Source organism: Idiotropiscis lumnitzeri, chromosome 2, assembly GCF_059441095.1.
Source record: "Idiotropiscis lumnitzeri isolate Australia: NSW breed Sydney's pygmy pipehorse chromosome 2, RoL_Ilum_1.0, whole genome shotgun sequence".
Taxonomy (NCBI): domain Eukaryota; kingdom Metazoa; phylum Chordata; class Actinopteri; order Syngnathiformes; family Syngnathidae; genus Idiotropiscis; species Idiotropiscis lumnitzeri.
In genome coordinates this window covers 12,355,147-12,643,504 of record NC_142392.1, presented here as the reverse complement: position 1 = coordinate 12,643,504, position 288,358 = coordinate 12,355,147, and the positions used below count along the sequence as shown (strand labels likewise).

Genomic DNA, 288,358 nt, shown 5'->3' with positions numbered 1-288,358 from the left:
ACAACAGAGTACTGAGTTTCGAGATCCTCACTATAATAGTTCTCAAAATTATATTTCTTTGCAATTTAGCTTAGTTAAGGGATATTTTATTGACAATCTAATTACAATCTACAAAGACAGAAAAAGAATTGGTGGTTGGGGGGCGCGAATCTTTTTCTTCTTGTTAGGGGCGGGTGTGAAATAATTGAGAACCACTGCTAGTATATGCAGACTTTATATTCATCCAATCTTGCAGCCCGATTGAACCACAGCATTGTTGCAAGTTCGGTCGGAGAAACGTAAACGTCCCACTGCTGGAGCAGCAGCGGCTTCTCGGGGCTTAGGCGGAACGGACGGAGGAGCTGACTCGCGAATGTGGCGTTAATTTATTTTGTTAATTTTTTTCATCAACCGAATTAAAATAGTATATAAAATATATATTAAAATAGAAGAGCCTGGGGTAAAAACAAACACAGAGGCAAAGAAATATATATATATATATTTTTTTTTTTAATAACAAACTTTATTGAACATTTTGAATAGACAGTACAACACAACAGTATCACAAGTTCACTTCAGGTATTAAACTAACATATACATTTTCATCTTTAAATATAATTTACAACGAAGGGTAATGAATGTAGAAAAAAAATGTATATTATAAAATAAAATAAAAATACACAGTAAAACAGGAACAATGTCTCTGGATATATGTAATTAAGGCTTTTAAAGGAAAAAGGCATTCAAAAATGTCAATATCTTGTTGCTTTTCTTGTTGTTAATTAATTTAATCGAATTAAATATGGATTTCAATTCGATCAGGAAAGGGGTAAATCTGGGAGAGGATCTTGAGAATTTCTGTTTGTAGATAAAAAATTTTGCATAAAGAATGATGAAATTAATTAAGTATGCAAAATTGTTATCGTTTGGGTTACTATAATAGCAAACAATATCCTTCAGATTAAGAACACAGGGGGTTTCAGATGGTTTAAAGAAATGAAACGTTAAATCAGCCCAAAATTGCTTTGTGATCATACAGTCAAAGAATAAATGAGAAATTGTCTCAGTTTCATTCCCACAGAAAGAACAAATATTGCTAATATCAATAAATTTGGAAATTAAGGAATTAACCGGATATATATTATGTAAGATATTAAAATGTATCATCTTGGCTTTATTAGTAATACAGTATTTATAAGGTAAAAGCCATGCTTTTTTCCAATTTACGTCCAAAATCTGAGAATTCCAAAAAGATTTCCCTCTGGGCACAATTTTGTTATTTTTTAATAGAATTCGACGTATATGCTGATTATTACATTTTATGTCTATTAATTCAATTCCGTCTAGTGTTAAAATAGAATCTGTAGGAGCAGCTTTACTATATTTTAAGTGGTTTGCCATAAGCTGAATCAGACCATTAGGAATGGCACGTATTACTAAATTAAAGATTTTAAAAGGAATTGGAAAGTTGTGTACAGACATGAATTGCTCATAAGATAGCATATTACCCAATTCATCAAATAAATTTAGGAGGTGATTAATTCCTTTTTCGTGCCATTTGGGAAGAAATAGAGACTTGTTTCGAACAAGTATATTGGAGTTGTTCCAAAGGAGAGTTTTGTGAGGTGAGAAATTGTGGACAAAGGCCAATACCCACGCAAGCAGGACCTGTTGATAAAATTTGGAGAGTTTGATAGGTAATTTGGTTGGCACAAAATTACACTGAAGAAGAAAGCGAAGTCCTCCAATTTTGCTGAAGATGTAATTAGGAATAAAATACCAGATTGAATTTGGATTAGAGAGACACTTCCTTAACCAGGTGATCCTAAATGTGTTAAGAACATCACAGAAATTCAGGACTTCAAGACCCCCCTCCGCTTTGCAATTAGCTAGTACTCTATTCTTGAGTTTGTGGGATTTATTTTTCCAAATGAAATCTAAAAATATCTTATTTATTTCAGTGACTGTTGACTCTTTCACAAAAAGAGACAAAGATCGATAAACAAGATGAGATAAACCTTCTGCTTTTGAGAGGAGTACCCTTCCTATTATAGATAAGTCCCTTTGGAGCCATAAACCAAATATCTGTCGAGATTTTTTAAGTCTGTCTGAAAAGTTTAAATGCTGTCTAACTATAAGATTTTTTGATATGAAAATTCCTAAATACTTAACTGAATATGGCGTCGTTTTTTTTTTTATTTATTTATTTTTTTTTATATGGCGTGGTTTTTTTCTTTCGAGAAAATGGCAGTCTGTTCGTCACGAAGGCGGAAACACAGGACACACCCCGCTGTGATATGATTGGCTGCTGGCTATGTGGAGCACTGTCACCAACTCACCGACAGATGTTGTGAGGATCGCTCCCCAGCCGGGGCTGGGCAGCGGTGTGGGTGGATTCTTAAAGCGCAGACAAGGGAAAATATGGTAGGAACAATATTTATTGTGGCCGGCAAAAAACAATTGGCAGGCGATAGGCAAGGAGGGTTGCTATCAATAATAATAGAGGAACTATATTTACTGGCGTCGGTAGATACGAACGGAAAACGCTGGGGGAAAGATCTTCCCCCAGGGGAACCAAAACGACTAACAAAAGGAGCTTGCAATGCAAGAAACACGAAAACGAAAATGTCCTTCCTCCAAAGGGTAAGGTTAAGTCCAAACATCGAAAACAGAAAGCGAGCCGAAACGTAGCTGTAGGAAAAACGAGCAATCAAACAAGCAAGCAAACAAACAAACAAGCAAGCAAGCAATCACGACAAATACACGGAACAAGGTTGGCAAAAACTACGGCAATGGCACAATGGCGAGAGCAAGTTGGGTCAGCAATAATCCGACACGCGGAGGTGCGTGTCGGAGGCTTATATAGTCAGTAATCAATGGCGTGATGAGTTACAGCTGAGCGTCTCGTGAGCTCGCCCCGCTCGTGGCCGCGTCTCCGGGCAACGCGCCCTCGACCCCGCCCACTCTGCTGCAACGACGAGGCACGGATCGTGACAGTACCCCCCCCTTAACGGACGGATTCCAGACGTCCCAAACAACACAAATACACAGTCCAAGAACAAGGGTGGGCGGAAGGGGTTGGGAGGTGGGACCACCACCCGAGTTCGAGACCGGTCTGGCGGATGTCCGGGAGGCCAGACCAGGGACAGGAACGTGGAACGGTGGCTGGTCGTCGAGCCCCGCCGGGACTGGAACGTGGAGCGGCGGCTGGTCGTCGAGCCCCGCCGGGACTGGAACGTGGAGCGGCGGCTGGTCGTCGAGCCCCGCCGGGACTGGAACGTGGAGCGGCGGCTGATCGTCGAAACCCGTCGAGACGGGAACGTGGACTTGAGGCGGACGCACGATGTGCTCCACCGAGACGTGAACTTGGGACGGACGCAGGGAGTGCTCCGCTTGAACGTGGACTTGACCTTGAAACGGACGCAGGGCGTGCTCCGCCTGAACGAGAACTTGGGACGAACGCACGACGTGCTCCGCCGGAACGTGAACTTGGGACGAACGCAGGGCGTGCTCCGCCGGAACGTGGACTTGGGACGGACGCGGGACGTGCACCGCCGGAACAGGAACTTGAAGCGCCAGAACGGGGCTCAGCAGTTGGCGAGGAGCCGGAACGGGACTCAGCAGCTGGCGGGGAGCCGGGACGGGGCTCAGCAGCTGGCGGGGAGCCGGGACGGGGCTCAGCAGCTGGCGGGGAGCCGGGACGGGGCTCAGCAGCTGGCGGGGAGCCGGGACGGGGCTCAGCAGCTGGCGGGGAGCCCGGAACGGGGCTCAGCAGCTGGCGAGGAGGCGGCGTGGTCTGCCGCAGCTGGCGAAGGAGCGGCATGGTCTGTGCCGCTGACGGAGAGGCTGCGGCGGGCCGGGCGCAGCAGGTGGACCGGGCGCAGCCGAGACGGGGAACCTGATCCCTAACCTGCACGCCCTCCTCGGCGGACCGTAGGCAATGCGCGTAGCAAAACGGGCTCCAATTTTGGATTGAAAGGCGCCCCCAGTCGATGACTGGGTTGTGTGAGGTTAGCCACGGAATTCCTAGCACGACGGGGGCTGACCTGGCCGGCATGACGAAGAAGGAGCGCTTCTCGATATGGTTACCCGACAACTTTAAGGTAAGAGGCTCGGTTAAGCGCCGGACATCGGCCAGCTCGCGCCCGTCGAGGTCATAGATTTTCTTGGATCTATCGAGCTCGGTGACCACGCAGCCGAGTCGGGACACTAAGCCCGCATCAATAAAGCATTCGTCAGCGCCAGAGTCAATGAGTGCGCGAATCTTGATGCTACCACCGAGTCCCATGATCTCCCCGGCCATCTCCAGTCTCAAGGGGGTGCCGGGACTGTCCGGATCCCCTGCCACGCTGGCAGCCGGCTCTTGTCGGGGTTCTTTGGCCGCGGAGGAGCGGTCCGCGGACTCACAGTTAGTTGGGGGGCGAGGAGACGATCCCTGGCGAGCGGCCTTCTCCGGGCACCCTGCTACTCGGTGTCCTGGCAGGCCACAGTAGAAGCACGCCCCCGTGCTGCGCCGACGCTCCCTCTCACGAAGATCCGGGCGGCCCGGACCCGGCTGCCTGGACTCGTCGGAGGTTGACCACTCGGAGTCCCGGATGCGTGGACGTTCGGGACGGCGCTGCTCCCACTCCCGCTCTCTAAGCTGCTCCCGGGGCGCCTGGCGGGTTGCCCCTATCTGCATGGGCTCGTCAGCTGGTGCAGGCTCTGGTACCCGGAAAAGCGGTAGCTCGGCGCGGCGCTGCTCCACCCCTCGCTCTCGGCGACGCTCTCGCAGGCGGTTGTCCAGCCGAATCGCCAGGGTGATCAGCTCCTCCAGCGTCTCGGCGTTGTCACGGGCTGCCAGCTCATCTTTTAGGGCCGAGTTCAGGCCTCTCCGGAACACGGACCTCAGGGCGCAGTCGTCGAACCCACTCTCGGCTGCTCGGATGCGGAAGGTGATCGAATAATCCGCAACAGATCGTGAGCCCTGGATACAGTCCAACAGTTCGGCTCCGGCCTCCTTCCCGCGGACCGGGTGGTGGAACACCCTTTGAAACTCGGCGAGGAAGTTAGGAAATGAGGAGCGGATTGCTGGGTGCGCGTTGCTCACGGCCATGGCCCATGCACTCGCTTGACCAGTCAGGAGGCTCATCATAAAAGCTACTTTTGAGCTGTCTAGCGCATAGGTTAGGGGCTGCTGGTCAAAAATCAGCATACAATGATGAATAAATGGGCCGCAAAGGCCAGGCTCTCCGCCGTAGCGGTCGGGATGAGCCAGGTTAGGCTCCTTAACCGGGTAACCTGGGGGCGGAGCCCCGGAAGGGGGATCGACCGGGTTGGGAACCGGCGAGGCAGGGTGAACTGGGGTACTCAGTCGGACCCCTAGGCTCATGAGTTGCTGGACCAGTTGGCCGACCGCGGCGCGCAGGGTCGCGAGCTCGGTCGCCTGTTGGCCCACTAGGCGTCCTTGGCTGGTCAAGGCATGAAAAATTTTCTCCTTGTCTGCAGAATCCATGGTCGGATTATTCTGTGAGGATCGCTCCCCAGCCGGGGCTGGGCAGCGGTGTGGGTGGATTCTTAAAGCGCAGACAAGGGAAAATATGGTAGGAACAATATTTATTGTGGCCGGCAAAAAACAATTGGCAGGCGATAGGCAAGGAGGGTTGCTATCAATAATAATAGAGGAACTATATTTACTGGCGTCGGTAGATACGAACGGAAAACGCTGGGGGAAAGATCTTCCCCCAGGGGAACCAAAACGACTAACAAAAGGAGCTTGCAATGCAAGAAACACGAAAACGAAAATGTCCTTCCTCCAAAGGGTAAGGTTAAGTCCAAACATCGAAAACAGAAAGCGAGCCGAAACGTAGCTGTAGGAAAAACGAGCAATCAAACAAGCAAGCAAACAAACAAACAAGCAAGCAAGCAATCACGACAAATACACGGAACAAGGTTGGCAAAAACTACGGCAATGGCACAATGGCGAGAGCAAGTTGGGTCAGCAATAATCCGACACGCGGAGGTGCGTGTCGGAGGCTTATATAGTCAGTAATCAATGGCGTGATGAGTTACAGCTGAGCGTCTCGTGAGCTCGCCCCGCTCGTGGCCGCGTCTCCGGGCAACGCGCCCTCGACCCCGCCCACTCTGCTGCAACGACGAGGCACGGATCGTGACAGATGTCGCCATTTGGAATAGAATAGAATAGAAATCCCTTTATTGTCATTGTACTCAAGTGTGCAACGAGATTAGAGGGCTCCCCTCTCCAGTGCAATACAACAATAATACAGACAAATATATAAATTAGATAAATAAATAAGACAGTGCAATGGAATTCAGTACTGAATAGGGCATATAGAAACACATCACAATGCTGTTTCGCAAGGTTAGGGTGGTCTCGTGTGTGTGTGAGAGTTCAGTATGGAGATGGCTCTCGGAAAGAAACTGTTTCTCAGTCTATTGGTCCTTGATTTGATGCATCTGTAGCGCCTGCCAGAGGGCAACAGGTCGAACAGGTGTGAGTTTGGGTGGGTATTGTCTTTGACGATGTTGAGAGCCCTTCTGAGGCACCGGGCGGTGTAGATGTCCGACAGCGAGGGGAGAGGGCAGCCAATAATCCTTTGCGCTGTTTTGACTGTCCTCTGGAGCCTCACTCTGTCCGCCTCAGTGCAGCCGCTGTACCAGGTGGAGACACAGTACGTCAGCAGGCTCTCGATGGACGAGTGGTAGAAGGCCAGCAGCAGCTTCCTGTCCAGGTTGAATTTCCTGAGGACTCTGAGGAAGTGCAGACGCTGGTGGACCTTCTTTACCACTGCTGTGGTGTTGTGAGTCCAAGAAAGGTCGTCGGAGATCTGTACTCCCAGGAACTTGAACGTGTGGACCCTCTCCACACACACGCCTTCGATGCAGAGGGGGGGCTGCACCGTCTTGTTCCTCCTGAAGTCGACGACAATCTCCTTTGTTTTTGCAGTGTTAAGGTGCAGTCTGTTGTCCTTGCACCAAGCTGTCAGTCTCTTTACCTCCTCTCTGTAGGCTGTCTCGTCACCTTCCGAGATCAGACCGACCACTGTCGTGTCGTCAGCAAACTTGACGATGGTGTTGTTGCCGTGGGCCGGGCTGCAGTCGTAGGTGTAGAGGGCGTACAGGAGAGGGCTCAGCACGCATCCTTGGGGGGAACCGGTGCTCAGCATGCGGGTGGAGGACGTGTAGGGGCCGAGCAACACAGACTGGGGTCTGTTGGTCAGAAAGTCCTTAATCCAGATGCGTGTGAGGGCAGAGAGGCCGAGAATGTCCAGTTTGGCGACGAGGATGTCTGGGATGATCGTGTTGAATGCCGAGCTGTAGTCCACAAAGAGCATCCTTGCATAGCTCTGCTGTCGTTCCAGGTGGCCCAGCACAACATGCAGAGCAGTGTCGATGGCGTCCTCAGTGGATCTGTTAGCCCGGTATGCAAACTGGTAGGGGTCCAGAGTGGGAGGAAGGCAGTCCCTGATGTGCTGGAGAACCAGCCTCTCAAAGCACTTCATGATGACTGGTGTGAGAGCAACAGGACGGTAGTCATTCAGGTGGACGGCTGGTGACTTTTTGGGGACAGGAATAATGGTGAAAGTTTTCAAGCAGGAGGGGATGACTGCTTGAGCCAGGGAGCGGTTGAAGATCCTGCAGAAAACATGTGCCAGTTGGTGGGCACATGCTCTGAGGACCTTGCCTGGTATTCCGTCGGGTCCAGTAGCTTTCCTGGGGTTAACCGCCAGGAGCGCGCGCCTCACATCGTGTTCCTCTACGATGAGTGGGGGGGAGTTGGAGCATGAAGTGCGGGGGTGTGACGGTTGGGGCGAGTCAAAGCGAGCGAAGAAGCAGTTAAGCTCCTCTGCCAGCGATGCACTCGGGTCTACAGAGGTCGTGCTGCTGCCACGGAAGTTGGTGATGCTCCGTAGACCCTGCCACACCTCCCGTGGTCTGTTGCTGGCAAGGTGGGCCTCCAGCCTCCCCTTGTAGTTTGCCTTGGCTAGCTTGATGCCTTTGCTCAGGTCAGCACGAGCCACCCTGTACTGGGCTTTGTCGCCTGACCTGAAGGCAGCGTCACGGGCCTTGAGGAGAGAACGAACCCTGCTGGACATCCAGGGCTTCGCATTTGGGAAGGTCCGTATAGTCCTGTGTAGGGACACAGTTTCCATGCAGAACTTGATGTAGTCCATGTGTGTCGACATTAAGGTCCTGATGATCAAAGAGGTCCCAGTTTGTGTCTTGAAAGCAGTCCTGTAATTCACTCATGGCGTCGTCACGCCAGGTTTTCACAGTCTTTGTGGTGGGCCTGAATCTGCGCCTGGGAGGGGTGTACGCAGGTGCGAGCTGCAAGGACAGGTGGTCTGACTGGCCGAGGGGGGCGAGTGGGAGGGCTCTGTATGCGTGCTTGATGTTCGAGTACACATGGTCGAGAGTGTTGTCTCCCCTCGTTGAGCACTTGACATGCTGGTGAAACTCTGGGAGTACGGTCTTTAAATTGGCCTTATTAAAGTCTCCCGCTACTACGTGAACGCCATCAGGGTGGGCCCGCTGATGTTTATTGATGACGCACGCGAGCAGCGAGAGCGCCGTGCTAGTGCTAGCGTCGGGAGGGATGGAAACAGCCGTGACAATCACTACCGTTAGCTCCCTCGGGAGAAAATAAGGCCGGCACTTAACGGACATAGACTCGATGTCGGGGGAAGAGTGCTTCTCGACGATCGTGCTATCGCCGCACCAGTTCTCATGCACGTAAACACAGAGCCCCCCGCCCCTTCTCTTACCGGTGTCCCTCGTCCAATCCGCGCGATGTAGCGAGCGCCCGGCCAGCTGGATGCTAGCGTCGGGGACGTCTGCGTGCAGCCAGGATTCCGTGACGACGATCACACTGCTATCTCGCACATAGCGGTTTCCCAGGATTTGTAATCCCAGGTCGTCGATTTTGTGGACCACGGATCTGGCGTGTAGTAGTTGACGTGTTCATGGGGATTGAATATGAATCATAAACAGAAGACAAAACCAATTGGCATTTGTAAAATTTGATGAGGGATTAAGTTGGTGAGCTCTGATGGGAGACGGGGCGAGACGCGAATGGATTGAAGCTTCCGCCAGTGACCCGTCCAATAGTGTCACCACCACTCAGCTGTGCCGGGTGGCCGTCCTCGAGGGCGTGCGCCTCCCTGTTACTGACATCATGCGGAACAGTCCGTCAATGAGAAACTGCTCATCAGTATGAGTAGAACCCCCGTTTTTGCATCGATGAAAGAAAATATTGTATTGGATGGAGAAAAAGAATTGTTACACCTGCGGGTTCAGAGGGACAAGAGTGCTAATTCACCCGGAAAGGAAAAAAGAATATGGGAAAAAAAATTAAATAAAAGCGGGGGGAAGCAGCTAATGCAGCCCCGACGCATGCAGCTCCCATTGCGTCTGCTCTTACCGTTTCCGCTGCTCCTGGGCCAGGTTCTGGTGACGCAGTGCCACAGCAGGATTGTTGTCCGCACCGGCCAGTCAACAAGGTCACGTAACAGAAGTAGGGCTGGTTATAGACATGGGTTGTGAGTGGGACGTGCTCTTGCTGTGGGGTGTGGGGTCACTGGGTGATGAGCGGTCCAAGCCGAGCCACTTCCTGAAATGTGCCATCACAAAGAGCTCCTCTAGCACGGGGGCGCCACCGCTACCCCCTCCGACAACGCTTCTATGGCTTCCAAACGCACAGTTGACGCCTCAACCCGATTGGGACCACATTCCACAATAGGGGTGCCCGCAGAGCCTCAGCATTCAAGGACCGGCAAGTCTTGGCATTCCGGTGACGATTGATGGACAACAGTTTTTGATGGTGGAACAAGATATTCCACGCTTTGCAAGCTTCTTCTGCATATCCCAATGAGCAACAATACTGTCATGCTTGTGGGACTCTTGAGATTGGCCAAGTCACTGCCGTGGACCGATTCCGCACCTGTGAAACACTGGAATTCGAGTGGGACTGAATTTGACTGTGCACATCCGGCGGGGAAGCATAAGTTGTCCTCCGTTCCAGTAGACTGGGCAGCTCTGAGACCAGGGTCTCCATCCTCCTGCGGGTGGTACATCCTGTTCCTGCTCTGGTCTGCGTAGTGTAGCCGCCTCCACCCATTCAAACCACCAATTGGTCCTTTGCATTGAACACTGAGTTCTGATGATTTGGTTTGTCAGGATGTATTCACGCAATTTCGAGGGTCAGAAGCGCATCTTGAATTAGGATTATGTATTTGTGATGTCTACCGGTGCTGCCTCGCATGTGTGCCTTGCCCCAGAGCAGAGGAAACGGTATGAATTGTCTCTGTTCGCTGAGCCACAAATCACATTAACTATCGGTGCGCATCATCATACTAAAGATTTCGGCCCATTGGTGAAGACGGTTGGCAGATTTAATTTCAGATGTAGAATACTCCATGTCACTAGCAGGGTGTGGTGTTTCAGCACCCATTACGAATTCTTCTGTTATGGAACATTTTCCGAATTTCGACACTATGGTGGACCCGGGGTCTGACTGATGTGCTCTGCTCCACAGCTTCTCCAATTTGTTTTTGCTATATCTGCGAATGTTTTTATATTATTGTGAAAGAAATTAAGTTTGTCATGTCATCATGTTTCAAAACTATGCTTACGGGTTAATAGAAGGTCACAAAAACATGGACCTCTTAAACAGGAAAACGTGAGTTCAGTGGTAACAGAGTTGTGTATATGCTGGCAGTTTAGCAGGAAGCCACAAAAACAGATGCACGTCTTGAACCGTGTTTGACAGAAAACCGTTTAGCTCGCATTGAACAGAAGTGTGATGAAGTCAAAGTGTTCATGTTTTTCCATTCTTTATGAGTTGACATCTACAAATTGCTTTGCTGCGCTTCAATAAAATGCCGCACAGGAGCGGGAACGCTTTTCTCTTTGGCGGACTGCTCCTCGCGAGTGAAAAAGACAATCTTGGCTGGGTGATTAATTTGTGCAGACTTGTCTCGTTTTTGACAAAAACTGTGCACACTGCGGCAAAAAGATCAATGGCGGTTGATGAATTTTAGTGGATAAAGCACAAAGGATTAATTTAAAAAAAAAAATCAAGTACGTATTGCTCTTATTTATTTATGAACTTTGTACTGTCTTGGTCGGGTGAGAGTCAATGAACCTCCGGTGGCTCTGCACTGTTTTGTGCTCGTGTGCATAGTTTCACCTCATCCAAACATTTAAAATACATTTAATGCATCCACCCAGGGTTACACGGATCTCGATCAGTGAACAAGCGCATGCTGCAAAGAATGCATCTGCATCTTTGGCTTACTATGGGCTTAAAAAGGGAGTACGCCACAATCCCCTTTTCTACCAACAAGCCCAGGAACATTTAGTTCTATCTCTAAATGCAAAAAGAAATTGTCATGATCCGTGTCGGTCATGGCAGGGCTTTGTTGTAATTTTCACGTCCCATGCCTTGTCCTTGTTTTTGTTTACCCCGGTCAGCTGAGTAGGGGCGTTTCCCCTCAGCTCTCCGTTCCCACCAGCCACGCACCTGTTCCCCGTTAGCCCCGCACACCTGACTCCCATCTGCTCCCCTAATCAATGGACTACTTAACCACCCCGTGCCGACAGCTCAGCGTCGGTGCATTGCCCCATTTGCGGACAGCACTCCCATTGCTTTGCCCTTTCCTCAGGCCACCGTTACTCTTTGCTGTCATTCCTGATCATAGCTCGTAGTCACTTGTTATTGTCCCCGTTTCACAGTCTAGTTCAGTTCTGTCCTGTCGCGCCCTTGTTCGTCCTCATTGTTTTGTTATTTTGTCCCTAGTACCTTGTTGCCTTTTGGTTTCGTTTTGTTGAATAAATTCCCTTTAAGTTACCCTAATCCCGGGTTCCTCGCATTTTGGGTCCACCCCCTCCTCGCCGACCGGCGAACCTAACAGAATGCACCGACCAAGAAAGGACCCAGCGAGAGGCTCACGGCGGCGTCATGGGCGCCGCCCCTCAGACAACCACCCTCTTCAGCCTGCCGACCAGCCCCGTGCCTTTCCGTTGGTTCAGCCTTCCGTACCTCGTCTGACTCTTCTCCCCTTGCCAATGTAAACGACTACCCCCCAGTCATCCCTCACCACCTTATAATAGACTCCGATTTGGCCGACAATTTTGAGCACCAGGTCCCTCACGTTCTGGTCGACTCAGATCACGAGGATGACTTCGAGTATTTCGACCATCTTTTAGACACCCAGCGCAACCCGGACTCACTCACAGTGACCAGATTTCAGAACTCCAGATCTGCTTTTCTCACTTGGCCGAAAAGGAGGAGCAGCTGCAGGCTGCACTGGCAAAGATTGAGGAGGAGGCCGCCGCCGAGAACCCAGCACAGAAGAAGATCCAGGAACTGGAAGCTCAGATCGCTGAGCTGCAGGAGGATCTGGAATCGGAGAGACAGAGTCACAACCAGGCTTTTGATGAGCTTAATGACCAACTGGAGCAGGCCAAACGGAACAAGATGTCGGTGGAGAAAGCAAAGCAGGTTTTCGAGAGCGAATGGGACGAGGTGCAGATCGAGCTCAAGACTCTGATGCAAGGCAACTCTGATTCCGAGCATCGTCGGAAGAAGGCGGCGTACCAGGTTCAGGAGCTGCAGGTCAAGCTTGGAGAGAGCGAACAGCAGAGGCAGGAGATGGCTGACAAGATGGCCAAAGTGCAGTCTGAGCTGGACAATGTCAACAGCCTTCTGACTGAAGCCGAGGGTAAGAACATCAAACTCAGCAAAGACCTTTCTTCAGTGGAGTCGCAGCTGCAGGATGCACAGGATTTGCTCCAAGAGGAGACTCGTCAGACGCTGAGCCTCTCCACTCGCTTGCGGCAGCAGGAGGAGGGCAAGAAGAACATGGAGAAGCAGGTCTCCTCGCTTCGGGACCAGCTGGCCGACATGAAGAAGGCTGATAGGGATCAGGTCCCCCGTCTCGGCTGCGCCTGGCCCGCCTGCTGCGCCCGGTCCGCCGCTGCCTCCATGTCAGCTGCAAGCAACCCATGCCATCTCCACGTCAGCTGCACAGACCATGCCGCCTCCACGTCAGCTGCAGCAACCCACGCCGCCTCCACGTCAGCTGCAGCCACCCACGCCGCCTCCACGTCAGCTGCAACAACCCATGCTGCCTCCACGTCAGCTGCAACAACCCATGCTGCCTCCACGTCAGCTGCAGCAACCCACGCCGCCTCCACGTCAGCTGCAGCAACCCACGCCGCCTCCACGTCAGCTGCAGCCTCCAGCGCCGGTCCCTCATCAGCTGCAGCCTCCAGAGCCCCACTCCGCCTCACTGCCAGCTGCTGAGCCCCGTCCGGGATCCCCGCAAGCGGCTGAGCCCCGTCCCGGCTCCCCGCCAGCTGCTGAGCCCCGTCCCGGCTCCCCGCCAGCTGCTGAGCCCCGTCCCGGCTCCCCGCCAGCTGCTGAGCCCCGTTCCGGCTCCCCGCCAGCTGCTGAGCCCCGTTCCGGCTCCCCGCCAGCTGCAGAGCCCCGTTCCGGCTCCTCGCCAGCTGCTGAGCCCCGTCCCGGCTCCCCGCCAGCTGCTGAGCCCCGTCCCGGCTCCCCGCCAGCCGCTGAGCCCCGTCCCGGCTCCTGAGCCCCGTCCCGGCTCCTGAGCCCCGTCCCGGCTCCTGAGCCCCGTCCCGGCTCCTGAGCCCCGTCCCGGCTCCTGAGCCCCGTCCCGGCTCCTGAGCCCCGTCCCGGCTCCTCGCCGGCGGCTGAGCCCCGTTCCGGCTCCCCGCCAGCTGCAGAGCCCCGTTCCGGCTCCTCGCCAGCTGCTGAGCCCCGTCCCGGCTCCCCGCCAGCTGCTGAGCCCCGTCCCGGCTCCCCGCCAGCCGCTGAGCCCCGTCCCGGCTCCTGAGCCCCGTCCCGGCTCCTGAGCCCCGTCCCGGCTCCTGAGCCCCGTCCCGGCTCCTGAGCCCCGTCCCGGCTCCTGAGCCCCGTCCCGGCTCCTGAGCCCCGTCCCGGCTCCTCGCCGGCGGCTGAGCCCCGATCTGGCTCACCGCCGGCTGCTGAGCCCCGATCCCGCGTCTTGCCAGCGCCCCAGGTCCATGTTCAAGCGGACCACGTCTTGCGTCCGCCCCAAGTTCACGTTCCGACGGAGCACTTCTTGCGTCCGCCCCAAGTTCACATTTCGGCGGAGCACGTCGTGCGTCCGCCCCAGGTTCACGTTTCGGCGGAGCACGTCGTGCGTCCGCCCCAGGTTCACGTTTCGGCGGAGCACGTCGTGCGTCCGCCCCAGGTCCACATTCCGTCCGGCGGAGCACGTCGTGCGTCCGCCTCAAGTCCACGTTCCAGCGGAGCACGGCGTGCGTCCGCCTCAAGTCCACATTCCGATGGAGCACGTCCTGCGTCCGTCCCACGTCCCCGTCCCAGTGGAGCACGTCGTGCGTCCGCCCCAAGTCCACGTTTCGGCGCAGCACGCCCTGCGTCCGCCTCAAGTCCTCGACCCGACGGCGCACGCCCTGCGCGTCCCAAGTTCCTGCCTCGGCGGTGGCCGACGACCCACCGCCGCGTCTCGTCTCAGCCTCGGCGGCGCTCGACGACCCACCGCCGCTCGAGGTTCCGGCGTCGGCGGTGGAAGACTACCCACCTCCGCTTCTCGTCTCCGCCTCGGCGGCACTCGACACCCCGCCGCTGTTCCAGATTCCTGCACCGGCGGAGGACAACGACACGCCTCCGCTTCTCGCCTCTGCCTCGGCGGCCTTCGACGACGCGCCACCGCTTCTCCTCTCTGCCTCGGCGGCGTCCGATGAACCACCGCCCCTTCTCGCCTCTGCCTCGGCGGCCTTCGACGACGCACCGCCGCTTCTCGCCTATGCCTCGGCGGCGTCCGATGAACCACCGCCGCTTCTCGCCTCTGCCTCGGCGGCCTTCGATGACCCGCAGTCGCTCCCGGTTCCTGCCCCGGCGGTGGACGACGACACGCCGTCGCTTCTCGTCTTTGCCTCGGCGGCGTCCGATGAACCGCCGCCGCTTCTCGTCTCTGCCTCGGGGGCGCTCGACGATCCGCCGTTCCAAGTTCCTGTGTCGGCGGTGCCCGACGGCCCGCAGCCATTCCCAGTTCCTGTCTCGGCGCCCCCCGACGGTCCGCTGCTGCACCAAGCTCCTGCCTCGGCTGCGCCCGGCGTCCCGCTGCCGCTTCTCGTCTCAGCCTCGTCGCCGTACTTCATGCGGCGATCTGGACCTCCCGGACGTCCGCCCGAATGGCCACGGCGGGACTTGCAGGTCTGGCCACCCGGACGGCCGCCTGAAGGGCCACGAAGGGACTCACTGGTCTGGCCCCCCGGACATCCGTCGAGCGCGGGCCGTGGTCCCCTCCCGCCCACCCTCGTTTTTGGACAATTTTTTTTTTTTTTTCTCCTTGTTGTTTTGGGAGGGGTACTGTCATGATCTGTGTCGGTCATGGCAGGGCTTTGTTGTCATTTTTCACGTCCCATGCCTTGTCCTTGTTTTTGTTTACCCCAGTCAGAGTAGGGGCGTTTCCCCTCAGCTCTCCGTTCCCACCAGCCACGCACCTGTTCCCCGTTAGCCCCGCACACCTGACTCCCATCTGCTCCCCTAATCAATGGACTACTTAACCACCCCGTGCCGACAGCTCCGCGTTGGTGCATTGCCCCATTTGCGGACAGCACTGCAATTGCTTTGCCCTTTTCTCATGACACCGTTACTCTTTGCTGTCATTCCTGATCATAGCTCGTAGTCACTTGTTATTGTCCCCGTTTCACAGTCTAGTTCAGTTCTGTCCTGTCGCGCCCTTGTTCGCCCTCATTGTTTTATTATTTTGTCCCTAGTACCTTGTTGCCTTTTGGTTTCGTTTTGTTGAATAAATTCCCTTTAAGTAACCCTAATCCCGGCTTCCTCGCATTTTGGGTCCACCCCCTCCTCGCCGACCGGCGAACCTAACAGAAATACTTGTAAACATATTTCACTTGAAGGATTCCTATTTTATCAATGACATTATGTTGCGATGGCCCCCAGTGGCCCCCATTAATATGTTAGGGTCCCACAACAGGTGTTCCATCAGACGCACACAATAGCCTGTGTGTGCTAACTTAAACTCGCTTCCAGAAACGTCTGTGACTCTGTCAGGAATTAAAACTGGCATCAGCCGCAACGTGCTTCCTTTTTAAATGCTCGTTTATCACAGTTGTGCTGCTAAAGGGAGGTTTACATCGTAGGACGTAATTTTGTGAAATGCCCCCATGGTCCGGTCCAAGTTGGGGTCGCACGCATTGCTCCGTGTGCGGCGGGTACAAGTCAAGGTAGTACGGTAGAAACAATATAAGACAAAGTCGCCGCCTGAGCTTTGACTTGACGAAACCAAATTTGTCTTTTTGTGTCCTGCAGACGTCAGACAAAATGATCTCTGTTCTGTGAAAGGGGAGCCAGATTTGACTCACATCAAAAAGGAGGAGGAGGAGGAGGAGGAGATCAACAAGTCACCAGTGAACGTTGTCCATATAAAGTCTGAAGATAAAAACAAGGATGAGAGTGAGGACAACAGAGGGGCGGAGCCTCCAAGCAGCAGCTCAAGTCATCACGTGACAACAGAAGGTGATGAAGACCACTGGGGGCCATCACAAGTACATAATGAGGACACATTATCAGACGCTCATGACAATGATGATACTAATGATGATGATGATGATGATGGGCAAGCCAAAGGTGAAAGGGCATGTCACACTGACTCATTCACTTCAAAGCTGTCTTTAAAAGGGCACAGAAAAACACACAGTGGTGAAAACCCTTTTTCCTGCTCGGTTTGTGGCAAAAGCTTCTCTCAAAAGTCTCATTTTGTAAGGCACACAAGAACGCACAGTGGAGAAAAACATTTTTCCAGCTCAGTTTGCGGAAAAGGTTTCTCTCAAAAGACAAGATTAATAGCACACAAAAGAATACACACTGGAGAAAAACCTTTTTCCTGCTCAGTTTGTGCCAAGAGTTTCTCTCGAAAGTCGCATTTACGAAGACACACAAGAACGCACAGTGGAGAAAAGCCATTCAGTTGCAGCGTTTGTGCTAAAAAATTCGCCACTAAACAGCATGCGAAGATTGATGAGAAAAGCAGCGATCCTTGAAGCATAAAAAAAAGAAAACAAAAAACTGAAGGAACTGACTCTTTGTGGTAATATGTAAATTTTGATTTTGAATAAAATATGATATATTGAATTTTGCAAAGCTTTTTTATTGACACTAAGCCAATGTGATCCGTGCCAGAAGAAGCAACGTGTCTGAGTGATGATTTTATTTTTGTGTGTTTCATCAAACATGTAAATAAAATTAATTGCCTTTGCCTGGAACAACATTTTTTATGCTTTTCAGTTGTCTTTTTAATCGTACCTAATGGAAAAAGTGTGAGAAGACACGGTGCTTGTGAAATCGGGCCTTCCACAATCATCAATAAAATTACTTGTTCCACTTGCTCAACTGGCCTTCATTACGCCGTGAAAAGGTGAAAAACTGAACTAGAAGTTGAACTATAAAAAGAACCAGAAAGAGAAATGCAAATAGTCTCAGTTTCTCTCAAAGGTTTTGGTATGTCAGGAGTTGGCAACTTGATGGCGACTGGAGTCAGCGCTGGTTTTCTCGCTGTGTTTGGCTGGCTCGTATATGTATGGTCCATTGAACATAACTCAAACTCTTCAAATATCCCCTCACATACATTTAATATTACACTTTCTGAATACATTTCTGACTGGCTAAATACACTTTCTAGGTTGAGCTCTATCAAGCGTTTGGGGTTTGTTGCTAAGCAGAATCTCACTTCGGAAAAATATACCAAATATTTTTTTTCATGCTTTATTATATTTTTTATACATTGGATTATTTATATATTGAAATAGGAAAATATTAAAATTTAAAATTGGAAACCACATACAGCCTTACTTCAATTAATAATCATAGAAACATTTTATAAATATTGAACTAATTGAGAAGAGTCCTGATTTTGAAATAAATATTGAATTATAAAAAATACTAAAAAAATAATTCAATAACCCGACCCTGGATGAGCGGCAGAAAATGGCTGGATGGATGGAATAATTTAAATTGCACACATATTCAAAAGAACAAATATGTTAAGAAATATTCAAGTGTGAAATAAAAAGGTTTAAATTAATATTGATATAATTTCATATTAAAATAATTGAATAAATATTGTATTATTACATAAGCAAGCTTAAATATACATTGAAATACATTTTTAAAAAGTCATGTATTTTTAAATGGCCTAATTTAGATCTGGAAAGTAATTCTCTTTATGAAACTATGAAGGGACTGGAGCTCACAGAAGTGACCAGTCTTGGTTCTGAAGTTCCGATGTAACCAGATACTGCCCTGAGAGAAAATAGGCCTGAGCATTGTTTATGGTGGGGGCAATTCTCTCGCCAGGTCAGTGACCTTCCAGGTTATGGAAGTAATTTAAGGTGGTCACGAGTAGACTGGTCGTATCAACGGGGAGACGCATCTGCTCTCCCTCTGGGGGACTTTTGGAGGGAAATCCCGAAGATTAGCGTGATGGGAATGCATATGTAACAAAGGAAAATTAGATATTCATATCCTATTTGGGCATTCCTTGTAAGAAGGTAATGTCTGAGAGGGGGCTCGCACGTGTGCGGAGCGCACACGCACACGTTTTTGGGGAGACTTCTTTTGACATCAGCATGTGACGAGAATCAAATCTTTCTTCTTTCTTTTGTTCTTTTTCATCACCAATCCAGCCTTGCTCGGCTGCCTCTCCGGAAGGCAGCAAGGACCCACACTTCAAAGACAAAATATACTACATATTGAAAGAAAAATAATACTCAAATATTGAAATAAGTATAGAATTGAATGAATTAACACCAAAAAAATATATACCTCCTGGAAAATAAAATTATTGTCAACATTTTTCTTTCTTGCACATTCTTAAGCAATCGTAAGTTTTTTACTTTTAATTTTTAAGTTACTTCAGTGCATTTCACACCTGTGCCTTCAGTGAAGTCCTACTTTGTCCTACTTGAATGAATCCGCATCAAAATAACATCATTTATGACACCACGGCTGGACAAATAATATCCAGAAACACACTTACGCACCACTAAGTGAGTGTTGGACGATATAGCTGCTCTTGAAAGGTCCGACTTGAAAATGTCCTTGCAAGTGTATCTGCAATTAAATCCACTGGACCTTTTCAAACTTGTCTTTATCTTCGGGTTCATCATAAACAAAGGTGTTTAATACCTCGATGGCCTCGTCTCCGGCATTGGTTCGCAAAAGGGCTATTTTTCTTTCGTCCGCTCTGTTACCGACTCCCTCGGCGGCAAGGTAGAGCAGGAATTGTTGCTTGAAAGCTCGCCAACTCGCGTCCACATTTCCCGTCATTTTCAGCGCTTCTGGTGGCCTTACGCAGTCCATCTCGCGTCAGTCCTTTTCTTGACCCGCGACCTGGTACCATGTAATGTTCTGTCTTCTATCTTAAGAAGTCACGCAGGTAACGTGATGCTGCAAGCTTGTGTCTCTTTATTTACTGACTTGCATTCTCGTCTATGTGCAGACACACTTGTTTGTCTGGTAACCAAACACACGTCAGGCAATACTGCCAACTAGTGACTAATGATATAACTGCTATCATTACAGTTACTGTTGGAGTTGGGTCGCCATGGAAATGAGAAGTAGTTTGTAAATCAACCTTTAAAAGCCAAACTTACGCCAATGCGTGTTCGGTTTTTGTACTCAAGAAGAAAAGGGTCAAATAAAGACTCAACAACTGATTAGAGTACCGATATTTAGTTTCTTCCATTTCTGGAGTTCAGGAAATAGTACAAAGACAGATATCTGGGTGGCTTTTTCTTAATCTCACGATAAACTGCACTCGGGCGAGCACAGTCGAAAAATGCGCACCATCTTTCAGCCCAGCTTCAGTTTTTATAGGAGTTTTTTAAGTCAAGGGTAATGTAGGTTGAATCGGTTGTCCTCGCTCCCTCCCACGGCACGGGTCCACGTCAAAGGGAAGGTCCTCCCCAGGTTAGTCATCGTCTGGATAGTTGATTCCCGTCTGGTCCCCAAGACTGGAACGCCAAGTCTGGCCTTCTCCGGCGGGCAGTCTCTCCGTCTCTCTCCCCGCTGGCATTCCTCTGGAATCTTGTCGGTGTGCATGTATATGCAGGTATACGTGTATGTGTCCGTGTATGTGCATGTGAATGTGCGTGTGTATGTGCACGTGTATGTTCAAGTGTGTATGTGCGTGTGCTCCGATCTCCAATTGTTATGTCTTTCGGAATGTGTTTTTTGCGATAGCGTCTGTGTGAGTCCTCCAGTGCAATGTGGAGAATGTGCTTTGTCGTCTTTGTCCATGAAGTGCTGTGAATGTGAGGGCAGCTCATGGAAATGCTATGTAGGCAAATTTGTTCTCACGACTGAGAATTTCAATAAAGTTCACACATTTAAACTAAGTACTATAAATTTAGCATATAAGAATAATATAATAAATCAGTAAACATCAGGCCTACAATCCCAGTCATTCTTGTGACCCGTGCTTCTAATTCAATTTGATAAATGCTTTTTGTTTCATCAATGTTTAAAATATTCAGTGAATATGAACCTGCTAACTTTAATAATCGACATTCTGTCCCGTATGTGTTTAAAATAATGCCAGTAATCGTAATACAATCCTTCAATCCCCGCCGAAAAAATATCTTACCATGAAAATGAAAACGCAACCTGTGGCCACAAAAAATGCATGCGGCAAGAAATATACTATGACCCCACCCCCTAGTGGGGTCGATCCCAATCAAAGTTATATTAGACAACAAAAAGTAACAAATTAACTAGTGCCGTCCCGCAATTAAAATTCTTAACTAAATAATTGCAACACTACCGTCATTAATTGCACTCAATCACCTTTTTAAACTTGTTTGTGAAGCTTGTATCAGTCACTTGAATAAGATATTGTAATTAACGTAGACCCACCAAATTTTATATCTATATCTATTTCAATTCCCAGACTGTTGTAAAAGCTTTCTTTGTATATAATCTAGACAGTGGCATCCTCACAGGCATTGCCCCCAGAAACAATTTTCCAACGTATACATTTAGTTTTGCCGATAATCACCACAATCCAGCAGTGTTGGTTCGCAATAATGTCCTTATGATATCCAGCTAATATGGCACAATGTTAGAATTTGGCTTTGCAAGATGGGCAAATTATTCCTGAATTCAAGAAAATGTAGTTCACTGAGTTCAAATATCTAGCTGTTTAGAGATTATAAATTATAAATTATAATAAATTATAAATTAAGCCCTGAGCTAACGCTCCAATTTTGACTGTTTTTTGGCAAATCTTTAAAGCAAGCCAAATGAAATAGCAACCATTTATGAGAATAAAAAATAAAATAAAAATCCCACAACTAGAATTACGCAGATACCAAATTAAACCATTTTTTACGGGAAGAATAGGTGCTCTCCAAGACGTAGACAGCTCCAAGAACCGCTGCAGTCTTCACCTCCTATTGTCTCCCGAAGGCCTCCCTCCACCTCCAGGCTGTGCCAACTCTGATTCTGTCAACTGGGCGAGGGTGTAGAGACAGTAAAAATATTGGGGGAGCTGTGGAGCAGAGCCCAAAATCAGTCGGGCCCCGTGTCCACAACCCCTCCGGCAGAGACGCACACAGAGCTACCTCTCCCGAGTGTCCCGTTTCGTGAAATTTTGAAATTAAGTCACGTTCCCAAAACCGAAGAATTTGTAGTGGGTGCTGAAGTATGATACCCTGTTAGTGACGCAGAGTATTCAACATTTGTAATAGACGTCTGAACCCAGCCAACCGCCTCGACACACCGCTTTACCATGGGGCCTAGATCTTTAGTATGAAGACGCGCATCAATAGTCAATGCGATTTGTGGCTTGGCGAAAGTAAACAATTCATACCATTTCTGCTGCTCAGGGACAAGGCACGCATGCGAGGCAACGCCGGTAGACATAACACATATATAATTCTAATGCAAGATGAACTCCTGACTAAATTTGGATGAATGCATTTTGATAAACCAAATCATGTGTGCGATCATATGTACAGTGTACAATGTACTGGGGCAATTGGTGAATGGGTGGAGGTTGGATCAGGAACAGGGCATACCCACCACGGGAGGATGGAGAACCAGGTTTCAGAGCTGCCCTCAGATGTTTCAGTTCAGCCAGTGGAATGGAGGAGAGCTCCGCGGCCCCCTGTCATGGAATGGGGTACCAGCGGGTTGGTGTCAATAGTGCGTTGGGAGTGGGTAACGGTGGCGCCCCCTGCGCTGGTGGAGCTCTGGGCGACAGGAATGGCACCGGACCAGAGGATGGCACATTCCAGAAAGTGGCTCGGTATGGACTGCTCATCACCCAGTGACCCCACACTCCGGTGCAAAAGCACACCCCACTCACAACCCCCGTCTATAACCACCCCTACCTCTGTGACCGCAATCCCGACCTCGTTGACCGGCCGGGTACGGACAGCCAGTCTGCTGTGGTGCCGCGTCACCCGAACCTTGCCTAGGAGCAGCAGAAGCGGAAGGCGCAGGTGCAAAGGGAGCTGCATGCATTAGCTGCCCCACCCCTTTTTTTTCATTTTTTTAATTTTATAATTTTTAGCCCTCTTGGCCACCTGAACCTGCAAGTACAACAATTTTTAGTAACGCTCCTTAATCCAATCCCACATTTTCATTTTCTGATGTCGTGCAAAATGATGTAAAAAAAAATTGTTCTCCTGAGACTCATTAGCATTTTTTCATTGATGGACTGTTTCACATGATGTCCGTAACCGGAAGGACACGCCCTAAGGACGGCCAACTGGAACAGCTGCGGAATGACGACATTAATGGATGGGTCACTGCGGGAAGTCTCACTCCATTCACGTTTCGCCCTGGCCACATAGACCAGGCCTGTCTCCTCCGCTCCCCACCTGAAAGATACAGCAACTTCGGCCCCAACAGGGCCAGAAATATCTGATGCACGGCACGGCCAATCTCACCTGAGGTGTCCCCATTCAGCCGGTGACCGTCATGCTGGTCTGTAGGTCTGGCCTCGGCCTCAAGTAAGGACAGTTCCTGACAAGTAAATTTTGTCCCGCATGTAACTCTGTAATCCCCTCTATGAAGAACCTACCCTTGCGTTAAGTGAGTATTTTTCATAAAAACAGCGCCACCACCCAAATTAACCTCAAGTATCACCGCTGTGGTGCCCTATATTATGGAAAAGTCTTAACAATACAACAAAATTCTGCTCTATCCTGGACTGGGTGTGTGTTATCTATTCGTGCACCCAATGTGAATATTAAAACTGCGGAGCACATGAGCAGGCTAAAGCAACAACTATATCTTAATCTGTTTTCATGGAACCTAACTTAGAATATCTTATATCTCCCTCCTTGTTGAGGAGAAACTCCGGGATGGGCGTGATGCGGCGCTATTTGAAGCGTTCTCCGACCTTCTGGTCACACCGGTCACATGTCACCTCAAACCTGTGGAGAGAACTGGAGGAGTGGCACTTGCCAGTGAGAAGGGGTAAATTACCTCCCTTCTGAAACGTTCAGTTTTGCATAAATTTTGTGTAATAACGTCAATCAATCATTCACTTGATGCTTGAATTTGATTAGTCCAATCTGTCTCCAATAACAATTTGAAAATCAGTACTTGGGAGTGCAATAGGGATCCAGGTTTATCAGACCTGTCCGCCCATTGCATCCAACGTGCTGTTAGGGCTTGCCGGTGCCCTCAATCAGGTTTCTTTCCTGAGGCCCGTCCCTTAAACATTCACTCAAACCACTTAGACATACAAACACTTTTTCTGTCACACTTTCATTCACCAAAAAGATACTTTCCAATTCCACACAGAGACCCCTCCCTCGGCGCTAATTTAGCCTCAATTTAGCCAGCATATGCCAAAGTTTACCACTGTGCGTTTGTGGATTTTCCCATTCAGTCTCCGTGAAATCGTTTCTTCTGTTCCTCCTGGACGTAGCTGACGATCCTGCTCCTGTGACGTCAAACAGCTCATAGATGCGGATGTTAGTCTGGTATTTCTGGAATGCTGTCTTGTCCCTTAAAAGTTGTCATGTCAGGGCTGGTGTCGCAAAGTCATAAAACATCTGTCGTCCACCTTTGTTACATTTGATACACATCAGTTAATAAATCAGCTGCCGAACTATTTAATCCAACTTTATACTTGGCAAACCTCTCATCAATTGCTAGTAAAGGATAATGTAAATGGCAGTCAATTTAAAACTGAACAAAGGTTAGACGGCTCGGAGCCACTTTTGTGATCCTGGCATGGAAGTCCATTGTTTCAGAGGGGTCTCGTTCACACCTCCTGTGGTGCAGCTGTGATCTAATCTTCCTGCATTCCTCTCCTGAATGTCTGGTCATTAGCATGGTCTAAACTTCAGTTACACTTAAAGGATTTCATACTTTTGACTATTAAAGGAATATAAGAGTTTGAGCTTAACATAGTTCATTAGATGTTGGTGCATCCAATGTATGAAAATGTGATATTGTAAAATGCTGAGAGTGTGACTGGTGGCGAGAAACTGGTTGCGGGGGTTGTGCAAGAATGGAATGTTTTAGAAACAGAAGGTGCTGAGCGAGACGAGATGACTCCAGGAAGGAGCGGCCATCGGGGGAATCGCACGCAGGAGGAGCCACGGGATTCGGCGGGAGGAGAAAGACCAATGAGAGCGAGCTAAAGTTAACTGCAATACACATAGCCAATAGAATCATGCCAGGATGCCTTTGTCTGTGCCATTTTGCATGTTGTATAGTATGAATCAGGACTGGGCAACTCGGGGGTAGAACACATTCGCTGGTGGTATGAGAGGTGTAGAGCTGTATTGAGAGGGACCCAAACTCAAGTTGTAGATTTGTGTGTTAGGAATAAATCCACTCGTGTGTGAAAATGCCGGCTTCCTGATACCTTTCTATTGCAGAACGAGCGCGCATATTGTTGGATGTGTGAGAGTTGGGTAAGGTCGCAAATTGGAGTCAGATTACTTATTTGAGTTTACATTGGGTTAAAGTTAAATTCTAACATTGATATAAAGATAAATTCCAACAATTTATGGTGACCCTGACGTGATGCATGAGAGGTAATAGAAGTCTGGGACTTCAAAGAGAGTCTGGGACTCTAAGAAAAGAAGAGAAGCCTGGGGCTTCAAGAGCCTGGGGCTCAAAGGAAGCCTGGGGCTTCAGGAAAAACCACAAGAGTCTGGGACTCGGGCCTGGGGCCCACGTCCACACCAGGTGACGACCTGATAAAGATTAAAGGATAAAGGAGCCACACTTCTGACCGGCCTTCCTCTTGGGCCCACAGTGACATAAGGTAAGCAGATCCTTTTCAAATTCTGCATATTGGCAACGCTAAATTATAAGAGGAAGGCGGAGTGGAACGGCGTTAAAATGTATAAATAAATAAGTGTAAAAGTGTGGACGATAGTAGTGTAAAATCTGGGATTTACCTACTAGAATAGTTTGGAACTATTCGTGGTTAAGATACGGTATAAAATCTGGGATTTACGTATCGGGACACGGTTTAAAATCTGGGATTTACGTGTCTGTGTGGAAGCTGTGTGAATGTGAAGGCTAAAATTGTTCTGCGTAAGAAGTGGTTGGGACACACACGAGTGGATTTCAAGATGGCGAAGGAGAGTAAGTGTGATAGTGGTCTCGGGTGTGGCACGGAGATTAAGGATAAATTCATAAAAATGAAACATAAAAAAAGAGAAGAAAAACATGAAGTAGGGATGAAATAAGAAAAGAGAAAGAAAGAAAGCTAGAGAAAAGAGAAGAAATTGTGTCAGTGTAGAGATTGGAAGTTCAATAAGAAAAGAGAAAGGAACAATTAATGTTCCATTGAAAGGAGGATGATTAAACAGGCAGTATTGAAGAAGGTGTGACTTGAACAAATGAAAAGGATAAGAATTAGGGTCTGCTGTAAGGAGGAATTGAAGAAATAAATATTTTATGTTTCATACTTTAGTTGATGGTCTTTCTATTAAGGTAACTGTAATTAGTAACTGGAATGAAATGCACAGATGGAAATGACACAAAGAAAAAAGATTGGTGTTAAGAAATCATAATTGAATGAAGCTTTTGAGAGCATGAGAAAACTTTGCAAGAGCATAGGTGGTTCCTGACTTTGTAGTTTGTGATTTGATACCTTGATTGTTTGAGTGGCTTTGGTAAGGCTACAGTGAATTTGGAAAATTAAAGGAAAAAAAATAAGAGTGAGAAAGATTTTACAGAAGGCAATGAGTATAGGTGTAATCGTAAAATCATGAGTGTGCTCTAACAAAGAGTTAACAGCTCTTTGAAGTTAGATGCTCGTTCCCAAGTAGGGGGAGGAAGTCAGAGAAAGAGGATGAAGTGATTGAAAAAGCGGAAGAAAAGACGGAATGTCTGAGAGGCATTCATCCACAGTTGCCAGACTCGCAACAGTATGTGTTTGAGCCGCCGCCCGATCCGACGGCGCCATTAATGGGGGGGGAGCAGAATGGTTTGAGATGCAAAAGATAACGATTCACAGATGACACCAGCGACCATACAATTGATCGAACAGGCTGTGAATAATGAGAGAGAGGGTGCAAGGAGAACAGCAGGGGAGTGTGGAGACGCCCGTGCTGGCCCCGGGGGGGGGAAGCACCAGCAGGAACATGTAAACATTTCAGACACAAGAGGAAAAACAGGCATCAATGGCAGTCGTTAACTGATTGAAAAGGAAGATATGCCTTTTGGTGCTCTCGAAAGAAGGTCACAGTCTTTTTGTTTCAGAGGTGTGTCTCGGCACCCCCCTCGATGTTGCTGACGATCTAATCTTCAGGCATCTGCCTCTACTTGAGGTGTTCTAATGTGGTCGAGCATGGGTCGCACTGTGGAGCAGTTTTTTTTTACAGTGCTAGTGTAGTATGGTACGGGATAAAATATATGTATTCAACCTAACAATAAATACAAATTAGCAGGGAATTAGAACACAAGTTAAACACTGAAACATGCAGGGGATGCCTGAGGAACAGCAGGGCGGCGACAATCTTATTAAAATTTAAATTTTAAGCAAAGGGATTATGGTTTTGGGATAAGTTTTAAGTGAAGTATTCTATGAACATGTTGAAAGAAAATCTTTGGAAAGGGGAATATCTAGCCATTGGAGATTGGTTTACCAAATTTAAAGTTGGACTAAATAGTTTTGTAGATGATTTATTAACTGATGTGTATTAAATGTGACAAAGGTGGAAGACAGATGTTTTTGTTTGACTGTACGACGCGAACGCTGACATGACAATTTTAGAGGATATGACATCATTCCATAAATACCAGACTGCTAACATTCGCATCTATGAGCTGTTTGATGTCACAGGTGCAGTTTCGTCAGCTGCGTCCAGGAGAGGAGAAACAACTTCACGGGGAGTGAATGGGAAAATCCAGAGACCCACAGTTGTGAATTTTGGCATACGCTGGCTAAATTAAGGCAAAATTATGGATCTGCCAGCACAAATCTCAGTGAAATCAAGGCGGACGCGCCAAGGGAGGGGTCTCTGTGTGGAATTGGAAAGTATCGTTTGGTGAATGACAGTGTGAAAGAAAAGTGTTTGTATGCATATGTGGTTTGAGTGAATGTTGTAGGGACGGGCCTCAGGACAGAAAATTGTTTGAGGTCACCGGCAAGCCCTTACAGTACTTAGGATGCGATGGGTGGACAGGCCTGATCAACCTGAATCCCTATTGCACTCCCGAGTATTGATTTTGAAATTGTTTTTGGAGATAGATTGGAGTAATTAAATTCAGGCATCAAGTGAATGATTGATTGACGTTATTACACAAAATTTATGCAAAACTGAAAGTTTTGGAAGGAAGATAATTTACCCCTTCTCATTCTCACTGGCAAGTGCCACTCGTCCAGTTCTGTCCACAGGTTTGAGGTGACATGTGACCAGTGTGACCAGAAGGCCAGAGACTGCTTCAAATAGCGCCTCACCACTACCATCCCAGAGGTTCTCCTCAACAAGGAGGGAGATATAAGACATATTCACATTGGATGCGCGACTAGATAACACACACCCAGTCCAGGATAGGGCAAAATTTTCTTGGATTGTTTAGACTTTTCCATATAATACAGCACCACAGCAGTGATACTTGAAGTTAATGTCGAATTAGTGGCACTGTTTTTATGGAAAATTACTCACTTAACGCAAGGGTAAGTTGTTGTAGAGGAGATATTTCAGACAAAAATGACCCTGAAGTGGTCTCAAGCACGTGTCTCATGTTGGATGTATGAATGTTATTCTGATATTTTCATTGTAACGTAGTTCATTGTATTTAGGACTGAGACATTGTAAAACACTGTTTGGAAGAACTTATAGAATACCTCAAATTTAAGAACATATGGGAAATAGAGGTTGAAGCAACTTTAGTTGACCATATGTGAAAAGTGTTAGGAAAACAAAAGACAGGCGCATATTTAGAGTGACAAGGATCTTTCTGTCTCCCAGCAGGGGCACAAAATGGGTGAAACCAGGATACTGGGTGCTTGTAGGAAGTTTGAAGATAAGACATTTGTAATTACCCAAGGGGGAAGGAGGCGTTAGTAACAGCTCTCACAGCTGTAAAGATAGCAGAAAGGTCAACATTGGTTTATTCGACATGTTGTAAAGAGGTCACACGTTGTAAAGAGGTCACGTTGGTTGAAATCTCCTACAAAGGAGACACCAGACTAAGAGGTTTATACAGAGTTACAGGCGGGACAAAATTTATTTAAGAGGAACTGTCCTCACTTGAGGCCGAGGCCAGATCTGCTGACCAGCATGATGGTCACCAGCTAAATGGGGACACCTCAGGTGAGATTGGCTGTGCCGTGCATCAGATATTTCTGGCCCGTTGGGGTCGATGTTGCTGTGTCTTTCAGGTGGGGAAAAGGGAGACAGGCCTGGTCTATGTGGCCAGGGCGAGACATGAATGGAGTGAGACTTCCGGCAGTGACCCATCCAATAATGTCGACATTATTACACAGCTGTTCCAGTTGGCCGTCCACAAGGGCGTGCACCTTCCAGTGGCAGACATCAGGCGAAATAGTCCATGAATGAAATAATGCTAATCGGCCTAGTAGAACACATTTTGTACCTAACTTTGCACGACATCAGAAAAGGAATATATGGGATTGGATTAAGGAGCGCGACCAAAATTGTTGTACTTGCAGGTTTAGAAGGCCAAGGGAGATAAGAAAAAAGGAGGCAGCTGCTCCTTCCACTTCTGCTGCTTCTGGGCAAGGTTCGGGTGACGCAGCGCCACAGCAGACTGGCTGCTGTCCATAGCAGGCCAGTCAACGAGGTTGGGATTGCAGTAAAAGAGGTATGGGTGATTACAGACGGGGGTTGTGAGTGGGGTGTGCTCTTGCTGCGGGGTGTGGGGTCACTGGGTGATGAGCTGTCCATGCCGAGCCACTTTCTGGAATGTGCCATCCTCCGGTGCCATATCTGTCACAAAGAGCTCCACCAGCGCAGGGGGCGCCACCGTTACCCACTCCCAACGCACTTGACACAAACCCGCTCGTACCCCATTCCATGACAGGGGGCAGCGGAGCTTCAGCATTCGAGGACTAGCAGGTCCTAGCAGTCCGGGGACGGTGGATGGACAAGTTTTCGATGGTGCTGGATATTGGGGCGAGCTATGAGCTCCTTCCGCAACCCCCACTGAGCCATGTGGACTCTCAAGAGTGCCTGAGTCACTGCCATTGACTGAACGAACACTGGAATTCGAGTGGCATTCCCGGATGGGACTGAACTTGACTCTGCACATCCGTCGGAGGGAGCATATGTCGTGCTCTCTTCCTTCCCAGTGGCTATACTGAACTGGAACATTTGAGGGCAGCTCTGAAACCTGGTTCCCATCCTCCCGCGGTGGGTATGCCCCGTTCTTGCTCTGGTCTGAGTGGTTTAGCAACCGCCACCCTTTCAATTCGCCAATTGACATATCACATTGTACATGTGATCACAAACATGATTTGGTTTATCAAAAATGCACTCATCCAAATTTAGTCATGAGTGCATCTTGCGTTAGAATTATATATTTGTTATGTCTACTGGCGTTGCCTCGCACGCGTGCCTTGTCCCTGTGCAGCGGAAATGGTATGAATTGTTTACTTTCGCCGAGCCACAAATCGCATTGAATATTGATGAGCGTCATCATACTAGAGATCTAGACCCCATAGTTGTTGCACAATCGGGAGATCATATATCAGCACCGACTACAAATTCTTTGGTTTTGGGAACATTACTAAATTTCAAAATTTCCAGGGAAGGGTCGCTCGGAAATGGTAGTTCTGTGTGTGTCTCTGCTAGAGGTGTTGTGGACCCAGGGCCCGACTGATTTGGGGCTCGGCTCCACAGCTCCGCGATTGTTTTTACTGTCTCTACCCCCTCCCCCAGTTGACAGAATCAGTGTGGGCACAGCCTGTAGGTGGATTGAGCCAATCATGAGACAATAGGAGGTGAAGACTGCAGCGGTCTTGGAGCTGTCTATGTCTTGTAGAGCACCTTTTCTTCCCATAAAAAAAAAAAAAAAAAGAAAAAATAGAGGTTTAATTCGGTATCTGCGTTATTATAGTTTTGGGATTTTTTATTTTAAGCATAAATGGTTACTATTTCATTTGTGTTGCTTTAAAATTTGTCAATTAACAGTCAAAATTGGAGCGTGAGCTCGAGGCTTAATTTGTAATCTCGGAACACAGTTAGATATTTGAACTCAGTGAACTCAGCATCACTGGAGTCGGACATCACTCCGTACATCAACCTCCGGGTGCTTTCCCGGAGGTGGACTCATTCTCGCTGATAAGGACAGTTTAGAGTTCTGGCTAGTACCTGACGCGCCATCCAATTGGGAACTACAGGACAAAAGTGGTACCATAGCTCACAGTTGCGCCCGGCCCCAGTATTTGTGCCCGCCATGGTTGAGCTTAGAGGTTGACCGCCCGGACGGGCAGGTCAAGAGAGGGAATGTGTAGATGGCATGAATTGGATCAAAGTCAGACACTTTCGAGTCTGAACAAAGACGATGACGATGCAAATGTTTAACTTATTGACTATTTTACCTGCTGGCGTGTGCTTTGTGTGGACGATGTTTGCGTTTGAACATAGGATGCGGGATGACAGAAGTGATGGAGCGAAAGGAGCATGTAATGGAATGGTATGGTATGGAGCAGAGCGAGATGATGGTAAGACGCTGACACAGACACAACAACTACTGCTAAATCTGAAATGTAAACAACCGACACAGGTGAACACTTGGGTACAATTTTAATTGGACACACCCATGGAATGATGTGGGAATAAAAAAGAAAGAGCCTATTTTTGACACCCAAGTTGCAAAACAAAAGTTCACCTGCCTAAAAGTTAAATGGGACTGGTCCTGGGATTGGAAATCTCCAGGAGTCATGGTGTAATGAAAATGTGTCTTTGCCAGTAGGAATCCCTCTCGCTCGTGATGATGTTTGGCTGTGGTGTGGAGAGAAAGTGCTGTACGATAGGCTTCCCACCAATGCCTCAGGTAAGTGCGCCCTGGTAACGCTGATCATGCCAGTTAGTGTGACAGCCTTAGATCTGGCCAAAATGGAGTGGGAAGGTGTTGGACAATGGGGAAGAATCCCCTTCCTTAACAGGAAGAGAAGGGACATGCAAGAATGGTTGAATGCAGGAGATCCCACGTATATAGATGCAATTGGAGTTCCAAGAGGGATCCCTGACGAGTATAAATTGGTGGATCAAATTGCGGCAGGATGGGAGAGCCTTTTCCTGTTCGTTACAGTAAACAAAAATGTGGACCGGATTAATTATGTCCACTATAATGTCCAACGATTGGCGAATTTTACCACCTCAGCACTCCAGGCAGTGCATGAGCAATTGGCTGCCACGTCTCTTATGGCATTCCAGAACAGAATAAGCTTAGATATGTTGTCAGCCGAAAGAGGAGGGGTGTGTGGTATTTTGGGGATCAGTGTTGTACTCTGATTCCCAACAATACATCTCCTGACGGTCGCCTTACCAAGGCATTGGAGGGTCTGCGCACGCTAAGTAACAAAATGAAGGAGCACTCAGGTGTGGACACCAGTTGGTATTCTGACTGGTTCAACATCTTTGGTAAATATAAAAGCCTGATTGCATCAGTACTGATTTCTATCGCTGTGTTTGCCGCTATTATGGTGTTATGCGGATGTTGCTGTATTCCATGTATCAGATCATTAACTGTTAAGACAATAGAACGCACGTTGGGGCCACTCCCTCCTGGGGGTCAGTACATGATGATCCCTCAAAAGGACCCCCAGGAGGCGGAGGTAGCGTGGCCCTCCGGGAGTCCAGGATGTGAGTATGGAAAGATGGCCTCGGGGACCTGAGGCCATAAGGAGGGAAGGAAATTTTCTACTGATTCTTATTCTTTTACTAATTGTTTGATGTGTTTTAGTTTTATGGCAAGTGATGTCGAGCTCGTGTGCAGCAATGAAACAAGGTGTTCTAGTGATGACCTCAGATGTCTGAGGTCATGAGAGGGATTAAAGGATAATGTAAATGGCAGTCAATTTAAAACTGAACAAAGGTTAGACGGCTCGGAGCCACTTTTGTGATCCTGGCATGGAAGTCCATTGTTTCAGAGGGGTCTCGTTCACACCTCCTGTGGTGCAGCTGTGATCTAATCTTCCTGCATTCCTCTCCTGAATGTCTGGTCATTAGCATGGTCTAAACTTCAGTTACACTTAAAGGATTTCATACTTTTGACTATTAAAGGAATATAAGAGTTTGAGCTTAACATAGTTCATTAGATGTTGGTGCATCCAATGTATGAAAATGTGATATTGTAAAATGCTGAGAGTGTGACTGGTGGCGAGAAACTGGTTGCGGGGGTTGTGCAAGAATGGAATGTTTTAGAAACAGAAGGTGCTGAGCGAGACGAGATGACTCCAGGAAGGAGCGGCCATCGGGGGAATCGCACGCAGGAGGAGCCACGGGATTCGGTGGGAGGAGAAAGACCAATGAGAGCGAGCTAAAGTTAACTGCAATACACATAGCCAATAGAATCATGCCAGGATGCCTTTGTCTGTGCCATTTTGCATGTTGTATAGTATGAATCAGGACTGGGCAACTCGGGGGTAGAACACATTCGCTGGTGGTATGAGAGGTGTAGAGCTGTATTGAGAGGGACCCAAACTCAAGTTGTAGATTTGTGTGTTAGGAATAAATCCACTCGTGTGTGAAAATGCCGGCTTCCTGATACCTTTCTATTGCAGAACGAGCGCGCATATTGTTGGATGTGTGAGAGTTGGGTAAGGTCGCAAATTGGAGTCAGATTACTTATTTGAGTTTACATTGGGTTAAAGTTAAATTCTAACATTGATATAAAGATAAATTCCAACACTAGACATCTCCTGTTCTAAAGATTTTCTTTAAACATGATCATAAAATGTTTCAATTAAAACCTAATCCTTTTGTGTCATGGTCCGTTTTGTCCTGTCATGTTTTTGTTTTGTGTTTGCCCAGCTGGAGTGGGGGCGTTTCCTTCCAGCACTTGTTCCTGTTCATGGCGTCATGGCTGGAAAGACGCGCCCACCAGCCACGCACCTGTCACTCGTCAAGTCATTGATTACTGCACTATTTAAACACTCCACGCTGACTACTCAGCGTCGGAATATTCATCTTGCTCATGTCCCAAGTTGTGAATTCTAGACACCTTGTTATTGCATTCCGTGTACCTTGTTCCCGTTCATTGTTTGTGTTTCCGTTTTCATTTATTGATCTTCTCGGTTGAGCTCAATTGGTTTTCCTTGCCCTTCTGCGGTAAGCGATTTTTGTTCATTTTGTTCCTTGCCTTTTGCAAGCCTTTTTCGTTCCCGTCGTTATTCCCCTGGTGTCAGTTTTTCCACCAGCGTCTTTCGTGGCACTTTGTCGGTATTGCGTATGATTATATATCTTATATATATTGTCCGCACCCCAGCCACGCCTCCCCATCTCCAACCCTCACAAACATCTTCCGTCCATCGGCCACTCGACCCCCATCTTTCCAACCTCATATCTGCAACTCCCCCTGCTCATCCAACTGCTCCCACCACTTTCCCCACCAATCTCTCCCCACACTCTTCACCCTGCTTGCTTTGACTTTTTTCTTTCAATTTCCTAATCAACTCAGAGTTCCCAATGGTCACATTTTGTACATCCGCAAGACACATGCTCAATGAAGCCTTTGTGTTTCGGTTTCATATACTTTTTATCTCAAGTAATTTCATCGCCAATCCTCTCCTTAATTGCTAATCATCCCCTGAAATTTTTATACCAATCATAATTTTACACTCCCACCATTTCCCCATTTTTAATCAACTACGACTCAAGCAGTGTGGAACTCTCATCGGAGCAAGGTCCATCCTATCACAGATTTTTCCATGTTTTGGATTCTCCTCTCTGTACTACCAAAATATCCACAACTTCATTATTTATCCACTCCAACCAATCAGGCAGTTTTATCTTATCACCGTTAGGTTTCCCCCTGTTCTGCTTCAGGGTTGCATTCACTCACACGATCGCTTGAACTTTCACACGATATATTGTATGCACCACACATTACTTTAAGCATGTTTTGTTGTGAGTGTGGGACGCAAACCCCACTCTCTCCTTTTTATCATCACTCACCAGACATTAACACTCTACTTTCTCTTACACCCCCTAACATTAAACCAATTGAGCATCATAGGACATAGACGCGGGAATTATAAACATGAGACACAACAACCCAGTTGAACGCAGCACAGCAAGGGCCACAAATTGCCACGGGACACACACAACGTATAGCCAGTTAGACAATTACACAACAACGTCACAATTAACACACAGACAACAGCACAAACACAGAACAGAGCAAGTGAACCACATTGGAACACCCCGAAAGCAAGAAACTGCCAACAATATTGGAAAACCTTAAAATCTATTCTATATTCCAGCAACCGGAAGGAGGTTTTCTTTGTCAAGGGTCATGTAGGTTAAATCGGTCGTCCTTGCTCCTTCCCACGTTCCACGTCCAAGGCTGACCTTCTCAGGCAGGCGGCAGTCTCTCCGTCTCTCCTTCTCCTGTAATCTCGTCAGTGTACAGATTGTGTGGTGTATGTTTTCCCAGATCAGATTATGTTTTTGGGGTGTTCTTGATCGCATCCCTGTGACGTCCTCCCCGGCCCAACTTGATATGTTTGTATCTTCTATGGCCTATGTGGAGAATGTGTTTTATCGTATTTGTCCATGAAGTGCTATCTGGTTTGTCATCAGTTTGACCTGAGCAGACTGAATCTCTTTCTTCTGAATGAAAGTGTGGGTCATGAAAATACTATGTGTGCAAATTTGAGGTCTTACATTTAAACAAAGAAATAGAAATTTAGCATATGAGAATAATATAATGAATCAGTAAACACCATGACTACAATCCCATTCAATCTCATCTATGCACTGCACTTCTACATTCATTTGATAAATGCTTTTTGTTTAATCAATGTTTAACATATTCAGTAAATATGAACCTGCTAAATTAAATAATTGACCTTCTGTCCCGTAAGTGTTTAAAATAATGCCAGCAATCGTAATACAATCCCTCACTATTAATTACATAACACCTACAATAAAGCATAACTTTAACTCTATTGATGAAAGTAAAGTTTAATTTAGGCTATTAAGTAACTCAGTGTTGGGCCTTCAAGGCCTTCTCTGCTGGCCAAACATAATCAATAATGAAAAATAAAAATCATAATCGGCGCATTGGTGTCATATTATAGCTGAGCGTTGTATTTTGAGGTGAGAGTTTTGAATCCAATCAGAATTCCGCTCGCTCGTGTTGCCGGGCAGGTTTCACAATCCGAGGAGCGTGCATTATGCGTTCCGAGGCCTTAAGATGCAATTGTGCGGGCATCTCTTCTGTCAAAGTCAATGAGCTTTCATATTTGTTAGACGGTTGCGATAGCCAATCAGATCACGAGTTGGTTACAGTGAGCCTTCTCGCTGACCTTACGCTGAGGGTGATGAACGCGTTTTGTGATTGGATACTCACTCGGGAGGGGGCGGCGCGATGCTGAATCAACACACCGAAAGTCGTAATTGGCGGCCGTTCGAAAATCTGAAATATATTCTTGCTTTTTTTAAACCACAATGGCCAAAGGAGGGAAAAGCATGGATTTAATTTCAGATCCACTTGCAAGGACATTTTCAAGTCGGACCTTTCAAGAGAAGCTATATCGTCCAACACTTATTCAGTGGTGCGTAAGTGTGTTTCTGGATATTATTTGTCCAGCTGTGGTGTCATAAATGATGGTATTTTAATGGGGATTCATTCAAGTAGGACGAAGTAGGATTTCTTTGAAGGCACAGGTGTGAAATGCACTGAAGTAACTTAAAAAGTAAAAGTAAAAAAAATAAAAAATTACGACTGTTTAAGAATGTGCAAGAAAGAAAAATGTTGACAAATGTTGATAAATAATGATATTTTCCAGGAGGTATTTATTTCTTTGTTGTTTATTCATTCAATTCTATACTTATTTCAATATTTGAGTATTATTTTTCTTTCAATATGTAGTATATTTTGTCTTTGAAGTGTGGGTCCTTGCTGCCTTCCGGAGAGGCAGCCGAGCAAGGCTGGATTGGTGATGGAAAAGAACAAAATAAAGAAGAAAGATTTTATTCTCGTCACATGCTGATGTCAAAAGAAGTCTCCCCAAAAACGTGTGAGCCCCCTCTCAGACATTCCCTTCTTATACGGAATGCCCAAATAGGACATGAATATCTAATTTTCCTTTGTTGCATATGCATTTCCATCTCGCTAATCTTCGGGATTTCCCTCCAAAAGTCCCCCAGAGGGAGAGCAGATGCGTCTCCCCGTTGATACGACCAGTCTACTCGTGACCACCTTAAATTACTCTCATACCCTGGAAGGTCACTGACCAGGCGAGAGAATTGCCCCCACCATAAACAATGCTCAGGCCTATTTTCTCTCAGGGCAGTATCTGGTTACATCGGAACTTCAGAACCAAGACTGGTCACTTCTGTGAGCTCCAGTCCCTTCATAGTTTCATAAAGAGAATTACTTCCCATATCTATATTAGGCCATTTAAAAATACAAGACTTTTTTTTTTCATTTATTTCAATTTATATTTAAGCTTGTATATGTAATAATACAATATTTATTAAATTATTTTAATATGTAAAATTATCAACAATTTAAACCTTTTTATTTCACACTTGAATATTTCTTAACATATTTGTTCATTTGAATTTGGATGCAATTTAAATTATTCCATCCATCCAGCCATTTTCTGCCGCTCATCCAGGGTCGGGTTATTGAATTAATTTTTTTAGTATTTTTTACAATTCAAAATTTATTTCAAGATCAGGACTCTTCTCAATGAGTTCAATATTTCTAAAATGTTTCTATATTTGTTATTAATTGAATTAAGTCTGTATGTGGTTTCCAATTTTAATATTTCCCTATTTCATTATATATCTAATCCAATGTATAAAAAATATAATATAGCATGAAAAAAAATATTTAGTATATTTGACAAAATGATACGTTTTTTCCGAAGTAAGATTCTGCTTAGCAACAAGCCCCAAACGCTTGATAGAGCTCAACCTAGAAAGTGGTTTTAGCTCGTCAGAAATGTATTCAGAAAGCGAAATATTAAATATATCTGAGGGGATATTTGAAGAGTTTGAATTTTGTTCAATGGACCATACATATACGAGCCAGCCAAACACAGCGAGAAAACCAGCGCTGACTCCAGTCGCCATCAAGTTGCCAACTCCTGACATTCCAAAACCTTTGAGAGAAACTGAGACGATTTGCGTTTCTCGGTCTGGTTTTTTTTATCGTTCAACTTCTAGTTCAGTTTTTCACCTTTTCACACAGCGTAATGAAGGCCAGTTGAGCAAGTGGAACAAGTGATTTTATTGATAATTGTGGAAGGCACCGATTTCATAAGCACCGCTTCTTCTCACACCTTTTCCATTAGGTACGATTAAAAAGACAACTGAAAAGCATAATGTTAAAAAATGTTATTCCAGGCAAAGGCAATTAATTTTATTTACATGTTTTATGTAAACACAAAAATAAATCATCACTCAGACACAATGGTTATTCTGGCACGGAACACATTGGCTTAATGTCAATAAAAGAGCTTTGCAAAATTACATTTTTCAAAATCACATTTACATCTTACCACAAAGAGTCAGTTCCTTCAGTTTTTTTTTTGTCCATTTTTTAAGCTCCAAGGATTGCTGCAATTCTCGCCAGCACAATTGTGTCTCTCAGCACCCGTTTTAGAAAAGAATTTTTGAGCACAAACGCTGCAACTGAATGGCTTGTCTCCACTGTGCGTTCTTGTGTGGTATCGTAAATGTGACTTTTCAGAGAAGCATTTCCCACAAACTGAGCAGGAAAAAGGTTTTTCACCACTGTGTGTTCTTGTGTGACTTGTTAAATATGATTTTAGAGAAAAGCTTTTACCACAAACCAAACAGGAAAATGGTTTTTCTCCAGTGTGTGATCTTGTGTGATTTATTAAATCAGACTTTCGAGAGCAACTCTTGCCACAAACTGAGCAGGAAAAAGGGTGTTCTCCACTGTGATTTCTTGTGTGTTCTGTTAAACTTGCCTTTCGAGAGAAGCATTTTCCACAAACTGAGCATGAAAAAGGGTTTTCTCCAGTGTGTAATCGAGTATGTGTTTTTAAATTCCACTTAAAAGAAAAGCTTTTGCCACAAACTGAGCAAGAAAAATGGTTTCCTCCAGTGTGTGTTCTTGAGTGAATTATTAAATGAGACCTTCGAGAGAAACTCTTGCCACAAACTGAGCAGGAAAAAGGTTTTTCTCCACTGTGTGTTCTTGCGTGGCTTGTTAAATGTGTCTTTTGAGAGAAGCTTTTTCCACAAACTGAGCATGAAAAAGGTTTTTCTCCAGTGTGTGTTCTTGTGTGATTTGTTAAAAATGACTTTACATTAAAGCTTTTGCCACAAACTGAGCAGGAAAAAGGTTTTTCTCCACTGTGCTTTCTTGCGTGGCTTGTTAAATGCGACTTTTGAGAGAAGCTTTTTCCACAAACTGAGCATGAAAAAGGTTTTTCTCCAGTGTGTGTTCTTGTGTGACTTGTTAAACTTGAATTTTGAGAGAAGCATTTTCCACAAACTGAGCAGGAAAAAGATTTTTCAACACTGTGTCTTCTTGTGTGGATTTTTAATTGAAACTTTTGAGAGAAACTCTTGCCACAAACTGAGCAGGAAAAAGGTTTTTCTCCATTGTGCGTTCCTGTGTGCCTTACTAAATGAGACTTCCGAGAGAAGCTTTTGCCACAAACCGAGCAGGAAAAAGGTTTTTCACCACTGTGTGTTTTTCTGTGCCCTTTTAAAGACAGCTTTGAAGTGAATGAGTCAGTGTGACATGCCCTTTCACCTTTGGCTAGCCCATCATCATCATCATCATCATCATCATCATTAGTATCATCATCATCGTCATGAGCGTCTGATAATGTGTCCTCATTATGTGCTTGTGATGGCCCCCAGTGGTCTTCATCACCTTCTGTTGTCATGTGATGACTTGAGCTGCTGCTTGCAGGCTCCGCCCCTCTGTTGTCCTGACTCTCATCCTTGTTTTCATCTTCAGTCTTAAAAGGGACAACGTTCACTGGTGACTTGTTGATCTCCTCCTCCTCTTCCTCCTTTTTGATGTGAGTCAAGTCTGGCTCCTCTTTCACAGAACAGAGATCATTTTGTCTGACGTCTGCAGGACACAAAAAGACAAATTTGGTTTGGTCAAGTCAAAGCTCAGGCGGCGACTTTGTCTTATATTGTTTCTACCATGCTACCTTGACTTGTGCCCGCCGCACACGGAGCAATGCGTGCGACCCCATCTTGGACCGGACCATGGGGGCATTTCACAAAATTACGTCCTACGATGTAAACCTCCCTTTAGCAGCATAACTGTGATAAACGAGCATTTAAAAAGGAAGCACGTTGCGGCCGATGCCCGATTTCATTCCTGACATAGTCACAGACGTTTCTGGAAGCGAGCTGAAGTTAGCACACACAGGCTATCGTGTGCGTCTGATGGAACACCTTTTGCTGGACCCTAACTTATTGATGGGGGCCATCGCAGCATAATGTCATGGATAAAATAGGAATCCTTCAAGTAAAATATGTTTTCAAGTATTTCATTTTGCATTTATAGATAGTTTCATCGTGGGTACTTTTTGCTTCCATTATAATCTGGATCCCTAAAAGAATTAAAGGGGCCCTGGAATCAGAGTCGCTATTTATTGTATGATTTACGTTTGTTTTTTTTTACCCAAAATGATATTTATCCTGCGAGTAAGTTCAGACATTACCCTTTTTATTTTTATAAAATTTCTGTTTTGAAATAAATTTTAAAACAAAATTACGTTTGAAGAGTAAAGGTTCTTACGCATAAGCATTAAGCATATATATATATATATATATATATATATATATGTATACACATATATATATATATATATATATATATATATATATATATATATATATATATATATATATATATATATATATATATATATATATATATATATATATACACACACACACACACACTTTTTTTTTATTGAAGGTGCAACGCTACTACACGGATTTTCAGTTTTCGCGGGTGGTCTCGGTCCCCATAAACCGCGATAACTGGGGGTTCACTGTATTTCGATTGCTGGCATTATTTTAAACACTTACGGGACCGAAGGTCAATTATTTAATTTAGCAGGTTCATATTTACTGAATATGTTCAACATTGATTGTTAAAGATGTGCTCTCAAAGTCCTTACTTTGTTACGTATGTTTATTACTTTGTCACATGCATGCTTATGATGTGCCGCCCCTTTCATCCCTTTTATCCTTTGTAGCCTCAGAATAAAATCACTTCTTCCACACTGTCAGACGAGACAGGTTGTGTGCAGTTATTCCTCTGTCAATACAGAAATTCTGGTTTGCTGATCCTGAAAATAGTTGGACGCGATACTACTGCTGCGTAGTACCACTCTGCCAACATTGATTAAACAAAAAGCATTTTTCAAATGTATGTAGAAGTGCAGTGCATAGATGAGATTGAATGGGATTGTAGTCATGGTGTTTACTGATTCATTATATTATTCTCATATGCTAAATTTCTATTTCTTTGTTTAAATGTAAGACCTCAAATTTGCACACATAGTATTTTCATGACCCACACTTTCATTCAGAAGAAAGAGATTCAGTCTGCTCAGGTCAAACTGATGACAAACCAGATAGCACTTCATGGACAAATACGATAAAACACATTCTCCACATAGGCCATAGAAGATACAAACATATCAAGTTGGGCAGGGGAGGACGTCACAGGGACGCGATCAGGAACACCAAAAACACATAATTTGATCTGGGAAAACATACACCACACAATCTGTACACTGACGAGATTACAGGGGAATGTGAGCAGGAGAGACCGAGAGACTGCCACCTGCCTGAGAAGGTCAGCCTTGGACGTGGAACGTGGGAAGGAGCAAGGACGACCGATTCAACCTACATGACCCTTGACATAGAAAACCTCCTATAAAATGTGAGGCTGGGCTGAGATCAGCGCGCCATTTTTCGATTGTACTCGTCCGAGTACAGTTTCTCGTCAGATTAAGAAAAAGCCGCCCAGATATCTGTATTTGTACTATTTCCTGAACTCCAGAAATCAAAGAAACTAAAATATCGGAACTCTAATCAGTTGTTGTTGAGTCTTGATTTGGCCCTTTTCTTCTTGAGTACAAAAAACGAACACGCATTGGAGTAAGTTTGGCTTTGAAGATTCATTTACTAAATGTTTCTCATTTTCTCAGTGGCTCAACTCCAACAGTGGATATAAAAATACACTTCATCTGTCAGCATAGTTTTGAAACTTGATGACATGACAAACTTAATTTCTTTAGCAACATATAAAAACCGGAATATGTAAAATTTTAAATAATCAGTTCAAATTTTAAACCGGGAAAAAAAACACGGAGTTTACCCCCCACTATTGGTTATTCTAAAACGTGTACAAACCTGCTTTGTGTAGCACAACACGGGGGTGGTTGCAAATTTCCTCCAGCAGTTGAAGATGTTGCTCGTTCTCTTCTTTTATTCCAGAAAGTTCCCCTTTGTACTTGGGTGTCATTCCTGCACTCATTTTCAAACGCCAATCTCAACAAATCCGCACTTGATCTGTGCTTGGCGATAACTTGTGTGCTTCTCTTTGTTCGACGAGATGAAAGAAAGATGGCATCGTTTTTCAAAGTCGCACTGAAAGGATTTCCTTCGAGAAAACCGCAGTCTGTTCGACACTAAAGCGGAAGAGCAGGACACACCCCGCTGTGATATGATTGGCTGCTGGCTTTGTGGAGCACTGTCACCAACTCACCGACAGATGTCACCATTTGCGATGCAAATCATTGTTATCTTCTTCTCAACATTGGAAAAACGTACGATTTGAACCGTATGCACATGAAGAAACATTTTAGTTCCCAAATATGAACTTGAGAGATGTATTGAATTTTACTTTTGTTGCTGGTTTTGTTTTCACATCTGATGTGGTCTATTGTATTGTTTGGGACTGACGGTGCTGTGCATGAGACAGGTTCATCTGGGCTGCAGCTGATCCTTGATTACGGCCTGCAGCTGATCCTGATTACGGGGATGGTATATATTGGGGAGGCACTGTTACTTTAGGTTGATGTGTAAGCAGAGACAAATAAAGCCACCGACAAGCCTGCAGTTGTTCGCCCGTCTACTTTGTTCCGTTGAAGAACACGACATCTGACACCATGTTGTTGGTTGGATAGTGTTGGAGCAGTTTTCTTTTGAGTAATGCAGTATGGCAACACCACCACTAGGGCAATTGATGACGTCAGCGCCAGTTGCGCTCATCCATCAATAACGAATGCAGGGGTTTTTTGGGCTCCTAAGATGGCGGCTTGAAGAGACAGTGAATGTCGAGCTCTCAGCATAAAACGGATTTATAAGACATTCCCGGGTAAAACTAAGGTATACAATAGAGCCAGTCCGACGTCAATTGAACCCGATTTGAATTATTGAACCGCTGAAAATGCCAAAGTCGGGGAGAAGAAGTGAAAAAAGCGGGGAATGTGGAGAACAAGCCTCTGCTAATGCTAGCGACCACATCTTTAGCAACGTGATGGACGACGCTGTACATTTGACGAATGATGACTTTCCGCTGCTGCCTGTTACTCCAAGTAAGCCTCCGCTTGCCAAGAGACCTATTTTGTCCTACACCCTCGCTCAAGAAAGTGCTCTTTCTTCCGACGATGCTGTCCGCACTTTGGCCAACTTGATTAACTCAAGATGTGATGCTATTGAAAAAATGGTGGATACTGTTCGCTCAGAAATGAACTCAAGATGTGATGCTATTGAAAAAATGGTGGACACTGTTCGCTCAGAAATAAAAGAGATGAATGGAAAAATAACCCTCGTTGAAAAACGTCTTGACAAAAATGAAGAGGCTGTCTTGACATACATGACGCGTGTTGTTGACTTGGATAGCTACGGGCGACGTTGGAACTTGAGGCTACACGGACTACCAGAAGCAGAGAAGGAAGATGTACGCGCAGAGGTTATCGCTGTGTGCCAACACGTACTACCATCTGAAAAAGAGAAGTTTCCCGATGTTGTTGATGTGACTCATCGAGCAGGAAGAAAATTTCAAGACAATGCAAAGCCTCGCAATATCATCATCAGGTTCATCTCTCGTCGGATCAAAGAGGAACTCTGGAAAGCGGCAAAGAACAATGCATTTCTTCAGGCAAAGGGACTGCGCTTCACTGAGGACCTGACAAAGGAGGACCGCGATAATAGACAACGACTGTGGCCCAGAATTAAAAAGGCTCGAGAAGAGGGCAAGATGGCCTACTTTGTGGGTGGAAAGGGATACATCAATGGTTCAGAAGTTCGCATATAGAAGGGTTGGGTCATTGTTTCCTCAAAAGAGGAGACCTGGACTCTCTCAGGTGTATTGCAGTACGTTTCTCTTTTTTCTCAATCTTCTTGGGATCAAGTTTGAGTTGAAACCATGCTCCTAACCATTCTTATTTTCTTGAAATACTCTTCTAACTCAGGGTTCATTTAAAAAAAAAGGGACTGTTCTTTTGGTATTATTAAACGGTTACATACTTAGTGTTTATAGCAATGCTATATTTATTTAATATGTAGCTATTATTACCTGGTCTTTATGACATGTTTACAAGTGCTGATCTCGACAATATACTTAATCTATCTTCAGGTTTACTTAAAGGTTTATCTTTAGCTCTAATTGTTTTCAACTGTTTGTTTAATGTTATTGAATCTTTCTTTTCTTTCTCTAAATGCTAGGGGTTTACGAAATTCTACAAAACGCAAAGCCTTGTTTCTTTTTGCCAAACAATTCAAAACAGACCTGGTCTATTTACAGGAAACTCACTCAGTCACAAATGATAAAAAATTCTGGAAATCACAATGGGGCAATAGTATGTGGCTTGCTCATGGCACTGAACATTCTGCTGGAGTTGCTACCTTAAAGAACAGATTTAATGGGGAAGTTTTGCTTACTGAATATGATCCAGCTGGTCACTGTGTTTGCCAAGCTATCCAAGTTAATGATCAAGTATACATAATAAGTAATATATATGGTTATAATAAAAAAACGGAAAATGATAATCTTATTAGGTCAATTGATGATTTATTGATTAACTGGTTAACTAAATTTCCTAATGCTGTGTTACTTATAGGGGGTGATTTTAATGTTATATTAGTTAATAACATGGATAAATGGCCGCCTAGCTCGTCTAATCGGACAAACTCTAACTTAATTTCCTTTATGGATAAATTTGACCTTGATGATATATGGAGAGTAAAATATCCCATGAACAAAACATTTACATGGAGTAATAAAACAAGATCGAGCCAATCAAGAATTGACTTTTGGCTAATATCAAAGAGTGTTAATAAAAACAATATTGAGGTGGGCATACATCCTACCCCTCTCACAGATCATAAGGCTATATACATTAAGATTAACTTGTCGACATCTCAACTTGGTAATGCACGCTCGGCATATTGGAAACTTAATAGCTCATTACTCACAGATGATATTGTTAAAAAGGAGGTAAAAAAATTAATTTCTCACTTCATGTCTAAAGCTATAAATGAAAAACAATTCTGCACTAATTGGGAACTTTTGAAATTTGAACTTGGTAAGTTTTTCAGGAAATTTAGTAGTGAGTTGGCTAAATCCAGAAGGGGTGAAGAATCGAATGTGATATCAAGAATCACCTGCTTATCCTCCAAACCCTTTGATAATTTGACAGCGGCAGAAAAAGTGGAACTATCTACTCTGCAAACGAAATTAGATGAACTTTACGTTCAAAAAGCTAAAGGAGCATTTATTAGGTCCAGAACAAGATGGCTGGAGGAAGGGGAACAGAACTCGCATTACTTTTTTAATTTAGAAAAACGTCATGCCACTATTAATAAAATAAATAAATTAAATGTTGATGGAACACTTACAGAAGACCACAATCTTATAGCGAAATACTGTTGCCGTTTTTATACAAATTTATACAGTTCTAAATTTTGTCAGGCGTCAACCGAGGCCCTTTTGAATCCTTTAATTGTTAAAACAATTACGGAAGCTGATATGGTCTTATGTGATAAACCTATTACACCAGAAGAAGTAAAAGAAGCTATTACTCTCCTAAAGAATAACAAATCTCCAGGTAGTGATGGATTAGTTTCAGAACTGTACAAATCCTTTGAATCTGAGCTGACTCCATTCCTTTTTGAAGTTTATGTAGAAAGTCTAAAAAGAGGAACACTTCCTATAACAATGACTCAAGGTTTAACGACATTAATTCCCAAACCAAACAAAGATAATACTCTGATTGATAATTGGCGTCCGATTTCGTTGCTTAATAATGATTACAAAATCTTTGCTCTGATATTTGCCAGAAGACTGAAAAGAATTTTGAACTTTCTTATTGATGAGACTCAGTCAGGATTTATGCCCAAACGACACATAACAAACAACATAAGACTAGTTATTGACATACTAGATTACTCTGATATTTTGGACCTTAATGGCTTTATTTTATTTCTTGACTTTTATAAAGCCTTCGATACAGTTGAACATCAGTCCATAATTCATTCATTAATTAAATTTGGCTTTGGTAATTATTTTTGCTCAGCTATGAAAACTCTCTATGAAAACAGTAATAGCTCCATTAAACTATCAGGTGGCACGTCCCCTCGATTTAAAATCTCTAGAGGTATACGGCAGGGCTGTCCTGCCTCCCCACATCTGTTTTTAATCGTGGCACAAATGATGGCTTATCATATCCAAAGTAGTGCTGTTGAAGGCATTTCTCTCCTCGGCAAAGAATTAATACTGACACAACTAGCAGACGATTCAACACTTTTTTTGAAAAAATGAAAACCAAATTCCTATTGCTATCAAAACCATCGGGGAATTCTCAAGGGCCTCCGGTTTATGCCTGAACATTAAAAAATGTGAACTTATTGCTATTAAAAACTGTGATAATTCTGAGCTGTATAACATTCCCATAAGAAATGAAGTGAGATATTTAGGTATCTTGATAACAAAAGATCAAAAAATGAGATGCGCTACAAATTTCTCTCCAATTATTAAAAGTACCCATAACAAATTAAACCAATGGCTTCTTCGTGATCTGTCGTTGAGAGGTAGGATCTTGCTTGCCAAGTCAGAAGGACTCTCTCGTCTTATATATGCGGCTATGGCATTACATGTCAATAAGGAGATCCTTAAAGACATTGACAGAATACTATATAACTTTATTTGGAAAAACAGACATCATCATCTAAAAAAGACTGTCGTTATGAATTCTTATGAAACTGGTGGCCTTAACTTTTTGGATTTTCTTACACTGAATAATACTTTTAAGATCAATTGGATCAAGCAAATGTATCAAAACCCCGACTCAATATGGAATCTTATTCCTCTCCATATGTTATCAAAGCTGGGTGGTATTGATTTATTTCTTGTCAGCAATTATAACATTGATAAAATCCCTGTTAAGTTGTCAGCTTTTCACCGTCAGGCATTTCTTTCTTGGTCACTTATCTACAAACACAATTTTTCACCCCATAAATATTTGATCTGGAATAACAAGGATATTCTTTATAAGCATAAGTCACTCTTTCTGGAATACTGGTTCCAAAACAAAATCATCTGGGTCGATCAGCTGTTTAATAATGAAGGACTTCTGTTTACATATGAGGAATTTCTTAGGAAATATCGTATACCTGTGACACCTGGTGATTTTGCCAAAGTCTTTGGAGCCATCCCCACTGGTGTTTGCATGCTTTTCAAAGGTCAGAAGCGTTTGGATTTTTACAAAACCGATTATCTCTCCCCAACTACCATAACCGTGGGGAAGGTGTGTTTACTTAGCGGCTCCATTAATAGCAATAGGCTCATAAGGAACATGCTCCAGAAAGACGTTACAACATTACCCTATGTTATTCCACACTGGAATATGTTTGTTAATGATATACCGTGGAAAAAAGTCTGGCTCCAATCAAGCAAATATCTAATCACAAACAAAATTAAAGAAATATCTTTTAAATTGATAGATAAATTCTACCCATCCAAAATGTATATAAACAAACTATTTAAGATCGGTATTAACACGGACTGTAGTTTTTGTAACAAATGCCCTGAATCTGTTATTCACTTATTTTGGTATTGCCCTTAGGTTCATTTGTTATGGCAGAAATTATGTGATTTTATACATAATAATATTGAAAGTGATATAAGAATTGCTTGGAAAAATGTATTGTTTGGTTTCTTTGAAGATAACATGGACGAAAGAGATGTATATTATTTGATAAATCTTTTGATTATAATGGTAAAATACCATATTCACTCCTGTAAATTTTGTGGAAAGAAACCATGCTTTATTGTTTTTTACAACGATTTTCAACAGTACATCCATTCCATCAAATATTCTTTTAAACAAAAGGCTCATAAAACAATAGAGATCTGCAAAAACTTGAAGGTGTTTATATAGTCCTATTTTTTCTGCCCCAAGCAAGTTGTTCCCTAATATCTTTATTTATTCTTTATTTATTTTATTTGTTTCTATTTCTCCGTTAATCTATCTGTATTTTTACTTAATAGTTATATTATTCTTTTCCACTATATTCATGATCGTTTTCTTGTTCAATTGTTCGATTTACTATAATGACTTTTACATTTGTCTAATTGTTGTATTTTCTGCAGTTTGCAATAAAAAAAAAAAAAATAATAATAATAATAATAACGAATGCAGGGAGAGAGCCAAGATGGCTGCGACGTAAGAGAACGTATGTTGTTCAGATAGTCAAGGGGTTTTGTGATTAACACCAAGTTATGTAAGTACAAGTTGATTTTTTTTAAGCTTTCACGCATCCAACCTTGTATTTTGAAGTGAGACACGTTTTCTTTGGATGGGAAAGGGAGTTAAAGGGAAGAAAAGGAAGAAAAGCAATAACTTGTCGACAGCGGAGTCCTCAGTCATGCCCAGCGACGACACAACTGCCGCGGTAACAATGGAAGAAGTTGATGGAAATATGGAACTTTCAAGCTTTAAAATGCCCCAGAACGGTACTCCAAAAAAACCGGCACCGAAAAGAGCAAAGCAAAGCGAAGATGAAGGTGGTATACTAGCGGCAATTAAAGCTCTATCTGCTAAACACGATGAGACCTTTCAGAAAATTTCAACCATTGAGAAAACAACGGAGGCCACTTCACAAGAGCTTGCAAAACTAAATGCGACAGTCCAACAACTAACGTTAGATGTTGGACAACAAAAAGAAAAAGCATTACAAATGGAGAAGGAAATTAAGAAACTCCAGGCTGAAAATAAACTCCTGAAAGCAAGTATTGCAGAGAGCCATCGCTACAGCCGTCGCTGGTCATTGAAGATTCACGGAATAAAGGAAGAAGACAACGAGAATATCAGGTCCAAAGTTATCACCATCCTGGAGGGAACTGCACCATCCACCCGAGGTTGCTTGAAGGAGGGGATTGACATCGTTCACCGCATTGGACAGAGACGTCCAGACGGCTCGACTCGCTCAACTATAGTCCTGTTTGCTTTGCGACGACACCGGGATGCTGTTTGGAAGGAGGCGAGAGGTTCCAAGTTTCTTCTTGACTACAAGCTGAGGATCACCGAAGCTTTGTCCCCAGAGGATAAAGCTTTGGCCTTTGGTTCAGAAAGCAAGAGAAAGAGGGGAAAAAGCTGTTTTCCGTGGTCCTTTCGTCTTCATAAATGGGAAGAAGATGGACTTTCCACAGGTAACTTAAAATAAATTGATCTTTTTGACTAAAGTGGGCTAATCCGGAACAAAACTGTAGAATGTTTGAGACTGTGCAGACTTTCATTGGACCCCTTTTGGAGACAATTATTATTTAATGTGAACTTGATTTTAAATAATTTGTTATTTTAATTATTTGGTTGTTTAATAGTTTATTTATAATTTATTTAATTTCTACACTAGTATATTTCGAATACAAGGTTGTTTTGAATTTTATAGAAAAGATTCGTTTTGATTACAAAAGGTTCCTTATATTTATGTGCGTGTGTGTATTCAGATTCAGATTCAGATATACTTTATTGTCATTCTTGTACACATGTATACAGAACGAAATGTCGATACATCTGACCCGCACAGGTTCCATAAATATACAGATATAAATATGTAGTATTGAGTTGGAATATAGAAAAGGGATTTTATGTACAACAGTGCAAAAAAATAGAAAGTTTGTAGAGAGAAACACGCAAGTGGGGGGGTAACAGCTGGGTAGGCTTGCTATGTGTGTGATTGACCGTTTAACAGTCTAATGGCTAGGGGGACAAAGCTGTTGCAGAACCTGGTGGTCCTGCACCGCACACTGCAGTACCTCTTCCCAGAGGCTAGCAGAGTGAACAGTCCATGATGGGGGTGAGAGGGGTCCCTAATGATGTTTTTGGCTCGGGATAGGCAGCGCTTCTGGCCAATGTCCTGAATGGAGGGGAGAGAAGTCCCGATGATTTTCTCTGCTGTCCTCACCACCCTCCTCACACTACTCCAGTCGGAGGCACTGCAGCCTCCACACCACACAGAGATACAGTTAGTCAGGATGCTCTCTATGGTGCTTCTGTAGAATGTGATGAGGGTGGGTGGGGGCAGGTGGGCTCTCCTCATCCTCCGCAGGAAGTACAGGCGCTGCTGTGCCCTCTTCACCAGTGATGCAGTGTTCACAGACCAGGTGAGTTTGTCTGTGATGTGCACCCCTAGGAACTTGGTGCTGCTGACCACCTCCACAGCCTTGTTGTTGATGAGAAGTGGGGCATGGTTGGACTGGTTTTTCCTGAAGTCGACAATGATCTCTTTAGTTTTGTCAACATTCAGGACCAGGCTGTTGACTCTGCACCAGCCCACCAACTGCTCCACCTCCTCTCTGTAGGCCAGGTCGTTGTCGTCCCTGATGAGGCCCACCACTGTTGTGTCGTCCGCAAACTTCACGATGTGGTTTGTGGCTGACCTAGGGACGCAGTCGTGTGTCATCAGGGTGAACAGCAGGGGGCTCAGGACACAACCTTGGGGGGAGCCCGTGCTGAGGGTGATGACATTGGAGGTGTTCTGACCAAGCCGCACTGACTGGGGTCTGTCAGTGAGGAAGTCCAGCAGCCAGTTCCGCAGGGGGGTGTTGAAGCCCAGAAGTCTCAGTTTGTCTACCAGGAGTTGTGGGATGATGGTGTTGAATGCTGAACTGAAGTCCAGGAACAGCATCCGCACGTGGGTGTTCTTCTCCTCTAGGTGTGTCAGGCTCAGGTGAAGAGCAGAGGAGATGGCATCCCCGGTGGAGCGGTTTGTCCGGTAGGCAAACTGAAAGGGGTCAAGTGAGGAGGGGAGACTGGAGGTGATGTGCTCCTTAACCAGCCTCTCAAAGCACTTCATTATGGCAGGAGTCAGTGCAACGGGCCGGTAGTCGTTCAATGATGAGATCTGGGGTTTCTTTGGCACTGGGATGATGGTGGCAATCTTGAAACATGATGGTACCGTGGCTTGGTCTAGCGAGGTGTTGAAAATGTCTGTTAGGACACAAGCCAGCTGATCGGCGCACTCCCTAAGGACCCGCCCTGGAATGTTGTCAGGGCCTGGGGCCTTCCGTGTGTTGACCCTTTTCAGGGTCTTCCTCACGTCAGTTGAGTCCAGGAGGAGTGCTCTTTCGTCCTGATGTGGAACCGCTTTCACTGCAGGGGTGCCATTTTGTGCCTCAAACCTCCCAAAGAAGTTGTTGAGGTCATTCAGGAAGTCCATGCCAGTGTCCCCCACTGGGGGGGTGGTTGGCTTGTAGCTGGTGATGGCCTGAATGCCTTTCCACTTATCCCTGGTGTTGGTTGTGCTGAGGAAAAGGTCCTGGATTTTTTGACTGTGAGATCGCTTTGCTAGTCTGATAGCACGGTTCAGGTTGGCCCTCGCTGATCTCAGTGCCTCCTCATCACCAGATTTAAAGGCAAGGTTCCGTGCCTTTAGCAATTTGCGTATCTCAGCAGTCATCCAGGGCTTCTGATTGGCACGGCTGCAGATGGTTTTGGTGTTGCTGACGTCCTCTGCGCATTTACTGATGTAGGCTGACACAGACATGGCATACTCATCTATGTTTATTTTGTTGTTGTAGGTGGCAGCCGATTTAAACATGTCCCAGTCTGTGCATTCAAAGCAGTCCTGTAGTGCCTCCATTGCCCCCTCAGTCCACACCCTCACCTGCTTCACTGTAGGTTTTTCTCTGGTCAGCAGGGGCTTGTATGCAGGAATTAGCATAACAGAAAGGTGGTCTGATGAGCCAAGGTGGGGGCGGGGGGCTGCTCTGTATGCTCCTTTGATATTTGTGTAGGCTAAGTCCAATGTGTTCCTTCCTCTTGTAGCAAAGTCCACATGCTGGTAGAAATGCGGGAGAACTGTTTTCATGTTGGCCTGGTTAAAGTCTCCAGCAACAATGAAAATGCCTCCTGTGTAAGCATGCTGCAGTTCACTCACAGTTCGGTAGAGAACGTCCATTGCCTCCTTTGTATTAGCGCTGGGGGGCACGTACACAGCAGTAACGATAGTAGCGGTAAACTCCCTGGGGAGGTAGAAGGGTCTGCAGATCACCGTCAAAAGCTCAATGTCCCGTGAGCAGTGATTCGAGATTATCCTAGCATTTTTACACCAGTTGTTATTGGTATAAATGCATAGTCCGCCTCCTCTGTTCTTACCGGTGAGTTCGCCGCTCCTGTCAGCACGGAATGCAGTTAGCCCCCCAATGCTAACAGCGTCAGCCGGGATTGATGAGTTTAACCATGTCTCCGTCAGAATTATAGCGCAGCAGTTCGTCATCTCGCGGTTCGATGTTAGCTCCAGTTGTAGATGGTCCAGTTTATTGTCCAGAGAGCGAACGTTGGAGAGAAAAATGGATGGGAGAGGCGTTCTGAAGGGTTTAGCCTTTAGCCTAGCTGTTAGGCCAGCCCGACAACCCCGCTTCCTCCTCCGGTCACATCGCCTACGCTTGCCTCTCTGCTCCGCTGCTCCGTAGGCCGCTGGGTCTTGTCGGCGTAGCACTCCGAGGCTATGTAACCACTCCAGAGTGGTCGTAGCAACGGGCACTTGATTTCTGGATGATCGCATATCCTGCAAAAACCTGCGATCATATGCTAATCTGCGGTTTGAGTTGACTGTGTCCGCCATCAAAAACTGAGTCGAAGACTGAGCATTTTGACCAAGATGTCCAAAACTGTTGCGAGCCGATGTAGCCGCCGCCGAACAGGGCGCCGCCATTTTTTTGGGCGCCGCCATTTTTCAGGCGCCGCCATTTTTGGTTGTCCATAGCCTGAAATGGTCTTCAGGCTCCTCCAGACATCCTTGGCATTATTACTCTGCAGCTTTTCCTCCATCCACATCCTGGAGGACTTTTTCCCCTCTTTGATCCTCCTTCTCAGCTGACGTTTCTCTTCAGCTCTTCCTTGTCGCCTGACACAAAAGCCCTCTTTTTCTCCTTCAGGAGAGCTTTAATGTCTGCTGTGATCCATGGTGTGTTGTTGGAGAAACATCTTACTCTCCTGGTGGGAATGGTGTTCTCCTTGCAGAAATTAATATACAGTGGAACCTCGGTTCTCGACCATAATCCGTTCCTGAACCCTGTTCGAAAAGCGAATTGTTCGAACACCGAAACCATTCCTTTGCTGCTTGCACTGACTTTCTTTGGAGGCATGATTAGGGGATAAAACACTTCGTACACCTCTATAAAACGCGAGAGCAAAACGCAGCACGTCCGCACGCGACAACAGTTGGTCATAAAGAGAGCAAGAGAGCGATCTACACCCGTACGCCGCTCAGTCCCACCCTCGCGTACGCACTCACGCGTCATACGGGCGTTCGAACTCCGATGTTTGTTCGAACTGCAAAGCAAGAATTTCTTTTTTTGTTCGAACTCCGATTTGTTCGACCTCAGAGTCGTTCGAGAACCGAGGTTCCACTGTAGTCTGTAATTGTGTCCGTTAGACCATTAATGTCCTCCCAGTGGGCTTCGCTGAATACTTCCCACACAGTTGTGTTGAAACAGTCCTTTAGGGCCTCCTCTGCTTCTAAAGACCATCTCTGAACTGTGCCTGTCACAGCTGGCGGCCTGCAGACCAGAGGTTTGTACACAGGAAGGAGAACCACCGAGTTTTGATCAGCTTTGCCCAGCGGGGGGAGGGACAGTGATGTGTACACCTCCTTGGTGTTGGCATAGAAAAGGTCCAAGATTTTATTGTCTCTGGTGTGACAGGTTACATATTGTGTGAATAAAGGCAGAGAGGAGGAAGGAGAAGCATGATTGAAGTCACCAGAGATAAGGAGCAGGACATTTGGGTGCTTTGTTTGTAGCCTACTCACAGCAGCAGTCAGTACGTCACAGACTTGAGTCTTCCCGGATGTCATACTGTTATAAAACGCGATTGGACGGTAAACAGCCCTAGTGTCCGACTCCTGATTGGTTAATAATTGTGGAACAGTTTGCATTGTAAGCTTAAAACTGTTTTGTACCGAAGAGGAGCGAGAAGCCGGAAGAGTTGCTCTTTTTGTGGAACCCACGCAGAGACAGTTCAACACCCGTTTTGGATCGGCTCATACTCAAGGACATTTTGGAAGGACTTCAATAAATCAGTTTATTTCTTTTTAAATACTTTTCTTTAAAGTGGGAAAATGTTTTCTGTTTCTTTCAGAAGTGTGGTGCTGCAGATGTTTTTTTCATAATTTATTTGCTAATGATATTTTTTTTATTCATAAATGTAAGTTTGGCAATCAGAAACCGATCTTTTCACACTGACACTGTTTTCTATATTAGACTTTTAAATGACTCTACTAACACAAAGGCTCAGGAAAAAAGGCCAGTTGAGCAAGTGATTTTATTGATGATTGTGGAAGGCAGCGATTTCATAAGCACAGTTTCTTCTCACACCTTTTCCATTAGGTACGATCAAAAACACAACTGAAAAGAATAAAGTTAACAAATGTTGTTCCAGGCAAAGGCAATTAATTGTATTTACATGTTTGATGGAAACAAAAAAATCATTACCCAGACACGTTGGTTCTTCTGGCACGGATCACATTGGCTTAATGTCAATGAAAAAGCTTTGCAGAATTCAATATTTCATATTTTATTCAAAATCACATTTACATCTTACCAGAAAGAGTCAGTTTTTCAGTCTTTTTTTAAGCTTCAAGGATTGCTGCAATTCTCACCAGCACAATCGTGTCTCTCAGCACTACGTTTAGTGAAGAATTTTTTTAGCACAAACGCTGCAACTGAATGGCTTGTCTCCACTGTGCGTTCTTGTGTGGCTTCGTAAATGTGACTTTCAAGAGAAACTCTTGGCACAAACTGAGCAGGAAAAAGGTTTTTCTCCACTGTGTGTTGTTGTGTTTTATTAAATTAGACTTTCCATAGAAGCTTTTACCACAAACTGAGCAAGAAAGAGGTTCTCCAGTGTGTTTTCTTGCGTGTTCTGTTAAATTTCCCTTTTGAGAGAAGCATTTTCCACAAACTGAGCAAGAAAAAGGTTTTTCTCCACTGTGCGTTCTTGTGTGGATTTTTAAATAAAACTTTCGAGAGAAGCTTTTGCCACAAACTGAGCAAGAAAAAGGTTTTTCTCCACTATGATTCCTTGTGTGTCTTACTAAATGAGACTTTCGAGAGAAGCATTTGCCACAAACTGAGCATGAAAAGGGTTTTTTACCACTGTGTGTTCTTGTGTGGAGTGTTAAACTTGATTTTCGAGAGAAGCTTTTACCACAAACTGAGCAGGAAAAAGGTTTTTCTCCACTGTGTGTACTTGTGTGACAAGTTAAATTTGACTTTACAGAGAAGCGTCTACCACAAACTGAGCAGGAAAAAGGTTTTTCTCCACTGTGCGTTCTTGTGTGGAGTGTTAAACTTGATTTTTGAGAGAAGCTTTTACCACAAACTGAGCAAGAAAAAAGGTTTTCTCCAGTGTGTGTTCTTGTGTGCAGTTTTAAAGACAGCTTTGAAGTTAATGAGTCAGTGTGACATGCCCTTTCACCTTTAGTTTGCTCATTATCATCATCCTCATCGTCACGAGCGCCTGATAATTTGTCCTCATTTTGTGCTTGAGATGGCCCCCAGTGGGCTTCGTCACCTTCTGTTGTCACGTGATGACTTGAGCTGCTGCTTGTCGGCACCGGCCCTCTGTTGTCCTCACTCTCATCCTTGTTTTCATCTTCAGTCTTTATATGGACAACGTTCACTGGTGACTTGTTGATCTCCTCCTCCTCCTTTTTGATGTGAGTCAAGTCTGGCTCCACTTTCACAGAAAGGAGATCGTTTTCACTGACGTCTGTAGGACACAGAAAGACAAATTTGGTTTGGTCAAGTCAAACCTCAGGTGGCGACTTTGTCTTATTTTCTACCGTGCTACCTTGACTTGTGCCTGCCGCTTACGGAACAATGCGTGCGACCCCGATTTGGACCGGACCATGGGGGCATTTCACAAAATTACGTCCTATGATGTAAACCTCCCTTTTGATGCCTGATTTCATTCCTGACATCGTCACAGACGTTTCTGGAAGCTAGCTGAAGTTAGCACACACAGGCTATCGTGTGCGTCTGATGGAACACCTGTTGTGGGACCCTAACTTATTGATGGGGGCCACTGGGGGCCATCGCAACATAATGTCATTGATAAAATAGTAATCCTTCAAGCGAAATATGTTTACAAGTATTTCATTTTGCATTTATGGATAGTTTCATCGTGGGTACTTTTTGCTTTCATGATAATCTGGATACCTAAAAGAATTCAAGGAGCCCTGGCATCAGAGTCGCTATTTATTGTATGATTTACGTTTGGGTTTTTTTTTACCCAAAATGACATTTATCCTGCGAGTAAGTTCCGGCATTACCCTTTTTATTTTTATAAAATTTCTGTTTTGAAATAAATTTTAAAACAAAATTACGTTTGAAGAGTAAAAGTTCTTACACATAAGCATTAAGCAACAACACCTTCACTCTGACTTTCATGTTGACATATTTGAATAATGACTGTATATTTTAAAGTTATCCAATATGCATTCAAATTCGACTAAGATACACCAAAATATTTTAAGAGTTCACTGAATTATTTTGTAACCGCAATGATGTATAACAGCCATAGGGTGTCAGTAATGAGTAACAAAGGGACACAAGACGTCCCACTGATACATCGTCATTGTTATTTGGATAAATTACCAGGAACTATGAGTTGTGGGGGAGATGCAAACCACCTGGGCCACAGGAACTTTATTACCAGGAACTACCGTATTTTCGCAGCCATAAGGCGCACTTTAAACAAACAAACAAAACGCCTTGTAAGGCGACTGCGCCCATTATATGGACAAAATATCACTCACGACCATCAACCCTTTTACTAATTGGGCTGTTCGGAGTGCATGTTAGCACACCCTGCTGGACAAAGTCTGAGTCATCTCTGCTTCTAATTGACCGTGACTTATACATTATGTGACTATGTTGTTTGGGTGATGGTGTCGGAGAAAGCTGGACAAAAGGGCAGCTGTCCACAATGTTGTAGTCTGTCTTATCATTTATGTTATTGCAAGCAAGAAACGTCCCAGGTTTAGACAACAAACAAAAAGCCCAAATCACAACAGCACATCTCTCTAAACAGCCATGTGATATGGCTGAGTCTGAGTGGCTCCCAGAAGGCATTGCTCTAATGGCTCCCAAGAAGCCACTGCTATAATCGTTTTGTGTTATTTTTATTTCTTTTGGGTATATTGATGGCATGAGAGATACATGTTTTGTGTTAATCTTATTTCTTTGTTTCATTGTTTGCTTGTATGCCGAGGTTTTTTTGGGGGATTTGAAACCGTGACTCTCAGGAGTCTGGTGACCAGTGAAGTCCCTCCCCTGACATTGTCTTGTAGGCTATTGCCAAGACACCTATTATTGGTTAGAGTCAATGTTAATGACCTTGATTCCCAATGGTTTCATGGCATCGGTCATTGAAATGGGGCAATTGCTGATGGTATTGAGGCAAAGTGAGTTGCCATCGGCTGAGTCAGCGTGAGCAGCTGAGTTACTGCTGTGCTAACAGCAGCCTAGTAGCGCCTTGTAAGGTGGCGGGCCCAGTACGTGCTTCAAAGAAAGAAATAGCACCCTCAACAGGTGTTGCGCCCTTAGAGGCAGCGCGTCCTATGGCCGTAAAAATACGGTAAATGTTCCTGGCCTTGTTGGCAGAAAAGGGGGTTGTGACGTTCTCCCTTTTTAAGCCCATAGTAAGCCAAAGATGCAGATGAATTCCTTGCAGCATGCGCTTGTTCACTGATGAAATCCGTGCAACCCTGGATGGATGCATTCAATGTATTTTAAATGTTCGGATGAGGTGAAACTATGCGCACATGCACAAAACTTGACTTACACCCGACGAAGCCAGCACAAAGTTATTAAATAAATAAATAAGACCAATACGTACTTGATTTAAAAAAAAAACCATCATATTTTGTGTTTTATCCACTAAAATTGATCAACCGCCATTAATGTTTTTGCCGCAGTGTGCATATATTTTAGATTCAAGCAGAATTCTTTCCGTAAGGAATCGCTTGAACAAGATATAAAAACCAGAAAATGTAAAATGTTAAATAATCAGTTCAAATTTTATACTGGGAAAAACATGGAGTTCACCCCCCACTACTGGTTATTCTTTGGCATTTATTTTCTGCAATTTGGCATCAACAAATGTTCAGCAAATCGGCAAGTAAAAGGCAAACGGCAATAATCTTGAACGATTTCCCCAAACAACTTAATGTTGTGATGCATATTTTTAACGATAGAAAGTCGTTCTTTACAAAGAAAATGAGAGTAAAACGTGTACAAACCTGCTTTGTGTAGCACAACACGAGGCTGGTTGCAAACTTCGTCCAGCAGTTGAAAAAGTTGCTCGTTCTCTTCTTTTAATCCACAAAGTTCCTCTTTGTATTTGGGTGTCGTTCTTTCACACATTTTCAAATGATAATTCCAAAAAATCCACACTTGATCTCTGCTTGGCGGTGAGTCATGTGCCTCTTTTCGTTAGCGGCTAGCTAGCTAACAAGCTAAGCTAACTACGCCGAAAAGCATCAACGCGCGAAGATGAGGTTATCGGGACACAAAGACTTAATGAATTATGTCGTAGTCCTTTAGAGTAGCACTGAACATCCTTTGAGAAAATTACAGTCAGTTCCACGCTAAATCAGAAGAATTTAGCGGTGGCTGTTTTTATTTCGGTGTGGACGGGTCGGTGCGGTGGATGTGGTCGAGGTCCTTCGGAAGCTGCGCGCTTGCTAATGACGTCATGCTTTAAACACGTATTTTTCAAATATATTTCTTTGCCTCTGTGTTTGTTTTTACCCATGGCTGTTCTATTTTAATATATATTTTATATAATATTTTGATTCGGTTGATAAAAAAATCTTACAAAATAACTAAATTCACGCCACATTGGCGAGTCAGCTCTTACGTCACTTCCGCCTTTGCCCCGAGAAGCCGCCGCTGCTCCAGCAGTGGGACGTTTACGTTTCTCCGACCGAACTTGCAACAATGCTGTGGTTCAATCGGGCTGCAAGATTGTATGAATATAATGTCTGCATATACTCGCAGTTGCTCTCAATTATTTCACGCCCGCCCCTCCCAAGAAGAAAAAGATTCGCGCCCCCACCACCATTTTTTCTGTCTTTGGATATTGATGTTAGATTGTCAATAAAATATCTCTGAACTAACCTAAATTGATAACAAATATAATTTTGAGAACTATTATAGTGATGACCTAGAAACTCAGTACTCTGTTGTGCAAATATTGATGAGAGGACAAATATTTGTCACGTCATGTCATTATACTCACTGCATATCCTGTGCAGGGTCGCGGGAGGGTGCTGGGGCCTTTCCCAGCTGACTTCGGGCGAAAGGCGCACTACACCCTGAACTGCTCGCCAGCCAGTCTCAGGGCAGGCTTAGACACCGTCACTGAGTGGGAACTGAACCCACGTTGCCTGCACACAACTCAGGCGAGTGTACCACTACAGCATCAGTGACATGATACATATTTACGAATACGTTTTAAAAAAAAAACTTTATTAACATTAACAAACATTTCTGATTTTGTTAACACATCTGCCACCATGTTGTCAGTTGGACAGTATTTCTTACAGATTATCCTGGAAAGCAGGGGTGGGCAAACCACGGTCCGGGGGCCACATGCAGCCTGTTAAATGTTTTAATCCGGCCTGCCGAACTTTAAAAAAATTAAATGAATAAACCTTGTTCATGTTTTATTTTCTAAATACTGTGGTTTTTCAAAGACATATACTGTTTTAATGCTTTTTTTCCACTTTCATTTAAAATTAAATGTATTTTTTTTCTCACATGACGTGAGGGCACCAAAACACTTTATCCATCTGCTCCTGGTCCGGCCCGTCTGTCAAATTTTAGAACTCATTGTGGCCCGCCAATCAAAAATTATTCCCGCCCCTGCTGCAAAGGATCACGGGAGCCTATCCCAGCTGTCTATGGGCGAAGGGCGCACAACTCCCTGAACTGGTCGCCAGCCAGGAACAAGGCAGACATAGACACTGTCACTGAGTGAGAACCGAACCCACGATACCCGCACACAAATCAGGCGAATGTACCACTACACCATCAGTGACAATCCCAAATCTATTTTCCCATTATTAACAGTTGATGTGATAAAGTGATACTTTGTCAAGTTTGCACCTTTGCCTTTTTACAGGCTTTTTCGACAGTGCTATGGTGCCTTGATTGTCCGAAAAAACAACAGGTTGCTCTTTATTTTTTGCATGTGATGTTTTCTTTCTCACAAGGGGACATTTCACATGGATTGAGCTGTTAAGTCACTAAAAAAGTAAAAGAAAAACAATAATGAAGATTCTTTAAGAATATGCAAGAAAGAAATCTTTCAGATCAAAATTTCACATTGTGGTTTGACAAATGTTGATAAATTATATTTTCGATGAGGTTTTTGTTTGTTGTTTATTCATTTAATTGTATACTCACTTCAATATTTAAGTTTTATTTTCTTTCACGTTTTTTTTACCTCTTTCAGTATTTAAATCGATTTTCACGTAATTATTTTAGCTTGCTTCTGTATTACTCCAATATGTATTAAAAAATTTCAAAATGTAAAAATTCTATTAATATTTTTAAATACTTTTTATTTCAATCTTGAATATTTGTCCATTTAAATATGTGTGGAATTATTTTAATTATTTATTGAATTAATTCATACTTAAAATTTCATTTATTATTTTTTATCTTTCAAAATTTGGACCCTTCAATTTGTCCAATATTTAGTAAATAATTCTATTTTTATTATGAATTTAATTAACTCTGTATCCATCCATCCATTATCTATACCGCTTCTCCTCACTAGGGTCGCGGGGGTGCTGGAGCCTATCCCAGCTATCTTCGGGCAGTAGGCGGGGGACACCCTGAACTGGTTGCCAGCCAATTGCAGGGCACACAGAGACGAACAACCATCCGCGCTCACACTCATACCTAGGGGCAATTTAGAGTGTTCAATCGGCCTGCCATGCATGTTTTTGGAATGTGGGAGGAAACCGGAGTACCCGGAGGAAACCCACGCAAGCACGGGGAGGACATGCAAACTCCACACAAGATGGCCGGAGCCGGGATCGAACCCGCGCCCGATGCTGTCTCTCACTGTGAGGCAATCGTGCTAACCAGTCGGTCTGTATATGGTTGCGAATTTTAAATTTGTCACTATTTTATTGAAATGTTAGAGTGTTAAAAATTATTTCAGTGTTTATTTAATTACTTAAATATTTCATTATTGCTTTCAGTATTCATTAAACAACGGTAATTCACCTTTCCAATTCAGACAGCCGCAGCAACGAACTGCGTGATGGGGATCATCTCCGTGGTGACAAATAAACGTTGACTCCAGTCGCCATCAGATTGCCAAATCCTGACATTCCAAAACCTTTGAGAGAAACAGAGACGATTTGTGTTTCTCTTTCTGGTTCTTTTTCTAGTTCAACTTCTAGTTCAGTTTTTCACCTTTTCACAGCATAATGAAGGCCGGTTGAGCAAGTGGAACAAGTGATTTTATTGATGATTGTGGAAGACACCGATTTCATAAGCACCGTTTCTTCTCACACCTTTTCCATTAGGTACGATTAAAAAGACAACTGAAAAGCATAATGTTAAAAAATGTTATTCCAGGCAAAGGCAATTAATTTCATTTACATGTTTGATGTAAACACACAAAAAACTCATCATCACTCAGACACAATGGTTCTTCTGGCACAGATCACATTGGCTTAATGTCAATAAAAAAAGCTTTTCAAAATTCAATATATCATTTTATTCAAAATCAAAATTTACATTGTAGGATTGTATTACGATTACTGGCATTATTTTGAACACATACGGGACAGTATGTCGATAATTAAAGTTAGCAGGAGCATATTTACTGAATATGTATCCAATGAAACTAGAAGCACGGGTCACAAGAATGACTGGGATTGTAGTCCTGATGTTTACTGATTTATTATATTATTCTCATCTGCTAAATTTAGAGTACTTAGTTGAAATGTGTGAACTTTATTGAAATTCTCAGTAGTGAAAATAGATTTGCGCACATAGCATTTCCATGAGCTGCATTCACAGCACTTCATGGACAAATACGATGAAGCACATTCTCTACATTGGCTGTAGAAATGCAAACATACCAAATTGGGCACTGGAGGACTCACACAGACACTATCGCAAAAAACACATTCCGAAAGACAGAACAATTGGAGATCGGAGCACACGCACATACACGTACACCTGCACACACATGCACTCCGACAAGATTCCAGAGGAATGCCAGCGAGGCGAGCGACGGAGAGACTGCCCGCCAGGGAAGGCCAGCCTTGGCGTGCCAGTCTTAGGAACCAGACGGGAATCAACTTATCCAGACGATGACTAACCTGGGGAGGACCTTCCCTTGGACGTGGACCCGTGCTGTGGGAGGGAGCGAGGACGACTGATTCAACCTACATTACCCTTGACATATAAAACTCCTATAAAAACTGAAGCTGGGATGAAAGATGGCGCGCATTTTTCGACTGTGCTCGCCCGAGTGCAGTTTTCTCGTGAGATTAAGAAAAAGCCGCCCAGATATCTGTCTTTGTACTATTTCCTGAACTCCAGAAATGAAAGAAACTAAATATCGGAACTCTAATCAGTTGTTGAGTCTTTATTTGACCCTTTTCTTCTTGAGTACAAAAAAACTAACACGCATTGGAGTAAATTTGGCTTTTAAAGGTTGATTTACGAAACTACTTCTCATTTCCATGGTGACTCAACTCCAACATCATCTTTCCACAAAGAGTCAGTTCCTTCAGTTTTTTTGTCTTTTTTTAAGCTTCAAGGATCGCTGCTATTGTCACCAGCACAATTGTGTCTCTCAGCTTGCTTTTTAGTGGCGAATTTTTTAGCACAAACGCTGCAACTGAATGGCTTGTCTCCACTGTGTGTTCTTGTGTGGCTTGTTAAATTCGCCTTTTGAGAGAAACATTTTCCACAAACTAAGCATGAAAAAGATTTTTCACCACTGTGTGTTCTCATGTGCCTTACCAAATGAGACTTTTGAGAGAAACCTTTTCCGCAAACTGAACAGGAAAAGGGGTTTTCACCACTGTGTGTTCTTGTGTGGATTGTTAAACTTGAATTTTGAGAGAAGCTTTTTCCACAAATTGAGCAGGAAAAAGGTTTTTCTCCACTATGTATTCTTGTGTGACTTGTTAAATTTGCCTTTTGAGAGAAACTCTTGCCACAAACTGAGCAGGAAAAAGGTTTTTCACCACTGTGTGTTTTTTTGTGCCCTTTTAAACACAAAGTTAATGAGTCAGTGTGACGTGCCCTTTCACCTTTAGCTTGCCCATTATCATCATCATGATCACCATCATCATCGTCATGAGCGTCTGATGTGTCCTCATTATGTGCTTGTGATGGCCCCCAGGGGTCTTCATCACCTTCTGTTGTCACGTGATGACTTGAACTGCTACTTGGAGGCTCCGCCCCTCTCTTGTCCTCACTCTCATCCTTGTTTTCATCTTCACTCTTTGTAGGGACAACGTTCACTGGTGACTTGTTAATCTCCTCCTCCTCCTTCTTGATGTGAGTCAAGTTTGGCTCCTCTTTCACAGAACGGAGATCGTTTGCACTGACGTCTGGAGGACACAAAAAGACAAATTTGGTTTGGTCAAGTCAAACCTCATGCGGCGACTTTGTCTTATATTGTTTCTAGTACATTCCAACATTCCCCTTTTTAATTTTTTTTAATAACATTTCTGTTTCTAAATAAATTTGAAAACAAAATTACGTGTGAAGAATCAAAATCCCTACGCATAAATTAAGCAACAACACTTTCACTCTGACATATATGAATAAGGTGTATTTTAAAGTTATCCAATATGTATTAAAATTAGACTAAGATACACCATAAGATTTTAAGAGTTCACTGAATTATTTTGTAACTGCAATGATGCTTAACAGCCATAGGGTGTCAGTAATGAGTAACAAAGTAACACAAGACCTCCCTCTGATACATCATAATTGCCATTTGCATAAATTATCAAGAACTTTGAGTTGTGGGGGTGATGCAAACCACCTGGGCCACAGGAACTTTATTATCAGGAACTAAATGTTCCTGGACTTGTTGGTAGAAAAGGGGGTTGTGACGTTCTCCCTTTTTAAGCCCATAGTAAGCCAAAGATGCAGATGCATTACTTGCAGCATGCGCTTGTTCACTGATGAGATCCGTGCAACCCTGGATGGATGCATTAAATGTATTTTAAATGTTTGGATGAGGTGAAACTACGCACACGTGCACAAAACTGTGCAGGACCACCCGAGGTTCATTGACCGAGCCAGTAAAAATTTCATAAATACATAAGACCAATACGTACTTGATTTTTTCAAAAACTTAATCCATTGTGTTATAGCCACTAAAATTCATCAACGCCATTGATCTTTTTGCCACAGTGTGCACAGTTTTTAGATTCAGGTTGAATCATTCCATAAGGAATTGCTTGAACAAGATATGTCAGAGTGTTTGTCAAAAACGAGACAAGCCTTCATCAATGAATCACCCAGCCAAGATTGTCTTTGTCACTTGCGAGGAGCAGTCCGCCAAAGAGAAAAGCTTTCCCGCTCCTGTGCGGCGTTTTATTGAAGCACAGCAAAGCAAATTGTAAATGCAAACTCATAAAGAATGGAAAAACATGAACACTTTGACATTGTCATATGTCAAATGTTAAATAATCAGTTCAAATTTTATACTGGAAAAAAACATGGAGTTTACCCCCCACTAATGGTTTTTCTATGGCATTTATTTCCTGCACTGATTTAATTTGGCATCAACAAATGTTCAGCAGACCGGCAAGTTAAAAGCAAAAAATAAAAATAAAACGGCAATAACCTTGAACGCATTTCCCCAAACAACTTAATGTTGTGATGCATATTTCGAACGATAGAAAGTCGTTCTTTACAAAGCAAATGAGAGTAAGACGTGTACAAACCTGCTTTGTGTGGCACAACACGAGACTGGTTGCAAACTTCGCCCAGCAGTTGAAGATGTTGCTCGTTCTCTTCTTTTATTCCACAAAGTTCCTCTTTGTACTTGGGTGTCGTTCTTGCACACATTTTCAAATGATAATTCCAAAAAATCCGCACTTGATCTCTGCTTGGCTTTGAGTCATGTGCATCTTTTCGCTAGCGGCTAGCTAGCTAACAAGCTAAGCTAACTACGCCGAAAAGCATCAACGCGCGAAGATGAGGTTATCGGGACACAAAGACTTAATGAATTATGTCGTAGTCCTTTAGAGTAGCACTGGACATCCTGTGAGAAAATTACAGTCAGTTCCACACGAAATCAGAAGAATTTAGCGGTGGGTGTTTTTGTTCCGGTGTGGAGGAGTCGGTGGATGTGGTCGAGGTCCTTCGGAAGCTGCGCGCTTGCTAATGCTTCAGACACGTATTTTTCAAATATATTTATTTGCCTCTGTTTCTGTTTTTACACCTTGCTGTTCTATTTTAATATATATTTTATATAATATTTGAATTCGGTTGATAAAAAAAAATAAAAAAATAAATTAACGCCACATTGTCGAGTCAGCTCGTACGTCACTTCCGCCTTTGCCCGGAGAATCCGCTGCTGCAACTGCAGTGGGAGTTTACGTTTCTCCAACCGAACTTGCAACAATGCTGTGGTTCACTCGTAGGCTTCGAAGTTAACTTTAAAAACTGCTAGCCCATAGGGCAAGTGCCACTAAAATTTGCCTTGCCCGAGTGGCCAAATTACTTGCCCAACTTGGGCAAGTGACAATTTTTTTTCTCTTGCCCAAAGATTAAATTACCTTGCCCTGAGTGACTTTTTGGATGACAAAGTGTCTGATTACAAATTGCATGAATTTTTTTTTTCGGACAGTGCCTCGAAAGAATTACAACAGAATTACAATTACACAGTCTTGTTTTCATAGCATAAACAGAACACAGTCACTGACACTATGTCAGGTCACATCATGGAGCTAATGAATTAACAGCCAATAATCAAATATTACTCCCTTCCTTACTCGCAACTGAATTGTCTACTTAAAAATATGCGAGCTACTTTAGTCATGTCAGAATCCGAAATGTTCGGATTTGAACGAACTTGTCGCCACTTGTAAACATGCGCAGAAGGTAAGAAAACTTCCGACTGTCAATTTTCGGACGAAATATCGTAGGTTTTTGTTGTGTTTTTCAAACTTCAAATGAAGATGCAACTCCAGTGAGTTCCAATACTGCGGGGCAGTGCGGCGCTATGCCGAACCAACACACCAAAAAGTCGTAACTGGCGACCGTTCGAAAATCTAAAATATATTCTTGCTTTTTTTTAATCACAATGGCCGAAGGAGGGAAAAGTGTGGATTTAATTGCAGATACACTTGCAAGGACATTTTCAAGTCGGACCTTTCAAGAGAAGCTATATCGTCCAACACTCACTCAGTGGTGTGTAAGTGTGTTTCTGGATATTATTTGTCCAGCCGTGGTGTCATAAATGATGGTATTTTGATGGGGATTTATTCAAGTAGGACGAAGTAGGACTTCACTGAAGGCCAGGTATGAAATGCACTGAAGTAACTTAAAAAGTAAAAGTAAAAAAAAAAAAAAATTACGACTGTTTAATAATGTGCAAGAAAGAGAAATGTTGACAAATGTTGCAAATAATGATATTTTCCAGGAGGTATTTATTTCTTTGTTGTTTATTCATTCAATTCTATACTTATTTCAATATTTGAGTATTATTTTTCTTTCAATATGTCGTATATTTTGTCTTTGAAGTGTGGGTCCTTGCTGCCTTCAGGAGAGGCAGCCAAGCAAGGCTGGATTGGTGATGGAAAAGAACTGGTTCGAAAAAGATTTTTTTCTCGTCACATGCTGATGTCAAAAGAAGTCTCCCCAAAAACGTGTGCGTGTGCGCTCCGCACACGTGCACGCCCCCTCTCAGACATTCCCTTCTTATAGGGAATGCCCAAATAGGACATGAATATCTAATTTTCCCTTGTTGCATATGCATTCCCATCACGCTAGTCTTCGGGATTTCCCTCCAAAAGTCCCCCAGAGGGAGAGCAGATGCGTCTCCCCTTTGATACGACCAGTCTACTCGTGACCACCTTAAATTACTCTCATACCCTCAAAGGTCACTGACCTGGCGAGAGAATTGCCCCCACCATAAACAATGCTCAGGCCTATTTTCTCTCAGGGCAGTATCTGGTTACATCTGAACTTCAGCACCAAGACTGGTCACTTCTGTGAGCTCCAGTCCCTTCATAGTTTCATAAAGAGAATTACTGCCCATATCTAAATTAGGCCATTTAAAAATACACAACTTATTTTTTCATTTATTTCAATTTATATTTAAGCTTGCTTATGTAATAATACAATATTTATTCAATTATTTTAATATGTAAAATTCTCAACAATTTAAACCTTTTTATTTCACACTTGAATATTTCTTAACAAATTTGTTCTTTTGAATATGTGTGCAATTTAAATTATTCCATCCATCCAGCCATTTTCTGCCACTCATCCATTTTTTAGTATTTTTTATAATTCAATATTTATTTCAAGATCAGGACTCTTCTCAATGAGTTCAATATTTATAAAATGTTTCTATATTTGTTATTAATTGAATTAAGTTTGTATGTGATTTCCAATTTTACATTTTAATATTTCCCTTTTTCACTATATAAATAATCCAATGTATAAAAAATATAATAAAGCATGAAAAAAAATATTTGGTATATTTGACAAAATGATAGTTTTCCCGAAGTGAGATTCTGCTTAGCAACAAACGCCAAACGCTTGATGGAGCTCAACCTAGAAAGTGTATTTGGGCAGTCAGAAATTTATTCAGAAAGCGAAATATTAAATGTATGTGAGGGGATATTTGAAGAGTTTGAGTTTTGTTCAATGGACCATACATATACGAGCCAGCCAAACACAGCGAGAAAACCAGCGCTGACTCCAGTCGCCATCCGATTGCCAAGTCCTGACATTCCAAAACCTTTGAGAGAAACTGAGACTGCTTGCGTTTCTCTTTCTTGTTCTTTTTATTGTTCAACTTCTAGTTCTGTTTTTCACCTTTTCACAGCGTAATGAAGGCCAGTTGAGCAAGTGGAACAAGTGATTTTATTGATGATTGTGGAAGGCAACGATTTCATAAGCACAGTTTCTTCTCACACCTTTTCCATTAAGTACGTTTAAAAAGACAACTGAAAAGCATAATGTTAACAAATGTTCCAGGCAAAGGCAATTAATTTCATTCATAATGTTTGATATGAAAAAAAAAAAAAGATCATCATCACTCAGGGACAACGGATGCAAATTAGCCATTGGCTATAATCTGGCATATTTACAGGAAACTGTTTGATTAATATGCACTGTCCCTGTATACTTTCAAAAATAAAAACAAATACAAATACAAATACTCAGACACAATGGTTCTTCTGGCACGGATCACACGCTTAATGTCAATAAAAAAGCTTTGAAAAATTCAATATATTGTATTTTATTCAAAATCACATTTACATCTTACCACAAAGAGTCAGTTCCTTCAGTTTTTTGTTTTCTTTTTTTTAAGCTTCAAGGATCGCTGCTATTCTCACCAGCACAATTGTGACTCTCCGCATGCTGTTTAGTGGAGAATTTTTTAGCACAAACGCTGCAACTGAATGTCTTGTCTTCACTGTGTGTTCTTGTGTGGCGTCGTAAATACGACTTTTGAGAGAAACTCTTGGCACAAACTGAGCAGGAAAAATGTTTTTCTCCAGTGTGTGTTCTTGTGTGATCTGTTAAACTTGACTTTACAGAGAAGCTTTTGCCACAAACTGAGCAGGAAAATGGTTTTTCACCACTGTGTGTTCTTGTATGTTGTGTTAAATGTGCCTTTTGAGAGATGCATTTTCCACAAACTGAGCAGGAAAAAGGTTTTTCTCCACTGTGCATTCTTGTGTGTTCTGTTAAATGCGCCTTTTGAGAGAAGCATTTTCCACAAACTGAGCAAGAAAAAGGTTTTTCTCCAGTGTGTGTTCTTGTGTGATCTGTTAAACTTGACTTTACAGAGAAGCTTTTGCCACAAACTGAGCAGGAAAAGGGTTTTTCACCACTGTGTGTTCTTGTATGTTGTGTTAAATGTGCCTTTTGAGAGAAGCATTTTTCACAAACTGAGCAGGAAAAAGGTTTTTCTCCACTGTGCATTCTTGTGTGTTCTGTTAAATGTGCCTTTTGAGAGAAGCATTTTCCACAAACTGAGCAAGAAAAAGGTTTTTCTCCACTGTGTGTTCTTGTGTGATTTATCAAATGAGACTTTCGAGAGCAACTCTTGCCACAAACTGAGCAGGAAAAAGGGTTTTCTCCAGTGTGTGTTCTTGTGTGCCTTTTTAAATTTGGCTTATAAGAAAAGCTTTTGCCACAAACTGAGCAGGAAAAGGGTTTTTCTCCACTGTGAGTTCTTGTGTGGCTTGTTAAATTTGCCTTATGAAAGAAGCATTTTCCACAAACTGAGCAGGAAAAAGGGTTTTCTCCAGTGTGTGTTCTTGTGTGCCTTTTTAAATTTGGCTTATAAGAAAAGCTTTTGCCACAAACTGAGCAGGAAAAGGGTTTTTCTCCACTGTGAGTTCTTGTGTGGCTTGTTAAATTTGCCTTATGAAAGAAGCATTTTCCACAAACTGAGCAGGAAAAAGATTTTTCACCACTGTGTGTTCTTGTGTGACTTGTTAAATTAGATTTTTGAGAAAAGCTTTTACCACAAACCAAGCAGGAAAATGGTTTTTCTCCAGTGTGTGTTCTTGTGTGATTTATCAAATGAGACTTTCGAGAGCAACTCTTGCCACAAACTGAGCAGGAAAAAGGGTTTTCTCCAGTGTGTGTTCTTGTGTGCCTTTTTAAATTTGGCTTATAAGAAAAGCTTTTGCCACAAACTGAGCAGGAAAAGGGTTTTTCTCCACTGTGAGTTCTTGTGTGGCTTGTTAAATTTGCCTTATGAAAGAAGCATTTTCCACAAACTGAGCAGGAAAAAGGGTTTTCTCCAGTGTGTGTTCTTGTGTGCCTTTTTAAATTTGGCTTATAAGAAAAGCTTTTGCCACAAACTGAGCAGGAAAAGGGTTTTTCTCCACTGTGAGTTCTTGTGTGGCTTGTTAAATTTGCCTTATGAAAGAAGCATTTTCCACAAACTGAGCAGGAAAAAGATTTTTCACCACTGTGTGTTCTTGTGTGACTTGTTAAATTAGATTTTTGAGAAAAGCTTTTACCACAAACCAAGCAGGAAAATGGTTTTTCTCCAGTGTGTGTTCTTGTGTGATTTATCAAATGAGACTTTCGAGAGCAACTCTTGCCACAAACTGAGCAGGAAAAAGGGTTTTCTCCAGTGTGTGTTCTTGTGTGCCTTTTTAAATTTGGCTTATAAGAAAAGCTTTTGCCACAAACTGAGCAGGAAAAGGGTTTTTCTCCACTGTGAGTTCTTGTGTGGCTTGTTAAATTTGCCTTATGAAAGAAGCATTTTCCACAAACTGAGCAGGAAAAAGGGTTTTCTCCAGTGTGTGTTCTTGTGTGCCTTTTTAAATTTGGCTTATAAGAAAAGCTTTTGCCACAAACTGAGCAGGAAAAGGGTTTTTCTCCACTGTGAGTTCTTGTGTGGCTTGTTAAATTTGCCTTATGAAAGAAGCATTTTCCACAAACTGAGCAGGAAAAAGATTTTTCACCACTGTGTGTTCTTGTGTGACTTGTTAAATTAGATTTTTGAGAAAAGCTTTTACCACAAACCAAGCAGGAAAATGGTTTTTCTCCAGTGTGTGTTCTTGTGTGACAAGTTAAATTTGGCTTATAAGCAAAGCTTTTGCCACAAACTGAGCAGGAAAAATGTTTATCTCCACTGTGTTTTCTTGTGTGAATTATTAAATGCGACTTTTGAGAGAAACTCTTGCCACAAACTGAGCAGGAAAAAGGTTTTTCTCCACTGTGCGTTCTTGTGTGCCTTACAAAATGAGACTTTCGAGAGAAGCTTTTGCCACAAACCGAGCAGGAAAAAGGTTTTTCACCACTGTGTGTTTTTCTGTGCCCTTTTAAAGACAGTTTTGAAGTGAATGAGTCAGAGTGACATGCCCTTTCACCTTTGGCTTGCCCATCATCATCATCATCATTGTCATGAGCGTCTGATAATGTGTCCTCATTATGTGCTTGTGATGGCCCCCGGTGGTCTTCATCACCTTCTGTTGTCACGTGATGACTTGAACTGCTGCTTGTAGGCTCCGCCCCTCTGTTGTCCTCACTCTCATCCTTGTTTTCATCTTCAATCTTTATAGGGACAACGTTCACTGGTGACTTGTTGATCTCCGCCTCCTCCTCCTCCTCCTTTTTGATGTGAGTCAAATCTGGCTCCCCTTTCACAGAACAGAGATCATTTTGTCTGACATCTGCAGGACACAAAAAGACAAATTTGGTTTGGTCAAGTCAAACCTCAGGCGGCGACTTCGACTTATATTGTTTCTACCATGCTACCTTGACTTGTGCTCGCCGCACACGGAGCAATGCGTGCAACCCCGATTTGGACCGGACCATGGGGGCATTTCACAAAATTACGTCCTACGATGTAAACCTCCCTTTAGCAGCACAACTGTGATAAACGAGCATTTAAAAAGGAAGCACGTTGCGGCTGATGCCCGATTTAATTCCTGAATTAGTCACAGACGTTTCTGGAAGCGAGCTGAAGTTAGCACACACATGCTATTGTGTGCGTCTGATGGAACACCTGTTGTGGGACCCGAACATATTGATGCAGACCACTGGGGGCCATCGCAACATAATGTCATTGATAAAATAGGAATCCTTCAAGTGAAATATGTTTACAAGTATTTCTGTTAGGTTCGCCGGTCGGCGAGGAGGGGGTGGACCCAAAATGCGAGGAAGCCGGGATTCGGGTAACTTAAAGGGAATTTATTCAACAAAACGAAACCAAAAGGCAACAAGGTACTAGGGACAAAATAACAAAACAATGAGGACGAACAAGGGCGCGACAGGACAGAACTGAACTAGACTGTGAAACGGGGACAATAACAAGTGACTACGAGCTATGATCAGGAATGACAGCAAAGAGTAACGGTGGCAAGAGGAAAGGGCAAAGCAATGGCAGTGCTGTCCGCAAATGGGGCAATGCACCGACGCTGAGCTGTCGGGCACGGGGTGGTTAAGTAGTCCTTTGATTAGGGGAGCAGATGGGAGTCAGGTGTGCGGGGCTAACGGGGAACAGGTGCGTGGCTGGTGGGAACGGAGAGCTGAGGGGAAACGCCCCTACTCAGCCTACCGGGGTAAACAAAAACAAGGACAAGGCATGGGACGTGAAAAATGACAACAAAGCCCTGCCATGACCGACACGGATCATGACAATTTATTTTTGCATTTAGAGATAGAACTAAATGTTCCTGGGCTTGTTGGTAGAAAAGGGGGTTGTGGCGTACTCCCTTTTTAAGCCCATAGTAAGACAAAGATGCAGATGCATTCCTTGAAGCATGCGCTTGTTCACCGATGAGATCCATGCAACCCTGGATGGATGCATTAAATGTATTTTAAAAGATTGGATGGGGTGAAACGACGCACATATGCACAAAACAGTGCAGAGCCACCGGAGGTTCATTGACCGAGCCAGTAAAAATTTCATAAATAAGACCAATATGTACTTGATTTATTTAAAAAAAAAAATAATCCTTTGTGCTTAATCCACTAAAATTCATCAACCGCCATTGATCTTTTTGCCGCAGTGTGCACAGTTTTTGTCAAAAACGAGACAAGTCTGCACAAATGAATCACCCAGCCAAGATTGTCTTTGTCACTCGCGAGGAGCAGTCCGCCAAAGAGAAAAGCGTTCCCGCTCCTGTGCGGCGTTTTATTGAAGCGCAGCAAAGCAATTTGTAGATGTCAACTCATAAAGAATGGAAAAACATGAACACTTTGACTTTATCACACTTCTGTTCAATGCGAGCTAAACGGTTTTCTGTCAAACACGGTTCAAGACGTGCATCTGTTTTTGTGGCTTCCTGCTAAACTGCCAGCATAGACACAACCCTGTTACCACTGAACTAACGTTTTCCTGTTTAAGAGGTCCATGTTTTTGTGACCTTCTATTAACCTGTAAGCATAGTTTTGAAACATGATGACATGGCAAACTTAATTTCTTTCACAATAATATAAAAACTTTCGCAGATATTGCAAAAACAAATTGGAGAAGCTGTGGAGCAGAGCACAACATCAGTCAGACCCCGGGTCCACCATAGTGTCGAAATTCTGAAAATGTTCCAAAACAGAGGAATTCGCAATGGGTGCTGAAACACCACACCCTGCAAGTCACATGGAGTATTCTACATCTGAAATTAACTCTGCCAACCGTCTTCACCAATGGGCCTAAATCTTTAGTATGATGATGCGCACCGATAGTGAATGTGATTTGTGGCTCAGCGAACAGAGACAATTCAGAGACCAGAGCAGGAACAGGACGTACCACCCGCGGGAGGATGGAGACCCTGGTCTCAGAGCTGCCCAGTCTACTGGAACGGAGGACAACATATGCTTCCCCGCCGGATGTGCACAGTCAAATTCAGTCCATGGCAGTGACTCGGCCAATCTCAAGAGTCCCACAAGCATGACAGTATTGTTGCTCATTCGGATATGCTGAAGAAGCTTGCAAAGCGTGGAATATCTTGTTCCACCATCAAAAACTGTTGTCCATCAATCGTCACCGGAATGCCAAGACCTGCCGGTCCTTGAATGCTGAGGCTCCGCGGGCACCCCTATCGTGGAATGTGGTCCCAATCGGGTTGAGGCGTCAAGTGTGCATTTGGAAGCCATACAAGCGTTGTCGGAGGGGGTAGCGGTGGCGCCCCCGTGCTAGTGGACCTCTTTGTGACAGGCATGGCGCTGGACCACAGGATGGCACATTTCAGGAAGTGGCTCGGTTTGGACCGCTCATCACCCAGTGACCCCACACCCCACAGCAAGAGCACGTCCCACTCACAACCCATGTCTATAACCACCCCTACTTCTGTTACGTGACCTTGTTGACCAGCCGGTGCGGACAACAAGCCTGCTGTGGCACTGCGTCACCAGAACCTGGCCCAGGAGCAGCGGAAATGGAAAGAGCAGACGCAATGGGAGCTGCACGCGTCGGCTGCTGCATTAGCTGCTTGCCCCCGGTTTTATTTAATTTTTTTCCCCCCATATTCTTTTTTCCGTTCCCGGTGAATTAGCACTCTTGGCCCTCTGGACCCGCAAGTGTAACAATTCTTATTCTACATACAATACAATATTTTCTTTCATCGATGCAAAAACGGGGGTTCTACTCATTCTGATTAGCAGTTTCTCATTGACGGACTGTTTCACTTGATGTCAGTAACTGGGAGGCGCACGCCCTCGAGGACGGCCACCCGGCACAGCTGTGTGGTGGTGACACTATTGGACGTGTCACTGGCGGAAGCTTCAATCCATTCGCGTCTTGCGCCGTCTCCCATAAGAGCTCACAAACTTAATCCCTCATCATATTTTACAAATGCCAATGCCAATTGGTTTTGTCTTCTGTTTATGATTCATATTCAATCCCCATGAACACGTCAACTATTCGTTTAGCTATAGGACTTGTTGTTATAATCCCCCCAAAAAAATCAGCACTTCTGGTGTTTTAGAGTGGGGGAAAAAGAAGCAACTCAATTTGACCTGCATGAGGACCAGAGGCTTCACTGGGGTCATCAGGTGGGTCCCCTCCTTCATCGGTGTTTCGTTGATAAACCCACAACACCTCAGGATGGGTTCAACAGCGACATCTGTGCGCCTCAGGTGTGCCCCCCTCTGCTCCTCCTGCCTATTGTCAAAATTGGGAAGGGAGAAGAGTCCTTTACTAGGTCTTTGAAGTCTTATGAGGGTGTTCCTCCTCCACTTTTCCTCACATTTGGCATCGAACAGCCCAAGTGGGGTCCTTCCTCTTCATCCAGAGCCAATTGCTGCCTCTCTCCGCAGCCTCCGACAGCAATTTCACAGCTTGTCGTTGGGCCTGGCCTCGGATCCCCATGCTTCTCAGGAGCCTTGTTGTTGATGTGGCTACAAATCCTCTACACCCGACCTCCACAGGGAGCACCTGTGTACGCCAGCCACGCTGCTCTGCCTCTGCTGCGATGTCCATGTATTTCAGGCTTTTGCGATTATAGGCTTCATCCACTGCAGACTCCCATGGGACTGTTAGTTCCACGATGTACAGGAGTTTCTGTGAGGTTGACCACAAGATCAGGTCTGGCCTGAGATTAGTTGTAATGATCTCCGGTGGAAAGATGATTTTCTGATCCAGGTCAACTTTCATTTTCCAGTCTCGGGCTGTGTCCAGGAGGGTTGTTTCCACTCTTACAGATGGTCTCCCTGGAAGTTGTCCTGCTTTCACAAAGGCGATTGTGCTTGGGAGTCCAGGCGCGTGGGGAGGGAGGGCATTGTTGGTCGTTCTCCTTTTCTCCAGTATGATCGCCAGTTGCCGTAGGACCTGATTGTGCCTCCAGGTAGTGGGGGGGCGCAAATTTATTTTCTTCTTGGTAGGGGGGGCGTGACAGGAAATAATTGAGAACCACTGAACTAATATAACCCCGTTTTCCTCAACCAATGAGTCAGTATGCTTTGAAGTGGATTATGTGCAGACTAAAAAATTGTAATTTAATTTAAATCAATTTACTGTATATCAAAAGTCCCCCATAACATGATAATTCATATTCCTGTCATTTCCATTTCAAAATGTCAATCCATGAATAGAATTACCGTCGTACATCCGTCGCCAAACTGAAGTATGGAACATTAGATGTTTATTTTTTTCCGTTTTACATAACCTTTAACCTTGCATGTCCTGTTTCAACAAAATTGTATCTCTTATCAGTGTTAACGTTTTCATCACTCAGGGTTTTTCCGTGTTGACAAATCACATTCCACTGAACATGCATTCATTCTTTTATGATCTTATATTTCTGTATTTAATTCACCGCTTCTTGCAATGAAGATTAATTTCATCCCAATTATTATGTAGCCAATTATCTTACTCGTTTTAATTTTGCTTTAGTTATTATCCAAATTTTTAAACATTTTTTATGCTGCAAATTTCAATGTATACTAGGACGCAAACGCGTTAGTTGAACTGATAAAACGGAATATTAATGCAATAACATTTGGGTTTTAGAAGGGGCAATTCTTTCTACAAAGGAGGGACTGGCACTGGTTTATAACTATCACCCCTTATCTCCTGCGTGGGGGCTGCCTGACTTCTTGGTCCCACAGTAGATGGTAGCCAGGTTTTTGATTTTGTGTGGCCTTTACCAGAACACGAGTAATCACAGGGTACGTATCTGAACAGCGGAGTCTAACCGGCCCAGACTTAATACATTACTCTTGCTACGTACCAGCGAAACTGTCGGCTCAGCCCCAGGCCCTCCACACAACGGTACGCCTCGATCCTTACTGTGTTCCATGCCACAAAGTGCCCAATACGATACGTGGAAGCGCGCTTCTCTTCATTATTTCTATTTTCAGCTCATAATTTTCCTGCTAAAATTTACACCCTGGCCAGGGTCTGTACTCAAACTGAGCTTATTCACGACTATGTTGTCTATAGCTATAATTGTACACTTCTTATTTCTCATCTCTTTAAGCACTAGACCTTTCTTTCCTTTATCTTCTGCACATTTCTCCCACACTCGTCCCCATTTACTTAGTTCCTATCATAATTTTTTTAATTAATTTTTTTTTTAATACTTTTTCTAATGTTCTTTCAAAGTGCCGTTACTTTGACATCTTTTATGTCTTAATCATTATAGAGGCCTCTTGTTTAAACGATAATTGAAACTAACACAGGGACATTTTCCATGACCAACCAGCCAGCAGACCCACACGCACAAGCTTTCTTTCACGACCCCAAAAGCCCCGACCGCTTGGACACAGGCGCACAACACCCATTGTGAGTAAAAGCATCTCACCGAAAGTTCAGCCGGCCGGCTGTTGAACGCCTGCGCCCCAGCACCCTTGAGACCCTCAATGGAGCAAAATGCCAAAAATGTGGTATATTTTGTTGTTGATGTGTGGGTCTGGCTCTGCTTCCCTCCGGACAGGTCGCGGAGCATGACAGAATTGGTGATGGAAAAAAATTCTCTGACACAGCCATTTTGGTTGGAAAGAGATTTTATTCTCGTCACATGCTGATGTCAAAAGAAGTCTCCCCAAAATGCAAAAAGGGAAAGGTGTCCCCTCTCTCCGGCCTTCCCTTCTTATAGGGAATGGCCACACCGGACATGAATATTGAAGGTATTGTATTACGATTGCTGGCATTATTTTAAACACTTACGGGACAGAAGGTCAATTATTTAATTTAGCAGGTTCAGAGTTACTGAATATGTTCAACATTGATTAAACAAAAAGCATTTATCAAATGAAAGTAGAAGTACAGTGCATCGATAAGATTGACTGGGATTGTAGTCATGGTGTTTACTGATGCATTCATATGCTAAATTTATATGACTTAGTTTAAATTTAAGACCTCAAACTTGCACACATAGTATTTTCACGACCCACACTCTCATTCAGAAAAAAAAGATTCAGTCTGCTCAGGTCAAACTGATGACAAACCAGATAGCACTTCATGGACAAATACGACAAAATACATTCTCCACATAGGCCATAGAAGATACAAACATATCAAGTTGGGCCGGGGAGGACGTCACAGGGACGCTATCAAGAACACCCAAAAACACACAATTTGATCTGTGAAAACATACACCACACAATCTGTACACTGACGAGATTACAGGGGAATGTGAGCAGGAGAGACGGAGAGACTGCCGCCTGCCTGAGAGGGTCAGCCTTGGACCTGGAACGTGGGCCGGGCCGGGGGAAGGAGCAAGGACGACCGATTCAACCTACATGACCCTTGACATAGAAAACCTCCAAGAAAATGTGAGGCTGGGCTGAGATCAGCGCGACATTTTTCGATTGTACTCGTCTGAGTACAGTTTCTCCTCAGATTAAGAAAAAGCCGCCCAGATATCTGTATTTGTACTATTTCCTGAACTCCAGAAATCGAAGAAACTAAAATATCGGAACTCTAATCAGTTGTTGTTGAGTGTTTATTTGACCCTTTTCTTCTTGAGTACAAAAAACAAACACGCATTGGAGTAAGTATGGCTTTTAAGATTCATTTACTAAATGTTTTTCATTTTCTCATTTTTGGCTCAACTCCAACAGTGGATTTAAATATATATATACAGTGAACCCCCGCTACTTCGCGGTTCACCTTTCGCGGGTTCAGTGCTTCGCGGGTCTAAAAAATATTCGGGGGCATTGTAGTTTCGCCGAGAGGCACAAGGGGGCGCTGAAGCGGTTAGACGGCCGGCGTGCGCCGAAGAGGAGAGTGGACGAAGAAGAGAGTGGACGAAGAAGAGCAGGTTCCCCCGGACACGATTGGTGGCGACGGACACGATCGGGGGCGACGTTTCGGACCGTACCCGAGCTGCGGCCGGCGTGCGTGGCAGTTAAGCCGAAGAGAAACAACTTCCGCCCGGGCACTCGCGCGGCGACATTTTGCTTCGTTCGGGACCGTGCGTGAGCTCCGAAGGAGACCGGCCGGCGTGTGTGGTAGTTAAGCCGAAGAGAAACAACTTCCGCCCGGGCACCGGCGGAGGGCGAGGCTGTCAGTTATGAATGAATAAATGAATAAATAAATAAATGAAGAATGCCACCTTTCATTTCACTGTCATGCCGCGTGTGTTTTTGTTTTTTCAGCTGTGTGGGCGTTCCTCCAGCGATCGTCTCGCGCCATGCCGTCAGCTGCTGCGAGACGCGCTGATTACACTGACTATATTGTGATTATAATAAATATCTTTGTATCACCACCTTTTTTCCCGGGTCTGCGTTTGGAGAGTCCTGTTCAATCCTCCAGTTCTGCTGGAGGATCATAACATTCACAGGGCACAACGGACGGCGTACCAGCAGGTAAAAGTCGAAGTAATTAAATAAATACAAAAAGAAGTAATTGAATAAATACAAAAATAATGGCTGGGGAATAAAAAAATAATAAGTTTTAATTATAATTTGTTTTTTTGTTATAACATGAATTTCACTCTCTCTCTCTACCAGTATATATATATATATTATTTTTTTAAGCATTTTTGAAGGTGTGCCGCTACTTTGCACACACACACATATATATATATATATATATATATATATATATATATATATATATATATATATATATATATATATATATATATATATATATATATATATATACGGTGTTTTTTTGTTTTTTTTTTAGGTGCGACGCTACTTCGCGGATTTTCAGTTTTCGCGGGTGGTCTCGGTCCCCATTAACCGCGATAACCGGGGGTTCACTGTACACTACATCTGTCAGCATAATTTTGAAACCTGACATGACAAACTTAATTTCTTTCACAACGTATAAAAACCGGAATATGTAAAATGTTAAATAATCAGTTCAAATTTTAAACTGGGAAAAAAACACGGAGTTTCCCCCCCACTTATGGTTATTCTTTGGCATTTATTTTCTGCACTGATTTCATTTGGCATAAACAAATGTTCAGCAAACCGGCAAGTAAAAGGCAATATTTAAAAATAAAACGGCAATAACCTTGAACGATTTCCCCCAAAAACTTAATGTTGTTATTCATATTTTTAACGATAGAATGTCGTTCTTTACAAAGCAAATGAGAGGAAGACGTTTACAAACCTGCTTTGTGTTGCACAACACGAAGCTGGTTGCAAACTTCGTCCAGCAGTTGAAGATGTTGCTCGTTCTCTTCTTTTATTCCACAAAGTTCCTCTTTGTACTTGGGTGTCGTTCTTTCACACATTTTCAAACGCCAATCTCAACAAATCCGCACTTGGTCTTTGCTTGGCGATAACTCGTGAGCTTCTCTTTGTTCGACGAGACGAAGGAAAGATGGCGTCGTTTTTTTCCTTCGAGAAAATAGCAGTCTGTTCGGCACGAAAGCGGAAGAACAGGACACACCCCTGCTGTGATATGATTGGCTGCTGGCTATGTGGAGCACTGTCACCAACTCACCGACAGATGTCACCATTTGCGATGCAAATCATTGTTATCTTCTTCTAAACATTGGAAAAACGTAAGATTTAAACCTAGGATGCACATGAACAAACATTTTAGTTCCCAAATATGAACTTGAGAGATGTATTGAATTTTACTTTTGTTGCTGGTTTTGTTTTCACATCTGACACCATGTTGTTGGTTGGATAATATTCCAAATGTATTTCCCTATTATTAACAGTTGACATAATAAAGTGATACTTTATGTCAACATATTTGCCTTTTTACAGGGTTTTTCCCCAGGTTGCGATATGGTTGCGAATTTTAAATTAAAATATGTCACTGTTTTATTACTTAACTGTTATTGTGTTTGAAAATGATTTCGGTATTTCTTTAAGTACTTTAATATTTCATTATTTGTTTTAGTATTCATTAAACTACAATAATTTACTATTAATTTCAAGATTCATTGAACTGTTTTAGGAATAATTTAGTATTCAATGTTTAATTGTTACAGAATTTACTTTTTAAATTTTTTTTCACCATTTTATTTATCTCTTGGAAAATTATTTAACAAGCACCAACACAAGATTTTTAAAGATAAAGATAAAGATGTCCTTCAATAGTCCCACAATGGGTAAATTTGAGGTGTTACAGCAGCATAGGTACAGATCACACAGAGGCGGTGGCGTAATGTAGCCGTTAATGTATAACATTAGCAGCAGACATTCAGAAAAAGCATGCAAATATATACTGTATGTACGTAAATGTGGGACTAATAAACGCAATTTTGGCTGCCAGGATGGCCGAGTGGTCTAAGGCGCCGCGTTCAGACCCAGATTCCCGAGGAGGCCTGGGTTCGAAACTCGAATTTCCACATTGTGGGACTAATAAAGGGATTCTTAAATACACAAATCCCCCTCAATATCCACACTTACCTCTGTTTTAATATACATTTTATATAATATTTTAATTCGGTCGATGAAAAAATTTACAAAATAACTAAAATAACGCCACATTGGCGAGTCCGTTCTTACGTCACTTCCGCCTTTGCCCGGAGAAGCCGCTGCTGCTCCAGCAGTGGGACGTTTCCGTTTCTCCTCCCGAATTTGCAACAATGCTGTGGTTCACTCGGGCTGCAAGATTGTATGAATATAATTTCTGCATATACTAGCAGTGCTTCTCAATTATTTCAAGCCCGCCCCTACCAAGAAGAAAAAGATTCGCGCCACCCCACCACCATTTTTTTCTGTCTTTGTATGTTGATCTTAGATTGTCAATAAAATATCCATTAACTAAGCTAAATTAATAATAAATATAATTTTGAGAATTATTATTGTGAGGATCTCGAAACTCAGTACTCTGTTGTGCAAATATTGATGAGAGGACAAATATTTGTCATGTTATTGTTGGAGTTGGGTCACCGTGGAAATAAGAAGTAGTTAGTAAATCAACCTTTAAAAGCCAAACTTACTCCAATGCGTGTTCGTTTTTTGTGCTCAAGAAGAAAAGGGTCGAATAAAGACTCTGTCATGCACGGTCGGGCTCAAACAGGGGTCCATGTGGCGTCTCGACCACAAGTCGGATGTGGATGCAAAACGCTTGACATGTCTCCGCTCCCGTCCCGATGTTGTCCATATCGGGAAGTACGGTTTGCAACAAATATTTTCGTACCTCTTGTCGACTACTTTTATGAGGCGTTTAAATCTTGTGCGCTCCACTGTCGCTCGAGGAGCTACATCTTTAGCTATGTGCTAGGCCAGTGTTTTTCAACCTTTTTTGAGCCAAGGCACATTTTTTTCATTGAAAAAATCCCGCGGCACACTACCAGCTGAAAATGTGAAAAAAAGTGTTTTTTAACATTGAAAAATGACCTATTAAAAGTCTTGAATATGAATCAAATCAACAAAGAATAAAGTATCGTAAAATCTTTCACATTATTCTCAGTGTGAAACCTGTGCCTGTTTGGATGAACACAGAGCTGATATATTGGCAGGAATCAAAGTATTAATTCCTCTGCCACGAGTGAGACTTTTTTTGATTTAGCCACAAGTTCAGCGACGTGGTAGCTAGCTTTAAGGGCTCTCTCGCTTACCTTTGCGGTTTTTCTCATGAAAGTTGCTTGTTTCTCCGTGTGTTCACTCAGGCGGACAAAATACGCCACATTTTTGTTTTGAAGTAAAGGGCGTTTCGTTTGGAGATGGCGTTTAAGCGTGCTTGGGACCAGAGCGCCGTTGGAGAGCTTTTCACCACATACCAAGCACAACGGAGTCGGTGTCGTTGCATCTCCGGTAAAAGTGAATCCAAATGAAAGATAGCTTTCGCTGTATTGCCTCACGGCAGAAACTTTGCAGGACATCTTTGCTTTTTTTTTTTTTTTACCTCCACTCATACTAGGGCCTTCATCTAGGTCTGGGTTTTGTCCAGGGTCCAGTTCAGAGTCAGCATTTTTTTCTCTTCAAAAACATATCCATTACTTTCACCGTCGTTCTGTTATCCACTTTTTTCATTCTGCTATCCACTTCTCGCTTGTCTCCAAGCACAAGGCAATTCACTACCTGCTGCTGCTGCCGCCGCCTACTGGTTTGGAAGAGTACTACATTTTACTACTCAACTCTGCAGGCGCTAGACCGCACAGGTACACAAATTGAATAATTTCCCACGGCACAGTGGTTGAAAAACACTGTGCTAGGCTATCGCGTCCACCTCTTAGACGTTCTCTCGTATGGTGTCGCCTCCGTTATGGGCTGTTGTCACTGGTCCAACCTTGCTTCTCACTTTGAACTTTTAGCACAAGCTCCAAGTCAACAGCATGGTTGTGTTGTGGGTGGTGAAAAAGAAAAGGTTGGACGCGCTGTTTCAGGTGTTTGCGACGCACTTTGTAGTTCGTGTTCTTTTGCTCAAACATCGTCTTTTTGGAACCCAAAACATTTCTTAACGACAGATGTCGGAATTTCTTTTCGGGACAAGCGAGACAGGAACAATTTCAACGAACATTACGTCGTCTTCAGCCGTGTCAGCTGCTTCTAGATTTGAATCGACAGCTACGACCGCGTCGTCAGTTTTCTTTCTTGTTCAGCTGGGTGGAGTCACGTGACTACAGCCGCTCAAGCCGTCTTACAGGGGCATGAACAAAGCTGCAGACTAAAAGGACTTCTTTTTTTTTTTAAACACCGAATTAACCGACATGGGCAAAATGATTTTATTAAATTTCGATCACTGTAAATTTTCGGTTTATTGCCCAGCCCTACGAGAATAGCAGCTATCCTTGAAGCTTAAAAAAAGACAAAAAAAAACCCCTGAAGGAACTGACTCTTTGTGGTAAGATGTAAATGTGATTTAGAAAATACGATATATTGAATTTTCAAAGCTCTTTTATTGACACAAGGCCAATGTGATCAGTGCATTGTGTCTGAGTGATGATGATTTTTTTTGTGTTTACATCAAACATTTAAATGAAATTAATTGCCTTTGCCTGCAACAACATTTGTTAACGTTATGCTTTTCGGTTGTCTTTTAAATCGTACCTAATGGAAAAGGTGTGAGAAGAAACTGTGCTTATGAAATCTGTGCCTTCCACAATCATCAATAAAATCACTTGTTCCACTTGCTCAACTGGCCTTCATTACGCTGTGTGAAAAGGTGAAAAACTGAACTAGAAGTTGAACTGTAAAAAGAACCAGACAGAGAAACGCAAATAGTCTCAGTTTCTCTCAATGGCTTTAGTATGTCAGGAGTTGGCAATCTGATGGCGACTGGAGTCAGCGTTTATTTGTCACCACGGACGAGATGATTCGCATCACGCTGTTCGTTGCTGCTGCTGTCTTAATTGAACCCTGGAGGTCACCTGCCAGCTTCCCTGAATTTCACCGGCGGATATTCTGCTATCCCACGTCTGACCCCAGATTGTTGTGGAATTTTCAGCGGTAAGGGAAGATCAATGAGATAGTCTGGAAAATAAATAGTCTTTTGAGTCAGTCTGCAGAGTGATCTCAATGGGAGAAGTGCTGGGAAGATACTGATGCACACAGGAAGATGAAGATTTATTTGACAGTAACTGTGTAATCTTAAAACAAAAAGATATTTTTTCTGCGTTGAGCCTACTTATCAGTCAAGGTCGTGTTGTTTTGGCTTCACAAAGAATCCTCGAGTACAAGAACCGAAAGGCACTTTCTTCAAAAGCAGGTGGCCACAATAAATAACAAAAACCTGACTTGCAAAATAATTTTCCATAATATTAAGATTGAACAAAATAGTGACACAAATATGGAAAAAGTAAATACAGTCACGAGTAAACATTGAATACTAAATTATTACTAAAACAGTTCAATGAATCTTGAAATAAATAATCACCGTAGTTTAATGAATACTGAAACGAATAATGAAATATTTAAGTTAGTGAAGTTATAAACACTGAAATCATTTTTTAAGACTCTAACATTTCGAGAATAAAACAGTGATGTATTTTAATTTAAAATTCGCAACCACGTCGCTGGCGAAAAACCCCGGAAAAAGGCAAATATGTTGACATAAAGTTTCACTTTATCATGTCAACTGTTAATAATAGAGAAATACATTTGGAATACTGTCCAACCAACAACATGGTGTCAGATGTATAAACAAAACCAGCAACAAAAGTAAAATTCAATACATTTCTCAAGTTCATATTTGGGAACTAAAATGTTTCTTCATGTGCATCTTGGGTTTTTCTCTATGTTTAGAAGAAGATAACAATGATTTGCATCGCAAATGGCGACATCTGTCGGTGAGTTGGTGACAGTGCTCCACAAAGCCGGCAGCCAATCATATCACAGCGGGGTGTGTCCTGTTCTTCCGCTTTCGTGACGAACAGGAAATCCTTTCAGTGCGACTTTGAAAAACGATGCCATCTTTCATTCGTCTCGTCGAACAAAGAGAAGCACACGAGTTATCGCCAAGCAGAGACCAAGTGTGGATTTGTTGAGATTGGCGTTTGAAAATGTGTGCTAGAATGACACCCAAGTACAAAGAGGAACTTTGTGGAATAAAAGAAGAGAACGAGCAACATCTTCAACTTCTGGGCGAAGGTTACAAGCAGCCTCGTGTTGTGCTACACGAAGCAGGTTTGTACACGTTTTACTCTCATTTGCTTTGTAATGAACGACTTTCTATCGTAAGCAACATGCATCACAAGATCAATTTGTTTGTGGAAATCGTTCAAGGTCATTGCCGTTTTATTTTTAAATATTGCCTTTTACTTGCCGGTTTGCTGAACATTGTTGATGCCAAATGAAATCAGTGCAGAAAATAAATGCCAAAGAAAAAACAATAGTGGGGGGTAAACTGTGTTTTTCCCCCCAGTTTAAAATTCGAACTGATTATTTAACATTTTACATTTTCTAGTTTTTATATCTCGTTAAAGCAATTCCTTATTGAAGGAATTCTACCTGACTCTAAAAAAATGTATACACTGTGGCGAAATTATTAATGGTGGTTGATCAATTCTAGTGGATAAAACACTAATAAGAAAAAAAAAATTACGGATTGGTATTATTTATTTTTTCACTTTGTACTGGCTTGGTCGGGTGAGAGTCAATGAACCTCGGGTGGCCCTGCACAGTTGTGTGCACATGTGCGTACTTCACCTCATCCAAACATTTAAAATACATTTAATGCATCGCGCATACTAACTCGGGCATGCTAGCACTGACACTCTTCTGCCCTGACCATGTGTAGAACTGAAAATATGGTGTAGACAGCGAGCGAAACAATTTTCCAAAAAAAACACAAAGAGTAAAGAGGTCTTCCTTCACGTTTTTCTGGAAGTCCTTTTGGTGAAACTGCAAACAAATACAGAGAATGACAAGGAAAACAAGTGGAGATATATATATATAGATATATATAGATATATATATATATAAATGTATGTGTATATAAGAGATAATAGAATTACGCTTTTTTAAATTTTGATGACGTCATAGCCCCGCCCACAGAATTACGCTTTTGTCTCGTTGTCCCCGCCTACAGAATTACGCTTTTGTCCAAAATGGCCGCTATCCCCGCCCCTGTGTTAAAACTATCCAATCTCCAGCCACCTATTTCAAAATATTTACATATTCCCTGCCCGTTGAAGGTTTAATACCACTCCTACAGAATTACGCTTTTGTCGAAGTGGGCCCCGCCTACAGAATTACGCTTTTTGTCTCGTTGTGATGACGTTGTATGTGTGTGTGTGTGTGTGTGTGGGCCAAGGGCCCCGCCTACAGAATTACGCTTTTTGTCTCGTTGTGATGACGTTGTGTGTGTGATTGGGAGGGGGGCTTGGCCCCCCTCCCAAACTGTATGCTTCTTATGTTAAAAACAATGTGTTCCCTGCGTGCGTGCGTCCCCAACCCAAACTGTACTTATGTTATTCATATTTAAATATCTGAAGTATATAAAGCATCCAATGCAATGTTCTATTTAAATAAATAAAATTAAATTAAACGAGTGAAATAATATGAGTTGAAAAGAGCAGGCGTTGTTTTTACCTTTGAATAAGATGTTTATTCGGTGGATATAGGTCATCCATATTTAAATATCTGAAGTATATAAAGCATCCAATGAAATGAGCTATATCTAATTAAATAATGTAGATGTATAAAATTAAATTAAACGAGTGAAATAATTCGAGTTGAGAAGAGCAGGCGTTGTTATTACCTTTGAATAATATGTTTATTTGGTTGATATTTGCCCTTTTTGCAAACATGTCTGGACATATTCCCAGCGACATAAGTTTAAACATGGTATTGTGCAGGCTTGGGGGGTTGTCCGGGCAAGACGCCGGCCATAGACACCCTCCAAGCCTGCAGCAGCCTCAAGGTGTTTCAAAAGATAGTGAGTGGCGACATCCTGTCGATCGGTGGGCAACTGTCGACATCCGGGGGACCACCCTCCTCCTTCTTACCTTTTTTGTAAAATCTGCCTAGTCATGTTTGCATGTCTGGACATGTATTTGTTGGCTACATTTGGACAGTCAAACGCCGTCATTTATCCCGCTACGGACGAGAAAAATGAAGGGTGATGTCTCCACCGCTCCCGCCCCTCGCACCCTCCTATTTCCCTGTACGTCACATCCTTCCTACTGCCGGCAGCCCCCATGTTTGTAGTCCTTTTTTGTAGTCCATACGCTGAGTAAAATAGCAACCAGCCTGGTTAAGAAATAGAATACAGCTAGGTTAAGAATATTGCACACAGCTAGGCAACCCCCATGTTTGTAGTTTATACAGGTAAGCATAGAAATATTAGATATTAGAATATTATATATTATTATAGATATATATATTATAGTATAAATATATATATATATATATATATATAGTTATATATATATATATTTATATATATAATAAATAGCATGCTGCTAAGAAACAGCTTACAGCTAAGAAATAGTATGTAGCTAGGTTAAGAAACAATATACATTTAGGTTAAGAAAATAGCATACAGCTAAGAAACAACATGCGTTTAGGTTAAGAAATAGCAGCTAAGCTAAGATATCATTAAGGTCGTTTTACCAATTATTTTACCTTTCAAGGAGGAGCATCATCTTGTCTGTAGACATCCCCAAGTCATCTTTGCAACAAGCTTTGACATGTTTTCACGTATTTCTTATCTATAGTTGGACAGACAGACGACCACCAAGTTGCGGTCGTGTGTAAGCATAAACAACACCGCCCGCCCCCCAGAATCACGCTTCTGTCAAAAATAAGCACATCCCCTACTATCATATCCCGACCCCAGTCTCAATACAGCCAAATCCCAAGTCACGCTCTGCACAGACAAACCAATTTTTCCGGCTGAAGAGCCAGACCTACTCTAAAAATGAAGACGCTCAGAACAAGACGCCGCATGGTCATGGACATCACACCGAGAAGGGTGACAACCATCGTTGCACCTGATCAGGTTTCTAATAACATTGCAGAGCACTCGTCAGGTAAACGATGCAACTAATCCTTAACTATATTCCTATAATCAATAGCTATATATTTAATCAAAGTATCTTTGTACTGCAGATAGCGGTGTGGATGAACCTACATGCGACCATGACATGACTATGGTTGAAAACGTTGTTGGTGTAGAAACCCTGACAACTGCAAACATGGAACAGGTTGACGCCTGTACAAATGTAGACCAGGATGGAACCCCTACAAAAACAGACGAGGACCAGGCAGGACCATCATACTCTTTATGGGTGGGCGGTACGGGAATCTTACCAACCTCTGTTGTAGCCTCGTACAACACTGGCGAGCCATCATATTCAGGGTGGAGCCGTCCCGTTTCAACAACGCCGCCGTCGACACCTCCGATGACCCCCACCTCGTCGGCAGAATCTTCACAAAACGAGAAGGCACAACAGCCCAGTTGGTCCGACCAGGCTGAATCTCCACAAATCAAGGAGGTACGAGTACCTAGTTGGTCCGAACAAGAGTTCTCAAACCGTTCGCTTGAGCCCTCTAAGGTTCAGACCGTCAACGACCCTGACCCCGGACCTGCACCTATTTCCAAGGATGATGTACAACATATGTCATGGGTTGATCCTCCTAAGGGATGGGTTGATATGGATGTCGTAATAGTTGTTAAAGCGGCGATTCTTTACATGGTCAGACGTTTTTTGATAAAGTATCACAAAAAAAGGGGTTGTTTGCATAGCTATAAATACTTAGGGCATAATTATTATCTAAGACTGCACTATGAACGCATCATGCCGATCCTTTGCGGTAAAAGGTTTTTACCCTGTATTCACTACTTGTTGGATTTGTGTTCTGTAAAAACGGATAAAGAAACAGTCAAGCGAGTTGCAGAGATCTTAATGGTGGACTTAGCACTCGTAAAGGACTTACCGGACCGCCTTAAAGTGGATGAGAGCGTATGTTGTATGATATATCGTGATCAACTTGATATTTTCGAAGAATATCTTATAGAAAATATTAACTTTGACTAAAAATGGGTAATGTGTTGAGAAAATTATCGCTTTTTGGCTATAGAAGCTACTTTGAGTCGCTCGGGTTCGATCGACACGTTTCAAAATATTTTGGAAAATTGGGAAAATGAGATAAGTGACTTAGCATACTCACGTTGTTTAACGATGTGATAAGATACCGTCTCCGTCATCAACAACCTGTGGATCTCGCGCACGAATTGAAGATGTTTGAAGACCTGTTAGAATCAAAAGTTAATCCATCTGTTTTAACCCTGACCTACAGACTTTTTACGTCTTAGAGAATCCTTATCATGTGTAACCAGACTTAACCTTGTCATATTTTTGTATTTCATTCAATTAAAAATGGATGTTTTTAAAAATATGCTTTTGCGTCTGTGTGTTTAGACAAATAACAATGTGACGTTTGTCACTCAATCATAAACCGTCATGAGCGTTAAGCGTTGGTTGAAAAAATTGTACTACGATCCCATTCAACCAGCCAGTTTTGGAGGTGCAGATCGCCTTCATTTAGCTGCGAGGGAGAAAATGGGTCAAAAAGTGACGCGTCATAAAGTCAAGGATTTTTTTATCATCGCAAGATGCATACACCTACGAAAATAGGAGCACAGAAAGGTTTAAAGGGAAGTCTCTGCTTTGAAGCTTGCCCCACAGAGTAATAAAATTGCACTTGGTAACAAATAAATTACCGCAAAAGTCGGCCAGCCAGGATGAAATAGTGAAAGACAGAGAGTTTCCAGAGTTAACAAGTATCATTAAGCGTTCACTGTATCGCGTACCATCGCTATTTAGAATTTATTGTCATTGTGCCCGCAGGTGGTCAAAAGTAAAGACGGCTGCCGCCAGCACAAACGACCCTAAAACCTTAAAATAATATTGAAGAGAGATAGAAAAAGAAATCTGCCAATATGCAAATCCACTGGTGCCGGACTACGAGTCCATCATAAAACAGAAGCATTATTCGGTAAATAAATTAAGGTTGAATGATTTAGAATAATAACATAAATTAAGCTGCTTTATATTTTGATGTAAAATCATAAGAGCTCCTTTCAGAGCGCATTCTCGCATTTAGTAAGAAGGATTGTGTACATTATTTAAGAAATGAGACATTAAGTGATAAAGACTGCGTAAACATCATTTAAGAAATAATAAAAGCCTCGTTCTTCTGAACTGTCAGTAAAACACCGGCCTTAATAGCTCTCGGGTGGTGCTTTATGTTTAGTGGAAAATACCAAAATTTGTTTCATACCATTTATGCTTGCATACTCTTACGCTGATATATTGTGTTTTCAGTAAGTCGATGTCAGATATACAGAATGGAATGGTGTTTATCTACTTCTTTGAAAAGGTAAATATTTTACGAATCCGATAAGAAATGTAGCAATTTTTGTAATGTTAGCAAAGTCGAGTAAGTTTTGCTGCAGATATGACTTGACACCGATTTGACAGTCTTTTTCATCCTTAATTTACTTTTCTTTTTTTTTAAATCTGACTTGATGATTTATTATCCTGACAAAATTCTGACTAATAGCTACTGTTAACATCTTTGGCAGCGAGACTTCAGCAAACTATTAAAACAATAACAATAATATGCTTATTCTCTTCCTTTGTTTTTTGTTTCTTTTGTAGGAGACATGACTGTGATATATTAACAAAAAAGATGGCAGGAATTTGTTCATATTCATTTTTGTTTGTCTTGGCGTGTTTAATTCTTTTTTAAAAGGAAAACGGGTAACATAAAAGATAGCCGCATTTTCGCAAATAAACCTCATTCTCATTTTCTGTATTTTGATTATTTGAAAAATATCTCTCGGGTTGTTGGGTGCGTGTCTTGAATTTCACAATGTATTATTTACCAGTGATGCACGATAATATTACCATTGTTTTTAACACGCTGGCCATCGATCATGTGGTATTGGCATTAATTTCACAGTTTGCGCCGTGACTTTTGACCGTAGGTCAGTCAAATGGTCCAGGCTGACTTTCTAGAAACTCAGCATGAACTGTAAAATAGTCCCACTTTTTCCATGCATTGTAAATGATTCACTTTGTGACTAGTGACATGTCAGAAAATAGTCAGAAATGTTTATCATTGTTTTCCAAAGTAAATGCCGGTGTTTGCCCGTCTTATTCTGAGTCACAAAGCAGAGAAAATTAACTTTCAAGAATCAAAATACTTCATATTTGATTCCAGATTAATTATAGCGGTCACTGAAGGTGTAATGGTACACTCGACCGAGTTGTGTGTTGTGCGGGCAGCGTGGGTTCAGTTTCCACTCAGTGACTTTGTCTATGTCCGTCCTGTGACTGGCCGGCAAACAGCTTAGGGTGTTGTGCGCTTTTCGCCCGTAGTCAGCTGGGATAGGCTCCAGCACCCTCCCGCGACCCTGTACAGGATAAGCGGTGTGGATAATGACATGACATTAATGATAGCCTAATCATTCAATTGTTGCACCTTTTCTTGCCTGATGACGACCGTTTTATTGCGTGCTACTTTTCAAACTTGTAACGATGCACTCTTGTATTTATTCTTCCACCTTCCCCCTGTGTTTTCCAACAGGTAAGCTGTGACCTTTCCTGTCTTTGTCACTCCATGCACTGGCAAGTACCGTGGGCAGTCCTGGCCAGGCGGAAAGGGGCAGTACTCGTAAACTGTGCTGCTTCTGGAGACCCCATGGCTGCGGGCCTACCATCTCCCTCTGCGAGCAATCGAAAGCTCACACTGGTGGAGTTGATTTTATACTACCTGTTGATCTTGCTGGTTTCTGGGCTGCAACCAACAACGGGTCAGAGGGTCTACACCAACACATGAGCTGTCCACATACCAGGAGGTCGGGAGGAAGCAGAACAAATTGCCATTAAACAACTACGGACATGTAAGTTCAACAACTCTGCTCTTAGTGTTCAGGTTTGCACAGGTGAAGGGTAAAAAACACAAAATGGAGACTTCTGCTCAATTATGCTGCTGCACAAACCAAATCAAAAACAGTTTCCATTAGTGCGTCTGCGTCTGCCTATTCAGAAAGCCCGACTTGACTTTCAAAGCAACATATTGTAAATCTGAACATATGGCCAAGGAATGACACTGTCTTCGTGCTTCAGTAATGTCTGTGTTAGATTTGAGCTTGATTTCATGTAAGAAAACGCATCACTTTTAGTTTTACCCCGTGGTTTTCAACCGCACAACCATTTTTTTTTCACTTTTTATGCATGTAGCAATGCGTTGTTCTTGACTGAATGTCAATTTTTAATTCTTAAAATGATGTAGCATTAGAGTGTATGTTAACATCAGTTAGAGATGCCTAGAATGACACATTTAATTAGTGAAGGGGGGAAAAAATCAATTGCGTTGTCTGAAAGTAGGATCTAAGTCGACTCAGGGGTGAAACACTGAGCACTGGCGAAAATGCATCAGCTATGGTCAAAAGTACAACAAAGGTTTTTCTCATCTGCTGATATTGACTTCTCGTTAAAAACCTCACATTTTTGGGATATTTGAGGCTACTCGTCTTCCTGATACTGCCCTGAGGCTTTCATTTTTTCTTTTAATTTCATTTTTTTTTTACATTGCATTTTACGAATCTTTTGTGATCAAGGGAGTGTCACTATTTAACATGCTGCATAGCAGCATTTACCTCTGGTTATACCTCATCATGGACGTTTGACAGGACATTTGACAGCCAATGTTTTTTTTCCATTAAACTACCCAAGATGTTCAGATTGACGCTTAGTTTTCGAGTTCATACTTATTGGTTGAGTCTGCAACTAGTTGGTGACACATGAATACTGGTGTACGATGCAACCCTTCATGAAAATGATCAAAGCGTTTCGGAACCTATTTTCTGTTCTGCTTGAATCCTACTTTTAATTAACTGGAGACCTTAAAAAAGGCAAACAAATGTTGCTGATGAATGATAGAAAAAAATCAAAATACAATGAAATAATAATAATAATAGTCTAATTGCCACTATTCTGCTTTGGTAACCTGTTCTGACATTTCCAGTAAAACGGTGCGGCAGCTTCCTGGGATGTTCTCTAGAGGAAAAATGACTAAATTCTTTAAATGCATGTTAACCTGGGTTTGTGTCAGATGTTTACTCAATATTTTGAAGCTGGTGCTTTTCAAGGTGGAACTATCGTAAGAAGCTGTGTCTTTTTACCGTTGGAGTAGACAACTCTGTGGTGTGTTATTTTCAGCGATTCAACTCCGCTTTTTATGAACATGTTTGCCGGTTGTGCTGAAAAGTTTAGACTTTTGGCGAAACAATTTCACGATGGAAACAACAACTGCGGCAATCGTAGTCTGTTCATTTCTCCCCATTTGGCTCTCTGGCGAGCGAGATGCAGTTTCGATTGCAACGCTGCTGTCTTTCCTTCAAACCGAAAGTCGTACTATACATTCCAAGAAGTCTCCAGAGATTAAATTCGACCTAGAGGATGCAAAAATACTGTACATCACCATTGCTAAGCAAAGCATCTATTAGTGCTTACAGCTGATATTGAGCAGAAGTCTCCATTTTGTGTTTTTTACCCTTCACCTGTGCAAACCTGAACACTAAGAGCAGAGTTGTTGAACTTACATGTCCGTAGTTGTTTAATGGCAATTTGTTCTGCTTCCTCCCGACCTCCTGGTATGTGGACAGCTCATGTGTTGGTGTAGACCCTCTGACCCGTTGTTGGTTGCAGCCCAGAAACCAGCAAGATCAACAGGTAGTATAAAATCAACTCCACCAGTGTGAGCTTTCGATTGCTCGCAGAGGGAGATGGTAGGCCCGCAGCCATGGGGTCTCCAGAAGCAGCACAGTTTACGAGTACTGCCCCTTTCCGCCTGGCCAGGACTGCCCACGGTACTTGCCAGTGCATGGAGTGACAAAGACAGGAAAGGTCACAGCTTACCTGTTGGAAAACACAGGGGGAAGGTGGAAGAATAAATACAAGAGTGCATCGTTACAAGTTTGAAAAGTAGCACGCAATAAAACGGTCGTCATCAGGCAAGAAAAGGTGCAACAATTGAATGATTAGGCTATCATTAATGTCATGTCATTATCCACACCGCTTATCCTGTACAGGGTCGCGGGAGGGTGCTGGAGCCTATCCCAGCTGACTACGGGCGAAAAGCGCACAACACCCTAAGCTGTTTGCCGGCCAGTCACAGGACGGACATAGACAAAGTCACTGAGTGGAAACTGAACCCACGCTGCCCGCACAACACACAACTCGGTCGAGTGTACCATTACACCTTCAGTGACCGCTATAATTAATCTGGAATCAAATATGAAGTATTTTGATTCTTGAAAGTTAATTTTCTCTGCTTTGTGACTCAGAATAAGACGGGCAAACACCGGCATTTACTTTGGAAAACAATGATAAACATTTCTGACTATTTTCTGACATGTCACTAGTCACAAAGTGAATCATTTACAATGCATGGAAAAAGTGGGACTATTTTACAGTTCATGCTGAGTTTCTAGAAAGTCAGCCTGGACCATTTGACTGACCTACGGTCAAAAGTCACGGCGCAAACTGTGAAATTAATGCCAATACCACATGATCGATGGCCAGCGTGTTAAAAACAATGGTAATATTATCGTGCATCACTGGTAAATAATACATTGTGAAATTCAAGACACGCACCCAACAACCCGAGAGATATTTTTCAAATAATCAAAATACAGAAAATGAGAATGAGGTTTATTTGCGAAAATGCGGCTATCTTTTATGTTACCCGTTTTCCTTTTAAAAAAGAATTAAACACGCCAAGACAAACAAAAATGAATATGAACAAATTCCTGCCATCTTTTTTGTTAATATATCACAGTCATGTCTCCTACAAAAGAAACAAAAAACAAAGGAAGAGAATAAGCATATTATTGTTATTGTTTTAATAGTTTGCTGAAGTCTCGCTGCCAAAGATGTTAACAGTAGCTATTAGTCAGAATTTTGTCAGGATAATAAATCATCAAGTCAGATTTAAAAAAAAAAGAAAAGTAAATTAAGGATGAAAAAGACTGTCAAATCGGTGTCAAGTCATATCTGCAGCAAAACTTACTCGACTTTGCTAACATTACAAAAATTGCTACATTTCTTATCGGATTCGTAAAATATTTACCTTTTCAAAGAAGTAGATAAACACCATTCCATTCTGTATATCTGACATCGACTTACTGAAAACACAATATATCAGCGTAAGAGTATGCAAGCATAAATGGTATGAAACAAATTTTGGTATTTTCCACTAAACATAAAGCACCACCCGAGAGCTATTAAGGCCGGTGTTTTACTGACAGTTCAGAAGAACGAGGCTTTTATTATTTCTTAAATGATGTTTACGCAGTCTTTATCACTTAATGTCTCATTTCTTAAATAATGTACACAATCCTTCTTACTAAATGCGAGAATGCGCTCTGAAAGGAGCTCTTATGATTTTACATCAAAATATAAAGCAGCTTAATTTATGTTATTATTCTAAATCATTCAACCTTAATTTATTTACCGAATAATGCTTCTGTTTTATGATGGACTCGTAGTCCGGCACCAGTGGATTTGCATATTGGCAGATTTCTTTTTCTATCTCTCTTCAATATTATTTTAAGGTTTTAGGGTCGTTTGTGCTGGCGGCAGCCGTCTTTACTTTTGACCACCTGCGGGCACAATGACAATAAATTCTAAATAGCGATGGTACGCGATACAGTGAACGCTTAATGATACTTGTTAACTCTGGAAACTCTCTGTCTTTCACTATTTCATCCTGGCTGGCCGACTTTTGCGGTAATTTATTTGTTACCAAGTGCAATTTTATTACTCTGTGGGGCAAGCTTCAAAGCAGAGACTTCCCTTTAAACCTTTCTGTGCTCCTATTTTCGTAGGTGTATGCATCTTGCGATGATAAAAAAATCCTTGACTTTATGACGCGTCACTTTTTGACCCATTTTCTCCCTCGCAGCTAAATGAAGGCGATCTGCACCTCCAAAACTGGCTGGTTGAATGGGATCGTAGTACAATTTTTTCAACCAACGCTTAACGCTCATGACGGTTTATGATTGAGTGACAAACGTCACATTGTTATTTGTCTAAACACACAGACGCAAAAGCATATTTTTAAAAACATCCATTTTTAATTGAATGAAATACAAAAATATGACAAGGTTAAGTCTGGTTACACATGATAAGGATTCTCTAAGACGTAAAAAGTCTGTAGGTCAGGGTTAAAACAGATGGATTAACTTTTGATTCTAACAGGTCTTCAAACATCTTCAATTCGTGCGCGAGATCCACAGGTTGTTGATGACGGAGACGGTATCTTATCACATCGTTAAACAACGTGAGTATGCTAAGTCACTTATCTCATTTTCCCAATTTTCCAAAATATTTTGAAACGTGTCGATCGAACCCGAGCGACTCAAAGTAGCTTCTATAGCCAAAAAGCGATAATTTTCTCAACACATTACCCATTTTTAGTCAAAGTTAATATTTTCTATAAGATATTCTTCGAAAATATCAAGTTGATCACGATATATCATACAACATACGCTCTCATCCACTTTAAGGCGGTCCGGTAAGTCCTTTACGAGTGCTAAGTCCACCATTAAGATCTCTGCAACTCGCTTGACTGTTTCTTTATCCGTTTTTACAGAACACAAATCCAACAAGTAGTGAATACAGGGTAAAAACCTTTTACCGCAAAGGATCGGCATGATGCGTTCATAGTGCAGTCTTAGATAATAATTATGCCCTAAGTATTTATAGCTATGCAAACAACCCCTTTTTTTGTGATACTTTATCAAAAAACGTCTGACCATGTAAAGAATCGCCGCTTTAACAACTATTACGACATCCATATCAACCCATCCCTTAGGAGGATCAACCCATGACATATGTTGTACATCATCCTTGGAAATAGGTGCAGGTCCGGGGTCAGGGTCGTTGACGGTCTGAACCTTAGAGGGCTCAAGCGAACGGTTTGAGAACTCTTGTTCGGACCAACTAGGTACTCGTACCTCCTTGATTTGTGGAGATTCAGCCTGGTCGGACCAACTGGGCTGTTGTGCCTTCTCGTTTTGTGAAGATTCTGCCGACGAGGTGGGGGTCATCGGAGGTGTCGACGGCGGCGTTGTTGAAACGGGACGGCTCCACCCTGAATATGATGGCTCGCCAGTGTTGTACGAGGCTACAACAGAGGTTGGTAAGATTCCCGTACCGCCCACCCATAAAGAGTATGATGGTCCTGCCTGGTCCTCGTCTGTTTTTGTAGGGGTTCCATCCTGGTCTACATTTGTACAGGCGTCAACCTGTTCCATGTTTGCAGTTGTCAGGGTTTCTACACCAACAACGTTTTCAACCATAGTCATGTCATGGTCGCATGTAGGTTCATCCACACCGCTATCTGCAGTACAAAGATACTTTGATTAAATATATAGCTATTGATTATAGGAATATAGTTAAGGATTAGTTGCATCGTTTACCTGACGAGTGCTCTGCAATGTTATTAGAAACCTGATCAGGTGCAACGATGGTTGTCACCCTTCTCGGTGTGATGTCCATGACCATGCGGCGTCTTGTTCTGAGCGTCTTCATTTTTAGAGTAGGTCTGGCTCTTCAGCCGGAAAAATTGGTTTGTCTGTGCAGAGCGTGACTTGGGATTTGGCTGTATTGAGACTGGGGTCGGGATATGATAGTAGGGGATGTGCTTATTTTTGACAGAAGCGTGATTCTGGGGGGCGGGCGGTGTTGTTTATGCTTACACACGACCGCAACTTGGTGGTCGTCTGTCTGTCCAACTATAGATAAGAAATACGTGAAAACATGTCAAAGCTTGTTGCAAAGATGACTTGGGGATGTCTACAGACAAGATGATGCTCCTCCTTGAAAGGTAAAATAATTGGTAAAACGACCTTAATGATATCTTAGCTTAGCTGCTATTTCTTAACCTAAACGCATGTTGTTTCTTAGCTGTATGCTATTTTCTTAACCTAAATGTATATTGTTTCTTAACCTAGCTACATACTATTTCTTAGCTGTAAGCTGTTTCTTAGCAGCATGCTATTTATTATATATATAAATATATATATATATAACTATATATATATATATATATATATATTTATACTATAATATATATATCTATAATAATATATAATATTCTAATATCTAATATTTCTATGCTTACCTGTATAAACTACAAACATGGGGGTTGCCTAGCTGTGTGCAATATTCTTAACCTAGCTGTATTCTATTTCTTAACCAGGCTGGTTGCTATTTTACTCAGCGTATGGACTACAAAAAAGGACTACAAACATGGGGGCTGCCGGCAGTAGGAAGGATGTGACGTACAGGGAAATAGGAGGGTGCGAGGGGCGGGAGCGGTGGAGACATCACCCTTCATTTTTCTCGTCCGTAGCGGGATAAATGACGGCGTTTGACTGTCCAAATGTAGCCAACAAATACATGTCCAGACATGCAAACATGACTAGGCAGATTTTACAAAAAAGGTAAGAAGGAGGAGGGTGGTCCCCCGGATGTCGACAGTTGCCCACCGATCGACAGGATGTCGCCACTCACTATCTTTTGAAACACCTTGAGGCTGCTGCAGGCTTGGAGGGTGTCTATGGCCGGCGTCTTGCCCGGACAACCCCCCAAGCCTGCACAATACCATGTTTAAACTTATGTCGCTGGGAATATGTCCAGACATGTTTGCAAAAAGGGCAAATATCAACCAAATAAACATATTATTCAAAGGTAATAACAACGCCTGCTCTTCTCAACTCGAATTATTTCACTCGTTTAATTTAATTTTATACATCTACATTATTTAATTAGATATAGCTCATTTCATTGGATGCTTTATATACTTCAGATATTTAAATATGGATGACCTATATCCACCGAATAAACATCTTATTCAAAGGTAAAAACAACGCCTGCTCTTTTCAACTCATATTATTTCACTCGTTTAATTTAATTTTATTTATTTAAATAGAACATTGCATTGGATGCTTTATATACTTCAGATATTTAAATATGAATAACATAAGTACAGTTTGGGTTGGGGACGCACGCACGCAGGGAACACATTGTTTTTAACATAAGAAGCATACAGTTTGGGAGGGGGGCCAAGCCCCCCTCCCAATCACACACACAACGTCATCACAACGAGACAAAAAGCGTAATTCTGTAGGCGGGGCCCTTGGCCCACACACACACACACACACACATACAACGTCATCACAACGAGACAAAAAGCGTAATTCTGTAGGCGGGGCCCACTTCGACAAAAGCGTAATTCTGTAGGAGTGGTATTAAACCTTCAACGGGCAGGGAATATGTAAATATTTTGAAATAGGTGGCTGGAGATTGGATAGTTTTAACACAGGGGCGGGGATAGCGGCCATTTTGGACAAAAGCGTAATTCTGTAGGCGGGGACAACGAGACAAAAGCGTAATTCTGTGGGCGGGGCTATGACGTCATCAAAATTTAAAAAAGCGTAATTCTATTATCTCTTATATATATATATATATATATATATAAATATGTATGTATAAATATATATATATATATATAAATATGTATGTATAAATATATATATATAAATTTAACACAAAACATGTATCTCTCATGCCATTCGTATCCCCAAAAGAAATAAAAACAATACAAAAACAGTACTGATGCATTCTGGGAGCCTCAGCCAATCAGATGGCTAGTTAGAGAGATGTGAGTGGTGTGCTTTGGGCCATGTGTTTTTATTTATTTTTTGCAGTCTGTTGTTTAAACCTGTGATGTGTCTTGCTTGCAATAACATGAACTTCCGGTTCCGGCGCCGCGCGAGTGGCTGCCTGTTTACAGCAGCGTGGCTCACTATTGAGCCTTTTTCGTGTGTTTTTTCTCCAAATCAACGCTGGGAAATCCAAAGAGCTGGTGGTGGATTTCCGCAAGCGTCTGCACTCTCCACCTGCACCAGTGAATATCCAGGGAACAGACGTTGAGAGGGTCTCAACTTACAAGTACCTGGGTGTTCATCTGAACAATAAACTGGACTGGAGCGACAACACAGACGCTCTCTATAGGAAGGGTCAGAGCAGACTCTTCCTACTCAGGCGGCTGAGGTCCTTTGGCGTTCGGGGAACACTCCTCAGGAACTTCTATGACTCGGTGGTTTCATCAGTCATCTTCTATGGAGTGGTCTCCTGGGCAGGAGGCATCTCGGGCCGAGACAAAAAGAGACTGGACAAACTAGTGAGGAGGGCCAGCTCTGTCCTGGGCTGCTCCCTGGACTCTGTGGACTCAGTGGGGGGCAGAAGGATGACGGCAAAACTGTCATCAATGCTGGACAAACCAGCCCACCCATTCAATGACACTCTGAGAACACTTTACAGCTCCTTCAGTGACAGACTTTTACACCCTCGCTGTACCAAAGAGAGATTTCGCCGCTCCTTCCTGCCAACTGCTGTCAGACTTTTTAACAAGAACATTGGGTCAGGCCTACAAACGGGAGGGCATTAGTGCAATTGTGCAGTCCTAGGATGCAATATTAACTACTACTGTACTTTCAGCCAAGGGTGTACTTAAATATTGACCAATGATGTATTTTGTTTACCATTACAGTATTCTTATTACAATACTTCTATCACTGTAGTATTTCTACCACTGCAGGATGTTCACTATTACAGTACTTTTATCATTGCAGTACTTTTATCATTGCAGTATTTTTCTATCATTGCGGTACTTTTACTATTACAGTACTTTTACCATTGCAGTATTTTCTATCATGCAGTACTTTTCTATCATTTCAGTACTCTTACCATTACAGTACTTTTATCATTGCAATATTTTTATGATTGCAGTATTTCCAATCATTCAGTAGTTTTTATCATTGCAGTGTTTTCCCCCTCCGTATAATGGACAAACATTAGGAGTGTTTCCTTACACTTAGATACGTTTATACTGTGTATATTTGCATGCTTTTTCTGAATGTCTGCTGCTAATGTTATACATTAACGGCTACATTACGCCGCCGACTCTGTGTGATCTATATCTTTGCTGCTGTAACACCTCAAATTTCCCCATTGTGGGACTAATAAAGGACATCTTATCTTATCTTATCTTATCTTATGAATGATAAGACAGACTACAACATCGTGGACAGCTGCCATTTTGTCCAGCTTTCTCCTGCACCATCTCCAAACACCGTATTCACATAATATATATGTCACAGTCAATTTGAAGCAAAGATGTCTCAGATTTTGTCCGGCAGGGTGTGCTAACATGCACTCTGAAATACCTCAAGGGGAACATGCCCGATGGTCGAGTGAGTTGCTCAGTCCATATAATAGGCGTGTCGCATTACAAGGAGCCTTGTTTGTTTTGGGGAAGATTTAGGACTTTAAAGTGCGCCTTATGGTCATGAAAACACGGTACCCACGATGAAACTATCTCTTAATGCAAAATTAAATACTTGTAAACATATTTAACTTGAAGGATTTCTATTTTATCAATGACATTATGTTGCGATGGCCCCCAGTGGCCCCCATCAATATGTTCGGGTCCCACAACAGGTGTTCCATCAGACGCACACAATAGCCTGTGTGTGCTAACTTCAGCTCGCTTTGAGAAACGTCTGTGACTATGTCAGGAATGAAATCGGGCATCAGCCGCCAAGTGGTTCCTTTTTAATTGCTCGTTTATCACTGTTGTGCTGCGAAAGGGAGGTTTACATCGTAGGACGTAATTTTGTGAAATGCCCCCACGGTCCGGTCCAAGTTGGGGTCGCACGCATTGCTCCGTGTGCGGCAGGCACAATTCAAGGTAGCACTGTCGAAACAATATAAGACAAAGTCGCCGCATGAGGTTTGACTTGACCAGACCAAATGTGTATTTGTCTTTTTGTGTCATGCAGACGTCAGTGAAAACGATCTCCGTTCTGTCAAAGAGGAGCCAGACTTGACTCACATCAAAAAGGAGGAGGAGGAGGAGGAGATCAACAAGTCACCAGTGAACGTTGTCCCTATAAAGACTGAAGATGAAAACAAGGGTGAGAGTGAGGACAACAGAGGGGCGGAGCCTACAAGCATCAGTTCAAGTCATCACATGACAACAGAAGGTGATGCTAATCACTGGGGGCCATCACAAGCACATAGTGAGGAGACATCATCACGCTGTCTTCATGATGATGATGACGATTCTGATGATGATGTTGACCATGACAATGACAATGTTGATGGGCAAGCCAAAGGTGAAAGGGCATGTCACACTGACTGTTGGGTATGTCCTCACTGTGGGAAATCATTAACTTCAAAGTCGTCTTTAAAACGGCACGCAAGAACACACAGTGGAGAAAAACCTTTTTCCTGTTCAGTTTGTGGCAAAAGCTTCTCTCGGAAGTCTCATTTAACGATCCACACAAGAACACATAGTGGAGAAAAACCTTTTTCATGCTCAGTTTGTGGCAAGAGTTTCTCTCTCAAGTCAAGTTCAATGAAACACATAAGAACACACTGGAGAAAAACATTTTTCCTGCTCAGTTTGTGGCAAGAGTTTCTCTCGAAAGTCAAGTTTAAGAATGCACACAAGAACACACAGTGGAGAAAAACCTTTTTCCTGCTCAGTTTGTGGCAAGAGTTTCTCTCGAAGGTCAAGTTTAACAGAACATATTAGAACACACAGTGGAGGAAACCCATTTTCCTGCTCAGTTTGTAGCAAAAGATTCTCTCAAAAGTCTCATTTAACGAGCCACACAAGAACACATAGTGGGGAAAAACCCTTTTCTTGCTCAATTTGTGGTAAAAGCTTCTCTCGAAAGTCTAATTTAACAATCCACACAAGGACACACAGTGGAGAAAAACCTTTTTCTTGCTCAGTTTGTGGTAAAAGCTTTTCTCTTAAGTCACGATTAACAAAACATACAAGAACACACAGTGGAGAAAAACCCTTTTCCTGCTCAATTTGTCGCAAAAGTTTCTCTCAAAAGTCTAATTTAACAAGCCACGCAAGAACACACAGTGGAGAAAAACCTTTTTCCTGCTCAGTTTGTGGCAAAAGCTTCTCAGTAAAATATCATTTCACAATGCACACAAGAACGCACAGTGGAGAAAAACCTTTTTCCTGCTCAGTTTGCGGTAAAGGTTTCTCTCGAAAGTCAAGTTTAACAGAACATATAAGAACACACAGTGGAGAAAACCCCTTTTCCTGCTCACTTTGTGGCAAAAGCTTCTCTGATAAGTCAACTTTAACAAAACATAGAAGAACACACAGTGTGGGAAAACCTTTTTCCTGCTCAGTTTGTGGGAGACGCTTCTCTGTAAAGTCAAATTTACCAATCCACACAAGAACACACAGTGGAGACAAGCCATTTAGTTGCAGCGTTTGTGCTAAAAAATTCTTCACTAAACAGAGTGCTGAGAGACACGATTGTTCTGGTGAGAGTTGCAGCAATCCTTCAAGCTTAAAAAAAGGACAAAAAAAACCCTGAAGACTCTTGTTGACAGATGTCAAATTTCTTTTCGGGACAAGCACAACAGGAACAACTTCAACTAACGTTACTTCGTCTTCAGCCGTGTCAGTCGCTTCTGGATTTGAATCGCCAGCAACGACCGCGTTGTCAGTTTTCTTTCTTGTTCAGCTGGGTGGAGTCACGTGACTACAGCCGCTCAAGCCGTCTTAAAGGGGCATGAACATAGCTGCAGACAGAAAGGACTTCTTTTTTTTTTAAACACAGAATTTACCGACATGGGCAAAATGATTGTATTAAATTTCGGTCACAGTAAATTTTCGGTTTATCGCCCAGCCCTATGAGAATAGCAGCGATCCTTGAAGCTTAAAAAAGGACAAAAAAAACTGAAGGAACCGACTCTTTGTGGAAAGATGTAAATGTGATTTTGAACAAAATATGCTAAATTAAATTTTGCAAAGTTTTTATTGACATTAAGCCAATGTGATCATTGCCAGAATAACCAATGTGTCTGAGTGATGATGATTTTTTTTGTGTATGTTTTATATCAAACATGTAAATAAAATTAATTGCCTTTGCCTGGAACATTTGTTAACGTTATGCTTTTCAGTTGTCTTTTTAATCGTACCTAATGGGAAAGGTGTGAGAAGAAACTGTGCTTATGAAATCGGTTCCTTCCACAATCATCAATAAAATCACTTGTTCCACTTGCTCAACTGGCCTTCATTACGCTGAGTGAATTGGTGAAAAACTGAACAAGAAGTTGAACTATGAGAAGAACAAGAGAGAGAAATGCAAGTAGTCTCAGTTTCTCTCAAAGGTTTTGGAATGTCAAGAGTTGGCAACCTGATGGCGACTGGAGTCAGCGCTGGTTGTCACCACGGAGGAGATAATCTGCATCACGCAGTTTGTGGCTGCTGCTGTCTTAATTGGACTCTGGAGGTCACCCGCCAGCGTCCCTGAATTTCACCAGCGGATATTCAGCTATCCCAAGTCTGACCCCAGATTTTGTGGAATTTTCAGCAGTAAGGGAAGATCAATGAGATAGTCTGGAAAATAAATTGTCTTTTGGGTCAGTCTGCAGAGTGATCTCAGTGAGAGAAGTGCGTGGGAAGATACTGACGCACACAGGAAGATGAAGATTTATTTGACAGGAACTGTGGAATCTTAAAACAAAAAGATACTTTTTCTGCGTTGAGCCTACTTATGAGTCAAGGTCGTGTTGTCCTGGCTTCACAAAGAATCCTCTCGTACAAGAAGCGAAAGGCACTTTCTTCAAAAGCAGGTGGCCACAATAAATAACAAAAACCTTAATGCAAAATAATTTTCCATAACATTAAGATTGAACAAAATATTGACACAAATATTTAACAAGTAAACAACTCACACAAATAACATACGATTGTCAGTTAAGGCGAAACACATCAAACAATTGTATGTTAAGTCGAGACATTGACTTCTCATTTTCTATGTAGCCCGACCGGCAAGTCATTCCTCTTCATTTGAGCAACCTTCAAAAGAACATCTCCTTCCTGCAGCTTCGGCTTCTTGGTCCTCCCTATACAACGAAACTCATATACTCATATACTCCTTTTCCCAGCGATCCCAGAACATGTTAGCGAGGATCTGGACTCGCTGCCATTGACTCCTCAAGAGATCGCCGTCATTGAATTGGCCAGGTGGTACATGCGGTGTGCCAACCTTCTGGGTCAGCAGCATAGCAGGAGTGAGTATTACAGGCTGATCTGGATCCGTGGAGACAGAAGTGAGGGGCCTTGCATTGATAATTGCAGTAACCATGAAAGTCACCAAAACTTCGTGTGTGAGCCTAGCATGGCCATGCTGAAGGAGCATGGCATGCAGGATACGGCGTACAACACCAACCATGTTCCACCCATGCGAGAGCCATGCGGGGGATTCAACTTCCATTTGCACTCCTGTTCTGCATGATAGTTATCGATTTGTGAGTTGTGGCAACCGCTTTTGTCGGTCTGCAGCTCTCTGCCGGCACTCACAAAGTTCGTGCCATAGTCCGATCGGAACCGCTTCACAGAGCTTCTAATGGCGAAAAAAAACGCCTGAGCGAATTTATGAAGCATGACGTATCCATAGACTCGATCACCTCAATGTGGACCGCCCGCGTACACATGCAGGTAAAAATGACTGCCCATCTTTTGGCATTGACTGTAAAGGGTGGATCTGTACGTAGTCGGTCGGTAGTCAAGTCAGCCATGATCTGTTCTTCCTGTTTCCCTCGCCGCTCGCAGCAGGTCACACAGTTGAAGATGAAGCTACTGATCGCTCTCTTTCCCCCAACGATCCAGAATCCGGCTGCCCTTATGGCTCCTTCCGTGAAATGTCTGCCCTGGTGACAAACTCTCTTGTGCAAGTGTCGGATCAGCAGCTGAGTAATGTGGTGTCTGCTAGGAATAAGTATAGGGTGCAACTCATCGGATGTGATCTGGGCTCTCGCTAGCTGACCTCCAACCCTGAGGATTTGATCAGGATCAATGAAAGGACAGAGCTTGCTGAGTGGGCTTGCCTTAGGGATTGGTCGCCCCTCTTGTAGACATTTGATATCCTCTGCATATATTTCACTCTGTATGGTACGAATGATTGTGGCTTTGGCCTGTTTGACCTTCTCTTTGTTGATGTGTTCACAGCACATGTGAAATCCCTGACAATTGTTGTCCTTGGACCCCTTGGTAAAGGACTTAGCGATGTGTCCAAGTCGTGCAACAGCCTTTAGGAGGCGATTCCAAGCAGAGAACCGTTCGAAGCATGTACTTCCAAGTTTGCTGTGTAACAAATTGGTGACACAAGTGGTGGCTTCTGTCCGTACATCTACATCTGACCCAGGATTAACAAGACTAAAAGTCTTTTCTGGGGATCGATTCTTTGTTCTGGTCGTGAGGAAAGCAGGTCCCGCTAGCCATGTAGAAAAGGCCAGCTTCTCTGCCGGCAATGAAAGAATGGCATGATCAGCTGGGTTGTCGGTGGTGTGCACATAGCACCACTGATTTGCCTTAGTGGAACGTCTGATGCGCTGCACACGATTGTGGACATAAACGTAGAAGCGACTTGCCTCATTGTAGATGTAGCCAAGCACCACCTTGTTATCGGTGAATAACTTGACATCATCCAAAGCCACGTCCAACTCCTCTTGGAGCAGATCTGCTATCTCCACAGCCAATACAGCGGCACAGAGCTCGAGTCGTGGAACTGTGATCTCAGGTGTGGGGGAAAGCTTTGCTTTCCCGAAGATGAACCCTACTTCGCTGTGACACTTGACATCTGTCACTTTCAGATAAGCGACTGCACCTATAGCTTTTGTGGAAGCGTCACAAAAAACACACATTACTTTTCTCTGAGCTGCAGACAGAGGGAGTGACGTGTACATTCTTGGAATTTTCAGCTCTTGTAAGTCCTTCAATGCATCTTTCCATTTTTGCCACTCTTCTTGACTCTCTTTTGGGAGTGGTGCATCCCAGTCACTACCATTGCGAGTAATGTCTCTGAGTATAGATCGACCCTGAATGCTGACGGGTGCAGCAAATTCCAGAGGGTCGTATAAACTGTTCACAGTAGACAGTACGCCACGTTTTGGGAATGGTCTCTCACAGGTGTCCACTCGAAACTGGAATGTGTCCGTGGACAGGTCCCAGCCAAGGCCCAGGCTGCGTTGCATGGGTGTGAAATCCTGCCCAAGTTCAATCCCTTGCAGCTCCTTGGCAAGGTCTTTATTTGGAAACGCTCTCATGACATCAGGGCTGTTAGATGTGATTTTGTGCAATCGTAGATTGGATTGAGCTAGCATGTGTTGCGCTCTCTCCAACACGTCAACTGCTTCCATCACACTGGAGAATGACTTGAGTCCATCATCGACATAAAAGTGGCGTTCAACGAAGAGTCTCACATCGGCTCCATACTCCTCTTCTCCTTCCACGGCCGTCTTCTTCAGCCCATATATGGCAACGGCTGGTGACGGGCAATTTCCAAACACGTGGACTTTCATGCGGTACTCCACAATGTCCCCGTCGATTTGATGGTTGTGAAACCACAGGAAGCGCAAGTAATTACGATGCGTATCTTGAACTAAAAAGCTGTGGAACATTTGTTGTATATCAGCCATTATCGCTATAGGTTCCGATCTGAAGCGTACAAGCACACCAACCAAACTGTTGTTCAGATCTGGGCCCCTAAGCAGCACATCATTAAGGGATGTGTTGTTGTGCTGAGCACTCGAGTCGAAGACTACTCTGATTTGGCCTGGCTTCTGGGGATGGTAGATACCAAAGCTTGGCAGATACCAGCATTCTTCATCATATTTCAGAGGAGGGGCTACTTCTGCATGTCCATTACAGAACATCTGTTTCATGAATTCCACATAGTGGCCCTTCATTTCTGGTTTCTTCTTCAAGGTACACCGAAGTGACAGAAGACGTTTGAGTGCTTGTTCCCTGTTGTTTGGTAAGCGCTGTCTTGGAACCCGGAACGGAAGTGGTGCCACCCAACTGTTTGATTCATTCTTAGAGAAATGTTCACTCATGATGCGAAGGAAGATTTCATCCTCAACTGATAGTGCCAGTTTATTGTCATCTACCGAATGGCAAAAAATCTGCTTGCCGAGCTTGTCTTGGGCTGAGCTTCTGTGAAGCTGTTTGGGATGTTCAGCTGCGAACCTCTCTTTGGCACAGATGCTGTTCACGTAGGGTGTAAAGAAGCCGGCTCGACCATTCTCCAGGATACTGGTCCTGAAAGTGTTCACAATGGGTTTGTGGGCTCCCTTAAGGCACACATCTCCGATAATTACCCATCCCAAATCAAGGCGTTGGGCGTATGGTGCATTATGTGGCCCATTGCATTGACTGCAGACTTTGTGGACTTGAATGATATCCCGTCCCAGCAGCAGAAGGATTTCAGCTGAGGGATCAAGAGGGGGTATCTTGGAAGCAATTGATCTAAGATGGTGATGATGTATAGCAGCCTCGCGAGTTGGAATTTCCTCTCTGTTATTTGGTATCAGATTACACTCAATGAGTGTTGGTAGTGCTAGGGAAACTGCGCCATCCATAGACTCTATCATAAAATCTGTGGCTCTTCTTCCACTGGTCTCCGTTATGCCAGAGCATGTTTTCAGCGTGTAGGGGCAGACCATTCCTTGAACGCTAAACATGTCAAAGAAGGCGGTTTTGGCCAGTGACTTGTTACTCTGGTCGGCCAATACCACATACATTCTCTTCTTCTGTTCAGGATGCCCTTTAGGATACACCAGGACCAGACACATTTTGGAGCATGACTTCCCTCTTAAACCCTCCCCGCAGACCTCTGTGCAGCTGGAGGTCATTACAGGCGAGTTCTCCTGAACTTCCTCCCCGCACTCGCCCCCTACTGAAGCGATGGGTTCTTTTGGCATCCAGGGAGGTGGACCCTCATGTAGGGCTGAGATGTGGCGGTCACTGTTGCACTCAGCGCAGCGAATGTCAATCTTACAATCCCTGGCTTTATGGCTTGTTGACATACAACATCTGAAGCAAATATAATGCTCTTTCAGGAAACTCTTCCTTTCTTCCAAACTCTTCATTCTGAAACCCCTACATTTCCTGAGAGAGTGTGGTTTCTTGTGAAGGGGACAGTTCTTCTCTGGGTCTATGCGAGAGTTGTCTTCATCTGAGGAGTTGGAGGCCTCAACCTCTGTTTTATTTGCTGAGACAGGAAGTCTAGCTTTCCACTGCTTAGGTGAAGGCTTCTCATCCTTGCAAGGTGCTGTGCTGAAACCTTGGAGGGAAAAACTTGGATCCATTCTCATGTCTGCTTGACTATTCACAAAGTCAACAAAAAAGGAAAAAGGGGGATAATGGACGAGGTGCTCTTTCTTGTATGCCGTCCCTCGACTAACCCATGTGTCTTGGAGATTATGCGGAAGCTTTTCCACAATCGAGTTTATGCCTCTGGCTGAGTCAAGGAAACTGAGACCTGGTAGGTAGCCTTCATTCTTTGCGGCTTCTATTTCAAGGAGAAGGTCTGCAAGCTCCTGAAGACGTTGGTTATCTTTGTTTGTGATTTTTGGTCAATCTTCCAGACGTTGAAACAACGAAGCCTCGATCACCTCTGGAGAGCCATAAGCTTTATCCAAACGTTGCCATAGCTTGTCGAGTCCCACTGTTGGATTGTTGACATAGACCGCTCTGATCCTCAGGGCATGTTGAAGGGACTCCCCGCCAAGCCACCTGGTGAGTAAATCCAGCTGCTCGCTAGGTTTGAGCTTCAAGCCTTCAAGGGCATTGTGGAAAGAAGATTTCCATGACATATAGTTCTCTGGACGATTGTCAAACACTGTGAACCCTGCGTTGAGGAGGTCGCGTCGAGCGAGGAAAGCGACTAGGTCAGAGACGTCTGTAGACTTGAGTGCGTGCTTGTCACTGACCTTGTGTGGTGAACTCGCTGTGCTGATGTCCTGTGGTAAGTAGGGAGTGAAATCATCGTCGTTGGCATGAGGAGACATTTGTTGGAGCGTGGTTTGAGGATGCTTGAAACTTTGTGTGGTAAGTGGCAATACGTGCCGCAACACGTGCCGATTGGCATCAAAGGTGTCTTCGTGTTGGGGTTGTAAAGTATTTCCCGTCTCTCTTTTATCATTATATTAATCTTTTATTCGATGGCTGAAGTGCGCATTAATAGAGCCATTTGTACGTTACTTAAAATCCGCTGGTGATAAAGGAGACCAATAGCTGCATCACTCTCAGCGTTTTGGTTTTCTGCAGCAGCTTCGAGCACCTTTGCAGTCGCCAGTGCATCTTCAGCTTCGCCTTCTTCTTTAAGAGCGTTCAGTGTTGCATCAATTTGCGTGCGTTGAACCATCATGTCATTTTGGAGTTTTGCATATTCAGCTTTTTTTCCGTCCAGCTTCCACCTTTGCTCGTGCTTCTGCTGCGATCTGGCTTGAATTTGATTTGGCAGAGCGATGCGAGGATGATGCTCTTTTTGCATTTGACTTGGAATAACGTGAAGATGACCCATTTGAAGCTCCACATTCTGACCTATTTTCCAAGTTAGATATTTCATGTCGGTCGGACTTACTGCTGGAGTAGTGTGTAGGACATCCACACTTGCGCTCTTGATATGGAAACCTTTTCAATCTTCTGCCCTGACCATGTGTAGAACTGAAAATATGGTGTAGACAGTGTCGAGTGACGCGCGTTGTCAGGCAAAGTGATAGAACATATAGGAGGTAATATAGTATGAATTGGACTAAGACCGAGTAGAAAGGTCACTAAATTTAGCCTTAACAAACAATTCTCAAGAATAGACACGAGATGGCGACAGTGCCGACGGCACGCCAGCTCAGATGGGGGTCTTATTGTTAATAAAAAATAGTTAAAACATACACATATCAAAGTCAATGCCTCAAAATGCTCTTGCTATGTTCAACACATGACTTACGATGAATCACATAACACGAATGGATTGGGGGAAAACCCCTAGTTAACTTAGACAGCCAGTCAGAGTGACTCACAGGGGAAAACCCTAGTTGGGCCGGATGACTCGCTGCATAGTTAGACAGTTAGTCAGGATGACTAGTTGTTCTAATGTTGGAATGATTATTGCTTTTACCATGTATTGTATAAGAAACATGCAACTTTTGAAAGAATGATCAAGTTACATATTTAGCCATAATGTATAAAATGGTTTTGCTTTGAAACTGCTTTGTGTATGAACATTACTTGTTGTCAGGTTCGCCAATTTGACATATAGGGGTCGTAGCTAAAAGAAGAGAGGCATTCAGCTCAAGTGGAAACAGAGAGGTTAACAAAGTTTATTTGGCAACTTCATCTTCCTTCTGTTCCCTGATGCTTTTCACACATTCCCTTTTATAACATCGGGGAATCAGATTACACTTCAAGAAATCAGATTACACTCGAGGGTGGTACAGTTCGTCTACTAAAAACTGGTTTAGTCCGGTTTATCGTTGGCGTGCCGCTGTGAGTCGCAGCTGACTTTGACGTCAACTTCCTCTATCAGGACCCAGCACGATGTTGATTACTTCAGACTTTGATGCCAACTTCTTCTATCAGGCCTCATCACAATGTTGTTTACTTCATCCTCACTTCTGAAGAAGTGCCGCCGCCCTGCCAATTGCAGACACCTCCCTGCAGTAGAGGTGTCCTCCTGTACCTCCACTCTGACTGTAAACACTCAGCATAGTTCACTCTATTAAACTGCAACATGTTATATGCACTACATATTAAAATAAGCTGCATCACGGCAAATGTATAATAACCTCTTCATATTATTCTAACACTTGTGTACATTATTACTTTCCGATGATGACACATGATGAAGAAGAAATGGAAAAGTGTATAACCTGTTGATTACAAAGAGAGAATGTAACAACATGTGTATTATGTATCCAATGTATTGAGCTGCATTGTATTACATTGGTTGGGTTTAACTAGTGAGCTGAGAGGATCAGAGAAAAACAAGTCAACGCCCTGGTTAGTGGTAAGGGAATGGAAAAAAACTAGCTGTGAGTCAGTGGGACTATCCACTCGTGACTATGAATCATGGAAACTTTGAGGCAAAGCAGGACTATGTAAGCCTCGCCCGAGAGGCACTAAGGGCTCTCTTTTCGCATTTCATGGGGACACTTTGACGGAGGATTCTATTTTTGTGCATTTTTCCCCTTTTTCGGGACTTAGGCTTTTTTCCACCTTCTCTCGCCCCGGCCGGACTCTGGTCCCTCGGCGGGATGGGTTTTACCTTTCCTCTATCGATTGGACACCACTAAAAAGGCTTAACCCCGATAAGGTAACGAAACCGAAGAAATAACTTTGTCCAAAGTTATTTCTGTTTTTTCCCCTCTTATTTCGCCTTATCGCTAGAATTCGAACCCTGGGGCTCTTCGGGAACTGATCACTCTCAGGAGGCTCACTATTTAAATTCAGACTTGACATATGATGATTTAAAAATCTTTTAACCCCTCTTTTCTATCTGTTCCTCGTCTTCGATGGAATCTTTCTTATTTCTCGCACCGATTGTGACTGCGGGGACTCTGTGATGCCGTCGGGTTTGTCCTTTCTGTATCCCGCAACTGGCGGGTTCGGATGTTAAAACACTTCCTGGATGTATGTCACACGATCCCTTGTGTTCCTAAATAAATCTTGTAAGATTTTCGATTCTAAAAAACTATCTCTGTCATTCTTATGATTTGATTCATTCTCACCACTCGACCCTTTACATACGTGAGCGAACGGCTAAGTACCGACAACCTAAAAATAAAAATAAAGTAATAAAGTTTACTCCGGCTTTGAGAAACAAATCCGTGCGGTCCTCACAAGGGCAACGAAAATCCACTCGGTCAATAACAAATGCAAACAGATTCACTGAGGCGAAGCTGCCGTAAAAACGGAGTGGTCGGATCGCGGAGCTCCCGATTCGGTGGCCCCGCGAGCGATGGAAGACCGGATTGGCTCCGTAAAAGATTATAAATCTACGCGCGTAGATGTAAAAAGAACAATAATAATTACAGGGCAGTTAGCGAAGCTAGGCGAGTTCGCCTCGACACCGGCTTAGAAAGTAAATAGTGGGGCTTGAGGCGGAGGAAGGGTGCGCGGCGGCGAAGGGACTCGTTCTTTTCCTCTTCCCCGCCGCCCTTCACCTGCTTCCACCCCCACCCCTCTCGGACCCGTTGGACGGAGAGCCGGCACTTGGGAACCAACGATCCCGATGTGGTCCCCGACCCCGGGTAAGCGGAATCTGACAACAACGAGCTCAACAATTTTCCAATAAAAACACAAAGAGGAGTGAGTGTCTTACGTCACGTTTTTATGGAAGTCCTTTTTGTGGAACTGCAAACAAATACAGAGAATGACAAGGAAAATATGTGGATAAGGAAACAGATCTAAATATATATATATATATATATATATATATATATATATATATATATATATATGCAAACACACAAAACATGTGCTAACCTTGACTGTTATTGGATGAAATAATATTTAAAGATACATTCAACCACAACAAAAGGAAACACAAAATACTGGCAGCTTAAAGGTAGCAAAAAAGCTTGTAAAATAAGAATGTCCGCTGAACTAATAATCATACTGCATAAAAATGTGCTTAATTATATATGTACTCACAGATTGTGCCAAAAATGTGCTCAATCAAGGAGGATGCAGTATGAAAGAAAATAAAGCTGCCTTCATTGACGTGTGTCTGTTCAAAATGCCGCCCGTGTTAAAAATAAATGCTTCGACAACCTTCACCACTAAATGTCACTGACGTCACATCTCTTCTAATTTCTGGCTCCAGAATAGATGCGAATAAGGGATTTCTGCCAGTAGCGGCTCGACAAACCAATGAGAGATGTCATGGCAACATAGCTAATCGACGACGTGAGGGGAGGGATTTCACTGGTCACCACACCTTTGAGTCACGGTTTCAAATCAAAACCAAAAATATCTCTGAACAGCTTACAAGCAAACAATGAAACAAAGAAATAAAATTTACACAAAACATGTATCTCTCATGCCATTCATATCCCCAAAAGAAATAAAAACAACACAAAAACAATACTGAGGCATTCTGGGAGCATCTGCCAATCAGATGGCTGGTTGTGAGTGGTGTGCTTTGGGCAGTGTGTTTTTATTTTTGTCTGTTGTCTAAACCCGTGATGTTTCTTGCTTGCAATAACATGAATGATAAGACAGACTACAACATCGGGGACAGCTGCCCTTTTGTCCAGCTTTCTCCTGCACCATCACCCAACGAACGTATTCACATAATGTATATGTCAAAGTCAAATCGAAGCACAGATGTCTCAGATTTTGGCCAGCAGGGTGTGCTACCATGCACTCTGAAATACCTCAAGGGGAACATGCCCGATGGTCGAGTGAGTTGCTCAGTCTATATGATAGGCATGTCACATTACAAGGCGCCTCATTTGTTTTGGGGAAAATTTAGGACTTTAAAGTGCGCCTTATGGTCGCGAAAATACGTTACCCATGATGAAAGTATCTCTAAATGCAAAATGAAATACAGTGAAACCCCGCTACTTCGCGGTTCACCTTTCGCGGGTTCAGTGCTTCGCGGGTCTAAAAAATATTCGGGGGCATTGTAGTTTCGCCGAGCGGCACAAGGGGGCGCTGAAGCGGTTAGACGGCCGGCGTGCGCCGAAGAGGAGAGTGGACGAAGAAGAGAGTAGACGAAGAAGAGCAGGTTCCCCCGGACACGATTTGTGGCGACGTTTCGCCCGGTTCGGACCGTATCAGAGCTCCGGCCGGCGTGCATGGCAATTAAGCCGTAGATGAGCACCTTCCCCGGGCACGTGCGGTGCCAAGCGGGCCCTAAGTTTAACCGAATGGAAGCTCCCGAGGAGGAGGGCATGCTCGCGTCACAGTAAGCCGAAGAGGAGCACCTTCCCCGGGCACCGGCGGAGCGCGAGGCTGTCAGATATGAATGAATAAATAAATAAATGAAGAATGCCACCTTTCATTTCACAGTCATGATCCGTGCCTGTCATGCCGCGTGTGTTTTTGTTTTTTCAGCTGTGTGGGCGTTCCTCCAGCGATCGTCTCGTCAGCTGCTGCGAGACGCGCTGATTACACTGACTATATTGTGATTATAATAAATATCTTTGTCTCACCACCTTTTTTCCCGTGTCTGCGTTTGGAGAGTCCTGTTCAATCCTCCAGCTCTGCTGGAGGATCATAACATTCACAGGGCACACCGGACGGCGTACCAGCAGGTAAAAGTCGAAGTAATTAAATAAATACAAAAAGAAGTAATTGAATAAATACAAAAATAATGGCTGGGGAATAAAAAAATAAGTTTTAATAATAATTTTTTTTTGTTATAACATGAATTTCACTCTCTCTCTCTCTACCAGTATATATATATATATATATACATATATATATATATATATATATATATTTTATTTTTTTTTTAAGCATTTTTGAAGGTGTGCCGCTACTTCGCACCTATATATATTTATATATATATATATATATATATATATATAGGTGCGAAGTATATATGTACACTGTGTTTTCTTTTGTCTTTTTTTTTTTTTTTTTTGAAGGTGCGACGCTACTTCGCGGATTTTCAGTTTTCGCGGGTGGTCTCGGTCCCCATTAACCGCGATAACCGGGGGTTCACTGTACTTGTAAACATATTTCACTTGAACGATTCCTATTCTATCAATGACATTATGTTGCGATGGCCCCCAGTGGCCCCCATCAATATGTTCGGGTCCCACAACAGGTGTTCCATCAGACGCACACAATAGCCTGTGTGTGCTAACTTCAGCTATGTCCGGAATGAAATCGGGCATCTCCCGCAACGTGGTTCCTTATTAATTGCTTGTTTATCACAGCTGTGCTGCTAAAGGGAGGTTTACATCGTAGGACGTAATTTTGTGAAATGTCCCCATGGTCCGGTCCAAGTCGGGGCCGCACGCATTGCTCCGTGTGCGGCAGGCACAAGTCAAGGTAGCACGGTAGGAACAATATAAGAGAAAGTCGCCGCATGAGGTTTGACTTGACCAAACCAAATTTGTCTTTTTGTGACCGACAGACGTCAGTGAAAACGATCTCCGTTCTTTGAAAGAGGAGCCAGACTTGACTCACATCAAAAAGGAGGGGGAGGAGGAGGCGGAGATCAACAAGTCACCACTGAACTTTGTCCCTATAAAGACTAAAGATGAAAACAAGGATGAGAGTGAGGACAACAGAGGGGCGGAGCCTACAAGCAACAGTTCAACTCATCACATGACAACAGAAGGTGATGCGAACCACTGGGGGCCATCACAAGCACATAATGAGGTCACATTATCAGACGCTCATGACGACGATGATGAGGATGATGATGATGATGATGATGATGATGATGAGCAAGCTAAAGGTGAAAGGGCATGTCATACTGACTTTTGGGTATGTTCTCACAGTGGGAAATCATTAACTTCAAAGTTCTCTTTAAAACGGCACACAAGAACCCATGGTAAAGAAAAACCTCTTTCCTGCTTAGTTTGTGGCAAAGGCTTCTCTGGAAAGTCAAATTTACGAATCCACTCAAGAACACACAGTGGAGACAAGCCATTTAGTTGCAGCGTTTGTGCGAAAACATTCTCCACTCAACAGCATGCGGAGTCACAATTGTGCTGGTGAGAATAGCAGCGATCCTTGAAGCTTAAAAAAAAGAAAACAAAAAACTGAAGGAACTGACACTTTGTGGTAAGATGTAAATGTGATTTTGAATAAAATGTGATCAATTTAATTTTGCAAAGCTTTTTTATTGATATTAAGCCAATGTGATCATTGCCAGAATAACCAATGTGTCTAAGTGATGATGATTTTTTTGTGTTTACATCAAACATGTAAATGAAATTAATTGCCTTTGCCTGGAACAACATTTGTTAACGTTATGCTTTTCAGTTGTCTTTTTAATCGCACCTAATGGAAAATGTGTGAGAAGAAATGGTGCTGATGAAATCGGTACCTTCCACAGTCATCAATAAAATCACTTGCTCAACTGGCCTTTTTTCTGAGCCTTTGTGTTCGTGGAGTCAATTCAAAGTCTAATATCGAAAACAGTGTCAGTGTGAAAATGTTGGTTTTTGATTGCAAAACTTACATTCATGAATAAAAACCTAGCCCTATGTATTAAGATAAGATAAGATAAGATATCCTTTATTAGTCCCACAATGGGGAAATTTGAGGTGTTACAGCAGCAAGGATATAGATCACACAGAGTCGGCGGCGTAATGTAGCCGTTAATGTATAACATTAGCAGCAGACATTCATAAAAAGCATGCAAATATACACAGTATAAACGTATCTAAGTGTAAGGAAACACTCCTAATGTTTGTCCATTATACGGAGGGGGAAACACTGTAATGATAAAAACTACTGAATGATTGAAAATACTGCAATCATAAAAATATTGCAATGATAAAAGTACTGTAATGGTAAAAAGTACTGCAACGATTGAAAAATACTGCAATGATAAAAGTACTGCAATGATAAAAGTACTGTAATAGTGAACGTCCTGCAATGGTAGAAATGCTGCAGTGATAGAAGTACTGTAATAAGAATACTGTAATGGTAAACAAAATACATCATTGGTCAATATTTAAGTACACCATTGGCTGAAAGTACAGTATTAGTATTAGCAAATAAATTATGAAAAAAAAAATCTTCAGCACCACTTTTCTAAAAGAAACAGAAAACAACATTTTCCCACTTTAAAGAAAAGTCTTTATAAAGAAATAAACTGACAAATTTATTGAAGTCCTTCCAAAATGTCCTTGAGTATGAGCCGATCCAAAACGGGTGTTGAACTGTCTCTGCGTGGGTTCCACAAAAAGAGCAACTCTTCCGGCGTCTCTCTCCTCTTGGGTACGAAACACAGTTTTACGCTTAGGATGCAAACTGTGCCACAATTATTTACCAATCAGGAGTCGGACACTCGGGCTAATTCTGATTGGCTGTTTACTGTCCAATCGCGTTTTACAACAGTACGACATCCGGGAAGACTCAAACACAGTCGATAGAAGGGTCTTCTGCATTCTAACATGCTGCTCTTATTGTTTTTGTAAAAATTCAAATGTTTTTTTTTGTTTTCAAATATCTTTATTTGGTTCAATAAGATTGTCCCTTGAGATCTATATGCTTCTATAAACGTTTTTGTTTGTATTATTTATTCATTTATCTTTAATAAGCAAACGTCACCACTCGGAGTTGTACATTTGCGTCTTCGTTGTTAGATGGCGCCATGGTACTTTTTTTTATCGATACGCAAACAACTTTGGAACATATTGAATACAAAAACTGCATTGTTGAACAACAAAAATAAGGAAAGGAAGAAAAAAGAAAAAACAATGTGAGGATGTCGTCCATTAAAGTTGAAGTATAGTTAGTGTAGAGAAGGACATGGACTTTTTGGTTACAATTTAATTTCACTTGCAAAACATTTCATCCGGGCGGCACGGTGGCCCGACTGGTTAGCACGATGGCCTCACAGTGAGAGACATCATCGGGCGTGGGTTCAATCCCGGCTCCGGCCAGCCTGTCTGGAGTTTGCATGTTCTCCCCGTGCTTGCGTGGATTTCCTCCTGGTACTCCGGTTTCCTTCCACATTCCAAAAACACACTCTAAATTGCCCCTAGGTATGAGTGTGAGCGCAGATGGATGTTCGTCTCTGTGTGCCCTGCAATTGGCTGGCAACCAGTTCAGGGTGTCCCCCGCCGACTGCCCAAAGATAGCTGGGAAAGGCTCCAGCACCCCCCGCGACCCTAGTGAGGAGAAGCGGTACAGAAGATGGATGGATGGATGGAATATTTCATCCATTGATGTAAATACCTCAAGGCGAAGCCCCAAATCAACAGTTGGATGAATGACCTCAAGTTATTAAAAAAAAATCATTGCATGTCATGACGAACAAAAATGCCCAGACACTATTTTTAACGGAACGTTTTGCTCTTCTTGATATAGATCCTTTAGATTGAGTTTACAACAATATTTATTCAATTATTTTAACATGTAAAAAATATACAATATTTTTAAATACTTTTTATCTCAATCTTGAGTATTTGTCAAAATATTTGCTCATTTAAATATGTGCCCAAATATTTATTGAATTAATTTATTACTTAAAATTTGATATGAGAATTTTTTTTATCTTTCAAAATTAGGATTCCTAAATTTGTTCAATATTGAATAAATGTTTCTATATGATTATGAATTTAATTTACTCTGTATGTGGTTGAGAATTTCAAATTGAAATGTTTCACTATTTTGTCATTTAAATATTAATTATTAAAAAACTATCTTGGCGTTTATTTAAGTACTTAAATATTTCATTATTTATTTCATTTCAGTATTGAGACGCGCAGCAACAGCGGCAGCAACGAACTGCGTGATGCGGATCATCTCCTTCGTGGTGACAAATAAACGCTGACTCCAGTCGCCATCAAGTTACCAACTCCTGATGTAGCGTCCAACTTAAATGACGCCACGGCAGGCTAAGACAAGGGGGTGGAAACATTGATGCGCATCCCAACTGGCATGACTGTCTTTAGAGGCGCATCCATAGCGGAAGCAAATGACAGGCACTTACTTGTCATTCATTGTCGCTCTCTTTGGGTGATCATATCTCTCTCTCTTTTTTTCCGCAACAAGAGTTGGCCGACGTTCGACGGTTGTTTTACTCTGAAGTCCAGTACACGTTGCGCTCACAGTTGATGATTTTTATGCTGAATTGTACGGTCAGCAAAAGGTTTCTTCCCCATGCTCACCCCACCACACGATCCAAACCAAACAACCACTACCCACAGGTGAGTGCACCTACTAATAAGAAAAGACGCCCCCCCCCGTGACACCACCAATCACAGCGAAAGTGGAGTGTGCGCACGGTTGGTGCGTGCACAACACACGAGGCTTCTAGCATTCGTATCTGTGGCTGGTTGTGTGGTCATAATGTACGTGTGGTCTGAGACTGTGACTGGTGTACAAATAGTGGAGGCGTTTCTAGGAAGTCTGGTGTATACTCTTAATCCGCATCGCCACCAGATCTCATCTAAAGTTTTTGCATCGTCTGAAGCTGGGATGTCTATAGTTTCATTACAATGTGTAGGGTCGACTGACATGTAAAAATTAATACCTGCAAGGTTTACACATACAAACTGATTACATAAGGTTACTTGAGGTTAATATGGTCTTCAGCTTATTTTACAGCTCCTACACCTGACATTCCAAAACCTTTGAGAGAAACTGAGACGATTTGCCTTTCTCTGTCTGGTTCTTTTTATAGTTCAACTTCGAGTTCTGTTTTTCACCTTTTCACACAGCTAAATGAAGGCCAGTGGAGCAAGTGGAACAAGTGATTTTATTGATGATTGTGGAAAGCACCGATTTCATAAGCACCGTTTCTTCTCACACCTTTTCCATTAAAGTACGATTAAAAAGACAACTGAAAAGCATAATGTTAAAAAATGTTGTTCCAAGCAAAGGCAATTATTTTTATTTACATGTTTGATGTAAACGCCAAAACAAATCATCATCACTCAGACACGTTGCTTCTTCTGGCACGGATCAGATTGGCTTAGTGTCAATAAAAGAGCTTTGCAAAGTTAAATTTATCATATTTCATTCAAAATCACATTTACATCTTACCACAAAGAGTCAGTTCCTTCAGTTTTTTGTTGTCTTTTTTTAAGCTTCAAGGATCGCTGCTTTTCTCACCAGCACAATCGTGTCTCGCAGCACTACGTTTAGCGGAGAATTTTTTAGCACAAACGCTGCAACTGAATGGCTTGTCTCCACTGTGTGTTCTTGTGTGGCTTGTTAACGTTGACTTTACAGAGAAGCATTTTCCACAGACTGAGCAGGAAAAAGGTTTTTCTCCACTGTGTGTTCTTCCATGTTTTGTTAAAGTTGATTTCAGAAAGAATCCTTTGCCACAAACTGAGCAGGCGAAGGTTTTTTCTCCACTGTGCGTTCTTGTGTGGCTTGTTAAATGCGAATTTTGGATGAAGCTTTTACCACAAACTGAGCAAGAAAAAGGTTTTTCTGCAGTGTGTGTTCTTGTATGTTCTTTTAATCGTGACTTTAGAGAAAAGCTTTTCCCACAAACTGAGCAAGAAAAAGGTTTTTCTCCACTATGTGTTGTTGTGTGTTTTCTTAAATTAGACTTTCCAGAGAAGCTTTTCCCACAAACTGAGCAGGAAAAGGGTTTTTCTCCAGTGTGTGTTCTTGTGTGTTCTGTTAAATTTCCCTTTTGAGAGAAGCATTTTCCACAAACTGAGCATGAAAAGGGTTTATCTCCACTGTGTGTTCTTGTGTGGATTGTTAACATTGACTTATGCAGGAAGCTTTTGCCACAAACTGAGCAAGAAAACTGTTTTTCTCCACTGTGTGTTCTTGTGTGCGGTTTTAAAGACAGCTTTGAAGTTAATGAGTCAGTGTGACATGCCCTTTCACCTTTGGCTTGCCCACTGTCAACGTCAACGTCATCATCATCATCGTCATGAGCGTCTGATAATGTGCCCTCATTATGTGCTGGCCCCCAGTGGTCTTCATCACCTTCTGTTGTCACGTGATGACTTGAGCTGCTGCTTGTCGGCTCCGCCCCTCTGTTGTCCTCACTCTCATCCTTGTTTGCATCTTCACTCTTTATAGGGACAACGTTCAGTGGTGACTTGTTGATCTCCTCCTCCTCCTCCTTTTTGATGTGAGTCAAGTCTGGCTCCTCTTTCACAGAACGGAGATCGTTTTCACTGACGTCTGCAGGACACAAAAAGACAAATTTGGTTTGGTCAAGTCAAACCTCAGGCGGCGACTTTGTCTTATATTGTTTCTACATGACTTGTGCCTGCCGCACACGGAGCAATGCGTGCGACCCGGTGTTAAAGAAATTACATGTCATGTTTCAAAACTATGCTTACAGATCAATAGAAGGTCACAAAAACATGGACCTCTTAAACAGGAAAACGTTAGTTCAGTGGGAACAGAAGTGTCTATGCTGGCAGTTTAGCAGGAAGCCACAAAAACAGATGCGCGTCTTGAACCGTGTTCGACAGGAAACCGTTTAGCTCGCATTTAACAGAAGTGTGACCCAAACATGTCTTGCAAGCTGAAACCGTTAGAACAAAAGGAAGCGTGTGGACGGGTGTGATAAAGTCAAAGTGTGTCCATTCTGTATGAGTTTGCATTTTCAAATCTGCTTCAATAAAAATCCACATGGGTTAAGAAATCTTTGGCTTTCACTCTGGGAACTAAATGCTCCTGTGCTTGTTGGTAGAAAAGGGGGTTGTGACGTTCTCCATTTTTAAGCCCATAGTAAGCTAAAGATGCAGATGCATTCCTTGCAGCATGCGCTTGTTCACCGATGAGATCCGTGCACCCTTGGATGGATGCATTAAATGTATTTTAAATGTTTGGATGGGGTGAAACTACGCACATGTGTACAAAACAGTGCAGGGCCACCCGAGGTTCATTGACTCTCACCCGACCAAGACAGTACAAAGTTCATCAATAAATAAGACCAATATGTACTTGATTTTTAAAAAAATAATATTTTGTGTTTTATCCACTAAAATTGATCAACCGCCATTGATGTTTTCGCCGCAGTGTGCACATTTTTTAGAGTCAGGCAGAATTCCTTCCGGAAGGAATTGCTTGAAAAAGATATAAAAACCAGTAAAATGTTAAATAATCAGTTCAAATTTTATACTGGAAAAAACATGGAGTTGACCCCCCACTACTGGTTATTCTTTGGCATTTATTTTATGCACTGATTTCATTTGGCATAAACAAATGTTCAGCAAACCGGCAAGTCAAAAGCAAAAATTAAAAATAAAACGGCAATAACCTTGAACGCATTTCCCCAAACAACTTAAGGTTGCGATGCATATTTCTAACGATAGAAAGTCGTTCTATACAAAGCAAATGAGAGTAAGACGTCTACAAACCTGCTTTGTGTGGCACAACACGAGACTGGTTGCAAACTTCGTCCAGCAGTGGAAGATGTTGCTCGTTCTCTTCTTTTATTCCACAAAGTTCCTCTTCGTACTTGGGTGTCGTTCTTGCACACATTTTCAAATGATAATTCCAAAAAATCCGCACTTGATCTCTGCTTGGCGATGAGTCATGTGCCTCTTTTCGTTAGCGGCTAGCTAGCTAACAAGCTAAGCTAACTACGCCGAAAAGCATCAACGCGCGAAGATGAGGTTATCGGGACACGAAGACTTAATGAATTATGTCGTAGTCCTTTAGAGTAGCACTGGACATTCTGTGAGAAAATTACAGTCAGTTCCACACTAAATCAGAAGAATTTAGCGGTGGGTGTTTTTGTTCCGGTGTGGACAGGTCGGTGGATGTGGTCGAGGTCCTTCGGAAGCTGCGCGCTTGCTAATGACGTCATGCTTTGAGCACGTATTTTTCAAATATATTTCTTTGCCTCTGTGTTTATTTTTACCCCAGGCTCTTCTATTTTAATATATATTTTATATAATATTATAATTCGGTTGTGAATTTCTTTTAACAAAATAACTAAATTAACGGTGTCACTGATGGTGTAGTGGTACACTCGCTCGAGTTGTGTGCGGGGCAGCGTGGGTTCAGTTCCCACTCAGTGATGGTGTCTATGTCTGCTCTGTGATTGGCTGGCGACCAGTTCAGGGTGTAGTGCGCCGTTCGCCCGAAGTCAGCTGGGATAGGCTCCAGCACCCTCCCGTGACCCGGATAAGCGGTGTGGATAATGACATGACATGACTAAATTAACGCCACATTGGCGAGTCAGCTCTGACGTCACTTCCTCCTATGCCCCGAGAAATCACTGCTGCAACAGCAGTGGGACGTTTGCGTTTCTCCGACCGAACTTGCAACAATGCTGTGGTTCACTCGGGCTGCAAGATTGTATGAATATAATGTCTGCATATACTAGCATTGGCTCTCAATTATTTCACACCCACCACTACCAAGAAGAAAAAGATTCGCGCCTCCCCACCACCATTTTTTTTCTGTCTTTGTAGATTGATATTAGATTGTCAATAAAATATCCCTTAACTAAGCTAAATTGATAAGAAATATAATTTTGAGAAATATAGTGAGGATCTCGAAACTCAGTACTCTGTTGTGCGAATATTGATAAAATGATAAATATTACAAATACGTTTTTTGTATAAAAAGCTTTATTAACATTAACAAACCAAACACAGACATTAATACGAACATAATATAGAAAAGACAAAAAGAAGAGCCTGGGGGATTTAAAACAAATATTCAATTTCAATAACAAAGCAACAGCTTGAGTATGTTTACGACTCTTTTTTTTTTTTGAAAAAATGGTTACTATACTTTTTATTTTTATTTATTCATTTATTTTTATTTTTTTTAAATGGTGACGATACGGGCGGTACGGTGACCGACTGGTTAGCACGATGGCCTCAGAGTGAGAAACAGCATCGGGCGTGGGTTCAATCCCCGGCTCCGGCCATCCTGTGTGGAGTTTGCATGTTCTCCCCCAAAAACATGCATGGCAGGCCACTCTAAATTGCCCCTAGGTATGAGTGTGAGCGCGGATGGTTGTTCGCCTCTGTGTGCCCTGCAATTGGCTGGCAACCAGTTCAGGGTGTCCCCCGCCTACTGCCCAAAGATAGCTGGGATAGGCTCCAGCACCCCCCGCGACCCTAGTGAGGAGCAGCGGTACAGCAGATGGATGGATGGATGGATGGATGGGTTACGATACAGTGTACGATTTCGGTGTTCCTTTTATTTTATGTTTAGATACTTAATGGTTGCAATACAACATTTCTGTTCATTGCTGCTGGCTCTCCACCCAAACGCAGTTTAAGTCAGACTTATGTTAAAAGTTGAGCGCACATCAAAGCAATTAATTTTAGCAATGAGCACGCTTAGCACCTCCTTGCTCGCCTCCTCGTTTAGCACGCTACTTGTTAGTGGAGTCGTTTATTTGCCATCACGTAGCTTGTTGCTGCTGCGGTGCATGGACCTAGATATAGTTCAAATAAAGTCTGTTCTGTTGCGGCGCAAGATAGCTTGGCGCAGGGCATTTAAGTAGCGGCGGAAGAAACAGGGCAGGGCAACGCTTTTTTTTTTTTTTTTTAAATCAGTACTGCGTGAACGAGGGGCACAAACAGCTTTGCCGAGCTCAAACTCGCGTTGTCTGAGATCGCCTTTTTTGCATCGTTCAGCTGGACTACGGCGGAAAAAAGCATGTTCCCCAGTTTAACTGCCAAAATATTATTTGTCATTTAATTTATTATAATTTTATTATTCATCGAACAATTTGCAAGTTGACCTTATTGATAACTTGTGCATAGTTGTCATGCAAGTTTTCTTTTCCTATTTGTGAATCGTTTGTACATGGAACAATAGGAAAGTAATTATATTGTTTGTTGATCCGGGGATGTGTTTGAGAGTTGCACTGTTCATACTCATGCGCTCTCTACGTGGCAAGGCAAGTGCCGTCGGACATTATTGACAAGCTGAGTCTGTTGTCGGCTCAATAGGAAGTTTCTGAAGTAACTTTTCTGCCAACATTTGAAGCTCATTCCCCTCAGGATTATTGTGCAGTCATCGAGGTATGTTTTGCTGTTAGCAAATATGTTTACACTTGATGGTGTTGCTGTGCTTTTCTTTTCATTATCTTTGTAAATATTGTATATTGCAGTTGTATATTTATATTTTTGTATGTTTTATAGTTTGACGGTGACAAATTAATAAATGTCAGCTGTGTAAGAAGATTCGAGACTGTTATGATTTTCTGACGGGAGTGAAAGTCAAACTCGTCTGCGTTGGATGGAAAAGTCAAACTCGTCTGCGTTGGATGGAAAAGTCAAACTCGTCTGCGTTGGATGGAGAAGTCAACTCGTCTGCGTTGGATGAAGAAGTGAAACTCGTCTGCGTTGGATGAAGAAGCGATCGTCTGCGCATTCTGCTTGCACGTGCTCAACGAAGGAGGACGGCGACAGAGCAAAGCTTGGAACTCAGATAAGCCTGGACACATCAGTTCACCTGTTGCTCGCTCAATTTGAGTCCATAAGACAAAGCACTTTAGTTTGTGCTCTGAAAGGTGACACAAACGAGCAGATAACAATAAGGGACTGTGTGTAGCGTGCATTATTGTTTTCCATAAGAAATAAGAATACGCGTGGATAAAGTTTATGTAATTTGTGTGTTAAAGAATAAGCACCAATCAAGTGTAAAAATGTCACAAGTAGAACAGACAGAACAGCCTTTAGATATAGAAGGGTCTAAGCAGCCACTTGACTCAAAAGAAGAATCTGAGCTTGATGATTTAGAAGAGGTAAAGCAGCCTAAGAATGTTATTGAGCACGTTTGCAGATCTACCACGTAGAAGTGAAAGAGAGCGTACTCTTACGGAGAAGGGTAAAGAACTTCACCGTGTAAAAACGGAAGATATACTACGTCGCTTTGATAGAAGTTATGAGTACTGGAAGGCTTTAATTAAGGTAGCAAAAAAATCTGTGATTCATCAGGATTCTAGTGATGTGCTTCAGAAGCATATCAGCAATATTCAAACAGAACTCTCTGAATTGAATCAAGTGTATGATGAATACCGAAAGCTAGACAGCCCCCCACATGAAGTACGCCGCAGGATGGACAACTGTGTGTCCATATCCAATCAAGTAGTAGGAAATGCGCAATCTCAAATTTCAGGAAATAAGGAAGAACTAATGTGGCCTGATGCACCCTCTGTTTTTGCAACCACAATCTGCGATACTATAAAGTCATTCACAAAGGGCGATAGTGTTCACTCAACTCAGTCTGAAGCCAAAAGAAAGGAAGCTGCTGCTGAGTATGCAGCAACTAAAGCTGTGTTACAAATAATGTCTGAGCAAGAACAACATCGAGAGAGATTGCTAGCACTTGAAGCTGAAAATAAGTCGATAGTTGCAGCACAAGAAGCAGACGCACTATCCCGCCGGCTCCAAGTTGAGAAGGAAGACGCAGAACGTAAACTAGAAGAACAGAACCGTGAAGCTGTTCTCCTAAAGAAACAGCAAGAAGAAAATGCATCAAGGCAGAAGTCGGTTGATGACTTAAAAAGACAACTAGAGCGTTTAGAAGAGCTAAAACGACTAAATGCTGCTAAAGCAAAGCTTCAAGTTTACGATGAAACTGAGTTAATTTCAGACCAAGGATTCAAATCTAAGCACTCTGAATCGCCCAACGTGGAGCAAGAAGTCAAGCACGCAAACCCCGTGCATTATTATACCCAACATCCATATATAACTTCAGCGATATCTCAAAGTAACTCTCCACAAGATGACACAAAGGACCATGTGAAGGTTTTGGCTGAGGCCATATCAGCTAACCGGCTTCCAATCCCAGAGCCCACTGTCTTCACTGGGGACCCACTCAAGTTTAGACACTGGAAGTCATCCTTTCAGACACTCATTGAGAGGATGAATATCCCAAATACTGAGAAACTCTTTTTCCTTGAAAAATATGTTGGAGGCGAAGCTAAAGAAGGCATAGAAGGCTACTTCATGAGTGACTCTGATGATGCATATCAAGCAGCATGGGATTTGCTCCATGAACGATATGGTAAACCTTTTGTAATTGCCAAAGCGTTCCGAGACAAACGACATTCCTGGCCTAGGATTGCTTCAAAGGAGACTGGGGAGTTGAGGAAATTTGTCGACTTTTTGCGTAGTTGCGACTAGGGTTGGGCGATATGACCTAAAATCAATATCGCGATAAATTGGGCACTTTTACCTCGATAACGATAAATGTGCGATAAATTCCCCCTGAGGACCAAAATCAAAATAAATGCAGGAAATGCATATTAACTGCTTTTTTATTGACCAACTGGTACACATTCCTTTCAATGAAAAATAAAAGTGCAAAAATCATATTGAATAAACATTCAAAATAGCTTGCTTTGCATGACTTGAACAATGTCACAAAGAACAGGAGAAAAAGGGTACCTCTCACAAAATCTTTTTCTGCAAATATATTGTGCCGAGATGCTGTAATGCCATTTGCAATGGCCTAGATTTGTGTAAAGGTATCTTGTAAACAATATAAATAATGCCATCTGCAAAGGAGTTAGTCGCCTGTAAACAAAATGCTAAATAGAATGAAAAAAATGTCAATGGAATGTCAATGCCAAATAAAGTGTGCTTCATCAGGAAAATGTGCCGTCTGGTGCGCAGTCGCCACTTGTCGTCTATGTACCGCACAGTCAGGCTCAAACAGGGATCCATGTTGCGACTCGACCACAAGTCGGATGTGGATGCAAAATGCTCGACATGTCTCCGCTCCCGTCCCGATTTTGTCCATATCGGGAAGTGCTGTATGTGTGTGTAAATATTTTCGTACCTTTTGTCGTCTATGTTCATGAGGCGTTTAAATCCTGTGCGCTCCACTGTAACTAGAGGAGCTCTATCTTTCGCTATGTGCTCGGCTATCGCGTCCACCTCTGAGACGTTCTCTCGTATGGTGTCACCTCCGTTAGTGGGCTGTTGTCACTTGTCCAACCTTGCTTCTCACTTTGAACTTTTAGCACAAGCTCCAAGTCAACAGCATGGTTGTGTTGTGAGAGGTGAAAAAGAAAAGGTTGGACGCGCTGTTTCAGGTGCTTACGACGCACTTTGTAGTTCGTGTTCTTTTGCTCAGACATCGTCTTTATGGAATCCAAAACATTTCCAAACGACAGATGTCGAATTTCTTTTCGGGACAAGCGCGACAGGAACAATTTCAACTAACGTTACTTCGTCTGCAGCCGTGTCAGCCGCTTTAGGATTTGAATCGCCAGCAACGAACGCGTCTTCTGTTTCCATTCTTCTACAGCGCATGAGTCACGTGACTAGAAGCGCTGTAGCCGTCCGTCTTAAAGAGGCATGAACATCGCCGCAGACAGAAAATACTTTTTCTTTTTTTTTTTTTAGACACCGAATTTACCAACAAGGGCACAATTATGTCGGTCACTGTAATACATTTCGGTAATGGTAAATTTTCGGTTTATCGCCCAGCCCTAGTTGCGACTCTGCTATGACGATAAATGACAGTCTAAGTATACTGAACGATGGGATCGAAAATCAGAAGCTCAGCACTAAGCTACCGGACTGGTTATGCACCAGGTGGAATCGTAAAGCTACTCAATATCAACTTGAGCATGACAAGTTCCCTAACTTCAGCTACTTTGTTACATTTCTGACAATGGAAGCAAGCATTGCATGTAATCCAATTACATCATACCAAGCTATACATCAAGGCGGACATGGAAAGGGAAAGGTCAAGAGTCAGACTGAAGAAGGATACAAGAAGTGTTCCGCAGGTGCTAATGCGCTCAGAACAAACGCTAGTGAAAAGATCATATTAACATGCATGTTTTGTAAGAAAGCAGGACATTGTATATTCAAGTGTCGCAAATTCATAAAGGAACCGGTTGAAAACAGAGTAAAATATGTCAAGAGTGAAAAACTATGTTTTGGCTGCTTGAAACCTGGCCATTTATCTAAGAACTGTAAAAAACGAATGGTTTGCGAAACCTGTTCTAAGCGACACCCTACATGCTTACACGCAGATCGCTCAAAGAAAGACCAAGACCCTCAAGAAGACCAAGAATCAACGCAAGAGCACAAGGAAGCAAGCGAAGAAACAAAATCACAATTAACACAGAAAACTGATGACGTTGCTGAAGCGACAGCGCACAGCCACAGAGTTGTTCAAGATGGCAATAACACCCAGACATCAGCAATAATACCAGTCTATGTGTCAACGCCTACTGACTCCAGTAATGAAGTGCTTGTTTATGCTCTTTTAGATTCACAAAGTGACTCTTCTTTCATTTTAGAAGACATAGCAGATAATCTAGATGTTGTGGAGGCTATGTCGATAGCAGTGTGTGTCAGTCTTGACTGTTAATCAGGTGGTTCAGATTTTTTATCTTACCGGAGCCTGGGGCGCCGGCCAGAGCGCCACTTCGCGGCCGGGTTGTTTGGAAAGGCAAATGGTGCAGGATGGCGGAATAAGGAAGAGGCAGGTGGCTGCTTTAAGCAATTTATCCAACAGTTTGGCAATTAACATCCAAATTCACAACAGTGTCCATTAAAGTCCATTACAATGTGTCCCTTTGGTTTGGTTTCCTGCCGTGGAGGCCACTAGGTGAAACGTCGAGTGGTTGGATGAGTCTTGTGTGTTTGGGTGTCCGTAGTTATGGATATATGTCAAACAGGGCTGGCAATAAGGATTATATATGGCCTGGAGATGTGTATGTGTGGTCTCTCACATGGACGCACACTCGAGATTGGCACATTTTCAGCTCAGAGGAAAACACACGGATCAAATCACGAACTTCTATCGGCGGCACACTTTAACTTCGCCGTAACTGCTCCGACTGGTCGCACTCTCGCGCTCTCGCCCTGTCCCCCTCTCTCTCTCTCTCTCGACCGCGGCGCCGGAGCGATGAAGGACCCCGCCTAGCTGCCCGAACACTGCCTGCATAAAATAAGGAAATATGAGTCTTTTGTACACTAGATGTCAACAAAGAACAAGTAAAGCTTAAATTATCAACAATGTCATCGAAAAGGAAGATTGTGCACTGTAAAAGAATCAGAGACCTGCAAATCAGAGGGATATTCTCCATGGACAGAATAACAGTTCCCACCACATACACGCGTGAGTTCATCCCTGCAAATAAGAAACACATTCCTACCTTTGAGACTGCGAAGGCATGGTCTCATTTGGAGCATCTTACAGAGAGTATCGCTCCACCAATGGATTGTGAGATTGGTCTACTGATCGGCTACAACTGCCCACAAGCACTCATGCCCAGAGAGGTTGTGTGTGGAGAAAAGAACCAGCCATTCGCACAGAAGACTGACTTAGGCTGGAGCATAGTGAGTTATGGTGAGCTTGGCGAGTATGAAGATGATGCTATAGGATTGAGTCACCGCATCATTGTACGGCAAGTGACACCCAAGCCCAAACCAGCAGTTAAGCTCAAAAGTGAAGTGCACTTTGTCTGCAATACTCGGATCAAGGAAGTTTTCACTCCAGTAGATTTCCTAAGAGTACTGGAGTCCGACTTTAGTGAAAGAGTAGAAGAAGAGACACTTGTCTCTCAAGAGGATCTCAATTTTCTTACCCAGCTAAAGGAAGGCATCAAACATAAGCAGGATGGTCATTATGAGATGCCCCTCCCGTTCAAACAAGAAAGACCAAATCTTCCTAATAACAAGTCATATGCTGTGCAGCGTTTAAAGAGTCTAGAGAAGAGGCTTAAGAGAGATCAGAAGTACTGCTCAGACTATGTGAATTTCATGCAAGACATTATCACTCGTGGTGATGCAGAGAAGGTTCCAGTAGAAGCACTGGAAAACCGGCCAGCGTGGTATATTCCCCACCATGGAGTCTATCACCGACAAAAACCTGGCAAAATACGTGTGGTCTTCGATTGCTCAGCGAGGTTCCAGAACACAGCGTTGAATGACCACCTTCTCACCGGACCAGAACTCACAAACACTTTGGTGGGAGTACTTTGTAGATTTCGCAAAGGTCCAGTCGCTATCATGTGCGACGTGGAACGAATGTTTCATCAGTTCCATGTAAGACTTGAAGACCAAGATTATCTGAGATTCTTTTGGTGGGAGAATGGGGATCTAGAGTCACCACCATCAGTCTTTCGTATGCGAGTGCATCTGTTCGGTGCAGCTTCTTCCCCTGGTTGCGCCAATTTTGGTCTTAAACATCTAGCCACTGAAGGGCAGGAGGAATTTAGCCATGAGACAGTGAAATTCATCCAGCGAAATTTTTATGTGGATGATGGATTGGTAAGTGTCACATCCGACACTGAGGCAGTTCAGCTCATCAAGGAGGCTCGACAGCTTTGTAGCTCAGGCAAGCTCAGACTGCACAAGTTTGTCTGTAATAGCAGGAAGGTGATGGATACAATACCAGTTGAAGAGCGTTCAGAAAGTGTCAAAGAACAGGACATGACTTTAGGAGAACCGCTTATGGAAAGAGCGCTCGGAGTTCAATGGTGTGTTTTTTCTGATGATTTCCAGTTCAGAGTTACAGTCAAGGAACACCCACTGACTAGAAGAGGAGTTTTATCCACAGTGGCATCCATCTATGACCCCTTAGGGTTCGTTGCCCCTTTCATTCTGTTAGGGAAACAGATCTTACAACAAATGTGCCGAGAGAACATCAGTTGGGACGAGCCACTCACAGAAGGCCTCAGAACACAATGGGAAGCGTGGCTACAAGATCTACAAAACCTGTCCCAAGTAAAGATCAGAAGGTGCTTCGTTCCATTGCATTTCTCAGAAGGATCCAAGTACGAGCTTCACCACTTCTCAGACGCTAGCATCATAGGATAAGGGGAAGATTGCCAGAGTAGCAGATATTTATCCAAGTTTAGATGGAAGAGTCAGATAGGTAAAACTTCAGCTCAGTGACTCTTCATTAGACAGCCAAGGCAAACGCATTAAGAAGCCAATCTATCTAGATAGGCCTGTACAGAAGACAGTACTTTTGCTTGAGGCAGAGGAGTAATTAGTTGTTTCATAAAACACTCTGTTAAGTGTTGAAAGAAAAGTAAATCACATAGCTGTTGTGATTTGGTGGGAGTTTAACTGCCAAAATATTATTTGTCATTTAATTTATTATAATTTATTATTCATCAAACAATTGGCAAGTTGACTTTATTGATAATTTGTGTATAGTTGTCATGCAAGTTTTCTTTTCCTATTTGTGAATCGTTTGTACATGGAACAATAGGAAAGTAATTATATTGTTTGTTGCTCCGGGGACGTGTTTGAGAGTTGCACTGTTCATACTCATGCGTTCTTTACGTGGCAAGGCAAGTGCCGTCGGACATGATTGACAAGCTGAGTCTTTTGGTTGGCTGAATAAGAAGTTTCTGAAGTGACTTTTCTGCCAGCATTTGAAGCTCATTCCCCTCAGAATTATTGTGCAGTCATCGAGTTTGACGGTGACAAATTAATAAATGTCAGCTGTGTAAGAAGATTCGAGACTTGTGATGATTATCTGACGGGAGTGATAGTTAATGTTAATAAAGTTTTTGACAAAAAACGTATTCGTAAATATTTATCATGTCACTGATGGTGGAGTGGTACACTCGCCTGAGTTGTGTGCAGGCAACGTGGGTTCAGTTCCCACTCAGTGACGATGTCTATGTCTGCCCTGTGACTGGCTGGCGACCAGTTCAGGGTGTAGTGCGCCTTTCGCCCGTTGTCAGCTGGAATTGGCTCCAGCACTCTCCCGCGACCCTGTTCAGGATAAGCCGTGTGGATAATGACATGACATGACAAATATTTGTCATCTCATCAATATTTGCACAACAGAGTACTGAGTTTCGAGATCCTCACTATAATAGTTCTCAAAATTATATTTCTTATCAATTTAGGTTAGTTAAGGGATATTTTATTGACAATCTAATATCAATCTACAAAGATAGAAAAACAATTGGTGGTGGGGTGGCGCGAATCTTTTTCTTCTTGGTAGGGGCGGGCGTGAAATAATTGAGAAGCACTGCGAGTATAAGTTCGGTCGGAGAAACGTAAACGTCCCACTGCTGTTCCAGCAGCGGCTTCTCGGGGCATAAGCGGAAGTGACGCGAGAGATGACTCGCCAATGTGGCGTTAATTTAATTATTTGGTTAATTTTTTTTTATCAACCGAATTAAAATATTATATAAAATAAATATTAAAATAGAACATCCAGGTGTAAATAAAACCAACTGAGGCAAAGAAATATATATGGAAAATACGCGCTTAAAGCATGACGTCATAAGCAAGCGCGCAGCTTCCGAAGGACCTCGACCACATCCACACCGGAACAAAAGCAGTTCACCGCTAAATTCTTCTGATTTAGTGTGGAACTGACTGTAATTTTCTCAAAGGATGTCCAGTGCTACTCTAAAGGACTACGACATAATTCATTAAGTCTTTGTGTCCCGATAACCTCATCTTCGCGCGTTGATGCTTTTCGGCGTAGTTAGCTTAGCTTGTTAGCTAGCTAGCTGCTAACAAAAATAATAATAATAATAAATAATAATGCCTTTATTAGTCTCACAATGGGGAAATTCGAGATTCGAACCCAGGCCTCCTGGGGAGACTGGGTCCTGAACGCGGCGCCTTAGACCACTCGGCCATCCTGGCAGCCAAGAGGCACATGACTCATCGCCAAGCAGAGATCAAGTGCGGATTTTTGGGAATTATCATTTGAATATGTGTGAAAGAACGACACCCATGTACAAAGTGGATCTTTGTGGAATAAAAGAAGAGAACGAGCAACATCTTCAACTGCTGGACGAAGTTTGCAACCAGCCTCGTGTTGTGCCACTCAAAGCAGGTTTGTACACGTCTTACTCTCATTTGCTTTTAATGAACGACTTTCTATCGTTAAAAATATGCATCACAACATTAAGTTGTTTGGGGAAATGCGTCCAAGGTTATTGCCGTTTTATTTTTAAATATTGCTCGTCGGTTTGCTGAACATTTGTTTTTGCCAAATGAAATCAGTGCAGAAAATATATGCCAAAGAATAACCAATAAGGGGGGGGTGAATTCCATGTTTTTTTTTTTTTTTTATAAAATTTGAACTGATTATTTAACATTTTACATTTTCTGGTATTTATATCTTGTTCAAGCAATTCCTTCCGGAAGGAATTCTGCCTGACTCTAAAAAATCTGCACACTGGGGCGAAAACATCAATGGCGGTTGATCAATTTTAGTGGATAAAACACAAAATATTAAGTTTTTTTTAAAAATCAAGCACGTAATGGTCTTATTTATTAACTTTGTACTGGCTTCGTCGGGTGAGAGTCAATGAACCTCGGTGGATCTGCACTGTTTTGTGCACGTGTGCGTAGTTTCACCCCATCCAAACATTTAAAATACATTGAATGCATCCATCCAGGGTTGCACGGATCTCGATCAGTGAACAAGCGCATGCTGCAAGGAATGCATCTGCATCTTTAGCTTTCTATGGGCTTAAAAAGGGAGTACGCCACAACCCCATTTTCTACCAACAAGGCCAGGAACATTTAGTTCCTGGTCATAAAGTTCCTGTGTCCCAGATGGTTTGCATCTCCCCCGCAACTCATAGTTCTTGATCATTTATGCAAATGACAATGATGACGGAACAATGGGAGGTGTTGTGTTACTTTGTTACTCATTACTGACACCCTATGGCTGTTAAGCATCGTTGCAGTTCCAAAATAATTCAGTGAACTCTTAAAATATTTTGGTGTATCTTAGTCGAATTTGAATACATATTGGATAACTTTAAAATATACAGTCATTATTCAAATATGTCAACATGAAAGTCAGAGTGAAAGTGTTGTTGCTTAATGCTGATGTGTAGGGATTTTGACTCTTCAAACATAATGTTGTTTTAAAATTTATTTAAAAACAGAAATTTTATAAAAAATAAAAAGGGGAATGTTGGAATGTACTAGCAGGCTAAATGTAAATCATGCAATAAATAGCGACTCTGATGCCAGGGCCCCTTTAATTCTTTTAGGGATCCAGATTATAATGGAAGCAAAAATACCCACGATGAAACTATCCATAAATGCAAAAAGAAATACTTGTAAACATATTTCACTTGAAGGATTCCTATTTTATCAATGACATTATGTTGCGATGGCCCCCAGTGGCCCCCATTAAAAAGTTAGGGTCCCACAACAGGTGTTCCATCAGACGTGTGTGTGTGCTAACTTCAGCTCGCTTCCAGAAACGTCTGTGAGTATGTCAGGAATGAAATCGGCATCAGCCGCAACATGCTTCCTTTTTAAATGCTCGTTTATCACTGTTGTGCTGCGAAAGGGAGGTTTACACCGTAGGACGTAATTTTGTGAAATGCCCCCATGGTCCGATCCAAATCGGGGTCGCACGCATCGCTCCGTGTGCGGCAGGCACAAGTCAAGGTAGCACGGTAGGAACAATATAAGACAAAGTCGCCGCCTGAACTTTGATTTGACCAAACCAAATTTGTCTTTTTGTGTCCTGCAGACGTCAGACAAAATGATCTCCGTTCTGTGAAAGAGGAGCCAGACTTGACTCACATCAAAAAGGAGGAGGTGGAGATCAACAAGTCACCAGTGAACGTTGTCCATATAAAGACTGAAGATGAAAACAAGGATGAGAGTGAGGACAACAGAGGGGTGCTTCCTTTTTAAATGCTCGTTTATCACAGCTGTGCTGCTAGAAAAGGGAGGTTTACATCGTCAAACGTAATTTTGTGAAATGTCCCCATGGTCCGGTCCAAGTTGGGGTCGCACGCATTGCTCCGTGTGCGGCAGGCATAAGTCAAGGTAGCACGGTAGAAACAATATAAGACAAAGTCGCCGCATGAGGTTTGACTTGACCAAACCAAATTTGTGTTTGTCTTTTTGTGTCCTGCAGACGTCTGTGAAAACGATCTCCGTTCTGTGAAAGAAGAGCCAGACTTGACTCATATCAAAAAGGAGGAGGAGGAGATCAACAAGTCACCACTGAACGTTGTCCCTATAAAGACTGAAGATGAAAACAAGGATGAGAGTGAGGACAACAGAGGGGCGGAGCCTCCAAGCAGCAGCTCAAGACATCACGTGACAACAGAAGGTGATGAAGACCACTGGGGGCCATCACAAGCACAAAATGAGGACATATTATCAGACACTCATGACGATGATGATGATGAAGATGATGGGCAAGCCAAAGGTGAAAGGGCATGTCACACTGACTCATTAACTTCAAAGCTGTCGTTAAAACCGCACACAAGAACACACAGCGGAGATAAACCTTTTTCCTGCTCAGTTTGTGGAAAATGCTTCTCTCGAAAGTCTTCTTTAGTAAGGCACACAAGAACGCACAGTGGAGAAAAACCTTTTTCCTGCTTGTTTTGTGACAAAAGCTTTTCTCTAAAGTCACATTTAACAAGCCACACAAGAACACACAGTGGTGAAAAACCTTTTTCCTGCTCAATTTGTGACAAAAGCTTTTCTCTAAAGTCACATTTAACAAGCCACACAAGAACACACAGTGGTGAAAAACCTTTTTCCTGCTCAGATTGTGGTAAAAGCTTCTCCGAGAATTCTAATTTCACAAGGCATGCAAGAACACACAGTGGAGTAAAACCTTTTTCTTGCTCAATTTGTGGCAAGAGTTTCTCTCAAAAGTCGCATTTAACAAGCCACACAAGAAAGCACAGTGGTGAAAAACCTTTTTCCTGCTCAGTTTGTGGAAAATGCTTCTCTCGAAAGTCTTCTTTAGTAAGGCACACAAGAACGCACAGTGGAGAAAAACCTTTTTCCTGCTTGTTTTGTGGTCAAAGCTTTTCTCTAAAATCAAATTTAACAAGCCACACAAGAACACACAGTGGTGAAAAACCTTTTTCCTGCTCAATTTGTGGCAAAAGCTTTTCTCTAAAGTCACATTTAACAAGCCACACAAGAACACACAGTGGTGAAAAACCCTTTTCCTGCTCAGATTGTGGTAAAAGCTTCTCAGAGAATTCTAATTTCACAAGGCACGCAAGAACACACAGTGGAGAAAAACCTTTTTCTTGCTCAATTTGTGGCAAGAGTTTCTCTCAAAAGTCTCATTTAGTAAGGCACACAAGAAAGCACAGTGGTAAAAAACCTTTTTCCTGCTCAGTTTGTGCCAAGAGTTTCTCTCAAAAGTTGCATTTAACAAACCACACAAGAACGCACAGTGGAGAAAAACCTTTTTCCTGCTCAGTTTGTGGCAAAAGCTTCTCTCAAAAGTTGCATTTACGAATCCACACAAGAACGCACAGTGGAGACAAGCCATTCAGTTGCAGCGTTTGTGCTAAAACATTCTTCACTAAACAGCATGCTGAGAGACACAATTGTGCTGGTGAGAATTGCAGCGATACTTGAAGATTAAAAAAATAAGAAAAAAAATGAAAGAACCGACTCTTTGTGGTAAGATGTAAATGTGATTTTCAATAAAATATGAAATTGAATTTTGCAAAGCTCTTTTATTGACACAAAGCCAATGTGATCAGTGCCAGAAGAACCATTGTGTCTGAGTGATGATGAGTTTTTTTGTGTGTTAACATCAAACATGTAAATAAAATTTATTGCCTTTGCCTGGAATAACATTTGTTAACATTATGCTTTTCAGTTGTCTTTTTAATCGTACTTAATGGAAAAGGTGTGAGAAGAAACGGTGCTTATGAAATCGGTGCCTTCCACAATCATCAATAAAATCACTTGTTCCACTTGCTCAACTGGCCTCCATTACGCTGTGTGAAAAGGTGAAAAACAGAACTCGAAGTTGAACTATAAAAAGAACCAGACAGAGAAATGCAAATTGTCTCAGTTTCTCTCAAAGGTTTTGGAATGTCAGGAGTTGGCAACTTGATGGCGACTGGAGTCAGCGCTGGTTTTCTCGCTGTGTTTGGCTGGCTCGTATATGTATGGTCCATTGAACAAAACTCAAACTCTTCAAATATTCCCTCAGATACATTTAATATTTCGCTTTCTGAATAAATTTCTGACTGCCCAAATACACTTTCTAGGTTGAGCTCTATCAAGCGTTTGGGGTTTATTGCTAAGCAGAATCTCACTTCGGGAAAACTATCATTTTGTCAAATATACCAAATATTTTTTTTCATGCTCTATTATATTTTTTATACATTGGATTTTTTATATAGTGAAATGGGAAAATATTAAAATGTAAAATTGGAAATCACATACAGACTTAATTCAATTAATAACAAATATAGAAACATTTTATAAATATTGAACTAATTGAGAAGAGTCCTGATTTTGAAATAATATTGAATTATAAAAAATACTTAAAAAATTAATTCAATAACCCGACCCTGGATGAGCGGCAGAAAATGGCTGGATGGATGGAATAATTTAAATTGCACACATTTTCAAAAGAACAAATATGTTCAGAAATATTCAAGTGTGAAATAAAAATGTTCAAATTGTTGATAATTTTACATACTAAAACAATTGAATAAATATTGTATTATTACATAAGCAAGCTTAAATATACATTGAAATAAATTAAAAAAAAGTTGTGTATTATTAAATGGCCTAATTTAGATCTGGGAAGTAATTCTCTTTATGAAACTATGAAGGGACTGGAGATAACAGAAGTGACCAGTCTTGGTTCTGAAGTTCCGATGTAACCAGATACTGCCCTGAGAGAAAATAGGCCTGAGCATTGTTTATGGTGGGGGCAATTCTCTCGCCAGGTCAGTGACCTTCCAGGGTATGGAAGTAATTTAAGGTGGTCACGAGTAGACTGGTCGTATCAACGGGGAGACGCATCTGCTCTCCCTCTGGGGGACTTTTGGAGGGAAATCCCGAAGACTAGCGGGATGGGAATGCATATGCAACAAGGGAAAATTAGATATTCATGTCCTATTTGGGCATTCCCCATAAGAAGGGAATGTCTGAGAGGGGGCTCGCACGTTTTTGGGGAGACTTCTTTTGACATCAGCATGTGACGAGAATAAAATCTTTCTTCTTTCTTTTGTTCTTTTCCATCACCAATCCAGCCTTGCTCGGCTGCCTCTCCTGAAGGCAGCAAGGACCCACACTTCAAAGACAAAATATACTACATATTGAAAGAAAAATAATACTCCAATGTTGAAATAAGTATAGAATTGAATGAATAAACAACAAAGAAATAAATACCTCCTGGAAAATATTATTTTCAACATTTGTCAACATTTTTCTTTCTTGCACATTCTTAAACAAACATAATTTTTTTTTTTACTTTTAATTTTTAAGTTACTTCAGTGCATTTCACACCTGTGCCTTCAGTGAAGTCCTACTTTGTTCTCCTTGAATAAATCCCCATGAAAATACCATAATTTATGACACCACGGCTGGACAAATAATATACAGAAACACACTTACGCACCACTGAGTGAGTGTTGGACGATATAGCTTCTCTTGAAAGGTCCGACTTGAAAATGTCCTTGCAAGTGTATCTGCAATAAAAAATCACACTTTTCCCTCCTTCGGCCATTGTGGTTTAAAAAAAGAAAGAATATATTTCAGATTTTTGAACGGTCGCCAGTTACGACTTTTTGGTGTGTTGGTTCGGCATAGCGCCGCACTGCGCCGCAGTATTGGAACTCACTGGAGTTGCATCTTCATTTGAAGTTTGAAAAACACAACAAAAACCTACGATATTTCGTCCGAAAATTGACAGTCGGAAGTTTTCTTACCTTCTGCGCATGTTTACAAGTGGCGACAAGTTCGTTCAAATCCGAACATTTCGGATTCTGACATGACTAAAGTAGCTCGCATATTTTTAAGTAGACAATTCAGTTGCGAGTAAGGAAGGGAGTAATATTTGATTATTGGCTGTTAATTCGTTAGCTCCATGATGTGACCTGACATCGTGTCATTGACTGTGTTCTGTTTATGCTATGAAACTTATGGAGGCAGCGCCACAGGCACTGGTCTTAAAGGAACACACAAATTTCCCACACTCATATTTTACTCATGTGATTACTCAATTAATAGGCTCCCCTGGACTTAAAATTGATATCTGGATTGCTGTAATATCATTTTCCCAATTTAACATGAAGATTTCTTAATTATTAAAACTACAATTAACATTTTCAATAACTGCACAGGATGATACATGCTGTTGTGAGCAGGGTTTCATGGTTGATGATGAAAACAAGACTGTGTAATTGTAATTCTGTTGTAATTCTTTCGAGGCAGGAACTGTCCGAAAAAAAAATTCATGCAATTTGTAATCACACACTTTGTCATCCAAAAAGTCACTCAGGGCAAGGTAATTTAATCTTTGGGAAGGAGAAAAAAAATTGTCACTTGCCCAAGTTGGGCAAGTAATTTGGCCACTCGGGCAAGGCAAATTTTGGCACTTGCCCTAAGGGCAAGCAGTTTTTAAAGTTAACTTCGAAGCCTGCGAGTGAACCACAGCATTGTTGCAAGTTCGTTCGGAGAAACGTAAACGTCCCACTGCAGTTGCAGCAGCGGATTCTCCGGGCAAAGGCAGAAGTGACGTAAGAGCTGACTCGCCAATGTGGCGTTAATTTATTTTTTTAAATTTTTTTTTTATCAACCGAATTCAAATATTATATAAAATATATATTAAAATAGAACATCAAGGTGTAAAAACAGACACAGAGGCAAAGAAATATATTTGAAAAATACGTGTCTGAAGCATGACGTCATTAGCAAGCGTGCAGCTTCCGAAGGACCTCGACCACATAAAAAAAAAAATAAATAAATAAAATAAAAAAATAAATTAAAAAAAAATAAATTAAAAAAAAAAAAAAAAAAAAAAAAGGACCTCGACCACATCCACCGACCCGTCCACACCGGAACAAAAACACCCATCGCTAAATTCTTCTGATTTAGTGTGGAACTGACTGTAATTTTCTCACAGGATGTAATTCGTTAAGTCTTTGTGTCCCGATAACCTCATTTTCGCGCGTTGATGCTTTTCGGCGTAGTTAGCTTAGCTTGCTAGCTAGCTAGCCGCTAACGAAAAGAGGCACATGACTCATCGCCAAGCAGAGATCAAGTGTGGATTTTTTTTAATTATCATTTGAAAATGTGTGAAAGAACGACACCCAAGTGCAAAGAGGAACTTTGTGGAATAAAAGAAGAGAACGAGCAACATCTTCAACTGCTGGGCGAAGGTTGGAAGCAGCCTCGTGTTGTGCTACACAAAGCAGGTTTGTACCGGTGTTACTCTCATTTGCTTTGTAAAGAACGACTTTCCATCGTTAAAAATATGCATCACAACATTAAGTTGTTTGGGGAAATGCGTTCAAGGTTATTGCCGTTTTATTTTTAAATATTGACTTTTACTTGCAGGTCTGCTGAACATTTGTTTATGCCAAATTAAATCAGTGCACAAAATAATTGCCAAAGAATAACCAATAGTGGGGGGTGAACTCCATGTTTTTTTCCAGTATAAAATTTGAACTGATTATTTCACATTTGACATATGACAATGTCAAAGTGTTCATGTTTTTCCATTCTTTATGAGTTTGCATATACAAATTACTTTGCTGTGCTTCAATAAAACGCCGCACAGGAGCGGGAAAGCTTTTCTCTTTGGTGGACTGCTCCTTGCAAGTGACAAAGACAATCTTGGTTGGGTGATTCATTTATCAAGGCTTGTCTCGTTTTTGACAAACACTCTGACATATCTTGTTCAAGCAATTCCTTATGGAATGATTGAACCTGACTCTAAAAACTGTGCACACTGTGGCAAAAAGATCAATGGCGTTGATGAATTTTAGTGGCTATAACACAATGGATTAAGTTTTTGAAAAAATCAAGTACGTATTGGTCCTATGTATTTATGAAATTTTTACTGGCTCGGTCAATGAACCTCGGGTGGTCCCGCACAGTTTTGTGCACGTGTGCGTAGTTTCACCTCATCCAAACATTTAAAATTCATTGAATGCATCCATCCAAGGTTGCACGGATCTCATCGGTGATCAAGCGCATGCTGCAAGGAATGCATCTGCATCTTTGGCTTACTATGGGCTTAAAAAGGGAGAACGTCACAACCCCCTTTTCTACCAACAAGGCCAGGAACATTTAGTTCCTGATAATAAAGTTCCTGTGGCCCAGGTGGTTTGCATCTCCCCCACAACTCAAAGTTCTTGATAATTTATGCAAATGACAATGATGATGTCTAATGATGTATCAGTGGGAGGTCTTGTGTTCCTTTGTTACTCATTACTGACACCCTATGGCTGTTAAGCATCATTGCAGTTACAAAATAATTCAGTGAACTCGAATAATATTATGGTGTATCTTAGTCTAATTTTAATACATATTGAATAACTTTAAAATACACCTTATTCATATATGTCAGAGTGAAAGTGTTGTTGCTTAATTTATGCATAGGGATTTTGATTCTTCACACGTAATTTTGTTTTCAAATTTATTTAGAAACAGAAATTTTATTAAAAAAAATTAAAAAGGGGAATGTTGGAATGTACTAGAAACAATATAAGACAAAGTCGCCGCCTGAGCTTTGACCAAACCAAATTTGTCTTTTTGTGTCCTACAGACGTCAGTGCAAACGATCTCCGTTCTGTGAAAGAGGAGCCAAACTTGACTCACATCAAAAAGGAGGAGGAGGAGATTAACAAGTCACCAGTGAACGTTGTCCCTACAAAGAGTGAAGATGAAAACAAGGATGAGAGTGAGGACAAGAGAGGGGCGGAGCCTCCAAGCAGCAGCTCAAGTCATCACGTGACAACAGAAGGTGATGAAGACCACTGGGGACCATCACAAGCACAAAATGAGGACACATTATCAGACGCTCATGACGATGATGATGATGATAATGATGATGATAATGGGCAAGCTAAAGGTGAAAGGGCATGTCACACTGACTCATTAACTTTGTGTTTAAAAGGGCACAAATAAACACACAGTGGTGAAAACCCTTTTTCTTGCTCAGTTCATGGTAAAAGCTCTCAAAACGCAACGTTAACAAGACACACAAGAACACACTGGAGAAAAAACATTTTCCTGCTCAGTTTGTGGCAAGAGTTTCTCCCGAAAATCACATTTAACAAGCCACACAAGAACACACAGTGGTGAAAAACCTTTTTCTTGCTCAGTTTGTGGAAAATGCTTCTCGGAAAAGACATATTTAACAGAACACAAAAGAACACACAGTGGTGAAAAACCTTTTTCCTGCTCAGTTTGTGGCAAGAGTTTCTCTCAAAAGGCAAATTTAACAAGTCACACAAGAATACATAGTGGAGAAAAACCTTTGTCCTGCTCAATTTGTGGAAAAAGCTTCTCTCAAAATTCAAGTTTAACAATCCACACAAGAACACACAGTGGTGAAAACCCCTTTTCCTGTTCAGTTTGCGGAAAAGGTTTCTCTCAAAAGTCTCATTTGGTAACGCACATGAGAACACACAGTGGTGAAAAATCTTTTTCATGCTTAGTTTGTGGAAAATGTTTCTCTCAAAAGGCGAATTTAACAAGCCACACAAGAACACACAGTGGAGACAAGCCAATTAGTTGCAGCGTTTGTGCGAAAAAATTCGCCACTAAACAGCAAGCTGAGAGACACAATTGTGCTGGTGACAATAGCAGCGATCCTTAAAGCTTAAAAAAAAGACAAAAAAAACTGAAGGAACTGACTCTTTGTGGAAAGATGATGTTGGAGTTCAGTCACCATGGAAATGAGAAGTAGTTTCGTAAATCAACCTTTAAAAGCCAAACTTACGCCAATGCATGTTCGTTTTTTGTACTCAAGAAGAAAAGGGTCAAATAAAGACTCAACAACAACTGATTAGAGTTCCGATATGTAGTTTCTTCAATTTCTGGAGTTCAGGAAATAGTACAAACACAGATATCTGGGCGTCTTTTTCTTAATCTCACGAGAAAACTGCACTTGGGCGAGCACAGTCGAAAAATGCGGGCCATCTTTCAGCCCAGCTTCAGTTTTTATAGGAGTTTTTTATGTCAAGGGTAATGTAGGTTGAATCGGTTGTCCTCGCTCCCTCCCACGGCACGGGTCCACGTCCAAGGGAAGGTCCTCCCCAGGTTAGTCATCGTCTGGATAAGTTGATTCCCGTCTGGTCCCGTAGACTGGCACGCCAAGGCTGGCCTTCCCTGGCGGGCAGTCTCTCCGTCGCTCGCCTCGCTGGCATTCCTCTGGAATCTTGTCGGAGTGCATGTGTGTGCAGGTGTACGTGTATGTGCAAGTGTGTATGTGCGTGTGCTCCGATCTCCAATTGTTCTGTCTTTCGGAATGTGTTTTTGCGATAGCGTCTATGTGAGTCCTCCAGTGCCCAATTTGGTATGTTTGCATCTCTACAGCCAATGTGGAGAATGTGCTTCGTCGTATTTGTCTATGAAGTGCTGTGAATGTGAGGGCAGCTCATGGAAATGCTATGTGTGCAAATTTGTTCTCACTACTGAGAATTTCAATAAAGTTCACACATTTAAACTAAGTACTATAAATTTAGCATATGAGAAAAATATAATAAATCAGAAAACATCAGGACTACAATCCCAGTTATTCTTGTGACCCGTGCTTCTAGTTCCATTTGATAAATGCTTCTTGTTTCATCAATGTTTAAAATATTCAGTAAATATGAACCTGCTAACTTTGATAATCGACATTCTGTCCCGTATGTGTTTAAAATAATGCCAGTAATCGTAATACAATCCTTTAATCCCCGCCGAAAAATATTTTACCATCAAAATGAAAACGCAACCTGTGGCCACAAAAAATGCATGCGGCAAGAAATATACTATGACCCCCCCCCCCCCTAGTGGGGTCGATCCCAATCAAAGTTATATTAGACAACAAAAAGTAACAAATTAATTAGTGCCGTCCCGCAATTAAATTTCTTAACTAAATAATCGCAACACTACCGTCATTAATTGCACTCAATCACTTTTTTTTAACTTGTTTGTGAAGCTTGTATCAGGCACTTGAATAAGATATTGTAATTAACGTAGACCCACCAAATTTTATATCTATATCTATTTCAATTCCCAGACTGTTGTAAAAGCTTTCTTTGAATATAATCTAGACCAGGGGTGCTCACACTTTTTCAGCATGCGAGCTACTTTCAAAATGACCGAGTCAAAATGATCTACCCACTACAAAAATGCAAAACATCGATTTATTTTCAAATGTATTAAGGATTATTTGTACGTACAATGTATGTTGATGTACCTTACATAACCAAATGAGCCAATATTGCAAAACACACATAATTAACTATTAACATTTTTTAAATTAACTGAGTTTACTTTGATGACTTGCACTGAATTGAATCAGCCAGGGATGCATAGTCCGGACTGCTGATAGCCAGCCTCAAACACACTTCCAAATGTTCATCAGTCATGGTGGAACGGTATTTGGACTTAATGATCTTCATGTAAGAAAAGGCTGACTCACATAAATAAGTGGAGCCGAATAATGCAGTCAAAGAGATAGCACATTTCCTCATGTTAGGGTACTTTTCCTCCGTGAGTAAGTTCCAGAACTGTCCATGAGCTCTCGACTTCAGTTCAATGTCGGTTTGTAGAGTCAAAATCTCATCTTCCACTCCAGAAGAGTTCATGTGAAACAGTGATGCAATGTTTGATGCGAGTGAATCAACCTCAACATCTTCCTGAAAAGGATAGCACATGAATGTAGCGACTGGCTCGAGCAAAGAAAAGTCTTGAAAGCGTTTGTTAAATTCTGACAGACAACCGGTGATCTGCTCCGTGTAGCGTGCACTGTCAAGTTGCTCACAGGCCTTCCCTTGCGTCTCCAACTCTGACGCCAGGTTCTGGAAATTTGCCAAATCATGGTGCTGCAGCTTTGTGGAGAAATGTTGCATCTTTCGTTTGAAAGCGTGAACTGAGCTGATCATATTGGTCACTGTTTTGTCTTTTCCTTGCAGCTCAAGATTAAGGTCATTCAACAAGTTTGTCAGATCGGTTAAAAATGCCAAGTCTAACAGCCACTGGCCGTCATTTAGCTGCTTGTATTCTGCATGTCCAGATACACGGAAAAACTCCTTAATCTCCGGACAGAGCTCTCGAAATCTTTTGAGGAATTTCCCACGACTAAGCCATCTCACGTCAGTATGTAGCAACAACTCAGAGTGGTTGCAGCCAGCCTTCTCCAGATGTGCACGGAATAACCGTCTTTGAAGAGATCTGGCTCGAATAGAACATGCGATCTTCGTTGCCACATCCATGATCTCTTTCATGTTAAGCATTTTAGCGCATAGGGCTTGTTGGTGGATAATGCAATGGTAATTCAAGAAGTCTGGGAACGCATCATCCTGCCTGCACTTGGCAATAAATCCATTCACACGCCCAACCATTGCAGGTGCTCCATCTGAGGTGATAGACACCAATTTGTACATTGGGAGCTCAGTTTTCTCGATAAAGTTTTTAAACGTCTGAAATATGTCCTCTCCTCGCGTCTGTTCTTTCATGGGAAGTACTGTTCATAGCTCCTCTTTTGCAGTGATATCACTTCACACCATGCGAATGAAAACGCACATCTGGGCTGTGTCACTCACATCCGTAGATTCGTCCAACTGCAGTGAGAAAAATTCACAATTTCTGATGTCCGTCCACATTTGCTGGGTTAAATCCTCGGCCATGGCATCACAGCGACGTGTAACTGTATGTCTTGACAACTGCAGAGCTTTGATTGAAGATAATATCTCTGCCTTATTTTTAAAGTCCCGGAACAATGAGTCAGCTGCTTCAACGAATGCCTCTTTTACCATCTCTCCGTCTTGGAAGGACTTCTTGTTTTTAACAATGGCGTGACACACCCGGAACGATGCTTCGGTGGCCGCCTTCACTTTTGAAGTATGTTGTGTGAAAAATGACTGCTGTCTTGTCAACTGGGATTTTAGTTCATTCACCTTTCTCTTTCTTAGCTCGCTTTTCGGCGGGAAGTCGTTTTCGTATCTTTCTTGAACAGTCCGAAAATGCCGCTCCACATTTCCCTTCTTTGGTACTGCGATGATAGAATGGCATATGAGGCAAACGCACTTCGAAAATGACATTGTGAAAAAAAAGTCCACCTCCCATTCTGTATGGAAATGATATGTTTTTGCCTTTTTACTTGGTCCAGCTCCTTCACTCATTTTAGTGACCATAAACTTTAGCGAGGGCTTAAAATCTGACACAATTCGCCGACTAGCTTAGCACTTTGCGTCGTTGTTTACGCATGAGCGGTGACCTAAAGGTCAAAATTCAGTTGTTATCTGACTGGTTGTCCTGTATGTCAATCAAGTAACGGGGATGGATGATAGGCTGACATCGTAAGTTCTGCTGCACTTAGAGCCGTTGTTTGATTTGATTGGTCAACAGAATGGCAACATTCAGTTGTCATCTGAATGGCTGCCTTGTATATTAATCAAGTGACGGCATTGATGCTAGGATGATATTTTTTTAATGTCACGCCGCGATCGACCAGTACCACCTCCGCGATCGACCGGTAGATCGCGATCGACTTAATGAGCACCCCTGATCTAGACAGTGGCATCCTCACAGGCATTGCCCCGAGAAACAATTTTCCAACGTATACATTTCGTTGTGCCGATAATCACCACAATCCAGCAGTGTTGGTTCACATTTATGTGCGAATGATAATATATGATAAGATATAATATGGCACAATGTTAGAATTTGGCTTCGCAAGATGGGCAAATTATTCCTGAATTCAGGAAAATGTAGTTCACTGAGTTCAAATAACTAAATGTTTAGAGATTATAAATTAAGCGCTGAGCTAACGCTCCAATTTTGACCGTTTTTTGGCAAATCTTCAAAGCAAACCAAATGAAATAGTTACCATTTATGATAAAAATAAATAAATACAAATCCCAAACTAGAATTACGCAGATACCAAATTAATTTACGGGAAGAATAGGTGCTCTCCAAGACGTAGACAGCTCCAAGAACCGCTGCAGTCTTCACCTCCTATTGTCTCCCGAATGCCTCCCTCCACCTCCAGGCTGTGCCAACTCTGATTCTGTCAACTGGGCGAGGGTGTAGAGACAGTAAAACAATTGGGGGAGCTGTGGAGCAGAGCCCAAAATCAGTCGGGCCCCGTGTCCACAACCCCTCCGGCAGAGACGCACACAGAGCTACCTCTCCCGAGTGACCCGCTTCGTGAAATTTTGAAATTTAGTCACGTTCCCAAAACCGAAGAATTTGTAGTGGGTGCTGAAGTATGATACCCTGTTAGTGACGCGGAGTATTCAACATTTGTAATAGACGTCTGAACCCAGCCAACCGCCTCTCCACACCGCTTTACCATGGGGCCTAGATCTTTAGTATGAAGACGCGCATCAATAGTCAATGCGATTTGTGGCTTGGCGAAAGTAAACAATTCATACCATTTCTGCTGCTCAGGGACAAGGCACGCATGCGAGGCAACGCCGGTAGACATAACACATATATAATCCTAATGCAAGATGAACTCCTGACTAAATTTGGATGAATGCATTTTGATAAACCAAATCATGTGTGCGATCATATGTACAGTGTACAATGTACTGGGTCAATTGGTGAATGGGTGGAGGTTGGATCAGGAACAGGGCATACCCACCGCGGGAGGATGGAGAACCAGGTTTCAGAGCTGCCCTCAGATGTTTCATTTCAGCCAGTGGAATGGAGGAGAGCACCACATATGCTCCGTGGCCCCCTGTCATGGAATGGGGTACCAGCGGGTTGGTGTCAATAGTGCGTTGGGAGTGGGTAACGGTGGCGCCCCCTGCGCTGGTTGAGCTCTGGGCGACAGGAATGGCACCGGACCAGAAGATGGCACATTCCAGAAAGTGGCTCGGTATGTGCAGTTTATCACCCAGTGACCCCACAGCAAGAGCACACCCCACTCACAACCCCCGTCTATAACCACCCCTACCTCTGTTACCGCAATCCCGACCTCGTTGACCGGCCGGGTACGGACAGCCAGTCTGCTGGGGTGCCGCGTCACCCGAACCTTGCCTAGGAGCAGCAGAAGCGGAACGCGCAGGTGCAATGGGAGCTGCATGCATTAGCTGCCCCACCCCTTTTTTTTCATTTTTTATTTTATAATTTTTAGCCCTCTTGGCCACCTGAACCTGCAAGTACAACAATTTTTAGTAACGCTCCTTAATCCAATCCCACATTTTCCTTTTCTGATGTCGTGCAAAATGATGTAAAAAAAAATGTGTTCTCCTGAGACTGATTAGCATTTTTTCATTGATGGACTGTTTCACATGATGTCCTTAACCGGAAGGACACGCCCAAAGGACGGCCAACTGGAACAGCTGCGGAATGACGACATTATTGGATGGGTCACTGCCGGAAGTCTCACTCCATTCACGTCTCGCCCTGGCCACATAGACCAGGCCTGTCTCCTCCGCTCCCCACCTGAAAGATACAGCATCATCGGCCCCAACGGGGCCAGAAATATCTGATGCACGGCACGGCCAATCTCACCTGAGGTGTCCCCATTCAGCCGGTGACCGTCATGCTGGTCTGTAGGTCTGGCCTCGGCCTCAAGTAAGGACAGTTTCTGACAAGTAAATTTTGTCCCGCATGTAACTCTGTAATCCCCTCTACGAAGAACCTACCCTTGCGTTAAGTGAGTAATTTTCATAAAAACAGCGCCACCGCCCACTTAACTGAAATTAACCTCAAGTATCACCGCTGTGGTGCCCTATATTATGGAAAAGTTTTAACAATACAACAAAATTCTGCTCTATCCTGGACTGGGTGTGTGTTATCTCTTCGTGCACCCAATGTGAATATTAAAACTGCGGAGCACATGAGCAGGCTAAAGCAACAACTATATCTTAATCTGTTTTCATGGAACCTAACTTAGAATATCTTATATCTCCCTCCTTGTTGAGGAGAACCTCCGGGATGGGCGTGAAGCGGCGCTATTTGAAGCGTTCTCCGACCTTCTGGTCACACCGGTCACATGTCACCTCAAACCTGTGGAGAGAACTGGAGGAGTGGCACTTGCCAGTGAGAAGGGGTAAATTACCTCCCTTCTGAAAATTTCAATTTTGCATAAATTTTGTGTAATAACGTCAATCAATCATTCACTTGATGCTTGAATTTGATTAGTCCAATCTGTCTCCAATAACAATTTGAAAATCAGTACTTGGGAGTGCAATAGGGATCCAGGTTGATCAGACCTGTCCGCCCATTGCATCCTACGTGCTGTTCGGGCTTACCGGTGCCCTCAATCAGGTTTCTTTCCTGAGGCCTGTCCCTTAAACATTCACTCAAACCACTTAGACATACAAACACTTTTTCTGTCACACTTTCACTCACCAAAAAGATACTTTCCAATTCCACACAGAGACCCCTCCCTCTGCGCTAATTTAGCCTCAATTTAGCCAGCGTATGCCAAAGTTTACCACTGTGCGTTTGTGAATTTTCCCATTCAGTCTCCGTGAAATCGTTTCTCCTGTTTCTCCTGGACGTGGCTGACGATCCTGCACCTGTGACGTCAAACAGCTCATAGATGCGGATGTTAGTCTGGTATTTCTGGAATGCTGTCTTGGCCCTTAAAAGTTGTCATGTCAGGGCTGGTGTCGCATAGTCATAAAACATCTGTCGTCCACCTTTGTTACATTTGATACACATCAGTTAATAAATCAGCTGCCAAACTATTTAATCCAACTTTATACTTGGCAAACCTCTCATCAATTGCTAGACATCTCCTGTTCTAAAGATTTTCTTTCAACATGATCATAAAATGTTTCAATTCAAACCTGTCCCAAAAACCTAATCCGTTTGTGTCATGGTCCGTTTTGTCCTGTCATGTTTTTGTTTTGTGTTTGCCCAGCTGGAGTGGGGGCGTTTCCTTCCAGCACTTGTTCCTGTTCATGTCGTCATGGCTGGAGAGACGCGCCCACCAGCCACGCACCTGTCACTCGTCAAGTCATTGATTACTGCACTATTTAAACATTCCACGCTGACTACTCAGTGTCGGAATATTCATCTTGCTCATGCTCATGTCCCAAGTTGTGAATTCTAGACACCTTGTTATTGCATTCCCGTTCATTGTTTGTGTTTCTGTTTTCATTTATTGATCTTCTCGGTTGAGCTCAATTGGTTTTCCTTGCCCTTCTGCGGTAAGCGATTTTTGTTCATTTTGTTCCTTGCCTTTTGCAAGCCTTTTTCGTTCCCGTCGTTATTCCCCTGGTGTCAGTTTTTTCCACCAGCGTCTTTCGTTGCACTTTGTCGGTATTGCGTATGATTATATATCTTATATATATTGTCCGCACCCCAGCCACGCCTCCCCATCTCCAACCCTCACAAACAGCTACCGTCCATCGGCCACTCGACCCCCATCTTTCCAACCTCATATCTGCAACTCCCCCTGCTCATCCAACTGCTCCCACCACTTTCCCCACCAATCTCTCCCCACACTCTTCACCCTGCTTGCTTTGACTTTTTTCTTTCAATTTCCTAATCAACTCAGAGTTCCCAAGAGTCACATTTCCTACGTCCGAAAGACACATGCTCAAAAAAGCCTTTGTGTTTCGGTTTCATATACTTTTTATCTCAAGTAATTTCATCGCCAATCCTCTCCTTAATTGCTAATCATCCCCTGAAATTTTTATACCAATCATAATTTTACACTCCCACCATTTCCCCATTTTTAATCAACTACGACTCAAGCAGTGTGGAACTCTCACCGGAGCAAGGTCCATCCTATCACAGATTTTTCCGTGTTTTGGATTCTCCTCTCTGTACTACCAAAATATCCACAACTTCATTATTTATCCACTCCAACCAATCAGGCAGTTTTATCTTATCACCGTTAGGTTTCCCCCTGTTCTGCTTCAGGGTTGCATTCAGTCACACGATCGCTTGAACTTTCACACGATATATTGTATGCACCACACGTTACTTTAAGCATGTTTTGTTGTGAGTGTGGGACGCAAACCCCACTCTCTCCTTTTTATCATCACTCACCAGACATTAACACTCTACTTTCTCACACACCCCCTAACATTAAACCAATTGAGCATCATAAGACATAGACCCGGGAATTATAAACATGAGACACAACAACCCAGTAGAACGCAGCACAGCAAGGGCCACAAATTGCCACGGGACACACACAACGTATAGGCAGTTAGACAATTACACAACAACGTCACAATTAACACACAGACAACAGCACAAACACACAACAGAGCAAGTGAACCACATTGGAACACCCTGAAATCAAGAAACTGTCAACAATATCGGAACACCTTAAAATCTATTCTATATTCCAGCAACCGGAACGCTCCACGCCTCGGTCAACCACGTATACCGTGACTGCGCGCTCTTTTACCGTGACTGCGGTTGCAGTGCGACCATCAGCTCGTCAGCTGTGCACTTCCCTCCACCGTGTATGCCTCTGCAGCGACAGATAATGGTGGTCCGAAAGATCCAATCTTTTCCAGCCTCAGTCCACTTATATACTATACTATACTAAGTATACTGAGCGTCACTTTATTGGGATCGCCGTGCACACGTTCTGCTAATCAGCTGTGCATCCCCTTCTTCGACTGCCAGAGCAGGAGTCCCCCTTTTTGACTCCGGGTGCTAATTTCTGTTGCCGGCCGACAACAGGAGCCCCCTACTTATTTCACCTGCATACGCTTCTAATATTACGAGTAATCCATGCGCAATCTACATTCTATACAAAGCATTCCTGAAGTCCAGAAACAATATATCCAGAAACACTGACAAAATTTAACGGTCCAATAATCGGCCACGTCTTTCCACTCTCCAATATAACAAATTAGGAGACTTTGAATAAACAGGCTCTCCCCTACCTTTGTTCTGATTATATTGGCCTGGAATATTGTAGAGTTTTGTAGTTAAGAAGAAAAGGGTCAAATAAAGACCCAATAACAGCTGATTAGGGTTGTGATATTTTAGTTTCTTCCATTTCTGGAGTTGAGGAAATAGTATCTGGGCGGCTTTTTCTTAATCTGACGAGAAACTGTGCTCAGACGAGCACAATCGAAAAATGGCGCGCTGATCTCAGCCCAGCCTCAGATTTTATAGGAGGTTTTTTATGTCAAGGGTCATGTAGGTTGAATCGGTCGTCCTTGCTCCTTCCCCCGTCCACGTTCCACGTCCAAGGCTGACCTTCTCAGGCAGGCGGCAGTCTCTCCGTCTCTCCTTCCCCTGTAATCTCGTCGGTGTACAGATTGCGTGGTGTAAGTTTTCCCCAGGTCAAATTGTTGTGTTTTTTGTGTTCTTGATAGCATCCCTGTGACGTCCTCCCCTGCCCAACTTGATGTTTGTATCTTCTATGGCCTATGTGGAGAATGTGTTTCGTCGTATTTGTCCATGAAGTGCTATCTGGTTTGTAATCAGTTTAACCTGAGCAGACTGAATCTGTTTGTTCTGAATGAGAGTGTGGGTCATGAAAATACTATGTGTGCAATTTTGAGGTCTTACATTTAAACTAAGTCATATAAATTTAGCATATGAATGCATCAGTAAACACCATGACTACAATCCCAGTCAATCTTATCGATGCACTGTACTTCTACTCTCATTTGATAAATGCTTTTTGTTTAATCAATGTTGAACATATTCAGTAAATATGAACCTGCTAAATTAAATAATTGACCTTTTGTCCCGTGAGTGTTTAAAATAATGCCAGCAATCGTAATACAATCCTTCACTATTAATTACATCACGCCTACAATAAAGCATAACTTTAACTCTATTGATGAAAGTAAAGTTTAATTTAGGCTATTAAGTAACTCAGTGGTGGGCCTTCAAGGCCTTCTCTGCTGGCCAAACATAATCAATAAAAACAAAAAATCATTATCGTTGCATTGATGTCATATTATAGCTGAGCGTTGTATTTTTAGGTGAGAGTTTTGAATCCAATCAGAATTCTGATAGCTCGTGTTGCCGGGCAGGTTTCAGAATACAAGGAGCGCGCATTATTCGTTCCGAGGCCTTAAGATGCAATTGTGCGAGCATCTTTTCTGTCAAAGTCAATGAACTTTCATATTTGTCAGACGGTTGCGATAGCCAATCAGATCACGAGTTGGTTACAGTGAGCCTTCTCGCTGACCTTATGCTGAGGGTGATGAACGCGTTTTGTGATTGGATACTCACTTGTGAGGGGGCAGCGCTATGCTGAATCAACTGAAAGTCGTAATTGGCGACCGTTCGAAAATCTGAAATATATTCTTGCTTTTTTAAACCACAATGGCCGAAGGAGGGAAAAGTGTGGATTTAATTGCAGATACACTTGCAAGGACATTTTCAAGTCGGACCTTTCAAGAGAAGCTATATCGTCCAACACTCACTCAGTGGTGCGTAAGTGTGTTTCTGGATATTATTTGTCCAGCTGTGGTGTCATAAATGATGGTATTTTGATGGGGATTTATTCAAGTAGGACAAAGTTGGACTTCACTGAAGGCTCAGGTGTGAAATGCACTGAAGTAACTTAAAAAGTAAAAGTAAAAAAAAAATACGATTAAGAATGTGCAAGAAAGAAAAATGTTGACAAATGTTAGGAGGTATTTATTTCTTTGTTGTTTATTCATTCAATTCTATACTTATTTCAATATTTGAGTATTGTTTTTCTTTCAATATGTCGTATATTTTGTCTTTGAAGTGTGGTCCTTGCTGCCTTCCGGAGAGGCAGCCGAGCAAGGCTGGATTGGTGATGGAAAAGAACTGGTTCGAAAAAGATTTTATTCTCGTCACATGCTGATGTCAAAAGAAGTCTCCCCAAAAACGTGCGAGCCCCCTCTCAGACATTCCCTCCTTATGGGGAATGCCCAAATCGGACATGAATATCTAATTTTCCCTTGTTGCATATGCATTCCCATCCCGCTAGTCTTCGGGATTTCCCTCCAAAAGTCCCCCAGAGGGAGAGCAGATGCGTCTCCCCGTTGATACGACCAGTCTACTCGTGACCACCTTAAATTACTTCCATACCCTGGAAGGTCACTGACCTGGCGAGAGAATTGCCCCCACCATTAACAATGCTCAGGCCTATTTTCTCTCAGGGCAGTATCTGGTTACATCGGAACTTCAGAACCAAGACTGGTCACTTCTGTGAGCTCCAGTCCCTTCATCGTTTCATAAAGAGAGTTACTTCCCATATCTATATTAGGCCATTTAAAAATATACGACTTTTTTAAAATTCATTTCAATGTATATTTAAGCTTGCTTATGTAATACTACAATATTTATTCAATTATTTTAATGTGGAATTATATCAATATTAATTTAAACCTTTTTATTTCACACTTGAATATTTCTTAACATATTTGTTCATTTGAATATGTATGCAATTTAAATTATTCCATCCATCCAGCCATTTTCTGCCGCTCATCCGGGGTCGGGTTATTGAAATAATTTAAAACACAAGTATTTTTTATATTTCAATATTTATTTCAAGATTAACTCTTCTAAATGTGTTCAATATTTATAAAATGTTTCTATATTTCTTATTAATTGCAGTCTGTATGTCGTTGCTAATTTTACATTTCAATATTTCCCGATTTCATTATATAAAGCAATCCAAAGTATAAAAAATATAATATAGCATGAAAAAAGTATTTTGTATATTTGACAAAATGATAGTTTTTCCGAAGTGAGATTCTGCTTAGCAACAAACCCCAAACGCTTGATAGAGCTCAACCTAGAAAGAGAAACTGAGACTGCTTGCGTTTCTCTTTCTTGTTCTTTTTAGAGTTCAACTTCGAGTTCAGTTTTTCAGCTTTTCACACAGTGTAATGAAGGCCAGTTGAGCAAGTGGAACAAGTGATTTTATTGATGATTGTGGAAGGCACCGATTTCATAAGCACAGTTTCTTCTCACACTTTTTCCATTAGGTATGATTAAAACGACAACTGAAAAGCATAACGTTAAAAAATGTTATTCCAGGCAAAGGCAATAAATTTAATTTCCATGGTTAATGTAAACACCAAAACAAATCATCATCACTCAGACACATTGCTTCTTCTGGCACAGATCACATTGGCTTAATGTCAATAAAAAAGCTTTGCAAAATTCAATATATCATATTTTATTCAAAATCAAAATTTACATCTTACCACAGAGAGTCAGTTCCTTCAGTTTTTTGTTTTCTTTTTTTTAAGCTTCAAGGATCGCTGCAATTCTCGCCAGCACAATTGTGTCTCTCAGCTCCCTGTTTAGTGAAGAATTTTTTAGAACAAACGCTGCAACTGAATGGCTTTTCTCCACTGTGTGTTCTTGTGTCGTTTCGTAAATGCGACTTTTGAGAGAAACTCTTGGCACAAACTGAGCAGGAAAAGGGTTTTTCTGCACTGTGTGTTCTTCTATGATTTGTTAAAGTTGATTTTTGAGTGAAACCTTTCCTACAAACCGAGCAGGAAAAAGGTTTTTCTCCACTGTGTGTTCTTGTGTGCGTTGTTAAATGTGACTTTTGAAAGAAACTTTTGCCACAAACCGAGCAAGAAAAAGGTTTTTCACCACTGTGTGTTCTTGTGTGGCTTGTTAAACGAGACTTGTCAGAGAAACTCTTGCCACAAACTGAGCATGAAAAAGGTTTTTCTCCACTGTGCTTTCTTGTGTGCCTTTTTAAATGTGACTTTAAAGAGAAGCTTTTGCCACAAACCGAGCAGGAAAAAGGTTTTTCTCCACTGTGTGTTCTTGTGTGCGTTGTCAAATGTGACTTTTGAGAGAAACTTTTGCCACAAACCGAGCAAGAAAAAGGTTTTTCACCACTGTGTGTTTTTCTGTGCCCTTTTAAAGACAGCTTTGAAGTGAATGAGTCAGTGTGACATGCCCTTTCACCTTTGGCTTGCCCATCATCATCATCATCATCGTCATGAGCGTCTGATAATGTGTCCTCATTATGTGCTTGTGATGGCCCCCGTTGGTCTTCATCACCTTCTGTTGTCACGTGATGACTTGAGCTGCTGCTTGGAGGCTCCGCCCCTCTGTTGTCCTCATTCTCATCCTTTTTTTTATCTTCAGTCTTTATAGGGACAACGTTCAGTGGTGACTTGTTGATCTCCTCCTCCTCCTCCTTTTTGATGTGAGTCCAGTCTGGCTCCTCTTTCACAGAAAGGACATCGTTTTCACTGACGTCTGCAGGACACAAAAAGACAAATTTGGTTTGGTCAAGTCAAACCTCAGGTGGCGACTTTGTCTTATATTGTTTCTACCGTGTTACCTTGACTTGTGCCTGCCGCATACAGAGCAATGCGTGCGACCCCGATTTGGACCGGACCATGGGGGCATTTCACAAAATTTCGTCCTACGATGTAAACCTCCCTTTAGCACAGACATGTCCAAAGTCCAAATGCGGCCCGGGGTCAAACTTCATCTGGCCCGCAGCCTCTGTAATAAAATTAATAAATTCTGGCCCGCACATATACAGTGCTTAGTTCGCTCTCTTCTTAATTGCTGTTCCTAATTTACCCACTCTGCGACATCACCCCGGGTGACCTTTACCCCCAAGTTCTAAAATGGCGACAATAAACAAAAAAAGGAAAGTTGACTGAGAGCAATATCATTGCGCAAACAAAGTACGCATTAGATATGAAGTCTTTGGCTGAAGAGTTCACACGACGCTTTCGGGATTTTGCAGCTATTGAGGAGGATATCTCTCTTTTTTCATCACTTTTCTCCGTGGACACAGACAATGTTCCAGCCCAGCTGGAGCTCATTGAGCTGCAGTGTGACGCCGAGAGCCGCAGTCGGCACCGGCAACTTTTACCGACAGATGGATAAAGGCAGGTTTCGAGAGATTCGAGAGTTTGCTAGGAAAATGCTGAGCTCGTTTGGGTCGACGTATTTGTGTGAAAAGACATTCTCGGTTATGAACTTAAATCAGAGTCGCGTGAGGACACGGCTCACAGACTCTCACCTCGCGCATCAATACCACTGCCTTTGAGCCAGACCTGGCCTTTGTGCTGCAGTCCAGATCTCAGTATCACCCGTCACATTAATGCAGGCAAGTCATTTGTCATTTAAATAACTGACTTAATTTTGTTTTGTTCAGTAACAAATTTAGACAAGTTGTCGGTTTTCATTCCAGAATAAAATGTTCATTCAACATTTATATTTGATGATATGTCATATATATCAAATTAGTCCTTGCACTTGTGGATAATCATTTCTGTAATTCAAAAATTCTGTGAACATTGAACTCCCATGATGATATAATTCATGTTCAAATATTATTTGCACTCAAGACTATAATTAGTTCTGTTTAAGAAAAAAAGTTAAGCAAATATTCAATTGCATGTGATGTTCATGTTTCAAATGAACCAAAATACATGTTTGATGGTTTAAATGAAAATAAAAAAGCAAATGTGAAACACAGAATCACTTGCTAAAATGTGTTTGAATATATTGTTCTTTATGTAGTTAATGTCAGCCGAGGTCGGCCCTCCCACATTTTACAACATCAAATCCGGCCCCCTTTGCAAAAAGTTTGGACATCCCTGCTTTAGTAGCACAACTGTGATAAAAGAGCATTTAAAAAGGAAGCACGTTGCGGCTGATGCCCGATTTCATTCCTGACATAGTCACAGACGTTTCTGGAATATGTATTCAAATTCAACTGTGATACACCATAATATTTTAAGAGTTCACTGAATTATTTTAGAACTGCAATGATGTATAACAGCCATAGGGTGTCAGTAATGAGTAACAAAGTAACACAACACCTCCCACTGTTCCGTCATCATTGTCTTTTGCATACATTATCAAGAACTATGAGTTGCAGTCGAGATGCAAACCACCTGGGCCACAGGAACTTTATTACCAGGAACTAAATGTTCCTGGCCTTGTTGGTAGAAAAGGGGGTTGTGACGTTCTCCCTTTTTAAGCCCATAGTAAGCCAAAGATGCAGATGCATTCCTTGCAGCATGCGCTTGTTCACTGATGAGATCCGTGCAACCCTGGATGGATGCATTAAATGTATTTTAAATGTTTGGATGGGGTGAATCTACGCACATGTGCACAAAACTGTGCAGATCCACCGGAGGTTCATTGACTCTCACCCGACGAAGCCAGTACAAACTTAATAAATGAATAAGACCATTACGTTCTTGATTTTTTTTAAAAACTTAATATTTTGTTTTTTATCCACCAACATTGATCAACCGCCATTGATGTATTCGCCGCAGTGTGCACATTTTTTAGAGTCAGGCAGAATTCCTTCCGGGAGAAATTGCTTGAACAAGATATAAATACCAGAAAATGTAAAATGTTAAATCAGTTCAAATTTTATAAAAAAAAATACATGGAGTTCACCCCCCCTATTGGTTGTTCTTTGGCATATATTTTCTGCACTGATTTCATTTGGCAAAAACAAATGTTCAGCAGACCTGCAAGTAAAAGGCAATATTTAAAAATAAAGCGGAAATAACCTTGGACGCATTTCCCCAAACAACTTAATATTGTGATGCATATTTTTAACGACAGAAAGTCGTTCTTTACAAAGCAAATGAGAGTAAGACGTGTACAAACCTGCTTTGAGTGGCACAACACGAGGCTGGTTGCAAACTTCGTCCAGCAGTTGAAGATGTTGCTCGTTCTCTTCTTTTATTCCACAAAGTTTCTCTTTGTACTTGGGTGTCGTTCTTTCACACATATTCAAATGATAATTCCCCAAAATCCGAACTTGATCGCTGCTTGGCGATGAGTCATGTGCCTCTTTTTGTTAGCGGCTAGCTAGCTAACAAGCTAAGCTAACTACGCCGAAAAGCATCAACGCGCGAAGATGAGGTTTTCGGGACATAAAGACTTAATGAATTATGTCGTAGTCCTTTAGAGTAGCACTGGACATCCTTTGAGAAAATTACAGTCAGTTCCACACGAAATCAGAAGAATTTAACGGTGGGTGTTTTTGTTCCGGTGTGGACGGGTCGGTGGATGTGGTCGAGGTCCTTCGGAAGCTGCGCGCTTGCTAATGACGTCATGCTTTAAGCACGTATTTTTCAAATATATTTCTTTGCCTCCGTGTTTGTTTTTACACCTGGATTTTCTCTTTTAATATATATTCTATGTAATATTTTAATTCGGTTGATAAAAAAAATGTAACAAAATAATTAAAATAACGCCACATAAGCGAGTCAGCTCCGACGTCACTTCCCCCTATGCCCGGAGAAGCCGCTGCTGCAAGAGCAGTGGGACGTTTACGTTTCTCCTACCGAACTTGCAACAATGCTGTGGTTCACTCGGGCTGCAAGATTGTATGAATATAATGTCTGCATATACTAGCAGTGCTTCTCAATTATTTCACGCCCGCCCCTACCAAGAAGAAAAAAGATTCGCGCCCCCCCCACCAATTTTTTTTCTGTCTTTGTAGATTGATATTAGATTGTCAATAAAATATCCCTTAACTAAGCTAAATTGCTAAGAAATATAATTTTGAGAATTATTATTGTGAGGATCTCGAAACTCAGTACTCTGTTGTGCAAATATTGATGATGACAAATATTTACTCATACGTTTTTTGTAAAATCTTTATTCACAAAAGCAAACCAAACACAGTTATTAATACCAAAATCCATGCGATACATCTAATTTGAAGTACTTAGCACCTGCCATGTCACTCAAGATTTCTTCACGCTTGGGAATCTGATAATGTTCTATTATATGAAAAAAATCAGTGCCTACCTTCTGCCAGGGAGTTGTGGGAAGGTCAGCTACTAATACGTACATAATATAGAAAACACAAAAAGAAGAGCCAGGGGGATTTTAAACAAAAATTCTTTGTAAATAACATAAAGCAACAGCTTTAGTATGTTTACGATACGTTTTTTTTAAAATAATTTTATGGTTACTATACGTTTTTTTTAATGGTTACTGTAATGTTCCGTCTTCTATCTTACGAAGTCACGCAGGTACAGTGATGCTGCAGGCTTGTGTCTCTTTATTTACTGACTTGCATTCTCGTCTATGTGCAGACACACTTGTTCGTCTGGTAACCAAAACACACATCGGGCAATACTGCCAACTAGTGGCCAATGATATAACTGCTATCATTACATCTCCCTTTCAAACGTTAAACAATGCCTTTGTTTTTTTTTCATTATTATTATTTTTTATTAATATTATAATAATTTTGTTTTGTTATCAATTATTTTCACTTCTTAACAATATCTATCCATTTTTTATGACAACAAGCAGCTCTACAACAATTTTAGCAACAATCACACAACATTAAACATTTTCAATCAGCCTGTCCGGTTGTCGTCTAACTCTTGTTGATCTTCGAAGAGGTTCAGTAATCCCAGAAATTGCTGGTGGTTGAGGTCTGTGCTCCTTCGATGTATCCACCTGCTTTGCAGCCTCAGCCGCATCAGAAGATTTCTTACAGTTCCCGGGAACCTTCAGAAGACTCCTCCAGTTCCCCCTCACTCTTTGTCCATGTTTTGTTTCCACAATGTAAGATCTCGGTCCGGCTTCGATAAGGACAGTCACTTTTCTGTCCCAACAATTAGGTCCCTCGATCCTTGCAGTGTCTTTCTTAGAAAGAGGTTCCAGATGTTTTGGAGCTCTGTCATATGCAATTTTCTGTTTGAGTTTGAGCATTCTCTTATTTTCAATCCAAATGTTGTGGTCATGTCCTTGTGGTATTTGTGGTGCGAAGCTTACGGCACATGAGTAGGTCAGCAGGCGAAGAAGCTCCCCACTCCAGATGTGCAGCTCTGTAACTCAATAGGGCAAGGTAAGGATCAGATGCATCATCCTTGGCCTTCCTTAGCAGTCTCTTGATGATTTGCACTCCCTTCTCAGCCTGCCCATTTGCCTGTCGGTATAAAGGGCTTGAAGTGTTGATGTGAGCCTCAGCCTCCTCCGCCGTAACGCAGTCCTTGATGTCAGTGTTAGGGTGCGGCGCTCGGGATAACGCATCAGCAAGCACTATGTATTTTCCAGGCGTGTATATTAGCTCAAAATCATAGCGCTGCAATGTCATCATCATGAGTTGAATTCTGGGCATCATGTCATTGAGATTTTTCTTTCTAATTGAAATCAGTGGCTTATGATCAGTCTCTGCTATGAACGTGGGCAGTCCATAAACATACGTGTGAAATTTGCCACATCTAAACACTAAACCCAGTGACTCCTTTTCGATCTGAGCAGAGCGTTTTTCAGTCTCTGACATTGACCTGGATGCATAGGTACAGGTTGCCATGTGTCTCTCGCCTTTTGCAGCAGTACGGCACCTAGCCCATCTTTCGACGCATCCGTGGAAATTTTAGTTGTTTTTGATGGATCAAAGGAGGCAAGGACTGGCTCAGTTGTCACAGTTCTCTTTAGATCTTGCCATTCTTTGTCATGTTTTGTTGTCCACTCAAAGACTACGTTGTGATGCAGCAGCAAATTTAGGGACTTTGACTTGAAGAGAGGTTTGGAATGAACTTGCCCAGGAAGTTTATCATCCCCATTGCTCGCAGAAGTCCTTTTTTTTCGGTTGGAGCTGGCATGTCCAGTATTGCTTGCACTTTGGTTCTGTCTGGCACCACTCCATCTGCTGTGAGCTTGTCTCCCAAGAATGTCAATTCTGTAACTCCAAACAGACATTTCTCTCGTTTTAGTTTAAGTCCATTCATTTTAACTCATTGTAGCAGTTCCTCGAATCTCTCATTGTGTTCTTGTTCCGTGTTTCCCCAAACAACCAAATCATCAATGTACACACGGGTTCCTTCCAGACCTTCTATGATTGACTCCGTAGCTCTGTGAAAGATCTCAGGCACAGACTTTATGCCAAATGGCAGTCTCAGAAAACAGAAACGCCCAAATGGTGTTTTGAAGGTGGTGTACCTGCTGCTTTCGGTGTCCAGCTTCAGCTGCCAAAATCTATGCGATGCATCTAATTTGCTAAAGTACTTAGCACCTGCCATGTCACTCAGGATTTCTTCACGCTTGGGAATCTGATAATGTTCTCTTTTAATGTTTTCATTCAGATCTTTGGGGTCGAGGCAAACACGTAACTCTGGGGAGTTCCTCTTTTTAACACACGTGACGGAATTTACCCAGTCGCAGGGTTCTTCCACTTTCTCTATGACTCCGATCCGTGTCATTCTGCTCAGTTCCATTTTTAATCTATCTTTGAGAGGGGCTGGAACTCTTCTGGGGGCATGTACTACAGGTTCAGCATCTTCCTTGAGCTGTATTTTATAAGTGTAAGGTAGCGTACCTTGTCCTTTGAAGACAGAAAAGTATTTGTTCACTATACACTTACTACCTTCACTCTGCAACACTTTGTTGTTCTTCTTGACATCCTTGCTGTTGATTTGGTAAATTCTTTTTACCAATCCAAGAGCTTCTGTCATGATCCGCGCTATGTTTGTATCATGTCTTGTTATTGTTTGCCCAGCTGACGTGGGGGCGTTCACTCCAGCACCTGTTTCCCGTCATGTCGTAGAGACGCGCCAACCTGCCACGCACCTGTTCCTCATTGAGTGTCATGATTACCACGATACTTAAACGTGCCACGCTGACGGCTCAGCGTCGGATTATTCCTTGTGCTCATGTTCATGTCCCAAGTGTATATTCTTGCAATTCTTGTTATGTGCTTCACGCGACCTCGTTTCTGTCCATTGACCTCGCTTCTAGCCTTTGCCCTCCTCGGTTCCGTTCGCTCGCCAATTGGCTGCACTTGCCCTTTCGCTGTAAGCTATTTTAGTTCGTTTTCTGTTTCTTGCCGTTTGCAAGCTCTTTGTGTTATTTGCGTTCGTTTCCTGGTGTGAGCTCTCCACCAGCACCTTCGGTTGTACTCTCGGCACTACGTTTCGCTCCATGTAAATTTGTATTTGACAATACTGGTCTCGGCCGGAATAATAAATTCCTTGCCTACTCATATTCCTTCTCTGAGTCTGCGTTTCTGGAGTCCACCCCTGTCTTCCCGGCGCCCCCGGGAAGACACTCCTTACAGAAAAATCCGACCGTGGACTCTGCGGACTCAGAGAAGATTTACTGAGCTCTGGCCAGCCAAGGACGGATGGTGGGACAGCAGTCGACGGAGCTCGCGGACCTCCTCAACGCTGTCGGCCAGCTGGCTCACCGCCTTGAGACGCTGGACGCCCACCTTGGTAGCCTCTTGCCGAGCAATGCCGCGGGGACTGACCCGGCAGTCGTTATGACCAGCCGCCCCCTGTCCGTTTTTCACGGACGGGAAACAAATTTGCCGCACCCGTCTCGCTACGTAGGCGAACCCGGTCTCTGCGGCGAGTTCACTCATCAGTGTCGCCTAATTTTCGACCAACAGCCGCTCACGTATGCCCACGACAGTTCCAAGGTGGCGTTCATGATGAGTCTCTTGACTGGCCAAGCTAGCGCTTGGGCCATGGCCGTGAGCAACGCCCGACCGGACCTCTGGTCGTCCTTTCCGGCATTCTTAACGGAGTTTGAGCGAGTTTTTCACCACCCGGTTCAGGGCAAGGAGGCGGGGGGTGAATTACTCGACTGCACCCAACAGTGACCAACCTCGGATAGCTCTTCCTATTCAGCTCACGATTTTATGCAATTTTTTACTCAGAAGATAGAATGTATTCGTGATGAGATTCAAGACACTGTTCTTAAAATTCCGTCGAATTCCGCGATAAATGGTGTTAATAGGGACATTAGGGCTGATAACTGTCCGATAACCTTATGTCAATTTAAAAAAATATCTCTTGAGAGCCTAACAAAATTGGTTAGTGCGGCAAAACCGACAACTTGTGTGCTCGATCCGCTTCCTGGCAAACTAATTAAAGAACTAGGACCGTCTGTTTTAAATATAATTAATCTATCACTTACCACGGGTGTAGTACCAGCAGCTTTTAGGACCGCCGTTATCCGACCGTTACTTAAGCAACCAAACCTTGACCCAGAGAGTCTCAACAACTATAGGCCGGTTTCAAATCTTCAGTTTATTGCAAAAATTCTTGAAAAAGTCGTAGCGCAACAACTTAATGAATATATGACTGCTAATAATCAATTTGAATCTTTCCAATCGGGTTTTAGAGCCGACCACTCTACTGAGACGGCCCTTGCTAAAGTTACAAATGATCTTCTCATAGCTATGGACGCTGATACCTCATCAATATTACTCTTACTCGATCTTAGTGCCGCTTTTGATACCGTTAATCATAACATATTATTAAAACGCCTTGAAACGTGTGTTGGCATTTCAGGTTCAGCGCTTTCTTGGTTTAATTCGTATCTGTCGGAGAGGACGCACCGTGTAATTCATGGCAATGCGACTTCGGATCTTTGTAAGATCACATGCGGAGTTCCGCAGGGATCAGTACTTGGACCTCTATTGTTTAGCATCTATATGCTACCGCTTGGTGATATTATACGGAAATATAACATTAGTTTTCATTGTTATGCTGATGATACGCAATTATCCATGCCGTTGGACATAACAAATCCACGTGATTGTGATAAATTAGAGGAATGTCTTGCCGAAATTAAACAATGGATGTCTTTCAATTTTTTGCGTCTTAACTCAGATAAAACCGAGATGCTCATCATTGGACCAGCACGTCATCTGTACTTTTTCAAAGACACCACTCTGAGTATCGATAAATGTAATATTACCCAAAAGGATTCAACAAAAAAATCTCGGTGTCATATTTGACGCAACTATGTCATTTCAAATGCACATTAAAAATATTACTCGAACTGCGTTTTTTCATCTGCGTAACATTGCTAAAATTCGCCCAATTCTATCAACGTGTGACGCGGAAATCTTAATCCATGCGTTTGTTACGTCTCGCCTCGACTATTGTAACGTTTTGCTCTCGGGTGACCCCATGTCTAGTATTAAAAGTCTGCAGTTAGTTCAAAATGCAGCAGCTAGACTCTTAACTAAGACGAGAAAGTTTGATCATATTACCCCGATATTAGCCAATTTGCATTGGCTTCCGGTCCACTTAAGATGTGATTTTAAAGTCCTGCTACTTACTTTTAAAATATTGCACGGCTTAGCACCTTCCTATCTCGTTGACCTCGTGGTACCATATGTTCCGTCCCGAAACCTTCGCTCACAAAATGCTTGTCTTTTAGTGATCCCGCGAGCCAAAAAGAAGTCCGCAGGTTCTAGAGCGTTCTCTATTCCGGCACCAATGCTTTGGAATGCACTTCCCTCAGATATTAGAGGCGCCACCTCAGTAGAAATGTTCAAAACACTATTAAAGACGAATTTATACTCTTGTGCATTTAGCTGAAATATTTGTTGGCCTGTTTACTGCCGTTTTTTTTTTTCTCTTTTGTTTTCTTTTCTGCCCCCTTTTCCCCCGGCTGGGGGATTAGGTGACGGTGACCCACTAGGAAGTTTAAGGCATTGACCAACTGGGCATGCACCTGTTCCAGTGATGTCGTCTTCCTGCAGCGCGACATTTGATCAATTTATTTATATACTTTCGTGTGGCGGTCCACGTTTGGGAGGGGGGCCGGGCAGTTATCTGATTGCTTACAGGTTCGCGTCCTCACCAACCAGGCACTGCTCCCGAGAAGGTGGGCGTCGGCTCCTGCGCACCGGTAACACATCAGCAGCAATCAAGGGCTGCATAAGAACCAGCCGCGCCAGGAGCCAGACGCCGGATTATCTCGTCAACTTCCGTGGTACTGGCTCATGTCCCGTTACGCTGCTTGCTCGCCAGATCCGGTGTCCCCTCGTGCCTGTCTGACCTGTGTGCTTTCGTGCTTCCCTTCCAGCCGTCCCGAGCCTGTCCGGATCGGAGCTGCCCGCGCCCGCTCCCGAGCTCCTGACCGCCGATCGCCCCGCCAACGCTCCCCGCCTCACGCCGCGCTCCGGCTTGTTCCACACCGCGCCTCCGCCAGCCCGCCAGCGTCTGCGAGCACCTGCCGCTCGACCGCCTGCCCGATCCTCCGCGCTTCCACAGCCACGCTATCGGCTCGACCCTCCGCGCCTCCCTCTCCCTCAATAAACCCTACTTCCACCAGATCCGTCGCTCCTGGGTCCTCCTTACCTCACACTCGGTTCAGAGAACCGCGACAGAATAATCCGGCCAATTCAATGGACCCAGCGACCCCGGATTCCCTCGGAAGGCGCTCGCCCTCCAGGGCAGCCAGCTCGAGCGCCATGAGAGGATGCTACAGGAGTTCCCGGGCTCCTTCCAGGCCATCCATCGCCAGCTCACGCACCTCTCCAATCAGGTGGGCTCTCTCGCTTCCCTCTCCGACCTTCCGTCCGGCGCATCCCCGGTCCCTCCTGCTCCCGCTACGTCGTACGCGGGTGGTCGGGAGCCCCACGTTCCCACACCCGAGCCCTACTCCGGGGACTTAGGCTCGTGTAGCCAGTTCCTGTTGAGCACGTCTCTAGTCTTTGACCTGCAACCCTTCAGCTACTCCTCCGACCGGGCCAAAATTGCTTACATGACCAACCTGCTCCGCGGCCGCGCCGCGAAATGGGCGACTGCGTTGTGGGAGGCTTCGTCACCAGCGATGTCCTCGTACCTAGAGTTCTGCCAGGAACTACGGCGCATGTTCGACCACCCAGTCCAAGGCCGCGAAGCGTCCCGAAGACTGCTCGCCCTCCGGCAAGGCTCCCGCTCGGCGGCGGACTTCTCCGTCGAGTTCCGCATCCTGGCCCACGAGAGTCGCTGGAACGAGCCGGCTCTCCGCGAGGTCTTTCTGAACGGCCTGACGGACGCCCTGAAGGACGAGCTGGCCGTTCGGGACGAAACCTCCACCCTCGAGGAGCTGATCGTTCTAGCCATCAAGGTGGACCACCGCCTGCGGGATCGGCAGGCCGACCGTGCCCGCCGCCCGCACAGGGCCGTTGCTCGCTCCGCGGCTCCCCGCGCCGACGGCAGCCCGCCAGCCTCGACCCAGCCGTCGCCCGGGCCAGACGAACCCATGCAAGTGGGTAGGACCACCCTGGACCCCCTGGAGCGCCAGCGACGCCTGTCTCACCGGCTCTGTCTGTACTGCGGGCTCCCCGGACACTACCTGGCCATCTGTCCGGGCATGCCAAAAGATCAGGCTCGACGTAGATGGAGAGCCCAACGCCGAGCCTCCTGGTGTCCGCCACTGGCTCTTCTTCCCGGATGTCGATCCCCGCTCGTCTGCTGGGGCCTCATGCTCCCCTCCCGGTCACCGCCCTGATCGATTCGGGGGCCGACGGTAGCTTCCTAGACCTAACCCTAGCACGCCAGCTCGGGGTCTCCATGGAACCCATCGCTTCTCCCCGGCGGGTGGTGGCGCTGGACGGGCACCTCATCGCCCAGGTCTCTCAGCAGACCACCCCCCTGACCCTCATTGTGTCGGGCAACCACCGGGAGTCCATCCGCCTGTTCCTTATCCATTCCCCCCAGATCCCCCTGGTCCTGGGATTCCCGTGGCTACAGACCCACAACCCCGCCATTGACTGGAGGAAGTGCGCCCTCACCGGATGGAGTGAATTTTGTCACTCCCACTGCCTGCGTTCTGCGGATCCGGCCCCTTCCTCTCCTCCCCCTGCTCCTCCTCCGCCCGACATCTCCACCGTACCCCCTGAATACCACGACCTCGCCCAGGTCTTCAGCAAGGACCTTGCCCGCACCCTCCCGCCCCATCGGCCCTACGACTGCGCCATCAACCTTCTCCCTGGGGCCCCCCTACCCAACTGCCGCCTCTATAACATCTCCAGGCCCGAGAAGGAGGCGATGGAGAGCTACATCCGGGAGTCCCTGGCAGCCGGGCTCATTCGTCCCTCTTCGTCTCCCTTGGGAGCAGGATTTTTTTTTGTTAAAAAAAAGGACTCCTCGCTCCGTCCCTGCATCGACTTCAAGCCCCTCAACCAAATCACGATAAAAAATAAGTCCTCACTCCCCCTCATCGACCCCTCCTTCGAACCCCTGTGCGAGGCCCAAGTTTTTTCTAAATTGGACCTCCGAAACGCGTACCATCTGGTCCGCATCCGGGAGGGGGACGAGTGGAAGACGGCGTTCAACACCTCCCTGGGGCATTTCGAATACCTTGTAATGCCCTTCGGCCTCACCAACGCCCCCGCCGTCTTCCAAACCCTGATGACGGACATCTTCCGCGACATGCTCAACCGGTTCGTATTCATCTATCTTGATGATATCCTCATTTTTTCCCGCTCTCTCCCAGATCACCGCAGACACGTCCGGATGGTCCTCCAGCGCCTCCTGGAGAACCGCCTCTACGTCAAACCCGAGAAGTGCGAGTTCCACGTACCATCCGTGCCCTTCCTGGGCTACATCATCGCCAGGGGGCAACTTCGGCCGGACCCGGCCAAGATCCAGGCAGTGGTGGAGTGGCCTACCCCAGCCTCTCGGAAGGAGCTCCAGCGCTTCTTGGGGTTTGCCAACTTCTACCGCCGCTTCATCCGAGACTATAGTAAGGTAAGGTAGCTCACCGCGCTCACCTCCACTGCCACCCCTTTTCAGTGGACCCCGGCGGCATCCCAAGCCTCCGCCAGCCCGCCAGCGACTCCGAGCACCTACCGCTCCCGCGCCTCCGCCAGCCCGCCAGCGTCTGCGAGCACCTGCCGCTCGACCGCCTGCCCGATCCTCCGCGCTTCCACAGCCACGCTATCGGCTCGACCCTCCGCGCCTCCCTCTCCCTCAATAAACCCTACTTCCACCAGATCCGTCGCTCCTGGGTCCTCCTTACCTCACACTCGGTTCAGAGAACCGCGACACTTTAGCATCTAATTTAATTATTTGTTGGCCTGTTTACTGCCGGTTCTTCTCTTTTCTGCCCCCTCCTTCCCCTGCTTGGGAATTAGGTGATGGGGACATGCTTTGAAGATTACGGCACTGACGAACCGGGAAGGGACCTGCTCTGCCGAAGTCGTCTTCATGCAGCGCCTTTTCTGATTTCCTTATATTTCAGCACTTCATTGAACTACTTGTTGGCCTGTTTGCTATTTCTGTTATTTCTTTTCTGTTCCCAATTCCCCGAATTAGGTGATGGCGATTCACTTGGAAGTGGCTGTACTGAATTTACACCAACTGACCGGTACAAGATCGAAGGCTCATCTTCGGATATGCTGCCATGGAGATTACGGCCCTGGATAAGGACCCACTCCACTGAAGTCATCTTCCTGCAGCACTTCATTCAATTGACTCTTATATTATCTCATCTATTATTGCATAGCATCATTGTATGTGTCAAATGTTGCCCAGTTGGCATCCATTGCAGCCTGGTCATCCTGGAAGGGGGATTCCCCCATCTGTGGTCCCTTCTCAAGGTTTCTCACTTTTCCCCTAATGAGGTTTTGTGAGTTTTTCCTTGCCCTCCTGGGGGTTAAGATCAGTGGATGTCGATTGTGGTTATGTAAAGCCCTTTGAGACTGTCTGTGATTAAGAGCTATGCAAATAAAATTTACTTGACTTGTTGCATATGCATTCCCATCCCACTAGTCTTCGGGATTTCCCTCCAAAAGTCCCCCAGAGGGAGAGCAGATGCGTCTCCCCGTTGATACGACCAGTCTACTCGTGACCACCTTAAATTACTCTCATACCCTGGAAGGTCACCGACCTGGCGAGAGAATTGCCCCCACCATAAACAATTCTCAGGCCTATTTTCTATCTCTTTTATTCAGAAAGTGAAATATTAAATGTATGTGAGGGGATATTTGAAGACTTTGAGTTTTGTTCAATGGACCATACATATACGACCCAGCCAAACACACCGAGAAAACCGGCCCTGACTACAGTCGCCATCATGTTGCCAAGTCCTGACATTCCAAAACCTTTGAGAGAAACTGAGACTGCTTGCGTTTCTCTTTCTTGTTCTTTTTATAGTTCAACTTCTAGTTCAGTTTTTCACCTTTTCACACAGCGTAATGAAGGCCAGTTGAGCAAGTGGAACAAGTGATTTTATTGATGATTGTGGATGGCAACGATTTCATAAGCAGTTTCTTCTCACACCTTTTCCATTAAGTACGATTAAAAAGACAACTGAAAAGCATAACGTTAACAAATGTTATTCCAGGCAAAGGCAATTAATTTTATTTACATGTTTGATGTAAACACAAAAAAAATCATCACTCAGACACGTTGGTTCTTCTGGCACTGATCCCATTGGCTTAATGTCAATAAAAGAGCTTTGCAAAACTAAATTTATCATATTTCATTCAAAATCACATCTACATCTTACCACAAAGAGTCAGTTCCTTCAGTTTTTTGTTTTCTTTTTTTAAGCTTCAAGGATCGCTGCTATTCTCACCAGCACAATCGTGTCTCTTAGCACTCCGTTTAGTGGAGAATTTTTTAGCACAAAGGCTGCAACTGATGGCTTGTCTCCACTGTGCGTACTTGCGTGGATTCCTAAATTTGACTTTACAGAGAAGCTTTTGCCACAAACTGAGCAGGAAAAGGGTTTTTCTCCACTGTGTATTCTATGTTTAGTTAAATCTTGCTTTTGAAAGAAACTCTTGCCACAAACTGAGCAGGAAAAAGGTTTTTCACCACTGTGTGTTCTTGTGTGTTCTGTTAAATATGTCTTTCTTGAGAAGCATTTTCCACAAACTGAGCAGGAAAAAGGTTTTTCTCCAGTGTGTGTTCTTGTGTGCCTTACTAAATAAGACTTTGGAGAGAAGCATTTACTGCAAACTGAGCAAGAAAAAAGTTTTTCTCCACTGTGTGTTCTTGTGTGGTTTGTTAAATGCGACTTTTGAGAGAACCTCTTGCCACAAACTGAGCAGGAAAAGGGTTTTTCTCCAGTGTGTGTTTTTGTGTGCCCTTTTAAAGACAACTTTGAAGTTAATGAGTCTGTGTGACACGCCCTTTCACCTTTGGCTTGCCCATCATCATCATCATCATCATTTTCATCATCATCATAAGTATCATCATCGTGATGAGCATCTGATAATGTGTCCTCATTATGTACTTGTGATGGTCCCCATTGGTCTTCATCACCTTCTGTTGTCACGTGATGACTTGAACTGCTGCTTGTAGGCTCCGCCCCTCTGTTGTCCTCACTCTCATCCTTGTTTTCATCTTCAGTCTTTATATGGACACCGTTCACTGGTGACTTGTTGATCTCCTCCTCCTCCTCCTCCTTTTTGATGTGAGTCAAGTCTGGCTCCTCTTTCACAGAACAGAGATCGTATTCACTGACGTCTGCAGGACACAAAAAGACAAACACACATTTGGTTTGGCCAAGTCAAAGCTCATGCGGTGACTTTGTCTTATATTGTTTCTACTGTGCTACCTTGACTTGTGCCTGCTGCACATGGAGCAATGCGTGCGACCCCGATTTGGACCGGACCATCGGGGCATTTCACAAAATTACGTCCTACGATGTAAACCTCCTTTTAGCAGCACAACAGTGATAAACGAGCATTTAAAAAGGAAGCACATTGCGGCTGATGCCCGATTTCATTCTGGACAAAGTCACAGACGTTTCTGGAAGCGAGCTGAAGTTAGCACACACAGGCTATTGTGTGCGTCTGATGGAACACCTGTTGTGGGACCCTAACTTATTAATGCAGACCACTGGGGGCCATCGCAACATAATGTCATTGATAAAATAGGAATCGTTCAAGTAAAATATGTTTACAAGTATTTCATTTTGCATTTATAGATAGTTTCATCGTGGGTACTTTTTGCTTCCATTATAATCTGGATCCGTAAAAGAATTAAAGGGGCCCTGGAATCAGAGTGGCTATTTATTGCATGATTTACGTTTGTTTTTTGTTTTTTTTACCCAAAATGACATTTATCCTGCTCGTACATTCCGACATTCCCCTTTTTATTTTTTTTAAATACAATTTCTGTTTCTAAATCAAATTTAAAACAATAATGACTGTTTATATTAAAGTTATCCAATACATATTCAAATTAGACTAAGATACACCATAATATTTTAAGAGTTCACTAAATTATTTTGGAACCGCAATGATGTATAACAGCCATAGGGTGTCAGTAATGAGTAACAAAGGAACACAAGACCTCCCACTGATACATCATCATTGTCATTTGGATAAATTATCAAGAACTATGAGTTGTGGGAGAGATGCAAACCACCTGAGCCACAGGAACTTTATTACCAGGAACTAAATGTTCCGGGACTTGTTGGTAGAAAAGGGGGTTGTGACGTTCTCCCTTTTTAAGCCCAAAGTAAGCCAAAGATGCAGATGCATTCCTTCCAGCATGCGCTTGTTCACTGATGAGATCCTTGCAACCCTGGATGGATGCATTCAATGTATTTTAAAAGATTGGATGGGGTGAAACTACGCACACGTGCACAAAACAGTGCAGATCCACCGGAGGTTCATTGACTCTCACCCGACGAAGCCAGTACAAAGTTCATAAATAAATAAAGACCAATACGTACTTGATTTTTTTTAAAAACTTAATATTTTGTGTTTTATCCACTAAAATTGATCAACCGCCATTGATGTTTTCGCCGCAGTGTGCACATTTTTTAGAGTCGGGCAGAATTCCTTCTAGGCCTGGGCGATAAACCGAAAATTTACCGTTACCGAAATTTATTAGAATGACCGACATCATTTTGCCCATGTCGGTAAATTCGGTGTCTAAAAAAAAAAAGAAAGAAAACGAAGTCTTTTCTGTCTGCGGCTAAGCTCATGCCCCTTTAAGACGGCTCTAGCGCGTGTCGTCACGTGACTCCTCCCTTCTGAACAAGAATGTAAACAAGACGCGTTCGTAGCTGGCGATTCAAATCCTGAAGCGGCTGACACGGCTGCGGACGAATTAACGTTAGTTGAAATTGTTCCTGTCGCGCTTGTCCCGAAAATAAAGTGGACATCTGTCGTTTGGAAATGTTTTGGGTTCCAGAAAGACGATGTTTAAGCAAAAAAACATGAACTACAAAGTGCATCGCAAGCACCTGAAACAGCGCGTCCAACCTTTTCTTTTTCACCACCCAAAACACAACCATGCTGTTGACTTGGAGCTTGTGCTAAAAGTTCAAAGTGAGAAGCAAGGTTCGACAAGTGACAACAGCCCATAACGGAGGCGACACCATACGAGAGAACGTCTCAGAGGTGGACGCGATAGCCGAGCACATAGCTAAAGATAGAGCTCCTCTTGTTACAATGGAGCGGACAGGATTTAAACGCCTCATGAACATAGACGACAAAAGGTACGAAAATATTTACACACACATACAGCACTTCCCGATATGGACAACATCGGGACGGGAGCGGAGACATGTCGAGCATTTTGCATCCACATCCGACTTGTGGTCGAGTCGCAACATGGATCCCTGTTTGAGCCTGACCGTGCATGACATAGACGACAAGTGGCGACCGCGCACCAGATTACTCGAGACGGCACATTTTCCTGATGAAGCACACTTGTTTATTTGGCACTGGCATTCCATTGACATTTTTTCCCATTTTATTTAGCATTTTGTTTACAGGCGACTAGCGCCTTTGCACATGGCATTATTTAGATTGTTTACACGATACCTTTACACAAATCTAGGCCTTTGCAAATGGAATTACAGCATCTCGGCACAATATATTTACATAAAAAGATTTTGTGAGAGGTACCCTTTTTCTCCTGTTCTTTGTGACATTGTTCAAGTCATGCAAAGCAAGCTATTTTGAATGTTTATTCAAATGATTTTTGTACTTTTATTTTTCATTGAAAGTAATGCGTACCAGTTGGTCAATAAAAAAAAGCAGTTAATATGCATTTCCTGCATTTATTTTGATCTTGGTCCTCAGGGGGAATTTATCGCGCATTTATCGAGGTAAAACTGCCTAATTTATCGCAATATTGATTTTAGGTCATATCGCCCAGCCCTAATTCCTTCCGTAAGGAATTGCTTGAAAAATATATAAAAACCAGAAAATGTAAAATGTTAAACGAGTTCAAATTTTATCCTGGGAAAAACATGGAGTTCACCCCCCACTATTGGTTATTCTTTGGCATTTATTTTCTGCACTGATTTCATTTGGCATAAACAAATGTTCAGCAAACCGACAAGTAAAAGGCAACATTTAAAACTAAAATGGCAATAACCTTGAACGCATTTCCCCAAACAACTTAATGTTGTGATGCATATTTCTAACGATAGAAAGTCGTTCTATACAAAGCAAATGAGAGTAAAACGTGTACAAACCTGCTTTGAGTAGCACAACACGAAGCTGCTTGCAACCTTCGCCCAGCAGTTGAAGATGTTGCTCGTTCTCTTCTTTTATTCCACAAAGTTCCTCTTCGTACTTGGGTGTCGTTTTTGCACACATTTTCAAATGATAATTCCAAAAACTCCACACTTGATCTCTGCTTGGCGATGAGTCATGTGCCTCTTTTTGTTAGCGGCTAGCTAGCTAACAAGCTAAGCTAACTACTCCGAAAAGCATCAACGCGCGAAGATGAGGTTATCGGGACACAAAGACTTAATGAATTATGTCGTAGTCCTTTAGAATATCAACGCACATCCTTTGAGAAAATTACAGTCAGTTCCACACTAAACCAGAAGAATTTAGCGGTGGGATTTTTTGTTCCGGCGTGGACGGGTCGGTGGATGTGGTCGAGGTCCTTCGGAAGCTGCGCGCTTGCTATGACGTCATGCTTTATTAAGCGCGTATTTTTCAAATATATTTCTTTGCTTCTGTGTTTGTTTTTTACACCTGGCTCTTCTATTTTAATATATATATTATTTTATATAATATTTTATTTCGGTTGATTAAAAAAATTAACAAAATAACTAAATTCACGCCACATTAGTGAGTCATCTCTCGCGTCACTTCCGCCTATGCCCCGAGAAGCCTCTGCTGCTCCAGCAGTGGGACGTTTACGATTCTCCTACCGAACGAAGCAACAACGCTGTGGTTCACTCGGGCTGCAAGATTGTATGAATATAATGTCTGCATATACTAGCAGTGCTTCTCAATTATTTCACGCCGGCCCCTACCAAGAAGAAAAAGATTCGCCCCCCCCCAACCACCAATTTTTTTCTGTCTTTGTATATTGATGTTCGATTGTCAATAAAATATCCCTTAACCTACTAAATTGATAAGAAATATAATTTTGAGAATTATTATTGTGAGGATCTCGAAACTCAGTACTCTCTTGTGCAAATATTGATGAGATGATAAATATTTACTCATAAGTTTTTTGTAAAATCTTTATTCACAAAAGCAAACCAAACACAGTTATTAATACCAAAATCCATGCGATGCATCTAATTTGAAGTACTTAGCACCTGCCATGTCACTCAGGATTTCTTCACGCTTGGGAATCTGATAATATTCTCTTTTAATGTTTTCATTCAGTTCTTTGGGGTCGAGGCAAACACGTAACTCTTGGGAGTTCCTCTTTTTAACACACGTGATGGAATTTACCCAGTCGCTGGGTTCTTCCACTTTCTCTCTGACTCTTATTGGTGTCATTCTGCTCAGTTCCATTTTTAATCTCTCTTTGAGAGGGTCTGGAACTCTTCTCGGGGCATGTACTACAGGTTCAGCATCTTCCTTGAGCTGTATTTTGTAAGTGTACGGTAGCGTCCCTTGTCCTTTGAAGACAGAAAAGTATTTGTTCACTATACACTTACTACCTTCACTCGGCAACACTTTGTTGTTCTTATTGACATCCTTTTTGTTGATTTGGTAAATTCTTTTTCCAGTCCAAGCTCTTCAGATGTCTTGTCTCCAAGGATTGACTCCAGTCCACTTGGCACAATTGTGAACGTTAATTTGTGTTGTCTTCCCTTTGCTGTCACTTTTAGCCTACAACATCCCTTTGTTTTTATTGGCTGATTGTTGTAGGTTTTCAATTTCACGGCCTTGTTAGACGGTTGCGACAGCCAATCAGATCACGAGTTGGTTACAGTGAGCCTTCTCGCTTGCCTTTTGCTGAGGGTGATGAACGCGTTTTGTGATTGGATACTCACTCGTGAGGGGGCAGCGCCATGCCGAATCAACACACTCGAAAGTCGTAATTGGCGGCCGTTCGAAAATCTAAAATATGTTCTTGCTTTTTTTAAACCACAATGGCCGAAGGAGGGAAAAGCATGGATTTAATATGCAGATACACTTGCAAGGACATTTTCAAGTCGGCCCTTTCAAGAGAAGCTATATCGTCGAACACTCACTCAGTGGTGCGTAAGTGTGTTTCTGGATATTATTTGTCCAGCTGTGGTGTCATAAATGATGGTATTTTGATGGGGATTTATTCAAGTAGGACAAAGAAGGACTTCACTGAAGGCACAGGTATGAAATGCACTGAAGTAACTTAAAAATTAAAAGTAAAAAACTTACGATTGTTTAAGAATGTGCAAGAAAGAACTCAATCTGATCGAAATGCTGTGCTTTGAGAAATGTTGATAAATAATGATATTTTCCAGGAGGTATTTATTTCTTTGTTGTTTATTCATTCAATTCTATACTTATTTCAACATTTGAGTATTATTTTTCTTTCAATATGTAGTATATTTTGTCTTTGAAGTGTGGGTCCTTGCTGCCTTCTGAGAGGCAGCCGAGCAAGGCTGGATTGGTGATGGAAAAGAACTGGTTCAAAAAAGATTTTATTCTCGTTACATGCTGATGTCAAAAGAAGTCTCCCCAAAAATGTGTGCGTGTGTGTGTGCTCCGTGCACGTGCGAGCCCCCTCTCAGACATTCCCTTCTTATAGGGAATATCCAAATAGGACATGAATATCTCATTTTCCCTTGTTGCATATGCATTCCCATCCCGCGAGTCTTCGGGATTTCCCTCCAAAAGTCCCCCAGAGGGAGAGCAGATGCGTCTCCCCGTTGATACGACCAGTCTACTCGTGACCACCTTAAATTACTTCCATACCCTCAAAGGTCACTGACCTGGCGAGAGAATTGCCCCCACCATAAACAATGCTCAGGCCTATTTTCTCTCAGGGCAGTATCTGGTTACATCGGAACTTCAGAACCAAGACTGGTCACTTCTGTGAGCTCCAGTCCCTTCATAGTTTCATAAAGAGAATTACTTCCCATATCTAAATTAGTCCATTTAAAAATACACGACTTTTTAAAAATGTATTTCAATGTATATTTAAGCTTGCTTATATAATACTACAATATTTATTCAATTATTTTAATGTGAAATTATATAAATATTAATTTAAACCTTTTTATTTCACTATTGAATATTTCTGAACAAATTTGTTTATTTGAATATGTATGCAATTTAAATTATTCCATCCATCCAGCCATTTTCTGCCGCTCATCCGGGGTTGGGTAGTTGAATTAATTTAATATGTAAGTATTTTTTATAATTCAATATTTATTTCAAGGACTCTTCTCAATTAGTTCAATATTTATAAAATGTTTCTATTTTTCTTATTAATTGCATTAAGTCTGTATGCCGTTGCTAATTTTACATTTTAATATTTCCCGATTTCATTATATAAGCAATCCAAAGTATAAAAAATATAATATAGCATGAACAAAAATATTTGGTATATTTTACAAAATTATAGTTTTTCCGAAGTGAGATTCTGCTTAGAAACAAACCCCAAACGCTTGATAGAGCTCAACCTAGAAAGTGTATTTAGCCAGTCAGAAATTTATTCAGAAAGCGTAATATTAAATGTATGTGAGGGGATATTTGAAGAGTTTGAGTTTTGTTCAATGGACCATACATATACGAGCCAGCCAAACACAACGAGAAAACCAGCGCTGACTCCAGTCGCCATCAAGTTGCCAACTCCTGACATACCAAAACCTTTGAGAGAAACTGAGATGATTTGCGTTTCTCTTTCATGTTCTTTTTAGAGTTCAACTTCTAGTTGTCAGGTTCGCCTTACGGCGAGGAGGTGGGTGGACCCAAAGAGCGAGGAAGCAGGAGAAGGGTAAACTAAAGGGAGTTTATTAAATAAATCTAACAAGGACAAACAACGGGGCGTGGACAAACAAACGTGGCAGGGTTCAGAATTACAAAGACAAACTAAACGTGACTAAGTAGAACGAAAGAAAACAAGTGACGAGGATCGTGACAAAACACAAGGGACCGAGAGGATGAGCATGGGGCTTGAGCATGGGGCTTGAGCGAGGGCTTGAGCGAGGGCTTGAGCGGGAAAGTCCATAGAAGGCGTAACAGGAGAAGCAATGTTCCGACGCTGAGCTGTCGGGGTGAGGTGTTGAAATAGTCCAGTCATTAATTGAGCAGATGGGGATCAGGTGTGTTGATGATACGGGGAACAGGTGCGTGGCTGGTGAGGACGAGTGCTGAGGGGCGGCGCTATCACAGCTGACCAAAACAATAACAGAAAACACATGGCGGGAAGGAGGGGAGAAAACAACAACGCAAACAATAACAAAACCCACGTGCATACAGAAACAATAACAAGGCCTGTCCTGCCCGACGCGGATCATGACACTAGTTCAGTTTTTCACCTTTTCACAGTGTAATGAAGGCCAGTTGAGCAAGTGGAACAAGTGATTTTATTGATGATTGTGGAAGGCACCGATTTCATCAGCACTGTTTCTTCTCACACCTTTTCCATTAAGTACGATTAAAAAGACAACTGAAAAGCATAATGTTCACAAATGTTGTTCTAGGCAAAGGCAATTAATTTAATTTATAATGTTTGATATGAAAACAAAAAAAACGATCATCATCACTCAGACACAATGGTTCTTCTGGCACTAATCACATTGGCTATATGTCAATAAAAGAGCTTTGAAAAATTCAATTTTTCATATTTTATTCAAAATCAAAATTTACATCTTACCACAAAGAGTCAGTTCCTTCAGTGTTTTTTGTCTTTTTTTAAGCTTCAAGGATCGCAGCAATTCTCGCCAGCACAATCGTGTCTCTCAGCTTCCGGTTTTGTGGCAAATTTTTTAGAACAAACGCTGCAACTGAATGGCTTGTCTCCATTGTGTGTTCTTGTGTGGCTTCGTAAACTTGACCTCACAGAGAAGCGTTGGCCACAAACTGAGCAGGAAAAAGGGTTTTCTCCAGTGTGTGTTGTTGTGTGGATTGTTAAATGAGAATTTTGGGAGAAACTCTTGCCACAAACTGAGCAAGAAAAAGTTTTTTCTCCAGTGTGTGTTCTTGTGTGACAAGTTAAATTTGACTTTACAGAGAAGCGTCTTCCACAAACTGAGCAGGAAAAAGGTTTTTCTCCACTGTGCGTTCTTGTGTGTATTGTTAAACTTGAATTTTTAGAAAAGCTTTTACCACAAACTGAGCAAGAAAAAGGGTTTTCTCCAGTGTGTGTTCTTGTGTGACAAGTTAAATTTGACTTTTCAGAGAAGCGTCTACCACAAACTGAGCAGGAAAAAGGTTTTTCTCCACTGTGCGTTCTTGTGTGTATTGTTAAACTTGAATTTTTAGAAAAGCTTTTACCACAAACTGAGCAAGAAAAAGGGTTTTCTCCAGTGTGTGTTCTTGTGTGACAAGTTAAATTTGACTTTTCAGAGAAGCGTCTACCACAAACTGAGCAGGAAAAAGGTTTTTCTCCACTGTGCGTTCTTGTGTGGATTGTTAAACTTGAATTTTGAGAGAAGCTTTTACCACAAACTGAGCAAGTAAAAGGTTTTTCTCCAGTGTGTGTTCTTGCGTGTTCTGTTAAATTTGCCTTTTGAGAGAAGCATTTTCCACAAACTGAGCAAGAAAAGGGGTTTTCTCCACTATGTATTCTTGTGTGACTTGTTAAATTTGACTTAAAAGAGAAGCTTTTGCCACAAACTGAGCAAGAAAAAGGTTTTTCTCCACTATGTGTTGCTGTGTGTTTTCTTAAATTAGACTTTCCAGAGAAGCCTTTGCCACAAACTGAGCAGGAAAAAGGGTTTTCTACAGTGTGTGTTGTTGTGTGGATTGTTAAATGAGAATTTTGGGAGAAACTCTTGCCACAAACCGAGCAAGAAAAAGGTTTTTCTCCAGTGTGTGTTCTTGTGTGACAAGTTAAATTTGACTTTACAGAGAAGCGTCTTACACAAACTGAGCAGGAAAATGGTTTTTCTCCACTGTGCATTCTTGTGTGGATGTTTAAACTTGAATTTTGAGAGAAGCTTTTACCACAAACTGAGCAAGAAAAATGGTTTTCTCCAGTGTGTGTTCTTGTGTGACAAGTTAAATTTGACTTTTCAGAGAAGCGTCTACCACAAACTGAGCAGGAAAAAGGTTTTTCTCCACTGTGCGTTCTTGTGTGGATTGTTAAACTAGAATTTTGAGAGAAGCGTCTTCCACAAACTGAGCAGGAAAAAGGTTTATCACCACTGTGTGTTTTTCTGTGCCGTTTTAAAGACAGCTTTGAAGTGAATGAGTCAGTGTGACGTGCCCTTTCACCTTTGGCTTGCCCATCATCATCATCATCATCATCATTAGTCGTATCATCATCGTCATGAGCGTCTGATAATGTGTCCTCATTATGTGCTTGTGATGGCCCCCAGTGGTCTTCATCACCTTCTGTTGTCACGTGATGACTTGAGCTGCTGCTTGGAGGCTCCGCCCCTCTGTTGTCCTGACTCTCATCCTTGTTTTCATCTTCAGTCTTTATAGGGAGAACGTTAACTGGTGACTTGTTGATCTCCTCCTCCTCCTCCTTTTTGATGTGAGTCAAGTCTGGCTCCTCTTTCACAGAACAGAGATCGTATTCACTGACGTCTGCAGTACACAAAAAGACAAATTTGGTTTGGTCAAGTCAAACCTCAGGCGGCGACTTTGTCTTATTTTCTACCGTGCTATCTTGACTTGTGCCTGCCGCACACGGAGCAATGCGTGCGACCTCAACTTGGACCCGACCATGGGGGCATTTCACAAAATTACGTCCTACAATGTAAACCTCCCTTGAGCAGCACAACAGTGATAAACGAGCATTTGAAAAGGAAGCACGTTGCGGCTGATGCCCGATTTCATTCCTGACATAGTCACAGACGTTTCTGGAATATGTATTCAAATTCAACTAAGATACACCAAAATATTTTTTTAGAGTTCACTGAATTATTTTGGAACTGCAATGATGCTTAACAGCCATAGGGTGTCAGTAATGAGTAACAAAGTAACACAAGACCTCCCACTGATACATCATCATGGTCATTTGTATAAATTATCAAGAACTTTGAGTTGCGGGGGAGATGCAAACCACCTGGGCCACAGGAACTTTATTACCAGGAACTAAATGTTCCTGGACTTGTTTGTAGAAAAGGGGGTTGTGACGTTCTCCCTTTTTAAGCCCATTGTAAGCCAAAGATGCAGATGCATTCCAATGTGCATTCTTGTGTGGATTGTTAAACTTGAATTTTGAGAGAAGCTTTTACCACAAACTGAGCAAGAAAAAGGGTTTTCTTGCCCATTATCATCATCATTGTCATGAGCGTCTGATAATGTGTCCTCACTGTGTGCTTGTGATGGCCCCCAGTGGTCTTCATCACCTTCTGTTGTCACGTGATGACTTGAGCTGCTGCTTGTCGGCTCCGCCCCTTTGTTGTCCTCACTCTCATCCTTGTTTTCATCTTCAGTCTTTATCGGGAGAACGTTCACTGATGACTTGTTGATCTCCTCCTCCTCCTCCTCCTTTTTGATGTGAGTCAAGTCTGGCTCCTCTTTCACAGAACGGAGATCGTTTTCACTGACGTCTGCAGGACACAAAAAGACAAACACACATTTGGTTTGGACAAGTCAAAGCTCATGCGGCGACTTTGTCTGATATTGTTTCTACCGTGCTACCTTGACTTGTGCCTGCCGCACACGGAGCAATGCGTGTGACCCCGATTTGGACCGGACCATGGGGGCATTTCACAAAATTACGTCCTACGATGTAAACCTCCCTTTAGCATCACAACAACAGTGATAAACGAGCAATTAAAAAGGAAGCACGTTGCGGCTGATGCCGATTTAATTCCTGACATACTCACAGACGTTTCTGGAAGCGAGCTGAAGTTCGCACACACAGGCTATTGTGTGCGTCTGATGGGAGACCTGTTGTGGGACCCCAACATATTGATGGGGGCCACTGGGGGCCATCGCAACATAATGTCATTGATGGAATAGAAATCCTTCAAGTGAAATATGTTTACAAGTTTTTCATTTTGCAAGTGAAATATGTTTACAAGTTTTTCATTTTGCATTTAGAGATAGTTTCATCGTGGGTACTTTTTGCTTCCATTCTAATCTGTATGCCTAAAAGAATTAAAGGGGCCCTGGTAGGGCTGGGCGATGTGACCTCAAAACCATATCGCGATTAATTGAGCAATTTTACCTCGATAACGATAAATGCACGATAAATTCCCAGTGGACTAAAATCAAAATAAATGCAGGAAATGCGTACTGACTGTCTTTTTTATTGACCAACTGGTACACATTACTTTCAATGAAAAACAAAAGTCCAAAAATCATTTGTATAAACAACCTCTTGCAAAATCTTTTTCTGCAAATAGCTTGCGCCAAGATGCTGTCATGGTGCAAATAATGCCAAACAAAAAAATGGTAAACAAAATGAAAGAAAATGTCAATGCAAGACAAATAAACAAGTGTGCATCATAGGGGAAAATGTGCCGTCTCGAGTACTCTGGTGCGCAGTCGCCACTTGTCATCTATGTAATGCACAGTTAGGCTCAATCAGGGATCCATGTTGCGACCCGACCACAAGTCGGATGTAGATGCAAAATGACATGTCTAAGCTTCCGGCCCGATGTTGTCCATATCGGGAAATATGGCTTTCATGAAGCATTTAAATCCTGTGCGCGCCACTGGAACTAGAGGAGCTTTATCTTTAGCTATGTGCTAGGCTATTGCGTCCTCCTCTGAGACGTTCTCTCGTATGGTGTTGCCTCCGTTAATGGGCTGTTGTCACTTGTCGAACCTTGCTTCTCACTTTGAACTTTCAGCACAGCATGGTTGTGTTGTGGGTGGTGAAAAAGCTTCTGGATGTGATTCGCCAGCTTCGACAGCGACGTCTGTTTTCTTTCTCGATCAGGCGGGTGGAGTCACGTGACTAGAGGCGCTGTTGCGGTTTTAAAGGGGCATGAACAATGCCGCAGACAGAAAAGGCTTTTCTTTTTTTTAAACACCGAATTTACCGACATGGGGAAAATGATTTCGGTCATAGTAATACATTTCGGTAACGGTAAATTTTCGGTTTATCGCCCAGCCCTAGGCCCTGGCATCATAGTCGCTATTTATTGCATGATTTATGTTTGTTTTTTGTTAGTTTTTTTCCCCAAACTGACATTTAGCCTGCTAGTACGTTCCAACATTCCCCCTTTTTTTTTTTTATAAAATTTTTGTTTCTAAATAAATTTTAAAACAAAATTACGTGTGAAGAATCAAAATCCCTACACATAAATTAAGCAACAACACTTTCACTCTGACTTTCCCCAAACAACTTAATGTTGTGATGCATATTTTTAACGATAGAAAGTCATTCTTTACAAAGCAAATGAGAGTAAAACGTGTACAAACCTGCTTTGTGTAGCACAACACGAGGCTGCTCGCAACCTTCGCCCAGAAGGAAAAAATGTTGCTCGTTCTCTTCTTTTATTCCACAAAGTTCCTCTTTGTTCTTGGGTGTTGTTCTTTCACACATTTTCAAATGATAATTCCAAAAAATCCGCCCTTGATCTCTGCTTGGCGATGAGTCATGTGCCTCTTTTCGTTAGCGGCTAGCTAGCTAACAAGCTAAGCTAACTACGCCGAAAAGCATCAACGCGCAAAGATGAGGTTATCGGCACACAAAGACTTAATGAATTATGTCGTGGTACTTTAGAGTAGCACTGGACATTCTGTGAGAAAATTACAGTCAGTTCCACACTAAATCAGAAGAATTTAGCGGTGGGTGTTTTTGTTCCGGTGTGGACGGGTCGGTGGATGTGGTCGAGGTCCTTCGGAAGCTGCGCGCTTGCTAATGACGTCATGCTTTAAGCACGTATTTTTCAAATATATTTCTTTGCCTCTGTGTTTGTTTTTACCCCTGGCTGTTCTATTTCAATATATAATTTATATAATATTTTAAATCGGTTGATAAAAAAAAATAACAAAATAACTAAATTAACGCCACATTGGCGAGTCGGCTCCTACGTCACTTCCGCCGATGCCTCGAGAAGCCGCTGCTGCAACAGCAGTGGGACGTTTACGTTTCTCCTACCGAACGAAGCAACAATGCTGTGGTTCACTCGGGCTGCAAGATTGTATGAATATGATGTCTGCATATACTAGCAGTGCCTCTCAATTATTTCACGCCCGCCCCTCCCAAGAAGAAAAAGATTCGCGCCCCACCACCACCAATTTTTTTCTGTCTTTGTATATTGATGTTAGATTGTCAATAAAATATCCATAAACTAAGCTAAATTGATAAGAAATATAATTTTGAGAACTATTATTGTGAGGATCTCGAAAGTCGGTACTCTGTTTTGCAAATATTGATGAGATGATAAATATTTACTCATAGTTTTTTGTATAAACTTTATTGACATTTGCAAACCAAACACAGCTATTAATACGTACATAATATAGAAAAGACAAAAAGAAGAGCCAGGGGGATTTTAAACAAAAATTGTTTGTAAATAACATAAAGCAACAGCTTTAGTATGTTTACGATACGTTTTTTTAAAAAACAATTTTATGGTTACTATACGTTTTTTTTTAATGGTTACTGTAATGTTCCGTCTTCTATCTTAAGAAGTCACGCTGGTACAGTGATGCTGCAGGCTTGTGTCTCTTTATTTATTGACTTGCATTCTCGTCTATGTGCGTACAAACGAGTTCGTCTGGTAACCACACACACATCAGGCAATACTGCCAACTAGTGGCCAATGATATAACTGCTATCATTACATCTCCCTTTCAAACGTTAATCAATGCCTATGCCTTTTTTTTAAATAAACATTTTTTATTTTATAATTATTATTATAATAATTTTGTTTTGTTCGCAATTATTTTCACTTCTTTTCAATATCTACCCATTTTTTTTTCTGACAACAAGCAGCTCTACAACAATTTTAGCAACAATAACACAACATTAAACATTTTCAATCAGCCTGTCCGGTTGTCGTCTAACTCTTGTTGATCTTCGAAGAGGTTCAGTACTCCCAGAAGTTGCTGGTGGTTGAGGTCTGTGCTCCTTCGATGTATCCACCTGCTTTGCAGCCTCAGCCGCATCAGAAGATTTCTTACAGTTCCCGGGAACCTTCAGCAAACTCCTCCTGTTCCCCCTCACTCTTTGTCCATCCTTTGTTTCCACAATGTAAGATCTCGGTCCGGCTTCGATAAGGACAGTCACTTTTCTGTCCCAATGAGGTCCCTCGATCCTTACAGTGTCTTTCTCAGAAAGACGTTCCAGATGTTTTGTAGCTCTGTCATATGCAATTTTCTGTTTGAGTTTGAGCATTCTCTTCTTTTCAATCTAAATGTTGTCGTCATGTCCTTGTGGTATTTGTGGAAGCGTGGTGCGAAGCTTACGGCACATGAGTAGGTCAGCAGGTGAAGAAGCTCCCCACTCCAGAGGCGCAGCTCTGTAACTATATAGGGCAAGGTAAGGATCAGATGCATCATCCTTGGCCTTCCTTAGCAGTCTCTTGGTGATTTGCACTCCCTTCTCAGCCTGCCCATTTGCCTGTGGGTATAAAGGGCTTGAAGTAATGATGTGAGCCTCAGCCTCCTCCGCCGTAACGCAGTCCTTGATGTCACTGTTATGGTGCGGCGCTCGGGATAACGTATCAGCAAGCACTATGTATTTTCCAGGCGTGTATATTAGCTCAAAATCATAGCGCTGCAATGTCATCATCATGCGTTGAATTCTGGGCGTCATGTCATTGAGATTTTTCTTCCTAGTTTAAATCAGTGGCTTATGATCAGTCTCTGCTATGAATGTGGGCAGTCCATAAACATACGTGTGAAATTTGCCACATCCAAACACTAAACCCAGTGACTCCTTTTCGATCTGAGCATAGCGTTTTTCAGTCTCTGACATTGACCTGGATGCATAGGCTACAGGTTGCCATGTGTCTCTCGCCTTTTGCAGCAGTACGGCACCTAGCCCATCTTTCGACGCATCCGTGGAAATTTTGGTTGGTTTTGATGGATCAAAGGAGGCAAGGACTGGCTCAGCTGTCACAGTTCTCTTTAGATCTTGCCATTCTTCGTCATGTTTTGTTGTCCACTCAAAGACTACGTTGTGATGCAGCAGCAAACTTAGGGACTTTGACTTGAAGAGAGGTTTGGAATGAACTTGCCCCGGAAGTTTATCATCCCCATTGCTCGCAGAAGTCCTTTTTTCTCAGTTGGAACTGGCATGTCCAGCATTGCTTGCACTTTGGTTCTGTCTGGCACCACTCCATCTGCTGTGAGCTTGTCTCCCAAGAATGTCAATTCTGTAACTCCAAACAGACATTTCTCTCGTTTTAGTTTAAGTCCATTCATTTTAACTCTTTGTAGCAGTTCCTTGAATCTCTCATTGTGTTCTTGTTCCGTGTTTCCCCAAACAACCAAATCATCAATGTACACACGGGTTCCTTCCAGACCTTCTATGATTGACTCCATAGCTCTGTGAAAGATCTCAGGCGCAGACTTTATGCCAAATGGCAGTCTCAGAAAACAGAAACGCCCAAATGGTGTTGAAGGTGGTGTACCTGCTGCTTTCGGTGTCCAGCTTCAGCTGCCAAAATCCATGCGATGCATCTAATTTGCTAAAGTACTTAGCACCTGCCATGTCACTCAGGATTTCTTCACGCTTGGGAATCTGATAATGTTCTCTTATCATGTTTTCATTCAGATCTTTGGGGTCGAGGCAAACACGTAACTCTGGGGAGTTCCTCTTTTTAACACACGTGATGGAATTTACCCAGTCGGTGGGTTCTTCCACTTTCTCTCTGACTCCTATTGGTGTCATTCTGCTCAGTTCCTTTTTTAATCTATCTTTGAGAGGGGCTGGAACTCTTCTCGGGGCATGTACTACAGGTTTAGCATCTTCCTTGAGCTGTATTTTGTAAGGACAAGGTAGCGTCCCTTGTCCTTTGAAGACAGAAAAGTATTTGTTCACTATACTCTTACTACCTTCACTCTTCAACACTTTGTTGTTCTTATTGACATCCTTGCTGTTGATTTGGTAAATTCTTTTTACCAATCCAAGATCTTCTGTCATGATCCGCGCTATGTTTGTATCATGTCTTGTTATTGTTTGCCCAGCTGACGTGGGGGCGTTCACTCCAGCACCTGTTTCCCGTCATGTCGTCACGGCTGGAGAGACGCGCCAACCTGCCACGCACCTGTTCCTCGTTGAGTGTCATGATTACCACGATACTTAAACGTGCCACGCTGACGGCTCAGCGTCGGATTATTCCTTGTGCTCATGTTCATGTCCCAAGTGTATATTCTTGCAATTCTTGTTATGTGCTTCACGCGACCTCGTTTCTGTCCATTGACCGCGCTTCTAGCCTTTGCCCTAGTGATGGATAGATGAGGCATCCTGTATCGTTTCGACACAGTGACACAATGTATTGACACTGTGTTGACACTGTGTTGCTGAATACTGACACCTGGTGGACTTGCAGGAAACATTTGACAGGGTCATCTGACACTGATCTGTCAAACTAACTTTATCCAATTCCATTGATTAGCGACGTGATGTGTTTTTATATATCCTATTTCGTATTACTTTCCATCGCACTAATTATTCTCTTATCTAATTTATATATTTAACTGAATTATTGTTGTATTGCACTGGAGAGGGGAGCTCTCTAATCTCGTTGCACACATTTCTGATTCTGATTAGGCATTTGTTTTCACATTATTTTTACATACACGCAATTTCATAAAAGAAATCTTTGATATTCGAGACGCAGTTGATAAATTAAGAGAACATCTGTCTGAATGCCCAAGTAAAAGTGTTGTGAATGACAATGGACTCATTGTAATTAAAGATTTTTATTCAAAAGAAATTAGTTTCTCCAGCGTTTTGTTATTCAGTCTATTTCTTTTTTTGAGGCAATTTCCCCCGCCTTTGAGAAGATCCTCTCACAAGGCACTGAAGAGGCCGGTGTGCACAACGCCTGTGTGGCTACTATAAATAGATGAGGGAACGTTGCCTCCATGGACTTCCAGTATAAGAGCGGGTCTTCCGTACGCGCAACGTGTCCTGCTGACATATAGCGCTGCACCTCTGAGTGCGCATCAACAGTGACGTCTTCCATCTTGTGGATATTTAACGCAAAGTAATGCGCCAATAACTCGATGCTTGTTTTGAGCGTCCACCCTGTTGACAGATGCGCTTCCTTATGAACACAGTTTGGCGCGCGACCGCTGTGTCGACACGATTCTGGTAGTGGTCACGTGACTTTCTCAAAGCAGTACGCGCACCGACACGGGGTTTGCCCTGGAAGCTCGGCGCGCGCATCGACGCCTCGGTGTCGCTAGACCCATCACTACTTTGCCCTCCTCGGTTTATTTCGATCGCCAATTGGCCGCACTTGCCCTTTCGCGGTAAGCTATTTTCGTTTGTTTTCTGTTTCTTGCCGTTTGCAAGCTCTTTCTGTTATTTGCGTTCGTTTCCTGGTGTGAGCACCTTCGGTTGTACTCTCGGCACTACGTTTCGCTCCATGTAAATTTGTGTTTGACAATACTGGTCTCGGCCGGAATAATAAATTCCTTGCCTACTCATATTCCTTCTCTGAGTCTGCGTTTCTGGAGTCCACCCCTGTCTTCCCGGCGCCCCCGGGAAGACACTCCTTACATCTTCAGATGTCTTGTCCCAAAGGATTGACTCCAGTCCACTTGGCACAATTGTTAATGTTAATTTGTGTTGTCTTCCCTTTGCTGTCACTATTAGTGAGTATTGCAGTATTGCCCGATGTGTGTTTGGTTACCAGACGAACAAGTGTGTCTGCACATAGACGAGAATGCAAGTCAGTAAATGAAGACACACAAGCTTGCAGCATTACGTTACCTGTGTGACTTCTTAAGATAGAAGACAGAATATTACATGGTACCAGGTCGCGGGTCAAGAAAAGGACTGATGCGAGATGGACTGCTTAAGGCCACCAGAAGCGCTGAAAATGACGGGAAATGTGGACGCGAGTTGGCGGGCTTTCAAGCAACAATTCCTGCTCTACCTTGCCGCCGTGGGAGTCGGAAACAGAGCAGACGAAAGAAAAATAGCCCTTTTGCGAACCAATGCCGGAACCGAGGCCATCGAGGTATTAAACACCTTTGTTTATGATGAACCCGAAGATAAAGACAAGTTTGAAAAGGTCCTGTGGATTTAATTGCAGATACACTTGAAAGGACATTTTCAAGTCGGACCTTTCAAGAGAAGCTATACCGTCCAACACTCACTCAGTGGTGCGTAAGTGTGTTTCTGTATATTGTTTGTGTACTGAAGGGTCTGCGATTTGTAAGGGATTAAGAGGGCATGTTTGTTTAATATAATTTCCTGTATTTTGTTTACTGCCTTTAATTCACCTGTTTAAATAGGCACTAGTTTGTTTTGCGGCAGTTTACTGTGATTGTGTTTCCGTATGTCTCGCGAGAGTGTACAGTGCACAGAATGTTACTGCGCGCGCGGCGAGTAAAAACCTTTGAAAGACATTTTACGAATACGGAGAAGTTGAGTGAGTCGCCACGGATAAAGTTTAAGTGAGGAGTTGGTCGGCGAGACCACGGCGAGTGTGTGACCGCAATCAGGAGACCGTGAACACGCTTCGAGAGGAGAAGGCGCGTTCTCAGCACGGCAGCCGGTCGAGACATCGAGCGTGAGTTGGCAAGCTAGGCTGGCTCACACGACGGAGAAGAGAGGACACCCGAAGTCATTAGCGGTGTGTCGCAGTCAACAGCGGTGGACTGTGAGCATTAACTGGACTGGGCAGCGTCTTCCGGATCCACCGTCATCGCGGCAGCCACCCACCCTCGCCATTTGGACTCCTCCCGGCCATTCGACAAGCAGGTGCACTCGCTCACTCGCCAGCGGAGGAGCAGTTTCTCCTCCTCAATATCAGTAACCGCGGCAACGTTGGCCAGAACATTCAGTAACATTAATTTGGGCGCCCAACTAAATTTATGTTGCTATATTTAGTCATATAAAGTGAAGATTTTTCAATTATTTGGTTGTAATAAATTGTGTAAAGTGTTGAATCTGGTTTCCTCTTGCTCTCTCTACACCACAGTTGGATTGAGTTAATTCGGTTTGAGTAATTTGGTAGATTCGAGCAAGTAGTAAAGGCATCCGCAACACCCCTAAGGTGAAACACATACAGTCCTCTAAGCTCCGGCACAAAATCTGGTCCTTCGAGCCGGATTCGATCAGACTTAAGGATGTCTAGAGAGAGCGAAAGGTCTCCAGCAAAAAGTCTTATTTACCCTGCTGAAGTGAAGACACGTGCTGTTAGAGAGCGTAGAAAGCCCTTGAGACTAGATGACTATGTCATTAGTACACCAGACAGCAATCGGCATGTGCTAAACACACCAGCTGACCAGACAGTAGTGGACTTTAATACCACACCGACTGTAGACACACCCCAGTTAGTAGAGGGTGCTACAGCCTCACCGCAGGCAGATACGACTACTAATGCAAAATTAGCTGACGCTTCCCTGCTGCCTGAAGAGGATGGGCAACAAAAGATGGCAGGCCAGACTAGTAACCCCAGACTAACCTCTACTGAAAGTAGGTCTAGGAAGGAAGAAAGGGAGGAGAGTGACTCAGAAGACACCGATTCAGAATCCAGCCAATCATCCAACCCATCTCACTGTGTAAAGCCACACAAAGGGGAAGATTTCAATCACTTCCAACCAGGCGAGTTCTTCCAAGACACCCACAAAAATGGTAGGCCCCCCAGCAGAGGTTCCTGCTCATCCCAACGAAGCCGTGGCAGCCATCACTCAAGCAAATCAAGTATTCGAAGCACAGGCTCGAAACTCCTAGCCCAACTCCTGCAACAACAACGGGCAGACGCACTCATAAGAGAGGAGCGATTCAGGCAGGATGCACTCGATCGAGAAAGGAGAGCTGCGGAAGCATTGGAGAGGGAGCGCGATCAAGCAGCAGCCCAAACCTTGGAGAACACTCGGCTCGCAGCCGCACAACTACAATTTGCTTCTACCTCCAGGCAAACGTCAAGAGCATCCAGCAGGGATAACTCACCCACGCGCTGCCAGCATAGAAGAGAGGAGTTGCCTGTGAGGACTCACAGACCCCTAACAAAGGTCCAGGTTGACTCAGAAGACCTAGAAAGCCGACTGGTTCACCTGCGAGAAGCGTGTCAGGCATCAAGTCACGGTGCTATCCCCTCCTCACCACCAGTAGATCCTCATCAGAACTCTGGCCAGCTCAATCCCCCAGTGGCCCTCAGTTATGACCCACTCCCACAACGCCCTCCAGGGAGCGCCATCCCATTCTTTAAAGATGATTCTAGAAGCCAGTATCACGACATGAGAATGTGCCTTGAGTTCCTCTTGGGTGGCGCCAACCACAGTGAGCAGCAGAAGTTCCTTGAGCTGTCCATGCAATGCAAGTTACCAGCAGCGAAGCTCATTTGCACAGCCAATGCCTACTCCCCCACTCCCTACACTTCCTCCATTCAGGCTCTAGACGAGCGTTGGGGACGCCCGTGGGACCACATATTGGATGAGCTCTATGAGCTGGGAGAAATGGCAGACATTAAGGATGACCAGGCCCTGGACGCATACTCCCTGAAGATACAGGCTCTGGTGAGCATGCTGAAGTTCCAGGGAGCCGCTGGTCATAGAGAACTACATGCAGGCTGCAATGTTGAACGCTTTGTGAGGAAGATTCCAAAGGAGAGGGAAGAAAGGTTCCGGCGGGAACATGAACGTCTCTACCCCAACCAACCACTCTCTAACCTAGTAGAGTTCTCTGACTTCCTGAAATCTGAGATGAGGCACATCCGCCTCCCCAAGCGTGAAGTTGAGAAGTGCAGTGGACGAGACAAGTCTGACCGAAACTCAAGCAAAAGGGGACGATCCACCCACGTACTAACGACCATCGCTGAAACCCCAGTTAAGGTGCAACAAGAGCCCTTGAAAGCAAAACAGGGTGGCTCCTCAAAGAAAGGAGGGAAGAAACCTCCTCCCCAGTGTCAGTGCTGTACCGAGACCCACTGGCTAGACAACTGTCCCGTATTCAAGGAGAAGACTACGGAGGAGAAGAAACAGTGGATATTAGACAATAAACGGTGCTGGAAGTGCGCCCGTGAACACCTTGCGAAGGACTGCACCCTGAAGGGACCCAGCAGACGGACCGGATGTGGAAAGACCCACCTCACAGCCCTCCACGACCTCAACATCAGAGAAGTCAAAGCTAACCCTGACGTCGTGGAAGCCCAAAGTGAGCCACCAGAAGGGATCCGCACCTACTATGTGGGCCCCACCAGGGGTTACAATCCCCGCGTGCTGTTGAAAATGGTGCCAGTGGTCATTCGACACCGTGACAAGACCCTGGAGACCTACGCGATTATTGATGATGGCTCAGAGCGCACTCTGCTAATGCATGAGGCTGCCATCGCGTTAGGACTCAGGGGCCAAACAGAGGAGATGGGTCTCCTCACCGTCCAACCAGGGCACACAACCATTAGTGGAGAGAGTGTGTCCCTTACCATCTCACCGGTCGGACGACCGAAGGATGCCTACAAAGTGAGTCACGTGTTTACTGCAGCCCAGTTGTGCCTCTCCCAGTACGGCTACCCCATGGAGGTCCTAATGAAGAGGTACCCTCATCTCTGTAACCTGGGGATTGACTCTACAAAAGAGGTGAAGCCCACCCTCCTGCTCGGCTCTGATAACGTGCATCTCACATTACCCAAGCACATCATTAAGGGTCCACCTGGATGTCCAGTTGCTCTGCAGACCCCCTTGGGTTAGACACTCCAGGGTCCCATCAGCCTGAAAAATAGGAAGACCCGTCAAACCCACTGCCTCTACATAGGAGCCAGACATGAAGACGGGGCACTGCTGGAGAACGTCCAGAAATTGTGGCAGATGGACGTCACTCCATACAAGAATGAGAAAATGCACACTCGCTTCAAGGAAGACAAGAGCGCTATGGATCTTCTCCAATCGAAAACCAAGCGTGTTTGTGTGCGTGGTGTCCTGAGATTTGCTACGCCGCTCTTGAGAAGAGAGCCCATGCCAATCTTCAAGGTTCCTCCCAGCATAGTAATGCCGTGCCTGCTTAGCACCGAACGAAGACTAAAAAGGGACCCTGACACAGCTACCGCCTATGCTGAGGAGATGCACAAACTCATTGAGTCGGGACTGGTCAGAAAGTTGGAACCTACTGAGGCAGAAAGGAGTGCTGAGTCATGGTACCTTCCCCACCACAATGTTGAACACAATGGAAAGAACAGAGTGGTTTTCAACTGCAGCTTCCAAGTACGCCAGCAAAACCTGAATCTCCACCTCCTGCCCGGCCCTACTCTAACCCCTCCTCTCCTTGGCGTCATGGTGCGCTTCCGAAGGCACAAGACCGCAGTCAGTGGTGACATAAAGCGTATGTTTCACCAGGTCTGTCTGCTCGACGAAGACAAACCACTCATGAGGTTCCTGTGGAGAACAAACCCGGACGACTCAGAACCGTCCATCTATCAATGGGAGGTGCTGCCCTTCGGGACAACCTGTAGCCCATGTTGCGCCACCTATGCCCTGTAGCGTCACGTCGACAGCAGCACCGCACCCCCTGGGGTCTCAGATGTTGTCCACCACAGCTTTTATGTGGATAACTGCCTCCATAGCGTGGAGACTGCAGAAGAGGCCCGCCAGCTGGTGCATGAACTGCGCACCTTCCTGGCCACTGCTGGCTTTGATGTCCGCCAGTGGGCCAGTAATGACCCTGAGGTCATCCGAGACCTCCCAGAAGAAGCGAAGTCCGACAGTAGTGAGACATGGGTGTCTCAGTCCAGTGACAATGCCCAAGAGATGACGCTGGGTCTCCTATGGCGCTTCAAATCCGACACCCTGTGCTACCGACTCAAGAAGATCGAACCTCGTCACTACGTCACCATGAGGTCAATCTATAGTACACTGGCAAGTCAATATGACCCGTTAGGTCACATCAACCCCTACACAACCCGTGCCAAGATTCTGGTCAGAGAGCTTTGGACAGAGAAGAGGGGATGGGATGACCCCCTACCTGAACCGCTTGGGGCGAAGTGGAAGGAATGGGCGGAAGAGCTCCCCACCCTCCAACGGATTGAGTTTACCAGGAGCTACTTTCCACAGAGCGTGAGTCTGACCAGCAGCAAGATCTCCCTCCACGTGTTCTGTGATGCATCCGAGATGGCATACGGTGCCGTGGCATATCTGCGCGTGGAAGAGCCTGATGGTACAGTTCACGTCTCCTTCATTCTCGCGCGCTCAAGAGTTGCGCCCAAAAGGCAACAATCAATCCCCAGACTGGAGCTCTGCGCTGCTCTAAGTGGAGCTCAGATGGGAAAATTGCTAAAGGACGAGCTTCACCTGCCACTGTATGAGGTTTGGATGTGGTCCGATTCCACAACCGTCATCCACTGGATTCAGTCGACCTCATGTAAATATAAAGTCTTTGTAGGGACTCGCGTGACGGAGATCCAAGAACTTGTGGGCACCAGCTGCTGGCGTTATGTTGGAACCAATGTGAACCCGGCGGACCTCATCACCAGAGGTGCAACTCTCGAGCAATTGGCCTGTCCCAACATCTTCCACCGAGGACCGGATTTCCTCCGAGAGCCAGAAAGCGAGTGGCCTCCTCCCCCAAATCCGGATACCGCAGAGGTCGAGGCGGAATTAAAGAAACCCATCTTCTGTGGTCTCACCGGACTCCAAGACACTCCAACCGATGGTCCAAAGGTTGAAGACTGCCATACCTTAGAGGAGCTCCAAGAACGCACCTTCCACCATAGGAACCCAGACATGGGAGACGCAACCCCACTCAGCGCGGACGACTACGCCGCCGCCGAGATTATGTTGCTGCAGAGGGTGCAACGGGAAGTTTTCTCGATTGAGATGGCATGCCTCGAACGCAAAGTAGAGCTCCCACGAGATAGTAAGCTGAGACTACTGGCCCCTGAGCTAGACAATGACGGCGTTATACGTGTCGGAGGCCGTCTGCGACGGGCTCAGGGCCTCACAGAGGACAGTAAACACCCCATCCTACTCCCTTCGAAACATCCAGTGACCCACCTGGTGATCCGCCACTATGACACCAAGCTGTTTCATCCTGGAGCAGAGCGGCTCTTTGCTGAGATCAGGAGGAGGTTTTGGATTCTTCGTGGCCGGGAGGCTGTGCGACGATACCAACGGTCATGTACAGGCTGCCAGAAGCTGAGAGCTCAGCCTATCATGCCACGGATGGCTGACCTTCCACCGTGCCGCCTCCGCCTCCATGAAGCGCCCTTCTACAACACGGGCATGGACTGTTTCGGGCCATTTTCCGTCAGAGCGGAAGTTGGGAGAGGAACTGCTAAAAGATGGGGAATCGTTTTCAAAAGCCTCACCACGAGAGCTGTCCATCTCGAGGTGTTAGCTGAAATGACAGCAGACAGTTTCCTCCAGTCGTTTCGTCGATTCACTGGAAGGAGAGGGCGACCCCATACCCTCTGGTCTGATCACGGAACGAATTTCCGTGGAGGAGAAGCTGAGCTCCTCAAGAGCTACAACCAGATGAGTGAGGAGTTGAAGAAGGAGTTGGCCAGCCAGCAGGTCAATTTCTGTTACAACCCTCCAAATGCACCCCACTTTGGTGGGGCGTGGGAGAGAGAAGTTAGGTCCGTAAAGTCTGCCCTCAACGCTGTGCTCGGAGCTCAGGTTCCCAAATCAGAAGTCTTCAACACCGTGCTGGTAGAAATCGAAGCAATACTGAACTCCAAGCCACTGGGGTACGTCAGCAGCGATGTGGCCGATCTCGACCCCATAACCCCAAACAGCCTTCTGATGGGGCGGCGAGACGCAGCCCTCCCCCTTGCGGTCTATGCCTCCACTGAGATCATCGGCAGGAGACAATGGAGGTATAGTCAGGCCTTAGCCGACCAATTTTGGAAGAGGTTCACTACGGAGTATCTCCCATCACTGCAAGGCCGTCGCAAGTGGCTCAAGGAAAGAGGCAACCTAGAACCAGGAACCCCGGTCATGCTCGTGGATCAGGCACTCCCCCGTGCTCGCTGGCTCATCGGACGGGTGAAGAAAGTAATGAAAGGCGACGACGGGAGAGTACGCTCAGCGGTCGTAGACATTGGAGGAAGAACTTACCACAGACCAGTGGCACGTCTCATCCAGCTACCCCATTACTCTGACTCTGACGCGCCTGACTTGACTGACTGACAACTCGACTGCAGACCCTCATTTAGGAGTTGCTGATTTGCGCCGCAAATCAGGGGGCGGCTGTACTGAAGGGTCTGCGATTTGTAAGGGGTTAAGAGGGCATGTTTGTTTAATATATGGGAGTTTGTTTAATATAATTTCCTGTATTTTGTTTACTGCCTTTAATTCACCTGTTTAAATAGGCACTAGTTTGTTTTGCGGCAGTTTACTGTGATTGTGTTTCCGTATGTCTCGCGAGAGTGTACAGTGCACAGAATGTTACTGCGCGCGCGGCGAGTTAAACTTTTGAGAGACATTTTACGAATACGGAGAAGTTGAGTGAGACGCCACGGATAAAGTTTAAGTGAGGAGTTGGTCGGCGAGACCACGGCGAGTGTGTGACCGCAATCAGCAGACTGTGAACACGCTTCGAGAGGAGAAAGCGCGTTCTCAGCACGGCAGCCGGTCGAGACATCGAGCGTGAGTTGGCAAGCTAGGCTGGCTCACACGACGGAGAAGAGAGGACACCCGAAGCCATTAGCGGTGTGTCGCAGTCAACAGCGGTGGACTGTGAGCATTAACTGGACTGGGCAGCGTCTTCCGGATCCACCGTCATCGCGGCAGCCACCCACCCTCGCCATTTGGACTCCTCCCGACCATTCGACAAGCAGGTGCACTCGCTCACTCGCCAGCGGAGGAGCAGTTTCTCCTCCTCAATATAAGTAACCGCGGCAACGTTGGCCAGAACATTTAGTAATATTAATTTGGGCGCCCAACTAAATTTATGTTGCTATATTTAGTCATATAAAGTGAAGATTGTTCAATTATTTGGTTGTAATAAATTGTGTTAAGTGTTGAATCTGGTTTCCTCTTGCTCTCTCTACACCACAGTTGGATTGAGTTAATTCGGTTTGAGTAATTTGGGAGATTCTAGTAAGTAGTAAAGGCATCCGCAACACCCCTAAGGTGAAACACATACAGTCCTCTAAGCTCCGGCACAATGGGGGCATTTCACAAAATTACATCCTACGATGTAAACCTCCCTTTCGCAGCACAACAACAGTGATAAACGAGCATTTAAAAAGGAAGCACGTTGCGGCTGATGCCCGATTTCATTCCTGAATTAGTCACAGACGTTTCTGGAAGCGAGCTGAAGTTAGCACACACTATTGTGTGCGTCTGATGGAACACCTGTTGTGGGACCCTAACATATTGATGCAGACCACTGGGGGCCATCGCAACATAATGACATCGATAAAATAGGAATCCTTCAAGTTAAATATGTTTACAAGTTTTTCATTTTGCATTGAGAGATAGTTTCACCGTGGGTACTTTTTGCTTCCATTCTAATCTGTATGCCTAAAAGAATTAAAGGGGCCCTGGAATCAGAGTGGCTATTTATTGCATGATTTACGTTTGTTTTGTTTTGTTTTTCCCAAAATGACATTTAGCCTGCTAGTACGTTCCAACATTCCCCTTTTTATTTTATTTTTTTTAATAAAATTTCTGTTTCTAAATAAATTTTAAAACAAAATTACGTTTGAAGAGTAAAAGTTCTTACACATAAGCATTCAGCAACAACACTTTCACTCTGACTTTCATGTTGACATATTTGAATAATGACTGTATATTTTAAAGTTATCCAATATGTATTCAAATTAGACTAAGATACACCATAATATTATTAGAGTTCACTGAATTATTTTGTAACTGCTATGATGTATAACAGCCATAGGGTGTCAGTAATGAGTGACAAAGAAACTCAACAACTCCGATTGTTCCGTCGTCATTTTCATTTGCAAAAATTACCAGGAACTATGAGTTGCGGTGGAGATGCAAACCACCTGGGCCACAGGAATTTTTTTACGAGGAACTAAATGTTCCTGGACTTGTTTGTAGAAAAGGGGGTTGTGACGGTATCGCTTTTTAAGCCCATAGTAGGCCAAAGATGCAGATGCATTTCTTGCAGCATGTGCTTGTTCACTGATGAGATCCGTGCAACTCCGGATGGATGCATTAAATGTATTTTAAATGTTTGGATGAGATGAAACTATGCACACGTGCACAAAACAGTGCAGGGCCACCCGAGGTTCATTGACTCTCACCCGACCAAGCCAGTACAAAGTTCATAAATAAATAAGACCAATACGTACTTGATTTTTTAAAAAAAACTTAATATTTTGTGTTTTATCCACTAAAATTGATCAACCGCCATTGATGTTTTCGCCGCAGTGTGCACATTTTGTAGAGTTAGGCAGAATTCCTTCCGTAAGAAATTGCTTGAACAAGATATAAAAACCAGAAAATTGAAAATGTAAAATAATCAGTACAAATTTTATACTGGGAAAACATGGAGTTCACCCCCCACTATTGGTTATTCTTTGGCATTTATTTTCTGCACTGATTTTATTTGGAATAAACAAATGTTTAGCAAACCGACAAGCAATATTTAAAAATAAAACGGCAATAACATTGAACGCATTTCCCCAAACAACTTAATGTTGTGATGCATATTTTTAACGATAGAAAGTCGTTCGTGACAAAGCAAATGAGAGTAAAACGTGTACAAACCTGCTTTGTGTAGCACAACACGAGGCTGCTTGCAACCTTCGTCCAGCAGTTGAAGATGTTGCTCGTTCTCTTCTTTTATTCCACAAAGTTCCTCTTTGTACTTGGGTGTCGTTCTTTCACACATTTTCAAATGATAACTCAAAAAAATCTGCACTTGATCTCTGCTTGGCGATGAGTCGTTAGCAGCTAGCTAGCTAACAAGCTAAGCTAACTACACCGAAAAGCATCAACGCGCGAAGATGAGGTTATCGGACACAAAGACTTAATGAATTATGTCGTAGTCCTTTGGAGTAGCACTGGAAATCCTGTGAGAAAATTACAGTCAGTTCCACACTAAATCAGAAGAATTTAGCGGTGTTTGTTTTTATTTCGGTGTGGACGGGTCGGTGCATGTGGTCGAGGTCCTTCGGAAGCTGCGCGCTTTCTAATGACGTCATGCTTTAAGCACGTATTTTTCAAATATATTTCTTTGCCTCTGCGTTTGTTTTTTAACCCTGGCTGGTCTATTTGAATATATATTTTATATAATATTTTAATTCGGTTGATAAAAAAAAACTAAATTAACGCCACATTGGCGAGTCAGCTCTGACGTCACTTCCGCCTATGCCCCGAGAAGCCGCTGCTGGAACAGCAGTGGGAAGGTTACGTTTCTCCTCCCGAACTTGCAACAATGCTGTGGTTCAATTGGGCTGCAAGATTCTATGAATAAAATGTCTGCATATACTAGCAGTGCTTCTCAATTATTTCACGCCCGCCCCTACCCAGAAGAAAAAGATTCGCGCCCCCCACCACCATTTTCTTCTGTCTTTGTATCGTGATGTTAGATTGTCAATAAAATATCCCTTAACTAAGCTAAATTGATAAGAAATATAATTTTGAGAACGAATATCGTAAGCATCTCGAAACTCAGTACTCTGTTGTCCAAATATTGATGAGATGATAAATATTTACTAATATTTGTTTAAAGGAAAAAACTTTATGAACATTAACAAACCAAACACAGTTATTAATACGTACAAAATATAGAAAAGACAAAAAGAAGAGCCAGGGCGATTTTAAACAAAAATTCTACATAAATTACAAAGCAACAGCTTTAGTATGTATACACGACATTTTTTTTTTTTAATTTATGGTTACTATGTGGCAGTCGGAATGAACACACACGTCTGACTGGAAACTGGCATTTATTTGAAGACTAGCAACAAGAGAATAATGCACAATCATAAATTTGCACCAAAAAACATTTTCATGAACACGCCCCCAAGAACTATGCCTGCTGGGTGAGAGGCATAGTCCTAATGTCTGCCACACAGAGGACAGCAAGGCCGCCGCCACGCATCACTACTTCAAGTTTAAGAGCCGTACTCACCGTCTTGAGGTTGCGGGTGTCATGATCATCGGACTGGTCGGCAGCCATTTCTGAAAAATCAACCCGGATCTGGACTGGACATATGATGGCGCGCGATAATCACTCAGCTACAGGCTTACATTTACCAGCCACGTGCCCAATGTCTGTTGTAAACTCAGAAATGGCCGCTAAGTGCGGTTGCTGGCGGGCCGACCAGAGTTCAGTAACCTTCGACATTGCCAATGTAAGTGGCTTATGAGCCACATAAGCCTTGAAACGGCATCCTTCAAGAAGGAAACGAAAGTGGCGCGTCACAAGGTACAATAACAACAACTTTCGGTCAAAAACGCTATACATATATATATATATTTGTAAATTGATGTTAGATTGTCAATAAAATATCCCTTAACTAAGCTAAATTCATAAGAAATAATATGATTTTGAGAACTACTATTGTGAGGATCTCGAAACTCAGTACTCTGTTGTGCAATTATTGATGAGATGATAAATATTTACTCATACGTTTTTTTGTAAAAAAAAAAAAAACATTATTCACATTAGCAAACCAAACAGTTATTAATACGTACATAATATAGAAATGACAAGAAGAAGAGCGAGGGGGATTTTAAACAAAAATTCTTTGTAAATAACATAAAGCAACAGCTTTAGTATGTTTACGATACGTTTTTTTAAATAATTTTATGGTTACTTTACGTTTTTTTAATGGTTACTGTAATGTTCCGTCTTCTATCTTAAGAAGTCACGCAGGCAACGTGACGCTGCAAGCTTGTGTCTATTTATTGACTTGCATTCTCGTCTATGTGCGTACACACTTGTTCGTCTGGTAACCAAAACACACGTCAGGCAATACTGCCAACTAGTGGCCAATGATATAACTGCTATCATTACATCTCCCTTTCAAACGTTAAACAATGCCTATGCCTTTTTTTATTATTATTATTGTTTATTATTATTATTATTTTGTTTTGTTATCAATTATTTTCACTTCTTATCAATATCCACACATTTTTATGACAACAAGCAGCTCTACAACAATTTTAGCAACAATCACACAACATAAAACATTTTCAATCAGCCTGTCCGGTTGTCGTCCAACTCTTGTTGATCTTCGAGGAGGTTCAGTCATCCCAGAAATTGCTGGTGGTTTTGGTCTGTGCTCCTTCGATGTATCCACCTGCTTTGCAGCCTCAGCCGCATCAGAAGATTTCTTACAGTTCCCGGGAACCTTCAGAAGACTCCTGTTCCTCCTCACTCTTTGTCCATACTTTGTTTCCACAATGTAAGTTCTCGGTCCGGCTTCGATAAGGCAAAAGATGTATGCAGATTGTGCTCGATTGGACTTCATTTTCATCACATTTCTCTCTTATTGGTGATCTATTATTATACTTCCTGCCTCTGCGACATCCGATTTGAAGACGTCATTTCCGGGTACGAACTACACTGCTCCATAACGAAACTAAAGTTGCGTTTTACAAAAAACATTTAGAAAAATATTTAACGTTACACTTCACAGTAATTTGAATGCAATAACAGGATTTAAATGAACTACAAATTGAAAACATAAAAGCAATACTTTTCTAGCCACTCAAAAGGTAAACAATTTGCACGCTAGTATTATGCAAAAACATTAACAGTAGGGACCCATATTGCTATTATTAAGGTTATTTCGTTAGAACAGGGGTGTCAAACTCATTTTTGTGGACGGGCCACATCGTAGTTGTGGTTTCCCTCAGAGGACTGTGAACCCATATAAATTGAATGGAAAGCCAGTTTTGAAATCAGAAGCTCGTAAGTAATTGTTCAACAATTTTTCCATTTATTTTAAAAGGGGAGGAGTGCTAACAAATAAATGGCAATATCTCATATCTCAGTGTTGTTAAAAGTGAAGAAAATATGATAGAAACAGGAAGTTGATGCAGATGATTTGCCCTTCGCGGGCCACATAAAATGAGGTTGCGGGCCAGATCTGGCCCCCGGGCCTTGAGTTTGACATGTGCGTTCGAGTGAATTGTATGTACCTTGTCGCTTTTCATGTGCAGAATGTCACCGTGAGGGACATCTCTTGACCGCAAGAAACGTTTCCAGTCCCCCTCTAAGATTATTGCCGCATCTGACGTACTGTCGTCTCTCAAACAGCCGCGCATCAGAGGCTAGGCAAGCCAAACTGACCCGGAAGTACATAAACACGTATTGAAAAAATAAATAAACGAACATTCACTCAAAAAAAAAAAACAACTTTGCATTTGCGAGGGAACGCAATCTTTGCAAGGGAAAGCAAAGATTTGTTGTTGTTTTTTTTTCTTCCATGTCCCCTAAGGGGCTCCGGAATTTCCGAACGCCGTCAGAGGAAAAGGAGAAATAAAAAAGGAAAATCTGGATATCAGTCTGAATCGTGGCCTTTTTGCTGGACCGGTGTGGCTACACTCCTGCCATTCCAAAAACTTTGAGAGAAACTGAGACTATTTGCGTTTCTCCTTCTGGCTCTTTTTATCGTTCAACTTCTACTTCAGTTTTTCACCTTTTCACACAGCGTAATGAAGGCCAGTTGAGCAAGTGGAACAAGTGATTTTATTGATGAATGTGGAAGGCAACGATTTCATAAGCACTGTTTCTTCTCACACCTTTTCCATTAACTACGATTAAAAAGACAACTGAAAAGCATAACGTTAACAAATGTTGTTCTAGGCAAAGGCAATTAATTTCATTTATAATGATTGATGTTAACACACAAAAAAACTCATCATCACTCAGAGACAATGGTTATTCTGGCACTGATCACATTGGCTTTGTGTCAATAAAAGATCTTTGCAAAATTCAATTTCATCATATTTTATTGAAAATCACATTCACGTCTTACCACAAAGAGTCGGTTCCTTCAGTTTTTTTTGTCATTTTTTAAGCTTCAAGCATCGCTGCTTTTTTCACCAACACAATTGTGTCTCTCAGTACTATGTTTAGTGGAGAATTTTTTAGCACAAACGCTGCAACTGAATGGCTTGTCTCGACTGTGTGTTCTTGTATGGCTCGTTAAATGCGACTTTTGAGAGAAACTCTTGCCACAAACTGAGCATGAAAAAGGTTTTTCTCCACTATGTGTCCTTGTGTGTTTTGTTAAATTTGACTTATCAGAGAAACTTTTGCCACAAACTAAGCAGGAAAAAGGTTTTTCTCCGTTGTGTGTTCTTGTGTGATATGTTAAACTTAACTTTTGAGAGAAATATTTTCCGCAAACTGAGCAGGAAAAAGGATTTTCTCCACTGTGTATTCTTCTATGTTTTGTTAAAGTTGATTTTAGAGAGAATCCTTTGCCACAAACTGAGCAGGCGAAGGTTTTTTCTCCACAGTGCGTTCTTATATGTTCTGTTAAACTTGACTTTTGAGAGAAGCATTTTCCACAAACTGAGCAGGAAAAATGTTTTTCTCCAGTGTGTGTTTTTATGTGACTTGTTAAATTTGACTTTCCAGAAAAGCTTTTGCCACAAACTGAGCAGGAAAAAGGTTTTTCTCCACTGTGAGTTCTTGTGTGGCTTGTTAACGTTGACTTTACAGAGAAGCATTTTCCACAAACTGAGCAGGAAAAAGGTTTTTCTCCACTGTGCGTTCTTGTGTGGATTGTTAAACTTGAATTTTGAGAGAAGCTTTTACCACAAACTGAGCAGGAAAAAGGTTTTTCTCCAGTGTGTAATCGTGTATGTGTTTTTAAATTTGACTTTAAAGAAAAGCTTTTGCTACAAACTGAGCAGCGAAAAGATGCTTCTCCACTGTGTGTTCTTGTGTGAATTGTCAAATGAAACTTTCGAGAGAAAATTTTGTCACAAATTGAGCAAAATAGAGGTTTTTCTTTACCGTGGTTTCTTGTGTGCCGTTTTAAAGACAACTTTGAGGTTAATGAGTCAGTGTGACATGCCCTTTCAGTTTTGGCTTGCCCATCATCATCATCATCGTCATCTGATAATGTGTCCTCATTATGTACTTGTGATGGTCCCCAGTGGTATTCATCACCTTCTGTTGTCACGTGATGACTTGAGCTGCTGCTTGGAGGCCCCGCCCCTCTTTTGTCCTCATTCTCATCCTTTTTTTCATCTTCAGTCTTTATCGGGTCAAAGTTCACTGATGACTGGTTAATCTCCTCCTCCTCCTTTTTGATGTGAGTCAAGTCTGGCTCCTCTTTCACAGAACAGAAATATTTTTCACTAACGTCTGCAGGACACAAAAAGATGAACACAGATTTGGTTTGGTCAATTCATTCTGATTCAGATCAACCCACTCGTGTACAAACCTGCTTTGAGTGGCACAACACGAGGCTGCTTGCAAACTTCGTCCAGCAGTTGAAGATGTTGCTCGTTCTCTTCTTTTATTGCACAAAGGTCCTCTTTGCACTTGCGTGTCGTTCTCGCACACATTTTCAAATGATAATTCCAATAATTCCGATCTCTGCTCGGCGATGAGTCATGTGCCTCTTTTCGTTAGCGGCTAGCTAGCTAACAAGCTAAGCTAACTACGCCGAAAAGCATCAACGCGCGAAGATGAGGTTATCGGGACACAAAGACTTAATGAATTATGTCGAAGTCCTTTAGAGTAGCACTGGACATCCTGTGTGAAAATTACAGTCAGTTCCACACTAAATCAGAAGAATTTAGCGGTGGGTGTTTTTGTTCCGGTGTGGACGGGTCGGTGGATGTGGTCGAAGACCTTCGGAAGCTGCGCGCTTGCTTATGACGTCATGCTTTAAGCGCGTATTTTCCAAATATATTTCTTTGCCTCTGTGTTTGTTTTTACCCCTGGCCGTTCTATTTTAATATATATTTTATATAATATTTTAATTCGGTTGATATTTTTGTTTTTACAAAATAACTAAATTAACGCCGCATTGGCGAGTCAGCTCCGACGTCACTTCCGCCTATTTCCCGAAAAGCCGCTGCTGCTCCAGCAGTGGGACGTTTACGTTTCTCCGACCGAACTTACAACAATGCTGTGGTTCACTCGGGCTGCAAGATTGTATGAATATAATGTCTGCATATAGTGTGAAATATTTCTCAATCTAGTATTTCCAAGTTTTCCCTCCGACAATTGACGTGACTTCTTCGACAGGCACACAGAGTATGATGTAAATATACTTTATTATTTTGTAATTGTTTTTATTTAGTAACTCAGAACACACAAATGTAACACACAGGGGTGACAAACATGCAGTCAAAGAAATATAATATCTATATATATCTATATATACTGCCCTGAGGAGGATTTAGTGGTGCAATGCGATGCATCGGAGACTGGTTTGGGGGCAGCACTAATGCAGAAAGGCAAGCCCATTGCTTTTGCAAGCAGAGCACTCACGCAGACGGAACGTGGCTATGCTCAGATTGAGAAAGAGTTTTTAGCCATGGTTTTCAGTGTAGAGAAATTTCATCAGTTCACGTATGGGCGTAAGGTCACTGTCCAATCCGATCAGAAGCCGCTCGAGACAATTGTGAGGAAACCTCTGTTGAGTGCTCCAAAGAGACTCCAAAGAATGATGCTGCGCATTCAGAAATATGATCTGACTGTAGTGTATGTTCCAGGCAGGGACATGTTACTAGCAGACACGTTGAGCAGAGCATATCTCCCAGAATGCTCACCCCTGGGCTCTGTTGAGGCTGACATAGAAACTGTTAACATGGTACAGCACCTACCTATCTCCAATGACAGCCTGAGCAGGATTAGAGTAGCTACGGAAGAAGATAGAACGCTTCAAACTCTTATTAAGATGATGCAACAGGGATGGCCATCAGACAAAAGATCAATACCGCCGGTGATCAGGCCATACTATTCGTTTCAAGGTGAACGGGTCAGATGTATCGACATTTCGTTCTGTATACATGTGTACAAGAATGACAATAAAGTATATCTGAATCTGAATCTGAATCTGAAACTGAGTCACCAAGATGGCATTGTTTTTAAAGGTGAACGTGCTGTTATACCTACCGCACTCCAGAAGGACATCACCAGCCGCCTGCATTCATCTCATCTAGGTGTCGGAGGATGTCTGAGGAGAGCCAGAGAATGCGTTTTCTGGATTGGCATGAATGACCATATTACAGCACATATCACTCGTTGTGACATCTGCAGGTCAGTAGATGACAGACAACAGAAGGAAACACTCAACCCACATGATTTGCCAAACAGGCCATGGGCAAAGGTGGGCGTCGACATTTTTCAGTTTGAGGACAAGAACTACCATGTGACAGTGGACTATTACTCGAATTATTGGGAAATAGACTTTTTGCCTGACACTAAATCTGCCACGGTGATAAAGAAACTGAAAGCCCACTTTGCTAGATATGGCATTCCCAGCACTGTAATTTCAGATAATGGACCTCAATACTCATCGGAGGATTTCCACAGGTTCAGTCGGCTGTGGGAGTTCGAGCACAAGACATCATCTCCAGGTTACCCTCAGAGTAACGGCAAAGCAGAGTCTGTCGTGAAGACAGCAAAAAGACTTTTGCAAAAGGCTAAAGCGGCTGGGCAGGACCCATATCTTGCGTTATTGGATCACCGCAATACACCGTCACAAGGACTAGACTCAAGCCCGGCGCAAAGACTGCTGAGCCGCCGTACAAGGACACTGCTCCCAGTCAAGCCCAGCCTTCTTCGGCCCAAAGTGATTAGAGCAGGGCCAGTGCTGCTGAAAAATCAATTCCGCCAGTGTGCTTATTACAACCGCTCTGCTAGGGATCTCGATGCATTAAAACCTGGCGATTGTGTTAGGGTTCAGCCTTTTCACCTCCACACTAAGTGGAGGTTGGGCAGAGTGAAAAACTGTGTTGATTGCAGATCCTATGACATTGAATTGGATTCAGGTGCTGTTCTGAGAAGGAACCGTAGACACCTCAGGCACGCTCTGGGAGATCCACATGTGAGGCCAATAGACATGGAGGCTGAGGATCCACCAAACACCCAAGCGAGTCCAATACAACCTCAGTCAGCCGCTCCGTCCGATAGCGATAGGCCGATGACAACTAGGAGTGGGAGAGTTATTCACAAGCCGCAGCGGTACAAGGACTTTACTACTTAATCACATGCTTTGGGGATTCTTATTTTTAAGGGTAATTGTAATTGTGAAAAAAAAAAAAAAAGGGTGGGATTCTTCCTAACAGAGGAGCACTGTTTTGTTTGGGATGTTGAAATTGCATCTGTCACTGAGAAAAAAAAAAAACTGTTGTCTCAGCATTGTTCACATTGTAATGTTTTTTTCTTCCTTGTGTGTGTTAATGTGTGTTCAGCACCAGGTCCAATTTAAAGGACAAGCTTTCCAAAAAGAGAAAGGATGTAACAATATGGTATGCTGTGTTATCAGGTGCACTAGTAGGGGGCACTGCAGGGCAGTTGGAAGTGTGTAAGCCTGTTGTTATGACTGCAGGGCATTCGAGGGACACGTTGTTGCAAATAAACGCTGGCCAAGTTGGGTCAGAGCAAAGAAACTGGACTTGTATTTTTCTTAGAAAACCCCACTTAAACACTGCTAGCATATGCAGACATTATATTCATACAATCTTGCAGCCCGAGTGAACCACAGCATTGTTGCAAGTTCGGTAGGAGAAACGTAAACGTCCCACTGCTGGAGCAGGAAAGGCTTCTCGGGGCAAAGGCGGAAGTGACGTCGGAGCTGACTCGCTTTTGTGGCGTTATTTTAATTATTTTGTTACATTTTTTTTTTATCAACCAAATTAAAATATTACATAGAATATATATTAAAGGAGAACCATCAGGTGTAAAAACAAACACAGAGGCAAAGAAATATATTTGAAAAATACGTGCTTAAATCATGACGTCATAAGCAAGCGCGCAGCTTCCGAAGGACCTCGACCACATACACCGACCCGTCCACACCGGAACAAAAGCAGTCCACCGCTAAATTCTTCTGATTTAGTGTGGAACTGACTGTAATTTTTTCATAGGATGTCCAGTTCTACTCTAAAGGACTACGACATAATTCATTAAGTCTTTGTGTCCCGATAACCTCATCTTCGCGCGTTGATGCTTTTCGGCGTAGTTAGCTTAGCTTGTTAGCTAGCTAGCCGCTAACAAAAAGAGGCACATGACTCATCGCCAAGCAGAGATCAAGTGCGGATTTTTGGGAATTATCATTTGAATATGTGTGAAAGAACGACACCCAAGTACAAAGAGGAACTTTGTGGAATAAAAGAAGAGAACGAGCAACATCTTCAACTGCTGGGCGAAGTTTTCAACCAGCCTCGTGTTGTGCCACTCAAAGCAGGTTTGTACACGTCTTACTCTCATTTGCTTTGTAAAGAACGACTTTCTATCGTTAAAAATATGCATCACAACATTAAGTTGTTTGGGGAAATCGTTCAAGGTTATTGCCGCTTTATTTTTAAATATTGCCTTTTACTTGCCGGTTTGCTGAACATTTGTTTATGCCAAATTAAATCAGTGCAGAAAATAAATGCCAAAGAATAACCAATAGTGGGGGGGGGAACTCCATGTTTTCCCAGTATAAAATTTGAACTGATTATTTTACATTTTCAATTTTCTGGTTTTTATATCTTGTTCAAGCAATGACTTAGGGAAGGAATTCTGCCTGACTCTAAAAAATGTGCACACTGCGGCGAAAACATCAATGGCGGTCGATGAATTTTAGTGAATAAAACACAAAATATTAAGTTTAAAAAAAAAAAAAAAAATAAGTACGTATTGGTCTTCTTTATTAACTTTGTACTGTCTTGGTCGGGTGAGAGTCAAAGAACCTCGGGTGGCCCTGCACTGTTTTGTGCACGTGTGCATCGTTTCACCTCATCCAAACATTTAAAATACATTGAATGCATCCATCCAGGGTTGCACGGATCTCATCAGTGAACAAGCGCATGCTGCAAGGAATGCATCTGCATCTTTGGCTTACTATGGGCTTAAAAAGGGAGAACGTCACAACCCCCTTTTCCACCAACAAGTCCAGGAACATTTAGTTCCTGGTAATAAAGTTCCTGTGGCCCAGGTGGTTTGCATCACCCCCACAACTCATAGTTCCTGCTAATTTATCCAAATGACAATCATGATGTATCAGTGGGAGGTCTTGTGTTACTTTGTTACTCATTACTGACACCCTATGGCTGTTAACCATCATTGCAGTTCCAAAATGATTCAGTGAACTCTTAAAATATTATGGTGTATCTTAGTTGAATTAGAATACATATTCCAGAAACGTCTGTGACTATGTCAGGAATGAACTCGGGCACCAGCCGCAATGTGCTTACTTTTTAAATGCTCGTTTATCACTGTTGTGCTGCTAAAAGGAGATTTACATCGTAGGACGTAATGTTGTGAAATGTCCCCATGGTCCGGTCCAAGTTGGGGTCGCACGCATTGCTCCGTATGCGGCAGGCACAAGTCAAGGTAGCACAGTAGAAACAATATAAGACAAAGTCACCGCATGAGCTTTGACTTGACCAAACCAAATGTGTGTTTGTGTTTTTGTGTCCGACAGACGTCAGTGAATACGATCTCTGTTCTGTGAAAGAGGAGCCAGACTTGACTCACATCAAAAAGGAGGAGGAGGAGGAGGAGATCAACAAGTCACCAGTGAACGTTGTCCATATAAAGACTGAAGATAAAAACAAGGATGAGAGTGAGGACAACAGAGGGGCGGAGCCTCCAAGCAGCAGCTCAAGTCATCACGTGACAACAGAAGGTGATGAAGACCACTGGGGGCCATCACAAGTACATAATGAGGACACATTATCAGACGCTCATGACAATGATGATACTAATGATGATGATGATGATGGGCAAGCCAAAGGTGAAAGGGCATGTCACACTGACTCATTCACTTCAAAGCTGTCTTTAAAAGGGCGCAGAAAAACACACAGTGGTGAAAACCCTTTTTCCTGCTCGGTTTGTGGCAAAAGCTTCTCTCGAAAGTCTCATTTTGTAAGGCACACAAGAACGCACAGTGGAGAAAAACATTTTTCCTGCTCAGTTTGCGGAAAAGGTTTCTCTCAAAAGACAAGATTAATAGCACACAAGAACACACACTGGAGAAAAACCTTTTTCCTGCTCAGTTTGTGCCAAGAGTTTCTCTCAAAAGTCGCATTTACGACGCCACACAAGAACACATAGTGGAGAAAAACCTTTTTCCTGCTCAGTTTGTGCCAAGAGGTTCTCTCGAAAGTCGCATTTACGAAGCCACACAAGAACGCACAGTGGAGAAAAGCCATTCAGTTGCAGCGTTTGTGCTAAAAAATTCGCCACTAAACAGCATGCGAAGATTCACAATTGTGCTGGTGAGAAAAGCAGCGATCCTTGAAGCTTAAAAAAAAGAAAACAAAAAACTGAAGGAACTGACTCTTTGTGGTAAGATGTAAATTTTGATTTTGAATAAAATATGATATATTGAATTTTGCAAAACTTTTTTATTGACACTAAGCCAGTGTGATCCGTGCCAGAAGAAGCAACGTGTCTGAGTGATGATTTTTTTTTTGTGTGTTTCATCAAACATGTAAATAAAATTAATTGCCTTTGCCTGGAACAACATTTTTTAACGTTATGCTTTTCAGTTGTCCTTTTAATCGTATTTAATGGAAAAGGTGTGAGAAGAAACGGTGCTTATGAAATCGTTGCCTTACAATCATCAATAAAAACACTTGTTCCACTTGCTCAACTGGCCTTCATTACGCTGTGTGAAAAGGTGAAAAATTGAACGAGAAGTTGAACTATAAAAAGAACCAGAAAGAGAAATGCAAATAGTCTCAGTTTCTCTCAAAGGTTTTGTCAGGAGTTGGCAACTTGATGGCGACTGGAGTCAGCGCTGGTTTTCTCGCTGTGTTTGGCTGGCTCGTATATGTATGGTCCATTGAACAAAATTCAAACTCTTCAAATATCCCCTCAGATATATTTAATATTACACTTTCTGAATAAATTTCTGACTGGCTAAATACACTTTCTAGGTTGAGCTCCATCAAGCGTTAGGCGTTTGTTGCTAAGCAGAATCTCACTTTGGAAAAAAACTATCATTTTGTCAAATATACCAAATGTTTTTGTTCATGCTATATTATGATTTTTATACATTGGATTATTTATATAGTGAAATAGGAAAATATTAAAATGTAAAATTGGAAACCACATACAGACTTAATTCAATTAATAACAAATATAGAAACATTTTATAAATATTGATCTAATTGAGAGGAGTCGTGATCTTGAAATAAAAATTGAATTATAAAAAATACTGAAAAATTAATTCAATAACCCGACCCTGGATGAGCGGCAGAAAATGGCTGGATGGATGGAATAATTTAAATTGCACACATATTCAAAAGAACAAATATGTTAAGAAATATTCAAGTGTGAAATAAAAAGGTTTAAATTGTTGATAATCTTACATATTAAAATAATTGAATAAATATTGTATTACATAAGCAAGCTTAAATATAAATTGAAATAAATGAAAAAAAAAGTCGTGTATTTTTAAATGGCCTAATATAGATATGGGAAGTAATTCTCTTTATGAAACTATGAAGGGACTGGAGCTCACAGAAGTGACCAGTCTTGGTTCTGAAGTTCCGATGTAACCAGATACTGCCCTGAGAGAAAATAGGCCTGAGCATTGTTTATGGTGGGGGCAATTCTCTCGCCAGGTCAGTGACCTTCCAGGGTATGGAAGTAATTTAAGGTGGTCACGAGTAGACTGGTCGTATCAACGGGGAGACGCATCTGCTCTCCCTCTGGGGGACTTTTGGAGGGAAATCCCGAAGACTAGCGGGATGGGAATGCATATGCAACAAGGGAAAATTAGATATTCATGTCCTATTTGGGCATTCCTTGTAAGAAGGTAATGTCTGAGAGGGGGCTCGCACGTGTGCGGAGCACACACACGCACATGATTTTGGGGAGACTTCTTTTGACATCAGCATGTGACGAGAATAAAATCTTTTTCGAACCGGTTCTTTTCCATCACCAATCCAGCCTTGCTCGGCTGCATCTCCGGAAGGCAGCAAGGACCCACACTTCAAAGACAAAATATACGACATATTGAAAGAAAAATAATACTCAAATATTGAAATAAGTATAGAATTGAATGAATAAACAACAAAGAAATAAATACCTCCTGGAAAATATCATTATTTATCAACATTTGTCAAAGCACAACATTTCGATCAGATTGAGTTCTTTCTTGCACATTCTTAAGCAATCATAATTTTTTTACTTTTACTTTTTAAGTTACTTCAGTGCATTTCACACCTGAGCCTTCAGGGAATTCCAACTTCGTCCTACTTGAATGAATCCACATCAAAATACCATCATTTATGACACCACGGCTGGACAAATAATATCCAGAAACACACTTACGCACCACTGAGTGAGTGTTGGACGATATAGCTTCTCTTGAAAGGTCCGACTTGAAAATTTCCTTGCAAGTGGATCTGAAATTAAATCCATGCTTTTCCCCCCTCCGGCCATTGTGGTTTAAAAAAAGCAAGAATATATTTCAGATTTTCGAACGGCCGCCAATTACGACTTTCGGTGTGTTGATTCGACATAGTGCTGCCCCCTCACGAGTGAGTATCCAATCACAAAACGCGTTCATCACCCTCAGCGTAAGGCCAGCGAGAAGGCTCACTGTAACCAACTCGTGATCTGATTGGCTATCGCAACCGTCTAACAAATATGAAAGCTCATTGACTTTGACAGAAGAGATGCTCGCACAATTGCATCTTAAGGCCTCGGAACGCATAATGCGTGCTCCTGCTATTGTGAAACCTGCTCGGCAAGACGAGCGAGCGGAATTCCGATTGGATTCAAAACTCTCACCTAAAAATACAACGCTCAGCTATAATATGACATCAATGCGACGATTACGATTTTTTTTTTTTTATTGATTATGTTCGGCCAACAGAGAAGGCCTTGAAGGCCCACCACTGCGTTACTTAATAGCCTAAATTAAACTTTACTTTCATGAATAGAGTTAAAGTTATGCTTTATTGTAGGATTTATGTAATTAATAGCCTTTGATGGACTTTAGTGTACTTAATGTAAACTGGTAACGCTGAAAAAACAAAACAGACAGCAATTCAAGTTTAAACCCATATACGTGAAATGCCCTTTAGAAATAAAGTATATTTTTGCACACATTACACCGACATTGAGTTCCTCCAGATCGACGCTGACCTCAATGATGAAGAGAGCCAATCAAAAATCCCAAAACACAAGCAAACAGGAAAAAGTGACAAACAAGAAAGCTGGCAATGTGAAGAGTGTGAAACAGGTTTGTATTTCCATACGTTGTAACTTATGGACGGTAATAATTCTTCATTTCTACTTCTAACATAGCGCAACTGTGGGTCTGGTGAATGTATAATCTTGCGTTGAGCCGCCACTACAATGAGTTACGATTCTAATGCAGTGGGCCTCAACATAGTATATGTCAGGTCAGGGATTTTTACAGGGGGGACTTATCAAGGGATGGATATACAGGAATGGGTCCCGGTTTAGACGAGATGGCGCCGAGGAGCAACATAAGGGGAGTCCACATCTGTTCTCGTCTTGAGGGTTTTGGATGGCCATGTAAGGGCAAGTAGGATGAGAAGGCACAGAACGCTTGAACTATTTACAAAGTCGTTACACTGCCCTCCCCTTTATCAAGAACCTCGTCCCGAGGGCGTCATTCAACAAAGTCACTGAGGTGACCCGGTGGTCTCCTCTGTCGCTGAGGTTGCCCCGAGGCATGTCCGCTCGGAACAGCTAATGTAGCATCAGGCGATGAGTCCTCAACTGTAGTAGCCGCCTATGGGGGTGGGAGTGGAGGTACAATCCGCCCTCTTGGAGGGGTGGGATTCGAAACCCACTGTGAATGTGTCCGCGACCCAGACTGCTGCTGTGGAACGGCATCACCTCTATATGGGGCCAGTCTGTCTCTGTGGAGGGCTACCCGTCTGCCACCAGGTGGCAGCTGCACCCTATACACCACCTCTCCTATCCTCTCCAGCACGCCACACGGCCCCACCCAGTGCCTGTCCAATTTAGGACACCTGCCCTTTTTCCTTTTTGGGCTGGACACCCAAACCAGGTCTCCAGCCTTAAAGTCCGTCCCTCTGGCCTTCATGTCATAATTCCTTTTCTGCCTTACACCTGCCTTCTGTAAATGGTCGCGAGCAAAGGCATGTGCTGACTCCAACCTGTCTTGGAGTCTCCTGGCATATTCCGGTGGCACGGCTGGTGTATCAGGGGTCTGCCAAAAGCCATTTCCACCGGTGTCCGTAGCTCACGCCCCAGCATGAGCAGGGCAGGTGTACATGAAGTGGAATCCTGTACAGCGGACCTGTAGGCCCACAAAACCAGAGGGAGATGCCTGTCCCAATCTCGTTGGTGCTCCGCTGTGAGAATTGCGAGTTGTTTTGCCAAGGTCCTGTTAAAGCGCTCAATGAGCCCATCACTTTGAGGATGCAGAGGTGTTGTGCGTGTTTTCCTCATGCCCAGTCGCTCACACATTGCAGTGAACACAGCCGACTCAAAGTTTCTCCCTCGGTCGCTGTGAATGACCTCAGCTGCCCCAAACCTTGTAGACATGCCTTCAACCAGCGCGTCTGCAACAGTCTCTGCTTCTTGGTCGGGGATGGCATATAATTCTGGCCATTTCGTAAAATAGTCCAGACCAGCTAAGACATAACGGTTGCCTTTGTCAGTGTGTGGAAATGGGCCCATTATGTCCTCTCCATCGGCGCGCCCACTGCTAGCTGTTGGAGGTGGGCACGAGACCGGCCTGGTGGACCCTTGTGCGCTGTGCAGAGGTCACAACGGCGACAAAAGTCCTCAACATCTCGCCTTAGTTGGCTCCAATAGAAACTTTGCCGGAGTCTGCGAAGTGTTTTCGACACACCAATGTGTCCTGCCCCTGCAGGCCCATGAGAAGCTTTCAACACAGCCTCTCTCAGAGCCCTGGGGATGACCACCTGCCATCTATCCTCACCAGTAGCAGGCTCCTTCCAAGCTCTCTGGAGCACCCCATCCTTGACCTAAAGAGTCCCAATCTTTGAATACAGTCCTTTAGTGGCAGGCGAGTATCTAGCGACCTCCTCCCACTTTGGGTTTTGACCCTGCAATACAGGTCGGAGGTCAACATCCTGTTGCTGCTGCTTCCTGCATTCAGGTGCCCCCACAACCTTGACCTCCCTACATATGGGGTTGACATGATCATGCGCGGGACTTTGCTCATCACCACAAAGTTCCTTCTCTCGGGTTTCTCTGTTCTCGCAGAAGCGGCAGCCAGCAAGAGCACAAGGGCGTCGAGACATAGCGTCAGCGTTGGCATGGCAATTTCCAGTCCTGTGCTCCACTTGGAAGACATATGGTGCCAGTTCTTCAAGCCAGCGTGCAATCTGTCCTTCAGGCTCCTTAAAAGACAATAGCCACTGGAGTGCCGCATGGTCAGTGTGTACAATTAGGGGAAACCCGACAGACAATATCGAAAATGGCTAATGGCTCTCACAATTGCCAGCAGTTCCCTTCGTGTGACACAATAACGCCGTTCAGCCTTATTCAAGGTTTTGCTGAAGTATGCCACTACTCTCTCCCCGTCTGCCCCCACTTCACTCAAAACCGCCCCAATTCTGACATTGCTGGCATCAGTGTCCAGGACAAACGGCAGGTTGGCATCTGGGGGGACGAGAATGAAGGCCCGTCTGCACTCGGGAGTCCAATCAAAATCAGTGTCCTTCCGCTGCAGGTAGAAAATCGGTGCAGCTAGACATGAGAAACCCCGCACGAATCGCCTGTAATAGGATGCCAGCCCAAGGAAGCTCTTCAGTTCACGCGGGTTGCTGGGAGTAGGCCAGTCCCTCACGGCTCGCACTTTCTCCTCCAAAGTGCTAATGCCTTCCCTTCCAACTTTGGCCTTTTATTTTTGTTTAATGAATACCCTTTAAGTTTCCCACTCCTCGCTTCCCTGCGTTTGGGTCCTCCTCAACCTCCAGCGCAACATGACAGAATGGACTAACCAACAACGGATCCAGCAGGAAGCACACGCCGACGAGTTCGCCGTCGCCGCTCTAGCTGGTACCCCCCCTCAGCCTGTCAACCAACCCCAAACCCTTCACGTGCTTTTTATTCCACGCCTGTTTCTCCCTCTTCGTCTAGTTATGACTCACAGCACCCAGCCATTTCACCTCCCCACATTTTTGTAGATTCTGATTTTGAATACATTTACAACCTTCTAGACTCCCAGTGCGACACAGATTTTGTTAGGCCCAGTCAGTTTCCTACCCACTATTAGTTTTTGTTACCTTTTTCTTTTGATTCCTTTGAGTCTAGTCCATCAGACCTTTACTTGGGCACACGTTTGGCCATCTATCCCGGACCTCCGCGGGGTGGTCAACGACGGTTCCCAAGTAAAGGAACTGCCACCAGTCATCGGAACACCCGCTTTTCACACCCTGAGGCACATTCTTCACAGCCACTTTGTTCACCTCGTCCACTATCATTTTCTGCACCTTGTCCCGTTCCACCCACATTTTGTAGACCACGTTCATCAGCACCTGTAGTCTCGGTCCCTCGTTCCCCTAAATCCCTATGGCGGCAGACTGATAGGGATGAGGCCCCCAGTGCCGTCTCCTCGACAGCTGCAGTCTCCCGTTCCGGCTCCTCGACAGCTGCAGTCTCCCGTTCCGGCCCCTCGCCTGCTGCCGCCCCGAGTGCCGGCCCCTTGCCAGTTCCTCAAGCTCCTACTCCGGCGGTGCACGTTCTGTGCCCCCCCCCTGAGTTGCCCAGGATCATTTATACATTTCAACAAACAAAGCAAAGACATCCTACTACTCTCCTATTTGCTATGTGTCATCCGCAACTAACTTTAGCTTTCTCTTATTGGTTGTCTTCCCCGCAGGATGGCGTGTCGGCTCTTCCCATGTGCGCGCCAAGGCAGTTGTTTGTGCTCAACTGCCAATGAGCCACTGGATCTGTTATTCTGCTTTTGCGGTCACCATTTTACCTATCTCACACAACAGCGCCTTGATGTCTGGAACATTCTGCGTCAGCACACCCAGTTCTCAGAAGTGCGGCTCGTCCTGTACAAAACATCTGCCACCTATGCATTTCACACAGCCTGATCTGACCTTTTATTGTACATTGAATTAAAGGCCAGTCAATAAAAATCTTTCTTGCATTAAACTGAATACATTTAACTTGTAGTCAATCGTATAAAATCCTTTATAGTCAAATGTATCAAATCCTTTACTATGCTGGCAGTTTACCAGGAAGCCACAAAACAGATGCACGTCTTGATCCGTTTTCGACAGGAAACCGTTTAGCTCGCATTTAACAGAAGTGTGACCCAAACATGTCTTGTAAGCTGAAACCGTTCGAACAACAGGAAGAGTGTGGACGGGTGTGATGAAGTCAAAGTGTTCATGTTTTTCCATTATTTGAGTTTACTTATGAAAATTGCTTTTGTTCCAGGCCCCAGATTGGCAGGCGTGTTGACAGATAATAATCCTGCAAATGCAGGAAAAATGATGAGAACGGAGATCATTGTTGCCTTTTCAACGGATCTTGTCAGAACTGTGAACTCATAGAAACTACGACACAGCACCACTTTACTGCAGCCTGTTGTGAAGATACAATCACATCGCTGTTACTGTGCTGTTCCTTTACTGCCTTCTGCTGTCGAAACACGCACACTTTTCAAATCAACCTGGAAAATGGATTTCCCTTCACCACATCAACCATCCCAAATGAACCAAACTGTGACCACATATTTCGTGGGTCACACTTTGCCGTGCTTCAATAAAACGCCGCACAGGAGTGGGAAAGCTTTTCTCTGGACCTTTTCACTGAGAGGTTTGGCGGACCGCTCCTCGCAAGTGACAAAGACAATCTTGGCTGGTAGATTCAGTTGTACAGTCAGAAGGCTTGTCCAGTTGTTTTGCAGAAACTTCTCTGACAGTTCCCAAATACGAACTTGAAAAACGTATTCAACTTAACTGCCGTTGAGAGAAACTGAGACGATTTGCGTTTCTCTGTCTGGTTCTTTTTATAGTTCAACTTCTAGTTCAGTTTTTCACCTTTTTACACAGCATAATGAAGGCCAGTTGAGCAAGTGGAACAAGTGATTTTATTGATGATTGTGGAAGGCAACGATTTCATAAGCACCATTTCTTCTCACACCTTTTCCATTAAGTACGATTAAAAAGACAACTGAAAAGCATAATGTTAAAAAATGTTGTTCCAGGCAAAGGCAATCATATTCATAATGTTTGATGTAAACACCAAAACAAATCATCATCACTCAGACACATTGCTTCTTCTGACACTGATCACATTGGATTAGTGTCAATAAAAGAGGTTTGCAAAATTAAATTTACATTTTATTCAAAATCACATTTAGATCTTACCACAAAGAGTCGGTTCTTTCATTTTTTTAATCTTCAAGGATCGCTGCAATTCTCACCAGCACAATCGTGTCTCTCAGCACTACGTTTAGTGAAGAATTTTTTAGCGCAAACGCTGCAACTGAATGGCTTGTCTCCACTGTGCGTTCTTGTGTGGCTTGTTAACTGTGAATTTTGAGAGAAACCCTTGCCACAAACTGAGCAGGAAAAAGGTTTTACTACAGTGTGCTTTCTTGTGTGGCTTGTTAAACTTGACTTTATAGAAAAGCTTTCACCACAAACTGAGCAGGAAAAAGGTTTTTCACCACGGTGTGTTCTTGAGTGCGCTGTTAATTGTGACTTTAGAGAGAAACTCTTGCCACAAACTGAGCAGGAAAAAGGTTTTTCACCACTGTGTGTTCTTGTGTGGATTGTTAACGTTGACTTACGGAGGAGGCTTTTGCCACAAACTGAGCAGGAAAAAGGCTTTTCTCCAGAGTGTGTTCTTCTATGTTTTGTTAAATTTGACTTTTGAGAGAAACTCTTGCCACAAACTGAGCAGGAAAAAGGCTTTTCTCCACTGTGCGTTCTTGTGTGATATTTTAAAGTTGACTTTACAGAAAAGCTTTTGCCACAAACTGAGCAGGAAAAAGGTTTTTCTCCAGTGTGTGTTCTTCTATGTTTTGTTAAATTTGACTTTTGAGAGAAACTCTTGCCACAAACTGAGCAGGAAAAAGGCTTTTCTCCACTGTGTGTTCTTGTGTGTCTTGTTACCTGAGACTTCTCAGAGAAGAATTTTCCACAAACCGAGCAAGCAAAAGGTGTTTCACCACTGTGTGTTTTTGTGTGACATGTTAAAATTGACTTTCGAGAGAAACGCTTGTCACAAACTGAGAAGGAAAAAGGGTTTTCTCCAGTGTGTGTTCTTGTGTGCCTTTTTACATTTGACTGATTAACAAAACTCATGCCACAAACTAAGCAGGAAAAAGGTTTTTCACCACTGTGTGTTCTTGTGTGAATTATTAAATTAGACCTTTGAGAGAAACTCTTGCCACAAACTGAGCAGGAAAAAGGTTTTTCACCACTGTGTGTTCTTGTGTGGCTTGTTAAATGTGACTTTACAGAAAAGCTTTTGCCACAAATTGAGCAGGAAAAAGGTTTTTCTCCAGTATGTGTTCTTATGTGCTGTTTTAAAGAGAATTTTGAAGTTAATGATTTCCCACAGTGAGTACATACCCAACTGTCAGTGTGACATGCCCTTTCACCTTTGGCTTGCCCATCATCAGCATCATCATCATTCGTATCATTATCATCATGAGCGTCTGATAATGTGTCCTCATTATGTGCTTGTGATGGCGCCCAGTGGTCTTCGTCATCTTCTGTTGTCACGTGATGACTTGAACTGCTGCTTGTAGGCTCCGCCCCTCTGTTGTCCTCACTGTCATCCTTGTTTTCATCTTCAGTCTTTATAGGGACAACGTTCAGTGGTGACTTGTTGATCTCCTCTTCTTCCTCCTCCTTTTTGATGTGAGTCCAGTCTGGCTTCTCTTTCACAGAACAGAGATCATATTCACTGACGTCTGCAGGACACAGAAAGACAAATTTGGTTTGGTCAAGTCAAAGCTCATGCGGCGACTTTGTCCTATTTTCTACAGTGCTACCTTGACTTGAGCCTGCTGCACACAGATTAATGCGTGCGACCCCGATTTGGACCGGACCATGGGGACATTTCACTAAATTACGTCCTACGATGTAAATCTCCTTTTAGCAGCACAACTGTGATAAACGAGCATTTAAAAAGGAAGCACGTTGTGGCCGATGCCCGATTTCATTCCTGACATAGTCACAGAAGTTTCTGGAAGCGAGCTGAAGTTAGCACACATAGGCTATTGTGTGCGTCTGATGGAACACCTGTTGTGGGACCCTAACTTATTGATGGGGACCACTGGGGGCCATCGCAACATAATGTCATTGATAGAATAGAAATCCTTCAAGTAAAATAAAAGTATTTCTTTTTGCATTAAGAGATAGAACTAAATGCTCCAGGGCTTGTTGGTGGAAAAGGGGGTTGTGACGTTCTCCCTTTTTAAGCCCATTGTAAGCCAAAGATGCAGATGCATTCCTTGCTGCATGCGCTTGTTCACTGATCGAGATCCGTGCAACCCTGCATGGATGCATTCAATGTATTTTAAATGTTTGGATGAGGTGAAACTACGCACGTGCACAAAACAGAGCAGGGCCACCCGAGGTTCTTTGACTCTCACCCGACCGACCAAGACAGAACAAAGTTCTTCAATAAATAAGACCAATACGTACTTGATTTTTTAAAAAACGTAATAATTTGTGTTTTATTCACAAACATTGATCAACCTCCATTGATCTTATTGCCGCAGTGTGCACAGTTTTTAGAGTCAGGTCGAATCATTCCATAAGGAATTGCTTGAACAAGATATGTCAGAGTTATTGTAAAAAACGAGACAAGCCTTCATAAATGAATCACCCAGCCAAGATTGTCTTTGTCACTTGCAAGGAGCAGTCCGGCAAAGAGAAAAGCTTTCCCGCTCCTGTGCGGCGTTTTATTGAAGCACAGCAAAGCAATTTGAATATACAAACTCATAAAGAATGGAAAAACATGAACACTTTGACTTCATCACACCCGTCCTCACTCTTCCTGTTGTTCGAACGGTTTCAGCTTACAAGACATGTTTGGGTCACACATCTGCGAAACGGTTTCCTGTCAAACACGGTTCAAGACGTGCATCTGTTTTTGTGGCTTCCTGCTAAACTGCCAGCATAGACAACACTCTGTTACCGCTGAACTCACGTTTTCCTGTTTAAGAGGTCCATGTTTTTGTGACCTATAAACCCGTAAGCATAGTTTTGAAACATGATGACATGTCAAACTTAATTTCTTTCACAATAATATAAAACTTTCGCAGATGTTGCAAAAACAAAATGGAGAAGCTGTGGAGCAGAGCACAACATCAGTCAGACCCCGGGTCCACGACCAGACTTAATACATTACGATTGCTACGTACCAGCGAAACCGTCGGGCCCTCCACACAACGGTACGCCTCGATCCTTACTGTGTTCCATGCCACAAAGTGCCCAATACGATACGCGGAAGCGCGCTTCTCTTCATTATTTCTATTTTCAGCTCATAATTTTCCTGCTAAAATTTACACCGTGGCCAGGGTCTGTGCTCAAACTGAGCTTATTCACAACTATGTTGTCTATAGCTATAGTTTTACACTTCTTATTTCTCATCTCTTTAACCACTAGACCTTTCTTTTCTTTATCTTCTGCACATTTCTCCCGCACTAGTCCCCATTTATTTAGTTCCTATCATCAATTTTTAAATGTATTTATTTTTTTTATACTTTTTATAATGTTCTTTCATAGTGTGGTTACTTTGACATCTTTTAATGTCTTAATCATTATGGAGGCCTCTTGTTTAAACAATAATTGAAACTAACACAGGGACATTTTCCATGACCAATCAGCCAGCAGACCCACACGCACAAACTCTCTTTAACGACCCCAAAAGCCCCGACCGCTTGGACACAGGCGCACAACACCCATTGTGAGTAAAAGCATCTCACCTAAAGTTCAGCCGGCCGGCTGTTGAGCGCCTGCGCCCCAGCACCCTGAGACCCTCAATGGAGCAAGAATCCTGTTTGTGACGCCAAAAATGGGGTATATTTTGTTGTTGATGTGTGGGTCTGGCTCAATTTCCCTCCGGACAGGTCGCCGAGCATGGCAGAATTGGTGATGGAAAAAAATTCTCTGACACAGTCATTTTGGTGAGAAAGAGATTTTATAAGGTGTCCCCCTCTCTCCGGCCTTCCCTTCTAATGGCCACACCGGACATGAATATTGAAGGATTGTATTATGATTGCTGGCATTATTTTAAACACCTACAGGACAGAAGGTCAATTATTTAATTTAGCAGGTTCATATTTACAAAATATGTTAAACATTGATTAAACAAAAAGCATTTATCAAATGAAAGTAGAAGTACAGTGCATAGATAAGATTGACAGGGATTTTAGTCATGGTGTTTTCTGATGCATTCATATGCTAAATTTCTATGACTTAGTTTAAATTTAAGACCTCAAATTTGCACACAGTATTTTCATCACCCACACTCTCATTCCGAACAAACAGATTCTGCTCAGGTCAAACTGATGACACCCCAGATAGTACTTCATGGACAAATACAATAAAACACATTCTCCACATAGGCCATAGAAGATACAAACACATCAAGTTGGGCGGGGGAGGACGTCACAGGGATGCGATCAGGAACACCAAAAACACATAATTTGATCTGGGAAAATTTACACCACACAATCTGTACACTGACGAGATTACAGGGGAATGTGAGCAGGAGAGACGGAGAGACTGCCTGAGAAGGTCAGCCTTGGACGTGGACAGGAGAAGGAGCAAGGACGACCGATTCAACCTACATGACCCTTGACATAGAAAACCTATAAAATGTGAGGCTGGGCTGAGATCAGGGCGCCATTTTTCGATTGTACTCGTCTGAGTACAGTTTCTCGTCAGATTAAGAAAAAGCCGCCCAGATATCGGTCTTTGTACTATTCCCTGAACTCCAGAAATCGAAGAAACTAAAATATCTCAACTGTAATCAGTTGTTGTTGAGTCTTTATTTGGTTCTTTTCTTCTTGAGTACAAAAAACGAACACGCATTGGAGTAAGTTTGGCTTTTAAGATTCATTTACTAAATGTTTCTCATTTTCTCAGTGGCTCAACTCCAACAGTGGATATAAAAATACACTTCATCTGTCAGCATAGTTTTGAAACATAATGACATGACAAACTTAATTTCTTTCACACCATTTAAATACCGGAATATGTAAAATGTTAAATAATCAGTTCGAATTTTAAAATGGGGAAAAAAAACACGGAGTTTACCCCCACAAATGGTTATTCTTTGGCATATATTTTCGGCACTGATTTCATTTGGCATAAACAAATGTTAAGCAGACCTGCAAGTAAACGGCAATATTCAAAAATAAAACGGCAATAACCTTGAACGATTTCCCCAAACAACTTAATGTTGTGATGCATATTTTTAACGATCGAAAGTCGTTCTTTACAAAGCAAATGAGAGTAAGAAGGTCTGCAAAGGCTGTCTCGCTTGCCAAGCAGGGACAGTGGATGAGGTGGGAAGGCCTGGAGAAAAGAAAGCTTGGCTGGAGGGATCTCTGGGAGATGGAAGCTAGCAACATCAGCTTCATCATCAGAGCTACCAATGACGTGCTCCCATCCCCAAAAAACCTCCACCAGTGGTATGGCGAAGATCCAACCTGTGCCCTCTGCCCAACACCAGCAACTCTCAAACACATCCTGACTGGTTGTAAGACCAGCCTCACACAAGGCCGCTATACCTGGAGGCACAACCAGGTCCTCAAGAGCTTGGCAGCAGTGCTTGAAAGCAAGAGAATTACCATCAACTCCTTGCCCTTAAGAGCCACCACTACCATTACAGCACCAAAATTTGTCAGAGAGGGACAGAAAAAGCCCCACCATCCTTTTCTCAAGACAGAAGTTGGTCAGCTAACCAAAGGCCCGGGATTGGAAGATGCTGGTCGACATAGGTCAGCAACTAATCTTCCCAGCAGAGATTGCAGCCACCACCCTAAGGCCAGACTTAGTGCTGTGGTCCCCTTCACTGAAGGCTGTCTACATTGCAGAGCTGACAGTCCCGTGGGAAAATGCAGTTGAAGAGGCCTATGAGCGTAAGAAGTTGCGCTACACTGAACTGGCGGCGGACGCACAACAACGAGGGTGGAAAGCCAAGGTCTATCCCGTCGAAGTTGGATGCAGAGGGTTTGTGGCCTCATCAACCATCAAGCTGCTGAAAGACCTGGGCATCCATGGACAGGCTCTGCGGCACACAGTCAGATCGCTCTCTAAAGCGGCTGAAAGAAGCAGCCAGTGGATCTGGATGAAGAGGAAGGACCCCTCATGGGCTCATAGATCAGCAAAATGACCCCCGCACCCCCTCCCCATCCCACCACTAATCTCCGTCATCCCACTTGAGTACCCAGGGCAGAACCATCCACCACAGTTGATTGGGCATGGGACACAAGCGCGGGCGTGATCAACCCGCCGCTGGCCACCATCGATGAGGGTGTCTAGTGATAAAGGCCGAAACACCCAGTGATTTGATGGAACACTACTGACGATGTGTCCCAAATTGACATCTCTCCCATCCCAACCATGAGACACAAGCCCCATGCCACTCTCAACAGCAAGCCTAACCTCATGCGAGTACCATCTATCGGCACAATGGACAGTTTACCATCACGTGCAGTGTTTTATGATTCGATATATATATATATATATTTTTATATATATATATATATATATATATATATATATATATATGTATATATATAATTTTTGGGGGACGAAGAAATATATTTCAGAAATACGTGATTAAAGCGTGACATCATCAGAAGGCGCGAGGGCCACCGAAAAACCCTTTTTTATCTCATCTTTTGGCGGATCATATCAAATATAACGAACTAAATGGTATCAACATTTTAGGCTCAGAGCTGACTATCACTCAGTTAGCAGACACGGGGAGGACAAGATGGCCGGAGCCGGGATCGAACCCGATCAGCTCCGGCCATCTTGTGTGGAGTTTGCATGTCCTCCCCGTGCCTGCGTGGGTTTCCTCCGGGTACTCCGGTTTCCTCCCACATTCGAAAAACATGCATGGCATGCCGATTGAACACTCTAAATTGCCCCTAGGTATGAGTGTGAGCGCGGATGGTTGTTCGTCTCTGTGTGCCCTGCAATTGGCTGGCAACTGCCCGAAGATAGCTGGGAAAGGCTCCAGCACTACCCCCACCACCCCCACCCCCGCGACCCTAGTGAGGAGAAGCGGTTCAGAAGATGGATGGATATATATATATATATATATATATATATATATATATATATACACAAGTGGTGTCAGAAAAACGTGTTTAATCCAACACCCCTCTTTAACGGCGTCAATATTTTTAACGTGCGATTACGACTCATCTTGGCCTAATAAACAAAGTAGTCTTATGACGTAGCACTGACGCTTGCGAGACCGGAAAAAAAACATCAAGCATGCGAAATTTAGGACACGCCTGCATGGGCTTGCTGTGGGGATTTTTCGCCGGTTTATAGAACTAAAAGCATCATGGCGATTGGTAAAAATGACGCAAATTCAATTCTGAACGGCAATTTTTTTTTTTAACTTACCTCATGGTGTCATTGATAAGAGCAAAGTATTTTGTGTGTATTGCCATCGTGAACTGAACTCCCATCGCAGCACGTCCAGTTTAAAATACCATTTGATTGCCAAGTACACCGCTGATGCCAATTCTCCAGCCCCTTGTCAAACCCAGGCATCCATGGATAATTTGCAACTGAAACCGATGGATGGATCAACTAAATTGAGACTCACCAAAGCCATAGCGAAGTCGGTGGCCACTGCGTGTAAGCATCGTGGAGGACGAAGGTCTGGCTGAAATACTTTGCATTGCGTCTATAGATATCTTCAATGTAACCCTCATTCAAGATTTGCAGGAAGCGGAGAAGGCGGAAGCGCTCGCGCTCATCGTCAGGAGAACGTGATGATGTGACCTCATTATGTGCTTGTGATGACCCCCAGGGTGATGAAGAAAATAGAGAATAGAAATCCCAATGACAATAAAGGGATTTCTATTCTCTATTTTCTTCATCACCCTGTGATAACTTCAGCTGCTGCTTGGAGGCTCCGCCCCTTTGTTGTCCTCACTCTCACCCTTGTTTTCATCTTCAGTCTTTATAGGGACACAATTCAGTGGTGACTTGTTGATCTCCTCCTCCTCCTTTTTTATGTGAGTCAAGTCTGGCTCCTCTTTCACAGAACAGAGATAGTAGGATAGTAGGACACAAAAAGACAAAACACACATTTGGTTTGGTCAAGTCAAACCTCAGGCGGTGACTTAATTGTTTCTACACTGCTACCTTGACTTGTGCCTGACTCACATAGAGCAATGCGTGCCACCCGGATTTGGACCGGTCCATGGGGTAGGGGGGAATTTCACCAAATTAAACCTCCCTTTCATAGCAGCACGGCAGTGATAATCGAGCATTTAAATACATAAACACCCAAAAAAGGCCAAAAAATGGACAAAGCTGCATAAGGGTGATTTTTTTTTTTTTTTTTTACATATGCTTTAGGAATGTTTATATTTGAGAACGGTGTTTTTTTTGTGTCCACTGTGTGAAGGTTCATTTGTTCTGACATACCTTATGATCCTAGGATCTGGTTTTTAGGAGATGTTGATATGATTCATGTGGATTGTCACAAATGTAATTTGTTAGCCAGCACTGCTGGGAAAAAAATAGTACTCGTCAATTGGAAGTGTGAGAAGTCACCATCACAGAGTCACAGGTTGAATGAACTTTCTTCTTATTGTACGGCAGAAAATATTTTGTTTGGAGTTCGGAGGAAGCCCACAATCTTTGGAAAAATCTGGGGAAATTTCCTTTACATTATGCCAACGTTGTCTCCTACCGGGTAGCATTTCTGTACTTGACAGGGGTTGTTCAAATATTTTTGGTTTAGCGGTAATGTAGCATAATATCTATTTATTTATATTTTTCATCTTGACCCTTAGTTGGATTTTTATACTTGCAAAAAAGATGTTTGATTGGTTTGGGTGTATGCTGTTTTGATGTTAATAAAAGCGAAATAAAAAAAAGGCATTTTCCTCTAACAAATGGATGTGTTGATGCATATAGTTAACAATAGAAAGTTGTTCTTTACAAGCAACCAAACCTTGACCCAGAGAGTCTCAACAACTATAGCCCGGTTTCAAATCTTCCGTTTATTGCAAAAATTCTTGAAAAGGTCGTAGCGCAACAACTTAATAAATATATGACTGCTAATAATCAATTTGAACCTTTCCAATCGGGTTTTAGAGCCGACCACTCTACTGAGACGGCCCTTGCTAAAGTTACTAATGATCTTCTCATAGCTATGGACGCCGACACCTCATCAATATTACTCTTACTCGATCTTAGTGCCGCTTTTGATACCGTTGATCATAACATATTATTAAAACGCCTTGAAACGTGTGTTGGTATTTCAGGTTCAGCGCTTTCTTGGTTTAATTCGTATCTGTCGGAGAGGACGCACCGTGTAATTCATGGCAATGCGACTTCGGATCTTTGTAAGATCACATGTGGAGTTCCGCAGGGATCGGTACTTGGACCTCTATTGTTTAGCATCTACATGCTACCGCTTGGTGATATTATACGGAAATATAACATTAGTTTTCATTGTTATGCTGATGATACGCAATTATCCATGCCGTTGGATATAACGAATCCACGTGATTGTGATAAATTAGAGGAATGTCTTGCCGAAATTAAACAATGGATGTCTTTCAATTTTTTGCGTCTTAACTCAGATAAAACCGAGATGCTCATCATTGGACCAGCGCGTCATCTGTACTTTTTCAAAGACACCACTCTGAGTATCGATAAATATAATATTGCCCAAAAGGATTCAACAAAAAATCTCGGTGTTATATTTGACGCAACTATGTCTTTTGAAATGCACATTAAAAATATTACTCGAACTGCGTTTTTTCATCTGCGTAACATTGCTAAAATTCGCCCAATTCTATCAACGTGTGACGCGGAAATCTTAATCCATGCGTTTGTTACGTCTCGCCTCGACTATTGTAACGCTTTGCTCTCGGGTCTCCCCATGTCGAGTATTAAAAGTCTGCAGTTAGTTCAAAATGCAGCAGCTAGACTCTTAACTAAGACGAGAAAGTTTGATCATATTACCCCGATATTAGCCAATTTGCATTGGCTTCCGGTCCACTTGAGATGTGATTTTAAAGTTCTGCTACTTACTTTTAAAATATTGCACGGCTTAGCACCTTCCTATCTCGTTGACCTCGTGGTACCATATGTTCCGTCCCGAAACCTTCGCTCACAAAATGCTGGTCTTTTAGTGATCCCGCGAGCCAAAAAGAAGTCCGCAGGTTCTAGAGCGTTCTCTATTCGGGCACCAATGCTTTGGAATGCACTACCCTCAGATATTAGAGGCGCCACCTCAGTAGAAATGTTCAAAACACTATTAAAGACGCATTTATACTCTTGTGCATTTAGCTGAAATATTTGTTGGCCTGTTTACTGCCGCTTTTTTTTTCTTTTGTTTTCTTTTCTGCCCCCTTTTCCCCCGGCTGGGGGATTAGGTGACGGTGACCCACTAGGAAGTTTAAGGCATTGACCAACTGGGCATGCACCTGTTCCAGTGATGTCGTCTTCCTGCAGCGCGACATTTGATCAATTTATTTATATACTTTAGCATCTAATTTAATTATTTGTTGGCCTGTTTACTGCCGCTTCTTCTCTTTTCTGCCCCCTCCTTCCCCTGCTTGGGAATTAGGTGATGGGGACATGCTTTGAAGATTACAGCACTGACGAACCGGGAAGGGACCTGCTCTGCCGAAGTCGTCTTCATGCAGCGCCTCTTCTGATTTCCTTATATTTCAGAACTTTGTTGAACTACTTGTTGGCCTGTTTACTGCTTCTGTTCTTTGTTTTTTTTTCTGTTCCCAATTCCCGGGCTTGGGAATTAGGTGATGGTGATTCACTTGGAAGTGGCTGTTCTGAATTTACACCAACTGACCGGTACAAGATCGAAGGCTCATCCTCGGATATGCTGCCATGGAGATTACGGCCCTGGATGAGGACGCACTCCACTGAAGTCATCTTCCTGCAGCACTTCTTTTGATTGACTCTCAGATTATTTCATCTAACATTGTATAGCATCATTTTATGTGTCAAATGTTGCCCAGTTGGCATCCATTGCAGCCTGGAAGGGGGATTCCCCCATCTGTGGTCCCTTCTCTAGGTTTCTCACTTTTCCCCTACTGAGGTTTTTGGAGTTTTTCCTTGCCCTCCTGGGGGTTAATATCAGTGGATGTCGATTGTGGTTATGTAAAGCCCTTTGAGACTGTCTGTGATTAAGGGCTATACAAATAAAATTGACTTGACGTGACGCATATGCATTCCCATCACGCTAGTCTTTGGGATTTCCCTCCAAAAGTCCCCCAGAGGGAGAGCAGATGCGTCTCCCCGTTGATACGACCAGTCTACTAGTGACCACCTTAAAATACTCTCATACCCTGGAAGGTCACTGACCTGGCGAGAGAATTGCCACCACCATAAACAATGCTCAGGCCTATTTTCTATCTCTTTTATTCAGAAAGTGAAATATTAAATGTATGTGAGGGGATATTTGAAGACTTTGAGTTTTGTTCAATGGACCATACATATACGAGCCAGCCAAACACACCGAGAAAACAAGCGCTGACTCCAGTCGCCATCATGTTGCCAACTCCTGACATACCAAAACCTTTGAGAGAAACTGAGCCGATTTGCGTTTCTCTTTCTGGTTCTTTTCATAGTTCAACTTCTAGTTTAGTTTTTCACCTTTTCAAACTGCGTAATGAAGGCCAGTTGAGCAAGTGGAACAAGTGATTTTATTGATGACTGTGGAAGGTACCGATTTCATAAGCAGTTTCTTCTCACACCTTTTCCATTAAGTACGATTAAAAAGACAACTGAAAAGCATAACGTTAACAAATGTTATTCCAGGCAAAAGCAATTAATTTTATTTACATGTTTGAAGTAAACACACACAAAAAAAAATCATCACTCAGACACAATGGTTCTTCTGGCAATGATCACATTGGCTTAGTGTCAATAAAAGAGCTATGCAAAACTAAATTTATCATATTTCATTCAAAATCACATTTACATCTTACCACAAAGAGTCAGTTCCTTCAGTTTTTTGTTTTCTTTTTTTAAGCTTCAAGGATCGCTGCTATTCTCACCAGCACAATCGTGTCTCTTAGCACTCCGTTTAGTGGAGAATTTTTTAGCACAAACGCTGCAACTGAATGGCTTGTCTCCACTGTGCGTTCTTGTGTGGATTCCTAAATTTGACTTTACAGAGAAGCTTTTGCCACAAACTGAGCAGGAAAAGGGTTTTTCTCCACTGTGTATTCTTCTATGTTTAGTTAAATCTTGCTTTTGAGAGAAACTCTTGCCACAAACTGAGCAGGAAAAAGGTTTTTCACCACTGTGTGTTCTTGTGTGTCTTGTTAAAGTTGACTTATTCAGGAAGCTTTGGCCACAAACTGAGCAGGGAAAAGGTTTTTCACCACTGTGTGTTCTTGTGTGTTCTGTTAAATATGTCTTTCTTGAGAAGTATTTTCCACAAAATGAGCAGGAAAAAGGTTTTTCACCACTGTGTGTTGTTGTGTGTTTTGTTAAACTTATCTTATGAGAGAAACTCTTGCCACAAACTGAGCAGGAAAAAGGTTTTTCTCCAGTGTGTGTTCTTGTGTGCCTTGTTAATTGTGCCTTTTGAGAGAAGCTTTTGCCACAAACTGAGCAGGAAAAAGGTTTTTCACCACTGTGTGTTCTTCTATGTTTTGTTAAAGTTGACTTATCAAAGAAGCTTCTGCCACAAACGGAGCAGGAAAAGGGTTTTTCTCCAGTGTGTATTCTTCTATGTTTAGTTAAATCTTGCTTTTGAGAGAAACTCTTGCCACAAACTGAGCAGGAAAAAGGTTTTTCACCACTGTGTGTTCTTGTGTGTCTTGTTAAAGTTGACTTATACAGGAAGCTTTGGCCACAAACTGAGCAGGAAAAAGGTTTTTCACCACTGTGTGTTCTGTTAAATATGTCTTTCTTGAGAAGCATTTTCCACAAACTGAGCAGGAAAAAGGTTTTTCACCACTGTGTGTTGTTGTGTGTTTTGTTAAACTTATCTTATGAGAGAAACTCTTGCCACAAACTAAGCAGGAAAAATGTTTTTCTCCAGTGTGTGTTCTTGTGTGCCTTGTTAATTGTGCCTTTTGAGAGAAGCTTTTGCCACAAACTGAGCAGGAAAAAGGTTTTTCTCCAGTGTGTGTTCTTGTGTGCCTTACTAAAGACTTTGGAGAGAAGCATTTACTGCAAACTGAGCAAGAAAAAAGTTTTTCTCCACTGTGTGTTCTTGTGTGGTTTGTTAAATGCGACTTTTGAGAGAAACTCTTGCCACAAACTGAGCAGGAAAAGGGTTTTTCTCCAGTGTGTGTTTTTGTGTGCCCTTTTAAAGACAACTTTGAAGTTAATGAGTCTGTGTGACATGCCCTTTCACCTTTGGCTTGCCCATCATCATCATCATCATTTTCATCATCATCATAAGTATCATCATCGTGATGAGCATCTGATAATGTGTCCTCATTATGTACTTGTGATGGTCCCCATTGGTCTTCATCACCTTCTGTTGTCACGTGACTACTTGAGATGCTGCTTGGAGGCTCCGCCCCTCTGTTGTCCTCACTCTCATCCTTGTTTTCATCTTCAGTCTTGATTGGGACACCGTTCACTGGTGACTTGTTGATCTCCTCCTCCTCCTCCTCCTTTTTGATGTGAGTCAAGTCTGGCTCCTCTTTCACAGAACAGAGATTGTATTCACTGACGTCTGTCGGACACAAAAAGACAAACACACATTTGGTTTGGTCAAGTCAAAGCTCATGCGGTGACTTTGTCTTATATTGTTTCTACTGTGCTACCTTGACTTGTGCCTGCCGCATACGGAGCAATGCGTGCGACTCCAACTTGGACCGGACTATGGGGGCATTTCACAAAATTACGTCCGACGATGTAAACCTCCTTTTAGCAGCACAACAGTGATAAACGAGCATTTAAAAAGGAAGCACGTTGCGGCTGATGCCCTATTTCATTCCTGACATAGTCACAGACGTTTCTGGAAGCGAGCTGAAGTTAGCACACACAGGCTATTGTGTGCGTCTGATGGAACACCTGTTGTGGGACCCTAACATATTGATGCAGACCACTGGGGGCCATCGCAACATAATGTCATTGATAAAATAGGAATCCTTCAAGTGAAATATGTTTACAAGTATTTCATTTTGCATTTAGAGATAGTTTCATCGTGGGTACTTTTTGCTTCCATTATAATCTGGATCCGTAAAAGAATTAAAGGGGCCCTGGAATCAGAGTGGCTATTTATTGCATGATTTACGTTTGTTTGTTTTTTTTTTTACCCAAAATGACATTTATCCTGCTAGTACATTCCGACATTCCCCTTTTTCCTTTTTTTAAATAAAATTTCTGTTTCGCAATCAAATTTAAAACAAAATTATGTTTGTCATTTGGATAAATTACCAGGAACTATGAGATGCAAACCACCTGGGCCACAGGAACTTTATTACCAGGAACTAAATGTTCCTGGACTTGTTGGTAGAAAAGGGGGTTTTGACGTTCTCCCTTTTTAAGCCCATAGTAAGCCAAAGATGCAGATGCATTCCTTGCAGCATGCGCTTGTTCACTGATGAGATCCGTGCAACCCTGGATGGATGCATTAAATGTATTTTAAATGTTTGGATGAAGTGAAACTATGCACACGTGCACAAAACAGTGCAGAGCCACCCGAGGTTCATTGACTCTCATTCGACGAAGCCAGTACAAAGTTAATAAATAAATAAATAAGACCAATACGTACTTGATTTTTTTTTTAAAAACGTAATATTTATTTAATTTATCCACTAAAATTGATCAACCGCCATTGATGTTTTCGCCGCAGTGTGCACATTTTTTAGAGTCGGGCAGAATTCCTTCCGTAAGGAATTGCTTGAACAAGATAGAAAAACCAGAAAATGTAAAATGTTAAACGAGTTCAAATTTTATCCTGGGAAAAACATGGAGTTCACCCCTCACTATTGGTTATTCTTTGGCATATATTTTCTGCACTGATTACATTTGACATAAAAAATTGCTCAGCAGACCTGCAAGTAAAAGGCAATAATAAAAAATAAAACGGCAATAACCTTGAACGATTTCCCCAAACAACTTAATGTTGTGATGCATATTTCTAATGAAAGAAAGTCGTTCGAAACAAAGCAAATGAGAGTAAGACGGGTAGAAACCTGCTTTGAGTGGCACAACACGAGGCTGGTTGCAAACTTCGTCCAGCAGTTGAAGATGTTGCTCGTTCTCTTCTTTTATTCCACAAAGTTCCTCTTTGTACTTGGGTGTCGTTCTTTCACACATTTTCAAATGATAATTCCAAAAAATCCGCACTTGATCTCTGCTTGGCGATGAGTCACGTGCCTCTTTTTGTTAGCGGCTAGCTAGCTAACAAGCTAAGCTAACTACGCCGAAAAGCATCAACGCGCGAAGATGAGGTTATCGGGACACAAAGACTTAATGAATTATGTCGTAGTCCTTTAGAGTAGCACTGGACATCCTTTGAGAAAATTACAGTCAGTTCCACACTAAATCAGAAGAATTTAGCGGTGGGTGTTTTTGTTCCGGTGTGGACGGGTCGGTGGATGTGGTCGAGTTCCTTCGGAAGCTGCGCGCTTGCTAATGACGTCATGCTGTAAGCACGTATTTTTCAAATATATTTCTTTGCCTCTGTGTTTGTTTTAACACTTGGCTGTTCTCTTTTAATATATATTCTATGTAATATTTTAATTCGGTTGATAAAAAAATGTAACAAAAATAATTAAAATAACGCCACAAAAGCGAGTCAGCTCCGACGTCACTTCCTCCCTATGCCCGGAGAAGCCGCTGCTGGAACAGCAGTGGGAAGGTTACGTTTCTCCTACCGAACTTGCAACAATGTTGTGGTTCACTCGGGCTGCAAGATTGTATGAATATAATGTCTGCATATTCTAGCAGTGCTTCTCAATTATTTCACGCCCGCCCCTACCAAGAAGAAAAAGATTCGCGCCCCCCCACCACCAATTTTTTTTCTGTCTTTGTATATTGAGATTAGATTGTCAATAAAATATCCCTTAACTAACCTACATTGATAAGAAATATAGTTTCGAGAACTATTATCGTGAGGATCTCGAAGCTCAGTACTCTGTTGTGCAAATATTGATGAGATGACAAATATTTGTCATGTCATGTCATTATCCACACCGCTTATTCTGAACAGGGTCGCGGGAGGGTGCTGGAGCCAATTCCAGCTGACTTCGGGCGAAAGGCGCACTACACCCTGAACTGGTCGCCAGCCAGTCACAGGGCAGACATAGACACCGTCACTGAGAGGGAACTGAACCCACGTTGCCTGCACACAACTCAGGCGAGTGTACCACGACACCATCAGTGACATGATAAATATTTACTAATACGTTTTTTGCCAAAAACTTTATTAACATTAACAAACACAGTTATTAATACGTACATAATATAGAAAAGACAAAAAGAAGAGCCAGGGGGATTTTAAACAAAAATTCTATATGAATAACATAAAGCAACAGCTTTAGTATTGTTGGAGTTGAGTCACCGTGGAAATGAGAAGTATTTAGTAAATCAACTTTTAAAAGCCAAACGTACGCCAATGCGTGTTCGGTTTTTGTACTCAAGAAGAAAAGGGTCAAATAAAGACTCAACAACTGATTAGAGTTCCGATATTTAGTTTCTTCCATTTCTGGAGTTCAGGAAATAGTACAAAGACAGATATCTGGGTGGCTTTTTCTTAATCTCACGAGAAACTGCACTCGGGCGAGCACAGTCAAAAAATGTGCACCATCTTTCAGCCCAGCTTCAGTTTTTAGAGGAGTTTTTTATGTCAAGAGTAATGTAGGTTGAATCGGTTGAATCGGTTGTCCTCGCTCCCTCCCACGGCACGGGTCAACGTCCAAGGGAAGGTCCTCCCCAGGTTAGTCTGGATAGTTGATTCCCGTCTGGTCCCCAAGACTGGCACGCCAAGGCTGGCCTTCTCCGGCGGGCAGTCTCTCCGTCTCTCCGTCTCTCCAGCTGGCATTGCTCTGGAATCTTGTCGGTGTGCATGTGTGCGTGTGTATGGGCACATGTATATTAAAGGATAATGTAAATGGCAGTCAACCTGAAACAGAACAAAGGGTGGACTGCTAGGAGCCACTTTTGTGATCCTGGCATGGAAGTCCATTGTTTCAGAGGGGTCTCGTTCACACCTCCTGTGGTGCAGCTGTGATCCAATCTTCCTGCATTCCTCTCCTGAGGGCCTTGTCATTAGCATGGTCTAAACTTCGGTTACACTTAAAGAATTCTATTGACTATTAAAGGAATATAAGAGTTTGAGCTTAACATAGTTCATTAGATGTTGGTGCATCCAGTGTATGAAAATGTGATATTGTAAAATGCTGAGAGTGTGACTGGAGAAGCGAAACTGGTTGCGGGGGTTGTGCAAGAATGGAATGTTTTAGAAGCAGAAGGTGCTGAGCGAGACGAGATGACTCCGGGAGCATTGGCTGAAGGAGCGGCCATCGGGGGATCGCACGCAGGAGGAGCCACGGGATTCGGCGGGAGGAGAAAGACCAATGAGAGCGAGCTAAAGTTAACTGCAATACACATAGCCAATAGAATCATGCCAGGATGCCTTTGTCTCTGTGCCATTTGCATATTGTATAGTATGAATCATTACTGGGCAACTCGGAGGTAGAACACATTCGCTGGTGGCAAGAGAGGTGTAGAGTTGTATTGAGAGGGACTCGAGACCCAGGTGCCATGTAGAAAATCTGTATTGGGAATAAATCCACTTTGTGCGTGAAAATGCCGGCTTCCTGATACCTTTCTATTGCAGAACGAGCGCGCATATTGTTGGATGAGTGGGAGTTGGTTAAGGTCGCAAATTGGAGTCAGATTACTTATTTGAGTTTACATTGGGTTAAAGTTAAATTCTAACATTGATATAAAGATAAATTCCAACAATATGCAGGTATACGTGTATGTGCAGGTGTAAGGGTGTGTCTGTGTTTATGCATGCGTATGTGCATGTGCTCTGATCTCCAATTGTTCCGTCTTTCAGAATGTGTTTTTTTATAGCGTCTGCGTGAGTCCTCCAGTGCCCAATTTGGTATGTTTGCATCTCTACAGCCAATGTGGAGAATGTGCTTCGTCGTATTTGTCCATGAAGTGCTGTGAATGCAAGTCATGGATATGCTATGTGTGCAAATTTGTTCTCACTACCCAAAATTTAAAAAAAGTTCACACATTTAAACTAAGTACTCTAAATTTAGCATTAGAAAAATATAATAAATCAGAAAACAGGACTACAATCCCAGTTATTCTTGTGACCCGTGCTTCTAGTTCCATTTGATAAATGCTTTTTGTTTCATCAATGTTTAACATATTCCGTAAATATGAACCTGCCAAATTAAATAATTGACCTTCTGTCCCGTAAGTGTTTAAAATAATGCCAGCAATCATAATACAATCCTTCATTTATTGCAGTCGTCTTATCATTGCAGTTGTCAGGGTCGCCGGTCGGCGAGGAGGAGATGGACCCAGAATGCGAGGAAGCTGGAGAAGGTGTAACTTAAGCAATTTATTAGGGGACCAAAATAATGACAGACAACGGGGCAGGGTGCAAAATAAGAAAGGCAAACTTAACGTGGCAAACTGGATCACAAGAGTGAGGAGCAAGGACAGCGACAAATGCTAGGGGGCGAGAGCCGGGGGCGAGAGCCGGGGGCGAGAGCCGGGGGCGAGAGCCGGGGGCGAGAGCCGGGGGCGAGAGCCGGGGGCGAGAGCCGGGGGCGGTCGTGACAGTCCGTAAAGGAGCAATGCACCGCCAATGAGTTGTCGGAGTGAGGTGTTCAAATAGTCCAGTAATTAGGGGAGCAGATGGGCATCAGGTGTGTGAGGGTACCGGGGAACAGGTGCGTGGCTGGTGGGGAACGAGTGCTGGAGGGAACGCCCCACTCAGCTGACTAAATAAACAGAATGAGCACATGGCAGGAAGGTGAAGAAAATAATAACAAAAACACTGACATGACCGACACGGGTTATGACAGCAGTATTTTTGATCATTGCAGCATTTTATTAATTTTCCCTCTGTACCATAGACAGACATTCGGAGTGTTTCCTTACACTTGTAAATGTTGTGGGATGTAAGTGTGTATATACACATGGGGATTTGTGTATTTACGTATATACTGTGTATATTCGCATAGGTTTGCTTTTTCTGAATGTCTGCTGCTAATGTTATACATTAACGGCCACATTGCACCACCGCCTCTGTGTGATCTATATCTTTGCTGCTGTAACACTGCAAATTTCCCCATTGTGGGACTATTAAAAGACATCTTTATCGTTATCTTTAAAAACCTTGTGTTGGTGCTTGCAAAATAATTTTCCATAAGATTAAGATTGAACAAAATGGGGAAACAAAAATTTAAAAAGTAAATACTGTAACTATTAAACATTGAATACTAAATTATTCCTAAAACAGATCAATGAATCTTGAAATTTTGAGTGAATTATTGCAGTTTAATAAATACTGAAACAAATAATGAAATATTACAGTACTTTAAATAAATACCGAAATCATTTTCGAACACAATAACAGTTAAGTAATAAAAGAGTGACATATTTTAATTTAAAATTCGCAATCACATCACAACCTGGTGAAAAACCCTGTAAAAAGGCAAATATGTTGACATAAAGTATCACTTTATCATGTCAACTGTTAATAATAGGGAAATACATTTGGAATACTATCCAACCAACAACATGGTGTCAGATGTGAAAACAAAACCAGCAACAAAAGTAAAATTCAATACATCTCTCAAGTTCATATTTGGGAACTAAAATGTTTGTTCATGTGCATCTTAGGTTTTTCTCTATGTTTAGAAGAAGATAACGATGATTTGCATCGCAAATGGTGACATCTGTCGGTGAGTTGGTGACAGTGCTCCACAAAGCCAGCAGCCAATCATATCACAGCGGGGTGTGTCCTGTTCTTCCGCTTTCGTGACGAACAGACTGCCATTTTCTCGAAGGAAAAAAACGACGCCATCTTTCATTCGTCTCGTCGAACAAAGAGAAGCTCACGAGTTATCGCCAAGCAGAGGTCAAGTGCGGATTTGTTGAGATTGACGTTTGAAAATGTGTGCAAGAACGACACCCAAGTACAAAGAGGAACTTTGTGGAATAAAAGAAGAGTACGAGCAACATCTTCAACTGCTGGGCGAAGGTTGGAAGCAGCCTCGTGTTGTGCTACACGAAGCAGGTTTGTACACGTCTTACTCGCATTTGCTTGGTAAAGAACGACTTTCTATCATTAGAAATATGCATCACAACATTAAGTTGTTTGGGGAAATGCGTTCGAGGTTATTGCCGTTTTATTTTTAATTATTGCCTTTTACTTGCCGGTGTCGTACCAAAGTACTTACCCCTGCCAAAATCTGTATCCCCTGTCGCGGGAGCGCGCACGCATTGACTGAAGGCGGCGCGATGTTACTACGTTTGTTTTCATTGAAAGGCACGAAGAATGTATGATTTTGTGTGTTTGATTTGCTGTAATTTAAACCAGGGTTTCCATAAAAGTGGTAGTCTTCGTCGGTGTGGGTTTCAGCACACCATTCGCTACAATTTAACACGTAAAGTAAGCGTTTGACTCCTCCGAAATCGGGGGGAAATTCCCTGCATTTGCATTAGTTAGACCAAAGAAATTTTGCAATCAATGAAGCTACCATAAGGGAATTTCAGTGATCAAAACACGATGGAAAGGGGAGAGGATTAGTGATGTGGGCTATATCGTTTTCCCAGCGAGATCAAATTAAGTGGCAACATACAGATAGGTGGTATCCTGTTAGAGAACACGTAATTGTATTCCAATTGACTTATTTGTTTATTTTTTTTTATAACCACCGATAGCTGCGTCAAGAGTAGCAAAAGAATAAAAAAATAAATAAAGTCACTCGCGTTCTGCGTCGGACTCGAGGTGCATTCACTGACCACTTAGGCAGTAGGATAGTTACCAGGGGGGACTGATTCTGGCAGCCCCTGCCACAATAAGTACCCCCCCCCCCCTCTAAGCACCTGCTTTGATAAATGCAGTAATCAAATTAATGCATATGCAAACAGTCACAAACACACATTTACATATTTATTTAAGTGCTAATACTATAACAAATAAATTTCACAAAGGAATAATACTGTATCATAGAACTTTACATACTGTAATAGTGCAGTCCTTATGTAATATTTATGCTGTCCTCAGTAAATTGTGTCAGTTGTTTTATAATTGGAATTCTATTTCTATGTGTAATTTCGTTTATTGTTTGATCCTCAGTCGGTTACTTTGTGGCTTTTTGACTTTCTTTGCATGTAGGCTTAATATCATTATTGCGACACCTGGACCGAATTGAGTGTGTGGACACACTTGGAATGAAGAACTTCAGCCAGTTAAGTGTTGTAAACTGGCCAGATTTGCCAGTTGCAAATGAAGAAAGCACTCCTCGATTTCCTTCAGAAGTACAACAGGCAGACTGGATGGGAGGGTTGCTCAGGCTGTGACGTGTCGGAAGCTGTTGGATGACCATCTGATATGCCTCTACTCACTAGGGTCGCAGGCATCCTGGAGGCTATTCCAACTGTCTTTGGCAGTAGGCGGGGGGACACCCTGAACTGGTTGCCAGCCAATCGCAGGGCACACAGAGACGGTCTGGTCAAGGCCACGCAAAATCAAAAACCTGGCTGTGGTCCGCCCCGTATTGGCACAGGATGTACGCAGGGGTTTGTGAAGAGATGAGATGAAAGTACGTGGAAGTTCGGCCTAATTAGGGGGGTTGCTGCTTCGTTTGTTTTTATTGTTATTTGTGTTGACACATGTGGGGCATGTGTCAAAGGGGGGAGATAGGTGCAGTATTTTGTTCTCGTAATTGTTTTTTGCATGTGAGGATTTTTAGGTGTTAATAGGACATGTCAACAATGATCATGCAGAGGTGAAAGTTGAAGATTGGGCCCAGCAGGAAGAATGCAAGCAGAGCGCTGTGTTCTCACCTCCATCTACTGTGGGACCAGGAAGTCAGGCAGCCCCCACGCAGGAGATAAGGGGTGATAGTTATAAACCAGTGCCGAATTGCCCCTTCTAAAACCCAAATGTTATTGCATTAATATTCCGTTTTATCAGTTCAACTAACGCGTGTGCATCCTAGTGTGCATTGAAAGATGCAGCATAAAAAATGTTCAAAAATTTGGATAATAACTAAAGCAAAATTAGAATGAGAAAGATAATTGGCTACATAATCATTGGGGTGAAATTAATCTTCATTGCAAGAAGCGGTGATTTAAATAGAGAAATCTAAGATCATAAAAGGATGAATGCATGTTCCGTGGAATGTGATTTGTCAACACGGAAACGCCCTGAGTGATGAAAACGTTAACATATGGTTAAGGAACAGGTCTGTTTGACGGCAAAAGTCTGACTATGGTAAACAATTGATAATTAGACCTCAATGAAGTGATTGTGCAGTTGAAAAAGTTCATATCTTGACTGTGAAAAGCTAAAGTGAGAAACTAGGATTAACTATTTGGCAAACACGAGAACGTATTCAGTCTCGAGGAAGACTGAATGCAGTAAAATTGCAATAAGAAGAACAATAAACCAGCCCAGAGTGTTACAATGTCCTGGAAACAAAAGTTTGGGATTGCCCCTGAGGGTGAAATTCCTCTCTGAACTCCTCCTTTTTGCCCCCGGCAGCAACTCATGAAACAGGGAAACTGATAAGAGATACAATTTTGTTGAAACAGAACATGCAAGGTTAAAGGTCATGTAAAACAAAAAAAAAACATACTTCAGTTTGGCGACGGATGTACTACGGTAATTCAATTAATGGAACAACATTTTGAGATGGAAATGACAGGAATGTCATGAATTATCATGTTATGAGGGGACTTTTGATATACAGTAAATTGATATAAATTAAATTGGAAACTTTTAGTCTGCGGATAATCCACTTCAAAGAATACTGACTCATTGGTTGAGGAAAACGGGGTTATATTAGTTCAGTGGTTCTCAATTATTTCCTGTCACGCCCCCCCTACCAAGAAGAAAATAAATTTGCGCCCCCCCCACTACAGTTTTTTTTACATTTCGTACTCATGTACATGTTCTTTGTATTATAAATGTTGGATTGTCAATAAAATATCCCAAACAGTTATTAATACGTACCTAATATAGAAAAGACAAAAAGAGCCAGGGGGATTTGAAACAAAAATTCTATATAAATAACATAAAGCAATTTGTTGACTATACATTTTTTTTTATGTTCACAATCTGTTTGACGTCGAACCGCTTCGTTGTGATGACGTCAGCCATTTCCGTGTTCCAGCCTGAGAGCGTCTGCTCAAGTGCTCACGTAGCCATCGTCTTATTTTTTTGGATACGTAATGGTTGCAATCCAACATTTCTGTTCATAGCTGCTGGCTCTCCGCCCGAACGCGGTTTGAGTCAGACTTCTTTTCAAAGTTGAGCGTCCATCGAAGCAATTCATTTTAGCGATTAGCGCCTCCTTGCTCGCTCTGCTGCTGCGCAAGATAGCTTGGCGCGGGGCATTTAAGGAGCGGCGAAAGAAATCACTTCCGGGTCAACGAGCGACGGGGTGACGCTTTTTTTTTGTTAATCAGTACTGCGTGAACTCGGGGCACAAACAGCTTTGACAAGCTCAAACTCGCGTTATCTGAGATCGCCTTTTTTGGTCCCAAAACCATGCAAAAAAGCATGTTCCCCAGGGTCCCACGCGCCCCCCTCAGCATCGCACCGCGCCTCCCCAGGGGGGCGCGCCCGACTATTTGAGAATCACTGTATTAGTTAGTTAAAAAAAAATAGCTTAATTATAGTTGACGTGTTCATGGGGATTGAATATGAATAATAAACAGAAGACAAAACCAATTGGCATTTGTAAAATATATGTAAAATATTAAGTTTGTGAGCTCTTATGGGAGACGGGGCGAGACGCGAATGGATTGAAGCTTCCGCCAGTCACCCGTCCAATAGTGTCACCACCACTCAGCTGTGCCGGGTGGCCGTCCTCGAGGGCGTGCGCCTCCCAGTTACTGACATCAAGCGAAACAATCCGTCAATGAGAAACTGCTAATCAGAATGAGTAGAACCCCCGTTTTTGCATCGATGAAAGAAAATATTGTATTGGATGGAGAAAAAGAATTGTTACACTTGCGGGTTCAGAGGGACAAGAGTGCTAATTCACCCGGAAAGGAAAAAAGAATATGGGAAAAAAAATTAAATAAAAGCGGGGGGAAGCAGTTAATGCAGCCGCCGACGCATGCAGCTCCCATTGCGTCTGCTCTTTCCGTTTCCGCTGCTCCTTGGCCATGTTCTGGTGACGCAGTGCCACAGCAGGCTTGTTGTCCGCACCGGCTGGTCAACAAGGTCACGTAACCAGGGTTCGCGGTTAACTTTAAAAACTGCTTGCCCATAGGGCAAGTGCCACTAAAATTTGCCTTGCCCGAGTGGCCAAATTACTTGCCCGACTTGGGCAAGTGACAATTTTTTTTCTCTAAGAATAAAATGTTTATGGTTGTAAAATGTGCGCCACAAATGTAAATAAACATATAATCTGATAAACATAAATTAATCTTGTTTTCATCATCAACCATGAAACCCTACTCACAACAGCATGTATCATCCTGTGCAGTTAATGAAAATGTTAATTGTAGTTTTAATAATTAACAAATCTGCATGTTAAATTGGGAAAATGATATTACAGCAATCCAGATTATCAATTTTAAATCCAGGAGAGCCTATTAATTGAGTAATCACATGAGTAAATTATGAGTGTGGGAAATTTGTGTATTCCTTTAAGACCAGTGCCTGTGTTGCTGCCTCCATAAGTTTCATAGCATAAACAGAACACAGTCACTGACACTATGTCAGGTCACATCATGGAGCAAATGAATTAACAGCCAATAATCAAATATTACTCCCTTCCTTACTCACAACTGAATTGTCTACTTAAAAATATTCGAGCTACTTTAGTCATGTCAGAATCCGAAATGTTCGGATTTGAACGAACTCGTCGCCACTTGTAAACATGCGCAGAAGGTAAGAAAACTTCCGGCTGTCAATTTTCGGCCGAAATATCGTAGGTTTTTGTTGTGTTTTTCAAACTTCAAATGAGGATGTGACTACAGAGAGTTCCAATACTGCGGGATTTATTGACGTCCACTTCAACTCGACATTCACTGAACTAACTGATCCCCGTAGCGCCCGCCCATTGCCCCCGATAAGGCCAATGGACCAAACCATAACATAAGGGGTGTCTGGGTTAAACCATCACCATACAGTGCACACAAACAGATCACGTCACAGTTTTCGTCGGAATTAAAGATATTTGGCTGCTTTAAAAAATGCTTGCCCGGTCGGGCAAGTTGCCCATAATTTTACCTTGCCCGTGGCCAAATTTCACTTGCCCCGGGCAATCGGGAAGCGATTAACCGCGATCCCTGATGTTAGGGTCCCACAACTGGTGTTCCATCAGACGCACACGATAGCCTGTGTGTGCTAACTTCAGCTCGCTCCTAGAAACGTCTGTGACCATGTCAGGAATGAAATCGGGCATCAAAAGGGAGGTTTACATCGTAGGACGTAATTTTGTGAAATGCCCTCATGGTCCGGTCCAAGTTGGGGTCCACGCATTGCTCCGTGTGCGGCAGGCACAAGTCAAGGTAGCACGGTAGAAACAATATAAGACAAAGTCGCCGCCTGAACTTTGACTTGACCAAACCAAATTTGTCTTTTTGTGTCCCGCAGACGTCAGTGTATACGATCTCCGTTCTGTGAAAGAGGAGCCAGACTTGACTCACATCAAAAAGGAGGAGGAGGAGGAGGAGATCAACAAGTCACCACTAAACGTTGTCCCTATAAAGACTGAAGATGAAAACAAGGATGAGAGTGAGGACAAGAGAGGGGCGGAGCCTCCAAGCAGCAGCTCAAGTCATTACGTGACAACAGAAGGTGATGAAGACCACCGGGGGCCATCACAAGCACAAAATGAGGACACATTATCAAATGCTCATGATGATGATGATGATGATAATGAGCAAACTAAAGGTGAAAGGGCATGTCACACTGACTCATTATCTTCAAAGTTGTCTTTAAAAGGGCACAGAAAAACACACAGTGGTGAAAAACCTTTTTCATGCTCAGTTTGTGGAAAAAGCTTCTCTCAAAAGACACATTTAACAAGACACGCAAGAACACACAGTGGAGAAAAACCTTTTTCTTGCTCAGTTTGTGGCAAAAGCTTTTCTTTTAAGCAAAATTTAAAAACACATACACGATTACACACTGGAGAAAAACCTTTTTCATGCTCAGTTTGTGGAAAAAGCTTCTCTCAAAAGACACATTTAACAAGCCACGCAACAACACACAGTGGAGAAAAACCTTTTTCCTGCCCAGTTTGTGGCAAGAGTTTCTCTCGAAGGTCTCATTTAATAATTCACTCAAGAACACACAGTGGTGAAAACCCCTTTTCATGCTCAGTTTGTGGAAAATGCTTCTCTCAAAAGGCAAGTTTAACAGAACACACAAGAAAACACACGGGAGAAAAACCTTTTTCCTGCTCAGTTTGTGGCAAGGGTTTCTCTCGAAGGTCTCATTTAACAAGCCACTCAGGAACACACAGTGGAGAAAAAACTTTTTCCTGCTCAGTTTGTGGCAAGGGTTTCTCTCGAAGGTCTCATTTAACAATCCACTCAGGAACACACAGTGGAGAAAAACCTTTTTCCTGCTCAGTTTGTGGAAAATGCTTCTCTCAAAAGGCAAGTTTAAAAAAACATACACGATTACACACTGGAGAAAAACCTTTTTCATGCTCAGTTTGTGGAAAATGCTTCTCTCAAAAGGCAAGTTTAACAGTACACACAAGAAAACACACTGGAGAAAAACCTTTTTCATGCTCAGTTTGTGGAAAATGCTTCTCTCAAAAGGCAAGTTTAAAAAAACATACACGATTACACACTGGAGAAAAAACTTTTTCATGCTCAGTTTGTGGAAAAAGCTTCTCTCGAAAGACACATTTAACAAGCCACACAAGAAAGCACAGTGGAGAAAAACCATTTTCCTGCTCAGTTTGTAGGAAAGGTTTCACTCAAAAATCAACTTTAACAAATCATACAAGAACACACAGTGCAGAAAAACCCTTTTCCTGCTCAGTTTGTGGAAAGAGTTTCTATCGTAAGTCGCTTTTAACGAGCCACACAAGAACACACACTGGAGACAAGCCATTCAGTTGCAGCGTTTGTGCGAAAAAATTCTTTTCTAAAATCGGTGCTGAGAGTCACAATTGTGCTGGCGAGAAAAGCAGCGATCCTTGAAGCTTAAAAAAAAGAAAACAAAAAACTGAAGGAACTGACTCTTTGTGGTAAGATGTAAATTTTGATTTTGAATAAAATATGATCTATTGAATTTTGCAAAGCTTTTTTATTGACATAAAGCCAATGTGATCTGTGCCAGAAGAAGCAATGTGTCTGAGTGATGATGATTTGTTTTGGTGTTTACATCAAACATGTCAATAAAATAAATTGCCTTTGCCTGGAATAACATTTTTTAACATTATGCTTTTTAGTTGTCTTTTTCATCGTACTTAATGGAAAAGGTGTGAGAAGAAACTCTGCTTATGAAATCGTTACCTTCCACAATCATCAATAAAATCACTTGTTCCACTTGCTCAACTGGCTTTCATTACGCTGTGAAAAGGTGAAAAACTGAACTAGAAGTTGAACTATAAAAAGAACCAGAAAGACAAACGCAAATCGGCTCAGTTTCTCTCAAAGGTTTTAGGATGTCAGGAGTTGGCAACTTGATGGCGACTGGAGTCAGCGCTGGTTTTCTCGCTGTGTTTGGCTGGCTCGTATATGTATGGTCCATTGAACAAAACTCAAACTCTTCAAATATGCCCTCCCATACATTTAATATTTCACTTTCTGAATAAATTTCTGACTGGCTAAAACCTCTTTCTAGGTTGAGCTCTATCAAGTGTTTGGGGTTTGTTGCTTAGCAGAATCTCACTTTGGAAAAAAACTATCATTTTGTCAAATACAGTGAAACCCCGCTACTTCGCGTTTCACCTTTCGCGGGTTCAGTGCTTCGCGGGTCTAAAAAATAATCGGGGACATTGTAGTTTCGCCGAGCGGCACAAGGGGGCGCTGAAGCGGTTAGACGGCCGGCGTGCGCCGAAGAGGAGAGTGGACGAAGAAGAGAGTAGACGAAGAAGAGCAGGTTCCCCCGGACACAATTGATGGCGACGTTTCGCGCGGTTCGGACCGTATCAGAGCTCCGGCCAGCGTGCGTGGCAGTTAAGCCGTAGATGAGCACCTTCCCCGGGCACGGGCGGTGCCAAGCGGGCCCTAAGTTTAACCGAATGGAAGCTCCCGAGGAGAAGGGCATGCTCGCGTCACAGTAAGCCGAAGAGGAGCACCTTCCGCCCGGGCACCGGCGGAGCGCGAGGCTGTCAGTTATGAATGAATAAATGAAGAATGCCACCTATCATTTCACTGTCATGATCTGTGCCTGTCATGCCGCGTGTTTTTGTTTTTTCAGCTGTGTGGGCGTTCCTCCAGCGATCGTCTCGCGCCATGCCGTCAGCTGCTGCGAAACGCGCTGATTACACTGACTATATAGTGATTATAATAAATATCTTTGTATCACCACCTTTTTTCCCGGGTCTGCGTTTGGAGAGTCCTGTTCAATCCTCCAGCTCTGCTGGAGGATCATAACATTCACAGGGCACACCGGACGGCGTACCAGCAGGTAAAAGTCGAAGTAATTAAATAAATACAAAAAGAAGTAATTGAATAAATACAAAAATAATGGCTGGGGAATAAAAAAATAATAAGTTTTAATAATAATTTTTTTTGTTATAACATGAATTTCACTCTCTCTCTCGCTACCAGTGTGTGTGTATATATATATATATATTTTTTTTTTTATTTTTATTTTTTAAGCATTTTGGAAGGTGTGCTGCTACTTCGCACCTATATATATTTATATATATATATATATATATTTATATATAGATATAGAAGTATTTATATACAGTGTTTTTTTTTTTTTGAAGGTGCGACACTACTTCGCGGATTTTCAGTTTTCGCGGGTGGTCTCGGTCCCCATTAACCGCGATAACCGGGGGTTCACTGTATACAGTCATAATTCAAATATGTCAACATGAAAGTCAGAGTGAAAGTGTTGTTGCTTAATGCTTATGTGTAGGGATTTTGTCTCTTCAAACGTAATTTTGTTTTAAATTGTATTTAGAAAGAGAAATTTTCGTAAAAAGGGGAATGTTGGAACGTACTAGCAGGCTAAAAGTCATTTTGGGGAAAAAAAAACAAAACAAACGTAAATCATGCAATAAATAGTGACTATGATGCCAGGGCCCCTTTAATTCTTTTTGGTATTGTAGTGTATTTTCACAAGGTCTGACATAGACAACTTATTTTATGGCCATGACAACTGTTGCTTTGAACTCCCTCAGGGCTTCCTGACTCCCCCTTTGACACGTAGATTGCCGCCCTGAGAGGCACGAGACTTTAACTTTATTTACGGGGGGTCAGGAAGCAGAACAGGGGTTATCTGCGTCCCAGGGAGGGGGTTTACAAAAGAGGGGTCTGGCGCCGGGAAGTCGCACCTTCGCGGAGTCTGTGCCCCGCAGCCATGGGGGCAGTTTGAGGAGTCAGCTAAGAGACAGCTGGATAAAATGCATATGCAATAAGGGAAAATTAGATATTCATGTCCTTTGTTTGCCTTCCCTATAAGAAGGGAAGGCGCGAGAAGGGGACACCTTTTTTCTTTTGGGAACTTCTGACATCAGCTGAGATCAATAAAATCTTCTTCCAACCACCGGTGTGTGTCAGAAGTTTTTTCCATCACCAAGCCAACCTTGCCTGGCGACCTGTCCGGAGGGGAGCTGAGCCAGACCCGCACATCAACAGCGGAAATTTACCACAGTATCCAGATTATAATGGAAGCAAAAAGTACCCACGATGAAACTATCTCGAAATGCAAAAAGAAATACTTGTAAACATATTTCTCGAAAAGGATTTCTATTCTATTAATGACATGTTGCGATGGCCCCCATCAATATGTTAGGGTCCCACAACAGGTGTTCCATCAGACGCACACAATAGCCTGTGTGTGCTAACTTCAGCTCGCTTCCGGAAACGTCTGTGACCATGTCAGGAATGAAATCGGGCATTAGCCGCAGCGTGCTTCCTTTTTAAATGCTTCTTTTATCACTGTTGTGCTGCTAGGAAAGGGAGGTTTACTGCGTCTGACGTAATTTTGTGAAATGTCCCCATGGTCCGGTCCAAATCGGGGTCGCACGCATTGCTCCGTATGCGGCAGGCACAAGTCAAGGTAGTCCGGTAGAAACAATATAAGACAAAGTTGCCGCCTGAGCTTTGACTTGACCAAACCAAATTTGTCTTTTTGTGTCCTGCAGACGTCAGTGAATACAATCTCCGTTCCGTGAAAGAGGAGCCAGACTTGACTCACATCAAAAAGGAGGAGGAGGAGGAGGAGGAGATCAACAAGTCACCAGTGAACGTTGTCCCTATAAAGACTGAAGATGAAAACAAGGATGAGAGTGAGGACAACAGAGGGCCGGAGCCGACAAGCAGCAGCTCAAGTCATCACGTGACAACAGAAGGTGATGAAGACCACCGGGGGCCATCACAAGCACATAATGAGGACACATTATCAGACGCTCATGACAATGATGATGATACTAATGATGATGATGGGCAAGCCAAAGGTGAAAGGGCATGTCACACTGACAATTGGGTATGTTCTCAGTGTGGGAAATCATCAACTTCAAAGTTGTCTTTAAAACGGCACACAAGAACACACAGTGGAGAAAAAACTTTTTCATGCTCAATTTGCGGTAAATGCTTCACTCAAAAGTCTCATTTAGTAAGGCACACAAGAACACACAGTGGAGAAAAACCCTTTTCATGCTCAGTTTGTGGCAAAAGCTTCTCTCGAAAGTTTGATGTAACAATCCACACAAGAACACGCAGTGGAGAAAAACCTCTTTCCTGCTCAATTTGCGGTAAATGCTTCACTCAAAAGTCTCTAGTAAGGCACACAAGAACACACAGTGGAGAAAAACCCTTTTCATGCTCAGTTTGTGGCAAATGCTTCTCTCGAAAGTCTCATTTAGTAAGGCACACAAGAACGCACACTGGAGAAAAACCTTTTTCTTGCTCAGTTTGAATAGAAATAGAAATAGAATAGAAATCCCTTTATTGTCATTGTACTCAAGTGTGCAACGAGATTAGAGGGCTCCCCTCTCCAGTGCAATACAACAATAATACAGACAAATATATAAATTAGATAAATAAAGAAGACAGTGCAATGGAATTCAGTACTGAATAGGGCATATAGAAACACATCACAATGCTGTTTTGCGAGGTTAGGGTGGTCTCGTGTGTGTGTGAGAGTTCAGTATGGAGATGGCTATCGGAAAGAAACTGTTTCTCAGTCTATTGGTCCTTGATTTGATGCATCTGTAGCGCCTGCCAGAGGGCAACAGGTCGAACAGGTGTGAGTTTGGGTGGGTATTGTCATTGACGATGTTGAGAGCCCTTCTGAGGCACCGGGCGGTGTAGATGTCCGACAGTGGGGGAAGAGGGCAGCCAATAATCCTTTGCGCTGTTTTGACTGTCCTCTGGAGCCTCACTCTGTCCGCCTCAGTGCAGCCGCTGTACCAGGTGGAGACACAGTACGTCAGCAGGCTCTCGATGGACGAGTGGTAGAAGGCCAGCAGCAGCTTCCTGTCCAGGTTGAATTTCCTGAGGACTCTCAGGAAGTGCAGACGTTGGCGGACCTTCTTTACCACTGCTGTGGTGTTGTGACTCCAAGAAAGGTCATCGGAGATCTGTACTCCCAGGAACTTGAACGTGTGGACCCTCTCCACACACACGCCTTCGATGCAGAGGGGGGGCGGCAGCGTCTTGTTCCTCCTGAAGTCGACGACAATCTCCTTTGTTTTAGCAGAGTTAAGGTGCAGTCTGTTGTCCTTGCACCAAGTTGTCAGTCTCTTTACCTCCTCTCTGTAGGCTGTCTCGTCACCTTCCGAGATCAGACCGACCACTGTCGTGTCGTCAGCAAACTTGACGATGGTGTTGTTGCCGTGGGCCGGGCTGCAGTCGTAGGTGTAGAGGGCGTACAGGAGAGGGCTCAGCACGCATCCTTGGGGGGAACCGGTGCTCAGCATGAGGGTGGAGGACGTGTAGGGGCCGAGCAACACAGTCTGGGGTCTGTTGGTCAGAAAGTCCTTAATCCAGATGCGTGTGAGGGCAGGGAGGCCGAGAGTGTCCAGTTTGGCGACGAGGATGTCTGGGATGATCGTGTTGAATGCCGAGCTGTAGTCCACAAAGAGCATCCTTGCATAGCTCTGCTGTCGTTCCAGGTGGCCCAGCACAACATGCAGAGCAGTGTCGATGGCGTCCTCAGTGGATCTGTTAGCCCGGTATGCAAACTGGTAGGGGTCCAGAGTGGGAGGAAGGCAGTCCCTGATGTGCTGGAGAACCAGCCTCTCGAAGCACTTCATAATGACTGGTGTGAGAGCAACAGGACGGTAGTCATTCAGGTGGACGGCTGGTGACTTTTTGGGGACAGGAATAATGGTGGAAGTTTTCAAGCAGGAGGGGATGACTGCCTGAGCCAGGGAGCGGTTGAAGATCCTGCAGAAAACATGTGACAGTTGGTGGGCACATGCTCTGAGGACCTTGCCTGGTATTCCGTCGGGTCCAGTAGCTTTCCTGGGGTTGACCGCCAGGAGCGCGCGCCTCACATCGTGTTCCTCTACGATGAGTGGGGGGGAGTTGGAGCTTGAAGTGCGGGGGTGTGACGGTTGGGGCGAGTCAAAGCGAGCGAAGAAGCAGTTAAGCTCCTCTGCCAGCGATGCACTCGGGTCTACAGAGGTCGTGCTGCTGCCACGGAAGTTGGTGATGCTCCGTAGACCCTGCCACACCTCCCGTGGCCTGTTACTGGCAAGGTGGGCCTCCAGCCTCCGCTTGTAGGTTGCCTTGGCTAGCTTGATGCCTTTGCTCAGGTCAGCACGAGCCACCCTGTACTGGGCTTTGTCGCCTGACCTGAAGGCAGCGTCACGGGCCTTGAGGAGAGAGCGAACCCTGCTGGACATCCAGGGCTTCGCATTTGGAAAGGTCCGTATAGTCTTATGTTGGGACACAGTTTCCATGCAGAACTTGATGTAGTCCAGTACACAATGCGTGTAGACATCAAGGTCCTGATGATCAAAGAGGTCCCAGTTTGTGTCATGAAAGCAGTCCTGTAATTCACTCATGGCGTCGTCACGCCAGGTTTTCACAGTCTTTGTGGTAGGCCTGAATCTGCGCCTGAGAGGGGTGTACGCAGGTGCGAGCTGCAAGGACAGGTGGTCTGACTGGCCGAGAGGGGCGAGTGGGAGGGCTCTGTATGCGTGCTTGATGTTCGAGTACACATGGTCGAGAGTGTTGTCTCCCCTCGTTGGGCACTTGACATGCTGGTGAAACTCTGGGAGTACAGTCTTTAAATTGGCCTTATTAAAGTCTCCCGCTACTATGTGAACGCCATCAGGGTGGGCCCGCTGATGTTTATTGATGACGCACGCGAGTAGCGAGAGCGCCGTGCTAGTGCTAGCGTCGGGAGGGATGTAAACAGCTGTGACAATCACTACCGTTAGCTCCCTCGGGAGAAAATAAGGCCGGCATTTAACGGACATGAACTCGATGTCGGGGGAAGAGTGCTTCTCGACGATCGTGCTATCGCCGCACCAGTTCTCATGCACGTAAACACAGAGCCCCCCGCCCCTCCTCTTACCGGTGTCCCTCGTCCGATCCGCGCGATGTAGCGAGCGCCCGGCCAGCTGGATGCTAGCGTCGGGGACGTCTGCGTGCAGCCAGGTTTCCGTGACGACGATCACACTGCTATCGCGCACATAGCGGTTTCCCAGGATTTGTAATCCCAGGTCGTCGATTTTGTGGACCACGGATCTGGCGTTGGTGAGGTGCAGACTCGGTAGTGGTTGCCTATGGGGCTGCCGTCGCAGCCGTTGCAAGACACCGGACCTGCAGCCTCGCTTCTGCTTCCTCTCTCTGCGTCGCCTGCGCCGCCTCCCGGTCCCGATGACCAGCCACGGTGAGCCGGGCGGCCTCGCCAGTTCGTTCGGAATTTTGCGATCATAGCTAAATTCCTTTGTGATGGTTTATTTTCGCATCGATATCCAATGTTCACGATGTCCTGGCGGGTATATCGATGTTGTGCCTCAGTTGATGCCAATAAGAGCAAGCAAACACTAATAAAAAGTGTATAAATATAATATAAATAAATAGTGACACGTGATGGCGCGTTTCTGTGGAACTCTCTTGTGAAGCCAGGATTCGCAGGGCTCCTCCATGAAGAAGCCCTTCGCGGGAAACCTGGAGAAGGTTCCTGGTCTTTGTCCCGCTGTTGTTGTCGTTGTGTTTGGTTGTGGTCTGATCGGCGTGGTTGCGGCCAACAGCAGCCGTTTTTGGCTTAATAATGGATGGATGGACAAATTGGCCTGACTTATTATACAACGTTACAGTATTTTTCGTTCAGCGCTCAACAACAACTTACGTCATCAACAAGTTACCCAGGGGGCACCACTGCATTCTCAATGAGAAACGACTACAATCAACACATCACATCTGTTAAAACCGAAGAACAAAGTTGAGCCTTGATTGAACTCGAAAGGAGTAACACCGAGTGCCTGTTGAAGTAACTATTCCAGACCACGCCCATAATGGCATAAAAATTATGTATGAGGTAGTGAAGGACGTGTTTGTTGAAAAGTAGTTATATTACATTTGGAAGCAGATATTAACAAAGGAAAAACGAATGGTTATTTGATTTTCATTTTAAAAAATAAATTCCCAAATTGAAATACAGCTTGTTTGTTTTCTGCAACAAGGAAGGAAACGTCTCAAAACAGCTTGAAATTAAAATTTTGTTTCGACTACAAAAATAGAATATAACACGAGCAAAAATGGAAAAACGGCTTTTCTATTTATTTGAGATTCCCGGAAGTGGTCAGAGAGGGACAAATTGAAAGACTGCAATTGCGTTTTCTCGCCTGTACGTGGCAATGTTTTCCACAGTTTTGAATGAGTGAAGACGGGTTTTATCGCCATCTACTGTTTAATAAACAACGACTTTTAACCTTTGTGGTATATTATTGTTGTTGATGTGCGGGTCTGGCCCAGCTTCCCTCCGGACAGGTCGACAAGCAAGGCTGGAGTGGTGATATAAAAAAACTTCTGAGACACTCCGGTGGTTGGAAAAAGATTGTATTGGTAAAACCCTCAAGGACGAGAACAGATGTGGACTCCCCTTATGTTGCTCCTCGGCGCCATCTCGTCTAAACCGGGACCCGTTCCTGTATATCCATCCCTTGATAAGTCGGGGACCCCTGTCGAAATCCCTGACCTGACATAAACTATGTTGAGGCCCACTGCAGTTCAGAATCGTAACTCATTGTAGTGGCGGCTCAGCGCAAGATTATACATTCACCAGACCAACAGTTGCGCTATGTTAGAAGTAGAAATTAAGAATTATTCCCGTCCATAAATTACAATGTATGGAAATACAAACATAAAATGTTGTTGGGTTTCTCACCTGTTTCACATTCTTCACTTTGCCAGCTTTCTTGTTGGTCACTTTTTCCTGTTTGCTTGTGTTTTGGGTTGCGATTTTTGATTGGCTCTCTTCATCATTGAGGTCAGCGTCGATCTGGAGGAACTCAATGTCGGTGTAATGTGTGCAAAAATATACTTTATTTCTAAAGCGCATTTCACGTATATGGGTTTAAACTTGAATTGCTGTCTGTTTTGTTTTTTCAGCGTTACCCGTTTACATTAAGTACACTAAAGTCCATCAAAGGCTATTAATTACATAAATCCTACAATAAAGCATAACTTTAACTCTATTGATGAAAGTAAAGTTTAATTTAGGCTATTAAGTAACTCAGTGGTGGGCCTTCAAGGCCTTCTCTGTTGGCCGAACAAAATCAATAAAAAAAAATGATCATAATCATCGCATTGATGTCATATTATAGCTGAGCGTTGTATTTTTAGGTGAGAGTTTTGAATCCAATCAGAATTCCGCTCGCTCGTGTTGCCGGGCAGGTTTCACAATACGGGGAGCGCGCATTATGCGTTCCGAGGCCTGAATATGCAATTGTGCGAGCATCTCTTCTGTCAAAGTCAATGAGCTTTCATATTTGTTCGATGGTTGCGATAGCCAATCAGATCACGAGTTGGTTACAGTGAGCCTTTTTGCTGGCCTTATGCTGAGGGTGATGAACGCGTTTTGTGATTGGATACTCACTTGTGAGGGGGCAGCACTATGCCGAATCAACACATTGAAAGTCGTAATTGCCGACCGTTCGAAAATCTAAAATATATTCTTGCTTTTTTTTAAACCACAATGGTCGAAGGAGGGAAAAGTGTGGATTTAATTGCAGATACACTTGCAAGGACATTTTCAAGTCGGACCTTTCAAGAGAAGCTATATCGTCCAACACTCACTCAGTGGTGCGGGAGTGTGTTTCTGGATATTATTTGTCCAGCCGTGGTGTCATAAATGATGGTATTTTGATGTGGATTCATTCAAGTAGGACGAAGTAGGACTTCTTTGAAGGCACAGGTGTGAAATGCACTGAAGTACCATATTTTCGCAGTCATAAGGCGCACTTAAAAGTCCCAAATCTTCCCCTAAACTAACAAAGCGCCTTGTAAGGCGACTGCGCTCATTATATGGACAAAGTATCACTCGCGACCATCAACCCTTTCACTCATTGGGCTGTTCGGAGTGCATGTTAGCACACCCTGCAGGACAAAGTGTGAGTCATCTATGCTTCAAAGTGACCATGACTATACATTATGTGACTATGGTGTTTGGGTGATGGTGTGGGACAAAGCTGGACAAAAGGGCAGCTGTCCACAATGTTGTAGTCTGTCTTATCATTTATGTTATTGCAAGCAAGAAACGTCCCAGGTTTAGACAACAGACAAAAAGCCCAAAGCATAACAGCACATCTCTCTAAACAGCCATGTGATTTGGCTGAGTCTGAGTGGCTCCCAGAAGGCATTGCTCTAATCATTTTGTGTTATTTTTATTTCTTTTGGGTATATTGATGGCATGAGAGATACGTTTTGTGTTCATCTTATTTCTTAGTTTCATTGTTTGCTTGTATGCTGAGTTTTTTTTTTTTTTTTTGAAACCGTGACTCTAAGGAGTGTCGTGACCAGTGAAGTCCCTCCCCTGACGTAGACTATTGCCATGATACCTATTATTGGTTAGAGTCATTGTTAATGGTAGCAATTGTCAATGGTATCGTGGCAACTCTCTTTGAAATGTGGCGATTGCTTATGGTATTGAGGCAAGGTGAATTGCCATGGGCTGAGTCAGCGCGAGCAGCCGAGCTATTGCTATGCTAAAAGCAGCTGAGCTAGCGGCCTTGTAAGGCGGCGCCCCCAGTGTGTGCTTCAAAGACAGAAATAGCACCCTCAACAGGTGTTGCGTCCTTTGAGGCAGCGCGTCCTATGACTGCGGTAACTTAAAAGTTAAAAGTAAAAAAAATACGATTAAGAATGTGCAAGCAAGAACTCAATCTGATCGAAATGTTGTGCTTTGACAAATGTTGAAAATAATTATATTTTCCAGGAGGTATTTATTTCTTTGTTGTTAATTCATTCAATTCTATACTTATTTCAATATTTGAGTATTATTTTTCTTTCAGTATGTAGTATATTTTGTCTTTGAAGTGTGGGTCCTTGCTGCCTTCCGGACAGACAGCCGAGCAAGGCTGGATTGGTGATGGAAAAGAACTGGTTCAAAAAAGATTTTATTCTCGTCACATGCTGATGTCAAAAGAAGTCTCCCCAAAAACGTGCGAGCCCCCTCTCAGACATTCCCTTCTGATGGGGAATGCCCAAATAGGACATGAATATCTAATTTTCCTTTGTTACATATGCATTCCCATCACGCTAATCTTTGGGATTTCCCTCCAAAAGCTCCCCCAGAGGGGGAGCAGATGCGTCTCCCCTTTGATACGACCAGTCTACTCGTGACCACCTTAAATTACTTCCATACCCTGGAAGGTCACTGACCTGGCGAGAGAATTGCCCCCACCATAAACAATGCTCAGGCCTATTTTCTCTAAGGGCAGTATCTGGTTACATCGGAACTTCAGAACCAAGACTGGTCACTTCTGTGAGCTCCAGTCCCTTCATAGTTTCATAAAGAGAATTACTTCCCATATCTATATTAGGCCATTTAAAAATACACAACTTTTTTTTTTATTTATTAGAATTTATATTTAAGCTTGTCTATGTAATAATACAATATTTATTAAATTATTTTAATGTTAAATTATATCAATATTAATTTAAACCTTTTTATTTGACTCTTGAATATTTCTGAACAAATTTGTTCATTTGAATATGTATGCAATTTAAATTATTACGTCCATCCAGCCATTTTCTGCCGCTCATCCAGGGTTGGGTTATTGAATTAATTTTTTAGTATTTTTTATAATTCAATATTTATTTCAAGATTAGGACTCTTCTCAATGAGTTCAATATTTATAAAATGTTTTATATTTCTTATTAATTAAATTAGGTCTGTGAGTGCCAATTTTAATATTTCCCTATTTCATTATATAAATAATCCAATGTATAAAAAATATAATATAGCATGGGAAAAAAATATTTGGTATATTTGACAAAATGATACGTTTTTCCAAAGTGAGATTCTGCTTAGCAACAAACCCCAAACGCTTGATAGAGTTCAACCTAGAAAGTGGTTTTAGCTCGTCAGAAATGTATTCAGAAAGCGAAATATTAAATGTATGTGAGGGGATATTTGAAGAGTTTGAGTTTTGTTCAATGGACCATACATATACGAGCCAGCCAAACACAGCGAGAAAACCAGCGCTGACTCCAGTCGCCATCAAGTTGCCAACTCCTGACATTCCAAGACCTTTGAGAGAAACTGAGACTATTTGCGTTTCTCTTTCTTGTTCTTTTTATAGTTCAACTTCTAGTTACGTTTTTCACCTTTTCACACAGCGTAATGAAAGCCAGTTGAGCAAGTGGAACAAGTGATTTTATTGATGACTGTGGAAGGCAACGATTTCATAAGCACAGTTTCTTCTCACACCTTTTCCATTAAGTACGTTTAAAAAGACAACTGAAAAGCATAATGTTAACAAATGTTCCAGGCAAAGGCAATTAATTTCATTAATAATGTTTGATATGAAAACAAAAAAAAGATCATCATCACTCAGGGACAACGGATGCAAATTAGCCATTGGCTATAATTTGGCATATTTACAGGAAACTGTTTGATTAATATGCACTGTCCCTGTATACTTTCAAAAATAAAAACAAATACAAATACAAATACTCAGACACAATGGTTCTTCTGGCAGGGATCACACGCTTAATGTCAATAAAAAAGCTTTGCAAAATTCAATATATCATATTTTATTCAAAATCACATTTACATCTTACCACAAAGAGTCAGTTCCTTCAGTTTTTTGTTTTCTTTTTTTTAAGCTTCAAGGATCGCTGCTTTTCTCACCAGCACAATTGTGACTCTCCGCATGCTGTTTAGTGGAGAATTTTTTAGCACAAACGCTGCAACTGAATGTCTTATCTTCACTGTGTGTTCTTGTGTGGCGTCGTAAATACGACTTTTGAGAGAAACTCTTGGCACAAACTGAGCAGGAAAAAGGTTTTTCTCCACTGTGTGTTCTTGCGTGATCTGTTAAACTTGACTTTACAGAGAAGCTTTTGCCACAAACTGAGCAGGAAAATGGTTTTTCACCACTGTGTGTTCTTGTATGTTGTGTTAAATGTGCCTTTTGAGAGAAGCATTTTCCACAAACTGAGCAGGAAAAAGGTTTTTCTCCACTGTGCATTCTTGTGTGTTCTGTTAAATGTGCCTTTTGAGAGAAGCATTTTCCACAAACTGAGCAAGAAAAAGGTTTTTCTCCACTGTGTGTTCTTGTGTGTTCTGTTAAACTTGACTTTTGAGAGAAGCTTTTGCCACAAACTGAGCAGGAAAAAGGTTTTTCGCCACTGTGCTTTCTTGTGTGACTTGTTAAATTTGATTTTAGAGAAAAGCTTTTCCCACAAACCAAACAGGAAAATTGTTTTTCTCCAGTGTGTGTTCTTGTGTGATTTATCAAATGAGACTTTCGAGAGCAACTCTTGCCACAAACTGAGCAGGAAAAAGGGTTTTCTCCAGTGTGTGTTCTTGTGTGCCTTTTTAAATTTGACTTATAAGAAAAGCTTTTGCCACAAACTGAGCAGGAAAAGGGTTTTTCTCCACTGTGAGTTCTTGTGTGGCTTGTTAAATTTGCCTTATGAAAGAAACATTTTCCACAAACTGAGCAGGAAAAAGGGTTTTCTCCACTGTGTGTTCTTGTGTGGCTTGTTAAATTTGCCTTATGAAAGAAGCATTTTCCACAAACTGAGCAGGAAAAAGATTTTTCACCACTGTGTGTTCTTGTGTGACTTGTTAAATTTGATTTTTGAGAAAAGCTTTTACCACAAACCAAGCAGGAAAATGGTTTTTCTCCAGTGTGTGTTCTTGTGTGACAAGTTAAATTTGGCTTATAAGCAAAGCTTTTGCCACAAACTGAGCAGGAAAAAGGTTTATCTCCACTGTGTTTTCTTGTGTGAATTATTAAATGCGACTTTTGAGAGAAACTCTTGCCACAAACTGAGCAGGAAAAAGGTTTTTCTCCAGTGTGTGTTCTTGTGTGACAAGTTAAATTTGACTTTACAGAGAAGCGTCTCCCACAAACTGAGCAGGAAAAAGGTTTTTCTCCACTGTGCATTCTTTTGTGTGCTATTAACCTTGCCTTTTGAGAGAAACCTTTTCCGCAAACTGAGCAGGAAAAATGTTTTTCTCCACTGTGCGTTCTTGTGTGCCTTACAAAATGAGACTTTCGAGAGAAGCTTTTACCACAAACTGAGCAGGAAAAAGGTTTTTCTCCACTGTGCGTTCTTACGTGCCCTTTTAAAGACAGCTTTGAAGTGAATGAGTCAGTGTGACATGCCCTTTCACCTTTGGCTTGCCCATCATCATCATCATCATTGTCATGAGCGTCTGATAATGTGTCCTCATTCTGTGTTTGTGATGGCCCCCAGTGGTCTTCGTCACCTTCTGTTGTCACGTGATGTCTTGAGCTGCTGCTTGTAGGCTCCGCCCCTCTGTTGTCCTCACTCACATCCTTGTTTTCATCTTCAGTCTTTATAGGGACAACGTTCACTGGTGACTTGTTGATCTCCGCCTCCTCCTCCTCCTCCTTTTTGATGTGAGTCAAATCTGGCTCCCCTTTTACAGAACAGAGATCATTTTGTCTGACGTCTGCAGGACACAAAAAGACAAATTTGGTTTGGTCAAGTCAAACCTCAGGCGGCGACTTCGACTTATATTGTTTCTACCATGCTACCTTGACTTGTGCTCGCCGCACACGGAGCAATGCGTGCAACCCCGATTTGGACCGGACCATTGGGGCATTTCACAAAATTACGTCCTACGATGTAAACCTCCCTTTAGCAGCACAACTGTGATAAACGAGCATTTAAAAAGGAAGCACGTTGCGGCTGATGCCCGATTTCATTCCTGACATAGTCACAGACGTTTCTGGAAGCGAGCTGAAGTTAGCACACACAGGCTATTGTGTGCGTCTGATGGAACGCCTGTTGTGGGACCCTAACATATAATTGGGGATCACTGGGGGCCATCGCAACATAATGTCATTGATAAAATAGGAATCCTTCAAGTGAAATATGTTTACAAGTATTTCTGTTAGGTTCGCCGGTCGGCGAGGAGGGGGTGGACCCAAAATGCGAGGAAGCCGGGATTAGGGTAATTTAAAGGGAATTTATTCAACAAAACGAAACCAAAAGGCAACAAGGTACTAGGGACAAAATTACAAAACAATGAGGACGAACAAGGGCGCAACAGGACAGAACTGAACTAGACTGTGAAACGGGGACAATAACAAGTGACTACGAGCTATGATCAGGAATGACAGCAAAGAGTAACGGTGGCATGAGGAAAGGGCAAAGCAATGGCAGTGCTGTCCGCAAATGGGGCAATGCGCCGACGCTGAGCTGTCGGCACGGGGTGGTTTAGTAGTCCATTGATTAGGGGAGCAGATGGGAGTCAGGTGTGCGGGGCTAACGGGGAACAGGTGCGTGGCTGGTGGGAACGGAGAGCTGAGGGGAAACGCCCCTACTCAGCTGACCGGGGTAAACAAAAACAAGGACAAGGCATGGGACGTGAAAAATGACAACAAAGCCCTGCCATGACCGACACGGATCATGACAATTTATTTTTGCATTTAGAGATAGAACTAAATGTTCCTGGGCTTGTTGGTAGAAAAGGGGGTTGTGGCGTACTCCCTTTTTAAGCCCAAAGTAAGCCAAAGATGCAGATGCATTCCTTGCAGCATGCGCTTGTCCACTGATCGAGATCCGTGCAACCCTGGGTGGATGCATTAAATGTATTTTAAATGTTTGGATGAGGTGAAACTATGCACACGAGCACAAAACAGTGCAGAGCCACCGGAGGTTCATTGACCGAGCCAGTAAAAATTTCATAAATAAGACCAATACGTACTTGATTTATTTTTAAAAAATTAATCCTTTGTGCTTTATCCACTAAAATTCATCAACCGCCATTGATCTTTTTGCCGCAGTGTGCACAGTTTTTGTCAAAAACGAGACAAGTCTGCACAAATGAATCACCGGGCCAAGATTGTCTTTGTCACTTGCGAGGAGTAGTCCGCCAAAGAGAAAAGCGTTCCCGCTCCTGTGCGGCGTTTTATTGAAGCGCAGCAAAGCAATTTGTATGTCAACTCATAAAGAATGGAAAAACATGAACACTTTGACTTTATCACACTTCTGTTCAATGCGAGCTAAACGGTTTTCTGTCAAACACGGTTCAAGACGTGCATCTGTTTTTGTGGCTTCCTGCTAAACTGCCAGCATATACACAACTCTGTTACCACTGAACTCATGTTTAAGAGGTCCATGTTTTTGTGACCTTCTATTAACCCGTAAGCATAGTTTTGAAACATGATGACATGACAAACTTAATTTCTTTCACAATAAGATAAAAACTTTCGCAGATATAGCAAAAACAAATTGGAGAAGCTGTGGACCAGAGCACAACATCAGTCAGACCCCGGGTCCACCATAGTGTCGAAATTCGGAAAATGTTGCATAACAGAGGAATTCGTAATGGGTGCTGAAACACCACACCCTGCAAGTCACATGGAGTATTCAACATCTTAAATTAACTCTGCCAACCGTCTTCACCAATGGACCTAAATCTTTAGTATGATGATGCGCATCGATAGTGAATGTGATTTGTGGCTCAGCGAACAGAGACAATTCATACAGTTTCCTCTGCTCTGGGGCAAGGCACACATGCGAGGCAGCACCGGTAGACATCACAAATACATAATCCTAATGCAAGACGCACTTCTGACCCTCGAAATTAGGTGAATGTATCCTGACAAACCAAATAATCATAACTCAGTGTTCAATGCAAAGGACCAATTGGTGGTTTGAATGGGTGGAGGCGGCTACACCGCGCAGACCAGAGCAGGAACAGGACGTACCACCCGCGGGAGGATGGAGACCATGGTCTCAGAGCTGCCCAGTCGACTGGAACGGAGGACAACATATGCTTCCCCCGGCGGAAGCGCACAGTCATATTCAGTCCCACTCGAATTCCAGTGTTTCACAGGTGTGGGTTCGGTCCATGGCAGTGACTTAATATTGCCTTTATTAGTCCCACAATGGGGAAATTCGAGATTCGAACCCAGGCCTCCTGGGGAGACTGGGTCCTGAACGCGGCGCCTTAGACCACTCGGCCATCCTGGCAGCCACTTGGCCAATCTCAAGAGTCCCACAAGCATGACAGTGTTGTTGCTCACTGGGATATGCAGAAGAAGCTTGCAAAGCGTGGAATATCTTGTTCCACCATCAAAAACTGTTGTCCATCAATCGTCACCTGAATGCCAAGACCTGCCGGTCCTTGAATGCTGAGGCTCCGCGGGCACCCCTATCGTGGAATGTGGTCCCAATCGGGCTGAGGCGTCAACTGTGCGTTTGGAAGCCATAGAAGCGTTGTCGGAGGAGGGGGTAGCGATGGCGCCCCGGTGCTAGTGGACCTCTTTGTGACTGGCATGGCGCTGGAGCACAGGATGGTACATTTCAGGAAGTGGCTCAGTTTGGACCGCTCATCACCCAGTGACCCCACACCCCACAGCAAGAGCACGTCCCACTCACAACCCATGTCTAGAACCACCCCTACTTCTGTTACGTGACCTTGTTGACCGGCCGGTGCGGACAACAAGTCTGCTGTGGCACTGCGTCACCAGAACCTGGCCCAGGAGCAGCGGAAACGGAAAGAGCAGACGCAATGGGAGCTGCATGTGTCGGCTGCTGCATTAACTGCTTCCCCCCCGTTTTATTTTATTTATTTTTCCCATATTCTTTTTTCCTTTCCTGGTGAATTAGCACTCTTGGCCCTCTGAACCCGCAAGTGTAACAATTATTTTCTCCATCCAATACAATATTTTCTTTCATCGATGCAAAAACGGGGGTTCTACTCATACTGATTAGCAGTTTCTAATTGACGGACTGTTTCGCATGATGTCAGTAACTGGGAGGCGCACGCCCTCGAGGACGGCCACCCGGCACAGCTGAGTGGTGGTGACACTATTGGACGGGTGACTGGCGGAAGCTTCAATCCATTCGCGTCTCGCCCCGTCTCCCATAAGAGCTCACCAACTTAATATTTTACATATATTTTACAAATGCCAATGCCAATTGGTTTTGTCTTCTGTTTATGATTCATATTCAATCCCCATGAACACGTAAACTATAATTAAGCTATTCTTTTTTTAACTAACTAATACAGTGATTCTCAAATAGTGCCAGTTGCAAATGAAGAAAGCACTCCTCGATTTCCTTCAGAAGTACAACAGGCAGACTTGATGGGAGGGTTGCTCAGGCTGTGACGTGTCGGAAGCTGTTGGATGACCATCTGATATGCCTCTCCTCACTAGGGTCGCAGGCATCCTGGAGGCTATTCCAACTGTCTTTGGCAGTAGGCGGGGGGACACCCTGAACTGGTTGCCAGCCAATTGCAGGGCACACAGAGACGAACAACCATTCACGCTCACATTCATACCTCGGGGCAATTTCGAGTGTCCAATGAACCCACTATGCATGTTTTTGGAATGAGGGAGGAAACTGGAGTACAAGTAGAAAACACACGCAGTCATGGGGAGAACATGCATACTTATGTTGTCTTATTTTTTCATGGTTTATCATATTTACTTGAGGAACCTATGAATAAATCTTGTTAATCTTTGTGCGATTCATGTATCATGTACTGCCCTCCAGGTAAAATAAACTAGAGGGTGATTTAATTAAATAAAGTAAAGTAAATTTAATAGAATAGCCTCCAGGATGCCTGCGACCCTAGTGAGGAGAGGCATATCAGATGGTCATCCAACAGCTTCCGACACGTCACAGCCTGAGCAACCCTCCCATCCAGTCTGCCTGTTGTACTTCTGAAGGAAATCGAGGAGTGCTTTCTTCATTTGCAACTGGCAAATCTGGCCAGTTTACAACACTTAACTGGCTGAAGTTCTTCAGTCCAAGTGTGTCCACACACTCAATTCGGTCCAGGTGTCGCAATAATGATATTAAGCCTACATGCAAAAAAAGTCAAAAAGCCACAAAGTAACCGACTGAGGATCAAACAATAAACAAAATTACACATAGAAATAGAATTCCAATTATAAAACAACTGACACAATTTACTGAGGACAGCATAAATATTACATAAGGACTGCACTATTACAGTATGTAAAGTTCTATGATACAGTAGTATTATTTATTTATTTTATTTTTTATAGTATTAGCACTTAAATAAATATGTAAATGTGTGTTTGTGACTGTTTGCATATGCATTAAATTGATTACTGCATTTATCAAAGCAGGTGATTAGAGGGGGGGGTACTTATTGTGGCAGGTGCTGCCAGGATAGGTCCCCCCTGGTAACTTTGCTTAGAAAAGTGGGATCCTGCTCAAACTTGCCACACATACTCAAAATGATCCAATAAGCACACAGAATAAGTCACTTGATGGTTGGGGTCAATATTTTTGTGATTAGAGGGGGGTACCTATTCTGGCAGGTGCTGCCAGAATCAGTCCCCCCTGGTAACTGTCCTACTGCCTAAGTGGTCAGTGAATGCACCTCGAGTCCGACGCAGAACGCGAGTGACTTTATTTATTTTTTTATTCTTTTGCTACTCTTGACGCAGCTATCGGTGGTTATAAAAAAAATAAACAAATAAGTCAATTGGAATACAATTACGTGTTCTCTAACAGGATACCACCTATCTGTATGTTGCCACTTAATTTGATCTCGCTGGGAAAACGATATAGCCCACATCACTAATCCTCTCCCCTTTCCATCGTGTTTTGATCACTGAAATTCCCTTATGGTAGCTTCATTGATTGCAAAATTTCTTTGGTCTAACTAATGCAAATGCAGGGAATTTCCCCCCGATTTCGGAGGAGTCAAACGCTTACTTTACGTGTTAAATTGTAGCGAATGGTGTGCTGAAACCCACACCGACGAAGACTACCACTTTTATGGAAACCCTGGTTTAAATTACAGCAAATCAAACACACAAAATCATACATTCTTCGTGCATTTCAATGAAAACAAACGTAGTAACATCGCGCCGCCTTCAGTCAATGCGTGCGCGCTCCCGCGACAGGGGATACAGATTTTGGCAGGGGTAAGTACTTTGGTACGACACCGGCAAGTAAAAGGCAATAATTAAAAATAAAACGGCAATAACCTCGAACGCATTTCCCCAAACAACTTAATGTTGTGATGCATATTTCTAATGATAGAAAGTCGTTCTTTACCAAGCAAATGCGAGTAAGACGTGTACAAACCTGCTTCGTGTAGCACAACACGAGGCTGCTTCCAACCTTCGCCCAGCAGTTGAAGATGTTGCTCGTACTCTTCTTTTATTCCACAAAGTTCCTCTTTGTACTTGGGTGTCGTTCTTGCACACATTTTCAAACGTCAATCTCAACAAATCCGCACTTGACCTCTGCTTGGCGATAACTCGTGAGCTTCTCTTTGTTCGACGAGACGAATGAAAGATGGCGTCGTTTTTTTTTCTTTTTTTTTTTTTTTAATAATTTGCCCTTTATTAGTCCCACAATGGGGAAATTCGAGATTCGAACCCAGGCCTCCTGGGGAGACTGGGTCCTGAACGCGGCGCCTTAGACCACTCGGCCATCCTGGCATGAGGTCCTGGCGTCGTTTTTTTCCTTCGAGAAAATGGCAGTCTGTTCGTCACGAAAGCGGAAGAACAGGACACACCCCCCTGTGATATGATTGGCTGCTGGCTTTGTGGAGCACTGTCACCAACTCACCGACAGATGTCACCATTTGCGATGCAAATCATCGTTATCTTCTTCTAAACATAGAGAAAAACCCAAGATGCACATGAAGAAACATTTTAGTTCCCAAATATGAACTTGAGAGATGTATTGAATTTTACTTTTGTTGCTGGTTTTATTTATACATCTGACACCATGTTGTTGGTTGGATAGTATTCCAAATGTATTTCCCTATTATTAACAGTTGACATGATAAAGTGATACTTTATGTCAACATATTTGCCTTTTTACAGGGTTTTTCACCAGGTTGTGATGTGATTGCGAATTTTAAATTAAAATATGTCACTCTTTTATTACTTAACTGTTATTGTGTTCGAAAATGATTTCCGTATTTATTTAAAGTACTGTAATATTTCATTATTCGTTTCAGTATTTATTAAACTGCAATAATTCACTCTAAATTTCAAGATTCATTGATCTGTTTTAGGAATAATTTAGTATTCAATGTTTAATAGTTACAGTATTTACTTTTTAAATTTTTGTTTCCCCATTTTGTTCAATCTTAATCTTATGGAAAATTATTTTGCAAGCACCAACACAAGGTTTTTAAAGATAACGATAAAGATGTCTTTTAATAGTCCCACAATGGGGAAATTTGCAGTGTGACAGCAGCAAAGGTCTAGATCACACCGAGGCGGCGGTGCAATGTGGCCGTTAATGTATAACATTAGCAGCAGACATTCAGAAAAAGCAAACCTATGCGAATATACACAGTATATACGTAAATACACAAGTCCCCATGTGTATATACACACTTACATCCCACAACATATACAAGTGTAAGGAAACACTCCGAATGTCTGTCTATGGTACAGAGGGAAAATTACTAAAACGCTGCAATGATAAAAAAATACTGCTGTCATAACCCGTGTCGGTCATGTCAGTGTTTTTGTTATTATTTTCTTCACCTTCCTGCCAAGTGCTCATTCTGTTTATTTAGTCAGCTGAGTGGGGCGTTCCCTCCAGCACTCGTTCCCCACCAGCCACGCACCTGTTCCCCGTTACCCTCACACACCTGATGCCCATCTGCTTCCCTAATTACTGGACTATTTGAACACCTCACTCCGACAACTCATTGGCGGTGCATTGCTCCGTTACGGACTGTCACGACCGCTCTCTGATCTCGTTCATGCCCCCGCTCTCGCCCCCGCTCTCGCCCCCGCTCTCGCCCCCGCTCTCGCCCCCGCTCTCGCCCCGGCTCTCGCCCCGGCTCTCGCCCCGGCTCTCGCCCCGGCTCTCGCCCCGGCTCTCGCCCCGGCTCTCGCCCCGGCTCTCGCCCCTTAGCATTTGTCCCTGTCCTTGCTCCTCACTCTTGTGATCCAGTTAGCCACGTTAAGTTCGCCTTTCTTATTTTGCACCCTGCCCCGTTGTCTGTCATTATTTTGGTCCCCTAATAAATTGCTTAAGTTACACCTTCTCCAGCTTCCTCGCATTCTGGGTCCACCTCCTCCTCGCCGACCGGCGACCCTGACAACTGCAATGATAAGACGACTGCAATAAATGAAGGATTGTATAACGATTGCTGGCATTATTTTAAACACTTACGGGACAGAAGGTCAATTATTTAATTTAGCAGGTTCATATTTACGGAATATGTTAAACATTGATGAAACAAAAAGCATTTATCAGATGAAAGTAGAAGCACGGGTCACAAGAATAACTGGGATTGTAGTCCTGTTTTCTGATTTATTATATTTTTCTCATATGCTAAATTTAGAGTACTTAGTTGAAATGTGTGAACTTTAGTGAAATTCTCAGTAGTGAGAACAAATTTGCGCACATAGCATTTCCATGAGCTGCATTCAGAGCACTTCATGGTCTAATACGACGAAGCACATTCTCCACATTGGCTGTAGAGATGCAAACATACCAAATTGGGCACTGGAGGACTCACGCAGACGCTATAAAAAAACACATTCTGAAAGACTGAACAATTGGAGATCAGAGCACATGCACATACGCATGCATAAACACAGACTCACCCTTACACCTGCACATACACGTATACCTGCATATACATGTGCACATACACACGCACACATGCACACCGACAAGATTCCAGAGCAATGCCAGCTGGAGAGACGGAGAGACTGCCCGCCGGAGAAGGCCAGCCTTGGCGTGCCAGTCTTGGGGACCAGACAGGAATCGACCATCATCAACTATCCAGACGATGACTAACCTGGGGAGGACCTTCCCTTGGACGTGGACCCGTGCCGTGGGAGGGAGCGAGGACGACCGATTCAACCTACATTACTCTTGACATAAAAAACTCCTATAAAAACTGAAGCTGGGCTGAAAGATGGTGCACATTTTTTGACTGTGCTCACCCGAGTGCAGTTACTCATGAGATTAAGAAAAAGCCACCCAGATATCTGTCTTTGTACTATTTCCTGAACTCCAGAAATGGAAGAAACTAAATATCGGAACTCTAATCAGTTGTTGAGTCTTTATTTGACCCTTTTCTTCTTGAGTACAAAAACCGAACACGCATTGGCGTAAGTTTGGCTTTCAAAAGTTGATTTACTAAATACTTCTCATTTCCACGGTGACTCAACTCCAACAATACTAAAGCTGTTGCTTTATGTTAGTCATGTAGAATTTTTGTTTAAAATCCCCCTGGCTCTTCTTTTTGTCTTTTCTATATTATGTACGTATTCATAATAATTGGCTGCCAGGATGGCCGAGTGGTCTAAGGCGCCGCGTTTCGGTCCCAGTCTCCCCAGGCGGCCTGGGTTCGAATCTCGAATTTCCCCATTGTGGGACTAATAAAGGGAATCTTATCTTATCTTATCTTATAACTGTTTGTTAATGTTAATAAAGTTTTTGGCAAAAAACGTATTAGTAAATATTTATCATGTCACTGATGGTGTAGTGGTACACTCGCCTGAGTTGTGTGCAGGCAGCGTGGGTTCAGTTCCCACTCAGTGAAGGTGTCTATGTCTGCCCTGTGACTGGCTGGCGACCAGTTCAGGGTTTGGTGCGCCTTTCGCCCGAAGTCAGCTGGGATAGGCTCCAGCACCCTCCCGCGACCCTGTACAGAATAAGCGGTGTGGATAATGACATGACATGACAAATATTTGTCATCTCATCAATATTTGCACAACAGAGTACTGAGCTTCGAGATCCTCACGATAATAGTTCTCGAAACTATATTTCTTATCAATGTAGGTTAGTTAAGGGATATTTTATTGACAATCTAATCTCAATATACAAAGACAGAAAAAAAATTGGTGGTGGGGGGGCGCGAATCTCTTTCTTCTTGGTAGGGGCGGGCGTGAAATAATTGAGAAGCACTGCTAGTATATGCAGACATTATATCCATACAATCTTTCAGCCCGATTGAACCACAGCATTGTTGCTTCGTTCCGTAGGAGAAACGTAACCTTCCCACTGCTGTTCCAGCAGCGGCTTCTCCGGGCATAGGGAGGAAGTGACGTCGGAGCTGACTCGCTTTTGTGGCGTTATTTTAATTATTTTGTTACATTTTTTTATCAACCGAATTAAAATATTACATAGAATATATATTAAAAGAGAACAGACAGGTGTTAAAACAAACACAGAGGCAAAGAAATATATTTGAAAAATACGTGCTTAAAGCATGACGTCATTAGCAAGCGCGCAGCTTCCGAAGGACCTCGACCACATCCACCGACCCGTCCACACCGGAACAAAAACACCCACCGCTAAATTCTTCTGATTTAGTGTGGAACTGACTGTAATTTTCTCAAAGGATGTCCAGTGCTACTCTAAAGGACTACGACATAATTCATTAAGTCTTTGTGTCCCGATAACCTCATCTTCGCGCGTTGATGCTTTTCGGCGTAGTTAGCTTAGCTTGTTAGCCAGCTAGCCGCTAACGAAAAGAGGCACATGACTCATCGCCAAGCAGAGATCGAGTGCGGATTTCTTGGAATTATCATTTGAAAATGTGTGAAATAACGACACCCAAGTACAAAGAGGAACTTTGTGGAATAAAAGAAGAGAACGAGCAACATCATCAACTGCTGGACGAAGTTTGCAACCAGCCTCGTGTTGTGCCACTCAAAGCAGGTTTGTACACGTCTTACTCTCATTTGCTTTGTTTCGAACGACTTTCTTTCATTAGAAATATGCATCACAACATTAAGTTGTTTGGGGAAATCGTTCAAGGTTATTGCCGTTTTATTTTTAAATATTGCCTTTTACTTGCAGGTCTGCTGAGCAATTTTTTATGTCAAATGTAATCAGTGCAGAAAATATATGCCAAAGAATAACCAATAGTGAGGGGTGAACTCCATGTTTTTCCCAGGATAAAATTTGAACTCGTTTAACATTTTACATTTTCTGGTTTTTATATCTTGTTCAAGCAATTCCTAACGGAAGGAATTCTGCCCGACTCTAAAAAATGTGCACACTGCGGCGAAAACATCAATGGCGGTTGATCAATTTTAGTGGATAAATTAAATAAATATTACGTTTTTAAAAAAAAAAAATCAAGTACGTATTGGTCTTATTTATTTATTTATTAACTTTGTACTGGCTTCGTCGAATGAGAGTCAATGAACCTCGGGTGGCTCTGCACTGTTTTGTGCACGTGTGCATAGTTTCACTTCATCCAAACATTTAAAATACATTTAATGCATCCATCCAGGGTTGCACGGATCTCATCAGTGAACAAGCGCATGCTGCAAGGAATGCATCTGCATCTTTGGCTTACTATGGGCTTAAAAAGGGAGAACGTCACAACCCCCTTTTCCACCAACAAGTCCAGGAACATTTAGTTCCTGGTAATAAAGTTCCTGTGGCCCAGGTGGTTTGCATCTCGACTGCAACTCATAGTTCTTGATAATTTATGCAAAAGACAACGATGACGGAACAGTGGGAGGTGTTGTGTTACTTTGTTACTCATTCCTGACACCCTTTGGCAGTTAAGCATCATTGCAGTTCCAAAATAATTTAGTGAACTCTTAAAATATTATGGTGTATCTTAGTCTAATTTGAATATGTATTGGATAACTTTAATATAAACAGTCATTATTCAAATATGTCAACATGAAAGTCAGAGTGAAAGTGTTGTTGCTTAATGCTTATGTGAAGGGATTTTGTCTCTTCAAACATAATTTTGTTTTAAATTTGATTGCGAAACAGAAATTTTATTTAAAAAAAGGAAAAAGGGGAATGTCGGAATGTACTAGCAGGATAAATGTCATTTTGGGTAAAAAAAAAAAACAAACAAACGTAAATCATGCAATAAATAGCCACTCTGATTCCAGGGCCCCTTTAATTCTTTTACGGATCCAGATTATAATGGAAGCAAAAAGTACCCACGATGAAACTATCTCTAAATGCAAAATGAAATACTTGTAAACATATTTCACTTGAAGGATTCCTATTTTATCAATGACATTATGTTGCGATGGCCCCCAGTGGTCTGCATCAATATGTTCGGGTCCCACAACAGGTGTTCCATCAGACACACACAATAGCCTGTGTGTGCTAACTTCATCTCGCTTCCAGAAACGTCTGTGACTATGTCAGGAATGAAATAGGGCATCAGCCGCAACGTGCTTCCTTTTTAAATGCTCGTTTATCACAGCTGTGCTGCTAGGAAAGGGAGGTTTACATCGTCAAACGTAATTTTGTGAAATGTCCCCATGGTCCGGTCCAAATCGGGGTCGCACGCATTGCTCCGTATGCGGCAGGCACAAGTCAAGGTAGCACAGTAGAAACAATATAAGACAAAGTCACCGCATGAGCTTTGACTTGACCAAACCAAATGTGTGTTTGTCTTTTTGTGTCCGACAGACGTCAGTGAATACAATCTCTGTTCTGTGAAAGAGGAGCCAGACTTGACTCACATCAAAAAGGAGGAGGAGGAGATCAACAAGTCACCAGTGAACGGTGTCCCAATCAAGACTGAAGATGAAAACAAGGATGAGAGTGAGGACAACAGAGGGGCGGAGCCTCCAAGCAGCATCTCAAGTAGTCACGTGACAACAGAAGGTGATGAAGACCAATGGGGACCATCACAAGTACATAATGAGGACACATTATCAGATGCTCATCACGATGATGATACTTATGATAATGATGAAAATGATGATGATGATGATGGGCAAGCCAAAGGTGAAAGGGCATGTCACACAGACTCATTAACTTCAAAGTTGTCTTTAAAAGGGCACACAAAAACACACACTGGAGAAAAACCCTTTTCCTGCTCAGTTTGTGGCAAGAGTTTCTCTCAAAAGTCGCATTTAACAAACCACACAAGAACACACAGTGGAGAAAAACTTTTTTCTTGCTCAGTTTGCAGTAAATGCTTCTCTCCAAAGTCTTTAGTAAGGCACACAAGAACACACACTGGAGAAAAACCTTTTTCCTGCTCAGTTTGTGGCAAAAGCTTCTCTCAAAAGGCACAATTAACAAGGCACACAAGAACACACACTGGAGAAAAACATTTTTCCTGCTTAGTTTGTGGCAAGAGTTTCTCTCATAAGATAAGTTTAACAAAACACACAACAACACACAGTGGTGAAAAACCTTTTTCCTGCTCAGTTTGTGGAAAATGCTTCTCAAGAAAGACATATTTAACAGAACACACAAGAACACACAGTGGTGAAAAACCTTTTTCCTGCTCAGTTTGTGGCCAAAGCTTCCTGTATAAGTCAACTTTAACAAGACACACAAGAACACACAGTGGTGAAAAACATTTTTCCTGCTCAGTTTGTGGCAAGAGTTTCTCTCAAAAGCAAGATTTAACTAAACATAGAAGAATACACACTGGAGAAAAACCCTTTTCCTGCTCCGTTTGTGGCAGAAGCTTCTTTGATAAGTCAACTTTAACAAAACATAGAAGAACACACAGTGGTGAAAAACCTTTTTCCTGCTCAGTTTGTGGCAAAAGCTTCTCTCAAAAGGCACAATTAACAAGGCACACAAGAACACACACTGGAGAAAAACCTTTTTCCTGCTCAGTTTGTGGCAAGAGTTTCTCTCATAAGATAAGTTTAACAAAACACACAACAACACACAGTGGTGAAAAACCTTTTTCCTGCTCATTTTGTGGCAAATGCTTCTCAAGAAAGACATATTTAACAGAACACACAAGAACACACAGTGGTGAAAAACCTTTTCCCTGCTCAGTTTGTGGCCAAAGCTTCCTGAATAAGTCAACTTTAACAAGACACACAAGAACACACAGTGGTGAAAAACCTTTTTCCTGCTCAGTTTGTGGCAAGAGTTTCTCTCAAAAGCAAGATTTAACTAAACATAGAAGAATACACAGTGGAGAAAAACCCTTTTCCTGCTCAGTTTGTGGCAAAAGCTTCTCTGTAAAGTCAAATTTAGGAATCCACACAAGAACGCACAGTGGAGACAAGCCATTCAGTTGCAGCGTTTGTGCTAAAAAATTCTCCACTAAACGGAGTGCTAAGAGACACGATTGTGCTGGTGAGAATAGCAGCGATCCTTGAAGCTTAAAAAAAGAAAACAAAAAACTGAAGGAACTGACTCTTTGTGGTAAGATGTAAATGTGATTTTGAATGAAATATGATAAATTTAGTTTTGCATAGCTCTTTTATTGACACTAAGCCAATGTGATCATTGCCAGAAGAACCATTGTGTCTGAGTGATGATTTTTTTTTGTGTGTGTTTACTTCAAACATGTAAATAAAATTAATTGCTTTTGCCTGGAATAACATTTGTTAACGTTATGCTTTTCAGTTGTCTTTTTAATCGTACTTAATGGAAAAGGTGTGAGAAGAAACTGCTTATGAAATCGGTACCTTCCACAGTCATCAATAAAATCACTTGTTCCACTTGCTCAACTGGCCTTAATTACGCAGTTTGAAAAGGTGAAAAACTAAACTAGAAGTTGAACTATGAAAAGAACCAGAAAGAGAAACGCAAATCGGCTCAGTTTCTCTCAAAGGTTTTGGTATGTCAGGAGTTGGCAACATGATGGCGACTGGAGTCAGCGCTTGTTTTCTCGGTGTGTTTGGCTGGCTCGTATATGTATGGTCCATTGAACAAAACTCAAAGTCTTCAAATATCCCCTCACATACATTTAATATTTCACTTTCTGAATAAAAGAGATAGAAAATAGGCCTGAGCATTGTTTATGGTGGTGGCAATTCTCTCGCCAGGTCAGTGACCTTCCAGGGTATGAGAGTATTTTAAGGTGGTCACTAGTAGACTGGTCGTATCAACGGGGAGACGCATCTGCTCTCCCTCTGGGGGACTTTTGGAGGGAAATCCCAAAGACTAGCGTGATGGGAATGCATATGCGTCACGTCAAGTCAATTTTATTTGTATAGCCCTTAATCACAGACAGTCTCAAAGGGCTTTACATAACCACAATCGACATCCACTGATATTAACCCCCAGGAGGGCAAGGAAAAACTCCAAAAACCTCAGTAGGGGAAAAGTGAGAAACCTAGAGAAGGGACCACAGATGGGGGAATCCCCCTTCCAGGCTGCAATGGATGCCAACTGGGCAACATTTGACACATAAAATGATGCTATACAATGTTAGATGAAATAATCTGAGAGTCAATCAAAAGAAGTGCTGCAGGAAGATGACTTCAGTGGAGTGCGTCCTCATCCAGGGCCGTAATCTCCATGGCAGCATATCCGAGGATGAGCCTTCGATCTTGTACCGGTCAGTTGGTGTAAATTCAGAACAGCCACTTCCAAGTGAATCACCATCACCTAATTCCCAAGCCCGGGAATTGGGAACAGAAAAAAAAACAAAGAACAGAAGCAGTAAACAGGCCAACAAGTAGTTCAACAAAGTTCTGAAATATAAGGAAATCAGAAGAGGCGCTGCATGAAGACGACTTCGGCAGAGCAGGTCCCTTCCCGGTTCGTCAGTGCTGTAATCTTCAAAGCATGTCCCCATCACCTAATTCCCAAGCAGGGGAAGGAGGGGGCAGAAAAGAGAAGAAGCGGCAGTAAACAGGCCAACAAATAATTAAATTAGATGCTAAAGTATATAAATAAATTGATCAAATGTCGCGCTGCAGGAAGACGACATCACTGGAACAGGTGCATGCCCAGTTGGTCAATGCCTTAAACTTCCTAGTGGGTCACCGTCACCTAATCCCCCAGCCGGGGGAAAAGGGGGCAGAAAAGAAAACAAAAGAAAAAAAAAGCGGCAGTAAACAGGCCAACAAATATTTCAGCTAAATGCACAAGAGTATAAATGCGTCTTTAATAGTGTTTTGAACATTTCTACTGAGGTGGCGCCTCTAATATCTGAGGGTAGTGCATTCCAAAGCATTGGTGCCCGAATAGAGAACGCTCTAGAACCTGCGGACTTCTTTTTGGCTCGCGGGATCACTAAAAGACCAGCATTTTGTGAGCGAAGGTTTCGGGACGGAACATATGGTACCACGAGGTCAACGAGATAGGAAGGTGCTAAGCCGTGCAATATTTTAAAAGTAAGTAGCAGAACTTTAAAATCACATCTCAAGTGGACCGGAAGCCAATGCAAATTGGCTAATATCGGGGTAATATGATCAAACTTTCTCGTCTTAGTTAAGAGTCTAGCTGCTGCATTTTGAACTAACTGCAGACTTTTAATACTCGACATGGGGAGACCCGAGAGCAAAGCGTTACAATAGTCGAGGCGAGACGTAACAAACGCATGGATTAAGATTTCCGCGTCACACGTTGATAGAATTGGGCGAATTTTAGCAATGTTACGCAGATGAAAAAACGCAGTTCGAGTAATATTTTTAATGTGCATTTGAAATGACATAGTTGCGTCAAATATAACACCGAGATTTTTTGTTGAATCCTTTTGGGCAATATTACATTGAGCGATATTCAGAGTGGTGTCTTTGAAAAGGTACAGATGACGCGCTGGTCCAATGATGAGCATCTCGGTTTTATCTGAGTTAAGACGCAAAAAATTGAAAGCCATCCATTGTTTAATTTCGGCAAGGCACGCCTCTAATTTATAGCAGTCGCGCGGATTCGTTATATCCAACGGCATGTATAATTGCGTGTCATCAGCATAACAGTGAAAACTAATGTTATATTTCCGTATAATATCACCAAGCGGTAGCATATAGATGCTAAACAATAGAGGTCCAAGTACCGATCCCTGCGGAACTCCACATGTGATCTTACAAAGATCCGAAGTCGTATTGCCATGAATTACACGGTGCGTCCTCTCCGACAGATACGAATTAAACCAAGAGCGCGCTGAACCTGAAATGCCAACACACGTTTCAAGGCGTTTTAATAATATGTTATGATCAACGGTATCAAAAGCGGCGCGAAGATCGAGTAAGAGTAATTTTGATGAGGTGTCGGCGTCCATAGCTATGAGAAGATCATTAGTAACTTTAGCAAGGGCCGTCTCAGTAGAGTGGTCGGCTCTAAAACCCGATTGGAAAGGTTCAAATTGATTATTAGCAGTCATATATTCATTAAGTTGTTGCGCTACGACCTTTTCAAGAATTTTTGCAATAAACGGAAGATTTGAAACCGGGCTATAGTTGTTGAGACTCTCTGGGTCAAGGTTTGGTTGCTTGTAAAGAACAACTTTCTATTGTTAACTATATGCATCAACACATCCATTTGTTAGAGGAAAATGCCTTTTTTTATTTAGCTTTTATTAACATCAAAACAGCATACACACAAACCAATCAAACATCTTTTTTGCAAGTATAAAAATCCAACTAAGGGTCAAGATGAAAAATATAAATAAATAGATATTATGCTACATTACCGCTAAACCAAAAATATTTGAACAACCCCTGTCAAGTACAGAAATGCTACCCGGTAGGAGACAACGTTGGCATAATGTAAAGGAAATTTCCCCAGATTTTTCCAAAGATTGTGGGCTTCCTCCGAACTCCAAACAAAATATTTTCTGCCGTACAATAAGAAGAAAGTTCATTCAACTTGTGACTCTAAGATGGTGACTTCTCACACTTCCAATTGACGAGTACTATTTTTTTCCCAGCAGTGCTGGCTAACAAATTATATTTGTGACAATCCACATGAATCATATCAACATCTCCTAAAAACCAGATCCTAGGATCATAAGGTATGTCAGAACAAATGAACCTTCACACAGTGGACACAAAAAAAACAGCGTTCTCAAATACAAACATTCCTAAAGCATATGTAAAAAAAAAAAAAAAAATCACCCTTATGCAGCTTTGTCCATTTTTTGGCCTTTTTTGGGTGTTTATGTATTTAAATGCTCGATTATCACTGCCGTGCTGCTATGAAAGGGAGGTTTAATTTGGTGAAATTCCCCCCTACCCCATGGACCGGTCCAAATCCGGGTGGCACGCATTGCTCTATGTGAGTCAGGCACAAGTCAAGGTAGCAGTGTAGAAACAATTAAGTCACCGCCTGAGGTTTGACTTGACCAAACCAAATGTGTGTTTTGTCTTTTTGTGTCCTACTATCCTACTATCTCTGTTCTGTGAAAGAGGAGCCAGACTTGACTCACATAAAAAAGGAGGAGGAGGAGATCAACAAGTCACCACTGAATTGTGTCCCTATAAAGACTGAAGATGAAAACAAGGGTGAGAGTGAGGACAACAAAGGGGCGGAGCCTCCAAGCAGCAGCTGAAGTTATCACAGGGTGATGAAGAAAATAGAGAATAGAAATCCCTTTATTGTCATTGGGATTTCTATTCTCTATTTTCTTCATCACCCTGGGGGTCATCACAAGCACATAATGAGGTCACATCATCACGTTCTCCTGACGATGAGCGCGAGCGCTTCCGCCTTCTCCGCTTCCTGCAAATCTTGAATGAGGGTTACATTGAAGATATCTATAGACGCAATGCAAAGCATTTCAGCCAGACCTTCGTCCTCCACGATGCTTACACGCAGTGGCCACCGACTTCGCTATGGCTTTGGTGAGTCTCAATTTAGTTGATCCATCCATCGGTTTCAGTTGCAAATTATCCATGGATGCCTGGGTTTGACAAGGGGCTGGAGAATTGGCATCAGCGGTGTACTTGGCAATCAAATGATATTTTAAACTGGACGTGCTGCGATAGGAGTTCAGTTCACGATGGCAATACACACAAATGACTTTGCTCTTATCAATGACACCATGAGGTAAGTTAAAAAAAAAAATTGCCGTTCAGAATTGAATTTGCGTCATTTTTACCAATCGCCATGATGCTTTTAGTTCTATAAACCGGCGAAAAATCCCCACAGCAAGCCCATGCAGGCGTGTCCTAAATTTCGCATGCTTGATGTTTTTTTTCCGGTCTCGCAAGCGTCAGTGCTACGTCATAAGACTACTTTGTTTATTAGGCCAAGATGAGTCGTAATCGCACGTTAAAAATATTGACGCCGTTAAAGAGGGGTGTTGGATTAAACACGTTTTTCTGACACCACTTGTATATATATATATATATATATATATATATATATATATATCCATCCATCTTCTGAACCGCTTCTCCTCACTAGGGTCGCGGGGGTGGGGGTGGTGGGGGTAGTGCTGGAGCCTTTCCCAGCTATCTTCGGGCAGTTGCCAGCCAATTGCAGGGCACACAGAGACGAACAACCATCCGCGCTCACACTCATACCTAGGGGCAATTTAGAGTGTTCAATCGGCATGCCATGCATGTTTTTCGAATGTGGGAGGAAACCGGAGTACCCGGAGGAAACCCACGCAGGCACGGGGAGGACATGCAAACTCCACACAAGATGGCCGGAGCTGATCGGGTTCGATCCCGGCTTCGGCCATCTTTTGTGGAGTTTGCATGTCCTCCCCGTGTCTGCTAACTGAGTGATAGTCAGCTCTGAGCCTAAAATGTTGATACCATTTAGTTCGTTATATTTGATATGATCCGCCAAAAGATGAGATAAAAAAGGGTTTTTCGGTGGCCCTCGCGCCTTCTGATGATGTCACGCTTTAATCACGTATTTCTGAAATATATTTCTTCGTCCCCCAAAAATTATATATATATATATATATATATATAAGTATATATATATATATATCGAATCATAAAACACTGCACGTGATGGTAAACTGTCCATTGTGCCGATAGATGGTATTCGCATGAGGTTAGGCTTGCTGTTGAGAGTGGCATGGGGCTTGTGTCTCATGGTTGGGATGGGAGAGATGTCAATTTGGGACACATCGTCAGTAGTGTTCCATCAAATCACTGGGTGTTTCGGCCTTTATCACTAGACACCCTCATCGATGGTGGCCAGCGGCGGGTTGATCACGCCCGCGCTTGTGTCCCATGCCCAATCAACTGTGGTGGATGGTTCTGCCCTGGGTACTCAAGTGGGATGACGGAGATTAGTGGTGGGATGGGGAGGGGGCGCGGGGGTCATGTTGCTGATCTATGAGCCCAATAGGGGTCCTTCCTCTTCATCCAGATCCACTGGCTGCTTCTTTCAGCCGCTTGAGAGAACGATCTGACTGTGTGCCGCAGAGCCTGTCCATGGATGCCCAGGTCTTTCAGCAGCTTGATGGTTGATGAGGCCACAAACCCTCTGCATCCAACTTCGACGGGATAGACCTTGGCTTTCCACCCTCGTTGTTGTGCGTCCGCCGCCAGTTCAGTGTAGCGCAACTTCTTACGCTCATAGGCCTCTTCAACTGCATTTTCCCACGGGACTGTCAGCTCTGCAATGTAGACAGCCTTCAGTGAAGGGGACCACAGCACTAAGTCTGGCCTTAGGGTGGTGGCTGCAATCTCTGCTGGGAAGATTAGTTGCTGACCTATGTCGACCAGCATCTTCCAATCCCGGGCCTTTGGTTAGCTGACCAAATTCTGTCTTGAGAAAAGGATGGTGGGGCCTTTTCTGTCCCTCTCTGACAAATTTTGGTGCTGTAATTGTCGTGGTGGCTCTTAAGGGCAAGGAGTTGATGGTAATTCTCTTGCTTTCAAGCACTGCTGCCAAGCTCTTGAGAACCTGGTTGTGCCTCCAGGTATAGCGGCCTTGTGTGAGGCTGGTCTTACAACCAGTCAGGATGTGTTTGAGAGTTGCTGGTGTTGGGCAGAGGGCACAGGTTGGATCTTCGCCATACCACTGGTGGAGGTTTTTTGGGGATGGGAGCACGTCATTGGTAGCTCTGATGATGAAGCTGATGTTGCTAGCTTCCATCTCCCAGAGATCCCTCCAGCCAAGCTTTCTTTTCGCCAGGCCTTCCCACCTCATCCACTGTCCCTGCTTGGCAAGCGAGACAGCCTTTGCAGACCTTTCAGCCTCTTCCTGGCGGCGCACCTCCTCCACGACCATTTTTCTTCTCTCTGCGGTTGAGGCCTGACACCAAGTTGGTTTGCTTGCTGTAAGGCCAAAGCCTTATTAATATTAATATTAAGATTGAACAAAATAGTGACACAAATATTGAAAAAGTAACTACAGTAATGAGTAAACATTGAATACTAAATTATTACTAAAACAGTTCAATGAATCTTGAAATAAATAATGAATCACCGTAGTTTAATGAATACTGAAACGAATAATGAAATATTTAAGTTAGTTAAGTTATAAACACTGAAACCATTTTTTAAGACTCTAACATTTAGAGAATAAAACAGTGATGTATTTTAATTTAAAATTCGCAACCACGTCGCTGGCGAAAAACCCTGTAAAAAGGCAAATATGTTGACATAAAGTTTCACTTTATCATGTCAACTGTTAATAATAGAGAAATACATTTGGAATACTGTCCAACCAACAACATGGTGTCAGATGTGAAAACAAAACCAGCAACAAAAGTAAAATTCAATACATCTCTCAAGTTCATATTTGGGAACTAAAATGTTTGTTCATGTGCGTCTTAGGTTTTTCTCTGTTTAGAAGAAGATAACAATGATTTGCATCGCAAATGGCGACATCTGTCGGTGAGTTGGTGACAGTGCTCCACACAGCCAGCAGCCAATCATATCACAGCGGGGTGTGTCCTGTTCTTCCACTTTCGTGACGAACAGGAAATCCTTTCAGTGGGACTTTGAAAAACGATGCCATCTTTCTTTCATCTCATCGAACAAAGAGAAGCACACGAGTTATCGCCAAGCAGAGACTAAGTGCGGATTTGTTGAGATTGACGTTTGAAAATGAGTGCAGGAATGACACCCAAGTGCAAAATGGAACTTTGTGGAATAAAAGAAGAGAACGAAGCAGGTTTGTACACGTTTTACTCTCATTTGCTTTGTAAAGAACGACTTTCTATCGTTAAAAATTTGCATCACAACATTAAGTTGTTTGGGGAAATCGTTCAAGGTTATTGCCGTTTTATTTTTAAATGTTGCCTTTTATTTGCCAGTTTGCTGAACATTTGTTTATGCCAAATGAAATCAGTGCAGAAAATAAATGCCAAAGAATAACCAATAGTGGGGGGTAAAATCCGTGTTTTTTCCCTAGTATAAAATTTGAACTGATTATTTAACATTTTACATATTACAGTTTTTATATGTTGTTAAAGAAATTAAGTTTGTCATGTCAGGTTTCAAAACTATGCTGACAGATGTAGTGTATGTTTATATCCACTGTTGGAGTTGAGCCACCGAGAAAATGAGAAACATTTAGTAAATGAATCTTCAAAGCCAAACTTACTCCAATGCGTGTTTGTTTTTTGGACTCAAGAAGAAAAGGGTCAAAAAGGCTCAACAACAACTGATTAGAGTTCCGATATTTTAGTTTCTTCGATTTCTGGAGTTCAGGAAATAGTATCTGGGCGGCTTTTTCTTATTCTGACGAGAAACTGTACTCAGACGCGTACAATCGAAAAATGGCGCGCTGATCTCAGCCCAGCCTCACATTTTATAGGAGGTTTTCTTTGTCAAGGGTCATGTAGGTTGAATCGGTCGTCCTTGCTCCCTCCCCGGTCCACGTTAAACGTCCAAGGCTGACCTTCTCAGGCAGGCGGCAGTCTCTCCGTCTCTCCTGCTCAAATTCCTCTGTAATCTCGTCAGTGTACAGATTGTGTGGTGTATGTTTTCCCAGATCAAATTATGTATTTTTGGTGTTCCTGATCGCGTCCCTGTGTCGTCCTCCCCGGCCCAACTTGATATGTTTGAATCTTCGATTGCCTATGTGGAGAATGTGTTTTGTCGGATTCGTCCATGAAGTCCTATCTGGTTTGTCATCAGTTTGACCTGAGCAGACTGAATCTGTTTGTTCTGAATGAAAGTGTGGGTCATGAAAATACTATGTGTGCAATTTTGAGGTCTTACATTTAAACTAAGTCGTATAAATGTAGCATATGAATGCATCAGTAAACACCATGACTACAATCCCAGTCAATCTTATCGATGCACTGTACTTCTACTTTCATTTGAAAAATGCTTTTTGTTTAATCAATGTTTAACATGTTCAGTAAATATGAACCTGCTAAATTAAATAATTGACCTTCTGTCCCGTAAGTGTTTAAAACAATGCCAGCAATCGTAATACAAACCTTCAATATTCATGTCCGGTGTGGCCATTCCCTATAAGAAGGGAAGGCCGGAGAGAGGGGACACCTTTCCCTTTTAGCTTTTTGGGGAGACTTCTTTTGACATCAGCATGTGACGAGAATAAAATCTGTTTCTAACCAAAATGACTGTGTCAGAGAATTTTTTTCCATCACCAATTCTGCCATGCTCGGCGACCTGTCCGGAGGGAAGCAGAGCCAGACCCACACATCAACAACAAAATATACCACATTTTTGGCATTTTGCTCCATTGAGGGTCTCAGGGTGCTGGGGCGCAGGCGTTCAACAGCCGGCCGGCTGAACTTCAGGTGAGATGCTTTTACTCACAATGGGTGTTGTGCGCCTGTGTCCAAGCGGTCGGGGCTTTTGGGGTCGTTAAAGAGAGCTTGTGCGTGTGGGTCTGCTGGCTGATTGGTCATGGAAAATGTCCCTGTGTTAGTTTCAATTATTGTTTAAACAAGAGGCCTCTATAATGATTAAGACATTAAAAGATGTCAAAGTAAAAAAATGATGATAGGAACTAAGTAAATGGAAAAGAAAGGTCTAGTGGTTAAAGAGATGAGAAATAAGAAGTGTAAAACTCTAGCTATAGACAACATAGTCGTGAATAAGCTCAGTTTGAGCACAGACCCTGGCCAGGGTGTAAATTTTAGCAAAATGATGAGCTGAAAATAGAAATAATGAAGAGAAGTGCACTTCCACGTATCATATTGGGCACTTTGTGGCATGGAACACAGTAAGGATCGAGGCGTACCGTTGTGTGGAGCCCCTGGAGCTGAGCCGACGGTTTCGCTGGTACGTAGCAAGAGTAATGCATTAAGTCTGGGCCGGTTCGACTCCGCTGTTCAGATACGTACCCTGTGATTAATCGTGTTCTGGTCAAGACCACGCAAAATCAAAAACCTGGCTACCATCTACTGTGGGACCAGGAAGTCAGGCAGCCCCCACGCAGGAGAAAAGGGGTGATAGTTATAAACCAGTGCCAGTCCCTCCTTTGTAGAAAGAATTGCCCCTTCTAAAACCCAAATGTTATTGCATTAATATTCCGTTTTATCAGTTCAACTAACGCGTGTGCGTCCTAGTGTGCATTGAAAGATGCAGCATAAAAAAATCTGTTTAAAAATTTGCATAATAACTAAAGCAAAATTAGAATGAGAAAGATAATTGGCTACATAATCATTGGGGTGAAATTAATCTTCATTGCAAGAAGCGGTCACATAAATAGAGAAATCTAAGATCATAAAAGGATGAATGCATGTTCCGTGGAATGTGATTTGTCAACACGGAAAAGCCCTGAGTGATAAAAACGTTTACATTTGGTTCAGGAACAGTTCTCTTTGACGGCAAAAGTCTGACTATGGTAAACAATTGATAATTAGACCTCAATGATTGTGCAGTTGAAAAAGTTCATATCTTGACTGTGAAAAGCTAAAGTGAGAAACTAGGATTAACTATTTGGCAAACACGAGAACGTATATAGTCTCGAGGAAGACTGAATGCAGTAAAATTGCAATAAGAAGAACAATAAACCAGCCCAGAGTGTTACAATGTCCTGGAAACAAAAGTTTGGGATTGCCCCTGACGGTGAAATTCCTCTCTGAACTCCTCCTTTGTGCCCCCGGCAGCAACTCATGAAACAGGGAAACTGATAAGAGATACAATTTTGTTGAAACAGAACATGCAAGGTCAAAGGTCATGCAAAACGAAAAAAACCATCTAATGTTCCATACTTCAGTTTGGCGACGGATGTACTACGGTAATTCAATTAATGGAACGACATTTTGAGATGGAAATGACAGGAATATGATAAATTATCATGTTATGAGGGGACTTTTGAGATACAGTAAATTGATATAAATTAAATTAGAAATTTTTAGTCTGCGGATAATCCACTTCAAAGAATACTGACTCATTGGTTGAGGAAAACGGGGTTGTATTAGTTCAGTGGTTCTCAATTATTTCCTGTCACGCCCCCTCTACCAAGAAGAAAATAAATTTGCGCCCCCCCACTACAGTTTTTTTTTCATTTCGTACTAATGTACATGTTCTTTGTATATTAATGTTGGATTGTCAATAAAATATCGCTTAACAAAGATAAATTGATTAAAAAAAAACATCATTTTGAGAACGACTATTTTGAGGATCTCGAAACTCAGCACTCTGTGGTGCGAATATTGATGGGATGATAAATATTTACGATACGTTTTTGTTTAGTTTTTTTTTACTTTATTAACATGAACAAACCAAACAGTTATTAATACATACATAATATAGAAAAGACAAAAAGAGCCAGGGGGATTTCAAACAAAAATTCTTTATAAATAACATAAAGCACCAGTTTTAATATGTTGACTATACATTTTTTTTTATTTTTATAATCCGTTTGACGTCAAACCGCTTCGTTTTGATGACGTCAGCCATTTCCGTGTTCCAGCCTGAGAGCGTCTGCTAAATTGCTCACGTAGCCATCGTCTTATTTTTTTGGATACGTAATGGTTGCAATACAACGTTTCATAGCTGCTGGCTCTCCGCCCGAACGCGGTTTGAGTCAGACTTCTTTTAAAAGTCGAGCGTCCATCGAAGCAATTAAATTTAGCGATTAGGGCGCTGAGCGTCTCCTTGCTCGCTCTGCTGCGGCGCAAGATAGCTTGGCGCGGGGTATTTAAGGAGCGGCGAAAGAAATCACTTCCGGGTCAACGAGCGACGGTGCGACGCTTTTTTTTTTTTGTTAATCAGTACTGCGTGAACTCGGGGCACAAACAGCTTTGACAAGCTCAAACTCCGCTTGTCTGAGATCGCCTTTTTTGGTCCCAAAACCATGCAAAAAAGCATGTTCCCCAGGGTCCCACACGCCCCCCTCAGCATCGCACCGCGCCTCCCAAGGGGGGCGCACCCCAATATTTGAGAATCACTGTATTAGTAAGTTAAAAAAAGAATAGCTTAATTATAGTTAGAATTAGAATTAGAAATTAGAAATCCCTTTATTGTCATTGTAATCAAGTGTGCAACGAGATTAGAGGGCTCCCCTCTCCAGTGCAATACAACAATAATACAGACAAATATATAAATTAGATAAATAAATAAGAGAGTGCAATGGAATTTAGTACTGAATAGTGTCTATAAAAACACATCACAATGCTGTTCTGCAAGGTAAGGGTGTTCTCGTGTGTGTGTGAGAGTTCAGAATGGAGATGGCTCTCGGAAAGAAACTGTTTCTCAGTCTATTGGTCCTCGGTTTGATGCATCTGTAGCGCCTGCCAGAGGGCAACAGGTCGAACAGGTGTGAGTTTGGGTGGGTATTGTCTTTGACGATGTTGAGAGCCCTTCTGAGGCACCGGGCGGCGTAGATGTCCGACAGTGAGGGGAGAGGGCAGCCAATAATCCTTTGCGCTGTTTTGACTGTCCTCTAGAGCCTCACTCTGTCCGCCTCAGTGCAGCCGCTGTACCAGGTGGAGACACAGTACGTCAGCAGGCTCTCGATGGACGAGTGGTAGAAGGCCAGCAGCAGCTTCCTGTCCAGGTTGAATTTCCTGAGGACTCTGAGGGAGTGCAGACGCTGGTGGACCTTCTTTACCACTGCTGTGGTGTTGTGAGTCCAAGAAAGGTCGTCGGAGATCTGTACTCCCAGGAACTTGAACGTGTGGACCCTCTCCACACACACGCCTTCGATGCAGAGGGGGGGCTGCACCGTCTTGTTCCTCCTGAAGTCGACGACAATCTCCTTTGTTTTTGCAGTGTTAAGGTGCAGTCTGTTGTCCTTGCACCAAGCTGTCAGTCTCTTTACCTCCTCTCTGTAGGCTGTCTCGTCACCTTCCGAGATCAGACCGACCACTGTCGTGTCGTCAGCAAACTTGACGATGGTGTTGTTGCCGTGGGCCGGGCTGCAGTCGTAGGTGTAGAGGGCGTACAGGAGAGGGCTCAGCACGCATCCTTGGGGGGAACCGGTGCTCAGCATGCGGGTGGAGGACGTGTAGGGGCCGAGCAACACAGTCTGGGGTCTGTTGGTCAGAAAGTCCTTAATCCAGATGCGTGTGAGGGCAGGGAGGCCGAGAGTGTCCAGTTTGGCGACGAGGATGTCTGGGATGATCGTGTTGAATGCCGAGCTGTAGTCCACAAAGAGCATCCTTACATAGCTCTGTTGTTGTTCCAGGTGGCCCAGCACAACATGCAGAACAGTGTCGATGGCGTCCTCAGTGGATCTGTTAGCCCGGTATGCAAACTGGTAGGGGTCCAGAGTGGGAGGAAGGCAGTCCCTGATGTGCTGGAGAACCAGCCTCTCGAAGCACTTCATAATGACTGGTGTGAGAGCAACAGGACGGTAGTCATTCAGGTGGACGGCTGGTGACTTTTTGGGGACAGGAATAATGGTGGAAGTTTTCAAGCAGGAGGGGATGACTGCCTGAGCCAGGGAGCGGTT

General features: G+C 43.0%; 12 protein-coding genes across 13 annotated transcripts; 3 read left to right on the top strand and 9 right to left on the bottom strand.

The window, feature by feature from the left end:
• Positions 1 to 53,998: 53,998 nt before the first annotated feature.
• On the bottom strand, positions 53,999 to 75,539 carry LOC148341727 (uncharacterized). Its single transcript, XM_088287931.1, has 4 exons — positions 75,211 to 75,539; positions 69,031 to 69,488; positions 63,104 to 63,438; positions 53,999 to 54,028 (listed from the first exon to the last, which is right to left on the bottom strand). Exons 1-4 carry the CDS (start codon positions 75,537 to 75,539, stop codon positions 53,999 to 54,001), a joined length of 1,152 nt encoding a protein of 383 aa, XP_088144057.1.
• Positions 75,540 to 87,755: 12,216 nt separating this feature from the next.
• LOC148341726 (uncharacterized) lies at positions 87,756 to 89,563 on the top strand. The gene is made up of 2 exons (XM_088280957.1): positions 87,756 to 88,221; positions 88,301 to 89,563. Exons 1-2 carry the CDS (start codon positions 88,110 to 88,112, stop codon positions 89,227 to 89,229), a joined length of 1,041 nt encoding a protein of 346 aa, XP_088137083.1. The 5' UTR covers positions 87,756 to 88,109; the 3' UTR covers positions 89,230 to 89,563.
• Positions 89,564 to 96,346: 6,783 nt separating this feature from the next.
• On the bottom strand, positions 96,347 to 98,154 carry LOC148341725 (uncharacterized). The gene is made up of 2 exons (XM_088280983.1): positions 97,689 to 98,154; positions 96,347 to 97,609 (listed from the first exon to the last, which is right to left on the bottom strand). The coding sequence occupies exons 1-2, from the start codon at positions 97,798 to 97,800 to the stop codon at positions 96,681 to 96,683; spliced, it is 1,041 nt and encodes a 346-aa protein (XP_088137109.1). The 5' UTR covers positions 97,801 to 98,154; the 3' UTR covers positions 96,347 to 96,680.
• A 22,387-nt stretch (positions 98,155 to 120,541) lies between these two features.
• Positions 120,542 to 267,206, bottom strand: LOC148341716 (uncharacterized). Its single transcript, XM_088287339.1, has 2 exons — positions 267,023 to 267,206; positions 120,542 to 121,957 (listed from the first exon to the last, which is right to left on the bottom strand). The coding sequence occupies exons 1-2, from the start codon at positions 267,144 to 267,146 to the stop codon at positions 120,894 to 120,896; spliced, it is 1,188 nt and encodes a 395-aa protein (XP_088143465.1). The 5' UTR covers positions 267,147 to 267,206; the 3' UTR covers positions 120,542 to 120,893.
• On the top strand, positions 130,744 to 138,289 carry LOC148341724 (uncharacterized). The gene is made up of 3 exons (XM_088283670.1): positions 130,744 to 131,775; positions 136,407 to 136,512; positions 136,604 to 138,289. The coding sequence occupies exons 1-3, from the start codon at positions 130,744 to 130,746 to the stop codon at positions 138,079 to 138,081; spliced, it is 2,616 nt and encodes an 871-aa protein (XP_088139796.1). The 3' UTR covers positions 138,082 to 138,289.
• Positions 171,508 to 176,095, bottom strand: LOC148341723 (uncharacterized). The gene is made up of 2 exons (XM_088287348.1): positions 175,720 to 176,095; positions 171,508 to 172,745 (listed from the first exon to the last, which is right to left on the bottom strand). The coding sequence occupies exons 1-2, from the start codon at positions 175,841 to 175,843 to the stop codon at positions 171,820 to 171,822; spliced, it is 1,050 nt and encodes a 349-aa protein (XP_088143474.1). The 5' UTR covers positions 175,844 to 176,095; the 3' UTR covers positions 171,508 to 171,819.
• On the bottom strand, positions 179,529 to 188,872 carry LOC148341722 (uncharacterized). Its single transcript, XM_088283620.1, has 3 exons — positions 188,782 to 188,872; positions 180,374 to 181,603; positions 179,529 to 179,695 (listed from the first exon to the last, which is right to left on the bottom strand). The coding sequence occupies exons 1-3, from the start codon at positions 188,870 to 188,872 to the stop codon at positions 179,529 to 179,531; spliced, it is 1,488 nt and encodes a 495-aa protein (XP_088139746.1).
• Positions 204,434 to 207,305, bottom strand: LOC148341721 (uncharacterized). The gene is made up of 2 exons (XM_088283618.1): positions 207,279 to 207,305; positions 204,434 to 205,527 (listed from the first exon to the last, which is right to left on the bottom strand). Exons 1-2 carry the CDS (start codon positions 207,303 to 207,305, stop codon positions 204,637 to 204,639), a joined length of 918 nt encoding a protein of 305 aa, XP_088139744.1. The 3' UTR covers positions 204,434 to 204,636.
• On the bottom strand, positions 219,814 to 227,149 carry LOC148341720 (uncharacterized). The gene is made up of 2 exons (XM_088283617.1): positions 227,143 to 227,149; positions 219,814 to 221,667 (listed from the first exon to the last, which is right to left on the bottom strand). The coding sequence occupies exons 1-2, from the start codon at positions 227,147 to 227,149 to the stop codon at positions 220,145 to 220,147; spliced, it is 1,530 nt and encodes a 509-aa protein (XP_088139743.1). The 3' UTR covers positions 219,814 to 220,144.
• Positions 231,769 to 233,016, bottom strand: LOC148341719 (uncharacterized). Its single transcript, XM_088287360.1, has one exon. The coding sequence runs from the start codon at positions 232,874 to 232,876 to the stop codon at positions 231,980 to 231,982; it is 897 nt and encodes a 298-aa protein (XP_088143486.1). The 5' UTR covers positions 232,877 to 233,016; the 3' UTR covers positions 231,769 to 231,979.
• LOC148341718 (uncharacterized) lies at positions 239,996 to 247,649 on the top strand. Of its 2 annotated transcripts, none has more exons than XM_088287317.1 (2): positions 239,996 to 240,188; positions 245,733 to 247,649. In XM_088287317.1, exons 1-2 carry the CDS (start codon positions 240,065 to 240,067, stop codon positions 247,295 to 247,297), a joined length of 1,689 nt encoding a protein of 562 aa, XP_088143443.1. In that variant the 5' UTR covers positions 239,996 to 240,064; the 3' UTR covers positions 247,298 to 247,649. The 2 variants fall into 2 exon arrangements, with proteins under 2 accessions (XP_088143443.1, XP_088143450.1); XM_088287324.1 differs by lacking the exon at positions 239,996 to 240,188 and adding an exon at positions 244,988 to 245,647.
• On the bottom strand, positions 249,532 to 260,932 carry LOC148341717 (uncharacterized). The gene is made up of 2 exons (XM_088283616.1): positions 259,593 to 260,932; positions 249,532 to 249,554 (listed from the first exon to the last, which is right to left on the bottom strand). The coding sequence occupies exons 1-2, from the start codon at positions 260,854 to 260,856 to the stop codon at positions 249,532 to 249,534; spliced, it is 1,287 nt and encodes a 428-aa protein (XP_088139742.1). The 5' UTR covers positions 260,857 to 260,932.
• Positions 267,207 to 288,358: the final 21,152 nt, after the last annotated feature.

Coding starts and splice junctions, on each gene's coding strand:
- LOC148341727 (XM_088287931.1), bottom strand. CDS start 75,539: ATGAAAGTTGACCTGGATCAGAAAATCATCTTTCCACCGGAGATCATT. Junction 69,489..75,210: donor CGACAAGCTGTGAAATTGCT/GTCGGAGGCTGC, acceptor AAATCACACAAG/AACACACAGTGGAGAAAAAC. Junction 63,439..69,030: donor ACCATTTTCCTGCTCAGTTT/GTGGCAAAAGCT, acceptor TTTCCTGCTCAG/TTTGTGGCAAGAGTTTCTCT.
- LOC148341726 (XM_088280957.1), top strand. CDS start 88,110: ATGAAGACGCTCAGAACAAGACGCCGCATGGTCATGGACATCACACCG. Junction 88,222..88,300: donor CATTGCAGAGCACTCGTCAG/GTAAACGATGCA, acceptor TTTGTACTGCAG/ATAGCGGTGTGGATGAACCT.
- LOC148341725 (XM_088280983.1), bottom strand. CDS start 97,800: ATGAAGACGCTCAGAACAAGACGCCGCATGGTCATGGACATCACACCG. Junction 97,610..97,688: donor CATTGCAGAGCACTCGTCAG/GTAAACGATGCA, acceptor TTTGTACTGCAG/ATAGCGGTGTGGATGAACCT.
- LOC148341724 (XM_088283670.1), top strand. CDS start 130,744: ATGTCATCGAAAAGGAAGATTGTGCACTGTAAAAGAATCAGAGACCTG. Junction 131,776..136,406: donor GAATGTTTCATCAGTTCCAT/GTAAGACTTGAA, acceptor CTGTGCTGCTAG/AAAAGGGAGGTTTACATCGT. Junction 136,513..136,603: donor TGCGGCAGGCATAAGTCAAG/GTAGCACGGTAG, acceptor TGTGTCCTGCAG/ACGTCTGTGAAAACGATCTC.
- LOC148341723 (XM_088287348.1), bottom strand. CDS start 175,843: ATGTGTGCAAAAACGACACCCAAGTACGAAGAGGAACTTTGTGGAATA. Junction 172,746..175,719: donor TGTTGTGCTACTCAAAGCAG/GTTTGTACACGT, acceptor TGTGTCCTGCAG/ACGTCAGTGAATACGATCTC.
- LOC148341722 (XM_088283620.1), bottom strand. CDS start 188,872: ATGAACATGAGCACAAGGAATAATCCGACGCTGAGCCGTCAGCGTGGC. Junction 181,604..188,781: donor TGACACTCAACGAGGAACAG/GTGCGTGGCAGG, acceptor TTTCTTGCTCAG/TTTGTGGTAAAAGCTTCTCT. Junction 179,696..180,373: donor TGAGAGACACGATTGTGCTG/GCGAGAATTGCT, acceptor TCACCCCGACAG/CTCAGCGTCGGAACATTGCT.
- LOC148341721 (XM_088283618.1), bottom strand. CDS start 207,305: ATGTCCCTGCCTGGAACATACACTACA. Junction 205,528..207,278: donor TGCCTGGAACATACACTACA/GTCAGATCATAT, acceptor TTCTCTCGAAAG/TTTCATTTGACAATTCACAC.
- LOC148341719 (XM_088287360.1), bottom strand. CDS start 232,876: ATGCTTCTCAAGAAAGACATATTTAACAGAACACACAGTGGTGAAAAA.
- LOC148341718 (XM_088287317.1), top strand. CDS start 240,065: ATGTGTGCAAGAACGACACCCAAGTACAAAGAGGAACTTTGTGGAATA. Junction 240,189..245,732: donor TGTTGTGCTACACGAAGCAG/GTTTGTACACGT, acceptor TGTGTCCCGCAG/ACGTCAGTGTATACGATCTC.
- LOC148341717 (XM_088283616.1), bottom strand. CDS start 260,856: ATGCACAGTGGAGAAAAACCTTTTTCCTGCTCAGTTTGTGGGAGACGC. Junction 249,555..259,592: donor GGAGAGTCACAATTGTGCTG/GTGAGAAAAGCA, acceptor CCTGGGACGCAG/ATAACCCCTGTTCTGCTTCC.
- LOC148341716 (XM_088287339.1), bottom strand. CDS start 267,146: ATGTGTGCAAGAACGACACCCAAGTACAAAGAGGAACTTTGTGGAATA. Junction 121,958..267,022: donor TGTTGTGCTACACGAAGCAG/GTTTGTACACGT, acceptor TGTGTCCTGCAG/ACGTCAGTGAAAACGATCTC.